This window comes from Salvelinus alpinus, chromosome 3 (assembly GCF_045679555.1).
Source record: "Salvelinus alpinus chromosome 3, SLU_Salpinus.1, whole genome shotgun sequence".
In the NCBI taxonomy this organism is placed as follows: domain Eukaryota; kingdom Metazoa; phylum Chordata; class Actinopteri; order Salmoniformes; family Salmonidae; genus Salvelinus; species Salvelinus alpinus.
In genome coordinates this window covers 58,549,706-58,838,063 of record NC_092088.1, presented here as the reverse complement: position 1 = coordinate 58,838,063, position 288,358 = coordinate 58,549,706, and the positions used below count along the sequence as shown (strand labels likewise).

Sequence of the window (288,358 nt, the reverse complement as noted above, 5' to 3'; positions counted from 1 at the left end):
AGAGTCCACCTGTGGTAAATTCAATTGATTGGACATGATTTGGAAAGGCACACACCTGTCTATATAATATCCAACAGTTGACAATGCATGTCAGAGCAAAAACCAAGCCAGGAAGTCGAAGGAATTGTCCGTAGAGCTCTGAGCTCTACAAGAACACAGTGGCCTCCATCATTCTTAAATGGAATAAGTTTGGAACCACCAATACTCTTCCTAGAACTGGCCGCCCGGCCAAACTGAGCAATCGGGGGAGAAGGGCCTTGGTCAGGGAGGTGACCAAGAACCCGATGGTCACTCTGACAGAGCTCCAGAGTTCCTCTGTGGAGATGGGAGAACCTTCCAGAAGGACAACCATCTCTGCAGCACTCTACCAATCAGTCCTTTAGAAACAAGATTCTATGGTATGACAAAACCAAGAATGCCAAGCATCAGGTCTGGAGGAAACCTGGTACCATCCCTACGGTGAAGCATGGTGGTGGCAGCATCATGCTGTGGGGATGTTTTTCAGTGGCAGGGACAGGGAGACTAGTCAGGATCGAGGGAAAGATGAACTGAGCAAAGTACAGAGAGATTCTTGATGAAAACCTGCTCCAGAGCGCTCAGGACCTCAGACTGGGGCAAAGGTTCACCTTCCAACAGGACAACAACCCTAAGCACACAGCCAAGACAACGCAGGAGTGGCTTCGGGACAAGAGTCTGAATGTCCTTTAGTGGTCCAGCCAGAGCCTGGACTTGAACCCGATCGAACATCTCTGAAGAGACCTGAAAATAGCTGTGCAGCGACACTCCCCATCCAAACTGACAGAGCTTGAGAGGATCTACAAAGAAGAATGGGAGAAACACCCCAAATACATGTGTGCCAAGCTTGTAGCGTCATACCCAAGAAGACTCAAGGCTGTAATCGCTTCCAAAGGTAATTCAACAATGTCCTGAGTAAAGGGTCTGAATACTTATGTAATTGAAAAAAAATAAAAAAAACCTGCTATGTCATTATGTGGTATTGTGTATAAATTGATGAGGGGGAAAAAACGATTTAATCGATTTTAGAATAAGGCTGTAATGTAACAAATTGTGGAAAAAGTCAAGAGGTCTGAATAGTTTATGAATGCACGGTATAGTGTAGTCTGCTTCTCCTCTCCCCTGGCCGGGGTTTTCCAGCTCATGTGATGTGGATGAATGGCCACAGTCTCGTGTATCTCTTCCTATCCCTTCCCCTGGTGGATATTTGTGAACTGAAGAAAAAATCCAATCAATCACCTATTCTCCCGCTCTTATTCGCCACACACCCCACTGCTCACTTTGTGCTCAGATCAGCAGTGTACTTACTTACTTACTGTATGTGTGTGTGTGTGTGTGTGTGTGGGGGGGGGGGGGGGGGGGGGTGTCCTTCTGTGTGTGTGTGTCCGTGTACGTGCGTGTGTGTGTGCGCGCAGGTTTCATGATTTCCAAGGACTTGTCTTTTAAAATATGATATTGTGCACATGTAAAAGCAGGGAACTGTGTGACAATTTATTCAATGTTTTAGTATTCAGTTGCTTCAGTAGAATTCTACTTCAGAGAACTTTTAACCTATCTTTGAACAACAGCTTTTCAGCTTGTTTTTTATGATTTGCTCTATTGACAAGCAAAAGGGCACTGCTCTCAGATCACGTAGCTGTAATTATGACACAAATTGAGTGGTTGAGAGAGGTTATTCTTTGTTTACACAGATTTCCAAAGCTATAGCTTGCTGTCTCTTTTGCTGTTCACACCTCAAGTACACTGCCAATTCCTGCTTAAAGACTTGCTCCGGAACATTGGGGACGACTACGTTTTTTTTTATCCTCCAGCTTTAGGCTGGATGTGTCAATGTGTAATTCATACATAATCTATGAGCATAATTACTGTTTACCTCAACTAGCCTTTAAATCCCTAGTTTGAAAGCAAATGTTTTTCTAGAAGCTGTGCTGCGCCCTTTTCCCTACATTTTCCCTCACGTGGGCCAGACCCCTAGCAATTCGAGTTATAGCCAAAGAGCTTCAGCCCCTCGTCATTTGAGTGACAGCTAGCAAGATACTCACACAGCAGAGTGAGAGAGAGAGAGAGAGCAATGATGTGGTGCACATATCTGCACCTACAGTATGTGAGGTAGTACACCATTTTTGGGGGGAACACTTTTGGCTCATGCGTGCTACTTTCAGAACTACTGGCATAAAAGTATACAAAAGTACCGAAGAATATCTGTAACCTTTGACTTTCATCATGGACACGTCTCTGCCATTCAGATCGCCTGGAATCAAACACTGGAGTTAAAGCCCTGCATGGCAGAGGCATAACTGACCACATTAGATTGGCGGGTTCTTCAAAGACAGACGGGTCCCACCGGAGCTGGTGGGACCCGAACAGAGAAGCAGCTATTTGTCACACTCAGCCCCTCAGGCCCACTGTAACTTCCTCACCATCCCTGTTATTCTTAGACAGTGGGTGCAGGAAGAGAGCAGTGAGCATGGGAGGCCTTCCCATGGGGATTTGTCTCTGACACCACACAGAGAGATGGAGAAAAGGCCGGAGCAACGAGACTGTCAGCGCCACTTTCTTAGAGTTGCTTCAGGTCACCAGCTCCTTAGTCACAAATTCGCTGTCCTCACAGTACCCTTGTCCCCTCCAGTCAGGCTGCCCTCAAGAGTTAGCATGCGATCGATGACTGTGATCCTCCAAAAAAGTCGCAGAGGACCTCAGATAGGAGAAGAACCCCCTGTTCTCTTGAGTGTAGGGTGTCTGCCCAGTGGGTGAAAATGCGCTTTGGTGATGAAATTTCACTTCCGTATGTTATATTTTTCAGTGGGGTCTTTCTCTGAGATATCATTAACATTATATCCGAAAAGTTGTATTTCGTAACCTAATACATCCGATAATAAGCATTGAGCTCTGTTGACATAGGTGTCTTATGAAAACCTTTCAGGATTTTACATTTTGTGGTCGTCAGCTTTCGCGGGTAGCAAAAAGAAAGATTTGCATGACACGAGCTGAATTAAATGCAAAAGGCTTTGAATATAAGCCTGATATACGCTCAGTGCTCCGTTGACATTTCACAGAGATAAGCTTGTTTTTGTGAGAAATCTTAGAAAAAGTTTCACATTTCGAATTAATATGAAAAGCCTATACTGAAATATGAAAATACTACATGTGATGTCTCAAAATTGATATCCATCTTAACTCTAAGTTATTTGATGTCCTGCGGATTCCAGAAGAACAATGATGAGTTCAACGGGAAAGTCTGCCTTTCAGGTAACCAGTACCCTTATTAATTCTTGCACAGAATGCAGCCGAGCTGACGCAATGCAATTTTCCTGATACAGTATTTGACCAATTTTTCCCCTCTGGCTTCCATTGATTTAGTCACCTTAATTTTGGACATCCTACAAGGGTAAAAACTCAAAATACTTTTGAACAGATTATGATAGAGACATAAGGCTTGGACCATTTCTTAAAGGAGTATCTACATAATTAGCATGCTATTTTACCTATTGATCAAAATATGTGTTTTTGATTGGACACCCTATTGAGTGTCACCCTTCTCCTTGTCACAAACAGGGCCTGTATGTAGAGGCTATAGCTTCTCCAAGGTCAGAGCAGAATAAGCCAGCGAGCAGCTTCACAATTGAGGCTCCAACAGTAATCCATTGAAGAAGTCAGCACGTTTTCCCTCTCCCTGGCCTGTTCATGCTCATATTGATGGTGATAGCAGAGCACTATTTCTATAGACGGATTTATACGGCCCCATACTTAATACTTCCAGAATAACTATGCAACAAAGGGGAGAAGGAGCCGCTAGGAGCAAAATCCATCCATCATTTATTCAGTCCTGCCGCTATGCAATAGAGAAACCTGCTCTCCTGCTATTGCTTCTCCAATGTGGTATTTATATTATCAGTTCAAATGAGGGTTTCTTATGAATGCAGTCACCCTGACTAGCACTTGGGAGAGATCGCTGCACCATTAAGAGAAAGTCCAACTGTTACAACAACAGGATTCAGGCTGAGCTAGACAAAATGAAATAAGAAGTATCGTAAGTGAGTAGAAGGAATAGTTTTCTTCGTCTGCACAGTTCCTCCATGGGAATGGTTCTGGTAATTGGTAATGACACCCATCGACTCTATGACTGTCATGCACTGAAGATGCAATTTGAATCATCCTGTTATCATTACTCATCATATAATGTGTGTCTCTCACACTTATTCTCCCCACAGCCCACTGCCCACTCTGATCAGCAGAGTGTGTGTGTGTGTCCATGCATGTGTCCTTGTGTGACTCTACTGTTTACTCAGACGGTCCAGGGGTTTGTCTTGTCCACTCATCTCCTTGTCCTGTCAGGGTCCATTATGTTTGTTGGCTGTGAAAGGTGCTGAGTGATGATAAGTTCATCTCAGTCATCAGCGACACAGTGTCTGCTCCCCAAGGTGCAGTATTCACTGTCTTTAAATGAGACAGCAGCCCAGCTAGCACATAACGTTCTGAGAACCATATGATTCTTAGAGCTTGGTGAGAGTGTGATTGTCCTATGGTTATTTTGCATACAACCTTTGCACAATGTTCTGCGAATGGATACCCAGCTAGCCCATAACGTTCTTAAAACCATATGTTTCCAATTTCAGTACTTCTGCATAATGTTTTCTACAGGTTTCCTTATGGTTCTATTTAATTAAAGTAATGTTCACAGAATGTTCAGAGAATGTTAAGAAACAATGTTCTGTGGTAATTTCAAAACTTCAGCATAATGCTTTCTGCAGGTTTCCTCATGGTTGTATTTAAAGTCGTGTTAAAAACCACAAGAAAACATTAGTAACATTCAAAGAACGTTCTAAGAATGTTATTTAAAAACATAAACATTCCGTTCTCAGCATCAACAAAACTATCTATCCTCTAGCTTGTTAAATGTGTTCAGGTGTGTTGGCCACGCCCACTAATTGGCTGATCTTAATAAGTGCTTGTTTCCTTTGAAAGGGCGTCTATCTGAAAAGACTAAAATGAACAGCTTTGTAAGAGTTAAAAACATGACATGCTAGCTCCATTCTGATTTCGCAGAGAACTAATTCTATGGATAGAGAACAGAAAATCTCACTGATGCCATGCCACAATAGAAAATACATGTTTTTACATGATTAACGCTTAAGGAAATGAATTTCCTATTTGTCCTACGGATGCAGCGTGACATCCTTTACAGTGGTGTCATGACCCGGATCTACATTTGCGCTGGGGTCGCTTTTGAGGGGTGAATGTAGCACATGGGGATGTGTGAAACGTACTCCTCAGCCTGAAGTGTCCCCACTTGCGCCACTGAATAGCTAGCTTTTTGTCTGGCGCCGACTGGTTAAATGCTCCAGGAGGGCGGTGTGTTAGCAAAGCAGAGGTCCTGGGTGCGAGCCTCAGTGTGAGCCAAATCAGGAGGAAGTGGTACAAGCAGCGTGATGTCCTTTACAGAGGCACACATTACCCGGCAGGCCTATGCTAAAGTAAAAGACTGAAGCCCCAGTAATTATTCATAATTTGAACCCACTGTTGCCTATCAGATTACAGTGTATCTACAGCACACCAAGAAGGAGAGGGCTGGCAGACGCTGTTATCCAGAGAGACTAGGGTTAAGTGCCTTGCTCAAGGGCACATCAACAGATCTTTCACCTACAGTGGTTCTTCCATTAAAAGTTACGAGCGTATGCCGCGACCGTTAGTGGGCTTGGGGATACCAACCAGAGACTTTTCAGTAACTGGCCCAACGCTGTTAACAGCTAGGCTACCTGCCGATGGAGGATCTGGGTGGGAGTTAAGCCATTCACTGTGCTCTTATAGACCTTGGCTAAAAACACATTTTTACCGCAAGAAGCACCAGTCTGACTATGCAAAGCATTGCATAATGTCCCTTAACGCTGAGTGGCATAGTGTCTGACGTTTTGGGAAGTGTTTGAAATGGTTTTCTTTGAGATCCGGTTGGTCACAGCTTTGTATTATTCCTGCTTGCGATACTGTGGGCCTTTGATGAACGTATTTCAGCATCTCCAAGAATCAGCTTTTGTAAAAATAACAAGTATGGCCAACAGTATATACCCGCGGTGGGGTTAGAGTGAGGCCTCTTAAGATTAAAATACATCTCTCCGCGTCCCTAAAATAACACTAGGATGTCCTCTAGTGATCAGCTTATTTTTATTTAACTAGGCAAGTCAGTTAAGGACAAATTCTTATTTACAATGACACCTTAGGAACAGTGGGTTAACTGCCTTGTTCAGGGGCAGAACAACAAATGTTTACCTTGTCTGCTCGGGGATTTGCTCTAGCAACCTTCTGGTTACTGGCCCAACACTCTAACCACTAGGCTACCTGCCACTTATGAAATAAGAGGTACAGGTGTAACCATTGATTGTTAATGTTGAGCTATATGTATGTGCTCTCCTCCTTGTTGTTATATCATTCTTGCAGTTTGAAGCAGTGCCAATGCACAGCGTTCTCCAATCATGTAAATCAGGGATGGCCAACTCCAGTCCTCAGGGGCCTGATTGGTGTCACATTTCTGCCCCAGCACCAGCTAATACACCTGACTCCAATAATTAACTAATCATGATCTTCAGTCTAGAACACAATTTGTTTAATCAGTTGTGTTTACTAGGGATAGGCAAAAAGTGTGACACACCACTCAGGCCCCCGAGGAGTTGCCCATCCCTGAAAAGGATGCATCATTGGACATAACTGGACATAATTGATGCAAGCAGCCATGTCCCCTATTGTACTATGTTACATGTACGTAGGATCTATGCTTTTTACTCTACTTTTTGACATGCCCTTTTGGATTTAAAAATATTCATGTATTTTGAAAGGGGTTGCAAAATTTTGCTGACAAAACACAAAGGAGAAGAGATGCTGGAAAAACAGTGCCTTTCACTGTAAGATTACAGTTCCCATGAGACAGTGTAGAGCAACAGATCAAGGTCCCTCTTGGTTTAGAAAGTCTCACGGGAACTGTGCCCTTGCAGTGAAAGGCCCTGTTTTTCCAACGTCTCTTTTCTGTTTTGTCAGTTTGGGGGGCTGAGAGGAGAGGGTGAGGGTGAGGGATCACCATGGTAACAGTTACTGTGGAGCCAGGGGAAGGTTGCTAAGGTCATATACACTCATGGCCAGTTTATTAGGTACACCGATATAGTAAGCTAAGCTTCCGAGTTGACTAAAGTCCATTGTCTCACCTCTACTGTTGATCGATAATCCTGTTGTGATGTCACTATGTCATTGGGCTTGTTTGTTTTTGTAACGCATTTTTTCTTAATTTTTTCCCCCATCATCACTTTGTAAAATAGGGAACAAGCTACACAAATAGCAAAGCTGTCTCAGGCAGTATTTGAAGTATCTCAATATAGTATAACCTACCAATCAGTGTATATGAAGAGCTGTGGAGGGCAGAATCTCACAATGTTGCAGTCCAGAAATTAGAACTTTACCATCAATGCCAAAAGCCTGGGCCTCTGATGGAGACTGTAGAACTGTCATCAACGCATGCTTCAGTATTCCACCTTCTATCTAGGACCATTTGTGTGCCCAGGCCTCATAGAAGTATCGAAAGTATCCCACCTTGGTCACCAATGTAGCTGACCGATATAGAGAGAGACAAGTGTCTTAGCAGAATGCAATCTAAAGCTTGTGTGGTCTAGAGACGAGAACTCTACCATCTATGGCAAAAGCCTGGGCTCCTGACAGAGACAATAGAATTCTCACCACTGCATGTTACAACAGTCAAATAATCTGTTTGTCACCTGTCAAACTGATTCTACATTGAATATAGTCTTCGAGATGCTCAAACAATCATGTGTATGTGTAGATGACAACTCATCTTGTCACCTCTCATTTTTGGTTAATGTAGAAAAACAAACACGGTGGCGCGCACAAGCTCTACCCATCGTCGGATTACTTTCAGAAATAGTTTTACAAAATGATTTTGATCACTGGTAAGCACAATAACCCATGATGTGATTAATTGTAAATAGAGTTAGTCAAATATAACCGCTTGTGTTGGCTCACTCTTTCTTCAGTTAGGGCTACGACTAATGGATGAGAATTGTGTTATGCTATTGCTACTTCTGTTAATGTCTGAACATTGCATCCAAAAATCACATTGAGGACATAACATTGTAAAGACTGTTTGTGCAAAATGTTTCTGTGAAAAAACAGTGTGGCCAGCTCAAACGTTGACTGTTGCGTCAATCGTAACTAGGCGTTCTAATGTGTTCTTCTAATCGCACCGGTTTGAGCACACGCTGCAGGGTCCACTGTAGAGCAATCACACCCATGAGTTAGTATGCATAAAGGGTGAAGATAGACCAGCAACATCATCTATATACAGTAATATGATTGATCATATATGTATCATGAAGGTGAAACTATGTGTAGACTACAGCAGGCATGCCATACTGAGATAGCTTCTCAGAAAACCAAGAAAATGCTTATTTATCATGTTACTCACTACCACTGACCTTGCTGAGGCAAGATAAACCTGCCATCTTGGTAAATGAAAAATAAGCTACCCATCTAATACTGTGCCGTAATTCACCATACTGAGATAGCTTCTCAGAACTATGAATAGGCTTATTTTCTCATGCTATCCATAAATGCCATCATACAGACCAGAACGCCACTGGTAAAGCGTCTGTGCAAACCAACACCATTGGTTTAACGTGAAACTCAATCTGTGCATGTTGGTCGCTGCTCTGTGGGCCATGAAGAGTAGATGCTCAGATGGATTCCTGAGCAGAATACATGGCGAAAAGTCCCGACACACAACATTAACTGATACCCTGCCACCGGGCAACTCATAAGGAAGGCTGCATTTGGCAGAATGAGATTTGGAATAGAAAAGCAAACATGGTTAAATAAACAGAAAACATCATACAGAAAGAAGAGCAGACATTAGACTGCTGCAGAGCAGCACAGCTCAGCCATGACATACACAATCATCACATAGCGTACAACTACATACAATATACTAACGAAACCCCAAAACAGCAACCAACGGTGGCTACGTATAAACCCTCTAAACAGCCTAATGTCACTACTGATACTGCTAAGCAGTATCTGATGCATCCGCAGTATGCGCAGTATGCCCGGGCATGCACAATGAGAGTGATAATGACAAACTAAAACCTTGGCCTACAATATAGAGTGTACCTAAGCTGAGGGCTAAGTCAAGCCTTATATGCCAGTAAGCCATGATAGAAGAATAGATAAGTAGAGACATACGACCCATAGAGTACTAGAATAGGCCTGCAGTTTAGAGTTTTCTGGAATTAGCTCTCTCAAACAGAATGTTTCATTAAAGGTGATAAAACACCTGATTGCCAACTGCTGATCGCCATGTGGTGTTTAACAAGCCCTCAGCATGGTAGATAATGCTAGTATCAAAAGCCTTCCATTGCAGCTGGAAGCTATAGCAAGCCTTGATTGGTTATTGCACCGTGATATAGCATCAGCTTCCCCACTAAGGTCCAGGGTGAGAACTGAAATCTGAGGGAAAGGGTGTTGGGTTAAGGTTAGGGTTAGGGTTAGCAGTAATATAAATGAACTGTACTTCTGTGAATATGCTTAATGATGGAAAAGACACAGTAATAATGTTTAGCCGGAGACAGACTGGCACTATCCAATTAGCAAGAGATATCATGCTGCTCGGCTGCTGAATTGCCCACATGGCGCCCACAGCATTTGGCCAGCACAATGGTGTCAGATATGAGTCACGCTCAGCTACTGTGCACGGACCTCATTACCCACTATAGCAGAGTGATGTACAAGCATGAATTATGTGCATGGGTAAACGAGGCTTACTGGTATCTTAAAATATAGGACTCTCCTAACATATTGCCTAACCTAAAGCTTCATGTACACGACAGCAAGAATGATGATAAAACTAATTAATAGACAAACATAAGAAGGCATGTCTTATCCTGTAAGGGGACAATCTGGGATAAACCAAGATGTTATCCTACCAATTGTTTTATAACTAGCTGGGGAAAGGCCAGAGAAGTCCCCACTAATGTAATGAACAACTATGAATGATAGTAAAACTATGGTTGAGCTACAGGGTTTGTGTGGGCAGAGAAAGGCGACATCTTACAAGCTCCAACCAAACTTTGCTATATAAAATCAAATCAAATCAAACTTTATTTGTCACATGCGCCGAACACAACAATTGTAGACCTTACCGTGAAAGGCTTACTTACAAGCATTTAACCAACAGTGCAGTTCAAGAAGAAATAAGAATATATTTACCCCAAAAAATAAAGTAAAAAATTAAGAGTCACACAATATCATAACAATAACGAGGCTATATACAGGGGTTACCGGTACTGAGTCAGTGTGCGGGGGTACAGGTTAGTTGAAGTAATTTGTACATGTAGGTAGGGGTGAATTGACAACGCACAGATAATGAACAGCGAGTAGCAGCAGTGTACAAAACAAATGGGGGGGGTTCAATGTAATAGTCCGGTGGCCATTTGATTAATTGTTCAGCAGTCTTATGGCTTGGGTGTAGAAGCTGTTAAGGAGCCTTTTGGACCTAGACTTGGCGCTCTGGTACAGCTTGCCGTGCGGTAGCAGAGAAAACAGTCTATGACTTGGGTAACTGGAGTCTCTGACAATTTTATGGGCTTCCTCTGACACCGCCTATTGTATAGATCCTGTGAAATACTGGGCCATACGTAGTACCCTCTGTAGCGCCTTACGGTCAGATGCCGAGCAGTTGCCATACCATGCAGTGATGCAACCAGTCAGGATGCTCTCGATGGTGCAGCTGTAGCACTTTTTGAGGATCTGGGGACCCATGCCAAGTCTTTTCAGTCTCCTGAAGGGGAAAAGGTTTTGTTGTGCCCTCTTCACAACTATCTTGGTGTGTTTAGACCATGATAGTTTTTGGTGATGTGGACACCAAGGAACTTGAAACTCTCGACTTTCTCCACTACAGCCCCGTTGATGTTAATGGGGGCCTGTTAGGCCTGCCTTTTCCTGTAGTCCACGATCAGCTCCTTTGCCTTGCTCACATTGAGGGAGAGGTTGTTGTCCTGGCAACACACTACCAGTTCTCTGACCTCCTACCTTTAGGCTGTCTCATCATTATCGGTGATCAGGCCTACCACTGTTGTGTCGTCAGCAAACTTAATGATGGTGTTGGAGTCATGTAGGGCCACGCAGTCGTGGGTGAACAGGGAGTACAGGAGGGGACTAAGTACACAACGTGTACACAGTGTTGAGGATCAGCGTGGCAGACGTGTTGTTGCCTACCCTTACCACCTGGGGGCGGCCCGTCAGAAAGTCCAGGATCCAGTTGCGGAGGGAGGTGTTTAGTCCCAGGGTCCTTAGCTTAGTGATGAGCTTCGTGGGCACTATGCATTCTCACATAGGTGTTATTTTTGTCCAGGTGGGAATGGGCAGTGTGGAGTGCGATTGAGATTGCGTCATCTATGGATTTGTTGGGGCGGTATGCGATTTAGGGTATCCGGGAGGATGCTGTTGATGTGAGCCATGACCAGCCTTTCAAAGCACTTCATGGCTGCCGACGTGAGTGCTATGGGGCGGTAATCATTTAGGAAGGTTGCCTTGCTTTCTTGGGCAGAGGGACTATGGTGGTCTGCTTCAAACATGTAGGAATTATAGACTCAGTCAGGGACAGGTTGAAAATGTCAGTGAAGACACTTGCCAGTTGGTCCACACATGCTTTGAATACACGTCCTGGTAATCCATCTGGCCCCGCGGCTTTGTGAATGTTGACCTGGTTAAAGGTCTTGCTCACATTGGCTACCGAGGGTGTTATCACACAGTCATCCAGAACAGCTGGTGCTCTCATGAATGCTTCAGTGTGGCTTGCCTCGAAGCGAGCATAAAAGGCATTTAGCTCGTCTGGTAGGCTCGCGTCACTGGGCAGCTCGCGTCTGGGTTTCTCTTTGTAGTCTGTAATAGTTTTCAAGCCCTGCCACATCCGACGAGCATCAGAGCCGGTGTAGTAGGATTCAATCTTAATCTTGTATTGACGCTTTGCTTGCTTGATTGTTCGTTTGAGGGCATAGCAGGATTTCTTATAAGCGTCCAGATTAGTGTCCCAATCATTGAAAGTGGCAGCTCTAGCCTTTAGCTCGATGCAGATATTGCCTGTAATCCATGGCTTCTGGTTGGGATATGTACGTATGGTCACTGTGGGGACGACGTCGTCAATGCACTTATTGATGAAGCCGATGACTGAGGTGGTATACTCCTCAATGTCATTCGATGAATCCCGGAACATATTCCAGTCTGTGCTAGCAAAACAGTCCTGTAGCGTAGCATCCACATCATCTGACCACTTCCATATTGAGTGAGTCACTGGTACTTCCTGCTTTAGTTTTTGATTGTAAGCAGAAATCAGGAGGATAGAATTATGGTCAGATTTGCCCGAATGGAGGGCGGGGGAGAGCTTTGTAAGCATGTCTGTGTGTGGAGTAAAGGTGGTTTAGAGTTTTTTCCCCCCACTGGTTGCACATTTGACATGCTGGTAAAAATTGGTAAAACTGATTTAAGTTTGCTTGCATTAAAGTCCTCGACCACTAGGAGCGCCACTTCTGGATGAGCATTTTCTGGTTTGCTTATGGACTAATAGCTTTGGTTAAGTGCGGTCTTAGTGCCAGAATCAGCCTGTGGTGGTAAATAGACGGCTACAAATAATGTAGATGAGAACTCTCTTGGTAGATAGTGTGGTCTACAGCTTATCATAAGGTACTTTAAGGTACTTCTTTAATATTAGACATTGCGCACCAGCTGTTGTTGACAAAAAGACACACACCCCCACCCCTTGTCTTACCAGACGTAGCATCTCTGTTCTGCTGGTGCATGGAAAATCTCATCAGCTCTATATTATTCATATCGTCGTTCAGCCAAAACTCAGTGAAACATAAGATATTACAGTTCTTAATGTCCCGTTGGTAGGATAATCGTAATCGTAAGTCATCAGTTTTATTTTCCAATGATTGCATGTTAGCAAGTAGAACGGAAGTCAGTGGGCGTTTACTCGCTCGTTTACTTGCTCGCCTACGGATTCCCAGAAGATCTGCGTCCTCTTTTCCTCTGTCTTTTCTTCACGCAAATGACGGGGATTTGGGCCTGTTCCCGGGAAAGCAGTATATTCTTCTCGTTGGACTCGTTAAAGGAAAAAGCTTCTTCCAGTTCGTGGTGAGTAATCGCTGTTCTGATGTCCAGAAGTTATTTTCGGTCATAAGAGATGGTAACAACAACATAATGTAAAAAATAAGTAAACAAATAAGTTACAAACAATGCCAAAAAACTAACAAAATAGCACAATTGGTCAGGAGTATGTAAAACATCAGCCACCCTCTTCGGCGCCATCTCAACATATAGTGACTTATATCGTGTTTATCCTTATATCGTGTTTATATCACATATGATCGCCAACCACTTCTTGACATCAGGTTGACAGTTACTAACCTTGATTTCGATTTCAAATACAACTTCAAATCCGACTTATCTGTACCACTGTTCATATCGGATATTATTCCTTTATTCCATGGGATACCAAAACGCCGCAGGCATAGACGGGGTGGAGTCCTGGTGAAATTGAGGCAAAGAAAAAAACGAACAGTGCTCCCCTCTGTTCTATTGGCAAATGTCCAGTTATTTGAGAATAAGACGGATAAGCTTCATTCAACTTGAAAAGCTGCAATATTATATGTCTTAATGAAACGTGGCAGGATGATGACGCTATGCACATAGTACTCAGTGGATTTTTCATGCAACGGCAGGATCGTACAGCGGCTTCTGAGAAGTCGAAAGGAGGTGGAGTGTGTTTCTTTATAAATAACAACAGGTGTGCTGCTTCAAGTGTGAAGGAAATCAAGTGTGATATAAAATACCTCATGATAAGCTGCAGACCCTTTTATCTACCAAGAGAGTTTTAATCTGTAATTTTCATGGCTGTCTACATCCCGCTCCAAGCCAACACCACTTTGGCACTCAACAAACTCTATGGGTTAATAAACAAACAAGATGTCACTCACCCAGAGGCAGCGTTTCTGGTTGGCAGAGACTTTAACTCAGGGAGACTTAAAACCGTCCTACCTCACTTCTACCAACTTGTCTCCTGCACCACTAGGGGCCACTTTTATTCTATCCACAGAAATGCATATAAGGCCCTTCCTCATCCTCCCTTCGGCAAATCTGACCATGACTCCATTCTCCTGCTTTCTGTTTACAAAGAAAACTCAAACAAGAAGTACCAGTGATGTGCTCAGTATGGAAGTGGTTGGATGAAGCATAAACAAGGTTACAAGAATGTTTTGATAGTACAGACAGGGATATGTTCCGGGACTCATCTGATAGCATGGAGGAGTTTAGCACAACAGTCACGGGCTTCATCAATAAGTGCATAAACAATGTCATCCCCACAGTGACTATAAGAACATATCAAAACCAAAAACCATCCATTACAGGCAATATCCATGCTTAAAGCTGGAGCTACAGCTTACAAGGAACGGGACTCAGACATGAACGCATGCAAGAAATCCCACTACGACCTCTAACGAGACATAAAACATGCAAAAGGACAATATAGCAGGAAGGTGGAATCCTATTACACCAGCGCCGACGCTCCTTGCATGAGGCAGGGCTTGCATACGATAACGGATTACAAAGGGAAACCCAGCCATGAGTTGCCCAGCGATGCAAAACTCCCAAACGAGCTAAATGCCTTTTATGCTCGCTTCGAAGTATATAACTCTCTGCCTTGCGTGAAGCCCCTGTTTTTGCCGGATGACTGTTTGATCTCGCTCACCGTGGCAGATTTGAGCAAAACGTTTGAACAGTTTAACAATCACAAAATACCACTGTGCATTATCAAAGCATGCACAGTCCAACTGGCAAGTGTCTTCTCTGACATTTTCAATTTATCCTTGTCCCAGTCTGTAATCTCAACATGTTTCAAGCTGACCAACATTGTTTCTGTTACCAAGAACTCCAAAGTAACCTGCCTAAATGACTATGTAGCACTGAAATTATGAAGTGCTTTGAAGGCTGGACACACATCAACACCATCATCCCAGACACCCTAGACCCACTCCAATTCGCATAACGCCCCGAAAGATTCACAGATGACGCAATTGCACTTCACACTGCCCTCTCCCACCTGGACAAGAGGGTAAATAACTATGTGAGAATGCTGTTCATAGACTACAGCTCAGCGTTCAACACCATAGTCCCCTCCAAGCCCATTACCAAGCTAGGGACCCTGAACCCCCCCCCCCCCCCCTCTGCAACTGGATCTTAGACTTGTGTCCTTAGTCCCCACCTGTACTCCCTGTTCACCCACGACTGTGTGGCCACACATGACTCCAACACCATCATTAAGTTTGTTGATGACACGACCGTGGTAGACCCAATCACCGACTTCGATGAGTCAGCCTACAGGGAGGAGGTCAGAGACTTACAGTACTAGCGTGGTGCCATGACAACAACTTCTCCCTCAACGTCAAGACAAAGGAGCTGATTGTGGACTATAGGAGAAAGAGAGGAGAGCACACCCCCATCCACATCAATGGGGCTATTGTGGAGTGGGTTGAGAGCTTCATGTTCCTTGGCGTCCACATCACTAAGGAACTAACATGGTTTACACACATGCACAGGAGGCTGAAAAGATTTAGCATATGCCCTCGATCATCAAAAAGTTCTACAGCTGCACCCTCGAGAGCATCTTGACTGGCTGCATCATCGCTTGGTATGCACCGCCCTTGACCACACACCTCTACAGCGTGTGGTTCAGACAGCCCAGTACATCAGTGCATCGGTTCTCGGACCAACAGGCTCTGGGACAGCTTCTACCCCCTAGCCAAAAATCTGCTAAATAGCCAGACTTTTAAATAGTCAATTAAGAGTACCCAAACCGAACACTATCAATCACCGTGATAAGCACATCATTGAAAAACATATGCAACTCACTTTGTATTGACATATATGGCCAAGCATACTTCCTCTTTGTATGGACAGGGGGTGATTTCTCAAGGATTGGTGTGTATACAAGAGCACACAGACTGCGAGACTAATCCTACTAGCTAGCTAATCCTTGCAATCAAATAGAATCACATAAACACCCGTGGCCACCAAACATTGCACATGAAGTATATGAATGACGCGGGCAAAGTTCAAGCGAAGTTCAGCATTTGCTAAACAAAATCAAGCAGAAAACAGACATGCATGCGAGTAATGCATGTTACAGCAATAGCATGTCACCAAGAGAAGTGTGTACAGAACCTGGTGGACTAAATAAACCACCATATTATGTAAAGTGATGATCTCATTGGTGCAATATCAGCTGATGCTATCTGGTTTCACTCTGGTTTCCTGTCTGAAAGAGAAGCGCCTCACCTAGGCACACACAACAGGGCGGGGTCGGCTGTGGGCGAGGCTTTCCAGTGGGTTAGCCTGGGCGTGTTTAGTACAAAATCGTTTCATAAACATTGTAGGTAGAAATGCCATGAATATAACTGACATGACTCCTTAGAATCAGAGGCATGTTTGTTCTAAATAATAATACTTTCTATCTGAACGTTCTCCAACGTTGTGTCCGTCCTCCTGCGGGACACAGCGCTGGTACACTGTGTAAAGCTAGCCACAAAAATGATTACCACAATAGTGTCACTGAGTAGGCTGATACGCCGTTTCATGGGTGCACAATCCATAGGTTAGGTTGTGCGTATAAGCAGTGCTCAATTTTTAATCTGGGAGGTCCCGGAACACATAATGAGCACGAGAGGGCTGGTTATTCTGGGTGCTCTGAGGTACCGGAACGCGTGAGAAAAAAAAGTGTCAAACACAACGTAGCAGCGCAGCAGACAGAGTAAACAGCCAAGTAGCCTGCTATCAATGGTGGTGAAATGGACAGCGCTCTCGAAGTAGCCTACTATCAATGGTGGTGAAATGGACAGCGCTCTCCATGTAGCCTACTATCAATGGTGGTGAAATGGACAGCGCTCTCCATGTAGCCTACTATCAATGGTGGTGAAATGGACAGCGCTCTCCAAGTAGGCTACTATCAATGGTGGTGAAATGGACAGCGCTCTACAAGTAGCCTACTATCAATGGTGGTGAAATGGACAGCGCTCTCCAAGTAGCCTACTATCAATGGTGGTGAAATGGACGGCGCTCTCCAAGTAGCCTACTATCAATGGTGGTGAAATGGACAGCGCTCTCCAAGTAGCCTACTATCAATGGTGGTGAAATGGACAGCGCTCTCCAAGTAGCCTACTATCAATGGTGGTGAAAAGTACACCGCTCTCCAAGTAGCCTACTATCAATGGTGGTGAAAAGTACACCGCTCTCCAAGTAGCCTACTATCAATGGTAGTGAAAAGTACACTGCTCTCCAAGTAGCCTCTCCAAGTAGCCTACTATCAATGGTGGTGAAATGGACAGCGCTCTCCATGTAGCCTACTATCTATGGTGGTGAAATGGACAGCGCTCTCCAAGGTGCTGATTAATTCAAATAATTTTAGACATCACTGCAGAACACGAGTCATATGTGTAACGGATGTGAAATGGCTAGCTAGTTAGGTGTAACGGATGTGAAATGGCTAGCTAGTTAGCGGGTACGCGCTAATAGCATTTCAATCGGTTACGTCACTTGCTCTGAGACCTGAAGTAGGGTTTCCCCTTGCTCTGCAAGGGCCGTGGCCTTTGTGGAGCGATGGGTAACGATGCTTCGTGGGCGACCGTTGTTGATGTGTGCAGAAGGTCCCTGGTTCGCGCCCGTGTCGGGGCGAGGGGACGGTTTAAAGTTATACTGTTACATTGATGCTGTTGACCCTGATCACTGGTTGCTGCGGAAAAGGAGGAGGTTGAAAGGGGGGTGAGTGTAACGGATGTGAAATGGCTAGCTAGTTAGGTGTAACGGATGTGAAATGGCTAGCTAGTTAGCGGGTACGCGCTAATAGCATTTCAATCGGTTACGTCACTTGCTCTGAGACCTGAAGTAGGGTTTCCCCTTGCTCTGCAAGGGCCGCGGCTTTTGTGGAGCAATGGGTAACGACGCTTCGTGGGTGTCAGTTGTTGATGTGTGCAGAGGGTCCCTGGTTCGCGCCCGTGTCGGGGCGAGGGGACGGTTTAAAGTTATACTGTTACATATGCATAGCCTATGGTATGACCAACCACTCTACTTTTGTTTTTGCCTTAGGTAACCATTTGTCTTATGTAAGCATTCCAAACGTAACATATCATACAAATTTGAGTGAGACCAGGCTGCGGCAAAGTAGTACCTCTACTGCGTGTTTTGTAATTACAGTACTGCTCATCAGCTCTTTTTTGCCATGTAAATGCTGGTGTCAGTGCCTATATTACAAATACTTAATCATACCTGAACATTATATTGTTCAGTGTATGACACAGAATACAACATCAGACACAATACGTCCCTTGGACAGCACAATATGAAACAGTTCGACAAAGTATGGTCATCCAAACATTTTATGCGAGTAGAGAAGGCTAGGCTGTCAAATAAAAAATGGAACGACAGGCCTGATGGAAACAGAACATTTGTGGTAAACTTTCAAAATGTTGACAAAACAAAATATGCTAGACAAGGTGGGATCTTTTGGTGTCAACATCTACATTTGAATCAACAGTTTATATGCAAGTAAAGTCATACAGTACCATATAAAACATATAATGGGAGCTGTGATGGAAACAGGATGTTTCACTACAATTTTATAAACGCTGACAGATACTTTCTTTGTTCGACATGTTGGGATCTTTTGGTGTGGTAAAATGTAGTATGCAGGAAATGGCAGTGGAAATGCATGTATGTGCAAATATTGATATAATAATCCATCATATCAAAGTGAACTAATACTGTAGTTTGTGCTCCTCCCACTATGACTCTGGAAACCATGCAGTTTATTAGGCAACAGATGAAATAAGTTACGATGAACTTCACAGGGTGGTGAAAGTGCACTGTGATGAGCTTGATGCTCCTTTCCAATAAATATCGAGGGTCATATTCTGGTGAAGTGCTGATCGATGCTTGACTGCCAGATGACAAATAAAAATATTCTTGCTCTTATCCATAATTATCTCATCAAGTAGACTTGCCTACCCGCTGTTGAGTACCCAGAGTGGGTACATTTGCTACAGATTTTGTGACAAAACTATCGGTAGAGTGGAAAATGTGATGGAAACACATTGAACATTAGATTTTTATTCGGTACATGAAAACTTAAGTGAAAAAGTACATTTTGTGTGCACTATGTCATCAAGCACTGATTTCTATCTGCAACAAGTCAGTTTGGTGGAAACACACCACTGGTGTGGAAATTTGCATATTGTCTTTATGCATCATTTTGAATCTTCGCATGAAAATCTGTCACCAATTGAATTGAAAACTAGCTACTAACCTGCAGTGGTGTAAAGTACTTAAGTAAAAACACTTTAAAGTACAACGTAAGTTGTTTTTTAGGGTATATGTACTTTACTTTACTATTTATATTTTTGACAACTTTTACTTTCACTTCACTACATTCCTAATGAAAATAATGTATGCTCTTAGTTATTGTGGAAATTGACCCACTATGCTGTTTACGTTGTGCACATATGTCATATCACTGAGTCTACATTTAAATAACGTCTATATATTAAAATGTCGTTACGATAGGCAATTTCTCTCAAACACTCCATCTACCTCGCTCATGTGTTGTAAAAAAACACACACGCACGCACGCACGCACGCATGCAAGCACGAACGCACGCACGCACGCACACACACACACACACACACACACACACAATTACCTGTGATATGAGTCACATCTAGAGATCCACGTGTGTGATTATTGACACACAATGTAGTACAGACTGTCCTCCTTCTGCTAAATAAGCCCTGCACTCTTTAAAAAAGGTGCTAAGTAGAAGCATATAGGGTTCTTCGGGATTGTCCCCAAAGGGGAACCCTTTTTGGTAGAACTCTTTGCAGAGTGTTCTACCTAGAACCGTCTATGTAGATGTACAGTTGAAGTCAGAAGTTTACATACACTTAGGTTGGAGTCATTAAAACAAATTTTTCAACCACTCCACAAATTTCTTGTTAACAAACTATAGTTTTGGCAAGTCGATTAGGAAATCTACTTTGTGCATGACACAAGTAATTTTTCAAACAATTGTTTACAGACAGATTATTTTACTTATAATTCACTGTATCACAATTCCAGTGGGTCATAAGTTTATATACACTAAGTTGACTGTGCCTTTAAACAGCTTGGAAAATTCCAGGAAATTATGTCATGGCTTCAGAAGCTTCTGATAGGCTAATTGACATCATTTGAGTCAATTGGAGGTGTACCTGTGGATGTATTTAAAGGCCTACCTTCAAACTCAGTGCCTCTTTGCTTGACATCATCGGAAAATCAAAATAAATCAGCCAAGACCTCGGAAAAAATTTGGAGACCTCCACAAGTCTGGTTCATCCTTGGGAGCAATTTCCAAACGCCTGAAGGTACCACGTTCATCTGTACAAACAATAGTACGCAAGTATAAACACCATGGGAACACGCAGCAGTCATACCGTCGCGTTCTGTCTCCGTGAGATGAATGTACTTTGGTGCGAAAAGCGCAAATCAATCCCAGAACAACAGCAAAGGACCTTTTGAAGATGCTGGAGGAAACCGGTACAAAAGTATCTATATCCACAGTAAAACGAGTCCTATGTCGACATAACCTGAAAGGCCGCTCAGCAAGGAAGAAGCCACTGCTCCAAAACCGCCATCCAAAAGCCAGACTATGGTTTGCAACTGCACATGGGGACAAAGATTGTACCTTTTGGAGAAATGTTCTCTGGTCTGATGAAACAAAAATATAACTGTTTGGCCATAATAACCATCCCAACCGTGAGGCACGGGGTGGCAGCATCATGTTGTGGGGGTGCTTTGCTGCAGGAGGGACTGGTGCACTTCACAAAATAGATGGCATCATGAGGGAGGAAAATTATGTGGATATATTGAAGCAACATCTCAAGACATCAGTCAGGAAGTTAAAATTTGGTCGCAACTGGGTCTTCCAAATGAACAATGACCCCAAGCATACTTCTAAAGTTGTGGCAAAATGGCTTAAGTACAACAAAGTCAAGGTATTGGAGTGGCCATCACAAAGCCCTGACCTCAATCCTATAGAAAATTTGTGGGCAGAACTGAAAAAGCGTGTGCGAGCAAGGAGGCCTACAAACCTGACTCAGTTACACCAGCTCTGTCAGGAGGAATGGGCCAAAATTCACCCAACTTATTGTGGGAAGCTTGTGGAAGGCTACTCGAAACGTTTGACCCTGTCACGTTCCTGACCTGTTTTCTCTTATTTTGTATGTGTTTAGTTGGTCAGGGCGTGAGTTGGGGTGGGAATTCTATGTTATGTGTTTCTATGTTTGTTTAAATGGGTTGCCTGATATGGTTCTCAATTAGAGGCAGGTGTTTGACATTTCCTCTGATTGAGAACCATATTAAGGTAGGATGTTCTCACTGTTTGTTTGTGGGTGATTGTGTCTTCTGTGTATGTCGCACCACACAGGACTGTTTCGGTTGTCGTTCGTGTATGTAGTCTGTTCGTGCATTCTTCGTGTCTATGTAAGTTCTCATGTTTAGGTCAGTCTACGTCGTTTTGTTATTTTGTATCATTCAAGTGTAGATCGTGTCAGTGTTCGTCTTGTCAATAAATTCATTATGTCAGAATACCTCGATGCGTATTGGTCCGATCCCTGCTTCTCCTCTTCAGACGAAGAGGAGGAGAGCAACCGTTACAGACCCAAGTTAAACAATTTTTAAAGGCAATACTACCAAATACTAATTGAGTGTATGTAAACTTCTGACCCACTGGGAATGTGATGAAAGAAATAGAAGCTGAAATAAATCATTCTCTCTACAATTACTCTGACATTTCACATTCTTAAAATAGAATGGTGATCCGAACTGACCTAAGACAGGGAATTTTTACTCGGATTAAATGTCAGGAATTGTGAAAAACTGAGTTTAAATGTATTTGGCTAAGGTGTATGTAAACTTCCAACTTCAACTGTATGTGGCAGGGTCTACAGACAATCACGGACTACAAAGGGAAAACCAGCCACGTCGCGGACACCGACGTCTTGCTTTCGGACAAGCAAAACACCCTTTTCGCCTACTTTGAGGATAACATAGTGCCACCGACGCGTCCTGCAACGAAGGATTGTGCGCTCTCCTTCTCCGTGGCCGATGTGAGTAAGACATTTAAGCATTTTAACCCTCGCAAGCCTGCCGGCCCAGACGGCATCCCTAGCCGCGTCCTCAGACATGCGCAGACCAGCTGGCTGGAGTGTTTACAGACATATTCAATCTCTCCCTATCCCAGTCTGCTGGCCCCACTTGCTTCAAGATGTCCACCATTATTCCTGTACCCAAGAAAGCAAAGGTAACTGAACTAAATGACTATCGGCCCGTTGCACTCACTTCTGTCATCATGAAGTGCTTTGAGAGGCTAGTTAAGGATCATATCACCTCTACCTTACCTGACACCCTAGACCCACTTTAATTTGCTTACCGCTGTCGTGTCTTTGGCTATGCCGGATTAAGTGATATGACATGCTATTCAATAAAATCATTTCTCTGTAATTCATATTACCTGATTAAGCTAATCAGGTGAATGTAATTAACTAGAATGTCGGGGCACCACAAAATAATGTTTATAGAGATGTTATTTTCCGAATAAACTCTTAAAGACCTGATAATCTTTTAGATCAGTAGCAGTCAATATTTAATCGTCACCTTATTTAGTCTCATCTGAAAGTTGTAAATTCTTGGTTATCTTCACGAACCCTGGCTAACAAGTTGAATCAGCAATACAAAATTTGGTTTAATTATTTATTTACTAAATATCAAAATAATCACACAGAATTACATCAGCACAGAATGGATCATACATTGATTACAAATTATGTCATAAAGGAAAACGTCCCTTGCGGACGGAACAGATATGACAGATACTCTGTCCGTCCTCTCCTAGCCCACGTCTACAGTTGCTGCGCTAACGCCATGGCTAGGAGGTATCACTTCTTTAGTGAATAAGGGTTCAAAGTTCATACCAAGTTGCCATAGTATATGCTCGTGCTATATTCTGGCTGGTATAGGCGAGGTGTATTCTGGCTGTGTAGGTCGTCACTTTCACATTGAAATTCAATGCAATTTTTTTTATTTTATTTATTTAAATTTTACCCCCTTTTCTCCCCAATTTTCGTGGTATCCAATTGCTAGTAATTACTATCTTGTCTCATCGCTACAACTCCCGTACGGGCTCGGGAGAGACGAAGGTCGAAAGCCATGCGTCCTCCGAAACCCAACCATGCCGCACTGCTTCTTAACACAGCGCGCCTCCAACCCGGAAGCCAGCCACACCAATGTGTGGGAGGAAACACCGTGCACCTGGCTCCCTTGGCTAGCACGCACTGCGCCTGGCCCGCCACAGGAGTCGCTGGTGCGCGATGAGACAAGGATATCCCTACCGGCCAAACCCTCCCTAACCCGGACGACGCTAGGCCAATTGTGCATCGCCCCATGGACCTCCCGGTCGCGGCCGGCTGCGTCAGAGCCTGGGCGCGAACCTAGAGTCTCTGGTGGCGCAGCTAGCGCTGCGATGCAGTGCCCTAGACCACTGCGCCACCCGGGAGGCCCTGAAATTCGATGCTAATTTTGTTAGGTTCTTGCTGAGGTTGGCTTAGTTCTGTAGGTGGTCTTTGTGCTTTCAACCGTCTTTGTGCTTGGAACCGGAAGTTACATTTTCGTAAAGGGCTTATATAGGGTTGGGAGAGAGGGCCGTGTTTCATAGTTTACAACCAGTGTCTGTTCACATGGGCGGGGCCACTGAGTTGAGCATAGTTCACTCATGCGAACCAATTCTCTCATTTAGGAGCTAAAATTACATTTAATCTTTTCACAAATAGTTTCATATTTAAACATTTAAATTGCACAACAATTCCATGTGAATCTGATGAATGTGCAGACTTTCCAAGATACAGCTTATGTCGTCCTATTATCAGTAATAATGTCTCAGCCGCCAACTGATCCGACATCATATTCATTAAGTACCAACGTATATTTTCAACTGGTTGGATTACCGAAATATAGTTCAGTTTCCCACCTTTTGATGTTACCAGACTCTCCATGTTAACAAAGGGATTTTCAATAGTCACATCGGTAGAGTAGAGAGAGGGAAAAGGGGAAAGGTATTTATGGGGGTCATAAACCTCCCCCATCAGGCCAATGTCCAGATGATGCAATCGCCATTGCACTGCACACTGCCCTATCCCATCTGGACAAGAGGAATACCTATGTAAGAACGCTGCTCATTGACTACAGCTCAGCATTCAACACCATAGTACCTTCCAAGCTCATCATTAAGCTCGCGGCCCTGGGTCTGAACCCCGCCCTGTGCAACTGGGTCCTGGACTTCCTGACGGGCCGCCCCCAGGTGGTGAAGGTAGGAAACAACACCTCCACTTCGCTGCTCCTCAACACAATCCAAAATGTAATCTAGAGTCGGCTTCCTATTTCGCAACAAAGCCTCCATCACTCATGCCGCCAAACATACTCTCGTAAAACTGACTATCCTACTTCGGCGATGTCATTTACAAAATAGCCCCCAACACTCTACTCAACAAACTGGATGTAGTCTATCACAGTGCCATCTGTTTTATCACTAAAGCCCCATATACTACCCACCACTGCGACCTGTATGCTCTCGTTGGCTGGCACTCACTACATATCCGTTGCCAAACCCACTGGCTCCAGGTCATCTATTAGTCTTTGCTAGGTAAAGCCCCGCCTTATCTCAGCTCACTGGTCACCATAGCAACACCCACCCGTAGCACACGCTCAAGCAGGTATATTGCACTGGTCATCCGCAAGCCAACACTTACTTTGGCTGCCTTTTCTTCCAGTTCTCTGCTGTCAATGACTGGAATGAATTGCAAAAATCTCTGAAGCTGGAGTCTTATATCTGCCTCTCTAACTTTAAGCATCAGCTGTCAGTACAGCTGATCACTGTACCTGTACACAGACAATCTGTAAATAGCACACCCGACTACCTCATCCCCATATTATTACTTACCCTTTTGCTCTTTTGCACCCCAGTATCTCTACTTGCACATCATCATCTGCACATCTATCACTCCAGTATTAATGCTAAATTGTAATTATTTTCACCTCTAGGGCCTACTTATTGCCTACTTATTGCCTACCTCCCTACTCTTCTACATTTGCACACACTGTACATTTTTCTATTTTTATTTTATTTTGAGTTATTGACTGTACGTTTGTTTATGTGTAACTCTGTGTTGTTGTTTTTGTCGCAATGCTTTGCTTTATCTTGGCCAGGTCGTAGTTGTAAATGAGAACTTGTTCTCAACTGGCCTACCTGGTTAAATAAAGGTGAAAAAAAATAAAAACAATTCAAAGGGGCCCCACAAGGGTGCGTGCTCAGCCCCCTCCTGTACTCCCTGTTCACTCATGACTGCGTGGCCACACACGCCTCCAACTCAATCATAAAATTTGCAGACGACACAACAGTAGTAGGCCTGATTACCAACAATGACGAGACAGCCCTTAACCAACAATGGATGCCAGGCAGTCACCAAGCTTTGATACAACCAGTCAGGATGCTCAAGATAGTGCAGCTGTATACGTTTTTGAGGATCTGAGGACCCATTCCAAATATTTTCAGCCTCCTGAGGGGAAATAAGTGTTGTCTTCACTCTTCACGACTGTCTTGGTGTGTTTGGATTATTATAGGTCCTTAGTGACGTGGACACCAAGGAACTTGAAGCTCTCGAACCGCTCCACTACAGCTCCGTCGATGTGAATATGCTTAATTTGTACTGTATGAGTACTGTATGAATAAGTCAGTATGTATGTGCTTACAGTGACGTGTGATAAGGGAAGTGGATTTGCTGGGTTTCTTAGATCATAATTTTTATAATATTGTAGCCTCGGAATCATGTGGAGCTTTTGCAGAAGAATTGGGTTCTTTATGTAGCTCCACTGTATGACTTGAAGTGTTGGGGAAAGGCCTTGAGGAAGATATTTAGGACACTATGATGATTCTGAGCTTCTAACACTTGCCATTAAGGAGATGCATTGTTTCAGTTGTACCACCCTAAAGCTGTGGTGGGGATCCCCCTTGCCCTGTGCTTAACCCTCAAATTACTGTATACAGATTGTCTGAACTCTATACAGTAACCTTGCACTGCTATAGTTTGTGCACCTATGTATATATAAGTCTCAAGTGTGTACAATAGGACTCTCTCAGTTTTAAGAGCAGAGTGGGGATGGGCTTCCAACAGAGACAGGTAATTACCAGTGCTAACTCAAAAGCATGTCTCCATATACCATGATTAGCACAGGAAGGACAAACAAGACAGGCCATTCAATTATGTGTTTAGCTGTGAGGAGGCAATTTATTTCCCACTTTCCCTTCTCAAATGTCCACTCTTCTCGGCTTATTCCACTTAATGTTACTAAGAATTCATCTCTCAGGCCCATCTAAGCCCATCTCTACCCAAAGGAGTAGTCTCCCCCTAAATCAATTTCAGTTGTCTGTAACTCGTTGCATGTTTTTGCACCCTCCACCCCAGGATCTAGTGTGTCTTCCTATACTGTCCTATAATGCAGGAAAAGTTTGTAAGACTCTACGGTTTCCTCATGCATTCCTGTGCTCTAGCTTTAATCACGAAGCACTTTTTTGACCCCAGTGTTTCCCTGAGAGAGAGGCTTTCACAGCCAGCCTGTGGGAGCAGGAGTGAACATCAAACCCTTCTGCTCTGCTCTGTTCCATCAGTGTGTCTTCACTTCTGCTGTATATGCACAGTTCAGTGTAATCATACAAAGGCTATATAAGGAAAGGAGGTCATCTAACCCCTGTAATAAACATTCACCACCAATTGCTGATAATTGAAGTATGTGTTTTGCTTTCAGTGTATATTGATGTGTATTATTGATGTGTTTTTGATGTGTATTGAGAAAGAGAAAAGAGTCATTGGTCTCAGCATGACTCCATGTCAAAATAAAGGTTAAATATATACAGTGGGGAGAACAAGTATTTGATACACTGCCGATTTTGCAGGTTTTCCTACTTACAAAGCATGTAGAGGTCTGTAATTTTTATCATAGGTACACTTCAACTGTGAGAGACGGAATTTAAAACAAAAATCCAGAAAATCACATTGTATGATTTTTAAGTAATTAATTCGCATTTTATTGCATGACATAAGTATTTGATCACCTACCAACCAGTAAGAATTCCGGCTCTCACAGACCTGTTAGTTTTTCTTTAAGAAGCCCTCCTGTTCTCCACTCATTACCTGTATTAACTGCACCTGTTTGAACTCGTTACCTGTATAAAAGACACCTGTCCACCCACTCAATCAAACAGACTCCAACCTCTCCACAATGGCCAAGACCAGAGAGCTGTGTAAGGACATCAGGGATAAAATTGTAGACCTGCACAAGGCTGGGATGGGCTACAGGACAATAGGCAAGCAGCTTGGTGAGAAGGAAACAACTGTTGGCGCAATTATTAGAAAATGGAAGAAGTTCAAGATGACGGTCAATCACCCTCGGTCTGGGGCTCCATGCAAGATCTCACCTCGTGGGGCATCAATGATCATGAGGAAGGTGAGGGATCAGCCCAGAACTACACGGCAGGACCTGGTTAATGACCTGAAGAGAGCTGGGACCACAGTCTCAAAGAAAACCATTAGTAACACACTACGCCGTCATGGATTAAAATCCTGCAGCGCACGCAAGGTCCCCCTGCTCAAGCCAGCGCATGTCCAGGCCCGTCTGAAGTTTGCCAATGACCATCTGGATGATCCAGAGGAGGAATTGGAGAAGGTCATGTGGTCTGATGAGACAAAAATAGAGCTTTTTGGTCTAAACTCCACTCGCCGTGTTTGGAGGAAGAAGAAGGATTAGTACAACCCCAAGAACACCATCCTAACCGTGAAGCTTGGAGGTGGAAACATCATTCTTTGGGGATGCTTTTCTGCAAAGGGGACAGGATGACTGCACCGTATTGAGGGGAGGATGGATGGGGCCATGCATCGCGAGATCTTGGCCAACAACCTCCTTCCCTCAGTAAGAGCATTGAAGATAGGTCGTGGCTGGGTCTTCCAGCATGACAACGACCCGAAACACACAGCCAGGGCAACTAAGGAGTGGCTCCGTAAGAAGCATCTCAAGGTCCTGGAGTGGCCTAGCCAGTCTCCAGACCTGAACCCAATAGAAAATCTTTGGAGGGAGCTGAAAGTCCGTATTGCCCAGCGACAGCCCCGAAACCTGAAGGATCTGGAGAAGGTCTGTATGGAGGAGTGGGCCAAAATCCCTGCTGCAGTGTGTGCAAACCTGGTCAAGAACTACAGGAAACGTATGATCTCTGTAATTGCAAACAAAGGTTTCTGTACCAAATATTAAGTTCTGCTTTTCTGATGTATCAAATACTTATGTCATGCAATAAAATGCGAATTAATTACTTAAAAATCATACAATGTGATTTTCTGGAATTTTGTTTTAAATTCCGTCTCTCACAGTTGAAGTGTACCTATGATAAAAATTACAGACCTCTACATGCTTTGTAAGTAGGAAAACCTGCAAAATCGGCAGTGTATCAAATACTTGTTCTCCCCACTGTATATATTTTTAAAGATTTCTATTTAATGAGGCATTTCGTGTTTGTCCTGTTTGTAGGAATGTGTGTGTGTGTGTCTGTGTCTCTGTGTGAGTGTGTTTGTGTGTGTATGAGCTTAATTGAGTGAAAGTTTTGTGTGAAAACATGTATATGTGTGTAGGGAACACTCATAGATGTATGTGCGTACCCACTTGAGAGAAAGGATGCATCCATCCGTCAGTGCTTGCATGTGTATGAGTGTTGTCTTCTATAATGCACTACCAAAAGCTCCTCAGACCGCCTGTCCTTTACTTTAGAGTCCCTGTATTTAATAGACTTCATCAATAGAGAGAATCTGTGCTCCACTTAGAGGCTGTCAGCAGTGTGGCTCTTTATAATCAGACATGTATTCCGCCTCTCCTGTTCACTTATGATTCGTAACTATCACATCTCACCTCAGCAAAATGAGAGATTAATTGACTTACTGCTCTATCTCTTTGTCAGGAGCCTTTTCCCCTCCACTCAAACTTATTATCTTCTATCTTCTCTTTTCTCTCACCTAGTGCTACAGACCCATTGTGAAGGAGAGAGTGGGTGGTAGGTGATCGCTACGGGAAACGAAAACGACACCTATCTCACTTCTGTTCCTCTCTCTTAATTGCGCTTTAATGGGGGCTAATCGTCTTGACACGCAGGTAATCATCAGGGGCGTCCGCTCTGCTTCTTAACTTTTAAACCTGGACCCCAGGTACTAGTGAATAGCCGAGACCCTCAGATCTTGCTCCTTCTTAATGTTGTCTCGATTCACCAAAGCATGATCTGTCTAAGCCCTGGATAATGGTGCCTGTCAGAGTTCCTTCATTTGAGATGAGGTAAAGTTCCCTCTCCTCTCTGTGATTAAGTCGTTCTCCGCTGCGGTCTGGAGATTAATCTGTCCCATTCTCTCAGTGTGAACTTCCCTCATCCGCCCAACAAAACCTGCCAACTTCCTCTTTATCGCATCCCCAAAACTTCTGACGACTTAAGTGAAAGTTGTTTTGTTAAAGTATAGTCCTATTTTTATTGTGTTAATATCTCATTTTCCCAAGGTCTCTTGAGTCTGTCGTGTGTAGCACGTCAAAGACATCCTGAAGCCTTAGTTTTGAATTTATGCAAAATGAGCATAAGGGAATGGCGACATCCCATTTCTGAATGAGGCTGTAGTATGGATGTTCTTTTTAAAAAGAGTAGCTTACCGTAATGTGGTTGTGTATTTTTAAGGTTCTCTCACAACTTGTTCATAATGAGTTCATAATGACAAACATTTCAATAGGCCCCTTGTAAGATATGCTATTCAAATGATCTGCAAAAAACAGCAGTGGTGGTTAAATAAGCTAACCAAATGAAATTAAACAATATCAAGGCTAAGCAAACCCCATTGGGTTCCTATATATTTTTCCTTAAAAACTTGCAGTTCACTGGAATGGTTGGCAGGGCAGCATTGAAAGCATGAAAAGCCTTTTCCAATCAATACTCCCATCTGTAGCCCTGTAGGCATTCATTGAAGGTCTGAACATTTTCTCCTTGTACTGTACAGTAAAGAGAAGCACGGCATAAGGTCTTATAGTGGAGCACCATATGTCACCAAGAATACAAATTGATTTTCTTTAAAGGTCAGCCAGTGTGTGAGGTGAGATCACATAAGACAGGACTGTTTGTTTGGTTGGCAAAGGCTAAAAGATAGGGCTACATTCTCAGAATAAAAGGGTACAGTATTTTTCCCAGGGGTACAAAAAGATAAAAAAATACACTTTATGTACCTTCAGAGGTACACATACAATCTCACATGGTACTGTTGGGTACCTTTTAGGGTACATGTGTGGATAATGCAATGGTATTTTTATAATTGTTTGTTTCAATGTGCGCTTTTGCATGCACATTGATTGATTTATTGATGTTATGCTACATCAAGATAAATAACATACATAACAAAATGAATCCAATCTGTTAGTATTGCTCCCGTTACTGAGACAGTTGTTTCCATTTAGATGGTTTAGGTAGTCTCTTTTTACATCTTCCCTACCTTGGCAGTCATTCTAAATGCAGGTTGCGGGTGATTTAAAAGTAAAAAAATGGTATATCCTAGCTCGATTCCAATAGGAATTACACATCACGTTGCAAGCCAGCATAATGTAACGTAAGGCTACAGGACTGAAAGCCATTGAATGCAACTGTCTCTGTCAATAGCAAACATAGTCATGGGTGGTATGTGACAATTACAAATATATATATATTTTTACTGGTAACTCTAAAATTCACTTGAAAGGCACCCCGGGAAATATGAAAATATAACAACAACAATAACCTTTTTAGAGGAACATTTTTGCCAAACGGCTTTATCACTGTGGTGGTACCCTAAAAAGGCACGTTTACCTTTTCCAAAGGTATAGTATGCTTTTGTACCTTTACTCTCTTGTCCCCTAAGGTACACTATTGGCTCTTTTAAGGTTCAAACTGCAAGGGTACAATTACAGTATGTACCTATAACCAAAGGTACAAAGGACGTACCTTACAGGGTACCACTACAGTGGCAAGCGTTTGTGCCTCTTTAAGAAAAAATGTAAACTTTATTTCTGAGAGTGTAAGCTACGTTCAGTACACTTGAACAGCACACATTGCTACTGGCTGTGGAGCTACTGTAGTATTGTGAAACCAAACAACAACAACCAATACACATCTGTACCTATGATTCATTTCTCTCTTGTATCTCTCATTTTGAGATAAGTACAAACTGAATTTTAGGAAACTGTGTGGGTGTTTATTCTAGGGATGTTTTGTGCGAGTTTTCTGAGTAAATGTGTATCTGATCCAATCTAACTCCATAAACCGGTTGGACATGGGAGAATGAGACACATTTGTAAACATTTTAAAACCTGAGAGATACAATATTCAGTGAGGGACAACAAAGCCTCAAACAAACAAAAACAGAGCTCCCAAGTGGCGCAGCGGTCTGAGGCACTGCATCTCAGTGCAAGAGGCATCACTACAGTCCCTGGTTTGAATCCAGGCTGTATCACATCCGGCCATGATTAGGAGTCCCATAGGGCGGTGCAAAATTGGCCCAGCGTCGTCCGGGTTTTGCTGGGGTTGGCTGTCATTGTAAATAAGAACTGATTTGCCTAGTAAAAAAAAAATAGCATCTGGTAGCAAATGGAAGTATGTACTACAGGTTGGTCCCACTTGATTTTCTCACGCTACTCCCTAAGACCAGCCAGCCATCTGACGGGTCTCTCAAATCTGAACCTGGCACGGGTCTGTTTGGGTCTGTTTTTCCACGGGCCTTTATGGAACCGGTCGGACTGTCCTCGGGTCCATTCGGAACATGTATTTATGCATATTGGGTCGGGTGGGAAAGCCACAGATCCATTTCGGAACCGGTCCAACTTTTTATTTTGTTTTGCATCTCGCCCTCTTTGGTTTTTCCTTTTCATGGTTTGAGTGCGAGTAGTCATATAGGCCTATCTGTAATTCTATTATATTGCAGTAAACACAACATGAACTTAATTTTGCAAAGGAAAATGGCTCAAGAGAATGAAACAAAACACTTGTTGTATAGCCTGTTTAAAGAATTGGTTTAAACCTTAAAAAATGACCAACAAAGGCGAATGATAAAGGCCTCCATATTTTCAATCAACAGTAGCCTCGGCCAAGGCTCCTTTCACTCTCTCTCTCTCTCCTCAGCAGCAGGCACACGTGATGTGAGCAGCCGGGACAATTTCAGCTGGACATAAGCTATATAATTTATTGAGTTGCAATTGTCTGACACAGATAACAAGCTCACACAGTTCTCATCGACTCACACATTACATTAACAAAGGACAGGTCCAGTCGGTAAATCAATTTTCATTGCACATACCCGAGACCCGTGGCAATTATATCAGACCCGAGAAAAAAGTCTGAATTTAGGACCCGGACCCGTTTGTGTCCCGAGTCGGATATTGACATTTCGGGTCTGTTGGTCCTGTGAAGACCTCTGGCATGAAATATGACACAGAGCACACAGCATGTTTAAATTACGTTAACATTGAAGTGCTCCAGCTTGGTGGACCTTACTCTTGAGTGAAACAACCCTTCAATAGAATCTGCAGGTTGATTCAATCCGTATCTGCCATGGGATCTGCGACAGTCAGACATACTGCACACATATTATGACGGCACCTCTTCAAGTGATAAATGTCACCGTGTGAGTAGACATTTCATAGCACCTGCCATCTATCTATTCTACCTTTGCTTTTGAAACTGCCAGGCATATCCCACTTCCTCTCCAAAGCAATACAGTTCCATTTGAGAGCATGCTGAATAGCGCCACTGTTGTCATCAAAAGGTGAGGGGTCAGTCAGTGAATAGTCTGCTGTGCGTGCTCAGGTTGGGAGTAGGCTTCTCTCTCAGTACATTTGCTACTCATTTCAGCAACACAGGCCTCTAGTTCAGTGATTTGGATTCAAAGGTAATTACACAGGCTGGTCTCATATACTAGATGTAACATAGTAAACGAAAATCCAGGACACTCAAATGAGTATGATATGTTACGTTTGGTATGGTTACATAAGACAGAAGGTTACTTAATGGTTGGTCGGGGTGGATGGACGAGCGCACAACGTGAACGTCTAGCAACCCAATGCTTGCGTCTTTCAATCTCATTACGTACAACTTTAGTATTTTAGCTAATTATCAACTTTGCAACTACTTACTACTTTTTAGCTTCTTTGCAACTACTTAGCATGTTAGCTAACCTTTCCCCTAACCTTAACCTTAACCCTTACCTTAACCCTAACCTTAACCCTTAGCCTTGCTAACGTTAGCCACCTAGCTAACTATAGCCACAAAAAATTGGAATTCGTAACATATCGTACGTATTGCGAATTCATGACGTATTGTACGAATTGCAATCCGTAGAATATCATACCAATTGTAATTCATAACATGTCATACTAATTGTAATTTGTAACATAACATACGGAATGAATGATGGGCATCCACAATTTAATGCATATCATACCAAATGTAACATATCATACTAATTTAGGTATGCCGGATTTTTTACTATGTTATGTTTACCCCTGAGTCCAGGTTGAATTACATAGTGTTCCACTGTTTTTGAAAATGTTCTTTACTGTAAAGAAAATGACAGCAGGGTTATACATAAAACGAAGGCTTAGTAGGGAGACCATTTTCAGTGTCTCATTTTCTAATTACAGTAGCAGCCTTTTACTGTTAGGTAATGGTAAAAGCTGTTTTCATATTCTGAAGGCTTCTGCATTTCTGAGTGGCCACCCACAGTCTCTATCATGGTGTGTCTGGACTGAGGAGCTCCTATATATAATACAGTGTAAGCGTGCTTTAGAGTGCACGTGAGTGTGTCCTTTACCTGCGTGCTTGAGAGTAAGTGTGTATGGGGGTGTGTGTACATGTCCTGTATTTTGCGTCCTTGCCATCAGCCAATCATTCACTGGTCACACCATCACCGCCGGTACCCTGTGTCGTCGGAAATGAGAAAGAGCCTGTCTCCTCATCTCCTTCATCTCTACATCTCCATTCACGGCGGTGGACGTCTCTGCACATGACAGCACACAGCTGTGAGATGAAGCCTGCGTCCAGATTGCAACTCGTCCCATCTTTGTAGCTCCCCTTCTCTCCTTTATTAGGACATATGATAATCATAAAGATGAGTATTATTAAGACATGCCTTATTTGATAGTGTAGGCACACTTGACTGAAGATAGTGAGATTTCATTCATAGCCTCACCAACAGAGAGGCTACCATTACAAAAAACACATGTCAAATTTGTAGTTTCACATGTTGAGCTTGAATTTCACGTGAAACCATGTTTTCAAATGTATTCAATGTTGAGTTCAGATGTTAACACCACATTTTCATATGTGAGAAGAATAACATATTTTCACTTCACATGTGAATTGCGGTTTCGCTTGTGAAATCTGAAAAACGTTCACATGTGAAAATTTCACTTTCACATGTGGAATTGCAAGTTCACATGTGAAAGATTTTCACGGCACTGCAAATTTGAGTCACTTTGTGCCATTAATATCAAGCAAAACTTCTGAAGTCGAGAACTACATTCTTAGTGTTGCAAACAAAAATAATGATATTGAAAGCAAAACATAAACCCAAAAGTATTGATAGCAAATCAAAATACTGCAAAATAGTTTTCAGTACATTAAAAAATATATAATAACGCAATTTAATAAAATGCCTCTTTTTCCTGCAATTTTCCCTATCTTTGGTTATGTTAGCATGGCTTTTACTTTTGCTGTTCTTTTTTCCAGTTGCAAGTTTTGGCACATTCCTTCCAGCAACATAGCACCCTGATGGTTTGCCTCTGAAGTTTTTTACATTTATTTTACCTTTATTTAACTAGGCAAGTCAGTTAAGAATACATTCTTATTTTCAATGACAGCCTAGGAACAGTGGGTTAACTGCCTTGTTCAGGGGCAGAACGACAGATTTTTACCTTGTCAGCTCAGGGATTTGATCTTGCAACACTTTCGGTTACTAGTCCAATGCTCTAACCACTAAACTACCTGCCGCCCCCAAGTTAAGCAGGGTTGGTCCTTAAGTTTTAAAAATAAAGTCTGAAAAAAATAATATCACGTGTGGATTTTTCTTTTCACTTGAGGGAAACCTGCTGTGAAAATTTCATGTGAATAAAAAAATATATAATATGTGAAAATATATAATATGTGATTTTGTCATGTTGTTTTTTTGTAAGGGTAACAAAGACAATTAATTTGACCACAGAGGGAAACAGTCAGGACAGAAGTCTGACAATTAATTTGGGATTACCTTATGGGAGGGAAGGACACAAATTTTCTGTCGTGCGGGTGTTTGCAAACCAAGGCTTTTTGAACGATCTCTCTGAGTGAAAATTCATCCTTTGTTTCTGTTTTGAAATGTAAGTGTTTTTCAAATTTACATTTTAGTCAATTAGCAGAAACTCTTATCCAGAGCAACTTACAGCTAATGCATTCCTCTTCAGACAACCTCCAGCAAAAGCCCTTGCAGAACTTTGACATCTTGAGTGGAAGTCTCAGTGTTTGTGACATCGTCCCATAGGGGCTGGAGGAGTGCCCTGCAGGGCTGTCTAGATTGGTGACAGACTCTCCCAAATGGACAGACTGTGCACACTAGACTGCTGACATTGGAGCTTTTGCAGCAGTCCAATGGCGCACCACACAGCCCCCCACAGGGGAATAGGAAGTGTCCGTTTCACTATTTCACTGAGATGCTTACTGACGGCCACAGTTAGACCTCCCTGGGATGCTGGGGTGTCAGGACGGTCATTGAGATGCAACTGCAGCTTCACAACCAAACAGGGTGAGACAATCCCATCAGTTCCTTTGGAAAGATGGGAACTATGCACTAAAATCATGCTTTACTGTGAGAAATGCAGATGTAGTGTATCAAATAAAAGTCCATTCGTAATCAACTGTGAGAAAGCTGAGCCATGGATGTCATGGGTGGCATTATACACTTTCATCATTCACTATCCTCAAAAGCAGGGATTGGCACCTGGCAGCCATGAATACATTTTTTATTTAGGAACTCAGACAGGGTCCCAACTTACTGTTGCAAGTTAGAATAGTAGAATACACAAGGTGCATTTAAAAAATGTGGTTTTGCATCAGCAGGTTTTCTCTTGTTATGTCAGTCATTGATAGTCAGTTAATTAGCCCATGTCAGCTACCATTTTTTAGATTGCTAACTTAGTTTCGCGGCCAGCTATCTAAATTTGTTATCATGGTCGAATTACCGTCTGGGGGGGCCCCATTGATTTTGTCAGTCAGTCTCACTCAGATATCATATAAAAAACTGCTAATATTTCTCTCCACCCTATGGCAAAATACTGCATCTTTTCTTTATACCCCATGGCAAAATGTGTAGAATTGCACAAAATTAACACAAAAATGGGGGGGATATGCAGACCCGCAAGCAAATGTGGCCCCTCATGAGTTCCGCATTTTTTTTGTGCCACCACCTCCATCCAAGTCAAGCCACCCCAACAGATCATCCTCAAACTGTATTAGTATTGAATGAAATGGAATGTCTGCATGGAACACACAACATGGAGGTAAAAATGGAGGTAGATTAGAATCAACCATGAGACTGCAGACATCTTCACACATTTAATATTGTACATGACCTTCAACCTTGGGTGAACATCGTCCTTGTCCTTGGCAGAAAAATGGAAGATCAAGCAGTTCTGAAATCTCAGCAGTATTTCCCATTCTTCTTTCAAGATGTTGCAAATAACAACAACTGACTTTTAGTCTGTTCCCCCAGATTTCATTCTTTGTATACACTACCAGTCAAAAGTTTGAACACACCTACTCATTTAAGTGTTATTCTTTATTTTTACTATTTTCTACATTGTAGAATAATAGTGAAGACATCAAAACTATGAAATAACACATATGGAATCATGTAGTAAGCAAAAAAGTGTAAAACAAATCAAAATCTCTTTTATATTTGAGATTCTTCAAATAGCCACCCTTGGCCTTGCACACTCTTGGCATTCTCTCGGCCAGCTTCATGAGGTACCTGGAATACATTTCAATTAACAGATGTGTCTTCTTAAAAGTTAATTTGTGGAATTTCTTTCCTTCTTAATGAGTTTGAGCCAATCAGTTGTGTTGTGACAAGGTAGGGGGCTATACAGACGATAGCCCTATTTGGTATAAAATACCACGTCCATATTATGGCAAGAACTACTCAAATAAGCAAAGAGATAAAACAGTCCATCATTACTTTAATACATAAATGTCAGTCAATATGGAATATTTCAAGAACTTTGAAAGTTTATTCAAGTGCAGTTGCAAAAACCATCAAGCGCTATGATGAAACTGGCTCTCATGAGGTCCGCCACAGGAAAGGAAGACCCAGAGTTACCTCTGTGCAGAGGATAAGTTCATTAGAGTTACCAGCCTCAGAAATTTCAGCCCAAATAAGTAACTGACACATCTCAACATAAACTGTTCAGAGGAGACTGTGTGAATCAGGCCTTCATGGTCGAATTGCTGTAAAGAAACCACTACTAAAGGACACCAATAAGAAGAAGAGAGTTGCTTGGGCCAAGAAACACGAGCAATGGACATTAGACCGGTGGAAATTTGTCATTTGGTCTGGAGTCCAAATTGGAGATTTTTGGTTCCAACTGCCGTGTCTTTGTGAGACGCGATGTGAGTGAACGGATGATCTCCTCATGTGTATTTCCCACCGTAAAGCATGGAGGAGGAGGTGTTATGGTGTGGGGGTGCTTTGCTGATGACACTGTCTATGATTTATATAGAAGTTAACCAGCATGTCTACCACAGCATTCTGCAGGGATACACCATCCCATCTGGTGTGGGCTTAGTGGGACTATCATTTGTTTTTCAACAGGACAATGCTCCAACACACCTCCAGGCTGTGTAAGGGCTATTTTACCAAGAAGATGAGTGATGGAGTGCTGCATCAGATGAGCTGGCCTCCAGAATCCCCCAACCTCAACCAAATTAAGATGGTTTGGGATGAGTCGGACCGCAGAGTGAAGGAAAAGCAGCCAACAAGTGCTCAGCATATGTGGAAACTCCATCAAGACTGTTGGAAAAGCATTCCAGGTGAAACTGGTTGAGAGAATGCCAAGAGTGTGCAAAGCTGTCATCAAGGCAAAGGGTGGCTATTTGAAGAATCTCAAATATAAAATATTTAACACTTTTTGTTTACTACGTGATTCCTTATGTGTTATTTCATCGTTTTGAAGTATTTCCTATTATTCTACAATGTATAAAATAGTAAAAATAAAGAAAAACCCTTGAATGAGTAGGTGTTCTAAAACTTTTGACCGGTAGTGTATGTTGAATAATTTATAAATGTTTACTTTCAGATACCGCTGGAACTATTGATGTGAATTAAATTGCTTTTGATAGATGTTGGCAGAAATCTCCAAAAGCTCTCTATATAAATCACTGCGTTGTCAACAACATCGATAATTAAGCTTTGAGTGCAATATCTCAAGGGCTGCTGCACACAAACTAATAGACGCTCTGCCCTTCATTCCAAACCAATGGCATGTCTCTATACTTTCACAGTCATAAAAAAGATAAGCTATCTAACAGCTCAAGAATCTGCAAGAATCTGTCTCATCACCTATATCGACGCATACAAGTCACGTACAAGTCACGCATCTTAATTACTCTAATAAACACAAAAACTCTCATCACTTGAAAACCAACGCTAACAATGTGTCAATACTCGAAATTACAATGCATAGAGCATTTATTCAAACCAACACAGGTCTTTCTTCAACAAGAGTGATTTCCTTCCTCTCACATAAAGCTGGCAGAGAGAGCCAATGGAAAGGCTAATGCTTTCTGTTTGTGTGACAGTAAAAGCAAATCCCTGAGTGTGTTTGTTTGCAGTCTCTGCACTTCTCCTGTGGAGGAATACCCTAACCACTGTAATTAAAGATACTGTGGCTTTCCTCTCTCTCTCTCTGTCTCTCCACTGTGGAATTTCATATTCTTCCCCATCCTCTTCTTGTGCTTCTCGCATTCTCTACTCTTTCTCCTTTCATATCCTCTCCCCTATGTTTCTCTGTAACCTTCCTACCCACCTGGGTTCACTTCTTCTTCTCTTGGCTGTCACCACCTTGTGATTCCTAAAGACAGCCTAGAGACGTCAAAATATCTGATTGACCTGAGGTTGACATTGGCTCAATGAGCCATCGCAGGATTCTGAAATGTACTAGGATTATGATATGATGAATATCTATCTGCTGAAAGCGTACATCCAAATCAATTCAAATCAAATCAAATTTCATTGGTCACATACATATGGTTAGCAGACGTTAATGTGAGTGTAGCGAAATGCTTGTGCTTCTAGTTCCGACAGTGCAGTAATATCAAACAAGTAATCTAACAATTCCCCAACAACTACCTAATACACACAAATCTAAAGGGGTGAATGAGAAAATGTACATATAAATACATGGATGAGCGATGGCCAAGCGGCATAGGCAAGTTGCAATAGATGGTATGAATGCATTATATACATATGATATGAGTAATGTAAGATATGTAAACATTATTAAAGTGCCATTATTTAAAGTGGCATTGTTTAAAGTGAATAGTGATACATTTATTATAGTGGCCAGTGATTGGGTCTCAGTGTAGGCAGCAGCCTCTCTGATTGCTGTTTAGCAGTCTGATTTCCTTGAGATAGAAAGTGTTTCTAAGTCTCTCGGTCCCAGCTTTGATGCACCTGTACTGACCTCGCCTTCTGGACGGTAGCGGTGTGAACAGGCAGTGGCTAGGGTGGTTGTCCTTGATGATCTTTTTGGCCTTCCTGTGACATCGGGTGGTGTAGGTGTCCTGGAGAGCAGGTAGTTTGCCCCCGGTGATGCGTTGTGAAGACCGTACCACCCTCTGGAGAGCCTTGCGGTTGAGGGCGGTGCAGTTGCCGTACCAGGCTGTGATACTGCCCGACAGAATGCTCTCGATTGTGCATCTGTAAAGGTTTGTCAGGGTTTTGGGAGACAAGCCAAATTTCTTCAGCCTCCTGAGTTTGAAGAGGCGCTGTTGCACCATCTTCACCACACTGTCTGTGTGGGTGGACCATTTCAGTTTGTATGTGATGTGTACGCCGAGGAACTTAAAACTTTCCACCTTCTCCACTGCTGTCCCATCGATGTGGATAGGGGGGTGCTCCCTCTGCTGTTACCTGAAGTCCACGATCATCTCCTTTGTTTTGTTGACGTTGAGTGAGAGGTTGTTTTCCTGACACCACACTCCGAGTGCCCTCACCTCCTTCCTGTAGGTTGTCTCGTCGTTGTTGGTAGTCAAGCCCACTACTGTTGTGTCGTCTGAAAACTTGACGATTGAGTTGTAGGCATGCATGGCCACGTAACTGTGGGTAAACAGGGAGTACAGGAGAGGGCTGAGCACACACCCTTGTGGGGCCTCAGGGTCAGGGTCAGCGAAGTGGAGATGTTGTTTACTACCTTCACTACCTGGGGGCGGCCCATCAAATAGTCCAGGACCCAATTACACAGGGTGGGGTTGAGACCCAGGGCCTTCAGCTTGATGATGAGCTTGGAGGGTACTATGGTGTTGAATGCTGAGCTGTAGTCAATGAACAGCATTCTTACATAGGTATTCCGCTTGTCCAAATGGGATAGGGCAGTGTGCAGTGTGATGGCGATTGCATCATCTGTGGACCCGTTGGGGCGGTATGCAAACTGAAGTGGGTCAGGGTGGCCGATAAGGGGGAGGTGATATGATCATAAAAAACTTCTTGTCAATACGGGGGCGCTGTTTTCACTTTGGAAAAAATCGTGCCCAAATGAAACGGCCTCATACTCTTTTCTAGATCATACAATATGCATATTATTATTACTATTGGATACAAAACACTCAGAAGTTTCTAAAACTGTTTGAATTATATCTGTGAGTAAAACAGAACTCATTTTGCAGCAAACTTCCATACAGGAAGTGAAAAATCTGAAAACGTGGCTCTGTTTCAGGGCCTGCCTATTCAACTGGCTTTTATTTATCGATATGCATGCACTTCATACGCCTTCCACTAGATGTCAACAGGCAGTGGAAGGTGGAATGGGGTGTCTAGCTTGATCTGAGGCCGAATGAGAGCTTTTGGAGTGACAGGTCCGGAATTTTCTTTGTCTTCTCAGGCGCGCGGCGGAGCTCGACATTGTGTTCTGAAAGCGTTCGGTTTACACGGCGAATATCTCCGGCTCTGATTTTATTTGATACATATGATAATAACATCATAAAGTAGGTTTTTTCAACTGAGTTTTATCAGTTTATTCAACGTTTATTGGGACTTTTGGAGTTTTCCGTTCTTTGCGTCAAGAGAGTATGGGAATGTTAGCAACCTTGGCTAGCATTGTGGCGCGAATTCGACAGAAGAAATGGACATTCTAAAACCAAACAACGATTTATTTTGGACCAAGGACTCCTTGTACAACATTCTGATGGAAGAACATCAAAAGTAAGAAAACATTTATGATGTTATTTCGTATTTCTGTGTAAAATGTTGAGTCCTATTCTCCGCCGTTTTGGTGAGCGCTGTCTCGCAATAACGCAAGCTGTATGTTATGGTAAAGTTATTTTTTTAAATCTAACACAGCGGTTGCATTAAGAACCAGTGTATCTTTCATTTGCCATACAACAAATATTTTTATGTAAAGTTTATGATGAGTTCTTTGGTCAGATTAGGTGAGTGTCCAAAATATCTCCGGAGATTCTGGTGAATCGATGCTACGTATTCACAATGTATAATCAGGATTTGTAGCTCTAAATATGCACATTTTCGAACAAAACATAATTGTATTGTATAACATGATGTTATAAGACTGTCATCTGATGAATTTGTTCAAGGTTAGTGATTAATTTTATCTCTATTTTGTCGGTTTTGTACAAGCTATTTTTTGCGGGGAGTAAATTCCGTTGTGTGTTTGGCTACTGTAGTGAGCTAATAGAAATATATATTGTGTTTTTGCTGTAAAACACTTAAAAAATCTGAAATATTGGCTGGATTCACAAGATTTTATTTATCTTTCATTTGCTGTACACCATGTATTTTTCATAAATGTTTTATGATGAGTATTTATGTATTTCACGTTGCTCTCTGTAATTATTCTGGCTGCTTTGTTGCTATTTGTCATTGTGGCTGCAATGTAAAACTATGATTTATACCTCAAATATGCACATTTTCGAACAAAACATAAATGTATTGTATAACATGTTATAAGACTGTCATCTGATGAAGTTGTTTCTTGGTTAGTGACTAATTTTATCTCTATTTTGTCAGTTATGTGAAAGCTACCTATGCGGTGGAAACATGGTGAAAATATGCGGTTGTGTGTTTGGCTATTGTGGTTAGCTAATAGAAATACATATTGTGTTTTCGCTGTAAAACATTTAAAAAATCGGAAATGATGGCTGGATTCACAAGATGTTAATCTTTCATTTGCTGTATTGGACTTGTGATTTCATGAAAATTATATTATATGATATCCCTGTCCCGTTAGGCTAGGCTATGCTAGTCAGCTTTTTTGATGAGGAGGATCCCGGATCCGGGATGGGTATTAAGTAAAGGTTTTAACTAGTCTCTCAAAGCACTTCATGACGACAGAAGTGAGTGCTATGGGACAGTAGTCATATAGTTCAGTTATCTTTTCCTTCTTGGGTACAGAAACAATGGTGGCCATCTTGAAGCATGTGGGGACAGCAGACTGGGATAGGAAGCGATTGAATATGTCCATAAACACACCAGTCAGCTGGTCTGCGCATGCTTTGAGGACGCGGCTAGGAATGCCATCTGGTTCAGCAGCAGTACTTTTTAGCGGGCCACGTTTTGTAGTACGTGATTTCCTGTACCGGACATTTTGTCCCTGTACCGGAATTTTGCTTGTTCGTTTTCCTTTCAGAGGGAATAACTACGGTGGGGAGAACAAGTATTTGATACACTGCCGATTTTGCAGGTTTTCCTACTTACAAAGCATGTAGAGGTCTGTAATTTTTATCATAGGTACACTTCAACTGTGAGAGACGGAATCTAAAACAAAAATCCAGAAAATCACATTGTATGATTTTTAAGTAATTAATTTGCATTTTATTGCATGACATAAGTATTTGATACATCAGAAAAGCAGAACTTAATATTTGGTACAGAAACCTTTGTTTGCAATTACAGAGATCATACGTTTCCTGTAGTTCTTGACTAGGTTTGCACACACTGCAGCAGGGATTTTGGCCCACTCCTCCCTACAGATCTTCTCCAGATCCTTCAGGTTTCGGGGCTGTCGCTGGGCAATACGGACGTTCAGCTCCCTCCAAAGATTTTCTATTGGGTTCAGGTCTGGAGACTGGCTAGGCCACTCCAGGACCTTGAGATGCTTCTTACGGAGCCACTCCTTAGTTGCCATGGCTGTGTGCTTCGTGTCGTTGTCATGCTGGAAGACCCAGCCACGACCCATCTTCAATGCTCTTACTGAGGGAAGGAGGTTGTTGGCCAAGATCTCGCGATACATGGCCAAATCCATCCTCCCCTCAATACGGTGCAGTCGTCCTGTCCCCTTTGCAGAAAAGCATCCCCAAAGAATGATGTTTCCACCTCCATGCTTCACGGTTGGGATGGTGTTCTTGGGGTTGTACTCATACTTCTTCTTCCTCCAAACACGGTGAGTGGAGTTAGACCAAAAAGCTCTATTTTTGTCTCATCAGACCACATGACCTTCTCCCATTCCTCCTCTGGATCATCCAGATGGTCATTGGCAAACTTCAGACAGGCCTGGACATGCACTGGCTTAAGCAGGGGGACCTTGCGTGCGCTGCAGGATTTTAATCCATGACGGCGTAGTGTGTTACTAATGGTTTTCTTTGAGACTGTGGTCCCAGCTCTCTTCAGGTCATTGACCAGGTCCTGCCGTGTAGTTCTGGGCTGATCCCTCACCTTCCTCATGATCATTGATGCCCCACGAGGTGAAATCTTGCATGGAGCCCCAGACCGAGGGTGATTGACCGTCATCTTGAACTTCTTCCATTTTCTAATCACCAAGCTGCTTGCCTATTGTCCTGTAGCCCATCCCAGCCTTGTGCAGGTCTACAATTTTATCCCTGATGTCCTTACACAGCTCTCTGGTCTTGGCCATTGTGGAGAGGTTGGAATCTGTTTGATTGAGTGTGTGGACAGGTGTCTTTTATACAGGTAACGAGTTCAAACAGGTGCAGTTAATACAGGTAATGAGTGGAGAACAGGAGGGCTTCTTAAAGAAAAACTAACAGGTCTGTGAGAGCCGGAATTCTTACTGGTTGGTAGGTGATCAAATACTTATGTCATGCAATAAAATGCAAATTAATTATTTAAAAATCATACAATGTGATTTTCTGGATTTTTGTTTTAGATTCCGTCTCTCACAGTTGAAGTGTACCTATGATTAAAATTACAGACCTCTACATGCTTTGTAAGTAGGAAAACCTGCAAAATCGGCAGTGTATCAAATACTTGTTCGCCCCACTGTATATTGTTATTATTCAGCCATATTCCCAGACCTCTTTCCATGGTTAAATTAAATTTGCGCTTTCAGTTTTACGCGAATGCCGTTATCCATCCATCAACGGTTTCTGGTTAGGGTAGGTTTTAATAGTCACAGTGGGTACAACATCTCCAAAGCACTTCCTAATAAACTCACTCACTGAGTCAGCGTATAGATAGATGTTGTTCACTGAGGCTGACCGGAACATATCCCAGTCCATGTGATCAAAACAATCTTGAAGCGTGGATTCCGATTGGTCAGACCAGCATTGAAGGGTTCTAGTCACTGGTACTTCCTGTTTGAGTCTGCCTATAAGACGGTAGGAGCAAGATGGCATTGTGGTTGGATTTGCCTAAGGGAGGGCGGGGGAGGGCTTTGTATGCATCGTGGAAGTTAGAGTAGCAGTGGTAGAGTGTATTACCCCTGTGAGTACTACAATCAATATGCTGATAGAATTTAGCTAGCCTTGTTCTCAAATTTGCTTTGTTAAATTCCCCAGCTACAATAAATGCAGCCTCAGGAGGGGGAATGTACACAGCTGTGACGATAACTGACGAGAATTCTCTTGGGAGCTAATTTGGCCGGCATTTGATTGTAAGGAATTCGAGGTCGGGTGAGCAGAAGGACTTGAGTTCTGTATGTTGTTATGATTACACCATGAGTTGTTAATCATGAAGTATACATCCCCGCTCTTCCTCTTCCCAGAGAGCTGTTAACTTTTTAGGGCTGCAATCCCGTTAACGGGATCGATATGACAACAGCCAGTGAAAGTGCAGGGCGCCAAATTCAAACAACAGAAATCTCATAATTAAAATTCCTCAAACATACAACTATCTTATACCATTTTAAAGGTAATCTTGTTGTTATTCCCACCACAGTGTCCGATTTCAAAAAAAGCTTTACAGCGAAAGCACCACAAACGATTATGTTAGGTCACCGCCAAATCACAGAAAAACACAGTCATTTTCCCAGCCAAAGACAGGAGTCACAAAAAGCAGAAATAGAGATAAAATGAATCACTAACCTTTGATGATCTCCATCAGATGACACTCATAGGACTTAATGTTACACAATACATGTAAGTTTTGTTCGGTAAAGTTCATATTTATATCCAAAAATCTCAGTATACATTGGCGCGTTATGTTCAGTAGTTCCAAAAACATCCGGTGATTTTGCAGAGAGCCACATCAATTTCCAGAAATACTCATAATAAATGTTGATCAAAGATCAAGTGTTATACATGTAATTTTAGATCCACTTCTCCTTAATGCAACAGCTGTGTCAGATTTCAAAAAAGCTTTACGGAAAAAGCAAACCATGCAATAATCTGAGGTCGGCACTCAGAGCCCAATCAAGACCAAAATATATCCGCCATATTGTGCAGTCAACAGAAGTCAGAAATAACATTATAAATATTCACTTACCTCTGATGATCTTCATCAGAATGCACTCCCAGGAATCCCAGTTCCACAATAAATGTTTGATTTGTTCGGTAATGTCCATCATTTATGTCCAAATAGCTACTTTTGTTAGCACATTTGGTAAACAAATCCAAAGTCACAAAGTGCGTTCACTAAAAGCAGACGAAATGTCAAAAAGTTCTGTAACAGTCAGTAGAAACATGTCAAACGATGTATTGAATCAATCTTTAGGATGTTTTTAACATAAATCTTCAATAATGTTCCAACCGGAGAATTCCTTTGTCTTCAGAAGTGCGATGGAACAGAGCTCGCTCTCGCATGGTCAGAGCATGTTCAGGTCACGGTATACCTTACTCAATCCCCTCTCATTCGGCCCCCTTCACAGTAGAAGCATCAGACAAGGTTCTAAAGACAGTTGACATCTAGTGGAAGCCTTAGGAAGTGCAAAATGACCCATATCCCACTGTGTATTCGATAGGCGATGAGTTGAAAACTTACAAACCTCAGATTTCCCACTTCCTGGTTGGATTCTTTCTCAGGTTTTTGCCTGCCATATGAGTTCTGTTATACTCACAGACATCATTCAAACAGTTTTAGAAACTTCAGAGTGTTTCCTATCCAATGCTAATAATAATATGCATATATTAGCAACTGGGACTGAGGAGCAGGCAGTTTACTCTGGGCACCTCTGGGCACCTTTTCATCCAAGCTACTCAATACTACCCCTGCAGCCATAAGAAGTTCATCTCTGTCGCCGTGATGCACAGAGAAGCCCGGTGGCTGAACTGATTCCGACAACATATCCCGAGAGAGCCATGTTTCCATGAAACAGAGGATGTTACAATCTCTGATGTCTCTCTGGAAAGCAACCGTTGCTCGAATTTTGTCTTCCTTGTTGTCAAGAGACTGGACATTGGCGTCTGCCCCTTCTGCGGCGCTGTTGTTTTGGGTTGGCTTCTGGGATTAGATCCATTGTCCTGGGTGGTTGTCCAAACAGAGGATCCGCTTCGGGTAAGTCATGTTCCTGGAATGTTGGTAATGTTGGTAAGTTGACGTCGTTCTTATATCCAATAGTTCTTCCCTGTTGTATGGGGGAACAATGTCAGAAATAATACATAAAAAAACAAAAAACTGCATAGTTTCCTAAGGACTCGAAGCGAGGTGACCATATCTGTCGGCGCCATCTAGGATCCAACCAGAATATTTGGTGATTTTAGTGCACTAGTGATACGTCTGCCTTGTAATGAATCACGGATGACAGTCATGTCCCCTCTATAGATTACATTGGCTATTCATGTTTGCATTTTCTCATTTACCTAACATGGAACCCAAACCGGCTGCGCGCGTGCGTCATCGTGCACTATCGTGCATACATTTATTTTTTCCCCCTACACCAAACGCGATCGCGACACGCAGGTTAAAATATCAAAACAAAATCTGAACCAATGACATTAATTTGGGGACAGGTCGAAAAGCATTAAACATGTATGGCAATTTAGCTAGTTAGCTTGCACTTGCTAGCTAATTTGTCCTATTTAGCTATCTTGCTGTTGCTAGCTAATTTGTCCTGGGATATAAACAGTGAGTTGTTATTTTACCTGAAATGCACAAGGTCCTCTATTCCGACAGTTAATCCACACATAAAACGGCCAACCGAATCGTTTCTAGTCATCTCTCCTACTTCCAGGCTTTTCATCTTTGAACTTACATGGTGATTGGCATCTACACTTTCATAGTATTACCACGACAACCGGCAAAACAGTTTGTCTTTCAATCACCCACATGGGTATAACCAATGAGGAGATGGCACGTGGGTAACTGCTTCTATAAACCAATGAGGAGATGGGAGAGGCAGGACTTGCAATGCGATCTGCGTCAGAAATAGGAATGACTTCTATTTTAGCCCTTGGCAACGCAGACGCTTGTTGGCGCGTGCGAGCAGTGTGGGTGCAATAATTGAATAACATGATTTCTAAATTTATTTTGCGACGCTCGCGCACGCGACGTGTCCGGTCTGGTCAGCATGTAAAGAGTATTGATGTTTTGGTGTTAGATCCAACGTGTGTCAGGTGAACTGTGTAAGGCAACATATTAGTGATAACAAACAGACGCTATTTTTACAACAATGAATTTTTACAACCTTAATTTAACCAACCAGAGAAATGATGCATATTGCTCCAACATACATAATCTAAACGTGTTGGTGACGGAATGTGGTTATTTTAAGGTATTGTTTAGGTCTTAACATCAAGACATGGTTTTATCATTGAGTGTCATGTGACGTCAGTTCTAGGCCTATGCCACTTTAAGAAAATTAGATTGGTTAAAGTCGTTCAACATGCTATGTCAATTCTATGTGCAGTACTTAAAAACCTGTTGCTTGTGTTAATAGCACTATATTTTATACAACAACCTATGTTCTACTTTACGTTGAATGTATAGACAATTTACTGTCATAATATTGCCGTGAATAGTGTTGCTGCCTGTCAAGTAAACAAAGGCCATACTATGTCCTGTTGTGTGACTGCTATAATCCTGTTTTCATACTTAAGTAGAGTCTGTGACGCTCTAGTAAACACAGAGGCCATTGTTTTGAGATGCTTAGATTCTGCAGATAATCATATGAACAAGGAAGTGGGATGCTTCTCACATGGCTTGGTTTGACAAGTCAGTCAAGTAGTCAAGTATGTCTTTGGAAAGCCATTAAATGCTTTTTTTCTTTGGCGCTATAATTTGTTTTCCTTCTAAAATTCAGATAACAGTGCACCAGCCACATTAGAAAGGATGACAGTTTTGCACCACCCTCTCAGGTGCCATCTCTTGCAAAGTGCTTTTTTCATCATCACATAAGTGCCTCCCTATGCAAGTACCAATAATGTGGTATTTCTGTTCAAATTACTTTTCTCAAAAGACAGATTCAGAGTTTTTCTTCTGAATTAAGAACATAAGAAGAAACAGGGGCAGGCAGCACCCCCCCAATATATATTTTTTAGCCCTTTTTTCTTTCCAATTTGGTGGTATCCAATTGGTAGTTACAGTCTTGTCCCATCTCTGCAACTCCCATATGGACTCTGGAAAAGTGAAGGTTCGAGAGCCGTGCGTCCTCCCAAACACGACCCAGCCAAGCCACACTGCTTCTTGACGCAATGCCCGCTTAACCCGGAAGCCAGCCGCACCAATGTGTTGGAGGAAACACCGTACACCTGGCAACCGTGTCAGCGTGCATGCGCATGGCCTGCCACAGGAGTCGCTAGTGCACGATGGGACAAGGAAATCTCGGCCTGCCAAACCTTCTCCTAAAAAGAATGAAACCATCTGACTTCCAATGAAAATACATTCTGCTGGACTTTATCATGTGTCTGACAAGCACCAGGTGTCTTCAACCAAGCAGAGAGCTTTCGCTGAAAATCTGCGAGGGCTAATGAATTGCATATATAGTAGACCATGCTAAGGCTTACTTTAAAAATATGACTGAAACTTTTCATTGCACATTCTTGGCTTTGGTAGTCGGTCAGCTCTGAGCATGGCTGACTAATGTGGCGATGTAGAGAGGGCCGTTAGCTAACCCCATTCTATACGTCTTTAATTAGCGCTCTAGTTAATCTATTGCTCTATGGGCTTGTTAATTAGACTCACTCTTCCTAAGGCCGCCACGCAGCCAGGCAAAAGACTGGACCAGCATCTCTCAGTTAACTCAAAACCTCTTCAAACTCTTGACCGTCCTTGACCATCCTCTATTGACCTCCCGGCCTTCTGGACGTGTTCAACTGTGGGTGTCAGAAGAAGAAGACTGACTTGATTCCTCCCATTGAACAGTGGCTAAAGGCTGAGGTGTTCGTTTTGATCGTGCTGGCTACAGCCCAAGCGCTCTTTTTATGATCCATAAGAAATGTTCCTTTCTCATTAGCACCCCCCCCCCCCCGTCCCCCGTCCCCCCCGTCCCCCGTCTCACCGTTTTTTCCCTTCCAACCACTGAATACAATGACAGCCGTAATGACCTGGGCCAGGCTAATGCATTTCGGGCCCCATGGTCACCTTCCTCTAGGTATCCCCAACATTAATTATGGTACTGTAGTTCAGTTGAGTTGATGTGTCAATGGTGAATAATTGGTCCTCATCCCTGACCTAATGATGTACATTGCTTAATTTGCCGGTTCAGATTTTGCACAAGGGTAGTCAGGTGGCCTACATAACTCAACACATCAAACCTATCATCACATAGACCCACATTGCAGCGTAGTCAACACACATCACGTTCTCCCTCTGACAAAAGCCATAATGGGATGGGCTGACCAACACAGCTCTTAGGCCCTGTGACACAGACCTTTACAATGGCTTTCCCAGCAGACTTTGAACACAACACATCACATTTGCTAACATTTATAAATGCCTGTTTTTGCTTTGTCATTTAATACATTTAAAATAAGGCTGCAACATAACAAAATATGGAAAAAGTCAAGGGGTCTGAATACTTTCCGAATGCACTGTATGTGTGTGTGAATTGTGTACAGTATGTGGATTAGTGTGTTTGCACAAACCATTGAGTAATCAGCTAATTTCCCCCCAAAGACAGCAGCATATTGTGCATTTAACAGCATTTAGTAAATATCAGCATTTAGTAAATATCAATGGGTGTGTTTTATAGTGTGTGTGTGTGTGTGTGTGTGTGTGTGTGTGTGTGTGTGTGTGTGTGTGTGTGTGTGTGTGTGTGTGTGTGTGTGTGTGTGTGTGTGTGTGTGTGTGTGTGTGTGTGTGTGTGTGTGTGTGTGTGTGTGTGTGTGTGTGTGTGTGTGTGTGTGCGTGCGGTGTACAAAACTCTTCCCACCTCCCTTCTACCCTGGAGAGGAGCGGGGCCACCCGCCTCTTGCAATCATTAGTCTCTTTCAAACCAAACCAGCACAGAACCCTAGAGATGTGTTACTAGTGAGTGTTGTCTGCATGTGGTACGTGGCAGCCAAACTGTAAACCTTTAATGTGTATATATTGTTTGTATTTACCCTATATTGGAACTATTTGTACTGTGTGACTTAGAGTGCTAATTGAAGTTTATATTCAAAGCCCATTTTTGTTGCCATATACACTGCTATTTGTGTAGCACTTAGCAGGGGCGCAACTTTCACTGGGGATAGGGGGGGACATATGAGGTGGCTATTCTTATTATCTAACAGCAGTTGTTTGTATGGAAATGTTTTGTAGCCTTTGTTTTGTCACGTTTCAGAAGTAAATGTACTTGGCAAGCTTTTTCCAGTTGATGTACCGTTAGAGAGAGAGAGCTGGCCAGAAGTTGGCTTACATTAGCTATTATTTTTGCCTCAATCAAACTAGATCTGAATCAAACGATGAAACCATCAGCCAAACGATTTAAAATTTATATTCTGATGTTTTTTTCAGTGCAATGTGAGTTGTATTAGTCAGTATGTCAATGTAACGTTATTGATCTGTCAGTTTCCCAAGCTAATTCCCAACCTTTCACACTGACACAATAATAAACAGATCTAATGTTACAGGCTTCACTGCCATGGTGCACAGTAGAGGTCTACAGCATAAAAAACAAATTAAAAAAGCAATGAGGCTGACACAACAGATCAGAATATTTAGCTTAAAATGTTGATAAACTCTTAGGCTATTTATTAACATTTAGGCTATTTCTTAACACTGCTGCGCACATGGCAGTAGGCTATAAGCTTGAATGTTCCATTAGTGGGAAAAAACATTCTCAAAAGTGACCGCAAATGCGATTATGCATGTAATGCTTTTATTACAAAGGTGCATTTTTATGGTGAAAATGATCATCCCCAAACTTGAAACTCACACGCTGCTTATGTATGCCAGTTAGACTCTACATCAGTTTTTTATTTAACTATACAAGTCAGTTAAGAACAAATGCTTAACTACAATGACTGCCTACCCCAGCCAAACCCAGACGACATTGGGCCAATTGGGCGCCAACCTATGGGACACCCAATCACAGCCAGATGTGATGCAGCCTGGACTCAAACCAGGGACTGCAGTGTCACATCTTGCACTGAAATGCAGTGCCTTAGACCGCTGCGCCACCCGAGTGTTATTAAGTTGATTAATGTGCTTAATTTTAAGAAGTTACTTGGCCACTTTAGTTGTGATACAAACCTTATCAAAACATATAGGCCTATGGGCTATGCTACATGAGGTGTGTGACTATGAATTGAAAAGGTCGCCAAAAAAGCATGCATTTCTTGCCTTACTGCACACAAGCTGGGCATCAAGTGATGATATATCATTCACAACTAATATTGCCACCCGTCAGACTATTCTTGATTTAATATTGTCTTTACATATACTAAATAATATATGTGTGAAATTAGTTTTGATTTAGAACGGACCATTATCATGCACCTGTCAGAATAGGGGCAGGGGAAAAAATACATGTCATCTATGCACTAAAATAGCTTTCCTGTGGTTCATTTTCATGCCAGCCAGGTAGGCTATACTCCTGTTGTACAGAGAATAAATGTGCTTAATATTAGGAAAGTTGACATATAAATATAGCAGGCCCAGCCTATAGAAAGCTGATGGGAGCCTCCTCTTTTTAATAGAGTCCATCACTCTGTTTTCTCACGTAATTAGATAGCCTATAGAAATGTTGCGCAACATGAGAACATGGGCTCTCATGAAGTGAAGATTAGATTTTTGATCACATTTGCATTGATGTCTGAGTGATTAGAGGGACAACAGAGTGCTGAGTACCAGGTAGCAAGTTTTGTAGACTACTAATGACCATCAGCAGCATCAGAGCTTGGAGAAGCCTAATTACCGTGACTAAATGGTCACGTGGAATTTGACTGCCATCATGACGTGTGACTACTGGTATGGCATTCATACGGTCACCATAACAGTCCTAGGCCTAATTCCTTTAAGCAGTCTTCATAATTTGGCTTAAGGCTAACAGCAAGAGGGTTTTGTGTTGGACCCTATTTCTTCCTATTCAATAAATAAGAGGTAGACCTACCTGTTAGACAGACAAAATGATAGTCTACTATCCATAGATTTTGTCAGCCAGTTCCTTCAGTCACCATGCACTCCTTACATATCTGTGTCAGTGAAGGGATTGGTGTGTTAAGTTAAAACCGGTGCTCAAATTGAGGGGGTATGTGAGAGTATTGTTGCTTTTGTTAAAGGAAATTTCTAAAAGCAAAGGCCTACCCCTTGTTAGCTGAAAGAATAAATGGACCTGATTATATAAAGTGATCAATAATACTTTATGCCTTAAACAATTTGTACAATGCCTGGGGAAGATGTGACTCCGATGTACAGTATATGGTATATCTTTAGTTTGTCTCTTTGACATTCAAAGGCTGAGCTACAACCTTCTATAACCGAGGAAACAAAACATTTACTTTGCTTGGGAAGTAGGCTAATGTGTGATTTTGTCACTACTTAAGGCGTCCGATGGCACCTTAATTGGAGAGGACAGGCTTCCATGTGTTTGATACCATTCCATTTACTCCATTCCAGCCATTATTATGAGCCGTCCTCCCCTCAGCAGCCTTCTGTGGTCACTGTCAATTGACATTCAACATTTTAACAGGCTATTAAACAACATACAGTACTAACTCTAAATCAGTCAGGAGCAAGCCAGGTATCCTAAGCCAGCTATTCAAACAAAAATATATACTTTAGACTATATTAGTATTATTTGAAGGCTAGGCTATAGCCTGCTATTTAAGAAATACATTGTGAAGCATTTGTGACACGCTACAGGCTGGCAGGAGCGCTCAGCATTTCAACAACACATCAACATGCTATAAGTGTCGCATTTAGGCGGTATAATATTACATTTAAAAAAGTACTACTTTGAATTAAATAATAATGAAATTTAAAAAATACTTTATTAGGTTATACTGTCATTTGGCCATTCTTTGGTTGAGGATCATGCGGAGAGCTATGCATGCCTAGTTTGTTAATTTAGCCCAGCAGATGCTCTTATATTCCCATGCCCTAATCACAGTCAACACAAATACATTTTTTAACAACAATATCATGGAATAAAATATAACAAATTAGAAAATGACAGTTACCCAAATGAATGATATGTGGCTGCAGTGTTAAAAAACAAATGGCTTTTTCTCGAATTCATTGATGAATTTAGCATTTTACAGTTGAAAGACAACTTTAGCACGAAGACTATCCTCTTTTTTAACGACAGCCTGTATAGAGGTCAACACGTCTCTGGTGCTGCAGCATGTGCTCATGTGTTGTCATGCTCTTTTGTGGTATTACATTTTGTTTTGCTTTTCTCCAGTCATGTAAAATGTGTTAATAAAAGGTACTTTTATTATAATGGAGATCTTTTTTCAACCCTACCCTTGTCCGTGGTGGTCTGCGAATCCACAACCTTCTGGCTACTTTGCCATGTAATGCTTACAAAACAAAGAAGAGTTTTTAAAAATGCATGTCTAAGGCTCTGGTCTGTCCTAGGAGTGAGGGTAAACGGTAGGCATGTTCTCTGCCACATTATGTTTTAATTATTATTCTGGGTATAGTGGATGGTCACTTGTTTCTTTTAACCAATTTGTAAGTCACTCTGGATAAGAGCGTCTGCTAAATGACTTAAATGTAAATGTAAATGTAAGTGTTCAGGGAGGATCGGGTAAAAATATATTTTACTGAAGGGAGGGCCATGCATTTTCATTTCAGAGAGGTCCGATTTTTTTCCAGGTATCTCTCATTATAAATAACATACAGTTCCTTTGTACAGTGCTAATTGAAGGCTATATTCAAAGCCCATTTTTGTTGTCGTAAAGACTGCTATTTGTGTAGCACTTAATACGTCAATTCGTATAAATACATTTACCTTTATTGCGCCTGTGCAACTGCTTTATAATATCTTGGTCTTATTTTTGTTTGTACCTTAGTTAAACCATCTAAAAGATGTTTCCCGAAAACCATCAATGAAGCCATGAAGACCAAAGACAAACCTGTTTTAATAAATTGGTCAAAGGCTACCATCTCCATGTGTTCTTGCAGAAGTACCCATTGTGTTGCCTCCTACTCATACTTGAAGCAATTTTTCATGTAGTACAGTGCCTTCAGAAATTATTCACACCCTTTTACTTTTTCCACATTTTGTTGTGTTACAGCCTGAATTTAAAATGGATTACATCTAGATTTTACAATACCCCATAATGTCAAATTGGAATTATGTTATTAGATATTTTTTACAAATTAATACAAATGAAAAGCTGAAATGTCTAGAGTCAATAAGTATTCAGCCCCTTTGTCATGGCAAGCCTAAATAAGGTCAGGAGTAAAAATCTGTTTAACAGGTCAGATAATAAATTGCATGGACTAACTCTGTGTGCAATAATGGTGTTTAACATGATTTTTGAATAACTACCCAATCTCTGTACCCCACGGGCCATAGCTCATGGTAGAGGGAGAGATAGAGAGAGAAAGAAAGAGTGTAAGTATCTCACCACAGCATGTCGGGAACATAAAAGAGAAAGGACAATGAATCTAAGACCTTTTAATAAGTATCTGAGTTGTTTGGATTCAAAATCTGAGTTGTTGACCAATGGTATTGCTGTAAAGTTAACATCCAATCAGATATCAGACCTACATGATGTAACCTCTGCTTCTCAGAGGTAAGACAATGGGGTTGGCAAGATCAACACAGAGAATGCTGAATTCCTAAGACAACACAGAGGAAATTCTTGTATACTGTTTATAAGAAGAGTCACTACGGGGGCTTCCCTACACAGGTGTCCTTCATAACTCAGTTGACGGAGAGGAAGGAAACCACTCAGGGATTTCACCATGAGGCCAATGGTGATTATAAACCAGGTATTATGGCTGTGATAGGAGAAAACTGAGGATGGATCAACAACATTGTAGGTACTCCACAATACTAACCTAAATTACAGATTGAAAATAAGGAAGCATGTACAGAATAAAATAATCCAAAACATGCATTCTGTTTGCGATAAGGCACTAAAGTAATACTGCAAAAAATGTGGCGAAGAAATTAACTTTTTGTACTGAATACAAAGCGTTATGTTTGGGGCAAATCCAATACATTCCTGAGTACCACTCTTCATATTTTCAAACATGGTGGTGGCTGCATCATGTTAAGGGTATGCTTGTCATCAGCAAGAATTAGTGAGTTTTTTAGGATGAAAAGAAAAGGAATAGAGCTAAGCATGGGAAAAGGAAAACCTGGTTCAGTCTGTTTTCCAACAGACACTGGGAGACAAATCCACCTTTCAGCAGGACAATAACCTAAAACGCAAGGCCAATTATATATTGGAGTTACTTACCAAGACGGCATTACAATTTACATTTTAGTCATTTAGCAGACATGCTTATCCAGGCTGACTTACAGTTAGTGCATTGATCTTAAGATGGCTAGGTGGGACAACCACATATCTCATATCATAGTATATTTTTCCTGAGTTGCCTAGTTACAGTTTTGATTTAAATTGGCTTAGAAATCTATGGCAATACTTTAAAATGGCTGTCTAGCAATGATCAACAACCAACTGGACAAAGGTTGAAGAATTTAAAAAAGAATAAGGTTTGCAAAAATATTAACGCAACATGCAAAAATGTCAAAGATTTTACTGAGTTAGGGTTCATATAAGGAAATCAGTCAATCAAAATGAATGAATTAGGCCCTAATCTATGGATTTCACATGACTGGGCAGGGGTGCAGTCATAAGTGGGCGTTGGAGGGCATAAGCCCACCCACTGGTGTCACATGTGCTCCAGGTCAACAGGCTGCTCGTTAGGGAGCACACCTGTCACCTGTGTTACGCGCATAATGAATCACCTGGACTCCATCACCTTGATTACCTACCCTTTACATGTCACTCCCTCTGGTTTCTTCCCAGTCGTCATTGTTGCTGTTTCATGGCGATGCGTTGTTTGTGTTTCTTGTATTGTTAATTTATTAATTAAATGCATTCGCTCCCTGAACTTGCTTCCCAACTCTCAGCGTACATCGTTACAGAATGACGACTCAACAAAGGGAAGCATCAGGGAGTGTTTTTTTTTGTGTTCGGGTGATGTCGGGTCGTGGGGTTGGAGCCGGAGCCGGAGCTATCTGGGAGGCCTCAGCCGGTTTGTAGGCTCCCATTCCTCAGCGGGTTTGATAGGCTCCCATTCCTCAGCGGGTTCGATAGGCTCCCATGCCTAAGCTGGCTGAACAGGTTCCAGTCCCTCAACCGAGGCAACCGGGGAGGTCTCAGCCGGGTCATCAGGCTCTCACTCCTCAGCCGGTTCATCAAGTTTCTGCGCCTCAGTGGAGGGGACTGGTCCGCTCCGGATCCCGGGGATCGTCCCTGTGGTTGGCTTCCTGCGGCTAGAGCCGAACGCTCCGGGGAGTGGGTACTGTCATGTATGCTCTCTCTCCGGCGCTCTAGGTCGTCATGCTCATGCTCCCGCGCCTCAGCCGGATCGACAGGTTCCCGCGCATAATGACTCACCTGGACTCCATCACCTCTTTGATTACCTACCCTTTATATGTCACTCCCTTTGGTTTCCTCCCTTGTCGTTATTGTTGCTGTTTCATGGCAGTGCGTTGTTTGTGTTTCTTGTTTTGTTCATTTATTTATTAAATGTATTCACTCCCTGAACTTGCTTCCCGACTCTCAATGTACATCGTTACAACTGGGGAGCCAGGCCCAGACAAACAGGATGAGTTTTACATCACAAAAAGGCTTTATTACAGACAGAAATACTCCTCAGCTTTGCAAACTCAGAAAAAAAGAAACGTCTCTTTTTCAGGACCCTGTCTATAAAAGATAATTAGTACAAATCTAAATAACTTGATGACACAGATCATGAGATCAATGACACAGATCGTCAGATCGATGACACAGATCAATGACACAGATCGTCATTGTAAACGGTTTAAACACTGTTTTCATGCTTGTTCAATGAACCATAAACAATTAATGAACATGCACCTGTGGAACAGTCGTTAAGACACTAACAGCTTACAGACGGTAGGCAATTAAGGTCCCAGTTATGAAAACTTAGAACTTAATACTGACTTTGAAAAACACCAAAAGAAAGATGACGAGGGTCCCTGCTCATCTGTGCGAACTTGGCTTAGGCATTCTGCAAGGAGGCATGAGGACTGCAAGATGTGGCCAGGGCAATAAATTGCAATGTCCATACTGTGAGACATGTAAGACAGCGCTACAGGGAGACAGGACGGACAGCTATTCGTCCTCGCAGTGGATCGGTACATCCACAGGATCGGTACATCCGAACATCACACCTGCGGGACAAGTACGGAATGGCAACAACAAGGCAGGTCCTCACCAGACATCACCGGCAACAATGTCGCCTATAGGCACAAACCCACCGTCGCTGGACCAGACAGGACTCGCAAAAAGTGCTCTCCACTGACGAGTCGCGGATTAGTCTCACCAGGGGTGATGGTCGGATTCGCGTTTATCGTCAAAGGAATGAGCATTACACCGAGGCCTGTACTCTGGAGCGGGATCGATTTGGAGGTGGAGGGTCCATCATGGTCTGGGGCGGTGTGTCACAGCATCATCGGACTGAGCTTGTTGTCATTGCAGGCAATCTCAACGCTGTGCGTTACAGGGAAGACATCCTCCTCCCTCATGTGGTACCCTTCCTGCAGGCTCATCCTGACATGACCCTCCAGCATGACAATGCCACCAGCCATACTGCTCGTTCTGTGCGTGATTTCCTGCAAGACAGGAATGTCAGTGTTCTGCCATGGCCAGCGAAGAGCCCGGATCTCAATCCCATTGAGCATGTCTGGGACCTGTTGGATCGGAGGGTGAGGGCTAGGGCCATTCCCCCCAGAAATGTCCGGGAACTCGCAGGTGTCTTTGTGGAAGAGTGGGGTAACATATTGCAGCAAGAACTGGCAAATAGGGTGCAGTCCATGAGGAGGAGATGCACTGAAGTACTTAATGCAGCTGGTGGCCACACCAGATACTGACTGTTACTTTTGATTTTGAACCCCCCTTTGTTCAGCGACACATTATCCCATGTCTGTTGGTCACATGTCTGTGGAACTTGTTCAGTTTATGTCTCAGTTGTTGAATCTTGTTATGTTTACACAAATATTTACACATGTTAAGTTTGCTGAAAATGAACGCAATTGATAGTGAGAGGATGTTTATTTTTTTGCTGAGTTTATATCTAACCTATCATATGAATATTCTTTGCTCACTCAAATAGGATTCCCTCAAGATTGCTCTGATGTCCAAAATAGTTAATATCTACATTTTATGTCAGGAAACTTTAACGTTGCATATACACTTCATTGCCAAAAGTATGTGGACACCTGTTCGTCGAACATCTCATTCCAAAATCATGGGCCTTAATATGGAGTTGGTCCCCCCTATTCTGCTCTAACAGCCTCCACTCTTCTGGGAAGGCTTTCCACTAGAAGTTGGAGCATTGCTGCAGGGACTTGCTTCCTTTCAGCCACAAGAACATCAGTGAGGTCAGGCAAAGATGTTGGGCGATTAGCCTGGCTCGCCTTTCGGCGTTCCAATTCATCCCAAAGGTGTTCGATGCGGTTGAGGTCTAGGCTCTGTGCAGGCCAGTCAAGTTCTTCCACACTGATCGCAACAAACCATTTCTGTATGGACCTCGCTTTGTGCACGGGGGCATTATCATAAAGGGCCTTCCCCTTCAATGCATGCTCATCAACAGCATCATAAATCTTAAATCTTAAATCCAAGATGGCGTAGCAGTAGGACGTGTGTTTGTCTTGTCTTGTCCCGTGTAAATAGTCCTCGTATTTTTCGTATACATTTCGTATATATTTTAATTTCACTTTCCATCTAGGAACTGAATATACATTCCTACATTCCGCCTCACCCAATGTGGTACGGACCTGCTATTTTTTATACTTTAGAACCGTAACCCCAATCAGAAGCTAGCCAGATAACTAGCTACTAGCTAGTAGTCAGTTAGCCACTGCTGCGGTCTTCACCCTTAACTCGGACACAGCCAGCTTCAGCTCGGGCCAATACCTGCCAGTCTGCAAGCGCGATATCAACCCAGAGCATATAGGACTGCTTTTTCTCTACCACATCACCGGATTCCTGACGCAAGCTCTGGACAATTACACCGTATCATCACAGCTAGCTAGCTGCAACCGAGTGGCTACTACTGGCTAACACCTCTGTCCCGAAGCAAGCACCAGTTAGCCTTGAGCTAGCCTCGAGCTAGGCCCATCTGCCGGCTAGCCGAAGAGGTCTACCAGCGTATTCTTGGGCTACAATACCTCTTTTGCCAATTGGACTGGACCTTTTTTGCCGACACAGAGCCCTGCCAATCCATCACAACTGGTCTAAATCAGCTACAAGCTAATTTAGCAATTTTTTTGCCGCTGCTAGTAGCTTTTACCTTCTGCACAGACACCAGCCCTGTTATTAGCCTGGATATTACTCACCAATTTACCAGCATCGGACTGTCTCTCGACAACAACGCCGGATTCCTGCCGTAATCCCTGAGCCACTACTTCTGATCCTCACAGCTAGCTTGCAGCTAGCGCAGCTAGCGCCACTGCCACGAAGCTAGCACCAGTTAGCAAACACAATTCTACAATTCACAACCTCTCTTTCGCCATCGCCATCCGGCTTGGATTCTCTGTCGACACGACCACGTCTGAGCAGACCCCCTCCGTCTGAGCAGACCACCCCCCGGGCTACTAACTTTAAACGCCGCGTGCTAGCTTAGTGGAGGCCTCCCTGCTCCATCTACGGCTGCCCCCTGGACACTATGATCACTTGGCTACATAGCTGATGCCTGCTTGACTGTCCATTAATTCACGGTACTCCATTCTGTTTATTTGTGTTTTATCTGTCGGCTCTGTGCTTTAACTCAGGATCTGTGTGTAGTTAATCCGACCCTCTCTGCCTAGTCGTCGCCATTTTTACCTGTTGTTGCTGTGTTAGACTAGCACCCTGTTATTGCTGCTGTTATCTTACCTGTTGTTTTAGCTAGCTCTCCCAATCAAGACCTGCAATCACTTTATGCCTTATTGTATGTCTCTCTCAAATATCAATATGCCTTGCATACTGTTGTTCAGGCTAGTTATCATTATCATTGTTTTGGTTTGCAATGGACACCTGTAGTTCCACTCTCCGTACCTCTGATACCTCCTTTGTCCCACCCCCCACACATGCGGTGACCTCACCCATTGAGACCAGCATGTCCAGAGATACAACCTCTCTTATCATCACCCAGTGCCTGGGCTTGCCTCCGCTGTACCCGTGCCCCACCATACCCCTGTCTGCACATTATGCCCAGAATCTATTCTACCACGCCCATAAATCTGCTCCTTTTATTCTTTGTCCCCAACGCTCTAGGCGACCAGTTTTGATAGCCTTTAGCCGCACCCTCATCCTACTACTCCTCTGTTCCTCGGGTGATGTGGAGGTAAACCCAGGCCCTGCATGTCCCCAGTCACCCTCATTTGTTGACTTCTGTGATCGAAAAAGCCTTGGCCTCATGCATGTCAACATCAGAAGCCTCCTCCCTAAGTTTGCCTTACTCACCGCTTTAGCACACTCTGCCAACCCTGATGTCCTTGCCGTGTCCAAATCCTGGCTTAGGAAGGCCACCAAAAATTCTGGGATTTCCATACCCAACTATAACACTTTCCGTCAAGATAGAACTGCCAAAGGGGGAGGAGTTGCAATCTACTGCAGAGATAGCCTGCAAAGTTCTGTCATACTTTCCAGGTCTATGCCCAAACAGTTCGAACTTCTAATTTTAAAAATTAATCTCTCCAGAAATAAGTCTCTCACTGTTGCCGCCTGCTACCGACCCCCCTCAGCTCCCAGCTGTGCCCTGGACACCATCTGTGAATTGATCGCTCCCCATCTAGCTTCAGAGTTTGTTCTGTTAGGTGACCTAAACTGGGATATGCTTAACACCCCGGCAGTCCTACAATCCAAGCTTGATGCCCTCAATCTCACACAAATCATCAAGGAACCCACCAGGTACAACCCTAAATCCGTAAACATGGGCACCCTAATAGACATTATCCTGACCAACCTGCCCTCCAAATACACCTCTGCTGTCTTCAATCAAGATCTCAGCGATCACTGCCTCATTGCCTGTATCCGCCATGGGTCCGCGGTCAAACGACCACCCCTCATCACTGTCAAACGCTCCCTAAAACACTTCTGCGAGCAGGCCTTTCTAATCGACCTGGCCCGGGTACCCTGGAAGGATATTGACCTCATCCCGTCAGTTGAGGATGCCTGGTCATTCTTTAAAAGTTACTTCCTCACCATATTAGACAAGCATGCTCCGTTCAAAAAATGCAGAACCAAGAACAGATATAGCCCTTGGTTCACTCCAGACCTGACTGCCCTCGACCAGCACAAAAACATCCTGTGGCGAACTGCAATAGCATCGAAGAGCCCCCGCGATATGCAACTGTTCAGGGAAGTCAGGAACCAATACACGCAGTCAGTCAGGAAAGCAAAGGCCAGCTTTTTCAAGCAGAAATTTGCATCCTGTAGCTCTAACTCCAAAAAGTTCGGGGATACTGTAAAGTCCATGGAGAACAAGAGCACCTCCTCCCAGCTGCCCACTGCACTGAGGCTAGGTAACACGGTCACCACCGATAAATCCGTGATAATCGAAGACTTCAACAAGCATTTCTCAATGGCTGGCCATGCCTTCCTCCTGGCGACTCCAACCTTGGCCAACAGCCCCGCCTCCCCCGCTGCTACTCGCCCAAGCCTCCCCAGCTTCTCCTTTACCCAAATCCAGATAGCAGATGTTCTGAAAGAGCTGGAAAACCTGGACCCATACAAATCAGCTGGGCTTGACAATCTGGACCCCCTATTTCTGAAACTGTCCGCCGCCATTGTCGCACCCCCTATTACCAGCCTGTTCAACCTCTCCTTCGTATCATCTGAGATCCCCAAGGATTGGAAAGCTGCCGCGGTCATCCCCCTCTTCAAAGGGGGAGACACCCTGGACCCAAACTGTTACAGACCTATATCCATCCTGCCCTGCCTATCTAAGGTCTTCGAAAGCCAAGTCAACAAACAGATCACTGACCATCTCGAATCCCACCGTACCTTCTCCGCTGTGCAATCCGGTTTCCGAGCCGGTCACGGGTGCACCTCAGCCACGCTCAAGGTACTAAACGATATCATAACCGCCATCGATAAAAGACATTACTGTGCAGCCGTCTTCATCGACCTGGCCAAGGCTTTCGACTCTGTCAATCACCATATTCTTATCGGCAGACTCAGTAGCCTCGGTTTTTCTAATGACTGCCTTGCCTGGTTCACCAACTACTTTGCAGACAGAGTTCAGTGTGTCAAATCGGAGGGCATGTTGTCCGGTCCTCTGGCAGTCTCTATGGGGGTACCACAGGGTTCAATTCTCAGGCCGACTCTTTTCTCTGTATACATCAATGATGTTGCTCTTGCTGCGGGCGATTCCCTGATCCACCTCTACGCAGACGACACCATTCTATATACTTCCGGCCCTTCCTTGGACACTGTGCTATCTAACCTCCAAACGAGCTTCAATGCCATACAACACTCCTTCCGTGGCCTCCAACTGCTCTTAAACGCTAGTAAAACCAAATGCATGCTTTTCAACCGTTCGCTGCCTGCACCCGCACGCCCGACTAGCATCACCACCCTGGACGGTTCCGACCTAGAATATGTGGACATCTATAAGTACCTAGGTGTCTGGCTAGACTGCAAACTCTCCTTCCAGACTCATATCAAACATCTCCAATCCAAAATCAAATCAAGAATCGGCTTTCTATTCCGCAACAAAGCCTCCTTCACTCACGCCGCCAAACTTACCCTAGTAAAACTGACTATCCTACCGATCCTCGACTTCGGCGATGTCATCTACAAAATAGCTTCCAATACTCTACTCAGCAAACTGGATGCAGTTTATCACAGTGCCATTCGTTTTGTTACTAAAGCACCTTATACGACCCACCACTGCGACCTGTATGCCCTAGTCGGCTGGCCCTCGCTACATGTTCGTCGTCAGACCCACTGGCTCCAGGTCATCTACAAGGCTATGCTAGGTAAAGTGCCGCCTTATCTCAGTTCACTGGTCACGATGGCTACACCCACCCGCAGCACGCGCTCCAGCAGGTGTATCTCACTGATCATCCCTAAAGCCAAAACCTCATTTGGACGCCTTTCCTTCCAGTTCTCTGCTGCCTGAGACTGGAACGAATTGCAAAAATCTCTGAAGTTGGAGACTTTTATCTCCCTCAACAACTTTAAAAATCTGCTATCCGAGCAGCTAACCGATCGCTGCAGCTGTACATAGTCCATCTGTAAACTACCCACCCAATTTACCTACCTCACCCCCCATACTGCTTTTATTTATTTACTTTTCTGCTCTTTTGCACACCAGTATCTCTTCTTGCACATGATCATCTGATGATTTATCACTCCAGTGTTAATCTGCTAAATTGTAATTATTCGATTTATTGCCTACCTCATGCCTTTTGCACACATTGTATATAGATTCTCTTTTTTTTTCTCTACCATGTTATTGACTTGTTTATTGTTTACTCCATGTGTAACTCTGTGTTGTCTGTTCACACTGCTATGCTTTATCTTGGCCAGGTCGCAGTTGCAAATGAGAACTTGTTCTCAACTAGCCTACCTGGTTAAATAAAGGTGAAATAAAAAATAAAAATAAAAAATCCCTAGACCCACTCCAATTTGCATACCGCCCCAACGGATCCACAGATGACGCAATCTCAATCGCACTCCACACCTTCCTTTCCCACCTGGACAAAAGGAACACCTATGTGAGAATGCTGTTCATTGACTACAGCTCAGCGTTCAACACCATAATGCCCACAAAGCTCATCACTAAGCTAAAGACCCTGGGACTAAACACCTCCCTCTGCAACTAGATCCTGGATTTCCTGACGGGCCACCCCCAGGTGGTAAGGGTAGGCAACAACACGTCTGCCACGCTGATCCTCAACACTGGACCCCTCAGGGGTGCATGCTTAGTCCCCTCCTGTACTCCCTGTTCACCCACGACTGCATGGCCAAATACGACTACAACACCATCATTAAGTTTGTTGACGACACAACACCGACAACGATGAGACAGCCTATAGGGAGGAGGTTAGAGACCTGGTAGTGTGGTGCCAGGATAACAACCTCTCCTTCAATGTGAGCAAGACAAAGGAGCTGATTGTGGACTACAGGAAAAGCCGGGCCGAACAGGCCCCCATTAACATTTATGGGGATGTAGTGGAGAGTGCTACTCACTGTTTATTATGCATGCATAGTCACTTTACCCCTACCTACATGTACAAATGACCTTGACTAACGTGTACCCTCGCACATTGACTCAGTACCGGTACCCCCTGTATATAGCCTCATTATTGTTATTTTATTGTGTTACTTTTTATTATTTTATTATTCTTTCTTGAACCTCATTGTTGGTTAAGGGCTTGTAAGTAAGTATTTCACAGTACACCTGTTGTATTCGGCGCATGTGACAAAATAAAGTTTGATTTGATCTTCAATATATACCCATTGTTCCTCTTTAATCCATTTAACTATATGTCACAAGTAAAAGCCTTGGGTGGCGAGTTGATACAATTCCACGTCTGGTAGGTTAAAACCACCTGCAGACTTAGGAAGATTGTTTAGTTTTTTTCTACATTAATTCAATATATCCTGAGATTTTTGAGTATTCTGAAAATAGTTTTAGCAAGGAAGGGATTGAGTTTTCAATATTGGTCAGGTATATCAGGAGATCATCTGCAAATAAATGTAGATTATATTCCTGTTAACCAATAGTGACACCTGTTACATTTGGGGGGCCCTAGTAAGATTTGGTTGGGGCCCCCCCACACCCACCCACTTCGTGGGAAAAATATTTTAGTGGCCCCACTCTTGACAACAGAGATAAAATTAAAGTATGCCATGGGGTCTAGTGAAAATGTGAAAATGCAGTTTTAAATCAAGTTTTCTGCAGTTATACACATTTTGCCATGGAGCAGAGAGAACATTTCACAATTTTATAACACATTTCATGCAATTCCACTCTTTTTGCCTTGGGGCCGAGAGAAATTGTTTCCGTTTTAAAACAAATTTCCTATGATTTTAAAGCAAAGTCAATTCTTGAATAGGATGTACTCTTATTTATCAGGATGCCTACAGCTCTGCTGTTACTACAGTAGGTTGCACCAAAGGTCTCTCCAACCCAGCTTTTCTTTAAATATTCAATTTCTCCTATTTTGAAATGTAACTCTTGTAGGAAAACCACATACACTGACAATCTCTTTAAGTGTTCAAGAACCATATGCTTTTTTTCAGTCACGGAGCCTGTGTACATTTCCTGCAATAAGTTGGATTTTGTTGGTCTTTACTTGTATAAAATTAAAGTTAACCTTGTCTGTTCCATCTATCATTGAAGAACTAGATAAAACATTTTAGCAAGCATGTCATATGAGGGCGGTGGGCATTTCATGGACTGGAAGAGTCATAGAATGAATACAGTACATATTTACTGTATACAGTGGCCACATCTCAAATTATATCTAACCTATATGTAAACAAAGTGGCTGACTTGTCCCTGACCTTTTATTCCAAGCGCTGAAGGTCCCGACGCTTCTGCACATGTGCGGATCACATTCTGCGCATGTGTTTATTCTCGACTTTATGCACAGTCTCTGCTCTACTCCTAGAGAACAGGCTACTCCGGCGAATGGTGCTCATTTAATAACGTTTGATCAATGCTGAATCAATGTCTGCGTGATCACATAGTTTTCTACGTAACAGAACCCAATATAATAGCATAGTACAAAGTTACTGTAAGACAGAAAACACCACTACTCATGTTGCCAAAACTCAACAGCATGCAACACTAGGCAAAATACACAGGTAGGCTTTTCACCTGTAAAACTAGAAGAATTATCATTCACAACTGACAGTGAGAAATGTGAAGGGAAGGAGACCACAAATGTGTGCGTGAAGGTGAAGAAACACATGCACAGAAGCTTCAGGACCTTTAGTGCTGGGAAAGAAAGATCCAGAAAAGTTGGATTCGCACCCACTGCCATATATACATTGTCCTGGATATCAAAACAGTACTATGATCATCATAACAACACCTTTTCCAACCCCAAGGTTCACTTATGGTGCTTGACCCTTCTGTCACTGTTGATTGATTAGTCTATCAGAGCTTGGTGTTTAGTCCACTGAAATACAATTAAGAAAGAGAAAAATATTATGAGAAATTCTGAAATACAGAATGAGAGAACATTTAAACAATTTAAGAAGTAGCAGCCTAAGGGAGAAAATGTGAAGATGCCAAGCTATATCAAAATAAAACGCATGCTGCTTTTCATACACTGTGACGCTGTAATGTATACGATAATGTTAGGTATTATCAACAGTAAAAAACTCTGAAACGTTTAACGACAGCATACTGTAAATTATTGTGCATTGTGGGAAAATTGTTGTATTTCAAATGGTACTGTAATTCCACCCCACAGAATACAAAGTCGTACCATATCTTTGGAGCGCCAACAACCTTTTGAATTGAATTTATTTTGGGTAACAGACATATACAACAAAGGGAACAATGTGGACCCAGAGGAAATCACTTGAAAGTATTAATTAAAATGTTTGTTTTCAAAGTGGTCCTTGATGGTTACCACTAGTAGGTGCATGGTATTGTTGTTAATGGCTATATTTGTTGCACCTTTTAGTGAGAATACTGTACCAATTGAACTCCTATGTGGTTATAGTGCCCTATCAATTTAAAATATATAGGGGATAGATTAGAGTGGCAGACAGTCTTAAACCTTAAATGGTTGAGCATTTTCCCTTGTCCTTTTGGTCTGTTTTGCCCTGTAGCCGCTGCCAGTTTGGAAGACTTGTTAAGACCTCTTGAAGTGCAAGTGATATAAAACACCAAATGTGCATTAATATGCTGTAATGGATAAACAATTCATCAAGCAGCCAACCTGCTTGCACCAATCTCTTGTAATTACAGTAAAATACTGTGAAATACAAACCCATACCCTAAATACATGTAATTCATTCATCCTTTAATTCATCATGACATTATATGAATGTCCTGTGCAACCTATCTTAAACATTTTATGAATGTCATCACAACTGAGCATATTTTGTGTTTTGGGAACCTATCTCTTGTAATGTACCCCACACTGTTCCCACAACCTAACTAAATGTTCTAGGAACCTTTAAAGAACTCAGAAAGGCTGTTCTGTCAACATTCTTGAAACATAAAAGGAATGTTTATGCACCCTGATACAAACATTATCTGAATATCAGCATCTCATATAAAAACTGACTATCCTACCGATCCTCGACTTCGGCGATGTCATTTACAAAATATCTTCCAATAGTCTACTCAGCAAACTGGATGCAGTCTATCACAGTGCCATCCGTTTTGTCACCAAAGCCCCTTATACCACCCACCACTGCGACCTGTATGCTCTAGTCGGCTGGCCCTCGCTACATATTCGTCGCCAGACACACTGGCTCCAGGTCATCTACAAGTCTATGCTAGGTAAAGCTCCGCCTTATCTCAGCTCACTGGTCACGATAGCAACACCCACCCGTAGCACGCGCACCAGCAGGTATATCTCACTGGTCATCCCCAAAGCCAACACCTCCTTTGGCCGCCTTCCAGTTCTCTGCTGCCAATGACTGGAACGAATTGCAAAAATCGCTGAAGCTGGAGACTTATATTTCCCTCACTAACTTTAAACATCAGCTATCTGAGCAGCAAACCGATCGCTGCAGCTGTACATAGCCCATCTGTAAATACCCCACCCAAACTACCTAACTCATCCCCATATTGTTTTTATTTACTTTTCTGCTCTTTTGCACACCAGTATTTCTACTTGCACATCACCATCTGCTCATCTATCACTCCAGTGTTAATTTGTTCAATTGTAATTACTTCGGTACTATGGCCTATTTATTGCCTTACCTCCTCACGCCATTTGCACACACTGTATATAGACTTTCTTTTTTTCTATTGTGTTATTGACTCTACGCTTGTTTATTCCATGTGTAACTCTGTGTTGTTGTTTATGTCACACTGCTTTGCTTTATCTTGGCCAGGTGGCAGTTGTAAATGAGAACTTGTTCTCAACTAGCCTACCTGGTTAACTAAAGGTGAAATAAAAAACAATACAAAATAAACAACTGGACAGTTGTAGTGTTTTGGGAACCTATCTCTTGACATATCCCCACAATGTTCCCACAACCTAAATAATCATTATTGGAACCTTTAAAGAACAGACTAAATGTGTTCTGGGAACATTCTTGTAACATCAGGTAAATGTTTTTTTGCACCTTAAAGGAAACATTGTAGAATAATCCGCACAACTGGACAGTTCTTGTGTTTTTGGAAACATACAATGTTCCCACCAGACTGTTCCCACAACCTAATGAAACATTCTGGGAAGCTTTAAAGAACAGACATGATGTGTTCTGGGAACGTTTTTGTAACATCAGGCAAATGTTTTATACAAACTTTCCATAATCATCCATAGGTCTGGAGAGTTTTTGTGTTACTGGAACTTTAACAGCACCAATTTTGTTTTGAAAGAAAAATATTACTGGTACATTGTGTTATTACATTACCTGGAAACCTAATGAACTTTCGGGTGGATACTTCTTTTTTTTATGAGAAAAAAATACATGTTGTTATCATAAGCATTATTTGAATGTTTTTGGGATGTTATCACCCTAATGTTAGATAAAATCCTAACTAGAATTTATTAGGAACCTTAATGTTCTGGGAATGTTCCCGGTTTGCTTGGATGGCGTCAGCGACTGAATAGCTATGACAGCCCGCTTTACGCACCAGCAAAACCATCCATTTGAGTGACCGTTTTAAGTAGGTTTGTCTATACCTTTGAGGGTCAAATACCATAACAATGTAGACGAGAGACCTATTCCAAACTACTTTGCCATCGAAAAAATGTATGAGTGGCCCTGTGCTATTTAAATCTCTGAGGTCTCACAGTTGATAATAGGTCAAAAGAGCGCAGAGTTGAGTTACCAACATGACAAGACTCACCACATCACAAAGCAACCCATTAGATCAGCATCAATATATTATGGTAGCCTACGTTATTCCAAAAATAAGGAAACTCGTGTGGGCCTATGATGTAGAAGGCTACATTATAATTACAATTTTTATTGAAATGTAGACCTAATTACAATGCATACAACGTTACAACAAGTATTTACAGTTGCGCAATGGGAGGGTCTTGGTGTTGATAGGCGGGTTGGCAGCGGGCTGCATCGCTAGTCTCGTTTCCCTCCGCTATTTCTAAATTCAATCTGAATAGGACAATATCCAAGCGGGAGAGCTGTGGGAAAGAGCCTACCCTGGAGTTTGTCCGCCTCCACCGAAGCAGCCCGAGTTCTAAACTCAGGTTGGACTAGGTCTCGGTCTGTCTGTGCGCGGAGCTCTGTGGCCAGAGAGAGAGAGAGAGAGAGAGAGAGAGAGAGAGGGAGAATGAGGAAGAACTCTCAGGGCACCTTTTTGTCCTCCGATATGCAGATTTTCTGATAAAGCATCAGTTATCTGATCATCTCATACAGGTCGTGGAAAACTGCGAGTGTATGGGAATCTTTAACTATTTTTTCTTCACCTAGGTATCTCGCCTTGATCTCCTATATAACCCAAGACGAATGTGAGCTGTAATAGGCTACTTACTACTGACGGCTCTTGCAGCTCTCTATTGGCATTTTCACGTCTAGGCTAGGCTACAACAACTACTATTGCTGACTTATTCTGCCTGTGGATCTTGCAGTTGCGTCTTAGAAAAGGTATGATTATGTTGCTATTGTTATCATTAACATATTAATATTGGGTATTTGTGTGGCACAATCTTCTTACAGCAAGTTTAGTCCAGGCGATCACCCAAGAGTCGATGGAGCGGCGGAGTGCTTACTTCGAAGATAGAATGTTACCGCATGTCTTGGCTAGCCTATACCATTCCGCATAGGGTATTCTATTTTATACGGATCTACTGGGATTAGTAGACTATTCTGTCTAAGATCAAAATGGTAAAACCTTGATGGAGACTTCTATTGAGACTATATATACCTCAATTTGTAGGTATTGGTATTCCTTCTTGCGCTTCCTTGCTCGCCTGCCTGCCACAAGAAGACGTGGTCGTTTGCGCTAAACAGCATTGCCATGTTTCCAGATACCGATATGGAAGTGAAAGTTGTGTACAACGTGCCTTCACATAGCCCAAACCCGCATAGATTGATTCATGTCGGCAATAGTTGGCTACGTAAGGCAAATAAGAACCCATTTGCGCCACTCCATTGCGCAAAATGCATTCACGTAGTCTTATGCTGGTTAATTGTGCAGGTTGTGCGGTTGCATTGTAGTAATGGGGATTTCTAATATGCGGATTCAATCTGTGGATTAGGAAATTGGTGTTTTCTATTGAATTTTCTGTAGGTCTAGTCATTAATATATCAAATGTAATAAATTGATGGTAACGTGTAAAACAATAGAAATCACACAACCGTCCAATCTGACAAGAATAGTAGGCGTTCAACCCGGCAAAGATGCACTAAAGGCGGTACAAAATTGTAGGCTATACACGGCGTGACCATCCCTCCATAATTCATTTCTTATATAGCCTCAACAGATTGATAAACTAGACCTAAATTATTAGTTATCATATTTAGCCCACTGTTTTATTAATTTCTTATTCAAGTTCATTTTAATATAGAGCTATGTAAAACAATAATTCATCATTGTGAAAATATGCCTATGGAAAAGATGGCTAAAACTTAAATTATATGGTAAAGTAGTCTATTATAATCTTGGAAAACAGAAAAGAAAACGCCGCACATTGCTTCTCATTCTCCTGGGTAATTTTACTTATAACAACGTTTCGACCCTTAGGTCTTCATCAGGCATCCAGTCTATTATAATCTTGCCTAGATCTTTGCGTGTCTGCTTCTTTTCTGACTACATTGATGCTGAGTTGTCCAGCCCGGTGAGTAGTGTCGCATCACTCCCGCTTCACTGGATGCCTCCCTTACCCGCGGTGTCTCATCGCATTTAGCAGGCAATGCACACTCAAGATCTTCTCTCTCCCCTCTTATTTCAAAGGTCGGGGAACCGGTCATTATAGAGCAGGGATGGGCAACTAGAGGCTGAGGTTTTTAAGGAACTCAGTCGGGGTCTCAATTTACTGTTGAGAGTTAGTTAGGATAGAAGAATAGACCAGATGCAATTTCGAAATTTGTTTGTGCATCAGCAGTTTTTCTTGTCACTCAATTAGCCCATGTCAGCTATTTTTTTTAGATTAATAAATGAGTCCAGCTATCTAAATTTGTAGTAATCATGGTCGAATTACCCACCTGGGTCCCCCATTGATTTTGTTAGTCAATCTCACTCAGATATCATATTAAATACGGCAAACATTTCTCTCCACCTTATGGTAAAAGGTGAAGAATTATAGAAAATTAGCTGTAAAACACCCCTAAAAAATCTCTGCCCCGTGGCAAAATGAGTAGAATTGCATGAAAGTTCTTAGAAATTGCAAAAAGTTCTCTCAGGCCCATGGCAAAATGTGTAAAATTGTAGCAAACATGCTTTAAAACAGCAACATTTATACACCCCATGGCAAAATGTGTAGATTTGCAGGAAATTAACGCAAACATAAATTTTTTCTCTAAGCTGTTAAGAGGGCGGCCGCTAAAATGTTTTGCTCGCAAGGTGGGGGACCCCCAAAATGCCCGCTTAGGGCCCCAAAAAGGCTAAGTCCGACTCTGACTGCGCATGTTGGTATGGATGTGGATACGCAGACCCACAAGCCAGCCCCTCATGATGAGTTCAGATTTTTTTGTGGCCTCCACCCCCATGAAGGTTGCCCATCCCTGTTATAGAGCCTTGTAAAAGATTCTGGATGCAATCAATCGGTCATAAACTGCAATGCATGTGACATATCTGCATAATGTTCCCTACAAAGCATATGAAATATGTGAAAAGTCATTATCCCTGCAGAGAATCAATAAAAATGAATCTCCTGCTTCCTCCCTTCCCTCCAACCAAGAGGCAGAACCTATATGTTTGGTTCTCTTATAGGCATCACAGCTACTACTTATCCACCAATATGCAATTGATATGAAATGTATACTATGGTCATATTATATCATTAACGTGAATTACTACATTGTTTTAACGCTATTATTACAATGAGAGCAAATTGTGTTACATTTCCAGTCATTCCAACCCTTTCATTTCCCCCCTCTCTGCAGGTTTAGGAAGCAGAGGAAGTGAACCACTCCAGAATCATGGGACACTTTCAGATCTCCCCCATTCTCTCCCTTGGCCTTCGGTTCGTGGTTGTCGTAGCGATTCTGTTCCTCAAATTCCAACATGTGACGGCTATGTCCTCGGATGTGGACTTGGATCAGTTTGTGTCTCCTACTGCCAGCAGCAACATTACTGTGTGCACTACAGCAGGCACAGCATGCGAAAAAGGGGTGATTCTGCCTATCTGGGAACCTCAGAATCCCTCGTTCGGGGACAAAGTGGCACGGGCGACAGTCTACTTCGTGGCCCTGGTGTACATGTTCCTCGGAGTATCCATCATTGCTGACCGTTTCATGGCATCCATCGAGGTCATCACCTCTCAGGAGAAAGAGATCACTATTAAGAGACCCAACGGAGAGACCACCACCACCACCGTGCGGATCTGGAACGAGACCGTGTCCAACCTCACGCTCATGGCCCTGGGTTCTAGTGCCCCTGAGATCCTACTGTCCGTCATTGAGGTTTGTGGACATGGTTTTCATGCTGGAGCCTTGGGCCCCAGCACCATCGTGGGCAGCGCCGCCTTCAACATGTTTGTCATCATCGGCATCTGTGTGTGGGTGGTGCCCGACGGGGAGGTCCGTAAGGTCAAGCACCTGCGCGTCTTCTTCGTCACAGCCACCTGGAGCATCTTCGCCTACATATGGCTCTACCTGATCCTGGCTGTCATCTCCCCTGGCATAGTGCAGGTATGGGAGGGCCTGCTCACCCTCTTCTTCTTCCCCATCTGTGTGTTGTTCGCCTGGGTCGCTGACCGACGCCTGCTCTTCTACAAGTACGTCTACAAGCGCTACCGTACCGGCAAGCAGCGGGGCATGATCATTGAGACCGAGGGCGACCGCCCGCTCCCGTCCAAAGTCGACATCGAGATGGATGGGAAGATGCTCAACTCTCACGCCTCGGACTTCCTGGACGGGCCTCTGGGGCTGGACCTAAACGTGAAGGACCTGGATGAAGAGGAGACCCGGCGCGACATGGCCAAGATCCTCAAGGAGCTGAAGCAGAAGCACCCAGATAAGGAGGTGGAGCAGCTGATTGAACTGGCCAACTACCAGGTATTGAGTTCGCAGCAGAAGAGCAGGGCCTTCTACCGCTGCCAGGCCACCAGGCTCATGACCGGCGCTGGGAACATCCTGAAGAAGCATGCAGCCGACCAGGCCCGCAAGGCCATCAGCTTGCACGAGGTCCGCTCTGATGTGGCTGATAACGACCCCGTCTCCAAGATCTACTTTGACCCCGGCTCCTACCAGTGCCTGGAGAACTGCGGCACAGTGGCAGTGAACGTGCTACGCCGAGGTGGCGACCTGACCAAGACTGTGTCGGTGGAATTCCGTACGGAGGATGGATCAGCCAACGCGGGCTCGGACTACGAATTTACCGAAGGGGTGGTGGTGTTCAAGCCCGGAGAGACCCAGAAAGAGATCCGCGTGGGTATTATCGATGATGACATCTTTGAGGAGGACGAGAACTTCCTGATCCATCTGAGCAATGTCAAAGTGCTGCTGGCAGAGGGGGAGGAGGTAGAGAACCCAGAGACCAATCATGTGGAGGCGGTGGCCTGTCTCGGTCTGCCCGCCACGGCAACCGTGACCATCTTTGACGACGACCACGCCGGCATCTTCACGTTCGAGGAGCCGGTGGCGCACGTGAGTGAGAGCGTGGGTACCATGGAGGTGAAGGTGCTGCGTACATCGGGGGCACGTGGGGTCGTCATGGTGCCCTACAAGACTGTGGAGGGCACAGCACGCGGAGGTGGAGAGGATTTTGAAGATACTCACGGGGTCTTGGAGTTCCAGAATGATGAAATCTTGTAAGTTCATATTTTACTTGTGTACAGTGAAGGTTCTTTGAAGTAGTTATTTAGTTTATATGTGGGGCTGACATTACACTGCTTATAAAAATACTATTATGCTTTTTTTGACATTTACATTTGAAGGAATACTTTCAGCCCCAATTTTTTTTTAAGTGAATAGGCTATTGAAAGATGTAGTATAATATATGAATCTGTATCCACCAATGCAGTTTATTGTCAGTATCTTTAGATATGCATGTGTAGTCTATGCTGATGCTGGGTTTTGTTTGTCTGTGAATGCATGTCTTGATGAGGATGATGTGGTGGATGCTGAGTGTGTTTGTGTCATGTCGTGGTCGTGGTCGTGGTGCAGTAGACTGCTCCTGTGCCATTAGGAGACGTCATCAACTCCCTTAGTTTCCGCTCACCTCTTTGCTTCTTCTTTCACTCATTCATTCATTCTGTCATTCATTCACTCATTTACTTATTGATGTATTTATCGAATGTGTGATTTCTGCTGAGTTCTCAGCAACTGTGTTTCGATCGCACTCAGATTTATCCATGTTTGATCGCTACTCATTCATTTCAGTGGCATGACCAGCCTGAACTCTTTAAGCTTGACTATTGCTGATGTGTATTGAATTGATTGCTTAGTAGACAATCTGAGTAGAAATCACTGACTTGATATTCTGGGTTAATGATCAGGCCAGGCTCAATACTGTTCTGGAAAAGAGCATTTCATATTTCTATACATTAAGGTTTGGCATGTTAATTATTTTTTTAAAGGACAAGAGCTACTTGTCTCTCTCTCTATTCCCCTCTATCCTTTCCTCTCTCCCTCTGTCCCCATACTCACCCTCTTTGACTTGCAGGGGACGAGTGGGACAGATTAATGAAAAGTGCTCATTTTTAAACAGATTCAAAGCAGATGTTTAGGTTCAACTTTCCAAGGCCCATTGCATAGTTTCCATAGTGTAGCTCTCACGGCACTGCTAAGTGGATTTTAATAACACTTGTCTAAATGAAATGATGGAGTGTCAGAGGCGAGGGCCCGGCGGTTCTGTAAGGCAGACCTTCTACTCCATCCTCTAGGAACCTGTAGGACCCAGTAGACTACAGTCTAACCGCAGCTCTGGGAAAGGAGTGGAATGAATGGTGGAACTGGATTTTGAATTCATTGGAGTTTTCGGCCTGGAATGAAATGGTGTCAGCTGACTGTTGTATTTTTCCTTGCAAGGTGTAATTTGATTTAATATGGCAATATAATATACCATTAGATTAGATTAGTTTATTAGTCACATGCACAGGGTCACAGATGTAATTGCAGAGTACAGTGAAATTATTATGCTCCGAGCTCCGACAGTGCAGGTTGGAGAAGTGAGAAGTGAATGACCCCGAGGGAATGTCCATAAGGGGAGCAGCAGGGGGTGAAATGAGAAGTGAATGACCCCGAGGGAATGTCCATAAGGGGAGCAGCAGGGGGTGAAATGAGAAGTGAATGACCCCGAGGGAATGTCCATAAGGGGAGCAGCAGGGGGTGAAATGAGAAGTGAATGTCCCCGAGGGAATGTCCATAAGGGAGCACCAGGGGGTGAAATGAGAAGTTAATGTCCCCGAGGAATGCCCATAAGGGAACAGCAGGGGGTGAAATGAGAAGTGAATGACCCCGAGGGAATGTCCATAAGGGGAGCAGCAGGGGGTGAAATGAGAAGTGAATGTCCCCGAGGGAATGTTGATAAGGGAGCACCAGGGGGTGAAATGAGAAGTGAATGTCCCTGAGGGAATGTCCATAAGGGAGCACCAGGGGGTGAAATGAGAAGTGAATGTCCCTGAGGGAATGTCCATAAGGGAGCACCAGGGGGTGAAATGAGAAGTTAATGTCCCCGAGGAATGCCCATAAGGGAACAGCAGGGGGTGAAATGAGAAGTGAATGTCCCAGAGGGAATGTCCATAAGGGAGCAGCAGGGGGTGAAGTGAGAAGTGAATGTCCCTGAGGGAATGTTGATAATGGGAGCAGCAGGGGGTAAAGTGAGAAGTGAATGTCCCTGAGGGAATGTTGATAAAGGGAGAAGCAGGGGGTGAAGTGAGAAGTGAATGTCCCTGAGGGAATGTTGATAAAGGGAGCAGCAGGGGGTAAAGTGAGAAGTGAATGTCCCTGAGGGAATGTTGATAATGGGAGAAGCAGGGGGTGAAGTGAGAAGTGAATGTCCCTGAGGGAATGTTGATAATGGGAGCAGCAGGGGGTAAAGTGAGAAGTGAATGTCCCTGAGGGAATGTTGATAATGGGAGAAGCAGGGGGTGAAGTGAGAAGTGAATGTCCCTGAGGGAATGTTGATAATAGGAGAAGCAGGGGGTGAAGTGAGAAGTGAATGTCCCTGAGGGAATGTTGATAATGGGAGAAGCAGGGGGTGAAGTGAGAAGTGAATGTCCCTGAGGGAATGTCCATAAGGGAGCACCAGGGGGTGAAGTGAGAAGTGAATGTCCCTGAGGGAATGTTGATAAAGGGAGCAGCAGGGGGTGAAGTGAGAAGTGAATGAAACAATAATAAATATAATAATACATAATTTCAGCTGTAACAATGATAAATGTCCATAGTGGGAGGGGACAGGGGGCGCAGGTAGCTGCCTAGTGGTGGCTATTCAGCAACCTGATGGTCTGGGGGTAGAAGCTATTGGCCTGTCCGACAGTTTTTGCCATGATGCTCCTATACTGCCCGCGTCGGAGTGATGGAAGCGGGGAGAACAGGCCGGGGTCCGTGATGATCTTCTTGGCCTTCCTGTGACACCTGGTGTTGTAGGTGTCCTGGAGGGCAGGGAGTGAGCACCCAATGGTGCGTTCGGCTGAGCGTACCACCCTCTGTAGAGCCTTGTGGTCATAGACATAGTCTCAGTCTACCTCATTGGTTTCATTTCCACCAAAACTATACCAGTATCTACATAGACACGTTTTATTCAATATCTTGCCAAAGTATATTCCATGAATTTTATTAGAGCAATATTCGGACCTAAGTAATGTTAACCTCTGAGTGGGTAGGAGTCCGTATCACAGTTTCATTTTCAGATGACATGCAGGTTAAACCTCCTGCCGCCAGAGAGCTGGAAGCACATGTGTTAAATGCCTCCCAACAGGCTCTTGATAAAATAGATCCCAGAAGGGGAGGGGAAATTTTTACTCCGGAAAAATGAATTACAAATTGGATGATCTAAGTTAGAGTGCCCGGGGGCTGCCTCTACCCTAATTCAGCTGCAAACTCCCTCCTTCCTTTGTGTCACAGTCAAGCCAGGAGAGAAGTTGTAGCACTCTTCTCTTTCACTAGGGCTTTTCTTCCCATCAGAAAGCAAAGTGTAATTTTTCTTCAGAATTGAATGTGAGGGCCTGAGTAGCCCTGCTTGGAGACATGGGCTAGCGCAGTGGCTGTGATTGCTGTTTGTTTGACCGGAGTACAGGTTGGGGAAATGACTGGAGAGTGGAAGATTGGGCAAATGATGGTGTTTTCAGCTCTCTGCTTTTGTCCTCTGTAGGAAGGATAGAGCAACTAATGTGAGGATGGACAGAAATAGCAAGACAAAAGAGAGAGACGGCGAGAATCTTTGTCATTTAAAATGTACAGTAACAGTTGCATTGTGGTATAGCAAAGCACATTTATGCACCACCGTTTTCAGTCATTGAATTTCAGGCTGACAGTATGAGGAGCTGGATAGAGATCCTTATTAACAGAGGAATTTCAATTAGTGCAAGCTGCCATAGCCTCTTGCTATGCTATTCATTGGCCCCACCACACCATGACACTCCGCATCCTCCATCGATCCCTCCCGTGTGAGTGACTGTCACATCCAAGCCGCCGTCCCTCTAGAGTTTAGTCATAAGTCGGTAATGAGGCTTTTGTGAGGTCCGTGTCGCAGTCTCTCCTCTCTGACAGGCCTGTTGTACAGGAATACAGATTCATTTAATTAGCATGTATAATCAACAGACAGCCATTTGGGAGATTTTCTGTCTGTTTTAGGGGCATGACGGTGGCAGTGGTGACACAAGTCACCAGTGCTGTTCTGTGGTTTGGTTCACAGATGACATGGCTAGTGTAGGTCCATTAGATAGACATGTTCTTATGGACTACCCTGTCGCGTTACAAGGAACTATATCCCCAAAACTTGTATAACTGAAAGTTGTGACTGTGTGTGGACATGATACAGAAGAGCTGATCGGTTTTGGTCTCCATTCTCTATGTGAATTGTCTCTGGTCCCAAGCCTGTAGGTTTAGCCTGTTTAGTTTCTATGACTGTGGCCATGGTATCTATGACGCTGTGTAAAGTCGACACCAGCTACGTGAGGACTGTCGCCCTTCAGGGGTGGGAGATAAAGGCCTGTGTTTTATGCAGTAATGTGCTGGCTGGAATGGCCAGTGTGCTTGTTGACGTTTAGATGTGAACCTTTTATAACTGTCTTCCTCCCAGGGCTGTAAGAGGAGTAACAGGTGGACATAACTCCTGCCAAAGTAGTGCTATTACCATGTGCTCAGTAACCGGAGAACACATGCCCTTCACACCCATGGAAAGTACTGCTAGAGGTGTGTGCGTTTGTGTCTGAGTAAAAAAATACATGTACAATCTTTGTCTATGTTATACGTCTTCCTATCTTTCTATGTGTTCATATCCTGTGTACAGTATACCTCTACATTCAGGAGTGTGACTGTGTGTATTCATGGGACTGACATCATGATGTCATGGCTTTGTGGTGTCCCTGGGCTGTTTACAAAAGCAACATGGCTGCTCAAGGTGTGAAATAACCTTCTCACACTGATCTCACCCTACTAGAGCTACTGCTGCCACTGACATTTGCCCCGGTTCACGTCACAACAATGCCATAGATGAGTTATGGGTAAAAACAGACATGGAACACAGAATGTCAGTGACTTTCCCCCCCCAAAAAATTTTCATTTCTGCTTCCCTAACCTAAATGTCAACCTATTGTCTCTACTCTCTCCACCTTCACCACGTTTCATCCATACTCAGGGAACTCGGACAGAGTTGTTGTCTTTTGCTTTGTCATTTTATCCCGGTTTTGTGCTGGTGCAGTGTGGCAGCACAGCCAGGTCAGTGGAGAGAGAGAGGAAGACGAAGAGGGTGAGTCGTTTGACAAATGAGCCCAAACCGGCTGCATCCACAGAAAGGTCATCGCTAAGCAACAGATGTGATGGAGGAGAAGAGGAGGGCATCTCCAGGCTCCAGGTATATGAGACACAGGAACTGGGGAACCAGTAGAAGAGGACAGAGAGAGGGCCTGAGGGACAGCTGGAGGGAGAGAGAGAGAACATGGAAAAGGGGGAGTAATGGGATAGAAAGAAAGAAACTGAGAAAGGGGTGATGGAAGGAGAGACAGACAGAGAAAGGGAGATAGAAAGAAACAGAGAGAGAGAGACAGAGTAAGAGAGTAAGAGAGAAATAGATTGCATAGTGAGTGGACTGGGAGTGAGGATGAAAGCTGAAACAAAGCAGTTGGCATGGATATCAGGCAAGTCTTTGTAGTGGATTAGTGGCTTTAGAAAGTGCTGTTAAGGATGTTTTTCACTGAGCTGCCAGTGGACAGATTAGAATAACTTGGAGTCTTCTTTTCCACTGCTCCCATCTTAGACTGCTGACACAGCACAGTCACAGTTACTCTGCTGACATGATGGATGCAATGGCCACACACACAACCAGGCATACACATATTCTCTCTTTATCTCATCTGCACTTCTCTCTTCTCTCTCTCTCTTCTTTCTCTCTCTTCTTTCTTTCTCTCTCTCTCTCTTCTCCCTTTCTCTTCTCCCTCTCTCTCACTCTCTCCCTCTCTCTCCCTTCTCCCCCCTCTCTCTCCCTCTCTTTCTTCCTTTCCCTTCTCTCTCTCTCGCTCCCTCTCCATCCCTTCTCCCCCTTTCTCTCTCTCTCTCTCTCTATCTCCCTTCTCTCTCTCCCTCTCTCGCTCGTCCTCTCTCTCACACACACACACACACACACACACACACACACACACACACACACACACACACACACACACACACACACACACACACACACACACACACACACACACACACACACACACACACACACACACACACACAGTTAAATACACACATCTCAATCCAGTTGTCATGTTATGATCAACTGCCACCACATATGCACACACTTATTGCAATCTGTGAGCACTTACAAACCTCAATCTACTTTGCATGTAACATCATACACACACACACACACACACACACACACACACACACACACACACACACACACACACACACACACACACACACACACACACACACACACACACACACACACACACACACACACACACACACACACACCAACATAAACAATTTTTTACAAAGTCTTTAAGTACTTAACTTCCAAACCTCAATCCACTTGTCATGTAACCATTATCCCTGCACTGTCAGTTAGTGGCCTCTTATTCTGAAGAGAAATGTATAAGCCTGTCTGGATTTTCTCCTGCTTTCACCAAATGTTTTGTCTGACAGGATTAATATGGTGGGCTAAGGAGGCTTCATCCTGACTCAACTGACTCCACTGTTCTCTCTCCCCTTCTGTGCACATATCTGCACTACGGTGGCTCAGAAGTGACACTTTTTACAGTGGGTTGGGATGGGATAAGTCATGACTTCCTGAGAAAGAGAAAAAATAGTTTTAAGAGATTATTTCAGAAATCTACCCCAACATTCAACAGCCACTTAGAACGCTAACCTACTGTAGAACTCACCTCGTGGAGACAGTATGATGAGGACTATCTCTAGTATGGTCTCTCCCAAACACATACAGTGGGGAGAACAAGTATTTGATACACTGACGATTTTGCAGGTTTTCCTACTTACAAAGCATGTAGAGGTCTGTCATTTTTATCATAGGTACACTTCAACTGTGAGAGACGGAATCTAAAACAAAAATCCTGAAAATCACATTGTATGATTTTTAAGTAATTCATTTGCATTTTATTGCATGACATAAGTATTTGATACATCAGAAAAGCAGAACTTAAAATTTGGCACAGAAACCTTTGTTTGCAATTACAGAGATCATACGTTTCCTGTAGTTCTTGACCAGGTTTGCACACACTGCAACAGGGATTTTGGCCCACTCCTCCATACAGACCTTCTCCGGATCCTTCAGGTTTCGGGGCTGTCGCTGGGCAATACGGACTTTCAGCTCCCTCCAAAGATTTTCTATTGGGTTCAGGTCTGGAGACTGGCTAGGCCACTCCAGGACCTTGAGATGCTTCTTACGGAGCCACTCCTTAGTTGCCCTGGCTGTGTGTTTCGGGTCGTTGTCATGCTGGAAGACCCAGCCACGACCCATCTTCAATGCTCTTACTGAGGGAAGGAGGTTGTTGGCCAAGATCTCGCGATACATGGCCCCATCCATCCTCCCCTCAATACGGTGCAGTCGTCCTGTCCCCTTTGCAGAAAAGCATCCCCAAAGAATGATGTTTCCACCTCCATGCTTCACGGTTGGGATGGTGTTCTTGGGGTTGTACTCATCCTTCTTCTTCCTCCAAACACGGCGAGTGGAGTTTAGACCAAAAAGCTCTATTTTTGTCTCATCAGACCACATGACCTTCTCCCATTCCTCCTCGGGATCATCCAGATGGTCATTGGCAAACTTCAGACGGGCCTGGACATGCGCTGGCTTGAGCAGGGGGACCTTGCGTGCGCTGCAGGATTTTAATCCATGACGGCGTAGTGTGTTACTAATGGTTTTCTTTGAGACTGTGGTCCCAGTTCTCTTCAGGTCATTGACCAGGTCCTGCCGTGTAGTTCTGGGCTGATCCCTCACCTTCCTCATGAACATTGATGCCCCACGAGGTGAGATCTTGCATGGAGCCCCAGACCGAGGGTGATTGACCGTCATCTTGAACTTCTTCCATTTTCTAATAATTGCGCCAACAGTTGTTGCCTTTTCACCAAGCTGCTTGCCTATTGTCCTGTAGCCCATCCCAGCCTTGTGCAGGTCTACAATTTTATCTCTGATGTCCTTACACAGCTCTCTGGTCTTGGCCATTGTGGAGAGGTTGGAGTCTGTTTGATTGAGTGTGTGGACAGGTGTCTTTTATACAGGTAACGAGTTCAAACAGGTGCAGTTAATACAGGTAATGAGTGGAGAACAGGAGGGCTTCTTAAAGAAAAACTAACAGGTCTGTGAGAGCCGGAATTCTTACTGGTTGGTAGGTGATCAAATACTTATGTCACGCAATAAAATGCAAATTAATTACTTAAAAATCATACAATGTGATTTTCTGGATTTTTGTTTTAGATTCCGTCTTCCACAGTTGAAGTGTACCTATGATAAGAATTACAGACCTCTACATGCTTTGTAAGTAGGAAAACCTGCAAAATTGGCAGTGTATCAAATACTTGTTCTCCCCACTGTACATATTGTCTGTACATCATTTGTTCAGTAGACCAGACTTCTCCTCTGGCAAAGGTCTCATTTCCAAACTAGATTGGTACTGTACTTTTTTTCCAGAGTTTAGGGACCTGGATTGAGGGCTTTTAAAAGTGAAGGGGACACACAGATAATCTTTCATATAAATGTCACTTCATTCCCCCACCTGCTAAGTGGGTTCTATAAATGGTTATGAGCCTACTAATGCTCTTATTTTGATATTCATTCTTGGGAAGAGAGTGCCATCGAAGGCTATTTATTCACATTAGTCAATGTGAGTAGAGTGCTGAAGAGTGTGCCAATGTTTGTGTGTGTGTGGGTGTGTGTGTGTGTGTGTGTGTGTACAACTGTGTGTGTGTGTGACTGTGTGTGTGTTTGTGCAACTGTGCAACTATGCACGTGTGTGTGTTCTAAAAACATGTTCTGTCTATTTATGAGAGCATATTCTGAAATGTGTGTGTGTGTGTGTGTGTGTGTGTGTGTGTGTGTGTGTGTGTGTGTGTGTGTGTGTGTGTGTGTGTGTGTGTGTGTGTGTGTGTGTGTGTGTGTGTGTGTGTGTGTGTGTGTGTGTGTGTGTGCGTGCGTGCGTGCGTGCGTGCGTGCGTGCGTGCGTGCGTGCGTGCGTGTGTGTGTGTGATTTGATGTATGAATTCACCTCAGCTAGTAAAGACACCTGCCACCGATGCAAAACAAGCCCACGATAGATGATTATTCTACTAGTGGAGTGCTCAGGGTAACCGCAGTGACTGCTTTTGCAGTACGTGGTCAAGTGTTTCCTCTGTAGTAAAGCTGAAACCATTTCACGCTTTGCTGGGCCCGCGTGGCTTTTATGTGACTGCATTTTCAACCTTCTCAGACACAGAGAGAGAAAGAGAAAGAGAAAGTGAGAGAGCGAGAGAGAGAAATAAGACTGCAGCTTTCAGAGCCAAAGTCCCCCCTCTTGAATTCGTAATGTCGGACAGGGGCTTAGCACAAACACTGATGCAAGATCATGGCACAGCTCCAGACTCAGAACATGGCTTCTCTCGTTCACCCGGGCCTCCACTGCCCGGCAAGAATGAGCTCCTCTCTATTTCCATACACCACATATCTGGAATAGTTCTGGTAAATTTGGAACAGGAGCGTTCCTAAAAAGGCTTTGAGACATCCTGTGTGGCATGGGAGAGTTGTTTTAGAGCCAAAAGAGGATTCTGCTCTGTACTCTCCCTCTCCCTCGTTATCACTCCCTTCATCTCTATCATTACTCCCTTCCTTCTCGTTGTCAGTACATCTCCGAGCATCTATTTGAGCCTGGCATCAGCAGGGCGGTAGAATGGGCTGTTACAATATAGGTGTTGTTCACACACACACACGCTTGATTATGTTTGAAACCTGGAGCCTCGCTGCAGGCTTAAGGGATATCCCGACCTGATATCTCTAGCTGATATTCTCCTGAGTTCCCCTGATACATCAACCACTGATATCTCCTGCTTCTAACCTCTGTATATCTCTTCTAGTACGTGCCTCTGCTCGGTATCCTGTGGCTCAGCTCTGTGACACCTTCATCTCAGACCGCCTGTGTCTGGTTCACTCTTATCTCCTCAACAGCGACCTGGATTGCAAGGCATCATGAAAATAACCGGCGGGTCCTATCTGACCTTTTCTACCAGTCATATTTTATCTCACTGAGTCACGTGGGGAGCCTTTTCGAATTCAGTCATATCCGTAACCGGTCATACCTGTAGTGTTATGGAGGTGACAATGGTATTACGGGTATGACTTATGATGGGGTTATAAATGTATTACCCCTAGCTGTAGTGAACCCGTCCATACTGTTACCCCCGACCCCACCAACCCCTGCTCTGTGACATTTACCCCAGTAGCTCCATAGGGGCACAGTGAGGCCAGGTGCAGAGGGAACAACGCTGTACATGTATCTATTTGTTATACATGTCAGAGGAAGTGGAACAGATAATACATGACGGCACCAGTGCTGTGTGCTTGCTGCTGATATTATTCAACTGATCAATTCTAGATGTGCTTCATGTCAATGCCGTCCTAAGGGATTTGGTCCCAGTCCCTGGCCTCTCTTGATGGGGAATACTGTGACAGGATATCCCAAACAAGATTAGAATGGTGGCGTTTTCAATCCGGCCATACATCAGGGAGAATCACCTCGAATCCCAGATGAGTCACTTACAGTGGTCTGTCTCTTCAGCTACGGCGAATGTTCACTCTCTCCCAAACACACCAAAGAGCTTGTTAACTAATTAGGCTAATTTTAGGTATTTAATATCCGGAAAAGTGCCATTTACTGTAGCTGTGAAGGTTCAGCTCACCTGATTAGCAGTTACATCTGTAAACCCCTTGTTAAGAGGGACACTTCATAGTGAATCACCTACCTGCAGATGACTCACTCTGTCTAAGGGGAAGAGCGGGAAAGAGAGAGAAACTGAGAGAAAGATAACTAAGGAACAAAAGAGAGCGAGAGAGGTAGTGAATAAATGAATGAGCATGTTTGTCATAGCTGGCAGGAAACAGATCCGTGGAGGACAAGCCTATCCCATATCCCCCTTTCCTCGCCTCCGGCCTGTCACCATGACAATATGTATCTCTCAGGCCGGCTCCCGTCAGATGGATGGCCAGTCAGTGGGAGTGTCCTGATGGTGATCTGTGAAATATGGAGCATTTATCAAAGATTTTCTCTCTCTTAATAAATTACTGGGAGTAGGCACTCAGCAGGACTCATTCCTCATACCAGGCCCCCTGATACATATGGGCCGATACAGTACACACACACACACACACACACACACACACACACACACACACACACACACACACACACACACACACACACACACACACATGGATTTATTCACCTCGAAGGTGCATTCTGATGTGTGTGTGTGTGTGTGTCATCTCCCTGTGTGTGTGTCATCTGCCTGTGTGTGTGTGTGTGTGTGTGTGTGTCATCTCCCTGTGTGTGTGTCATCTGCCTGTGTGTGTGTGTGTGTGTGTGTGTGTGTGTGTGTGTGTGTGTGTGTGTGTGTGTGTGTGTGTGTGTGTGTGTGTGTGTGTGTGTGTGTGTGTGTGTGTGTGTGTGTGTGTGTGTGTGTGTGTGTGTGTGTGTGTGTGTGTCAGCTGGTGAGGCTGTAGTCTGGAGGTCCTGACAGCAGGACTCTGAGTTAATAAGTCTGGCCTGCCTTGTTTCTTGTTCCAGCACCAGATGTTCAAAAGCCTCGAGATCTTCACTGTGTGTGTGTGTGTGTGTGTGTGTGTGTGTGTGTGTGTGTGTGTGTGTGTGTGTGTGTGTGTGTGTGTGTGTGTGTGTGTGTGTGTGTGTGTGTGTGTGTGTGTGTGTGTGTGTGTGTGTGCTTGTTACCCTGCGTGTGTTCCTAAGTCTGTGTCCTCCATCTACCATCGGTTTGTGTAGGTGTGATTGTCTGTTTTTCTGTCTCTTTCTCTGTGTGGTTGTGTGCGTGTGTGTGCACATATGTATGTGTGTTTATATGTGCATGCATGTGTGTCAGTCTGTTTTCCTTTGATACCTTACACCCCGCGTGCCTAGTCCACTGCTGCCAGTAAGATTAAAGCCCTCATGCTGGTGGTTAGCTCAGAAAATATCCTTCATTGAAGACCCACCCACCTGGCTGAGGTTATCACACATTAATCCACATTGTCTGGGATTTTTGTGGTATGGTCTATCTATGCATAGCTCTTATATAGAATACATCTCCCCCTCACAGAAATGACCTGAACATGTTCGTAACACCCACCCTGCTGCACTTTCAGAGAGAGGACTGGAATAAACCTAATCATCCACAGAAATGTTCTCTATGCTCTCTAAGACCTTAACAAGGGATGAGGTGTCAGTTCAATTACAACAAACATCAATGTACAAGTCCATTCAGGGAGTCTGTTGAAATTCAAACTGTGACTAGTTGAATAGTCCACTATTTTCAATCATTTTTCAATCCAAGAGGACATGTTTCCAATTAATCTCCTGAATAGATAGAGATGAAATTGAGTTGATCCCAACTCTGTCTGTAGCAGAGGCATAGTGCACAGCCCGGTGCTGTATGATTAACATGACAGGGCTGTGTCTGTCTGTCTGCTGCTACTTTGAGCTGGTTGTTACTTAGTGGATCAATGTTGTCCTTCATTATAGCCTCTTTACTTCAAGAAGGAGAATTGACAGCGTCTTAAAATGGGTGAATGATAGTCAGAGGACATTCATGTCTGCCTGTCTGTCTGCTCTGCTTGCATGTAGAGGCTAACCTGGAAAAGCAGCTGAACTCATTGCAATCTAGCACGTGACGTCCCAAGATGGTGCAAAGTCGAAGAAGTTAGTAAAGTGCTGCAGGCTTGTTTTTTTTTGTTTCTTACTATCTCTCTCTCTGATTCTCTCTCTCTCTCTCTCTCTCTCTCTGATTCTCTCTCCTTCTCTCTCTCTCTCTGCTTCTCTCTCTCTGCTTCTCTCCCTCTCTCTGCTTCTCTCTCTCTCTGATTCTCTCTCCTTCTCTCTCTCTCTCTGCTTCTCTCTCTGCTTCTCTCTCTCTCTCTCTCTCTGATTCTCTCTCCTTCTCTCTCTCTCTCTGCTTCTCTCTCTCTCTCTCTCTCTCTCTCTCTCTCTCTCTCTCTCTCTATCTCTCTCTCTCTCTCTCTCTCTCTCCCTCTCTCTCTCTCTGCTTCTCTCTCTCTCTCTGCTTCTCTCTCTCTCTCTCTCTCTGATTCTCTCTCCTTCTCTCTCTCTCTCTGCTTCTCTCTCTGCTTCTCTCTCTCTCTCTCTCTCTCTCTCTCTCTCTCTCTCTCTCTCTCTCTCTCTCTCTCTCTCTCTCTCTCTCTCTCTCTCTCTCTCTCTCTCTCTCTCTCTCTCTCTCTCTCTCTCTCTCTCTCTCTCTCTCTCTCTCTCTCTCTCTCTCTCTCTCTCTCTCTCTGCTTCTCTCTCTCTCTGCTTCTCTCTCTCTGTGTCTCTCTCACTCTCTCTCTGATGCACTCACACACACACACTCACACACACCAACACACGCACACACACACAGCCCAGGCCTACAGACAGTTTGGCATCCTAATTTCAACAGAGCCCTTATGATGAGAGCTTTGTTTGGAGACAGAGAGATACTTGATCCTAACACAAGACAAACACTAGGAAGGTAACTCTGCCAGCTCTGCCCTCTGCTCTCCTCTTCCCCCATAGACTAGGTCTGTTCTCAGATCAGCCTCCCCACTGGGCACAGACACCAATTCAATGTCTATTTCACGTTGGTTCAACTTAATGTAATTCAAATGATGTGGAAACAACGTTGATTCAACCAGTGTGTGCCCAGTGGGTCCACACTTCTGGGGTACATCCAGAATGAAACATTATTCCCTATGTGGCCAACAGTACTGCTCAACAAAGTAAATAGGGTGCCATTTTGGAAGGATGCCTTGTCTGGGCCCTGTGTGTTGTTGTAGTTGAAACCTGGCCTGTTCATTAGGCTGATTTACAGGCTTCCTAAACAAGATGTGACAGGCAGCAGGTCATCCATGTTGTTAAACTAGATAAACACACTGCCCTGTTTTCATCCAGCATTCACCCAGCTGTCATCTGACCCTGAAACAAACACTGACAGACACTGTCCATGCTCTGCTGTTTAGAGCCAACCATCCCGAACTGCTGTAGAGGTATCACAGCAGTTATACACACAGAGAGGCCTAGAAAGGTCACCTATCACCACTGGCAGGGGATGATACATACATCAAATCAAATCAAATATGATTGGTCACATACACATGGTTAGCAGATGTTAATGGGAGTGTAGCGAAATGCTTGTGCTTCCAGTTCCGACAGTGCAGCAATATCTAACATGTAATCTAACAATTTCACAACAACTACCTTAAACACACAAATCTAAGTAAGGAATGGAATAAGAGTATATGCATATATATACAGTGGGGAGAACAAGTATTTGATACACTGCCGATTATGCAGGTTTTCCTACTTACAAAGCATGTAGAGGTTTGTAATTTTTATCATAGGTACACTTCAACTGTGAGAGACGGAATCTAAAACAAAAATCCAGAAAATCACATTGTATGATTTTTAAGTAATTAATTTGCATTTTATTGCATGACATAAGTATTTGATACATCAGAAAAGCAGAACTTAATATTTGGTACAGAAACCTTTGTTTGCAATTACAGAGATCAGACGTTTCCTGTAGTTCTTGACCAGGTTTGCACACACTGCAGCAGGGATTTTGGCCCACTCCTCCATACAGACCTTCTCCAGATCCTTCAGGTTTCGGGGCTGTCGCTGGGCAATACGGACTTTCAGCTCCCTCCAAAGATTTTCTATTGGGTTCAGGTCTGGAGACTGGCTAGGCCACTCCAGGACCTTGAGATGCTTCTTACGGAGCCACTCCTTAGTTGCCCTGGCTGTGTGTTTTGGGTCGTTGTCATTCTGGAAGACCCAGCCACGACCCATCTTCAATGCTCTTACTGAGGGAAGGAGGTTGTTGGCCAAGATCTCGCGATACATGGCCCCATCCATCCTCCCCTCAATACGGTGCAGTCGTCCTGTCCCCTTTGCAGAAAAGCATCCCCAAAGAATGATGTTTGCACCTCCATGCTTCACAGTTGGGATGGTGTTCTTGGGGTTGTACTCATCCTTCTTCTTCCTCCAAACACAGCGAGTGGAGTTTAGACCAAAAAGCTCTATTTTTGTCTCATCAGACCACATGACCTTCTCCCATTCCTCCTCTGGATCATCCAGATGGTCATTGGCAAACTTCAGACGGGCCTGGACATGCGCTGGCTTGAGCAGGGGGACCTTGCGTGCGCTGCAGGATTTTAATCCATGACGGCGTAGTGTGTTACTAATGGTTTTCTTTGAGACTGTGGTCCCAGCTCTCTTCAGGTCATTGACCAGGTCCTGCCGTGTAGTTCTGGGCTGATCCCTCACCTTCCTCATGATCATTGATGCCCCACGAGGTGAGATCTTGCATGGAGCCCCAGACCGAGGGTGATTGACCGTCATCTTGAACTTCTTCCATTTTCTAAAAATTGCGCCAACAGTTGTTGCCTTCTCACTAAGCTGCTTGCCTATTGTCCTGTAGCCCATCCCAGCCTTGTGCAGGTCTACAATTTTATCCCTGATGTCCTTACACAGCTCTCTGGTCTTGGCCATTGTGGAGAGGTTGGAGTCTGTTTGATTGAGTGTGTGGACAGGTGTCTTTTATACAGGTAACGAGTTCAAACAGGTGCAGTTAATACAGGTAATGAGAGGAGAACAGGAGGGTGTCTTAAAGAAAAACTAACAGGTCTGTGAGAGCCGGAAATCTTACTGGTTGGTAGGTGATCAAATACTTATGTCATGCAATAAAATGCAAATTAATTACTTAAAAATCATACAATGTGATTTTCTGGATTTTTGTTTTAGATTCCGTCTCTCACAGTTGAAGTGTACCTATGATAAAAATTACAGACCTCTAAATGCTTTGTAAGTAGGAAAACCTGCAAAATCGGCAGTGTATCAAATACTTGTTCTCCCCACTGTATATGGATGAGCAATGACAGAGCGGCATAGCCAAGATGCAATAGATGGTATAAAATACAGTATATACATATGAGATGAGTAATGCAAGATATGTAAACATTATTAAAGTGGCATTATTAAAGAGACTAGTGTTCCTTTTATTAAAGTGGCCAATGATTTCAAGTCTGTATGTAGGCAGCAGCCTCTCTGTGTTAGTGATGGCTGTTTAACAGTCTGATGGCCTTGAGATAGAAGCTGTTTTTCAGTCTCTCGGTCCCAGCTTTGATGCACCTGTACTGACCTCGCCTTCTGGATGATAGCGGGGTGAACAGGCAGTGGCTCGGGTGGTTGTTGTCCTTGATGATCTTTTTGGCCTTCCTGTGACATCGGGTGGTGTACGTGTCCTGGAAGGCAGGTAGTTTGTCTTTGCTGATCAGTGTGTGTTTGTGTGTGTGTGTGTGTGTGTGTGTGTGTGTGTGTGTGTGTGTGTGTGTGTGTGTGTGTGTGTGTGTGTGTGTGTGTGTGTGTGTGTGTGTGTGTGTGTGTGTGTGTGTGTGTGTGTGTGTGTGTGTGTGTGTGTGTGTGTGTGTGTGTGTGTGTGTGTGTGTGTGTGCGTGTGTGTGCGTGTGCGTGTGTGTGTGTGCGTGTGCGTGTGTGTGTGTGAGCGTTACTCTCCCTTTGTGTACTAGAAGGTCATGTAAGTGTAGTGGCTGTAGGGAGGACAGGGCTGGCTGGCTGATATAAAATATTAATGGCACTGCAGTGTTTAGAGCTCTGTCTCACAGGCAGCACGGCAGTTAGCATGCCTTTAGCTAGCAGGGATGCTAGGCTCCACAGCAGTTAGCCTGCCTTTAGCTAGTGGGGATGCTAGGCTTCACAGCAGTTAGCCTGCCTTTAGCTAGTGGGGATGCTAGGCTCCACAGCAGTTAGCCTGCCTTTAGCTTACGGGGATGCTAGGCTCCACAGCAGTTAGCCTGCCTTTAGCTAGCGGGGATGCAAGGCTCCACAGCAGTTAGCCTGCCTTTAGCTAGCGGGGATGCTAGGCTCCACAGCTTTGTTCAGCTAGACCGGAGAATGTTTAAAATGTTACAGTAGCTGTTCAGCACGAATACAGTATCTGTTTAGTAATTTGTGCAGTAAGTATGATGGCTTTTTAAAGCTGCAATATCTAACTTTTTGGGCGACCTGACAAAATTTGCATCGAAATGTAGATCTGTATAGATCTGTCATTCTCATTGAAAGCAAGTGTAAGAAAAGCAATATATATATGTTCTATATACGCTATTCCTATGTTTTTAAGTTTTGTTTTAGCATATTTTATTTGGGGTTTTATACACCAGCTTCAAACAGCCGAAACTACAATTTCACAGTGGTTTAGATTGTCAAATTAAATTAAATCCAATTTTATTTGTCAAATGCTTACTTACAAGCCCTTAAGCAACAATGCAGTTTTAAGAAAAATAAATGTTAAGTAATAATAGATAAGTAAAAATTCTATAGAAATAAAATAACAAATAATTAAAGAGCAGCATTAAAATAACAGTAGCGAGGCTATATACAGGGTGTACCGGTACAGAGTCAATGTGCGTGGTCACCGGTTAGTCAAGGTAATTGAGGTAATATGTACATGTAGGTCGAGTTATTAAAGTGACTATGCATAGAAAATAACAGAGAGTAGCAGCAGCGTAAAAGAAGAGGGGGCAAAGCAAATAGTCTGGGTAGCCATTTGATTAGCTGTTCAGGAGTCTTATGGCTTGGGGGTAGAAGCTGTTAAGAAGCCTTTTGGACCTAGACTTGGCACTCCGGTACCACTTGCCGTGGGGTAGCAGAGAGAACAGTCTATGACTAGGGTGGCAGTCATGGGTGAACAGGGAGTACAGGAGGGGACTGAGCACGCACCCCCGAGGGACCCCATGTTGAGGATCAGCGTGGCAGATATGTTGTTACCTACCCTTACCACCTGGGGGTGGCCCATCAGGAAGTCCAGGATCCAGATGCAGAGGGAGGAGTTTAGTCCCAGGGTCTTTAGCTTAGTGAGGAGCTTTGAGGGCACTATGTTGTTGAACGCTGAGCTGTAGTCAATGAATAGCATTCTCACATAGCTGTTCCTTTTGTCCAGGTGGGAAAGGGCAGTGTGGAGTGCAATAGAGATTGCATCATTTGTTGATCTGTTGGTGCGGTATGCAAATTGGACTGGGTCTAGGGTTTCTGGGATAATGGTGTTGATGTGAGCTATGACCAGCTTTTCAAAGCACTTCCTGGCTACAGATGTGAGTGCTACGGGTCGGTAGTCATTTAGGCAGGTTACCTTAGTGTTCTTGGGCACAGGGACTATGGTGGAAGAGGATTACAGAGAATACACTGATACAGTGAATTACACGTCTCTGTGTGTGGAGTAAAGGTGGTCTCGAGTTTTTTTCTCCTCTGGTTGCACATTTAACATGCTGGTAGAAATGAGGTAAAACGGATTTAAATTTCCCTGCATTAAAGTCCCCAACCACTAGGAGCGCCGCCTCTGGATGAGCGTTTTCCTGTTTGCTTACGGCCTTATACAGCTCATTTAGTGCGGCCTTAGTGCCAGCATCGGTTTGTTGTGATAAGGATACGGCTACAATGATTCTCTACACTATACTTCCTTGTTTTGTCACATAAACTGAAATTTGCCGAACTATTAGAATTTTAGCAACCAGGAAATGGCGAAGCAATTTCTGCATAGTGCATCTTTAATTGTATTAATTTTGACCAAGTATGGGTAGCTGCAGCCCAATATGGCGACCGGAGTATGGGCGAGTAAGTGAGTGTGTCGAAAGGAGTGGGTGTGTGGAAAGAAAATCAGCTAATTGGGCAGATTTGTTGCTACTCAAGACCGTTTTGCGTGGCTGATCGGGCTGCACTACGAGTAGATAGTAAACCGGCGACAAGCACTACTGTCCAGCAACCGGAGTGGGAAGTAGCTATCTAGTAGCCTATATCAGGGTGAAAGTCACAGTAAGAATATGCCTACAGCACAAATGAAGAAGAAATGAAGAGGGGTAGAGAGCAGAGGAGGAAGTGTGCGTGACTGTCTGCCTGTGGCTCTCATCCCCTGACTGGGCAGTGTATCCCATCATGCAGTGTGTGTGCGTGTTGTGGGCCCTGCTCTCTCTCTGGGTTAGTCTTATTTAGGACTGGTGCAGAGCCTGGTGCCTGCTTGCGTTCGCCCTCATCTAAATTCATGAGCTAACGTGCACACCAGGACTATAACATTGTAGGGGAGGGAATTACAGAGAGGGGGGGGTGATCACTGCTTTCCATTGCTTCACTGAGAGAGGGAGAAAGAAAGAGAGAGCTGTGAAGAGAATGAGGGAAAGTGTGTGTGGACATGGAGCAATTAGTTCTATGATTATATAGTTTTTGAAATAATTCCTCCCATTTTTCTGTGTTGAACTTGGCCCCTAGCATGATTAGGATTTGAGAAACTGCAAATTACATTATTGTTTGTGTGTGTGTGTGTGTGTGTGTGTGTGTGTGTGTGTGTGTGTGTGTGTGTGTGTGTGTGTGTGTGTGTGTGTGTGTGTGTGTGTGTGTGTGTGTGTGTGTGTGTGTGTGTGTGTGTGTGTGTGTGTGTGTGTGTGTGTGTGCGTGTGTCCTATTGTTTGCCTGATTGGAGACTTGCTTTTTGTTGTTCTACTCTGTAGGACTTAGAGACAAACAGTTGAGTGGGCTGATCCAGGACCAGTCAGCAGCTGGGCTAACCTGGGTCCGGTGGTGGTGGTGTCCCCATGGGCCTTTCCCTCTTCTGTCCCTGCTGGTTGCAGTCCTAGGGGAAATTTATCTCACTGATTTCATTTTGCTGCTTGGTTGCTAACTGGAGATCTGATCATTAACATTAGCATAAATGGCACACAACTCAGCTCCCGAGTGTCGCAGCGGTCTAAGGCCCTGCATCTCAGTGCAAGTGGCATCACTATAGTACCTGGTTCAAATCCAGGCTATATCACATCCAGCTGTGACTGGGAGTCCCATTGGGCGGTGCACAATTGGCCCAGCGTCGTCAGGGTTTGGCTGGAGTAGGCCGTCATTGTAAATAAGAATTTGTTCTTAACTGACTTTTCTAGTTAAATAAAGTATAAAATAAGCTATTACTGTGTTTTTATGATAGCATGCATTGCTCAGGGTGATATTTTGGTTGCTTCTCGGACTTTGATCAAGCACCTATTGTCTTGTTAGAGCTATTTGCTCCTTGCCTATTTATTTTACCATCTCCACTTCCAATGTGTGCTGGTGATTTATGGGTTTTAAACAGAAGGAATGAGGACATCATTCAGTTTCACAATAACCCCAGTCACAAAGGGTGCTCGTAAAATACATGCACACAGACACACAGCACGTACACACGTCACGTATATATGTACGCGTACACATGTATACACACGCACATACACCAAATACATACGCAAACAGAGATATTCTAATATCATCAGTGGAACACATGGACAGACATAGTTTATAGCATGCATCTCTGCAAAGCGGAATTATTATTTTTTTCATTTTTCCATTGGCTCGACTGTTGTGTGACACTTTGTGTTGTTATCTAAGAGTGATAGAACATAAGCATGCGGGTTGTTTCCAGAACAACTCTATTTTAAGACTCATGTCAACTTAGTGAGAGAATTAAGCAATTATCTGGAGCAAAATGTCCACTGGACCAGCCAGGACTGGGGCAAGATAGCTGTCTTGCTGCTGTACAGCAGGAGTTCCCAACCTAAGGGGCACACACACAAACCAAACACGCAAACGGAGATATTCAAATATCACCAGTGATATCTTTCCATTGTTCATGCCGATCTAAAATGACCCATAAATCCGCAACACTTTAGTCTGGAAACAAGCAGTAAGACGCAACTCTGATCCACATGGGAATATCTTTGGCTTATGTCTATGACATTCAGAAGCAGAGCTATGGCCTTCTAAAGTCGAGGAGTCAAAGAAATTGAACTTTTCTTGGGAAGTAATCTTATACAATGTGTGACTCTGTCACCATCAATTGATCAAATCACTTTCTGTAAAAGAGAATATGTCAGATTAAATTGAGGGTTCGTATAAATTAACATAATAAAACAATTGTTTGGTTGTGGAATTTGGGGAAATCGGGTCAATACTTTTTTTCCCTTATTCGTTATTATTATTATTAGGATTACCATAATAATAATAATAATTAATATGAAATAGTCATGAGCCTTGTTAAACTATGTAGAATTGCAGGAAATGAGCTTCAAAACAACAGCGTTTTCATAGGTCCCTCAAATGAAACAATATCAAGCCAATGTTGTATTTAACATAGGCAATCTCAATAAACAATTGTTTAAAAAGGGGAAGGAGGGGTGACATTTTTCCAATGTGAAAAAGGTTGGGAACCCCTGCTGTATTTATTTATCTTGATAATGAAAAGTCTGGAGAACCCCGGCCGCATCATTACATTAGTCATCCATTTTAGCACTCAGCCTCTGGTTGCCGTTGTGGTGGGGTGGCGGGGGGAGCAGGTTTTTACAGGGGGGTGAAATATGACAAAGCACCAGGGCTCTGCCAAGCAGGGCTTCCACCACAGGAGTTAACTAGATCAGATTGAAGAGCAGACGGGCAATAGGGAGTATGGAGGAGGAGAGAGAAGGAGGAGGAGGCTACTGCTGTTGCATTCTAAAACCCTTCCGTGGAACGCCGTGCTGACTGTAAAACTCCCAAAGGAAATGTTCCATTCCCATAGATTAAAAAGGGAACGGAAGGCACAGGGGTCAGGGTGTGTGTGTGTATGTGTGTGTGTGTGTGTGTGTGTGATATTGTGGAGACAGAGTGGAGGGGTACAGGGATTGGGAATTGTTTTCCTCTTATTGATTAGGCATTTCTCCTGTAGTGCTGCTCCATCTTGAGTAATAGAACAGTACACTGGCTAGGGCCTGAACACACCATCACTCTCTCTTTCTCTTTTTTCTCGCTCGCTCGCTCTCCCTCTCTCCTTCTCCCTCTTTTTCTCTATTTCTCTCTCCCTCCATCTCTCTTATTCGCTCAGTGCAATATAATGCACTAAGGAGAATACATTTCAGAGAGAACGTGCCATACTGTATGAAATATTTTAGGTCTTTGATGCGTGTATATGGTCAATGGGTATTAGCCTCTCAGTTGGATATGCAAGGATTAATCATCGAGGGGCTAAAGTTCTATGGAAAATAATGAACGATGTGGAAGGTGTGTTCCACGACGCGCTGGCGGAGTGGAAATGACTTTCCACAGAGTTACATTATTTTCCAGAAAGCACATAGAGCCCCAAGCTGATTATCCCTTTTATACAGTACCATGGCTATAATTTGAAATGTGTTCATTTGCCAGTAGAAATGTGTTCAACATCCACTGAAGTAGCTAGCAAGTTTACTAGATAGCTACAGTAGTTGCCGTGGTAACCAAACACACAGACTTTCTAGTTTAGTTCAACAAACCATCAGTCCTAGCTTGCTATTATGAAAATCAAATTCAACAATACCAATACTGTTTTTTATTTGACTTCTGCTTTCAAAAGCACCTCAAACAAAACATGTACAAATTTGCCATTGAATTCTACCATGCAAATATACTGTGCGTTATAGGAAAATAATGCCCTTCAAGCCAATCAGTAAAGGAGCGTTCAACAATGCCATGGTATAAGGAATAATGAATGAATGTGTTGTGAATTAAATGGAGTGAAGTTCATATAGGTTGATATTTAAGAAAGACTGGATCCTACCCTCTATCTCCCAGAGAATGAACCTATTATAGGCCTAATAGTCCTCGATTATACAGAGTGAAGATGAACAGCAGGCTCAGGCTGCTCAGCACCTGCAATAAGACACACATGCACAAACATATGAAGGGTGATAAATGCCATAAATGAACTGTAGAATGTGTGTACGTGTGAACGCCTGAACAATACGACGCGTGAACATCTGATTAATTAAGTTCCAAACAGTTGCGTTAATGAAATTCACTCCACAATATAATAGACACCGTACTAACAGGACCCCTGCACCGTTTTCCATCAGTCAATGTGGGGTTTATAATGCCTGTATATAAACACAACACACAGTGGCTATTATATTATGGAGTGAATTCCATTAACACAAATGTTTGGAACTCAATTATTCAGACATTCAGGCGTCACATTGTTATAAATAAACTTGGTTGAATGGTAGAAAAAAAGGCACACATTCACACGTACACACATGGTCACACATTTAAGTCACACCTACAAGTCTCCCCACTCCTCCCCCCCCAAAAATCATGATGATAATAATAACATAAAAATACATGTTCACACATACACGTTCATATGTTCACACGGTCAATGGTTCATTTATGGCATTTATCACCCCTCATATACACACATATGTTACTCCTCCACAGTGCTGCCTCCTCCACTTCTTCCTGATTATTTTGTCTCTGCTAATGATGGCGGTGGAGTGATAAAGGCCATCTATCTCTCCAGATATGAGAACCAAGAGGGCCCTCCTCCCTCTATCTCTCCCCCATTAACAGCTCCTCCCCATGGGTGATTCAGCTACAAAGCCTGTCTGTAGCCTAGCTTTCTGGTCACTATAAACGATTATTAAGTGTTAATGTCAGGGTGGGCCTTCCCACAGTAAGGCCAGTGTATGGCTCTGTTTACTGTTGCCTAGCTGTTCTTGGCAGCACAGCTTTCCATAAGTCATTTCCTCCAGTGTGTGTGTGTGTGTGTGTGTGTGTGTGTGTGTGTGTGTGTGTGTGTGTGTGTGTGTGTGTGTGTGTGTGTGTGTGTGTGTGTGTGTGTGTGTGTGTGTGTGTGTGTGTGATATGATATGATATTGCAGCCATGCTAGCGTCCCATTAAGGGCGTTGTCATATATCCCCTTATGATCCGGATCCCGAGCACTTGGTACCCTGTTCCGCACTATAAAGCATGTGTGAAACGCAAACGAACCCAGGCTGAAATTAATCTTGGACCTGCGTGAGTAGCGGGTCCAAGACCCAGAACCAGAGTACCAGGTATTGTGACGCGGCAGCGCAAGTCACGTGGAACTTTTTTGCTCGTTGTAAACAAGCTAGCTCGCTAACATCATGTGGAATGTACGTCTTGCTAATCCCACCCTGAAACTGCTATTTTCAGGTCTTGTGAAACCAAAACATGTTCTGTAGAGTCCTCACAAACGCTCCAGGAAACCGAACCAGGGCACCGAATTTCATATGTGAAAAAGCCATAACATTACATGGGGAATATTTAAATAATGCTATGTAACTGAATGTCTAGAATTAGAAAATTATTAAAAATTCTAAGTTGGTCCAAGTCTCTAAACACATGGCTCTGGGTGTAACTATATCAGTATTAGTGTCAATGACTCATTACAAGGCTATTAATTAGTGTAACATTAAGCATGTGTTTTTGTACAGGATTTCATGTAACTTTGAAAGGATACTTGCCCCTGAACGCGCACACACCACGCAGATAAAAGCACCTGTCCTGGCGTTGTGTCGGATGAGCATCAGCCGATGATTCCCGTCGTTATTCCGGCTCTAATGGGGGCAATGTTCCCAATCCCAGCGGATCCCAGGCTGTCCTGTTTTCCTTCCCTATTTCCGTTTGTCCTGGTTCAGGCCTTTATTTTTAGCAGCATGTCACTGAGCTCCTGAGAAGGCGGAAGGCCCCACTGACGATTGTCTTCACTCTATCACTTTATTGGCTAGCCCCTTAGAGAGAGGTGTCAGTGGGGAGGGGAAGGTGGTGTGTATTTGTAATTGTATAGAATTAGGCTCAGATATTCCTTAGTGGGAATCATATAGTTTTGCTCTGTATGAAGGTGAACTTTTATAAGTCATGTGTTAGTGATGAAGTAAAGAACATGTTACGAATTAGCTGTTAATTCATATATTATTATATAATGACATATTAGTTTGATTGGAACCAATATTTATTTGCCATGTTTTAGAGGTGATTGACACCAACCATCAGCACAGCTGGCCTTACAATGGATAGAGCCACACTGGGCTGTACTAGTGCATTATTACAGAAGGACACACACACACTCACACACACACACACACACACACACACTCACACTCACACTCACACACACACACACACACACACACACACACACACACACACACACACACACAGTCCTATTTTCCTCACCCCCCCCTCCCACTCTCGCCTCTCTGTTCAGGTTGACCTCTAATATGCTAATTCCCTGGGTGTTGAGTGTTTATGAAACCATGCTGTCTCTGCTTCCCTCTTGAACTAATCACCCAGAGACACACACACACAAACACACACACACTTTGTCTCACACACGTACACACACACACACATACACAACACAGCACAGAGATCCTCTCCATCTCACAATGCTTACTTAAGAGCTTCATCAGCGATAGGAAAATACATTTCTATGCCAGTGAGAAGTAGTGTGATTGTAATGGAGGTATTATGACTAGCAGCCTTAGCTTGGAGGCCATGAGTCTCTAGGTCTGCTTCCACCAGACTGAAAGAGATTGTCAGGGTAAACTGTTCCACTGGAAAACACGCTATGCTCTTATGTAATGACTGTGGCAGAGCTGTGGAGGAGATACTCAGATTGACAGAGGAAAATGAACTAGACAAGCAGGGAGCTACAATATTACTGACACCCCCTCACTATAGAGTCCAGCACACTCACAGCCAGCAAGCAGTAGGAGATGCAGCAGGAAAATTACCTTCCATTTTGCCTGAGGAGAGAGATGAAGATGAAGGAACTCAACGCTTGACACTCTGTTAATGGACTGAAGCCTTTGGTTGTGCAGTATATATTCTCTATGTAGGGGCTATTATCTGTCAGACAGTGGAGGTTGGTGCCGTTTAAGATGAGGGAGGATTATTTATTTTTTCATGAACATGGCCTTATTTCTATTACAGCATATTGGATGACTGTCATTCATATTCCATTCACCCAGCTCAATGTAACATCGATAGGTTTAGGCTACTACATGATACTCAAATTTTCCCTGTACCCATCATGAGGTTGCTACAACCTAGCCTATGAATGAAAGTTTACAAAGTAGGTGCACTGGTCAAGATAATTTTGAGTAATCAAGGTGATAGACAGTGACACATTAGATACCAACTTGCACAATCTTGCCTGCATCTAGCTGATCTAGGGTGTAATTATTAGTCTAACAGTTGCAAACGAGAGTTTCTATTGGAAGAATTCTGGTATTTTTGTCCCTGTGTTTTTATGTTTCACTATTTTTATTTTTAGGAAATGTTCCTCCTCTGAGGAGCCTCAGTGTAGATTTGAGACGGAAAGGCTTGAGGGCTCTTATTTGGTAGCCGATTAAGTATATTACTGCAGGTTTTAGCCAAGGGCTATTATTTGGCAGGGTGTTTTAACCAGAGATGCTGTAGGGCTATTATTTGTCAGGGTGTATATTTGCTGCTTTTAGCTGGAAATCCTATAGGGCTCTTATTTGGCATGGCGTATATTTGCAGGGTATAGAGAGATATTAGTGTGGAGAGACAGTGCAGTGAGGATAGATGCTGGAAGGAGTTCTTCTGTAGTTTAATGCTTTTCCTCTCCTGAAGAAAAGCTCTAAACCCTATCAGAGATTCTATGGTCTTTTAATCATTTTAAACATCTTTTAACACAGGCTTATCACCCAACATACACTTCGTACTTTTTTTTACACTTTTAACGTAGGCCAGGCCCTGTTGTTACCTCATATCCCAGCAATAATGTCTTGCATTACACCTGGGAAGAAAACTCTTACATTTGCTCAACTTGCCATTGGCTCAACCTTTGGCTCAACTTAACCCATGGCCATTGGCTCAACTTAAGGCAAACATTTTCACTATATTATCCCACACAGCTACAAGGATGCACTTTCATGCTAGGTTTCATATTGAAGCTTATAGATACCCCAACTGATGTATAGAACAATATTCAAATTAACTACTTGTGTTTAGATACAAGCATCATGAAACCTCTAACACAATAAATTCATTTGACTTGGTAAAAATATTTTGGGGGTGGATGTAACTTGCTTACCACTTTTTCCAGGTGGTTTCTTTTTTCATAGACTCCATGAAAGGATGACCTTTTACTAAATATTTTGTCAAATTATGAATTTCGTGTATGGTTTCCTAAAAACAAGAGTGGCACAACCTACCTCTTTGACTGAACTGTCACCACTCTCTCCTACAGATTAACCCCATTCACCAGCTAGCAGCCCTCTGGTCCAACCTTTTGTACCCAGCTTCCCCAGAAAGAGCATCTATGGAAAGTCTTCAGTGTTTTTTATTAAACGCCACAATAGCTTCCCTACTTAACAGAAACAGCCTATTCCTAATGCTCTATGACAAGCCCTGCAGCACCATTAATAAGAAACCCAGGAGGGGTTGACATGAAGCTCTCAGGCAATGTTTTACCAAAAAATGTAATGGTATGTTACATAAACAAATGGTTCAAATGTAATGGACCTTTCATTTCAACCCATTGTTTGAATGTGTCAGAACACTTTTTCTACATTACTTGCATGCATATTATGTAAGGCATTTCCTTATTCAGTCAGACGTCTGTTGAAACGGATTAAAGTGTGTGTTAAAGTTATAAAATAAAGTAATGATCACATCCTGTATATAAGCCTAATAATGAATTTATCTTTATTTAAAATGTAATGTTAATGTAAAAATATCAAGTGTGCTATATAATATCGTCATTACACTGTTCCAGCAGCCCAACTGTTTTAGTCCCCATCATCAATAGGGAGGGGTAGCGAAATTCGATCTTCTACCGGACTGAAAGTTTAAACGTGTTGTAAATGTTGATTTTTTAAATGTATTTCTTTTTATTTCACCTTTATTTAACCAGGTAGGCCAGTTGAGAACAAGTTCTCATTTACAACTGCGACCTGGCCAAGATAAAGCAAAGCAGTTCGACAAAAACAACAACAACACAGAGTTACACATGGGATAAACAATCATACAGTCAATAACACAATAGAAAATCTGTATACAGTGTGTGCAAATGAAGTAAAGAGGTAAGGCAAAATATAGGCCATAGTGGCGAAGTAATTACAATTTAGCAATTAACACTAGAGTGATAGATGTGCAGATGAGGATGTGCAAGTATAAATACTGGTGTGCAAAAGAGCAGAAAAAAACTAAAATAAATATGGGGATGAGGTAGGTAGGTGGTTGGATGGGCTATTTAGAGATGGGCTGTGTACAGCTGCAGAGATCGGTAAGCTGCTCTGACAGCCGATGCTTGAAGTTAGTGAGGGAGACATAAGTCTCCAACTTCAGTGATTTTTGCAATTCGTTCCAGTCATTTTTTTATTTTATTTTTATTTCACCTTTATTTCACCAGGTAGGCTAGTTGAGAACAAGTTCTCATGTACAACTGCGACCTGGCCAAGATAAAGCATAGTAATGTGAACAGACAACAACACAGAGTTACACATGGAGTAAACAATAAACAAGTCAATAACACAGTAGGAAAAAATAAATAAATAGTCTATATACATTGTGTGCAAAAGGCATGAGGAGGTAGGCAATAAATAGGCCATAGGAGCGAATAATTACAATTTAGCAGATTAACACTGGAGTGATAAATCATCAGATGATCATGTGCAAGTAGAGATACTGGTGTGCAAAAGGGAAGAAAAGTCAATAAATAAAAACAGTAAAGGGATGAGGTAGGTAAATTGGGTGGGCTGTTTACAGATGGACTATGTACAGCTGCAGCGATCGGTTAGCTGCTCAGATAGCATATGTTTAAAGTTGGTGAGGGAAATAAAAGTCTCCAACTTTAGCGATTTTTGCAATTCGTTTTAGTCACAGGCAGCAGAGAACTGGAAGGAAAGGCGGCCAAAGAAGGTGTTGGCTTTGGGGATGACCAATGAAATATTCCTGCTGGAGCGCGTGCTACGGGTGGGTGTTGCTATGGTGACCAGTGAGCTGAGATAAGGTGGAGCTTTACCTAGCAAAGACTTATAGATTACCTGGAGCCAGTGGATTTGGCGACGAATATGTAGCGAGGACCAGCCAACGAGAGCACACAGGTCGCAATGGTGGGTAGTATATGGGGCTTTGGTGACAAAACGGATGGCACTGTGATAGACTGCATCCAATTTGCTGAGTAAAGTTTTGTAAATTACATTTTGTAAATGACATCGCCGAAGTCAAGTATTTAATTTTGGATTGGAGATGCTTAATATGAGTCTGGAAGGAGAGTGTACAGTCTAGCCAGACACCTAGGCATTTATAGTTGTCCACATATTCTAAGTCAGAACCGTCCAGAGTAGTGATACTAGTCGGGCGGGTGTGGGCAGCGATCGGTTGAAGAGCATGCATTTAGTTTTACTAGCATTTAAGAGCAGTTGGAGGCCACGGATGGAGTGTTGTATGGCATTGAAGCTCGATTGTAGGTTTGTTAACACAGTGTCCAAAGAAGGGCCAGATGTATACAGAATGGTGTCGTCTGCGTAGAGGTGGATCAAAGAATCACCCGCAGCAAGAGCGACATCATTGATATATACTGAGAAAAGAGTCGGCCTGAGTATTAAACCCTGTGTCACCCCCATAGAGACTGCCTGAGGTCCGGACAACAGGCCCTCCGATTTGACACACTATCTGAGAAGTAGTTAATGAACCAGGCGAGGCAGTCATTAGAGAAACCAAGCCGACGCTTGGCATTGCGCATGGTGATCTTAGGCTGCTCGGCCATGGAAACCCATTTCATTAAGCTCCCGAAAAACAGTGCTTGTGCTGACGTTGCTTCCATGACGGTGCCACGTTGAAAGTCACTGAGCTCTTCAGTAAGGCCATTCTACTGCCAATGTTTGTCTATGGAGATCGCATGACTGTGTGCTCAATTTTATACACCTGTCAGCAACAGATGTAGCTGAAATAGCCGAATCCAATCATTTGGAGGGGCGTCCACATACTTTTGTGTACATAGTGTATGTTTTGATTTCTAAGACATTCTAAGGTTTGTATCATTCACAACTAAAGTTGCAAAAGAACACTAAATCTAGGGCATATGATGACTTTTCAAATGCTGACTTTTACAAATCAAATCCAATCACATCAAATGTTATTTGTCACATATACCGAATACAACAGGTGTAGACCTTACTGTGAAATGCTTACATGCAAGTCCTTAACCAACAATGCAGTTTTTTTTATTAAGTAAGAAAATATTTGCTTAAATAATAAATACAAAATAAAATAAAGTTAAAAAAGTAACACAATAAAAATTAAAATAACGAGACTATATACCAGTACCGAGTCAATGTGCGGGGTACAGGTAAGTCAAGGTAAATGAGGTAATATGTATATGTAGGAAGGGGTAAAGTGACTATGCATAGATAATAAACAGTGAGTAGCAACAGCGTGAAAAAGGGATCAATGCGAATAGTCCGGGTAGCCATTTGATTAACTGTTTAGCAGTCTTATGGCTTGGGGGTAGATATGTGCACATATCCTTTCTATTTTATTCAGCTAAGTTCAATCAAATTCTTCTTACTATGAAATCATATAATATAAAATAATGGCACGGGACTTATAGTAAAAGCATATCTTGTTTGCTAAATGAACAAGCCTAATGTTATGGCATGGCTCATAGCCAGATAACACACAGTAGGCCAACTCCTATTCTGTTCTTCTGAAGAAAATTCTTCATATCATAATGTTTCTTTACACCTGCCTAAAATAAATAATGGATTTATTGTGATGGTGTATATTAAGTTGATTTAATTAACTTTTTGAAATGTAGATATACAAAAGGCGCGCATCACCAGCTTGTATGCCTGGAGATGCTAAACGTGTTTATGTTAATTAACGGTAGTGGTCATACCTTACTGTGTAGTGTCCTGTATACAACAGGAGTTCCCTGAACATGGTGCAGAAATACACAGGGTTTCTCCCTCCCCATATTGACTGATACCATTCAATTCAATAATAAAAAAAGACAATAGAAGTGAAAGTTGAGTCCAGTAAAAATGTTATGCTGAGTGCCAGGTCTCTCTCCATTCAGAGACGTCAGTATCAAGCCTGTCTGTCGGTCAGGATTCCATCACATCATCTTGCAAGTCTCCAAGTGCTCCATAGATGTATCTGTGAATACATGTGCACATAGCGGACCTGTGTTGCTCAGATGGTAGAGCATGATGGTTACAACGCCTGGGTTGTGGGTTTGATTCCCATGGGGGACCAGTATGGAAATGTATGCACTCACTACTGTAAGTTGCTCTGGATAAGAGTGTCTGCTAAATGACTAAAATGTAAATGTACATATGTAGTCACTGTTCTATTACTAATGGTAGTTAGGATAGGTGATATCTGACAAACATACACTGTATTGCAGTTTGAACAGGTCAGACTAAACCTACCTAATTCTGGTCTCCCCATCGATGACTGTTGGTGAGCAGCCTGGAGGTAAGGTCAGGTCATTGCCAGCGCCTCATTGATGGGCATGCCAGCATAGATCAGCTCCTGGCCCCTCATCAAAGATACTGGTTGGTCACACGCAAAGAGCACTAATTACATTATCAATGGTAGTTATTATTAGCATGGATGAACCAACTTGGTTGCTGCATTCACCTTTCTATTTCACCTCTGATATCATGATCAGGCTGGTTCATAGGTTATGAAGGTGAATTGGGACAAAACTTGAAACTGTTTTGACTTTTGACCATGTCAAATGTCACCAACGTGATTCAAGTGTACTCCCTGTTCCATTTATAGTGGTAAAATGCATTTTGTTATAAAGAAAGGACAAAGATTTTTGATAATGCAATTCACAATCTAAATGACTACTCAGGTATCTGCTTGGCTGAGTAATTAGCCTACTAGTTTATCAAACCGGTTATTTTTTTATACAAATTTTCACATAACACACATTACCGTTGTTGATGAAGCCGTTCGTGTCATCGGGGCAGTAACTCGGGTCAAGCTAATTCTAGGCCGTCACTAGTTACTACAGTCACAAAGTCATACAGGCCACCTAATTCTACAATGTATCTCCTTAACATTTAATGTATAGCTAACCTTAACCACACAGCTAACCTTGTGTCTAACCCTAACCTTAAATTAAGACCAAAAAGCACATTTTAGTTTTCATGAACTTCTACGACACAGCCAGTTTTGACTTTGTGGCGGTGGAAACCCTAGTTATATGCTTTACAGATTAATTGGATTAGATTCAGGCTGGTCACGCTGTTACGGTTTGTTGCTCCTAGGTCTCTGTATTTTTCAGACTCAGACATGAGTTAGCTACATCAATTATTTCGTTTTGCCCTAGACAATACAGAATACACTTGTATGACCTACGAACTAACTTGCAAATCCGACAAGTAGTCTAGCCTGCCTCGGTAGTTTTATCAAATGATAACGTTACATAACCAGCAGTATCTAGCTACAACCTAACTAAATTGTAATAAAGTAGCTAGCTAGTTATCTAGCTATGTAAGTAGCTAACATAGCTAACGTTTTAGCTAACATTAGCATAGCTAGCTAGCTATGCTAATGTTAGCTAAAACGTTAGCTAGCCTCGCTTTATTAAAAGATAGCTACTTACATAACCAACAATGCCATTATCTAAAATCGGTAGCTAAATTATACCAGAGAGGTCATTATATTCGAGTATCTCTGGTTATACTACCACCACTGGTAGTTGCAAACCGGAGACCCTTCAATGGGCGGATTCGATTAGGCATAGCGGTGGGGCACTGTTCGAAAAATCGGTGAGTGAGAACCGCCTTTCTCAAATTGAACAGTAATCTGCGCCGCTCGGTCAAGGCAGCACGGTGCATCGTCCAGAAACATACATAATCTATTTTCCATAAAATATATGTGAAGGCAGATAAAGCGTTTTATCAAAAGCTATAACCTTTGCATGTGAATACACAGAATCCTACTCATTACTCCACGTGCTAATTACGTCACTTTTGTCTTGAGATGATTTAGCCGTGAGAGGCAGCCGGTACCAAAACAAATGCAAGCAAATTAATTTACTTGTTTTAGACAAGACTGACTTTATGACCCAAATAATCCTATTTACACTTTGTAGTCAGTTTGACACTAGAATGAATGTTTCTGACTCATATCGATGCCACATCCAGGGCCCTCTGAGTGTGGTGAGGGCCCACGGAGTGTGGTGTCAGGAAAATAACCTCTCACTCAAAGTCAACAAAACAAAGGAGATGATCATGGACTTCAGGAAACAGCAGAGGGAGCATCCCCCCATCCACATCATTTGGCAAGGAATGTGACTCATGTATCCCATCATTTAGATACATTTTATAGGGATTTATTTCCGTGTGTGTTTTAAAGGCATCCGCCTGTGTGTAGGGAGCGATCGGAACGTAGTTGAGTGAGCGAGACACCAAGGGGAAAGGGAATTTATGGAGAAGAACTGTGTGATGCTTGGCTTGTTTTCTTTTTGTTGTGCTTAGCTAATGCACGTGTACAAATGGAACACTAGTCATTGCATAATAACGTTGTCTTCAGGACAATTTCAATTTTTGGTGGACAAAATTTCACCTGGCCGTATGGGCACACTGTAAAGGGGTAACTTTGAATTTAACAGTAGCGTACAGGCAGCTCGGTGGAATGTAAAATTCTGTATTTCATATTACAGTACACCTACTGTAATATAAATACGGTATGAAAGCAAGTACTGTGTAATGACACACACTACAATACCATACAATTTACAGTATTATAATGTAAAAAAGTAAATGCTACCGTAATCGGAATGAATGAATGGAAGAATGAATAATGAAATGTATTGAGGGGAGGGTTTGTATTTATTTTTTTACAGTATTTTACTGTAATCACAAGGGATTAGTAGGTTGGCTGCTTGGTAAAGTGTTTACACATGACAGTATATTATTGCATATTTGGTGTTTTTTACCACTTGCACTTCTAGAAGCCTTAAATTGGTACAGCGTTCTCCTTCACGGGTGCAACAAATATAGCCATTTACTCACACCTCAAAATATGTTAATGCATCTGAAACAACAATACCATGCACCCACTAGTGTTCAAAAGGCTTTTGGTGCCCCAAAGATATGGTATGGTACTGTATTCTGTGGGGTGGAATTACAGTACCATTCGAAATACAGCAAATTTCCCAAAATGCACCATCATTTAAAGTCTGATGCATTTTTTTATTACTTTTGATAATACCTAAAATTACTGCTTAAATTACAGTTTTCCATTATTGTGCAGCCGCAAAGCACATTCCACCTGCCCTATTGTTGGGCAACCATTAATATCAACCCCTGCCCAGGGATGTTTTATAGTTGACCTGTAAACAGTGTGTGGTGCTCTAGTCTTGGCTGGTCTGGTTGGTATTAGTGCTGCTCAGTAGTTTCGGCTGCCCTGGGTGGAAGTGATTGTTTGCTCAGCACCTGTTAAAAAGCAGGCAGGTGAGAGAGATGGCCTATATAGGAGAGCTGTGTGCTGTGTAAAGTGGCCTCCTCTAGCCATCTCACCTCCCCCAGTGAGCTTTATGACTGTGTGCTGTGTACCTGGGGCTGAGGTACAGGGACAGGTGGACAGATGGAGGGATAGAGGAAAGGATGGATAGAGGAGGCTGTTTTTATGGCTCTCAGTCTGTACAGATCAGCGGAGGCTGGTGGGAGGAGCTATAGGAGGACGGGCTCATTAATGGCTGTAATGGAATGAATGGAATGGTATCAAACACATCAAGCATATGGAAACCACATGTTTGATCTGTTCCATTAATTTCATTTCAGCCATTACAATGAGCCTGTCCTCCTATAGCTCCTCCCACCAGTCTCTGGTACAGAGACTGCTGTCAAGTCTCCAGGGAGTGTTAGTAACAGAGAAGTACATGCCCTAGCTATATTTTTCACATTTTTGACAGTATGACAGTATTTGACGGTATTTTATGTTTTCTGTATGTAAAAGTATAAATCATTTAAAATTCCTTATATTAAGTAAACCAGATGGCACCATTTTCTTTTTTCTTTACGGATAGCCAGGGGCACACCCCAACACAAATCATGTGTTTAGTGAGTCTTCCAGATCAGAGGCAGTAGGGACGATAGCCAGCTAACTAGCGATTAGCATTAGCGGCTAACACAATTTAGCTAAAACTTGCTAAGAAAAGACAAACTAGCTGTTTGCAGATGTAAGAAACGCAAACCAATAGTGTAATTATAGAACACTTATGGATTTATATTAAGAAGCAAAGTGGAAACAACATCGTTGTCATCAACATTGTTGCATGTGTTCTCGTGGTCAAGCAAAAACAAATGAGCTCATTGAGTGACGGGGCGGAGCTAGGTCTGTGAGGAAAGTGACATGGAGAGAAAGCGAGAGAGCGGAGAGGGATGACTCAAGTAGCGGTGTAAACAATAAAAATGGACGTTACACACGGCATATCACACAACAAACCAAACATTCAAATACCATTATTGAAGGTAACATAAAAACCCAAACCGGTCCGTGCATCAATACCGGTATATAGTAAAATACGTATACCACCCAGCCCTACCCAGCTGTAACCCCTAATTAGAATGGATGTTAAGTGGTTTATTGTTTTGTCCTCAAACTGGATAAACTCTTGCTAGGGGAGTAAAAGCAGGCTTGGTTGATGTTTGTGCACCGTGAATGGCTGGTTTTGGATGGCTTGTGCTGATTGAGTTTGTTTTGGGTGAACTGTGTTGTGTTGAGCTTGTAGCTGAGTTTGGAGCTGATTGCTTATTGGCTGTGTTTTACCTGAATTGTGATTGGCTGGGCTTGGGGTGTCAAGCTGCAGTGCTAATGCATCCTCTGGGGTGTATAACTGGGAGGGAGTGTGTTTTACTGCAGTGAAAATCTTAAGCTACAACCCCCTCATCTCTCCCTCTCGCATTCCTTCCCCTGCAATTCCTCCCTCCTATCTCCATCCATCTTCTCTCCAACTCTCCTCCCCCTGCCTTTCTCTCCCTCCTCTCTCTATCTCCCTCCTCCTCTTCCTTCTCTCTCCATCTCCCCATAACTCACTATCTCTACTCCTCTCCGTCGCTTCCTCTCCATCCTCTCCCTCCTTCTCTGCATCAGAATGAACTTTCCATGGCAGCAAACATTGATCATTTTTTATAGCCTATATCCCCTGGCCTCACACAATCATGGAGCGAATCAGGGAGAGACAGTAGATAGAGAGAGAGAGAGGGTTTTGATGGTTGGGATGCTGTTGCTAAGTGGAGGTAGATAGAGAAGTGAGAATAGTCCCAGTAAGGGTGTGTCAGTAAGGATGACCACAGCGCAACACCACAGTGGAGCAGACAGTACTGCTACCAGGATGGGAAGGAACAGCCTCTTATCATCTATCTGCTTCTCCAATAATAACAACAGACAGTTAGTTACACTGGAGGGGAGAATAGGAAAGAAGCAGGGTAAGGGGAATTAAGAGAGAGAGAAAGAGAGAGAGAGAGAAAGTGAGAGAGAGAGAAAGTGGAGAGACTAAGAGAGAGAGACGATGCTGTACCAAAGACTCTCCCCCAGCCCTAATAGGCATCAGAGCTATAGTGTTAGTGATACTCAAACAACCCCTGTCTAAACTCACTGGTGATCATGTCACTAGATGACTTGTGTCTAATCAAAGCTGTAATGAATATGCTGCAGTCCAGAGCTGTAGTCTTCAGTCCCTGAGGCATTGGTGTCTGAGCTGCACTGGCTTACTGTTCTCACAGACAGTGATGGACTCAGTTCAGGTCTGGTCCACTCTAGGTCAGAGAGGTCCAAAACCGCACAAACACACACAGACACACAGACACACACACACACACACACACACACACACACACACACACACACACACACACACACACACACACACACAGCGCCCTAGAGCCCTGCTGCTGTCCCAATGACACTGTAAACAACAGTATGAAAATAAGAGGATATTAGATTAGCCAAGCCTGGCACAGGGACCAGCACTGCGGCACTACTGTTGTTGTTGATGCTGGGGCTAGGTTAGCGCTAGCATCATCCTCGCTAACACACCTCGACACACCCAGGACACTGGTACTGGCAGCCAAAATTGTGCTATGTCTTTCTCTCTCTCTTTCTCTCTCTCTCTTTCTCTCTCTCTCTCTCTCACTCACTTTCTCTCTAACTAGCAAAAATGCACCTTTCGTCGAGTCAGCGCTCCTCTATCCCCTCTGGGATTATCCCCCTAATCTCCACACTGACATGTTCAACTTACTTTCTCCTCCTTTTTTCTCTCTCTGGAAGTTTTCTTTGACATCCTCACGTTCAAAGGCAGAATACATTATCACATACCTTACATGGGAGGATTGCTGCACTTCAGGCCCTTTCTTCCTTTTTCTTCTTCTTTCGTTCATGGCGCTGAGAGGCAACGTTTCTGGAGAGGTGCAGCAGTTATGGAGTTCTATTGACCTCTGACCTCTATTTATGTTAATAGATGGAAGGAGGAGAGGAGTGGTGTTCTGTCTTTATTCATATGGATTTTGGGGCCAGCCTGGGAGAGCCCTATAGATAATCCCTGCCGCAGTCAGAGAACGATTAGTCAACTGTTTCTACCCGTCTCTATCTCTAACTCCTCCATCCATCCTTCCCTCAGCTCTGCACTGGATAATCAGGATGAATGTTCATCCACCAGGCAGTCAACTGCTGACAGAATAGTTTAACTTTAATGTACTAACTTTAGCAGGAGGAGCTGTGAATGAGATGGCAAAGTTATGCCAAGCTCTCTAAGATGAATCAGGGGAAGCTGGTTTGCCCTGACCGTGTGACCTAACCATAATAACTTTTATAAACTGGGTGGTTCAAACCCTGAATGCTGATTGGCTGAGGGCTGTGGTTTATCAGACCGTATACCACGGGTATGACAAAACATTTATTTTTACTGCTCTAATTACGTTGGTAACCAGTTTACAATAGCAATAAGGCATCTCGGGGGTTTATGGTATATGGCCAATATACCACAGCTAAGGGCTGTATCCAGGTAATCCGCCTTGCATCGTGCATAAGAACAGCCCTTAGCTGTGGTATATTGGCCATATACCACACCAACTCGTGCCTTATTGCTTAAATATACTATAAGTTCACATGGTCCTAGTTATAGTAAAACTACATTGTATAGCAGGGTTCCCCAATAGGTGGCCCGTGGGCCAAATTTGGCCTGCAGGTGATTTTATTTTGCCCCCCAAATTTTCGGAGCAAAAATACATATACACTGAACAAAGATATAAACGCAACATGTAAAGTGTTGGTCCCATGTCTCATGAGCTGAAATAAAAGATCCGAGAAAGGTTCCATACACACAAAAAGCTTATTTCTCACATATTTTGTGCACAAATGTCTTTACATTCATGTTAGTGAGCATTTCTGTTTTGCCAAGATAATCCATCCACTTGACAGGTGTGGCATATCAAGAAGCTGACTAAACAGCATGATCATTACACAGGTGCACCTTGTGCTGGGGACAATAAAAGGCCACCGTAAATGTTTTGTCACACAACACAGTGCCACAGATGTCTCAAGTGTTGAGGGAGCGTGCAATTGGAATGTTGACTGAAGGAATGTCCACCAGAGCCAGATCATTTAATATTAATTTCTCTACCATTAGCCGCCTCCAAAGTAGTTTTAGAGAATTTGGCAGTACGTCCATTCGGTCTCACAACCGCAGACCACGTAGGTGCATCGTGTCATGTGGGCGAGTGGTTTGCTGATGTCAACGTTGTCAACAGATTGCTCCATGGTGGCTGTGGGGTTATGGTATGGGCAGACATGAGCTACGGACAACAACCACAATTGCATTTTTTTCGATGGCAATTTGAATGCACAGAGATACCGTGACGAGATCCTGAAGCCCATTGTCGTGCCATTCATCCGCCTCCATCACCTCATTTTTCAACATGATAGTGCATGGCCCCATGTTGCAAGGATCTGTATACATTCCTGGAAGCTGAAAATGTCCCTGTTCTTCCATGGCCTGCATACTCACCAGACTTGTCACCCATTGAGCATGTTTGGGATGCTCAGCATGTTCCAGTTCCCGCCAATATCCAGCAACTTCGCACAGCCATTGAAGAGGAGTGGGACATCATTCCACAGGCCACAATTAACAGCCTGATCTACTCTATGCGAAGATGTGTTGCATGAGACAAATGGTGGTCACACCAGATACTGAATGTTTTTCTAATCCATGCCCCTACCTTTTTTTAAGGTATCTGTGACCAACAGATGCATATCTGTATTCCCAGTCATGTGAAATCCATAGATTAGTTCCTAATTAATTTATATGAACTGTAACTCAGTAAAATCTTTGAAATTGTTGCATGTTGCGTTTATATTTTTGTTCTGTATATATATTTCGCTCTTAGACATAAAAGACTGTAAAATCACCAGGAAATGTGCTCAAAGTTATTTTTATTTAGGAAATCTGTTTGTAAGTATTCTCATGCATAAATAAAGAGGGATATGTGATCGTATCCCAATGTAATCAAGGTTTGAAATGATTCTGTTTTTGTCAAATACTATATCTGTTTGGGATTCTTGCGGTTAATTTGCAGTGTACAAATTATTTATAACTATGTTTCAGTCCCCCGACCATCCATTCAAGAAAAAATCGTCCCACTGCTGAATGTAATTGGAGTCCCTTGGTGTATAGCTTAACTTTGTTTTGTGAATTAGTTCAGCCCCAGCCTCTGTGTTGAGACTGGGAGAGAGCCTGCCTACCTGCCCTGCGTGTTTGGAAACATATGTCATTTCCCCATAGGAAAAATGAACCGTCCGTGGCTAAATCGCTCTTTTCATTTGTGTAATTGAATAATATCAGAGAATACATCACTTTTTGTAAGTGTGTACACTGTGCACAGGCTCATATTTATTTATGTAGCCAGCATGAACTTTGGAGAAGGAAAGGCGTTTTGTTTCAGCTTGTGTGATGGTTTCACTGACATTGTATAAACATTCCTGTAGGCTTGCCTGCTATTGCTAAGCGTTGTGTGACTGTTATGTGTGTGTGTGTGTGTGTGTGTGTGTGTGTGTGTGTGTGTGTGTGTGTGGTGTGTGTGTGTGTGTGTGTGTGTGTGTGTGTGTGTGTGTGTGTGTGTGTGTGTGTGTGGGGGGGGGGGGTGAGTGTGTTGCCATTCTGATTTGGGAAGGTGACACATTTCTGATTTATATGTGTGTCTACTAAGAGGGTTGCATGTTTGTATATTTGATGTCTTAAGGGTTGAACAAAATGTTTTATGAATTCATATATTAATTATATTCCACTAAGGGGCCATCTGTACTATATATGTATGAGTATTTCTTAGCAGATTCTGTCTTGTGTGTGTGTGACAGTGTTGTGTCTCCCCTAGTCTAACACAGGCATAAATAACCTGGCCTGTAGAGTAGCAGAGCAGAGTGGAGAACATGTTTGTGAATCACATTGTACCAGAGGACATGAATACACACAAACACACACACACACTCTATCACGCACGCACGCACACAAACACACACACACACACACACACACACACACACACACACACACACACACACACACACACACACACACACACACACACACACACACACACACAGACACACACACACACACACACACACAGTCCTATTTTCCTCACCCCCCCCTCCCACTCTCTCCTCTCTGTTCAGGTTGACCTCTAATATGCTAATTCCCTGGGTGTTGAGTGTTTATGAAACCATGCTGTCTCTGCTTCCCTCTTGAACTAATCACCCAGAGACACACACACACAAAGGCACATAGTTTCCTGGCACCATGTCTCTGTCTATGAGCAAGAGACATACACATACTCACTTACCTTTCCTTTCCTTTCAATTTATTTAAAGGTGATTATCCTTCATTGCCTTGACTAGCAATAATGTAGCTAAATCAGCATACAATTCAACCCAATTAAATGACGAGATACCTTCTCTCCTTTCTCTTTCATTTATTTGTCTTTCTTGCTCCCACACACCTCCCTTCCTCTATCACTCTCCACCCCTCTCTGTTCCCATCATCCTCCCATGGGACCCACCGTTGGTACAAGTGCTATGGTCCATGACTACAGGGAAACAGGACTTGTACTGTGGTTCTAACCACCAGAGACCCGGCCTGTATGTCTTACATCACTGGGCATTATGGATTAGATGTCTTCCCGAGCTTGACATCATTTATTTGGCTGCAAAGCTGTGTGTGTGTATGTGGGAGGAGGGAGAAGATAAATGGAGCTAGCATTTAAAAGGGAAGAGGGTGTGTGTGAGGAGAGGAGATATGTAGGTGCAATTCAAAGAGGAGAGAAGACAGCTGTAGGTAGGTACTATCTGAGAGAAGAACAGAGAGAGAGAGAGTTGTGATGCTAGCTGGAGTGCAATCGATAACTGTGTGCTCCGTCTGTCACATTCCATTTGATTGTTGCCAAATCCTGCTCCCTTGGGAGTGAGCTGTCTTTGTCTCTTTCTGTCTGAAAGAGAGAGGAGGCCAGAGACCAGGGGACCTGCCATCCCCGCTGTCCAGCTCTGCTAACACACACACACACATGCACGCACATGCACACACACACCCTGAAGGTTGTGTTTTTATTAGTATGTTTATCAACAGTGGACAGTGACTCAGCCGCTCCATCCCTTTCGTGGTATCATTATTCCTTGTTTTTCTCTCTCTCTCTCTCTCTCTCTCTCTCTCTCTCTCTCTCTCTCTCTCTCTCTCTCTCTCTCTCTCTCTCTCTCTCTCTCTCTTTCTTTCTTTCTTTCTTTCTCTCGCAATGTCTCTCTCCATCCTCAACTCAGCCCTCAGTCCAGTTGTGTCACTATCTCCCTTCAGCATTCGTCTATTTCTCTGCTCCATAGAGGCTCATGTCTGTTCTGTGCCTGTCTGAGTCGGTCTAGCTGGGCTCTGGGTGGTCTCTCCCTACAGCAGGTATCTGTGATAAGTTACGTTCACAGGGCTTGCTAGCTGCTAGCTCCCATGCCTTTTATGGGATGGCTACAGTAATGAGAGAATCTGTGCAGCTGCATCTCCCTGCACAACCCAAAGCAGTGTGTGTGTGCATGTGTGTGTGTGTAGGCTGGACACATGAAATTTTTAACAACGCTTTTTTCTGATAAAAACTAGTTCATTGCATCTGCCGCGGAACCCAGTTTCATAATATCAACATATTTCCCAGCTGCTTGCCGTCTTTTTGAAGTAATCACGAAAAAACAGGCCTTATTTTAGTGCATTTTTAACCCTGCCAGCTCCTATTAGTTCTATAGAGCACCGTGGCACCAACTCGTCTTCCGGACGTTCTATTCCCAGCTTATTGTTCAACGTCACAATTCCTGCTTCGCTCTTGTTGGCAATGAGACCTGCTCACATTGTTTACTGTTAAAATGTAAACAACAACAAAAAATGACTCATGGGACTCTGAGGTCGTCCCATTGTTTCCTATAGGGGAAATATAGGCATGTCTGTCTATTTCGCAAAATATCTCGCAATGTGTATATTTAGATTTTTTTCAAGTCAGACGCCATTTTAATCATGAGAATATCCTCTTTCTAATTATTTAAGTCTGGGCAGCGAGCTCGGTTGTCATCAAATGCTAGCCCCAAAATACTTTTCCCCCTTGGAACGCTGAGCTCCCCCCATTGTTTTCCTATGTAGAGGCATGCCGGTCTATTTCGCCAAATATCTCACAATTTGTATGTTTAGTTTTTTTCAAGTCAGGCACCATTTTAATCAGGATAATCTCCTCTTAGTAATTATGTTAGTCTGGGCAGCAAGCTCGTTTGTCATCAATCACTAGACCAGAAATAGTAAGAAGTTCTCATTTTTCCCTACTTTCTCATTAGGCAGACAATAGCACAGTTGACACCATCGAGGATGTTTACTTTCTACACAAGTTGTTGTTTTCCAGTGTTGTCCGATGAACAGATTGTAGTGGTAAAATAAAAAGGGATACATTTTTTGTGTGCCATTTAGGAGAAATGGAATTCTAAGCATCACTCCAGTCAAAACAGGCTCTGCGAACGTTCAATTCCATTAATTTGCTATGGGCTCGTGCTAGTGTTCCAGCTTAGTCAATGTTCTTTTGCCATGAGAAATGGAATTCTAAGCATCACTCCAGTCAAAACAGGCTCTGCGAACGTTCAATTCCATTAATTTGCTATGGGCTCGTGCTAGTGTTCCAGCTTAGTCAATGTTCTTTTGCCATTTTTCAGCCTTGGATGAATTTTAACTTGTTCTATTGTCCAGCCTAGTGTGTGTGCGCGTGTGTGTGTGAGTGTGTGTGGGCTTGTGCTTGCGCGTGTGTGTGCTTGCGTGGGTGTGTGAATTGTTCTGCATTCAACATGCTTTTCGAACATGCTTAAATGCCTATTAGCTCCATCAGCTGGAGAGGAATGCTAGTTCCCCAGGCTTAGTGGTTCCATAGAGGCCTGTTAGAGAATGTCTCTGGTTGCATAGTAGAAGTAGTACTGGATATGATGGGTCTGGGACTGGAACACTCAAAACAACCCCAGGTTTGTGGAAGAAAGGGGGAGGAAAGAGAGGGTAGATAGGAGTCAGAGTGAAAAATACATTCCCTTCTGCAGCTGCAAGACAGAAATGAAGGAGAGAGAGAATAGTAGATGAGTAGCACGATTTATGTCAGGGGTTGTGTGTGTGTGTGTCTTGTGGGGGCAGAGGGGTTGGTTCTGTGTGTGTGTGTGTGTGTGTGTGTGTGTGTGTGTGTGTGTGTGTGTGTGTGTGTGTGTGTGTGTGTGTGTGTGTGTGTGTGTGTGTGTGTGTGTGTGTGTGTGTGTGTGTGTGTGTGTGTGTGTGTGTGTGTGTGTGTGTGGGGGATGGCTAAGTAAGCCTTTCTGTGTGAGGTCACTTCTTATTAAAAACCTCGTGGTGTGTGTATTTGTGTGTGTGTTTAGGTTATATCAGATCTGTATTTCTTGGATGACTCTAAATACATGCGTGCGCACACACACACACACACACACACACACACACACACACACACACACACACACAGAGGGTTGGGTAGGCTTTTTAAATGTAATCAGTTACTGGTTACCTGTCAAAAATGTTAATCAGTAACTGATTACTTCCAGTTATTTTTAGGTTACTATCCCCTTAAGTGGATTATAAGAAAACAAAAAGGATCCATCAAATGCATTTGGTGTGTCATCATAGTGGTGTCTGACTTGTGGTCAGACTCACTTATTTAACTTTCACCTTTTTTAAAAGCTGAATTGAATGTCATTGAGAAAACAGAAAGGTGTCAATTCATATTTTTCCACAAACATCCTTTCTGAATTCAAAATTAATCCAAGAAGTAATCATCTAGTTTTTCAAAAGTGTCTGTAATCCGATTACAATATGTTTTTGTTGTAATGTAGTGATTACAGTCACGTTTTTTGTAATCGGATTACATGCAAACGATTACATGTACAGTAATCAGTTACTCTCCAACCCTGCTCTAACACACAAACACACACACACACACACAGTACTATCCCCCATTAGGCGTGTGCTGCAGCTGGGTCGCTGCTCCCCTCACTCCTAATTTGTTTGACTTTCCCCTCGTGTGATTCCAGCCTGCCACATCCCCCTCTGTCCCAAAACCCTGTGCGCTGTCTCTCTCTCTCTCTCTCTCTCTCTCGCTCTCTCTCTCTCTCGCTCTCTCTCTCTCTCTTTCTTTATCTTTCTCTATCTTGTTAAAGCACATAGAGATGTTCTGACTGGGAATGCTCACACACACACCCCTCAGGACGGCAGTGGCCAGGCGGCTGGCGCTCACCTTCAGTGGCAGTACAGTGGCGAAGATGTCTCAATAAACCATTCAGGCTGCTAATGCAGAAACATGGATGACATCTCCCCTGTGCCAGATGTCTGGAAACCCCCCACAACACTCCCCCAATCACATTACCCTGAATGGGAAATCCAATAGGCTGTCCTATTTCCAGCTCTTTCTGGTCAAATACTGTATGTAATCATATAGTGAAATACTAGCTGCTTTTATCTGCTGCAGTGGACCAGACCCTCAAGGGACTAAGGGAGGAGGAGTGTTAAACTGTCAAAATAACAAGGCACGTCCCGTAACTGGGATAGTCAGATGTTCACCTTCGCGTTCTCTCTCCTCTGTTTCTTTCTAAAGCCTTGTTCACACTGGCAGTTTGAAGTGACTCAAATACCCCTTTTTTTGCATATCTGATTCGAATCTGTTCTTTTTCCTGCAGTTTGAACAGCCAAAAAGCACATGGAATCGGATATTTCAAGCCACATTTCACATTTCGTAGGTGGTTTCAAATCAAATCACATTCTATTGGTCACATACACATATTTATCAGATGTTATTGCGGGTGTAGCGAAATGCTTGTGTTCCTAGCTCCAACAGTGCAGTAATATCTAACAATTCACGACAATACTCACAAATCTAAAAAATAAAATAATGGAATTAAGAAATATATAAATATTAGGACGAGCAATGTCGGAGTCCAGAGTATAAATATACAGTAGATAGATAGTATAGATAGATAGATAGATAGATAGATAGATAGATAGATAGATAGATAGATAGATAGATAGATAGATAGATAGATAGATAGATAGATAGATAGATAGATAGATAGATAGATAGATATGTGAATGGATGTATAGAAATGGAAAGTACGTGGATAGAATATTTAGTATATCTGTACAATACGTAGGATAGAATAGTATACAGTACAGCAATAGTTTAATAGGATGGCATTGATTAGAATAGAGTATATACAGTACATATGAAGTGAGTTAAACAGTATGTAAACATTATTAAAGTGTCTAGTGTTCCATGTCTATGTATATAGGGCATCAGCCTCTAAGGAGCAGGGTTAAGTGACCGGGTGGTAGCTGGCTAGTGACAGTGACTAAGTTCAAGGTAGGGTACTGGGTGGAGGCCGGCTAGTGATGGCTATTTAACAGTCTGATGGCCTTGAGATAGAAGCTGTTTTTCAGTCTCTCGATCCCAGCTTAGATGCACTTGTACTGACCTCGCCTTCTGGTTGATAGCGGGGTGAACATGCCGTGGCTCGGGTGGATGATGTCCTTGATGATCTTTATGGCCTTCCTGTGACATCGGTTGCTGTAGGTGTCCTGGAGGGCAGGCAGTGTGCCCCTGGTGATGCGTTGGGCAGATCGCACCACTCTCTGGAGATCCATGTGGTTGCGGGCGGTGCAGTTGCCGTACCAGGCAGTGATACAGCCCAACAGGATGCTCTCATTGGTGCATCTGTAAAAGTTTGTGAGGGTCTTAGGGGCCAAGCCAATTGTTTTTCAGCCTCCTGAGATTGAAGAGGTGTAGTTGCGCCTTCTTCACCACACTGTCTGTGTGGGTGGACCATTTCAGATTGTCAGTGATATATACACAGAGGAACTTGAAGCTTTTCACCTTCTCCACTGCGTCCCTGTCGACATGGATGAGGGCGTGCTCCCTCTGCTGTTTCCTGAAGTCCACGATCAGCCCCTTCGTTTTGTTGACGTTGAGGGAGAGGTTATTTTCCTGACACCACTCCACCAGGGCCCTCACCTCCTCCCTGTAGGCTGTCTCATCGTTGTTGGTAATCAAGCCTACTACTGTTGTGTCGTCTGCAAACTTGAGGATTGAGTTGGAGGCATGCATGGTCACACAGTCATGGGTGAACAGGGAGTACAGGAGGGGGCTGAGCACACACCTTTGTGGGGCCCCTGTGTTGAGGATCAGCATAGTGGAGGTGTTGTTTCCTACCTTCACCACCTCGGGGCAACCCGTCAGGAAGTCCATGGCCCATTTTCACAGGGCGGGGTTCAGACCCAGGGCCCCGAGCTTACTGATGAGCTTGGAGGGTACTATGGTGTTCAAGGCTGAGATGTAGTCAATGAACAGCATTCACAGGTATTCTTCTCGTCCAGATGGGATAGGGAAGTGTGCAGTGCGATGGCGATTACATCATCTGTGGCTCTATTGGAGCGGTGCGTCTAGGGTGGAAGTGATATGATCCTTAACTAGTCTCTCAAAGCACTTCATGATGACAAAAGTGAGTGCTACTGGGCAATAGTCATTTAGTTCAGTTATCTTTTCTTTCTTGGGTGCAGGAACAATGGTGGACATCTTTAAGCAAGTGGGGGCACAGCTGGGGGCTTAGGGGGATCTATAACAAGCGGCAACAGTGAGAGACTTATTTCTGGAAAGGTGGATTTTTATAAGTAGTAGCTCGAACTGTTTGGGCATAGACCAGGATAGTATGACAGAAATCTGTAGGCTATCTCTACAGTAGATTTGCATCTCCGCCCCCTTTAGCAGTTCTATCTTGACTGAAAATGTTGTAGTTGGGGATGGAAATGTAAGATTTTTTGGTGGCCTAAGCCAGGATTCAGACACGGCTAGGACATCAGGGTTGGCGGAGTGTGCTAAGGCAGTGAATAAAACAAATTTAGGGAGGAGGCTTCTGATGTTAACATGCATGAAACCAAGGCTTTTACGGTTACAGAAGTTAACAAATGAGAGTGCCTGTGGAGTAGTTGTGAAGCTGGGGGCTACAGGGCCTGGGCTAACCTCTACATCACCAGAGGAACAGAGGAAGAGTAGGATAAGGGTATGGCTGAAGGCTATAAGAACTGGTCGTCTAGTCCTTTGGGAACAGAGAATAAAAGGAACAGATTTCTGGGCGTGGTAGAATAGATTCAGGGCATAATGTACAGACAAGGGTATGGTAGGATGTGAGTACCGTGGGGGTAAACCTAGGCTTTGAGGGACAATAAGAGAGCTTGCATCTCTAGAGACACAAGTTAAGCCAGGTGAGGTCTCCCCATGTGTGGGGTGTGTGACAAAAGAGCTATCTTAGGCATATTGAGCTGGACTAAGGGGTGTATAGTGAAATAAAACAATGATAACTAACCGGAATAGCAGATGACAAGGCATATTGACATTAGAGAGAGGCATGTGTAGCCGAGTGATCATCGGGTCCAATGAGCAGCAATAGGTGAGTCAGGGAGCCGTTCAGTAGTCGTTACTATGCTAGGCGAGCGGGAGGCACGGCGTTCAGAAAGCTAGCGGGCCGGGGCTAGCATATGGGTCTTCGTGTGTGCACAGATGAATTATAAAGAGGTCCGCTAAGTATTATTTAATGTTCAGAGTGTGTGTGTGTGTGTGTGTGTGCCCTATATGAGTGTGTGCCCACTGTGGGTGAGTGTGTAATGAATACATGAGTGTTACTCCTATGAGTATATGTCTGGTCCATTTATGTTTTTATATGTTCTATTTATATTTGTAAATTAACCAATGATATCAAGCCACAGCCGGCCATGATTACAGACACCTGTAAGAGTGGGTATGGTATTGCCACACTTCCAGGTCTTGTTGACTCTGCTATTGAAGTGAACGCAAGAAAAGCAAGGTTCAGTGGGGATAAACAAGGTGAATCCACATGCAGGGTGTGAACAGTACGTATTTATGTCTAAGAATTAACCAATGATATCAGGCCACACCCGGCCATGATTACAGACACCTGTGTGTGTCTTTTGACACTATATAAACTAGTGACCTGCAGTGTTTGTCATGAAGACAGCTTGTCTGTTGAAACCAGTGGTGGGCCGTCAGGGCCTGCAAGGCCTTCTCTGCTGGCCTAAACATCATCAGAATATAATTTTTTTTTAAATATATTTTCCCACAAATATGTATTAAATTATTCCCCAGAGTAAGAGTTATACTCTTCATTTCATAGCTTTCCTCTTGGTTGCACTGCTTCCAGCCCCAGGTTGAGATTTGGAGGGCTGGTCTTTACGTTAGATCTTTTATCCAATCATATTCAGCCATCATGTGTTGCCAGGGGTCTAAAATCTGCCCTCAGGCCTTCAGAATCAACAGTGCGGGCGCTTGTAGCTTAAAGTGAATGGAAATTAAAATTTTGTGTCAACCAATCAGCTTTAGAGTTGGCTATTGTACGCCTGCTGGCTGGCTCCAGTGTTACACAGGAGCCAGCTAGCAGGCGTAGGGCGTCCACGTCTTTTGATTGGATTACCAATATTGAGAGGCAGGTCCTATGGGCAGGTCTATGCAGATCTAGGAAACTAAATTTGATAAACGAATTAATTCGCGTTCTACTGTTTTTTGAACCCACAATGGCGGAAGGAGGAGAAGATATCGATTTGGTCGAGGATATAATTATAACGCCATTCTCAAGACGAACTTTTCAAGAAAAGTTAGACATTGTAAGGAGAGGTCGCCCGACGCCACAAAGCCTGTCACAGGCGGGAAAGGGGTTCGTTCGTTCGCCACTTTCAAAGTTTCAACTATGAGCGCTGTCAATGGCTCACAGGCTCCGAGAAGCACTGCAAACTGTACTGCTGGGAATGCCTATTATTTGCAAGTGATCGATTTGGTGTTTGGAGCCACACTGGCTTTGCAAACTTGAGTTGTCTAACCAAGGCAGCAACGAGACACCAAAGTACGGCTGGGCACTTACAAGCAATGGTGCTTTTGAAAACGTTTGGGGACACCAGAGTGGAGCTACAGCTCTCACTCGTCCTGCGTTATGTGACGGACACGGGAGTCAAGGAGCGATTTATCCGGTTTGAAGATGTGACAAGCGGCAAGCGAGCTGATGACATTGCCGCTCTTATTTTCCGTTTCTTGGAGGAAAATGAATGTAGTCTGGATAAAGTTGTGGCACAGTGTTTTGATGGCGCAGCAGTCATGGCATCTGGACTCAATGGGGTGCAGGCTAAAGTTAAGGAGAGGGCACCGATGGCCTTATTCATTCACTGCTATGCACATCGACTAAATTTAGTACTGACTCAAGGAGCCTCAAAGCTTAAAGAATGCAAGGTCTTCTTTGCCAACCTCAATGGCCTTGCAGCATTTTTCTCACGATCCCCTAAGCGCACGCAACTGTCTAATAATCAGTCTTTGGTGAGTAGGCATACAATGCATGTTATTTTTTATTAAATGTGTATGTATGTTTCGCATTTTATTTCGTTAATATTAAATAGCCTATATATTAACAAAATAAAATGGCAAATAGCCTATGTTGCAAATTATTTGTTTTCTTTTATTTTCAGTGAATAGTTATGTGTCTTTATCATCACGGTGAAACTGCTTTGGGTGCGACAATGCGCTGTTTAGTGAACACACTGTATTTATTTTTTGGGGGACTTAAAGCTCAAAGTTTGTGGACCAGAAATGGATAGAAGAAGAATATTAATATAACTCTGTTGCACTCGACTATGTTCTTGCCTATTAGTTGAACTGTACTGTATTGTACTCTTCCCCTGCAATTCTCTGAAAAAAATGTCAATTTCAAGGTGACGCAACGCCTGGTTATACTGCGTTTCTGTCTAAATGTATAGTGTCTAGAGCCATGGCATCTAAATGATGGTAATAACAGGTGGATTAATTCGGGTGGGACTGTGTAGGACCTCACTGAAGGCCCAGGCGCCAGGCCCACGGCACGCTACTGGTTGAAACGTTGGTTATTAGGTTATTCAATTATTGCATCTGAGCTCCTAGAGTGTGCGGCTGTCCTTCTTTTTCATATGTGTCTGGTCTAACTGGACTATGAACAGCGTTGACTGCACAGTCATATTTTATTCATCTATCTCCTTATTTATTTATTATTCTCTAGAATGTGATGTGTCTCAGAAGCTGGCCCAGGCTGGGAGTGATGTCACATGGGGAAGCACACGTGATCCAGCCTCCCAGCAGGCCTTGCAGCTCTGCTCGAATGCCGATGTCAGGTCCTGGCTGGCACAGCCCTGATGCATTGTGGATGACAGAATAACAGGGTCACCCAAGGTTAGCTGATAGACTGGAGCACAATGAAGTGCACCACACTAGATGAGGGCTGCTCTTGTGGTGCAGTAACATTAAAGGGGCAAACTGCAGTTACTATATCCAATTCTGGACTTATAAATACATTATATCTACCCATTGGTTCTTGAAGAATATCTTATAAATGCCTCGTGAGCTTAGTTCAACTGTCATACCCCATCAGAACCCAAAATATAAGCTTGTTTTAGTCCAATGTTTGTAAAGAAAGTAAATGTAAACAAACACTGTATGGCCTCAAAACATGTTTAAAACTATAATTTTTATATCATGGAGGATCAGTCCTCATATTCATAGCTCTGTCCCATCCCTCAGTTTTTTAACAAAACAGTGGCAGGGAGTACGCTTTTGTCACGTTCCTGACCTGTTTTCCTTGTTTTTGTATGTCTTTAGTTGGTCAGGGCGTGAGTTGGGGTGGGCATTCTATGTTATGTGTTTCTATGTTGGGTTAAATGTGTTGCCTGATATGGTTCTCAATTAGAGGCAGGTGTTTGACGTTTCCTCTGATTGAGAACCATATTAAGGTAGGCTGTTCTCACTGTTTGTTTGTGGGTGATTGTTCCTGTGTCTGTGTCTGTTGCACCACACGGGACTGTTTCGTGTTCGTTCGTTTGGTTAGTCTGTTCCTGTTCTTCGTGTTATATTGTAAGTTCTCAAGTTCAGGTCTGTCTACGTCGTTTTGTTGTTTGTAATTTTTCAAAGTGTTTTTTCGTGTTTTTCGTCTTGTCTTTAATAAATTCATTATGTCTGCATACAACGCTGCGTTTTGGTCCGATCCCTACTCCTCCTCTTCAGATGAAGAGGAGGAAAGCAACCGTTACAGCTTTGTTATTGTTTCAACTGCTGATTGCTGCTTTAAACAATCAGGTTTAACAACATATGACTGAACACACACTGAAATGTCTCTCAGGTTAAACCCACTGAAATGTCTCTCAGATTGAACCCATTGAAATGTCTCATGGGTTGAACCAAATCAAATCAAATCCCACTGAAATGTCTCTCAGATTGAACCCCCTGTAATGTCTCATGGGTTAAACCCTCTGAAATGTCTCTCAGGTGCACACACTGAAATATCTCTCAGGTACATACACTAAAATGTATTCAGGTACACACACTGACATGTCTCTCAGGTAGAACCCACTGAAATGTCTCTCAGGTTGAACCCACTGAAATGTCTCTCAGGTTGAACCCGTTGAAATGTATCTTATGTTGAAACCCACTGAAATGGCTCTCAGCTTGATCACGCTGAAATTGCCTTGAGATTTAACTAGTGCTGAATGATTAGCAAAAATGTCTGTATATTATTCGCTTTAATAAAACTAATTCATTGACGTGGGTTCAATTATTCGAATTCCATTTCATGTTTTTTCTTTGTGTGAGCTCAAAGCGCTGTTGTAGGACTTTGTAGTTTTCAAAAGGCAAATATTCAACATAGTTTACAGCAGAAAACGTGGTAATTAACTACAATGACCATAATACGGTGTGTGTTCTTGAAAGACAGACCGAGGAAGGGACAGCAGAGCGCCACATGAGGGAGGGACAGAGACAGAAGCAGTTGCTTGTGAGGTAGCCGGCAATACATCTAATTGATTGATATTTGGCATAAACAGTCTTGAAAGTATGCCTTATCTACTTTGAAGATGACTACAGTAGTGATTTTGTCAGACAGCAAAGCCAGCTAGCTAGCCTAATTAAGATGACTCATTGGGGAGCACAGAGATAATGGTGGCTGCTACTGCCTGAGTAATAGTGTGATAAAGTAATGGGATAAAGGATGGTTTGTTAATAAGTAATAAGCAGTAATGGGCAGTCACTACCATTGATTTTATTAGCTAATAAAGTCATCATCATACTAAAACAAATATGTAATATACACTAAAATATTTTATTCAAATAAAGTAATGTTGAATAAATGATGGTTAATATGTGATAAGCAGTAATGGGCAGTCACTACCATCATGGGGCTTTTATTCATTGTTTTATTTATTATTTTATACAACATTCAACCCAAATAATGCATCATGTATTATGTGAAGAAGAAAAAGGGGGAAAATCAAAACCGAAATCGAACACGTTGGCAATTTTTTTTAAACCGAATCGAAACCGAACCGACCTCAAAAAGCACTAATCGATCAGCGCTAAGTTTAACACGTACACACACTGAGACGCAGGTTTCTGCATGGCTCTTGTCCCTGTGATGAATGGCTCAGCCTCATTCCTTGAGCCCTGCTAATCACTTGAGCCCGGGGTTTAATTAAACAAACGTTGGTATCAATCGATTAACTAAAACCAATTAGGTACAAAATAGTTGGGCTCAGCCCATCAAGTGGGCACTCTTGGCAGGAAGTAATATAATAATTTAAAACTTTTGATTGGAGGGAAGTCATCTTTTAGATGAGCCGTTGGTAGCCTAAAGCAGACCAGGTTTAATTATGTCTATTATTACACTGGCCTCTATTCCTCACACAGCTCATTCTCCAACATGGGAAGTTTTGAGTGTGGCCCTGTTTCACTGATACTCCTAGATGAGCCCTACAGGGTTCTCTGTCTGACAGGCTTTTTCTGGACCAGGATACTATCCTTAAAGTGACTTATAGTACTGATTTTACTGTAGCCTATGACCAGATTTACAGAGGCCACTCACGCCACTCTTTTTTTTCTCCACACATTGACTCGGTACCGATACCCCCTGTATATAGCCTCGTTATTGTTATTTTATTGTGTTACTTTTTTCTTACTTTAGTTTGTAAAAAAAAAAAAAAAATGCTAATAGTTTCTTACTTACTTAAAAAAAAATCTGCATTGTTGGTTAAGGGCTTGTAAGTAAGCATTTCACTGTAAGGTCTACACTTGTATTCGTGGCGCATGTGACATATACATTTTTTTTAAAACACTGAAATACTCTTTTATTAAACACAAAGGAAGAGCTCGTATTGTTGGAGTCACGGTCAGGCACAAAGTTTCAGGCCACCAGAGGACATTTTTAGTCAATGCCATCAGTCTCCGTGTTTCCTATGTGACACCTACTTTGTGGAGTGACAGTGAGACAGATGCTGGCCATGACTATTCCAGAATCCCTGGCTGTGTAGTTTGTATGATGGATGTTCCATATTGGTATTTCTGGGATATGCAGTTTGTATGATGAATGTTCACCAGGGGTATTTCTGGGGTGTGTAGTCAACGTGAGACTGGGGATAATATACGTAACGTATGTGTTCTGTTCCCTCTCACCCCGCTGGAATAGGAGCTTAATCTGCCTGATAGCCTGTGAATATTTCATGGGTGTTCTATCTTCAATCATTGCTCCAATATGGATGGTAATGTCACCGACAATTTCAGTGCGCTAAGACCCTTATCGAGGGATCCTCTTAGAAAGCCCTACATTTTATTATCTGGTATCCCCCCTGTTAGGGATTTACAGATGGTATCTTCCATGATGAATGTCTTAGCCTACATCATTTCTGGATCCCTTCTCTGCAATTTCAGCCTCCCACTGGCCCATCTACCTCTGTCCCTCCCTCATTTATCCCCCCCTCCTTTCCCTATCTCTCTGTGAACATATCCTCTTTCTCTTATCACTCTCTTTTCTGTCTGATGCTATGGGATATTGGATGTTTTTGAGGCCATGTGGTAGTTCTCCAGTAACTGAAGTGTGCAGTGCCCGGTGGCTCTGTTACTGTTGTGAGCTGGGAGTTGATTATTGTAGAGGCTGAGTTGGTTACATGGAAAGGGGAAAGTGGGAGACCTAGTCAGTTGTACAACTGAATGCCTTCAACTGAAATGTGTCTTCCGCATTTAACCCTGGACCCTTTAACCTCTGGATCAGAGAGGTGCTGGGGGCTGCTTTAATCGACATCCATGTCTTCGGCGTGGAGGTTTAGGTTCTAGTTAGACTATGTCTGGCTATACTGCGCCTGTCCATAAGAAATGAGCCCTAGATGTTGACAGCAGCACAGCTACACTCCACATACAGCTGCTCCCCACCCCATTTAATCTCTCAGTCTCTCTCTCTCTCTCTCTCTCTCTCTCTCTCTCTCTCTCTCTCTCTCTCTCTCTCTCTCTCTCTCTCTCTCTCTCTCTCTCTCTCTCTCTCTCTCTCTCTCTCTCTCTCTCTCTCTCTCTCTCTCTCTCTCTCTCTCTCTCTCTCTCTCTCTCTCTCTCTCTCTCTCTCTCGCTCTCTCTCTCTCTCTCTCTCTCTCTCTCTCTCTCTCTCTCTCTCTCTCTCTCTCTCTCTCTCTCTCTCTCTCTCTCTCTCTCTCTCTCTCTCTCTCTCTCTCTCTATCTGTGTTCATAAAAGCATGGGGAGGAGCTGGGTGCAGCAGAAAGCTTCTTGTGGGGTGGACTGGCTCGGTCGGCTTGGCCAATGCCTGAGGCTACCGCTCATTAATAAAACATGATTTACAGTGAACGTCTGCACCTGCTGCCATCTTGCTATCCCTAATCTGTATGTCCTAACTGCACCGCAGATGGATGAGAGCTGGGCGTTACTGTGGCAACCTTCCCTAATTGGCATGGCATGACTGACACCTGCTGTCATGGCTGATGGCTTTCCTGACAGGCAGTGAGCTGGACAGCCCAGGCCGGGGTCCTCAGTGGATAATCAGTAGTGTTGGAGATGAAGAGGCGAAGCGAGAGGTTTTTCTACGGCCAAAATCTGTTCATGAAAATAAGGCCACGAAGTGAGGAATTTTTGTATGGAGGTCAATGAGAGAGTGTAACTGCTAATTTGCTACGTGAGACTAATTTGATTGAATAGAAGTTTTATAATGGTTAGGTTGTTACAAAAGCACTGATATAAGTGGACGTACGTGGCTTTTCGACAACTTACCCAAAAACTGCTTAATAACAGAGTTGTGCCTGTTGTCATAGGGATAGATAGAGGACTCATGGTTATAATTCATTTTAACACGGACATTGCCATGCTGTCACAGAAGCTGTGATGGCACAGATACAAAGATGAGTCCTCTATCTATCTTTACCTGCCCTTTCATTGGCTAGAATGGTCCCACCTGATCTCGCCTCCTCCCCCTGCCTTCCTTCTTTGAGGACATGTTTTTCCATTGTTAGAGCTGTCACTTGAATATCTTGTCAATATAATAGACACTCTTTGGTAGTGTGATGTTGAGAGTGGCTGGCCATTGCTCAGAATAAACTGATGCCACAGTATTGAAGCCAACTAAGCTTCCTGAGACTACTACTACCATTTCTTTTCAATGGTATTCCACAACCAAACATCATGCCTGATTGCTATGGGACAGCCATACCACAGTTCCTGAGCAAGACATGACAATGACATTGAGGGTTACTATGGATTTCTATGGCTTTCAAACCATGTTCTGCATTTCATTAGCCACCACCATACTCTTAAGTAAAAACCCCTTTTCACTTCCACATTGTGTCTTTTTTCAGCCATCCATCTCTTAGCCTAAATGCCTTTATTATGTTGTAGCTGACATGTTATGACATTGGTTCTGGAGTATGTGCATTGTAATGCATCTCGGTAGCTCTCTTTATAAACCCTACAACATATCTCTCCACATGAATATCTTGTAAGCCCTCATTACCTTCCAGTAGCTGTCTGTCTGTCCCAAATGACACCCTATTTCCTTTTATAGTGCACTACCTTTGGTCAAACGCCGTGCACTATATAGGGAATAGGGTACCATTTGGGACAGAACCTGTGTCTGTGTGTATGTGTAGCTGCTTAGACTGGGTGTAGACCTGCTCCTCTCTGACCAACACCGGCAACATATATCACTGTCAGACAGAGAGAATGCATTATGGATCAGGGTCTGATGCCTCCTACAGATCTGTCACACTCCACTTATCCTTTCTCTCACTCGCTCCCTCTCTCCTTTTTTCATCAAAGAAGTGTAGCCCTTCTCCTCTTGTTTTCCTCTCTCTCTCTCTCTCGCTCGCCTTCTCTCACTTTCTCTCTCGCTCTCTTTCGCTCTCGCTCTCTCTCTATTACTCTCTCTACAGTATGTCTGACTGCCTATGCCTCTCTTCCTCTCTGCTTCTCTCCTGCTCTCTTGCTTCCCTGGCCTAACAAGGTTTCTGTGGAGAAGGTGACAGACAACAGTGTTACAAATGAAAGGATCTCTCAGTTAGAGGAGAAGAAGAAAGAAAAGGAGATATGTGTTTCTTGCTTTCCATGTCATGTGTCCAAGCCAAGGCGTGGATTCTCTAAAAATATGAAATATTTTCTTATATTGTACATGTATTGGAATGTATTGGAAATTCATGTTTGGTGCTTTTCTTTTCCAATACATTTCTGAACACCAATTACATCATCTGTTAATGACTGCAGTAATCCAGTCTGCTTCATGCATTACCACTGGACCATTGCTGATGATGTCAGCAGAGAGGAAGTTGCTCATGAATGCTCGGTTTTCCTCTTGTTTTTGTCAAGTAGCACAGCCACCTTGGCTTTCATGTTCCCTCGCTTTCTCTTGTATGGGCGGTTGTGGAAAATCCACAATCCCCGAGGGGATGGCTCAAACATTCCCCTTAGCCCTATTTCTGGGCTACCAGCACCAAACACAGTCACTTCTGATTGGTTCCACACAAGGCCCTGGTCCCGATGCCCAGGAAATGACACCACTCTTTCTCTTCCTTTCTCCCTCTCTCTCTCTCACTCTCGCTCGCTCTCTCTTTCTCTCTCAGTGTTTTACCTTTCTCTCTTTCTCTCTCTATTTCTTACCTTTCTCTCTTTCTCTCTCTATGTTTTTTACCTTTCTCTCTTTCTCTCTCTGTTTCTTACCTTTCTCTCTATGTTTCTTACCTTTCTCTCTTTCTCTCTCTGTTTCCTTCCTTTCTCTCTTTCTCTCTATGTTTCTTACCTTTCTCTCTTTCTCTCTCTGTTTCCTTCCTTTCTCTTCCTCTCTCTGCTTCTTACCTTTTACTCTCTGTTTCTTACCTTTCTCTCTATGTTTCTTACCTTTCTCTCTATGTTTCTTACCTTTCTCTCTTTCTCTCTATGTTTCTTACCTTTCTCTCTGTTTCTTACCTTTCTCTCTATGTTTCTTACCTTTCTCTCTATGTTTCTTACCTTTCTCTCTTTCTCTCTATGTTTCTTACCTTTCTCTCTATGTTTCTTACCTTTCTCTCTTTCTCTCTATGTTTCTTACCTTTCTCTCTATGTTTCTTACCTTTCTCTCTTTCTCTCTATGTGTCTTACCTTTCTCTCTTTCTCTCTATGTTTCTTACCTTTCTCTCTTTCTCTCTATGTTTCTTACCTTTCTCTCTATGTTTCTTACCTTTCTCTCTTTGTTTCTTACCTTTCTCTCTTTCTCTCTATGTTTCTTACCTTTCTCTCTATGTTTCTTACCTTTCTCTCTTTGTTTCTTACCTTTCTCTCTTTCTCTCTATGTTTCTTACCTTTCTCTCTATGTTTCTTACCTTTCTCTCTTTGTTTCTTACCTTTCTCTCTTTCTCTCTATGTTTCTTACCTTTCTCTCTATGTTTCTTACCTTTCTCTCTTCCTCTCTCTGTTTCTTACCTTTCCCTCTTTCTCTCTCTGTTTCTTACCTCTCTCTTCCACGCTATCACTGTTCCCCACCTCTTTCTCAGCTATTTCTCTCTCTCAATTTCAATTCAATTTAAAGGGCTTTATTGGTATGGGAAACATATGTTTACATTGCCAAAGCAAGTGAAATAGGCAAGAAACAAAAGGGAAATAAACAAGGGAAATAAACAATAAAAATTAACAGTAAACGTTACACACAAAACTTTAAAAACATATATAGACATTTCAAATGTTATTTTATTGCCAATGTTGTAACAATGTGCGAATAGTTTAAGTATAAATAAATAAACAGATCCAAATTGATTGCATTTACAATGGTGTTTGTTCTCCACTGGTTGCCCTTTTCTTGTGTCAACAGGTCACAAACCCTGCTGCTGTGGTGGCACACTGTGATATTTCACCTAATATATATGGGAGTTTATCAAGATTGGGTTTGTTTTCAAATTATATATGGGTCTGTGTAATCTGAGGGAAATATGTGACCGACCGGCTCAAATCGGTCTTATGTAGCAAAATTTGTAAACTCACTTTTGAGAAAAGGCCTTTGAATGTTTTGGTACCTACTGGAGAGCTCTCCTTTGTCTACACCTATTCAGCATTGTGCACACCCTCTTAAGCCAGCCCCACCCATCTCTTTAAGGATTCACATATGAGGTTATGTGCTAAACAGTGAGTAGTGTAGTAAAGATTAAGACTAAAAGTGGTAAAAGTAGTAGCCTACAATAAGGAAAAATTCCAGGTAAGTTTGTCTAGCTGTGTCCAGTCCAGATGGTGCTTGTACAGACAAACCATCTATGGGAGGAAGGATGTCAGCGTTGCACAGCAGCTGAAACCTGGTCCTGACTGAGTCCAAACGCTCCTTGGTGACAACAACACCAGGCTCCAGAGCATCAAAGCTGTAAAACAGGAAATAAAAAAAATAAAAAATTGAAGACATTACAACCTTACACAACATCAATTCACCTCCCAAGTCTAGATAAGAAGAATAACCTCATACAATGCAATTAGAATGATATTAATTTGAAGTGCTGGTACTGCTTGATCTGTGGCAGCAGCCTGAAGTACGGAGTCTGGTGTTGTTGCCAGCCATAGCTTTCCACCAGCACCGTACCATCCTCTAGTCCACCAAAGTGTTTGTGTCCTGGGTGGTGTCCTTGTAATACTATTGCATTATGCTCGCTGCAAGTCCTCATGCTTCAGGTGTAACCTGTGCTTGCTTGGGCCAACTCTCTTTTTGATGGGAGGCATTAGACCATTCTCCTTGTATGACTGGTGGAGGAGAGTCAGGCGTGTTCTACTGATGCTGAAAGACAAATTCCAGATACAAATATTTTAGCATTATTATATGCGAAATGGCATTCTGAGATAACATCACTACACACAGTTCATACACGTAATGTTAGCTAGCTAGCCAGCCATCTAACTTCAGCTAATGTTAGCTAGCTAACAGCAAGCTTTAACTTGGGGTATTTTGTTTAGACATGTAACTAGTTAGCTAGCTAGCCAGCTAAATAATGAACTATAATCCCAATCCATAGAGTACTAGCAATACACAACGATTTTCATAGCTAGCTAAAGTTAACCAAATAAGTTAGCTAACATTAGGCTTTAACTAGCAATGCAAAATGGCATTTTTTTTAAAGAAGTTACCCGGCAACTGGACCTTTTTTGTAACACCATTATTTTTGTCTTGCTGAGATTAACTGTCAGGGCCTAAGTCTGACAGAATCTGTGCAGAAGATGTAGATGCTGCTGTAGGCCTTACTTGGTTGTGGACAGAAGCACCAGATCATCTGCAAACAGTAAACATTTGACTTCAGAGTCTAGCAGGGTGAGGTTGGGTGCTGCAGACTGTTCTAGTGCCCACGCCAATTCATTGATATATATGTTGAAGAGGGTGGGCCTCAAGCTGCATCCCTGTCTCACCCCTCGTCCCTGACAAATAAATCAGTGTGTTTTTGCCAATTTTAACGCAGACATTTTGCTTGTATACATTTTATAATGTTGTATGTTTTCCCCCCAACAACACTTTCTATCAATTTATATAGCAGACCCTCATGCCAAATTGAGTCAAAAGCTTTTTTGAAACCAACACTTTGCTTTGGTTTTGTTTGGTTTGAATTTTAATAAGTATGCAGGGTGAATACGTGGTCTGTCAGTACGGTAATTTGGTAAAAAGCCAATTTGACATTTGCTCAGGACATTGTTTTCACTGAGGAAATGTAGGAGTCTGCTGTTAATGATAAGGCAGAAGATTTTCCGCACATTGTTGACGCATATGCCACAGTAGTTATTGGGGTCGAATTTGTCTCCACTTTTGTGGATTGGGGTGATCAGACCTTGGTTCCAAATATTGGGGAAGATGCCAGAGCTGAGGCTGATATAGAGCCAATTGGAATTTATGGTCTGTATATTTTGGGTTGAAGGGTTTTTATTTTGTCCTATAATTCAATGTAATTCGAGAATCCAGTGGGTTCTGGTAGTCTTTAATAGCTGTCTCTAAGATTTGTAATTGATCGTGTCATATATGTTTTTGCTGTTTGGACTTTGTTATAGGACCAAAAAAGATTGTAGAAGTGGTTTATCCATACATCTCCAATTTGTATCGATAGCTCTTTGTGTTGTTGTTTGTTCATTGTGTTTCAATTTTCCCAGAAGTGGTTAGAGTCTATGGATTCTTCAATTACTTCAAGCTGATTTCTGACGTGCTGTTCTTTGTTTTTTCTTGGTGTATTTCTGTACTGTTTTAGTGTTTCACCAGTACTTTATTGCTTTCTCACTCTCTCTCCTTTTCTTTGCTGATCTTTTCTCTACTCCTTCATTACCCTTCTCTCTGCTCCATGCTGGTAAGAAAAAGCACAGCACATTAGCAGCCAGTCATTTGTTCTCAGTGTGTGTACAGTAATAGCGCTGTTTTCCAAGGCCAGCTGTAGAGCATAAATAGGCTGCTAGAATCTCTCCCGTGTCGTTTAATGTACAGAGAAAAAAGCTTTTATCTTGGATTTGGCCCTAGTGCTCCCTACATCAAATGAATGTGGTGGATGTTGTATAAGCCAAATTCTCAGGAAAGGTAACAGGGTTCTAGATAAAGAAACATAAGATGTTTTTCCAGGGACCATTCCATGCATCTTTTTTTCTAAAGAAATGCTAATCGATAGTAGATACTAGTATGTCTAGTATGTCCACTGCAGCCAAGGCAAGAGAGAGAGAACAGACAGAAGAAGAGTTCTAGTGGCTCATCTCTCTTCCTTCCTGTCTTCTCTCTGGGGTCGTTCTACCTCAAATGCACAAGAAAAAGGATTTCGACACCCACCATCAGATTTTTCGGAAATAATTTCTGCAGTTAATAACAGATATGGTTAGCACCATATACTCCAGACCCAGGCCGGGGCAGTCGCTAGGCCAGACAGGTCGAGCAGGTTTCTGAGCAGGGCTGAAATCATAGAAAATATGCCAGAGTTTATGCAGCTTTTCAAATTAAGTAGCAGTGCCAATAAAAGAGGAAGTGAGGGGGAAAGGAGAGAGAGAGATAGAGAGCCAGCGAGAGAGGGGCGGGGGATTCTGGAGAGCAGGAGTGGGCAGAGAGTCGTTCCATGTCATTTCACCAAGCCATGACACCCACCATCTCAGATTGTTTTGAAATCTTTTCTGTAGTTAAAAGCAAGTAAGATTGACATTCCTGTACATAATTTTGTTAAAATATAATTTGATCTCTGAGAAATGAAGCTAATTGATTGCACCCAAATTGGCCATTTTAATTCATAGGATTCAGATCCCATATTCAATAGATAATATACCCAACATCCGATTTTGAACAAACTTCTTCCTAGGACTAACTGAATTGCTTTCATGAAGGACTGATTTGAATTGTGAGGATGAACACACCATTTATTTTTTACCATGAGCCAAATGTATTGGTTTTCTACACAAAGTTTTAAAGGAAATGTTATGGTCTATTTAATAAACGCAAGAGACCAGCAAAATTGATATAATAGTGTGGCGGTGTAGCAGGAACAGCAGTATTTAGTGGTCAAAACATGGTACTTTCACACTAATTTGTGGTAAATAATGCAAGTGACTTCAATTACTGATTTCTCTGAACGGGGAAGAAAACATCACCAGATTCACATGAATGCATTACATAGTATGGAGAAGCAATACTCCAAGACGCAGCTTCATACTACTTGTCAAGCACAGAGAACTGATACTGTATACTTGTTGTTGGGGTTGAATTGGCATGGGGTGTGGCAGGTCCATGGATGGCTTTTGACCGCTCCTCATGTCTTACTCATTGGTAAGAAGAAGTTTGGTCCAAATTGGATGTTGGGTACTATATTTATTGAATGTTATCTGATTTCAACAACTTTTTCATAGATCAAATACATTTTTACAAAGTAATGTTTCATGAAGGCCAATCTTACCTGCTTTTTGCTGCAGAAACGATTTCAGAAAAATCTGAGATGGTGGCTGTCATGGCTTGCTGAAATGACACGGAACAACTCTCTTTCCACTCCTGCTCTCCCCAATGCCCTCTCTCTCTCTCTCTCTCTTTGAAGTAGAAATTATGAAATGAGTTGGGAGTGTGAATATTAAATTCCTCTGGAGTCAGACAGCTGGCTACTGCTTAATTTCAGCACTTCATTCTCTCTCTCTCTCTCTCTTTCCTCTCTTCCTATTTTATTGGCATTGCTCCTTGTTTTGAAAAGCTACATATTTTCTATGACTTCAGCCCCGCTCAGAAACCTGTTCGACCTGTCTGGCCTAGCAACTGCCCGGGCCCGGAGTAGGGTGACTGGCCTAGCAACTGCCAATCAACCTACTCTGGAGTAGGAAGGGAGAGAGGAAGGGAGAGGGAGGGAGAGAGGACACAGTGCAGTCCCATAGAGACTGAGCCCCAGGAAAATAATAAAACATGGAGGAAAGGAGGAGGGCAGTAAGCAGTGTGTCACCAGGGCCACCCGAGACCAGTCGGAACGTGACATGTTTACATTAGCCAGTCATCATTGTGGAAGGAGATGTCTAGTGTATACAGATGTCAGATCTTAATTTAATCACTATTTTGTCGCAGAACATTTTCCTGCTGCATCAGGAAATTCAAATGAGCCTCGCGAGTCCCTGAAAAAGAGCAGTTCTATTTCTCCCCATGCGGCGGCAGTCGAGACATTGGAATCAGGGCTTCTTATCAAAATAGTCAGTCCAACGATATTTTACTCCCGCTCTTGATAAGAAATGACCATATCAGACTCTTTTTGCTAACATAAATAGGAAACAAGTAAAATAATAACAATAGGCTACACCAACATTAATTTCCATTCATACAAAGTGTCAAGTAAATTGCCACAGTAGATTTGCCATGGTAAACAATTCAATATTTCATTTCTGTTGTACGGAATGCTTGTCAAATAGATAAATCGCCATTAGTCTGTTCAAAACGGACTAAGTTGTTCCGATTACAAAACTAATCAGAAGGTGAACATATCTTGAAAGGCTGGTTGCATGCAGGACTAAGGTAACACCGACATCTTTTAGGGAGCGGTAATGGGGTGAATTTATAGCGTATCGATGGTTTAACAAGACATCAGCTGGGGATAATCTTAGTGCCATCGATGGGTGTAAAATACCCATTGTTATTTGATTATATTCCAATAGGCTACATTCTGTAGGCTACCCATTAGCCTATCCATTGTCACATCATGAAGGGTATGAAAACCGATAGTAGGCTACTGTTTGTTTCCTGGCTGAGTTGATGAGCTGATTTGGGCCATCAGTTGATTGGCAGATGTAGGCCTACTGAAGAACAATAAACTTCCTTCAGTGTGGATGCTGGTCCACGTTGTATAGTTAGGCTATGTATAATTTGTCAATATAGTTCTGGTCTTTGGTGTGGGTTGAAAGCCTGTATTGTGTGGCTTTAATTTTTCGTAAAGCTGTCAAGATGTTTATGCATTTGAGCCTATCCAAAGACGATTTTGTTGCGCTGAGACACTTTTCTTTGATGTGTAAATTATCAGACTATTGGTTTTACTACTTGAAAACATTGAAATAAATGCAATTAACTTGTGGGCCTAATGTGGGCTCAGGCTGGACGCTATATCGCCCAGCACTGGGTGCGAGCTCATGTAGTATTAGTAGTAGTAGGTTTTATTGGTTTCTCATCAATCATAACATCAATCATATATAATTATCAAATAGTAAAATCCTAAACTAACCAAACACTTAATATAATACAATGTTAAAATATGCAATTTCAACAATGACAAGGTTTCGGGTGGCAGCTTTAGAAAATACATCTTTAGAGGTTTTAAGGAGGCATTTCTAAGACCCCTGAGCTATATGGTGTGTGCACTGATCAGTTTAGTGAAGTATGGCATGGGAGAGTTCTGATAGTGTTCAGTTTGTGGCTGTTGCCGGGTTGCCCGTCCAGTAATCTGCTGTCTGGTTTGGGGGAGCCTGTCTGGCAGTTCTGCAGGGAACACAGCTTAGACCACTGCGCTACGGCAGCTCACAATGCTCTAGTAAGCACTAAGAACACTATGAATAGTGATGACACATACAGTGGCTTGAGAAAGTATTCACCCCCCTTGGCATTTTTCCTATTTTGTTGCCTTACAACCTGGAATTAAAATGGATTTTTGGGGGGTTTGTATCATTTGATTTACACAACATGTCTACCACTTTGAAGATGCAAAATATTTTTTATTGTGAAACAAACAAGAAATAAGTCAAAAAACAGAAAACTTGAGCATCCATAAATATTCACCACCCCCAAAGTCAATACTTTGTAGAGCCACCTTTTGCAGCAATTACAGCTGCAAGTCTCTTGGGGTATGTCTCTATAAGCTTGGCACATCAAGCCACTGGGATTTTTGCCCATTCTTCAAGGCAATGGCTCCAGCTCCTTCAAGTTGGATGGGTTCTGCTGGTGTACAGCAAAACTTTAAGTAATACCGCAGATGATTCTCAATTGGATTGAGGTCTGGGCTTTGGCCATTCCAAACCATTTAAATGTTTCCCCTTAAAACACTCGAGTATTGCTTTAGCAGTATGCTTAGGGTCATTGTCCTGCTGGAAGGTGAAGCTCTGTCCCAGTCTCAAATCTCTGGAATACTGAAACAGGTTTCCTCTCAAGAATTTCCCTGTATTTAGCGCCACCAATCATTCCTTCAATTCTGACCAGTTTCCCAGTCCCTGCCGATGAAAAACATCCCCACAGCGTGATGCTGCCACCGCCATGCTTCACTGTTGGGATGGTGTTCTCGGGGTGGTGAGAGGTGTTGGGTTTGAGCTAAACATAGTGTTTTCCTTGATGGCCAAAAAGCAACATTTTTGTCTCATCTGACCAGAGTACCTTCTTCCATATGTTTGGGAAATCTCCCACATGACTTTTGGTGAACACCAAACGTGTTTGCTTATTTTTCTCTTTAAGAAATTGCTTTTTTCTGGCCGCTCTTCCATAAAGCTTTGTGGAGTGTATCGCTTAAAGTGGCCCTATGGACAGACACTCCAATCTCCGCTGTGGAGCATAGCAGCTCCTTCAGGGTTATCTTTGGTCTCTTTGTTGCCTCTCTGATTAATGCCCTCCTTGCCTGGTCCGTGAGTTTTGGTGGGCAGCCCTCTCTTGGCAGATTTGTTGTGGTGCCATATTCTTTCCATTTTTTAATAATGGATTTAATGGTGTTCCGTGGGATGTTCAAAGTTTCAGATATTTTTTATAATCCAACCCTGATCTGTACATCTCCACAACTTTGTCCCTGACCTGTTTGGAGAGCTCTTTGGTCTTCATGGTGCCGCTTGCTTGGTGGTGCCCCTTGCTTAGTGGTGTTGCAGACTCTGGGGCCTTTCAGACAAGTGTATATGTACTGAGATCATGTGACAGATCATGTGACACTTAAATAAAGTCCCCCTGTGTGCAATCTAACAAATTCTGTGACTTCTGAAGGTAATTGGTTGCGCTAGATCTTATTTAGGGGCTTCATAGCAAAGGGGGTAAATACATATGCACGCACCACTTTTCCATTTTTTGTTGTTGTTAGAATTAAGTCATTTGTTAGAATTAAGTAATTTTTTTCATTTCACTTCACCAATTTTGACTATTTTGTGTATGTCCATTACATGAAATAAAAATAAAAATCAATTTAAATTACAGGTTGTAATGCAACAAAATAGGAAAAACGCCAAGGGGGGTGAATACTTTTGCAAGGTACTGTAGGCACGTCATTTGTAATTATTTTGTTTGAAGGCGTCCCCAAACCATAGCTCTAACCTTAACCACTCGGAATTAATGCATCAAAAATAGATGTTTATCCATGAGTCACAGGGTAGTGGGTTGGATTCGAACGCATGCCGTCTCTGGCAAATGTGTGCTGGGGTCAGTGGCTGGACCACACAGGCATTGAGGAAACCAATAATTTATTCTGCCTATTGCTTGCCTTCAAAATATTATAAAACAATTGATTTAAAACAACTTATTTCCCCTAACAAAAAATACATCTACCCCCTACAAATATGTACGTTTATTATAATCCATATAATAATTTACAGGAGATGCCCTCTAGCCTGCACGTAGCCTACATAAGGTACAATGTAGGTACGGTACTGCATTGTTTATAGAAACACCACTTCCAGCTGCCCCTGGCGGCGATTCTATTTTTTTTTAAATGATATTCAAATCCTCCTGTGATGAAAGGGGTCAAATTAAGATCCGACATCTGTACAGCCTGGAGGACTAGAGAGGACTGGAGGGGAGGGGGCTACAGTAGTGTAACATAAACACCTGCTCACTGACAGCCACACACCTAGATATTTCACGGAGGTAAATAGTACAGGAACAGGCAGGGGGGATACTTATGGACAGTATCCCTCTAAAATAAGACATGGGGTATGCAGTGCTTGTATACAGTAACAACATGTTTGCCCTCTGATTTGATTCAATGCTTGACTGTTTTAAGTCTTACATGATGTATATTCATAGCTATTGATTCACAGTTTGTATGTTGATTTGTGTGTTGGAGTCCAGACAGAGCTTCCCAATGGGGCTGAAGACACATCCAGTACTTTATCTATTTATCCAGCTTTTAGCCCCAGCAGGGCAGCAAACATTCAGCCCCCCACCCACTCACCCTCCTCTCCCCCGACAGTCTCAGCATTGGAGCTAATAGACTTGGGATTTAGTGGCGTAGTTAAGGGATTTGTTTCTAGACATATTTCCACTCTGTTCATCTTTGATGTAAAAATTATGAAATGAGTTGGGAGCGTGAATATTAAATTCCTCTGCAGACAGACAGCTGGCTGCTTCTCTCTCTCTCTCTCTCTCTCTCTCTCTCTCTCTCTCTCTCTCTCTCTCTCTCTCTCTCTCTCTCTCTCTCTCTCTCTCTCTCTCTCTCTCTCTCTCTCTCTCTCTCTCTCTCTCTCTTTCATAGCACTATGCTAAATACCGTTTGAGGTGAACTCGCATTTTATCTAATAAATCTATGCATCTACTTAACGGTGAGGGTGGACATATTTTCACCAATATCTCTGCTTTTGGACTCATGAATATGTGTGTGTGTTAGTGATAGTATATTCTGTTTGTGGTCTGACAGTGAGAATGGATACGTCATTAGAATTAAAGTATAGTGAGGGTACAGTATGTGTTATGTCTGGTAATCACAGTACAGAATGTGTCAATCAGCCTACCCTCCCTCCTTTCTCCCTTCTCACTGAACCTCCTCATACCTGTCCTGTGGGGGGGGGGTCATAGGTCAAAAGGATACAAGTCAGGTGGTCAAAGACAGGGTCAGAGACAGGGTCAGAGAGCAGGATTTAGGAGGTGTTAGGCTGTGAACTCAAGGCTAGTTGTGTACTTAGTGTCTCAGTCCCTCTCTCTCCATTGGCCCATAGCTGGCTCAGCCTGGCCTGGCTGCCGCTGATGTTGATCCTGAGGATCAGTGAGTGGTGTCCTTGAAATGAACCCCCCTATGAGGAAAGACGGGCCATATGAGAGATCCTAGTATGTAACAGACAAACGGACAGACAGACCTAATACTCTCACTAGGCTGTCCCATAAAACACATATCCAGATATTGACGTAAGCCATTGTGATATGTGAAACCGCTAGTTGGCTCAGATATAATCTGCTCCATACATTCTTACACACTACAGCTTTATATTGCAAGATGAGCATGTTGGAGCTTTGTTGACACAGTACAAAATATCTGCTCTGTCGCTGTGATGTTGGCCCAACTGAAGACCTCCCTATAGGAATTTGGCCAGAGGTTTCAGACAGCGACTCATCTTCAGTTCCCTCATCCATTTCAACCGCAAACCAGAACCGAGAAAGTGTGTGTGTTTGTGTGTGTGTGTGTGTCCAGAATTAGGTAATATCTCACTCTTCTACATTCCTCCTCAACCCACCGAAGCTCTTTCACCTGTCTGTTGAGACTGAGTGTATCGATGCTCTACTAAACACTCAAGATGTTAAGCGGTGTTAAATATCCACTGTGTGTGTGTGTGTGTCTGTCTGTGTGTGACTGTGTGTGTGTGCGCGTGTGCGTTACAAACCTCATCATGTGCCAAATGAGGGTCCATCTCTATCTATTATTGGAGGCCTTGTACTGCTCCTCACATGAGGAAAGCTTTACTGCAGGCCATGGATGGAGGACAGGTGGGAGGCTGCTTTCTTTCCCAGGATGTTTAATGACAGAAAATATGATGATCTCTCCTTCAGTTTTGGGCTATTCCCATGCAGATCATTTTTTCACTGTTCGTTCCCTCATAGAGTGTGTGTGTCTGTGTGCGCGTGCACATGTATGTAGGTGCCTGCTTGCATTCATGTTTGCGTCAGTGTGTGTGGCAACCTGCTGTTAAACGGTGCATGTTGTTTGAGCTACATACCACAACCGATGCTTATATGTGGTGTTCAATGCAGGCCTACATTGAATGGGACTTTTAAAACGTTTTTACATTATGAAGGGCTTGATATTAATTATATTTTACTTGGTCTGTAACACCACGGGCCAAATAGGTGATTGTAAATTGCATTGTATTGTGTTGTATGATGCAAGAAACCACTTTACAAAATAACATGTATTATTATTACCATACAGATAATTAGACAATGTAGGCTACCGCTCTGCCTATTGTCTTGTTTGCATATTCAAGCCTATGTCAAAATACAACACTGCCCCTTTAATTAAGATGTAAGCTTTTTACTTGACTGGCTTTTCAAAGATAGCTTGAAATGTGGCCTACCTGTTTTGTGCTCTTGTAGGAAGAAATAACTCCCCATTGCTGACCTAAATGTTATCAGTGGTGGAAAAAGTACCCACTTTTCATACTTGAGTAAAAGTAAAGATACCTTCATAGAAAATAACTCACATAAAAGTGAAAGTCACCCATTAAAATACTATTTGATTAAAAGGCTAAACGTTTTTGGTTTTAAATATACTTAAGTATCAAAGTAAATGTAATTGCTAAAATATACTTAAGTATCAAAAGTAAAAGTATAAATAATTTCAAATTCCTTATATAAAGCAAACCAGATGGCAAAATGTTATTTTTTAAATGTATTTACAGATAGCCAGGGGCATGCTCCTTACAGACATCATTTACAAACGAAGCATGTGTTTAGTGAGTCTGCCACATCAGAGGCAGTAGTGTAACGCTCGTCTGATGAAGAAGGAATGGACCAAAGCGCAGCGTGGTACGTGTTCATGATATTTATTTAAAACTGAACACTAGAACAAAAATAACAAAGCAAGAAACGAACAGTTCTGTAAGGTAACTAAAACTATACAGAAAACAACTACCCACAAACACAGGTGGGAAAAAGGCTACCTAAGTATGGTTCCCAATCAGAGACAACGAAAGACAGCTGCCTCTGATTGAGAACCACACCCGGCCAAACACAAAAAAATAGAAAACATAGAAATAAAGAAACTAGAATGCCCACCCTCGTCACACCCTGGCCTAACCAAAATAGAGAATAAAAGCCTCTCTATGGCCAGGGCGTGACAAGTAGGGTGACCAGGGATGTTCTCTTAATAAGTGTGGGAATTAGGCCATTTTCCTGCCCTGCTAAGAATTCAAAATGTAATGAGTACTTTTGAGTGTCAGGAAAAATGTATGGAGTAAAAAGTACGTACTTTTCTTTAGGAATGTAGTGAAATTAAAGTAAGTTATCAAAAATATAAATAGTAAAGTAAAGTACAGATAGTCAAGTATTTTTACTTAAGTACTTTACACCACTGTATGTTATGTATGGTACAAGGTGCTGTACGTCGTATAATAGGTTGTTATGGTTTACGACAGTGTGCTGCTTTACTTATGAATGGGTTGTCGGAATGGCACGTCATTCAATGTCAGAGTGACGAACAATGTGAAACCGTGCAGATGTGCGTTCTTCTACAGCTAAGCTAGATATAACACTGTATTTATCTATAACTGAGATAATCACTCGCGAACTAGCAAAGAATATCAACAAATGTGCACACTCTGCTCTCTGAACTGATCTGAAAAGCCCATTCACTCACCGATGATTGAAAGACCGCTCGTGGGCTACCCCGCCAATAGAATTCTACTCCGTTGCGCTCTAGCTTTGCCTAGAGCAATCTTGCAAAGTTAGATTTGTTTTAGTTTGTTGCATTGAAAAGGGGCTGATATAATGATGATTAGATAACGGAAAAAAACGTTCATCTATATAGGACAAACTAATGGGGCGAACTCATTTCTTCTGCGCGGCAGTTCTGGAGGAGGTGCGCGGCCGGGTAGCCGACCACCACGATCACTGACTGTGTAGAACACAACAGGACACCGAGAGAGGGGGCGTCTGTGAGAAGGAGAACCAGAGGCATGCCTCAACAGGGCATTACTGAGCTTTTTATGTCTTTGTACAATTTCATATACTATACAGTACTAGTCAAAAGTCTGGACACACCTACTCATTCAAGGGTTTTTCTTTATTTTTACTATTTTCTACATTGTAGAATAATACTGAAGACATCAAAACTATCAAATAACACATATGGAATCACGTATTAACTAGTACTGTATATGATACAACTATTTGCCTTTGTATAGAGTGTATTTCTCAGTGTGTGAGAGTGTACCCACTGGTCGAATCAGCGTTGTTTCCACATCATTTCAATGAAATTGCATTGAACCAACGTGGAATATACTTTGGATTGACGTCTGTGCGCAGTGGTTACAGTGTGTATGAGGTGAAACCTAGTGTGTACAGTGAGTGCACAGTGCATGTGTTCTAAGCCCATTCCTTAAGAAGCATGCAGGAACAGATGGGTCTCCTCCAATGAGAATGCATTCCTTCTGCATAAGCACACTTATCTCACTGGCTCTGACTGTATTTGCCGGTGATGTTTTGTAGACCTATAGAGAATTCCCATTGCTATACATGTTATAGTCATTCAGCAGAACATTCCAACACACTCTCAGTCTGCGCAAACCACTGTTGGTCATATAGTGGACACACAGTGGTTTTAGACCTCAACTCCCTCCCCCAGCAGTGTAATAACAGGACAGTATCCCTGTCTAAACTAAAGAGAGAAATTAATATCAAATGCTCCACCCTCTGCCAGCTCTTTTCTCCCCCTCTGAATGAGAGCTATTTTCCCCTGTGCTCCTCAACATGTGTACATCCCAAATTAAATCAGTGCTCATTAATAAAAGTGGATGCTGTACAGCACTGGATTGCCAAACTAGATGGCAGCAGGAGGGCTTCTGAGCGGAGTGACTGGCTGAGCAGCAGTGGGTTTGTTTAGGCTCAAAGCATTCAGCTAGGACTGGGCACCCGTATATATGTCCTCTGTCTCTATACGTCTATACGGACGCTCCTCACTCAAAGACATCCCCGTCCAATCCCAGACCCCCTTTGGCTGTGATGTCATGGCTCTCAGCCAGAGCATGAATAATTGAACAAACAAGTTAAATTAAAAGGCCTAAAGATCCTGTTGGCAAGGAGAGCGTCACCGGGGGAATATATGGGGATACATAATGGATAGGAGGATGGGAGCCGAACAGAGTATAACCAAGCAGAGTATAACTAAGTAGAGTATAACCGAACAGAGTTTAACCAAGCAGAGTATAACTAAGTAGAGTATAACCAATCAGAGTTTAACCAAGCAGAGTATAACTAAGTAGAGTATAACCGAACAGAGTATAACCAAGCAGAGTATAACTAAGTAGAGTATAACCGAACAGAGTTTAACCAAGCAGAGTATAACTAAGTAGAGTATAACCAATTAGAGTTTAACCAAGCAGAGTATAACTAAGTAGAGTATAACTGAACAGAGTTTAACCAAGCAGAGTATAACTAAGTAGAGTATAACCGAACAGAGTTTAACCAAGCAGAGTATAACTAAGTAGAGTATAACCAAGCAGAGTATAACTAAGTAGAGTATAACCAAGCAGAGTATAAATAAGTAGAGTATAACCAAGCAGAGTATAACTAAGTAGAGTATAACCAAGCAGAGTATAACTAAATAGAGTATAACCAAGCAGAGTATAACTAAGTAGAGTATAACCAAGCAGAGTATAACTAAGTAGAGTATAACCAAGCAGAGTATAACTAAGTAGAGTATAACCAAGCAGAGTATAACTAAGTAGAGTATAACCAAGCAGAGTATAACTAAGTAGAGTATAACTAAGTAGAGTATAACCAAGCAGAGTATAACTAAGTAGAGTATAACCAAGCAGAGTATAACTAAGCAGAGTATAACCAAGCAGAGTATAACTAAGCAGAGTATAACCAAGCAGAGTATAACCAAGCAGAGTATAACTAAGCAGAGTATAACCAAGCAGAGTATAACTAAGCAGAGTATAACCAAGCAGAGTATAACTAAGTAGAGTATAACCAAGCAGAGTATAACTAAGTAGAGTATAACCAAGCAGAGTATAACTAAGCAGAGTATAACCAAGCAGAGTATAACTAAGCAGAGTATAACCAAGCAGAGTATAACCAAGCAGAGTATAACTAAGCAGAGTATAACCAAGCAGAGTATAACTAAGCAGAGTATAACCAAGCAGAGTATAACTAAGTAGAGTATAACTAAGTAGAGTATAACCAAGCAGAGTATAACTAAGTAGAGTATAACCAAGCAGAGTATAACTAAGCAGAGTATAACCAAGCAGAGTATAACTAAGCAGAGTATAACCAAGCAGAGTATAACCAAGTCAAATCAAATACAATTTTATTTGTCACATGCTTCGTAAACGACAGGTGTAGACTAACAGTCCCTTTCCAAAAATGCAGAGAGAAAAATATGATAATACAAGGAATAAATACATGGCTATATACACGTGGTACCAGTACCGAGTCAATGTGCAGGGGTACAAGGTAATTGAGGTATATATGTACATATAATGTAGGTAGGGATAAAGTGACTATGCAACAGGATAGATAATAAACTGTAACAGCAGCATATCTGATGAGTCAAAAGTGTTAGTGCAAAAAGGGTCAATGTAGATAGTCTGGGTAGCTATTGGTTAACTATTTAATTAAGAAACTATTTAGCAATCGCTAAATGGCATTCGCTACCAGACATGGGATGTCTGCCATCTGTCACAGAAGTGAGTTGCGGCTCCAAAGCTGGGGGTTATCATGGGGTCGTCACGTGAGGAGATGTCAATCAAAGTGGTGGATGGTTGCACTTTAAATGGGCAGGACGGCTCATAGTAATGGCTGGAATGGAACAAATGGAATGGTATCAAACACATGGTTTTCCATGTGTTTGAATCCATTCACTCCATTCCATCCATTATTCTGAGCCGTGGCCCCTCTGATGTGGAGGGAGGTTCAGCTGGAGCAGAGAGAGAGGAGATTGAAGAGATTAATCCGATCGGAATACTGGTGTCAGCACAGACTCTCAGGAGATTATGATATGACATGATGATAGCTTTGATCCAATATCTACACTAGCATGCTACTAAGTATGAAGCAGTCAGTCACTCATCCAGAGTAGTGTGTTCTTCTGATAGGTAGTATGCTCTGATAGCTGGCCTGTCTGATTGAAGGGACTGGAAGATGGACAGGGAATATGAAGGAGTGTTGTCTCATGAACATGTCTGTCTGTCTGTCCACAGGATGAGAGCACGGCTACTGCTTTATTTTCAAAGCAGGGCCAAAACAGTCAAAGGCATGAGGAGGAAGCCCCCTAAAACAAAAGAAAACAAACATCATGTGAAATTGGCTTGTGTCTTTCCCTTCATGTTAGGGCAGTTCTGCGTTACACATTCAAAGCGCTCCCATAAGTTCCTCACATACAGAGAGAGAGAGAGGGTTAAGAGCTTCTGGAGCTGTGATCATGGGAGATGACACTGCATATAGCAGCAAGCATATAGAGCTATGATTCCCTTTGACATACAACTCAGATAAATGTCATTTGTATTGACAGAGGGGGTATGCACAGAGAAGGGATTGGTTTGGTTTGGTCGACACACAGTAAAGCTGATGGCTCCGAGCCATCAGTGATTATATTTTATAATGGGGAAAGAATGTGAACAATGGCTGCTAAAGGGGCCTGATTAAAAATGCATAAGGAAGGCTAGTTACATGTAGAAGAATGCATGTAGAATGCATCATGGCTGCCATAAGGGCCACCGCTGTTGCATTGCTATACTCTTCAGCTGCCAAAAGACCAGTTACGCTGCATTGTGTTGCTTCATTACTCCCAGAAGGGCAGTGACAGTACATGGCAGTGTGACATTGGTATGCTGTCCTGGGTCTAGGCTGTGCTGTGTAGTGGTGTGCTGTGTTTAGGGATTTTGTCTTACTGTTAAGCAAGGCAGAAATGTAGGCTACAACCTGAGAGCTCCCTTTCATTTTTGTAACTCTCCAGATAACTCTCCAGATTTCTGTACATATCTGCACACCAACTCCACTGAGCAGTGCAGAGAGACGCCACTACGACAGCAGCATTGTGTAATTTTCATGCAACTATTATTGAATTTGGTATTTTTCTAAAGCTCTGTTAACCCCCCCCCCCTTAGCTTCCCACTCTCAGGAGCATGGGAGATTATGCCTGTGCGGTGGTGGAGGCGGGGAAGGGGAAGGGGGGTAGCTGGGGTAAATAGATTTTGGGGGGGAAGTAATCATCTTTGTGAATTTAAAATAGTTTGTGGAGTGGAGAGGCAGAGATAGACACACACACAGAGAAAGAAAGCGGTAGAGAGAGGTAGAGAGACAGGGACGCAGCAAGAGAGAGGTAGAGAGAGAGAGCATGAGAAAGGCAGAGAGGTAGAGAGACAGAGAGACGCAGCAAGAGAGAGGTAGAGAGAGAGAGAGCATGAGAAAGGCAGAGAGAGAGAGAGAGAGGTAGAGAGAGAAGGAGAGAGAGAAGGAGTAGTTGAGGGGAACAGGAAGTGGTTGAGGGGAACAGCCCTGATGAGACATTAAGGGGGGTGGGGGGGGGTCCATCAGTGTGAGTGATGGCTCTGTCTGTTGCTGGGCCTGTTCTCCAACTGAGACAATTGAACATGAAGGGGAAAAGAGGGGAGGGATGGAGGGGCGGAATTACAGGGGAGAGCCCGGATTGGCTGCATGTCACCATGGAGACGAGCATTCTTAAATGTTTTGCTCTTTGTATTTGGTAGTTTGGAACAAGATGACAGCTTCCAAATGTGCACCGTTTCTATCTCTCTCTCTCTCTCTCTCTCTCTCTCTCTCTCTCTCTCTCTCTCTCTCTCTCTCTCTCTCTCTCTACCTATCTCATGTCTTGTAATCCTAGTTATGATCAATACAACAAAATCAACAGATAACTGAATACAGGATTAAATATTGTGGCTATATGTTAATAATATAGATTATTATGATTATACTGCGCTAACCGCTAGCTGAAGCAGAGCCAAGGAGCCAGACAGTGATTAGTGATTGGGATTCTCCTTATGTAAATCTCATCTATGCTAATGAGCGCTGTGGTTTTTTAATCTTGATTAATAATTAATTTCTGCTGATAATGAGCCTGTGTGCACAGCAGAAATGTCTGTGTAGATTCCTACAGAATAGTGAAGAGTTGAGATCTTATCATGTCTTGAGAGGACCAATCGTTTCATCAAAGGTCTCAGACTAGGTTCCTGATTGGGCTGGGATGGGAGAGGGGCCATGTAAAAAAAGATAGAGGGCATGACAGGTCAACTCAGTAAGTGATTTCTGCAGCACTAGTAAATGGACCCCCGGGAGTGTTTGAGCTGGAAACCAGTCAGAAGGCAATGCAACACAAGCACACCCTCATTATGGCACAGACCAGTTTATTATTTGGTTTTGACTAAATGCTTGTAAAGAAACCCCTGTATGAAAACTCCTCGAAAGAAATTGTCTTCCAATATTTCTCCATACAGTACATCCATGTGTGATCCTGGTGAGACGACACCTCAGTAATTAGCTGCTGTCTCTGCCTCTCCATCTGTGCAGTATGTCTGTCTTGAGGCTCAGCTGTACAGCCTCATGGTAAATCTGATCTCATATCCAGAATAAACCACACCTCAGATACATACTCTGTGTCAGTTTAGGCGGCTTGAGCTTTCTACACAGCTCATTCCTTGTCATTCCTGAAAACAACACACATAGTGAGATTAGAAAGTAAGCTGTTTTTTCCCAACCATCTGTCCTTTTCTTTGTCCACTGACTCCAGGCTAATGCTACTGATCTGTTCTTGGTCCAGTGTGTGTAGACCTACTGCAGATCTATACCATGTATCCACTGTTACAGTGCTACTGGATCAGTGATCTCAGAACAGTTTATGTCATTTGTTATTGATTGGTTAACCTTATACATCATTACATATTGCTCTACAAATATTATTCTCAGTAAGTGGACACTTTGGTTCCTAGAAAGAGCTGTGACATAACCAACTGCCGATAGCTGTGACACATTCATTGTCTCTGTGTGTGTGGTTGCTGTGGTGGCTAGCTGGTAGTGAATGACAGGCCAGTATTAGACATCAGGGACCCAGAGAAGATGAAGTCTCAGTAGTAGTCACTTCTTTCCCTCAAACCCTGGAGCAGCAGGTAGAGCTGTGCTTATTGCAGCACACATTACAAACTACAACACAGCATGCATTGAAAGTGACTGTTGCTCTTGCTCTTGCTCTTGCTACTCCGTAGGAAAGTACCATGGTCTTGCAATGGATGTGAGCTTCAACTGAAAGCCGCTTTCAAAGAGCGGGACTCTAACCCAGACGCTTATAAGAAAACCCGCTATGCCGTCAGACGACCCATAAAACAGGCAAAGTGTAAATACAGGACTAAGATTGAATCCTACTTCACCGGCTCCGACACTTTTCGGACGTGCCAGGGCTTGAAAACTATTACGGACTACAAAGGGAAGCCCAGCCGCGAGCTGCCCAGTGACACAAGCCTACCAGACGAGCTAAACGACTTCTATGTGCACTTTGAGGCAAGCAACACTGAAGCATGCATGAGAGCACCAGCTGTTCCGGCTGACTGTGTGATAACGCTCGCCGTAGCCGATGTGAGTAAGACCTTTAAACAGATCAATATTCACAAGGCTGCAGGGCCAGATTAATTACCAGGACGTGTACTCTGAGCATTTGCTGACCAACTGGCCAGTGTCTTCACTGACATGTTCAACCTGTCCCTGAACGAGTCTGTAATACCTACATGTTTCAAGCAGACCACCATAGTCCCTGTGCCCAAGAACACCAAGGTAACCTCCCTAAATGACTAACGACCCATAGCACTCATGCCTGTAGCCATGAAGTGCTTTGAAAGGCTGGTCATGGGTCACATCAACACCATTATCCCAGAAACCCTAGACCCACTCTAATTTGCAAACCGCTCCAACAGATCCACAGATGATACAATCTCTATTGCACTCCATACTGCTCTTACCCACCTGGACAAAAGGAACACCTACATGAGAATGCTATTCATTGACTATAGCTCAGCATTCAACACCGTAGTGCTCACAAAGCTCATCACTAAGCTAAGGACCCTGGGACTAAACACCTCCCTCTGCAACTGGATTCTGGACCTCCCGAGGGGCCGCCCCCAGGTGGTAAGAGTAGGCAACAACACATCTGCCACACTGATCCTCAGCAATTGGGCCCCTCAGGAGTGCTTGCTTAGTCCCTTCCTGTGCTCCCTGTTCACCCATGACTGTGTGGCCAAGCACGACTCCAACGCCATCATTAAGTTTTCTGACGACACAACGGTGGTAGGCCTGATCACAGACAACGACGAGACAGCCTAAAGGGAGGAGGTCCGAGACCTGGCAGTATGGTGCCAGGACAACAACCTCTCCCTGAACGTGATCAAGACAAAGGAGATTACTGTGGGCTTCAGGAAAAGGAGGGCCGAGCACGCCCCCATTCTCATCAATGGAGGTGTAGTGGAGCAAGTTGAGAGCTTCAAGTCCCTTGGTATCCACATCCCCAACAAACTATCGTGGTCCAAACCAAGATAGTCGTGAAGAGGGCACGGCAATGCCTATTCCCCCTCAGGAGACTGAAAAGATTTGGCATGGGTCGTCAGATCCTCAAAAAGTTCTACAGCTGCACCATCGAGAGCATCCTGATTGGTTGCATCACCATCTGGTGTGCCAACTGCTCAGCCTCTGACCGCAAGGACCTACAGAGGGTAGTGTGTACGGCCCAGTACATCACTGGGGCCAAGCTTCCTGCCATCCAAGACCTCTATACCAGGTGGTGTCAGAGGAAGGCCATAAAAATTGCCAATGACTCCAGCTACCCTAGTCATAGACTGTTCTCTCTGCTACCCCACGGCACGTGGTACCGGAGCACCAAGTCTAGGTCCAAAAGGTTTCTTAACAGCTTCTACCCCAAGCCATAAGACTGCTATACAGCTAATCAAATGGCTACCTGGACTATTTGCATTGATCCACCCCCTTTTACAAGCATTTCACTACACTCGCAATAACATCTGCTAACCATGTGTATGTGACCAATAAAATGTGATTAGAATTTATTTTTTTACGCTGCTGCTACTCGCTGTTTATTAGCTATTCATATTCACTTTACCCCTACCTACATGTACATATTACCTCAATTACCTCGACTAACCTGTACGCCCACACATTGACCCGGTACCGGTACCCCTGTATCTAGCTTCCAAGTTGTTATTTTATTGTTGCTCTTTTATTTTTGACTTTAGTTTATTCAATACATATTTTTCTTAACTCTTATTTTTCTTAAAAACTGCATTGTTGGTTAAGGGCTTGTAAGTAAGCATTTCACGGTAAGGTCCTCAGCTGTTGAATTCGGCGCATGTGACAAATACAATTTGATTTGATTTGGATTGTACGGCGGAGCGTGGTGACCTGGGACAGCTGATCACCAGGTGGGCTGCAGCGTTCTGGAAAAGTTGCAGGGGTTTGATGGCACAAGCAACAGCAAGTTGCAGTAGTCCAGACGGGGGATGACAAGTGCCTGGATTAGGACCTGCGCCACTTCCTGTGTGAGGTAGGGTCATACTCTACAGATGTTGTAGAGCATGATCCTGCAGGAGCGAGTCACTGCTTTGATGTTTGCAGACAGGGTGTTGCGCAACTGAATGCATTCAACCGAAATGTGTCTTCCACATTCAACCCAACCCATCTGAATCAGAGAGTTGCATAGGGCTGCCTTAATTGACATCCACGTCATCAACGAATGGTTGTTGTTGCTCAAGGGCAGATTTTTACACTTTACAGGATCAGGGATTCAAACCAGCCCAACGCTCTTAACCACTAGGCTACCTAGGGTTACACCAAGGTTCTTTGCATTCTGGGAGGGGGACACCGTGGAGTTGGCAACTCTAATGGAGAGGATTTGGAGCAGGCAGGCCTTCCCCGGGAGGAAGAGAAGCTCCGTCTTGTCGAGGTTGAGTTTGAGGTGGTAGGACGATATCCAAGCTGAGATATCTTCCAGGTATGCAGAGAGTCGTGTCGCCACCTGAATGTCAGAAGGGGGAAGAGAAAAGTAGTTTAGTGTCATCCACATAGCAATGATAGGAGAGACCATGTGAGGATATGTTGGAGCCGAGTGACTTGGTGTATAGAGAGAAGAGGGGAGGACTTAGAACCGAGCCCTGGGGGACACAAGTAGTGAGAGTACGTGGTGCAGATATAGATTCTCTCCACGTCACCTGGTAGGAGTGGTCTGCCAGGTAGGATGCAATCCAAGAGTGTGCAGAGCCTGAGACACCCAGCCCTGAGAGGGTGGAGAGGAGGATCAGATGGTTAATGGTGTTTAAGACAGCGGATAGATCTAGGAGGATGAGAACAGAGAAGAGAGTCAGCTTTGGCAGTGCGGAGAGCCTGACACAAAGGAGAACAGTCTCGGTTGAGTGGCCTGTCTTGGCTGATTAGGATCGAGAAGATCGTTCTGAGAAAAAAAAGAAAAAAGGGTTACCGGTCTGTAGTTTTTGACGAGTGTTGGTTTTTGGACAAGGATATTGACTCTTGACATTTTGAAGTCAGAGGGGATGAGTTGATGAGAGAAGTGAGGAATGGGAGAAGGTCTCCAGAGATGGTCTGGAGAAGGGAGGAGGGGATGGGATCGAGCGGGTGGGCAGGCAGGCAGATTGTCGGGCGGTGGCGTAGGGTAATCTATGTGAGTGGGACCAGTGGACTCAATAGGCTGAGTGAATGAGGAGCGGATGTAAACTGTGTTCATGCGATGACAGTGAGGGGTTTACCTGTATCAGGTATATCAATAGAATGTCACTCTGCGGCAGTAGAGACATACACTTCTAATCCACTTTCTCCCTGTGCTGTAAAGAAATGAGATTACTGTGAGGTGAGACCAACGGCTTCTCTCTCTCACGTCTGCCAATTCAATTACACTGCCGTTGTCTCAGGTCACAGCGTTTAGCAGTGTCCCTCTCAAAGTAACACAGGGAAAGTAGATAAGGCTGGGCTCTCACATTTCTGTTTGAGTTTAATGTTTTGTTATGTGACAGGAGTAGGAGGAGTTGTATCTGTTTACTGTGTAGTAGCAGTAGACATAGAAACTAAACTACTCTGTGTGGTGAACACATAGCTGGTGTGTAGGCCTATGTTAGCTAGGTGTTGTATTACATACAGGACACGAGAAGTCATGTATGTTCAAAGGTGTGATGGACAAGAGAAGGACAAAGTACCAATGGAGTGTACATTTCATTAGGTCTGTAGGAGGGACTCCAACAATAGAGGTTTGATCCTGTCGTCAGGGAACTGAGAATGTATCCCAGCTGTTTTGGGTTGGTCAGTTTTCTATTGAGTTAGACCTGTATCAAATACATCGAGAGTGACAAATACTTGAGTGAGTTTGATGTGCGAACTCCAAGCTAAATCAGGCGCACCTAAAAAACTTGACATACGGTATGTTAGGGTGTCCACACACTCTGCCCATGGTGGGTGAAAACTTGTTCTGGTGATGAAATGTTGCTTCCTTATGTTATAAAATAGATTTTACCAAGAAAAATATGATTATTCATGTTCTGAATCGTTCAGTGGGGCATTTCGCTAACATATCAAAATCAAATCAAATCAAATCAAATTTTATTAGTCACATACACATGGTTAGCAGATGTTAATGCGAGTGTAGCGAAATGCTTGTGCTTCTAGTTCCGACAATGCAGTAATAACCAACAAGTAATCTAACCTAACAATTCCACAACTACTACCTTATACACACACACAAGTGTAAAGGGATAAAGAATATGTACATAAAGATATATGAATGAGTGGTGGTACAGAACGGCATGGCAAGATGCAGTAGATGGTATAGAGTATGGTATATACATATGAGATGAGTACTGTAGGGTATGTAAACATAAAGTGGCATAGTTTAAAGTGGCTAGTGGTACATGTATTACATAAAGATGGCAAGATGCAGTAGATGATATAGAGTACAGTATATACATATGAGATGGGTAATGTAGGGTATGTAAACATTATATTAAGTGGCATTGTTTAAAGTGGCTAGTGGTACATTTTTACATAATTTCCATCAATTCCCATTTTTAAAGTGGCTGGAGTTTATATCATTAGCATTATATAAAAAAAAGTCAGATTTGGTAACCTAATACATCCGGGTAATAAGCATCGAGCTCTGTTGACAGAGTGGTGCCCGTTCTCGCAGCCACTTGAGGATTTTACATGTCATGGTGGTGGTCTGCCAAGTTGTTTTGCAGGTTGCGAAAAGCCAAATGAACACGAACTGAATCAAATGTAACAAGCTTTGGGAAAAAAAACTTCTGTACGCTCGGCGCTCCGTTGACATTTCATAGAGATACGCTTGTGTTTGTGAGACATCTTTTTCATTAATATGAATAGCGTACACTCACATATGAAAATAATACATGTCATGTCTCAAAATCGATACCTATCTTGTTTTATGTCCTCCGGATTTGAGAAGAAAGATTACGAGTTCAACGGTGAGCCTGTCAATTAGCCTTAATTCTCGCACAACATCCTGCCTAGCTGACACAAAGCTTTTTCCAGATTTTCAACACATTTTTTTCTCTGGCCTCCATTGATTTAGTCAACCAATTTTTTTTGCCATCCTACAAGGGTAAAAACAGCAATAACCTTTGAGGAGATTATGTGTTTTTGATTGGACACCCTACATACTGTATGTATTTGACCCAGGTGTATTTGGTACTGTCTTGGTCTCTGTTTTATCTGGTCTCTTTTGTCTACAATGGCCTGGTATCACCTTTCTCTCTCTCCTCTCTCTGTTCCTAAGTGAATGATGCAGCGTCTACTCTCCTATCCTGGACATACACAACACAAACAACATCAATCAGACAAATTGTATTTCTCCTTTTATATGCTGCTGTAGGCTAACAGAGAGCCACCTGACTAGCAGATTCTTCAACTCTAAAATGACTGCACAGCTGAAGCTGAGCTGAAAACAAAATGTAAGGGACAGTCTCTTTCAGCTCTCTATTGACTTAAACTAATTTGTAACAGGTATAAGCTTAGGGCTCATATAAGCATAGGTAACAGGTAACACGTTATCAGATGATTTACTGTATCATAATATATGCCATGTAACAGTCTCTTTTTTTCATATAGACTTACAGTCATGCATGCATATACATTTTACGTATGGGTGGCTCCAGGAACTTAACCCACAATCCTGACATTGCAAATGCCATGCTCTATCAACTGAGCCATACAGGACAATATTACAGTATGGGGAAGTTTAACACATAGATAAAGGTGTAATGTCTGCTTCAGGTTAAATCCTTTTTTTGTCTTTTTTGGGGGGACTGTATGTCCTGTAATCTTTGGGAAGCCCTTGGACTGGATGTTATCCTTAATCCATGTGTGTGTGTTTGTGCGTGTGTGACTGTGGACGTGTGGATTAATCAGGGGATTGAGTCTCCTCTTTATCCCTCATAAACAAAAGCCAGCTAGTAGGCTCTCTGACTACACAGGAATCAAGCTGTATAGCGTGTCACCAATACCACGAATACTGATACTATTAGACTATGGCCTCTACTACTACCAGTATACTATTACTTTTGGTACAACAACGGGTGGCAGTTAGGCTAGCAGTTAAGAGTGTTGGGCCAGTAACAGAAAGGTCACTGGTTTGAATCCCTAAATTGACTAGCTGAAAAATGTGTTGATGTGCCCTTGAACAAGGCACTTAACCCTAATTGCTCCTGTAAGTAACTATGGATAAGAGCATCTGCTAAATGACAAAAATGTAAAACAACAACTCCAAATCAAAGAAATGTTCATTAAAGATACCAGTAAATATGCTACTAATTATATCAGTATTGTAGGGGCATGTGTGGTCCATCTGCCCTGTACTTTCCTGTTATCTTTACAGCAGTCAGGCAGCTTAACAGCAGCTGTGTCCTAGAGTCGCCGTGGGAACTATTAAAGGGCCTTGGGCCTGAGGGATCTGGAGATACATAAGCTGAAACAAGAAGAATCAACGGTCCCCACATGTTGACCAAGTGACCAGCATCCCCTATATGACATCACAAAATGATGTTGAGGGAGCCAAGCAGGGGGAACGATGCGTCCAGATGGAAACATGCTGAGGTGAGGAGAGCTGAGCTGGTCTGTGACAGCGCAATACGAGACCCAGAAAGTGCATACCAGGCCACATTATAAGAGGACTGAAATGAAAGCCTGGGCTGATTTAGACCCCTGGCGCTGTACGGTCCACTTACAGATATATGGAACTGACACACACACACTCTCTCACAGAGCGGGAATGGAGAGAGAAATTGAAGGGAAAGAAGAGAGGATGGCATGAAAGTAGGACTAGATGGAGGAGAGGAGCGGGACGGGGGTTGGGGTATTTTTAAGCAAACTCAATGTATCTCCTCTTTCGTATAGTCATGACACATGTAAGTGGACAGTGTAGAGGTCTGACCATAGAATCACATATTAGGATGTCTGTGGGTCCACTTTCCGCGGAGTCGGCGAAAAGCAGAAGTTTCTGGTTTTCAGGGATACAGAAAAAGGAAAGATTACTCTGATTACTCCCAGTTACTCTGGGTCTGACTGTGTCCATACAGGACGGGCTACACACAGTTACCAGTGTTCAGAAACACATACAAACTGTATGTCTTCTCTGCTGTCCAGCAACAGTATGCGAGAGAGGGAATGAAATGGTGAAACAAGAGATGATTAGCGGTTCTCATTGCTTTCTTTCCCTCTGTCCCCCTTTAGCTCTCTACTTTCAGTGGCTCTTGATAACAGAGAGAAATTGAAGGAGAAACTGAAACAAAATACTTGATTTATCAGTTTTTCTTTTTGATTCTCTGACACAGTTTGAGTCCAAGCAGGGGATAAGACATAATGACTGTTTCTCCAGGGTACAGTGACAGTGGTACTGTAAGTAGTCAGTGATCCTGAACCACGCTATAAACACACAGAGCCTGGCCACTGACTATAATCCCACTCTGTGGTATGGTAATCCCAATTACCACTGACCTAATCCTACACTCTGTTATCATAATCTCCTGCCCAGTCAATGAACTGGATGACATTGTGTAGGGTGGTACATTACATAAGAGTACAACAGTCCTGGCATCTGTTTAGTCCCTCCAAAGCCCCTCCACTTTGGTTGTTGGAGTTCTTAGTGCAGCCTTTCTTTGAATTGCAGTGGCAACATTTCTCTCTTTCTCTCTCTCTCTCTCTCTCTCGAATAAATTCAATTCAAGGGGCTTTATTACCATGGGAAACATATGTTTACATTGCCAAACAAAAGTGAAATATATAAAAAGTGAAAATTAAATATTACGCTCACATAAATTTCAAAGGAATAAATGTCATCAAGGAATAAATGTCATATTATATCTATATACAGTGTTGTAACGATGTGCAAATAGTTAAAGTAATAAAAGGGGAAATAAATATATATGGTTTGTATTTACAATGGTGTTTGTTCTTCCCTGGTTGCCCTTTTCTTGTGGCAACAGGTCACAAATCTGGCTGCTGTGATTGCACACTGTGGTATATCAAAATTTGTTTTTTTCCCGAATTCTTTGTGAGTCTGTGTAATCTGAGGAAAAATGTGTGTATAATATGGTCATACATTTGGCAGGAGGTTAGGAAGTGCAGCTCATTTTCTACCTCATTTTGTGGCCAGTATGCACATAACCTGTCTTCTCTTGAGAGCCAGGTCTGCCTAAACGTCGACCTTTCTCAATAGCAAGGCTATGCTCACTGAGCTCTGTGGGGCCTGTTTGTGTTTGTGAACAGAGCCACAGGACCAGCTTGCTTAGGGGACTCTTCTCCAGGTTCATCTCTCTGTAGGTGATGGATTTGTTATGGAAGGTTTGGGAATCGCTTCCTTTAAGCTGGTTTTAGAACTCAACAGCTCTTTTCTGGATGTTGATAATTAGCGGGTATCGGACTAATTCTGCTCTCCATGCGTTATTTGTTGCTTTACGTTGTACACGGAGGATATTTTTTCAGAATTCTGCATGCAGAGTTTCAATTTGGTGTTTGTTTCATTTTGTGAATTCTTGGTTGGTGAGAGGGCAATGGGTTCTATAACTGATTCAAGTTCTTTTAACCAAATCCTAATTGGTATGTCAAATTTTATGTTCCTTTTGTTGGCATAGAAGGCCCTTCTTGCCTTGTCTCTCAGATCGTTCACAGCTTTGTGGAAGTTACCTGTGGCGCTGATGTTTGGGCCAAGGTATGTATCGTTTTTTTGTGTGCTGTAGGGCAACGGTGTCTAGATGGAATTTGTATTTGTGGTCCTGGCAACTGGACCTTTTTTGGAACATTAATTTGTCTCTCACTACCAATTCTCTCTCACTGGAAGTGGTGATCAATGAGAGCAACCCTTTCCCCATTCTAATTATCTTAATGGAGAGTTCCCGGTGGAGCCCTGGCTTTAACAGGGCTCGTCAGGGCTAAAGTGTGGGGGATTATTTTAAGATGTACCATATACTACAGTGGGGGGAAAGGCCAGCTATTTACCGTCTTTGCATCAGCACTGTAATTAATTGGTGTGTGAGTGTGTGTTTGCCTGTTTCTTTGGGAATGTCTGCATTTGTCGGTGTTACATTTAAGTGTTCAATGTAAGTGTTTGTGTGTGTCTGTGTGTGTGTGGCAAGGAATACTGAATAGACAAAGAGGCTGATGTCAGCAGGCCAACTATCCACTCTTAATAGCATTCCTGTCTGTCTGTCCATCCGTCTGTCCGTCTGATTGACACAGTTGGGCAGGCCTGTTTGAACTTAAAAGCGGGCCACTAATCTTCTAACAGAGCTCTCTCTTTCTCTTGCTCTTTTTCACTCCTTCACACTCTCCATCTCTCTTTCTCTCTCCCTCTCTCTCCCGGATTGTTTGTGTCAATTTAATTGAATTAAAGCCGTGGCAGCACTCACAAAGGCCCATATTGAAATGCTACAAAAGGTCAGCGGAGCTGCAATGAGAGGCAGACATCAGTCAGAGAGAGTGAGGGGAAAAACACAACACAACAAAACTGTTATTTAAGCGCTCCAAAATCAGTTTAATCAACACTAGGGACATCAAGGCTTATCTGGCGATCCATGCAGCTCTGCTGATATCATTGTTGAGAAATCCTCCAATATGGAAGGGGTTTAGTAGGTTAACACCTCAGATGCATGGCTAGCGTTGGGATCGCACTGTCGCTAACACCACCAGGATTAGGGGGATGAAAAACGGAGACACAGAAGGCACAGGTCCCAGAGATAGGGGATTAGAGCAGGTCACACCCCGGAGTCAGGTTTCTCTCCAGTTTTCCTCCTTTCAGGGGGTTTCAAATTGCTCAGTGATTTTGATCCTACAATAGACTTTGTTCCTACACTTAAACGTGTGCTTTGAAGTGGGATCTGTTGTCAAATGAAATAGCCAGTATATAGTGATGTGTGTTGATGACAGCCAGTAGTGATGTGTATTGAATACAAGGCTGCTGTTCCTCAGATCATTCCCTACTGAGCTGAACCCTGATCAACCCTGACCTCTGACTTCATTCTCCTGGGCTGCAGGACTGCCACCTGGTGTGCGGGTGCCTGTGTGGATAGGTGTGTTGAATCCACAGTCCTATGTCTGTGCTGCCAAGTGCCCACAGCTGGCTACATTATTTACATGTGTATTCTATTTTGATCTGTTTTCTATAAACATCTCATCGTTTTCCCCAGAGATACTATAAAGTGCTGTTTCGTGTGTGCGTGTGTGTGCTGGTAAGTGGAGTCAGCCTCGTAAACACAACATGTAATTAGAGTAACTGGATTTGTCACAGCCACTGACCCATGACCCCCGATTGGTTCCGCTCTTCCCTTAGAAACCTTTGTGTGCTGAAATGAACTTACGTTACCACATGATAAACACATCTACAAAACAATACAAACACGTGCACACGTGTACACATGCGCGGCCACACACCGACAAGGGGATAGGAGGCAGAGGTGTGTTGCGGTGAGAGAAATGTGTATGTGTTTGTGTCTGTGTCTGGATTGCATTGTTAACCCTTTACACTCGTAGTATGATAACATTGTTCCTGGAAAAGAAAGGGTATGGCGTCATGCCATAGACAAACATAGGCTCATTCTATTCAGAACAACCCAGGGTATGACGTCATGCCATAGACAAACATAGGCTCATTCTATTCAGAACAACCCAGGGTATGACGTCATGCCATAGACAAACATAGGCTCATTCTATTCAGAACAACCCAGGGTATGACGTCATGCCATAGACAAACATAGGCTCATTCTATTCAGAACAACCCAGGGTATGGCGTCATGCCATAGACAAACATAGGCTCATTCTATTCAGAACAACCCAGGGTATGGCGTCATGCCATAGACAAACATAGGCTCATTCTATTCAGAACAACCCAGGGTATGGCGTCATGCCATAGACAAACATAGGCTCATTCTATTCAGAACAACCCAGGGTATGAAATCATGTCATCCTTAAAAAAAGTATCCCCTTTTTCTCCCCAATTTCATGGTATCCAATAGCGATCCAATTCCGATCTTCTCTCATCGCTGCAACTCCCCAACACGCTCGGGAGAGGCGAAAGTCGAGTCATGCGTCCTCCGAAAAATTACCCACCAAACCACGCTTCTTTACACCCGCCCTCTAGAGCGCAATTAGCCATGTAAAGCACCCCTGGCCAAACCCTCCCCTAACCCGGAAGATGCTGGGCCAATTGTTTGCCGCCCTATGGGACTCCCAGTCACGGCCGGTTGTGACACAGTACAGATGCAGTGACTTAGACTGCTGCGCCACTCGGGAGGCCGACACCGTGTCATCTTTTAACTGTACGACTGTAAAGGACTACGACACACATATCCACACTGGGAGGCATAGCCAGCCCATCGTTCTACCTGCACGCCACTGTTCAGTTAGCAGCAGCCCTAATGAAACTAACGGCAACTAGTGTGTGTGTGTGTGTGTGTGTGTGTGTGTGTGTGTGTGTGTGTGTGTGTGTGTGTGTGTGTGTGTGTGTGTGTGTGTGTGTGTGTGTGTGTGTGTGTGTGTGTGTGTGTGTGTGCGTGTGCGCGCGTGCGTGCGTGCGTGCGTTTGTGTGCGAGTGTGTGCGTGTGTGCGTGCGTGTGTGCGCATGTGCGCGTGTTTGTGTGCGCGTGTGTATGTGTGCCTGCTTGGTATGCCAATATGGGAGGTTCACTCTGCATCTGCTTTCGCTGTTTATCTGCGTCATGTGGTTTGAATAATGGATTGACTAATAATTGTAAAGATGTATATCAACATATTTGCATATTCTAACATGTACTGTAGACACAGCCGAGATGACTACTTGTTCAGCAGATAGGCCAACTGTGCAGTAAAATGTGATATAGTCTTACAGTAAATTATATCTCTGAGTTCAATAAAAAGCTATCTTGTACATTACTTCTCACCTGGGTTCATCAGAAGCCTCTCATTACCATATAGTACTGTAATGAAACAGCAGGGAGCAGGTCTCGAACCCTCGACCTTCTAGCCCGAAGTCCAGCGCGCTACCGACTGTGCCGCAAAAGCATGCTCATGCCGCAGAGTCGATTTCCCCAGGGTCGTTACAGTACTTTTGGGTGTGTGCGTAATTCAGAATGGCTTCTAATATTGGGTCCAATGCTCCAATTATTTTGTTATTTTTCATTGATTTTCCATTGACTCATTTAAGGGAGTTCTCACTAGTGTGAGTGTTCATGCATGCTTGCTTGCATGAGTACATTCAAGTGTGTGTTCCCTCCCAAGTTCAGTTGTTATGATAGTTATTAGTCATTGGAAGACATGGCTGCCCCTCCTCTCCATCCTCTGAGTTAAATGTTTTGCCTAGTTATATTTCGCCTAGTTGATAGATGTCATATATTCAGAGAAACTCTAGCCTTATTTGTTATTTCCATGGTTGTGCTGATGGCGCCGTACCTGTGCCTCGACAATAGCACTACAGTCAATACAGGGCAGTGGGACCGTCTCGGGTCCAATTACATCAGATCAATGTGGGGTCCTGAAGGGGCGGCCATCTTGGCTCTAGCTGTCCAAACAGATGCCTGAGGAGAATGGAATATGATAAGCCCTGTGATCCCCCCTGCAGACTGGGGGCCAGCGGCCACAGATATCGCCCTGTAGATAATTCACATACAGACCAGACCATTGATCCAAGGCCCTGTAGCACAGGCTATGTACTTACAGATGGATAATACAAGCGTTGCACTTCTATGGAGTATGGATCTCGGATCCCTGTGCTATGACTTGTGAGTATCATTTTCTTTTCACACAAACACACACACACACCTGCACCTCATAGAGAAATATAGAAATAACTCTTGGCAGCACCCCAGTCTAGACAGTGAGAGGCATCTCTCCATTCATCCCTCGCTTTCTCCCTTTGTAGAGAACAGTGATGTGCAGGTTGACTCATAACCCACAGTCTCTGCTGTTATATCCGCAGGGCGGGTGGGTTTAGGGTCATGAAATATTGTGTAGATAAAGGGCCGATGGGAGGCGGTCTGGTTGAATAAAGAGAAAACAATACCTAAAAAAAAATCCATAAATGTATCATTATTGTGTAATTTATATCTATAGACTACATTGAGGTTTTTCTTTCATTATTTTTGGGCTGGCATTAGTGCATAAGCCTAAGCTTTAGGGCCTGACTTTACTCACGCCAAATAGCCTGCATGCCAAACGCTTTCAGGAATGGGCAGAAAAAGTGAATGTCGATCCACTGAGGCAAAAAGGACAATGTTGGAGTTTAATTCAATAAGAGAAAAGCTGTGAAATGGAGAGATGAAAATAAAGAGAAGGGAGGCCAGAAAGGTAATGTTTCGGAAAGATTTGGTGAAGTGGTAAAAGAGGATGATGGCAGTGTGATTATTGTGAGGCGCTATACAAATTCGACAGTCACAAGACAGGGACTTCAAATAGGCCTATGGCACGTCAAGGGAACTGTAGCCTAGTGTTCAGATGGTTTAAATGGAAACTGAAATCTGGACACTAACTGTAGGTCTATAACCTCTCACATAGTCTTAACCCTTTGATGCATACGATCACATATTTATGCTCATTGTTGAGTGGTCCCTGCAGCGTACCATCGCAAATATGTGACTGGAACAGCATTAACAGAACATATGATGCAACAAACGCTTCAAAACACTATTTTTGTCTGAAAAGCATGTAAACAATATTTTGTAATGATGGGAAATAAAGGTCTTCACAACATTATTCCTCAATTTCACCTATTATTGGAAAAGATAAATGCGAACTTCATCATCCAAACATCACACGGAAAACATCCACAGCCAAACTCATTACATAAACGAGTGTAAATAACAGGTTGCGCTGACAAAAAAACAACATAAGTTAGCAACCTAACAGCTAGACTTGATTACAATGTACCACATTTCTGGTGAGCACAAGGGAGAAATGTAATGTTGTTTAGAAAAGAGATGCGTGTCAGCTAATCTAACAGCAGCTAAATTCTTTATGATGGCAGCCATATTAGTTTATGTTTGACAAGCAAAAACTCCCTAATCATAGAATGCCATTCACTATAAGATGCAAATAAACAAATGGCAAGAGTGTGAAAAGCTGTCATCAAGGCAAAGTGTGGCTACGTTGAAGAATCTCAAATATAAAATATATTTTGATATGTTTAACACTTTTGTGGTTACTACATGATTCCATATTTGTTATTTGATAGTTTTGATGTCTTCAGTATTATTCTACAATGTAAAAAATAGTAAAAATAAAGAACAACCCTGGAATGAGTAGGTGTGGCCAAACCTTTGACTGTTACTGTACATATGGTATGCTACATTAGAAACAACAACAGGATATACAGAAAATAAGTCACTTACTTTGATAGGAACGCACACATGTCCAAAGTTATTATTTGTAAGGAAAACAACAATGAAGGCAATGCGGGCGCAAGCTAGAAAATATGCCATGGGGAAAAAAGTTAGTGCAAGGCCTGTTCTGACTAGAGATAAGCAATGTCTTCATACTTGATCTCGTTGAAGAGAGAAGTTTGTCCAGCTCAGTAAAGCCTCAAACATAAACTGTGAAATGGGCTACTTCTTATGCAAATTAATGGGGAGGCGGAACACACCTCAATTCAAACAATTTTTAGGAAGAGAAAAAAAAAATTGAAAATAATTTGAAATTGACAAGTTGAAACAACCTATAGATAATTCGCAGGCAGCGTGCCTTGGTTTGAGGGCAGAGCAGATTAACTGTCCTGTTGCGTAACAATCACATTTTGGAACAGTGAGTGCATTCTGACATCACGCGCATAGAAAAACTGCATTTCTTGCAGTAAAATTATACACCAAATGTACATTTTGACTCTAGAACAGGAGTGGAGAAATATGATTTATTTATTTCAGCATCTTGTGAGAATGTGAATGCCCAGTTAGGGACCATCTGTAGAGGTGTTATCTTTATCAGCATCGAAAAAGCAGATAGTATTTCACCCACATAAAATATGCATCCAAGCTGATCTTAGACCTTATCAGAAACATGTCCTTTCATCTCCTTACAACCGGAAATGTTGCACATAAACTCCTTACATTTTGTGTAGTTTATTTGCATTTTCTCCCCGGTCCCTAAACGTATTTGCCCCGTGAAAGAAGCAGAGATGACAGAGAACTTTACCGATGTCAACTAGATTGAAGCATTCATTCAATCATTTATGACATTATTCTGATGAGCAACAACATATAATGAGAGAAGAGAAGGTGCATGTATCTAATTATAGACAAGTTGACTAACTAATAGCCTATCAAAATGTTGGAAATTATAAGCAACAAAACAAGTCCTGCACCCTCTGTCAAAAAATTCTCTCCGCCATCTCTGACTGTAGCCTACAGCACATTTTCTATATTTGCGGGTTAGGGTCGAGTGCGGGCCTCAGATTTTCACTTTATCACATATAGTCGGGAGGTTGCAGATGGGTTATTAGCAATTGCGGGCGGGTGCGGGTGAACAAACAGTTGACCCGCGCACCACCAGTAGAGAACCACAGAGCTGCATAACACACCCCTCCACCTCGCTCCCTCCCTCTACCCCTCCATCCCTCCATCCTATCCATCACAGGAAATGAGAAGCCAGCCACTCAGATAGCGCTGTGGACCGGGCCAGGGGTTTGGGGGATAGGTTAATGTGATCAAATAGGCTGGTGGATGAAGCTGAATGCATATTATTATTAGCCATGCTTTAGACCCAGGGACCCTGTTCTCAATGGCACCATCACAGCCATTGTACTGTATGTGCTGTATAGGGCAGCTAAATGGTCGTCCACAGCCTGTACAATAGAGCCTGTTTTCGTAGGCCCCATTCATACAAATAGCAGACTCAGTATGTAGGTAGCACCAGAAAAGCAGGACCCATTTTGGTTAGAATTCCATAGCCATTGAAAATCCTCACAGATGATGTGTGAAGGGCAACATTCATTCCAAAGGTCGCGTGATTGATTGTTATGTTTTATATTAGATCTCGAATTGATCTGTTGATGAATAGAAACAAAACAATTTGATGGAAATGAAGACCAAAGGAATCAAAGTTTTCCAGTGGTGTCTAATGTGTTGTTGTTATGCTAGCTAGCCTCTTATTCTTCTTAACTGTGTTATAATCACTGTTGGCATCAGGCTTGTGGTGGGGATCAGGGGTTAATGTGTTGACCTGGTAATAGACGCTGCCCCCTGTCCTATGCACGCTCCGCTCACTATACAGACAGAAGGCTGACACGTGGCCTGCTCCAAATGAAATGTTCCACCCAATTAACTCTGACCGTAACATTTTAATTTTAGAAACTTTTCACTGAGATAATGATTAAATCATTTTTTTCTCTCCTCTCTCTACCTCTCTCTCTCTTTCCCTCTCTTTCTCTCTATCCATGCTGTGAGGCAGGTTGCCTCCCCTGTATTCGATCATGTGTCATGTGCAGAAAAAGACTGTTTGATGTCCTGTAGAATCGTTGTCTCTAGAGGTAGCTAGTTATTAGTCTACTAGTGGAAAGCTAGTGTGTTGTGTCTGTGTGAAATTGAGTTGTTATTGGATTGCCATGGTGAGCTGGCATGTGGTATCATACTCACTGTTCAGTGTCAGCAGCAGAACTGACTGAGACGAGAGGAAACTAGAAAGTATTGCATTCTGGGAACAGATGGGCTGTTCTGTGTGCTAATTATGGAAATCTTAATGAATCTGCCGATAAAGGAAGCAATCTTTGAGTTTGTCGAAGCGCTCACAGTCACAGCTCTCTCTAAGTGTTTCAGAAATTAAAATCCCTAGAGATGTCAAGTGCTACAATTGACTTCCTTCAGACAGAAATAAAGACTCAGTGAAGTCTATAGATTGGTATTAAGACCTACTCAGTCACCACCCAAATATGCAGTCTGTGAAATGTCTCACTCTCTAGCACTGTGATGACATCACATTTCCTTCCAGAAATGAAAAGTTGAAAAGTTTGGTCAGTCCTCTAAGGGAAGCAGCCACACCATAAACTACATCGGGGGGACAAAAAAAACATTTCTATTTGCATTATATTTTGCAAGCTACACTCTAAAAAATGCTGTGTGAAAAGCAACTCAGTGCTGGGTAAATTGTGGACAGAACACACGTTGGGTTATTTTTGTCCCAGCCAGTTGGGTCAGTTATTTGGGTTATTGAGCTATGATCCACCAGGTCAGATCAGACTGGAGGTGTGCCTTAGTAGTGATGTGGCTGTCAGATAGTTATTTTTGGCCACCTGTGAGAGTAAATGTAATTCTGGTTAATCTGTTCTGTTGTGTTGTCAACACATGTTAAGGTTGAGCACTGACACTTTTGTATCTTAATGAGGTTTACACAAGTTGAGTTCCTCAAGTGCCTATGTGTATCCCAATGTTGGGATAGTTATCACTTTGTCATGATATTTAAATAATAATGTTATTAATTGTATATTAAAATATGTGATGTGCAAAAATATTGAATGGAAATTTAAATTTGCAGTGTACAAGCATAAGATGATGAACCTATGGATTACATAAAAAAAACAGCATGAAAGTAAATGAAACCCCAAGTGATGGTTAAATTAACCGATGTTTGGGTAATCCAATGGCGTGGCTTTCCGATAGTTATTTTTGACCACCCGTGTTAATGTGGTGGTGAACATGTCATTCATGTTCATCAGGTTAAACTTTGTACACTACAAATAAAAAAGGTCCTTCAATTTTTTTTTTAATGTATAACATTATTATTTAAATATTATAACAAAGTGGTAACTATCCCAACATTGGTATAAGCATGGGCACTTAAGGAACTCATACTGTGTAAGGCTTATTAAAGCTACAGAAGTGTCAGTGCTCAACCTCAACATGTGTTGACAACAGAACAGAATAACCGGAATGACATTTACTCTCACGGGTGGTCAAAAATAACTCTCTGAAAGCCACACCCCTACTAAACCATACCTTAATAGGGGTGTGGCTTAGTAGTACTTCTCCTTATAAATTGGGTGGTCCGAGCCCTGAATGCTTATTGGCTGACAGCCGTAGTATATGAGACCGTATACCACAGGTATGACAAAACATGTATTTGTACTGTTCTAATTACATTGGAAACCAGTTTATAATAGCAATAAGAGACCTCAGGGTTTGTGGTATATTGCCAATATACCAGGGCTAAGGGCTGTGTCCAGGCACTCCACGTTGCGTCGTGAAATACTCGTTTCTGATTGGCTTGAAGGGCATTCTAGAGCGTGCATTATTTCCCTATAATGCACAGGGTATTTGCACGGTAGAATTCAATGCCTATAGTTCTTACATGTTCTATGTTTGAGCTGCTTTTGAAAGCAAAAGTCGAATAAAAACATTGGCATTGTTGAATTCGATTTTCATAATAGCAAGCTAGGACTGATGGTTTGGTTAGCTAAACTATCACGTCTATTTGTTTGGTTACCAAGGCAACTGACGCTATCTAGGAAACTTGCTAGCTACTTCAGTGGATGTTGAACACATTTCTACTGGCAAATAAGCACATGTCTAGTGGTAAATGTGTTAAATTATAGCCATGGTATAAAAGGGATAATCAAATTGAGGCTTTATGCGTTGTGAGTGCTGGTGGGAGGGGGGAATTTAAGTGGTTTTCCACCTATTTCTCCAGCCAGCATTTTTCTGTTTTCAAGACACTTTTGGTTTAGTTTTGTTTGGGTCTTTGTGCAATGTTAACATGGTAATGACGTAGTCATCCTAAGTAGAGGTTGTCATTTTTATGCTGCACCGTTTTAGCAGCTTTGGCCCCAGTTTCTCACCGCAGTAGGGTTATTTTCATATGCTAGCAGTGAACACTAGTACATAAAACATTTTAATTCCTTATGTTTCCACGTTCATCTAAAAGTGGCCATTTTCATCTATTATTGGCTTTAGTCTCCTAGGAGTCATTTTCAAAATGGCTATGGGTCTAAAAGATGGGTCTTTGTTCACTCTGCTTAGTAAGAACAGCGGTTTGGAGTTGGGTTATATTCCACCCCACAGAGACAATATTGTTTCACATAAATTATTTAAAACCTAAAGCGAGGACTCAGTTTGGTGCCATTGTTTTACCTCATCACCTACTCCATGTACCATCATAGCTCATACTGACACATATTGTCTCCCGTGAACATGCTTAACTGCTTGACATCCGACCGCAATGCGCTACAGAGTGTAATGCGTATGGCCCAGTACATCACTAGGGCCGAGCTCCCTGCAATCCAGGACCTCTATACCAGGCGGTGTCAGAGGAAGGCCCTAAGAAGTGTCAAAGACTCCAGCCACCCAAGTCATAGACTGTTCTCGCGATGCCCCAAGTCTGGAACCAACAGGACCCTGAACAGCTTCTACCCCAAGCCATAAGACTGCTAAATAGTTAGTTAAATAGTTAACCAATAGCTTTTTTGCACTCTTTTGACTCATCACATACACTGCTATTTCTGTTTATTATCTATCCTGTTGCCTAGTCCAAACCAACAGTCCAAACCTAGTCCAAACCAACAAGTCAGTTTGTCAAATTTCTGCCCTGCTAGAGCTGCCCCGGTCATCTGTAAGTGCTGTTATTGTGAAGTGGAAACATTTAGGAGCAACAACGGCTCAGCCGCGAAATTATAGGCCACACAAGCTCTCAGAACGGGACCCCGCGATCCGAAGTGCGTAGCTCGTGAAAATCGTCTATCCTCAGTTGCAACTGTCTCTGTAAGCAAAGTCAGCGCAATAACTGTTCGTCGGGAGCTTCATGAAATGGGTTTCCATGACCGGGCAGCCGCACACAAGCCTAAGATCACCATGCTCAATGCCAAGCTTCGGCTAGAGTGGTGTAAAGCTTGCTACCATTGGAGCAGTGGAAACGCCTTCTCTGGAGTGATGAATCACGATTCACCATCTGGCAGTCTTACGAAAGAATCTGGGTTTGGCAGATGCCAGGAGAACGCTACCTGCCCCAATGTATATTGCCAACTGTAAAGTTTGGGGGAGGAGAAATAATGGTCTGGGGCTGTTTTCATGGTTCGGGCTAGGCCCCTTAGTTCCAGTGAAGGGAAATCTTAACGCTACAGCATACAATGACATTCTAGACGATTCTGTGCTTCCAACTTTGTGGCAACAGTTTGGAAAGTCCCTTTCTTGTTTCAGCATTACAATGCCCCCGTGCACAAAGCGAGTTCCATACAGAAATACTTTGTCGAGATCGGTGTGGACAGAGCATAGAGCCCCGACCTCAACCCCATCGAACACCTTTGGAATGAATTGGAACGCTGACTGCGAGCCAGGCCTAATCGCCCAACATCAGTGCCCGACCTCACTATTGCTGTTGTGGCTAAATGGAAACATGTCCCTGCAGCAATGTTCCAACATCTAGTGGAACGCCTTCCCAGAAGAGTGAAGGCTGTTATAGCAGCAAAGGGGGGACTAACAACATATTAATGCCCATGATTTTGGAATGAGATGTTCGACAAGCAGGTGTCCACATACTTTTGGTCATGTAGTGTACTTCAATCTTCTTCCATTTTCCAGTTCAAAAGAACAGATTTGATTGTGGTGCAGCTCTGCACTATAAATAATTCTCAAACATTACAGTTACACTGGGAGAGGACAGAGGGAGGGCTTTAACAGAGGGAGCAAAAAAGGGAAACGATGGACGATGGTACTTTTCTTTCTCTCCTATCCGAGAAAGCGCGCCCTGTGAAGGCTAACTAACACCTACGGACATCACAGGACTCCTATTCACTGTCTGGTTTCCATGGAGATAACTACAGGTAGTTTGCCTTGCGTTCTGAGATGGTTGACTGCTACCCACGCCTCGAAGCCGATGTCTCAAAAAGCTGCACTGCCAAAGTGAAGGAATATAATTTGCTGGTTGCTTTGATTGTAAAAGCCTTTCCTTTAACAACATCCACCTGGTTGCTCTTGATTTGATCATGAGGGCCTGGCTGGATGGTGAGCAGCAAGTCTGTGTGTCTAAGTACTGTGCCAGAGCTCTTTTATTTCAATAAATGGCCCTGTTGGGTGGCCGTTGTAGCTTTACATAGCATCACATTGAACTAACTAATGGTGCTAATGCAAGGATGGAGAACGCTAACGTTGCAAGAAGACCAAAGTGTTAAGTGAATGTCATGGTTTCACTTCCCTCTGTAACTTTTAATGTATGTAGACAGTGATTCACACACAGAACGAGAATGATTCAGAAAGAAACACCCAGACACAGAAAGGGACAGAGACCGATAGATAGAGAGAATAGAACTCTACCTGTCTCAGAACCATTTGTATCCTGGGTGGCCCACATTTGTCATTGAACAAGGTCGACTAGACCATTACCTCTCTCCATAGATCTCTCTATATCACTTTGTTTGACATCCTGCTCTTTCATTTTGCTTCTAGCCCTGCTCTCTCTGCCTTATTTCTCTCTCTCTCTCTCGCTCTCTCTGACTGACTTCCTTTTCTTCTCTCCAGCCTTTGTCCTCCTTTGTCTCTGTGATAGGCTTATGCCCCCAAATCCTCTTTGATCACAACTCCCAATTATTTCAACAGCTTTAATTACTGTAGGCTGGATCATTAATACACACAGGGATTCAACAGACAGATCACCATACACTCGCACCTGACTGTGTGTGCGCACACACACATACACATACTGTACACACACACACACACACACACACTCACACACACACACACACACACACACACACACACACACACACACACACACACACACACACACACACACACACACACACACACACACACACACACACACACACACACACACACACACACATACTGTACACACACACACACACACACACACACACACACACACACACACACACACACACACACACACACACACACACACACACACACACACACACACACACACATACTGTACACACACACACACACACACACACACACACACACACACACACACACACACACACACACACACACACACACACACACACACACACACACACATTTTATAAACCAAGTTGCTCTTCTGGTTAATGAATAGGTCTTTATATGTTGGCTAGGCCTTCTATAAGTCAATAAATGTACCTTATTAGCGTAAAATGAATATGCTATAGGCTATGCAGAGCCGTGTTCGGGGTCCATTTGGGTCCACTCTAGTATATCAGCTGTAGTTACGTACACCCGAGACCCGATGACAATCATACTGGACCCGACCCGACCCGGACCTGAGGGAAAAGTTAGAATTTTGGACCGGATCTACTCGGGTCTCGGGTATTCGGATTCGGGTAGTCCCGTGAAGACCTCTACTCCACGTGACTCATAACCACTCCTGTGTGTCTCTGTGGGATATCTTAAAATGCTAATTTTGTTACTCCACCTCCATCTTCCTCCCTCTCCCCCTCTCTCTCTCTCTTTCTCTCGCTCACGTACACACACACACAATTCTTTAACTATCCTTGTGGGGACCAAACATTTATTTCCCATTCAAAATCCTATTTTCCCTCACCTTAACCTTAACCCTAACTACTAACCCTAACTCTTAACCCTAATCCTAACCCTAAGACTAAAATAGTATTTTTCCTTGTGGGGATCAGCGAAATGTCCCCATTTGTCAGAATTTTCCACAACGATAGTGAAACACACACACACACACTTCCCTACTTTTTCTAAGTAATTGCTTCCTCTTTTTGGCTCAATTAGCCCACAGAGTCGCTGTGGCTGGTGGTGCCTTTCAAAGTGAGTGTGTGGCAGATCATTCTCTCCTTCCAGAATATTACTGTGCGTGGCTCTGTGCCTGCATGTTTGCTGTAACCCTGTAACACGAGCTGACATCAGCTAGTCGTGGTGGCTGGGAGGTGCAATACAGGTCAGAGGCTTGTCACCTGCTCAGGGACACGGAGAGACGGGTCCAAAGACTGGACTCTATTCTCAGCCGTGTGGGGGTTTGGTTACTGTCATAAACATAGTGGCTGGTTGGGCTCCCACTGGGTTGTGTGTGGATAGAGTAGCTCTCACTCCTGGGATATATTTATGTTCGTTCACGATATTTACTAGTATGTGCGGAAAAAATCGATAGTTACATATCGGCATATTATTTTGACCATATATCGTATCATTTTGACAAAATCGCATTATAATTTTTCCTTCATAGCTTGTTCTAAATCTTCTTTTTAAATATGGAGCCAATATGTGTTCGGCACATCTATTTCCATGACAGATCATAACTTGTTTTCTCATGGCTCTCTTGTCCCTCTGCAGCAGACATATGGTGTGCAACATGTTTGGCACATCGAATCACAGTAAAATCACAGTATCGAATCTCAATACATACAGAATCATGAGAATCACAATATGTATCGTATCGGCACTTAAGTATTGTGATAATATTGTATTGTGATAATATTGTATTGTCTCTGACAATTCGCAGCCCTAATATTTACTCTCATTCACTGCAGCCCAAGTAGACCATCCTATGAGGACATAGAGGCTAGGCTCTACTGTTTTAATTGTACAGTTTTGTATTGCTCCAATAAGACTTCATGCTCACCTGTATCTCTGCTGGTGTTGTTGTGTGTGTCTTGTACTCCGGGACTCTCCTGCTCTTTGTCATGTGATCTGGGTGTTGGCATCCTGCACACTCTCAGAAAAAATTGCTAAATTATTCAGGTGTCCCCATTGGAGAACCCTTTTTGGTTCCAGGTAAGGGTTCTACATGGAAATGGTTCTACATGGAACTCAAAATGGTTCTACCTGGAACCAAAAATGGTTCTTCAAAGGGTTTTATTTGGGGACAGCCGAAGAAACCTTTTAGGTTCTAAATAGCAATTTTTTTTCTAAGAGTGTTCCCTCTTACCCCTTCGTCCCCCCTCGTCCCCCCGTTCCCCTCTGGCAGTGATGGCTCTGTCATCAGCATGTCCCATCAGTGACCTTGTGGTCAGGTTTCCAAGGCTCCTGGATGGGTCTCTGTCACTGGCAGTTCATGGTGGGTCTGATGGCAGCAGGGATAGGATCACACACATTCCCACATTACATTCTCCTCTTCACCGGATCCTTTACCTCAGAAGCTTCTACCAGCCTTAGCTCCTACGCTATGTTTAACAGGATGGTGCTAATACTAATCTGAGACACGACACGCACGTACACACAAGCATACAGTACAAACATACAGTACCAGTCAAGAGTTTGGACACACCTACTCATTCAAGGGTTTTTCTTTATTTTTACTATTTTCTACATTGTAGAATAATAGTGAATACATCAAACTTTGAAATAACACATATGGAATCATGTAGTAACCAAAAAAGTGTTAAACAAATCAAATTCTATTTTATATTTGAGATTCTTCAAAGTAGCCACCCTTTGCCTTGATGACAGCTTTGCACACTCTTGGCATTCTCTACACACACATGCATGCACATACATACACTATATGAGAGCTTTATATTACACTTGTCATTTACTCTTCACTGATAATGACACTGCTTCAACAACAGCAATCATGGATTTTCTCAGCAAGGACACTCACAGTCATCAAGAGTATTGAATGGGAGTTTGAGTATGGCTTCAGAGAGTGTCATGTTACCATCTTGGAAATGTCTCAACAACATAAAATGGAATTGAGGGGAAGGAATGCAGAATGATTTTTCTGGAAATGTGTGTGTGTGTGTGTGTGTGTGTGTGTGTGTGTGTGTGTGTGTGTGTGTGTGTGTGTGTGTGTGTGTGTGTGTGTGTGTGTGTGTGTGTGTGTGTGTGTGTGTGTGTGTGTGTGTGTGTGTGTGTGTGTGTGTGTGTGTGTGTGTGTGTGTGCGTGCGTGCGTGCGTGCGTGCGTGCGTGCGTGCGTGCGTGCGTGTGTGCTAGAGAGATAGCGTGAGAGAGAGTCCTGTCCAGCTCTGTCCAGAGTGCTTTTATAATTGTTGTTTTGCTGTCCATTCACTGGACCATTCTCTTTCAGGCTAAATTGAATCCTGTTAATTTATGTCTGGGTATTTTTGTTGGCTAGAATCTTTGCACTCCATGGCAATTTGATCTCAGTATTTATCCAAGAGTGGCAGACTGGTGGAAGAAGAGGGGTTTTGTAAGAGTGACAGTCTGAGGAGGAAAGTGAGAGTGAGAGTGGAAGATAGAATAATGCAGAGGGTTTTTGGCTAATGGAAAAGAAGAGTACTGTAAGAGATAGAGAGAGGAGGATGAGCAGAAGAGTGGAATAATAGAAGAAGAGAGTGTCTATCAGATGGAGAAGGCGTTGGTGTGTCCTGGTGGAAGTGCTGCCATTTTGTGGAGATGCCTGAAAGGTTACCTCAATACCAGAGGGAATTATTATAGACCACAGAGTGCCTAGAGGATAGATATTGAAACAATTCTGAAAAATAAAGCTCCAATAGAGCATGCTGGGAAATAAGATAATGATGGGCATGGTTTTGAGTGGGTTTGAATATTAATCAACCCAGCTTGTTCAAATTCAGGTCACTTCCAGCTGAGTTTGTTGAGTAAACACAATTGTATTTATTGTCCTTTTGAAGTCCACTCAATTCACATAGTAACACTGTTAAGTTGGCTTTTTGACAGTGTGTGTAGACATGGTGGCCTCAGTGCGTGTGCCGTAGTCACCCTGTGGGTAAGTACGTGAGTTTGGCACGGCTGTCTCGGTCACCTGCTCAGCTGCTGCCCAGTCAACACACACACACACTGCTCTGTTCTCAGTTCACTGGCCACAGCTCTCAGCAGTCCATACTACAGTACAACGCACTGCGCTCTACAGTACAGGATCAGTGTGGAGTCACCTCTTCCACTCCTGACCTGGTCTGAGACACTCCCTGGCCACCCAATGGTTGAACTAAACCCCAGTCAGCTACTTAGTCAGCTATGACAGGAGGAAGGAGATACAAGTGGTGGACTTGACAGGGTTAGGAAAAGGAGGAGTGGAAAGGTTGAAGATACGCTCCTCCGTCTCTCGTTCTCCTGGTCCCTGTCTGTCAGCACTGACGAGGGAGCTGGAGGCTGTGGAAGGACCCTTTCGTTTTCCCCTAGAGAGGCCACACACACAGGGATGGATTGGAGGATGGGCTGTCCGGCTTCACTGGCATCTGTTCTGCAAATGCAAATGCCATAGTCTTCTGTTTCAATAATAGACAGAGGGTGAGAGAGAGTGAGCGTGGAAGAGGTGTACATCTGTAGGCTACTGAAGGAAAATGAAGAAGAAATAAGTGAGAACGTATGGAGAGAGAAACTACTGAGTCTTGTTGAGTCACAGGAGCACAAGACAGGGTTTGCTTTCTTTTCTCTCGGTGGCGGGTGGTGAGATTGTTCCAGCTCGGGAGTGTGGCGGCTGATGGGGAAACAAGCTGCTTTAAGAATCCACTATAATTCCGTCCCGTAAATCATGGATTTATCTGCCTGCGTTTCCCTGGCCAAGGCCCAGCCTCAGAGAACAGCGGGAAGCCCACTGTTTTACCCTCTTCCTCCCTGCTTATTTCCTCTGCACCATGAATGTAGCGGTGTGTCCTCCTGGGCCGCTAAAGGCATTTAGTGAAACCATGGTGAAGAATTGGCATCTCCAGACACTGGCACATTGGCACAGGAGAGCACAGCACCAACATTACCGTCAAACTCTCACTTTCACCCCTCCTCACCCTCTACTTAACCAACTGAGAAAGAGAGAGACTGGAGAAAGCGCAAGAGCGAGAACGAGAGAGAAAGAGAGAGAGATGTATATTGTGGTGTCAGGCTCTGAATGGCCTTGCCATTCGCTTTTTCTCTCTTCCTTTATGTGTTCTCCAGCGCATGCAGTCGCAAATCACTCAGTATTACCCAGAGTCCTGTTCTCTCCTTTCTCCATGTTAGTACATAAAGGCCGGTCCCAGATGGAAAGTTGGTGGGAAATCAGACAGAGTTGTGAATAGAACTCTAGACCCAGTCAGGTCCTTTCCCTTCCCAGTCAGGTCCCTTCCCTGTCCCCACACCTCTCAAACCTACACACACACACACACACACACACACACACACACACACACACACACACACACACACACACACACACACACACACACACACACACACACACACACACACACACACACACACACACACACACACACACACACACACACACACACACACAGATACCAGAGGGGGTATCAGTATGGTTGTAGATCTGGCATGATAAAACAGAGCTGAGAGGAAGACCACGTACACACGCTACATTGTCACCTGTGATTAACAACACACACACACACTGACGCACAGACATACACACTCACATGAGGATGAATGGAAATCATCAATTCACTGTCCCAGGGTGTCCAGAGGACCGTGTTTAGTAGGGACCAAATGGAAGAACTACTACCTGATCTTCTCCAATAGGATCATTTTAATGGTAATTGGAGAGAAATGGAGCGAGCATACCTTTTAGGTCTGACCATGCACTCCGGGTCCCCTGTTTTAAAAGATTGCCTTCTGCTTCCTGCTTCCCCTTCAAAGCAAATAGGAATGGATAATTTTTCTGATTTGTCAGTAGCCCCACCAATCATGTAGGCGGCAGGGAAGGAGGGGGCCCGGACGGAGAGGGAGGCGTAATGAGAATGAATATCTGCTGTGTCATTAGCAGACTTAACTACCTCTCTATTTCTCTCTCTTTCTCTCTCTCTCTTTCTCTCTCTCTCTCTCTCTCTCTCTCTCTCTCTCTCTCTCTCTCTCTCTCTCTCTCTCTCTCTCTCTCTCTCTCTCTCTCTCTCTCTCTCTCTCACACATCTGCTTTCCTTCTCTCTATGCGTCCTAACTTTTTATTCCCTTTCATAACGCCCTCCCTTCCTCTCTCTCCCGCTTCCTCATCTCCCCCCTGCTGTCTCTCTGCACCATTGACAGTACCAGCAGGTATGAGATATTCACAGGTCATTTACCCAGCATGCAGGCTGTATGTAGTCTTCAACTGTTGTCTTCTCCTTTTGAGGGCCATACTCTTTTGCATTATTCTGTCGAGATTGTAGTGCCCCCCCTGACAGAGAATCAGAAGCCCGTTAAGGCCCTGTGGGTCGCTGCAGGAAGGTTCCTGCTGTGGCAAAGAGCTTTCGGTACTGGGCATCACATACACACACACACACACACAGTTTGTATCCTCACGCTACTGTCTCTTTTTCTCTGTCTTTCTCTGTCTTTCTCTGTCTTCCTCTGTCTTTCTCTGTCTTCCTCTGTCTTTCTCTGCTCTTTCATATTCTAAACTGTGTAGTTAAGGATGGTCTGTGTAAACAGAGCTGATTGTAGTGGGTTAATGTTTGGATTAGTGAACAGACAAGACATGGAGCAGTAACACACCAGAGGAGGTCTGGGCCCTGGCCCCTGAGTTCCTCTACACAAAGTGTGATACTGTACACACATCTTTGAGTGTCTGACACACCGCAGCCCCCTGTCTACAACAACACATCGTCACTCACTGCTGTTTGGTCTAACACACCAATTAAATGTGTGCGTGCGTGCGTGCGTGTGCGTGTGCGTGTGCGTGTGCGTGTGCGTGTGCGTGTGCGTGTGCGTGTGTGTGTGTGTGTGTGTGTGTGTTTGTGCGTGTCTGCGGGCATGAAAGGTACATTGCTTAACGGCTTTATGACGTCAATGCTGTACGTTGAGAGAGCCTGGTGGAACTGGGAAGGATTTGACTGATTTCTGTTGTGTGGTTCTCAACACGAATGTTGTTTTGTAACCATTCTTCAGTATATCTACAACCTTCATGTCTATAGTAAAGAATAGTTGCAGTACTGTATCTTTGTGAATGATTGATTGATTGATTGGTCAATTGATTGATTGATTGATTGATTGATTGATTGATTGATTGGTCGATAGGTTCATTGAACTGAGCGTCTCCAGGTAGTAACTGGGCGTTACTCTTGGTGGAGTGGTCTCAGGGGAGGCGGTTTAGACAGAGAGCTGGGAGACTGGCTGACCCTCTGCTCTATACAGGGATCATCAATCCCCATCACATCTATATAGACATTGAGCTATAGGACTATAGGCTACCATATTCATGAATAAGAATGACACTGATTTATGCAACCAAGAGTTTTGGATTTATGCTGAACAGAGTTAGCCTAAGTACTCTGTGTTGTGTGACGGTAGGTAACTCACCTTGTCCACCAGACCACCACCAATGGGCCCAACATGACCTGTTTTAACACTCACACGTACAGTACACTGCTACATGTTACTACTTGTGACTACACTCTCACAGATACACTGTGACCCCATCTCTGTGCACTCACAGGTGCAAAAGTGACTTCATTTTACTCTCTCACAGGAACTCTATGATCTCTCGTTATCTAGGGCTTGGGTTTGCATGTTGTAGATTCAGCTCTCATCTTCAAGCTGGGGGAGGGGGGTTGGAGGGAGAGAGGAACACTGCAGCTCCATGTGATGCTACATCATCGAAACAAACTGCTTCGATGTTTAACTTCTCTTATCTCCGTCACTCTTTATGGGACTTTGCCTGCATTGTTGCTGTCAGTGGAAACTAGTTTAGACTTCTAATGAAGTCACTATGAGTCAAATACTTTCCCTAAAGGGCCGCTTTATAAGGAACTAGAGTCAGAGAGAGAGATACACTAAACAAGGCCACGAGGGGCTGCTCATCCTTTCTGGGACATATGTGATGCTCAGTACTTTGAATAAAGTGATGCTTACGATATATAATGCAACTGATTTGGCAACGTATGAATTAACGCTGTGGAATTGATCCCCTCCCCTGTCTCATTGTGTTGAGTTTGACAAGGATGAGTTTACATTCCCCCCAAAACAGGCCTCTTACAGTATTGTTAAGAGCAGTGACTGCCACTAATCAGGCAGGGATCATTAGGTTTGCTTAGCGAAAGTGTACTCTTTAAAAGGTCTTGTGGCCCCAGAGAATGACTGACATTTCCAGCAAGCAGCTGATGTATTGTTGGTGTTGTTGGGCTGGAATTGATTGTCAGATGAAACAATCAGTGGTTCATACACTCTTAGAAAAAATTATTTATCTAGAAAGATCCCTTTGAAGAACCCTTTTTGGTTCCAGGTAGAACCCTTTGTTTCCAGGAAGAACCCTTTTGAGTTCCATGTAGAACCCAAAAGTGTTATACCTACAACCAAAAAGGGTTCTACTTGGAACCAAAAAGGGTTCTCCTATGGGGACAACCGAATAACCCTTTTGGAACCCTTTTTTCTAAGAGTGTACAGTATATGTAGTCGTGTCCACGAGAGATGATGCAGAATAGATCTGAAGAGTTGAATAACAGGGCCCTCTTATATTCATATCCCAGCTGCTAGCCAGATAACCGGTGGGTATACTGTAATGTATGTGCTTGGAGAGGAGTGGTCCCGCTTCACACGCCATCTGTTGAGACAGCTCTTCACCCTCTCTCTCTTGCTTCCTCTCCCAGCATCCTTCCCACCCGTCCTCTCTCTTTCACTTCCTCCCTGTCTCACTCTCGTTCGCTTCCTCAATCCACTTCTTGTCCTCCCCTCCCTCTCGTGCCTCGTTTCTCTCCCCTTCCTCTGTACCATATAACAGAGTTGATGTATTCATCATTATAGCAGTAGTCGACCAACGACATGTGAGAATCATCCGAGGTGGGGACCATGTGCCATGAAGCTTTAACAACTGCATCACGCAATGCAACAAACAGCAGCAGAATGTGTCATAATGCAAACCAGAACCCCCTATCGCTCCGCAGTGCTGTCATACAAATTCCCACTCAATCAATAGCAAACAGGTTTACTGTAGTCTATTCAGGGAGGGCTAACTAGATTTCATTTGCATTATGTATGGAGGTAGCCTAGCTGTCCTCTCTCACGCTCCTTTCAGGACTTCTCAAAAGGAACAGGTAACATTTCCCCTTGTTTTCCTGAAAGGCCTATCTGTGCAGCTGCAGTTTATTCATCTCTAACTCCACTCCATTATTCCAGCCATTGTCTATGGAAGCGGGCCTCACACATTGAGGACTCTAATTTCATCTGAACAGATATAGATCAATACCTGGAGTAAGATTGCATAGCGCTCTGCTCTGCTCTCTCTGTTTCTCTAACAAGATTATATGTCAGTGGCCTCTCTCCATTCTGTACACACAGATTGTCATTTATTTTCCCAGCCTGGCCGGCCATATTGGGCTGCGGCGGATAATGAAGCATGTGTGTGTGTCCTTCTATGCTAGGGTCACAAAAAATGAGAGCCTAGTGTGTGTGTGTGTGTGTGTGTGTGTGTGTGTGTGTGTGTGTGTGTGTGTGTGTGTGTGTGTGTGTGTGTGTGTGTGTGTGTGTGTGTGTGTGTGTGTGTGTGTGTGTGTGTGTGTGTGTGTGTGTGTGTGTAGATGGATGTTAAAATTAGCAGGGAGGTTCTGAGCAGATAGAACAGTAATGGACAAACTCGCCCATGCTCATCCAATCTCCCCCGCAAGCCCATTTATCTTTGTTTCTTTCATTCTGTCCATACAGATGTGCTATCTTAATTTGATCACCCTTATGTCACAGAGAATTTTGCTGCACCGCAGGAAATGCTAACTTGTAGTGTATGTCAGTTTTAAGAAGTCTTGTTTGTCATTTCCACTTTCAGGCTTGATTTGCTCTAAATAAAAATGTCCATTCATTATAATCCACATGACAATTCACATTTCCTGTTGCTGCAGGATTATTTTCCTGCTGTGAGAAACTAGTCAAATTAAGATAACACATCTGTATATGAGTGTGTGTCTGTGTGTGTCTGTGTGTGTGTAGACAGGTTGATCAATGTCTGACTGTTTTCCACTCTTTGCTCTTTTTTCTTTCTCTGATGACTCGTTCAATCAGCCAGCGTCTGTCCATTGGTCTTCCCTCCATCTCTCTGCTCTCATGTATCAGCCCCTCTGTACACTCCAGTCAGTTTAGACTGCATCCATCTCTACACCGGAGAGCACCTCAGTCTAGCCCTCATCTTATTGTGGAGTTGGACAGACAGACAGGAGGGTCAGCTAGGGACAGTTCATTATCATAAGTCATTTCACTTACTGTCATATGGGGTCATACTGTAGTCTCTTCTTGGGGACTAGTATTCAATGACTCACGTAGGAGACCTGAGACAATCAAAAGCAGAAAAACTCAGAATACAATCAATGAAACTGTGGTCAAAGTAGTAGCTGATCTGGGGATTTTAGCCAACCCCTCCCTTCTCGCTTCCCTCCCTCCCTTCCCTCCGTCCTCACTCCCCCTCCTTTCCCTCCTCCCTCCCCTGACTGCGGTTTCAACCAGCTGCTGCTGGCCCGGCTGGCTCTGATGTATGGGATAGCTCTGGCATTGACTCAGTTGCCATTAAAGTTGTCATTTCCCACCAACAGAAGAAGTGCTCCGTTCAGCACAAAAGCATGTGCTGCTCAGAATCCTAAACAGCCATCAATTAGTTGACTTACAAAACCTTGCTGTTTAAACTCCTTTCTCTCTGCTTCCTCGCTTCTGTTCTCTCGCTCTCTACACCTCTCTCTTGCACCTTTCTGTCTCTCTCTCTCTCTCTCTCTCTCTCTCTCTCTCTCTCTCTCTCTCTCTCTCTCTCTCTCTCTCTCTCCCTCTTTTCTCTCTTCCCACCTCTCTGTCTCTCTTTTTCTCTCTCACTCTTGTTCTCTCTCTCTCTCTTGTCATGGCATGAATGTCTGAGAATACATAAACTTCACAGATCTTCATTGTAAAGGGTTTAAACACTGTTTCTCAAGCTTGTTCTAGAGAACCATAAACAATTAATGATCATGCACCTGTGGAACGGTCATTAAGACACTAACAGCTTACAGACGGTAGGCAGTTAAGGTCACAGTTATGAAAACTTAGGACACTAAAGAGGTCTTTCTACTGACTCTGAAAAACATCAAAAGAAAGATGCCCAGGGTCCGTGCTTATCTGCGTGAACGTCTTAGTCATGCTGCAAGGAGGTATGAGGACTGCAGATGTGGCCAGGGCAATCAATTGCAAGGTCAGTACTGTGAGACGCCTAAGACAGTGCTACAGGGAGAAAGGAGAGACAGCTGATCATCCTCGCAGTGGCAGACCACGTGTAACAACACCTGCACAGGATTGGTGCATCCGAACATCACACCTGCGGGACAGGTACAGGATGGCAACAACAACTGCCCGAGTTACACCAGGAACGCACAATCCCTCCATCAGTGCTCAGACTGTCAGCAATAGGCTGAGAGAGGCTGGACTGAGGGCTTGTAGGCCTGTTGTAAGGCAGGTCCTCAGCAAGCATCACCGGCAACAACGTTGCCTATGGGCACAAACCCATCGCTGCTGGACCAGACAGGACTGGCAAAAAGTGCTCTTCACTGACGAGTCGCGGTTGTGTCTCACCAGGGGTGATGGTCGGATTCACGTTTATCGTCGAAGGAATGAGCGTTACACTGAGGTCTGTACTCTGGAGCGGGATCGATTTGGAGGTGGAGGGTCCGTCATGGTCTTTGGAGGTGTGTCACAGCATCATCGGACTGAGCTTGTTGTCATTGCAGGCAATCACAACGCTGTGCGTTACAGGGAAGACATTCTCCTCCCTCATGTGGTACCCTTCCTGCAGGCTCATCCTGACATGACCCTCCAGCATGACAATGCCACCAGCCATACTGCTCGTTCTTTGCGTGATTTCCTGCAAGACAGGAATGTCAGTGTTCTGCCATGGCCAGCGAAGAACCTGGATCTCAATCCCATTGACCACGTCTGGGACCTGTTGGATCAGAGGGTGAGGGCTAGGGCCATTCCCCCCAGAAATGTCCGGAAACTTGCAGGTGTCTTGATGGAAGAGTGGGGTAACATCTCACAGCTAGAACTGGCAAATCTGGTGCAGTCCATGAGGAGGAGATGCACTGCAGTACTTAATGCAGCTGGTGGCCACACCAGATACTGACTGTTACTTTTGATTTTGACCCCCACTTTGTTCAGGGACACATTATTCCATATCTGTTAGTCACATGTCTGTGGAACTTGTTCAGTTTATGTCTCAGTTGTTAAATATTGTTATGTTCATACAAATATTTACACATGTTAAGTTTGCTGAAAATAAACGCAGTTGACATGAGAGGACATTTCTTTTTTTGCTGAGTTTATTTCCATTTGGGAGGGCGGGGGGGAGTTTGGACGAGAGAATTTGGACGGAGACACAAATATGATAGTTATGAAGGGAACTAATCTGAGGATACCAAATGGATTTCCGGGCACCGCCGAGTCCCTCTAATGATTTTACACAGCCAGTCAGGATCAAGAGATACACACAGTGCATACACTACACACACGCATACACACAATACATATGTACACACACACTAGTGGTCAAACACACACACAGCATGTCATTGCTAAGGGTGGCAGGCACAGATTTGCGCTGGTTTCAATAATAATAAGAATCTGTGTAAAGCTGGACTATTTTGGCTTGTGTGTGTGGTTGCTAGGCAGGCGCAGTGGTGATTCTAGGGGGGGGGGGTCCATGTTGCCACATTGGTGGTTGTGTGCCCAAATGCCCGAGACATTTTAACAAACTCCTTGTAACGTTGCTGCCCTGCTCTGCTCTGACCTACTTGGCCTAATGAAGGTCGATAGCACAACTGATGAGGTTTAATTGGTAGACCCAGAATGGGTCCCAGCGATGCACAGTCAGAGTATTTACCTGATCAGGAACATTTTCTACAGAATGTCCTTTTTAAAGAAAGAAAGACAATTGCAGTTGGGACTCTGGAGCTCGGATGTAACTCTATAAACCAGTGGTATTTACATCAACAAATAACCTTAAATTCATTATTTCAATTTCTTATCAACATGAAAAGAATCCAATAAATAAATGTACTCAAATGTACTCAAATTGTCCATCTCAAAAACGTGTGTACTGTATATTGTCCTACATAATATGTCATCTTTATTTTCTGTTCACCCAATTTTTTTATTTCTTAAAAAATGTATTCTTATATATTTTGCCGACTCCAGTAGGGGTCCTGACCTTGACTTTGAATACCACTGCATAGTTGGGCCAGGAGTTTTTCCTGGTCAAGAAAATCTCTTGTTAACCTAACTATGAGGGTGTCCATAAAACTCTCTTGGCTTTGCTCATAATAGTTGACCTTTATCAAAATGACAGAGATATATTTGGCCTAAATCCAGGACAGGGTTGTTGGTGTTGCCAGGTGCAGAGCTGCATTGTGAGTTGGTTAAGTAGGAATGTCACCTTGACCATGTCAGAGCAGAGCGGCAGACGGATATGCAGCCCCCTGGGCCTCTTCCAACTCAAATTTTTTTTGACTGGACTCTCATTCATCCTGTCAGCAGAAACATTAGCAAAATATACGAGCACCTCGCCCAGTCCCAGCCAACCCATATACAGCCCAGCCAGTCAGCTGCCTTCCCTGCCCTCAGCAAGAGAGAACTCTGGCTTGTATTGGCCAACAGACAGAGCCAATCTCAACGCTGGAGATGTGTTCTGTCCTTGTAAAAGCTTTCAGGATGATGAGGGCTAATTGACTTGGAGTGTACTCTTGGATGTTGTTAATGTGCTGGTGGTTAAATAGTTTTGCACTCTGTGCCATCGCACCCCATTGTTGAGGATGAGTATGGAGGGGATGACACTCTAGGGGCGGCTGGGATTGACTTTTAGAAGAGGACATTGTCTGAATTAAATAGGATGATATCAGCTTTCGCCATTTTAAATCAAATCAAATGTTATTTGTCACATGTGCCGAATACAACAGTGAAATGCTTACTTACAAGCCCTTGACCAACAATGCAGTTTTAATAAAAAATAAATGAAATACAAATAGAAATACAACAAATAATTAAGGAGCAACAATAAGATAACAGTAGTGAGGCTATATACAGGGGGCGCCGGTCCAGAGTCAATGTGCGGGGGCACCGGTTAGTCGAGGTAATTGAGGTAATATGTACATGTACTGTAGGTAGAGGTAAAGTGACTATGCATGGATGGGGGGGGGACTATAAAAATGGGGGGGGGGGGCAATGCAAATAGTCTGGGTAGCCATTTGATTAACTGTTCAAGAGTCTTATGGCTTGGGGATACAGGCAAAGAGAGCTACATGTTCCATAATATATCTGTCTGATTTACTTCAGTTTAGTTCTCCTTTGTAACAGAGAGTGCCCACTGCCTATAGTGTGTGCTACTCTTATAGTGTATGTGGGTGCAGTGTCCCTTGTAAGGACACTGTCTGCGTCACTGTCCTTACATGCATGAGTATGAGCCTGTATATGTGTGAGTGAACGAGAGCGTGCGTCGAGCTGCTTTGTCAACGACTGCTGTTCTGTTCTGCTGTGTGTTGTCTGTCTCTGTCTGGGAGCCCTGTGAGAGGAGGACCATACGTTAGATGTGTTGTGTCTGTCTCTGTCTGGGAGCCCTGTGAGAGGAGGACCATACGTTAGATGCACTGCATCTCTTTTGTGTTATGATTGTGGGGCTGCAAACGTTTATGTAAGGCCCCAAGCTTTTCCAACAAACCCCTGCTCCAACAAGGCTTTCTACTCAGAGAATTGTTGAACTGTTAGCACTAAAAACTGAACAAGTGAACAGTTTTTTCAAACTATATTAGGACTTTTTCCAAAGCAAGTCTGCGTAAAGCAGACACATTCAGATAAACATTCTTCAAACAGGCACCCTGGGACTTCCTTACACTGCACCGTCAGAGCAAAAGACTTGATTAAAAAACAGATTTTCGGTGTGATGAAACCATAATCACAAAGACCTTTCATACCGTGGTTTAATTAAACAAATACACACATCTTTTTTAATGTATTTTTAATTTAACCTTTATTTAACTAGGCAAGTCAGTTAAGAACAAATTCTTATTTACAATGACGGCCTACACTGGCCAAACCCGGGCGACGCAGGGCCAATTGTGCACCGCCCTATGGGACTCCCAATCACGGCCGGTTGTGATACAGCCTGGATAATACACAGATGCAATTACAGCTCCTGTCATAGGAGCTGACCTGTCTTGGACAGTGGGTTCTGCTGGCTGTGTGACCACGTGGCTGGCCATGTTACAGCTGATAAACCCTGAGATCTGGGGAGTCCCTGGGATCCTCTCTCCCTCCAGGATACAACGCCTTATTAGGACAACTCCTCCACGGAGAGAGAGAGACTGGTAGAAAAGGAGGGAGAGGGAGAGGAATCATTCTACACAAATTATAGTGTTAGGGCTAGCCACAAACCTGAGGACAGACAGATATGGAAGTTTTCACTGGCCCAGTGGTCCTCCATGACACAGGAGTAGGCTGGGTCTGGCACAACATGTTCTGTAAATATGCTGTGTTCTGTAAATATGCTGTGTGTGGAGAAACTACCTCCCAAAGAAGGAGAGTTTATGAAAGTTAATCGAACGGTTACTTACCAAACACATCATCAATATACCCTAACGCACAGAGAGATATACAGACAGGCAGATAGAGAGACATACAGACAGGCAGACAGACAGATTGGACCCAGGACTCGAAGCAGCCATCTATAAGCGTGAGAAGTCTAAAAACAGACCACCAGGGTCTCTGAGAAACGACCAGCTGCTATGAGATTTGAAGGATGCTCATTTAGCTTCCTGAATAAGTCAAGAATTTCTAAAAACAGATGCAGTCAATCACTTTCAACATTAAAAGGCTTTTTATATCATACTGTCTAATCGTTTCTCTCATGGTCAGATGCAATGATCATTTAGGGGAGAGACCTTGCTATCCAACTATTGATATGCATATTATAACGTTTCTGTTCCATTACGATTTGTGTTTTTTTTTCAGTGTTTCTTTCTTAGTTTATTTCCAGGCAGGGTGCAACGGTCCCCAAAGGGGGATTCCACGCCAGCGGGAGTGGAAATATTTTTTGTATCTCAGATTGTTCTGGCAATTATCACAAAGAAACTTCATTGGTCGGAAGGATGTTTGACATGCTTTTAACATTTGTGTCACAAACTATTTGTACTACAAACCATGATGAAAGTGTCCCTTTAGGCCCTTTTTAGACCTGCCTCCTGTAAGACCTTATGATCCATTAAACACCTTGGTGTCCTTATAGTGGGCTCTATCATATGGAGTATGCCCAGATTCTAAAATACACATTTTCACATTCATTTATTCAACATTAACTGAACATGTTAATATGAATATCTCAAAACGACCCTTTTATATTTAGCTAATTTTAAGACATATTGTTTGGAACAATATACTATATTCTAATTCTGAAGTTACATTTTATGAGCACCACCAACACAGTGAAATGGTAAATGGATTCAAAGGGACCTCCCTCTGCTGGTGATTTGCTGAAAGTGCAATCCTAAAGGAGAATTGTTTTATTTATTTTATTTATCCTTTATTTAACTAGGCAAGTCAGTTAAGAACAAATTCTTCATCAAAAAGAAAGGAGGACCAAGGCACTCTTCATATATGAAGAGAAGAGTGCCTTGGTCCTCCTTTCTTTTTGATGACCAATTTACCCCTTTTACCAAAGAGCACCTTCTATCTCCCAAAATGTACTTTTGTGTACCTTAGTAGCGCTTCCCTTCCTCCTCTTTCTACTAGTTAAGAACAAATTCTTATTTACAATGACGGCCTACCCCGGCAAAACCCTAACAACTCTGGGCCGCCGTATGGGACTCCCAATCACAGACAGTTGTGATACAGCCTGGAATCAAACCAGAGTCTGTAGTGATGCCTCTAGCACTGAGATGCAGTGCTTTAGACCGCTGCGCCACTCAGTAATTGACATCATAGGTCATTAACCCATGTACATTTCTATGTATAAAATGGGTCATAATTAAAAGTAGCAGAGAACACTCTGGAAATGTGACATGTTTGATGAGAATAATGTTCAAAACAATATGTCTAAAAATAAGCTAAATCTTAAAGGGTCGTTTTTAGATATTCATAATGATAGTTTTAATGTTGAATAAATGAAGGTGAACATTTGTACTTCAGATTCTAGAGCACACTACAAGGAGTATAATAACACCAAGATGTTGTCTGCATCATGTACAGTTTACAGATCATAAGGCCTTACAGGAGGCATGTATAGGTAGGTCTAGGTCTGAAAGGGGACTAAAATGGCCCTTTTCAAAGAAATGGATTGTGACACAAACGTAAAAAACATTTCAAACATCCTTCCTCCCGATAAAGTTTCTTTGTGAGAATTGCCAGAACAATCTGAGATAGCAAAAATATTTTCCACTCCCGCTGGCGTGGAATCGCCCCAGAGCAACATCCAGGCCTTCTGGCGCCAGAATTGTCAGTTGAAACTAATAGAAGCCAAAGTATTTTAGGCAGGGAACAACAGAGTTGCATGGGGACATTGCTACTATCCCCGTGGTAACATATTGCAGTTAACAGCTTCAGCAATGTTTTTCTGTTGGCCTCTGCCTGGACTGATTTCAGCTTGAAAAAGCTGTGGTTATTGTATATGGTTACAATACAGAGTGATTATTAGACTGGTTATGCCTTAAAGGCCAGTGCAGTCAAAAAATCAGTTTCCCTGTGTTTGATTTATATTTCCACACTATGAGGTTGGAATAATACTGTGAAATTGTTAAAATTATGATAATTCCTTTTTTAGTGTAAGAGCTGTTTGAAAAGACCGCCTGACATTTCTGCCTATTTTGCTGGGATGGAGTTTTGGCCTGCATGGTGACATCACCAGGCGGTAAGTTCCAAACCTCTGCCATTAACAGCTAGTTTTCAGTTTTCTCCTCCCCACTCAAACCACTCCCAGACAGTCTTAGCAAAAGTCTTGCCTGAGAAATTGCTCTATGCTAAGAAGCAATTTTTGCTTATTTTTGACCATTTTATTTTAAAACACAGTAAGGTACTTAATTGTTATCCAGAAATGATTTTATATTGAGATAAAAAGGCTGCGTCGTACCTTTAAGATGTGAAACCGCAAAATGAAAACAGACCACTCACACTTTGCACCCACGCTCACACACACACACACACACACACACACACACACACACACACACACACACACACACACACACACACACACACACACACACACACACACACACACACACACACACACACACACACACACACACACACACACACACACACACACACACACACACGCCTTTGTTTTGTCTGAATCTAAAATCCGCCCACCCACAATCTGCTCACACAAACATTTAATGGATTTGCCACCCCAAAGGCCAACCTTTTTTTTTAAACGCTACTTGTTAGTGGGTTTTGGATTTTGTATTGTTTTCTTACTGGGCGATTAAAATGTCTGGGTAAAACCGCAGTAAATACACAGTACCAGTACCAGACTCTGGTGTCGTCAACGTGACAGAACACTGTGTAGACTAGGTGAAAACACTTACAAGCCGGAGGGACACCCAACTGACACACTGCATTTTTCCCAGCATTAAAACATGTGTTCCCTTCTAACCTGAATTTTCCAATCCAAATACGTCCCGATCTGTTGTGTGTTACGTTTTATTGCTTCCTGTGTGTGACAGGGGAAACTCCTAACTCCTAGCTCCTGCTCCGGAGTAAACTGCCTCCCTCGCCTGCCTGCATGCTGCCTGCTAACGCTCACAGCACCATGGTAACAAGCTGGACAAGCCACAGGGCCTCTCTCTCTGCTCTCTCTCACTCTCTGCTCTCTCTCTCCCCCTCTCTTTCTCTCTCTGCTCTCTCTCCCCCTCTCTTTCTCTCTCTGCTCTCTCTCCCCCTCTCTTTCTCTCTCTGCTCTCTCTCTCCCTCTCTTTCTCTCTCTGCTCTCTCTCTCCCTCTCTTTCTCTCTCTGCTCTCTCTCCCCCTCTCTTTCTCTCTCTGCTCTCTCTCTCCCTCTCTTTCTCTCTCTGCTCTCTCTCTCCCTCTCTTTCTCTCTCTGCTCTCTCTCTCCCTCTCTTTCTCTCTCTGCTCTCTCTCTCTCTCCCTCTCTTTCTCTCTCTGCTCTCTCTCTCCCTCTCTTTCTCTCTCTGCTCTCTCTCCCTCTCTTTCTCTCTGCTCTCTCTCCCCCTCTCTTTCTTTCTGCTCTCACTCTCTTTCGTGAGAGCTCTGATTTACTGTACTGTTGGGTTGGCGGGTTGCTGTGCAGTAGCATCATTTGAATTCGTTTTTCATTAGCATAGTGCACTCTTAGCTACTGTATCATAGTTTATTTTATAAGTGTTGTGGGGCTGTTAGAGTTAAAATCTCAATCTTAATCTCTCTTGTTTTATAAGTGTTGTGGGGCTGTTAGAGTTAAAATCTTATTCTTAATCTCTCTTGTTTTATAAATGTTGTGGGGCTGTTAGAGTTAAAATCTTAATCTCTCTTGTTTTATAAGTGTTGTGGGGCTGTTAGAGTTAAAATCTTAATCTCTCTTGTTTTATAAGTGTTGTGGGGCTGTTAGAGTTAAGATCTTAATCTCTCTTGTTTTATAAGTGTTGTGGGGCTGTTAGAGTTAAAATCTTAATCTCTCTTGTTTTATAAGTGTTGTGGGGCTGTTAGAGTTAAGATCTTAATCTCTCTTGTTTTATAAGTGTTGTGGGGCTGTTAGAGTTAAGATCTTAATCTCTCTTGTTTTATAAGTGTTGTGGGGCTGTTAGAGTTAAGATCTTAATCTCTCTTGTTTTATAAGTGTTGTGGGTCTGTTAGAGTTAAGATCTTAATCTGTCTTGTTTTATAAGTGTTGTGGGTCTGTTAGTTTAAGTGCTTGGTTTAGCTGTTGTGGCAGTGGTTTGAGGTTAGTTACTCATTTGGCTACGTGTGCTATGCCAGTACCTGGTCACTGGGTAATTTAGCACCTTAATTGGCCAATTTAATCATATCAATGTGGTAATAAAGCAGTGAGTTTCTGTGGGGTTTATAAGTATTGTCTGTGTGGTTGGTCTGTCTGTGTGAGTTAGTTTGATGTCTTCACTTTCCGTTTGGTGGTTTGTGCTGAGTCTATTTCTATCTCTCCCATAAGGCATGTGAGGAGATGTCAGCTAGTGTCCCTTTAGCCCAACGCTCAGCTGAAATGCGCCCCCCTCTGATGCAGCGCTTTGTGTGTGTATGTGTGTGTGTGTGTGTGTGTGTGTGTGTGTGTGTGTGTGTGTGTGTGTGTGTGTGTGTGTGTGTGTGTGTGTGTGTGTGTGTGTGTGTGTGTGTGTGTGTGTGTGTGTGTGTGTGTGTGTGTGTGTGTGTGTGTGTGTGTGTGTCACTGCGTGTCACACTCTTGACAGGGCATAGTCCTCAGACACCAGTGTCACCCGGACGCGATGCTATGATATTGACAGGCTGCTCCTTTTTAAACACTCCAGGCTCTCTGTGGGAAAAAGGCTTTTGAATGAATAACATCAAAACAGCTCCTGGGGACAGTGCGAGAGGATGTGGTTGTTTTGGGTTTTTCTAACAAAGTCAGCTGAAGGTCTGCAGTGTGTGTGTGTGTGTGTGTGTGCATGTGTGTGTGCGTGTGTCCGTCCATGTGTGTGTGTGTGCGTGTGTGTGTTTGTGGTGGCTGTGATCCCCTACGATCGCTGAGGGGCAGTGTACCACCCCAGTCGTACCACACTAGGGTTCAGAGGTTAAATCTCCCCATGGCCACACCTGTTTTAATGTCACTATATTAAAAGATCCCTGTACGAGCCCAGCTGACAGATGCATAGACACAGAGGCAGGCAGGCAGAGAGATGAGCATACAGACAGAGCTCCATCAAGCTGCATGCTGAGGCTCTGGGGTTGATGGGCTGGATACAGTAATATGAGGGCTGGTTGTGTCTGTTCTGTTCTCTGATTGGTCGGGACTAGCTTTCCATTTAATGGCTGTGATTAGGCTGCGGCTTTGTGGCTTGAGTTGTGGCCAGCTCCAGGGAGCTGCAGTCAACCAGTTAAGGGCTTTGTGTTTTATAAATGTGTTTTATAAATGTGTGACTGATTGAAGCCAGTCCTTAAAGGCCCAGTACAGTCAGAAACGTGATTTCCCTGTGTTATGTTTCCACACTATGAGGTGGGAATAATACTGTGAAATTGTGGGATGGCGTTTTGGCCTGCCTGGTGAAATCACCAGGCGGTAAATTACTTACAGTAATAGACCAATGAGAAAGAGAGTTCCAAACCTCTCTGCCAATAACAGCTAGTTTTCAGTTTCCCCCTCCCCACTCAGACCACTCCCAGACAGTCCTAGCAAAATCATTTTTGACAATTTGAATGAAAACAATCACAGTAAGATACATAATTGTTACCCAGAAATGATTTGATATTGAGATAAAAAAAAAACGCTTGTGGGTGTTTGTGTGCCTGTGTGTGTGTGCGTGTGTGTGTGTGTGTGTGTGTGTGTGTGTGTGTGTGTGTGTGTGTGTGTGTGTGTGTGTGTGTGTGTGTGTGTGTGTGTGTGTGTGTGTGTGTGTGTGTGTGTGTGTGTGTGTGTGTGTGTGTTTGTGTCTGTGTGTTAACACACTGTCACGCTGCTCCAACCACAACACAGTAAGATGAATGACCAGAACAGTATGGAGAAGTGAACATATTCATTGCAAGTATTAGAGGAACACTGGTGGTGCGCTGGATATGAAACTGATCGTGTACAATATAGACTTGCTCTAGTACTCCCAATAAACACATGATATGAACTGAAAGCTGTGCTGAAACTGTCTGTTTGGTGAATGTTATTGCCCTCTGTAACTATACAGCCATAAGAGCCAACATCCCATTTCACTGTTTCCTATTTCCATTGATGGATTAGCTACAGTGTGTGTGACTGCATGTATACCTAAATGTGTTTAGGGTATTGTGTGATGTGATTTCCTTCCATCAGTAGAAGTACTGTACTGTGCTGTACCGTGTCTCTGTAACTGCTCCAGGGCCAAGAGGAGCCATGAGTCTCACCTTGCGTATGTGAACCTCACCCTGCACAAATGTCATATTTCATTATCAGCACTGTTTTATGTAAGCTCCTGGCAGATCACACCTCTGTGTTCTCACACACACACACACACGCACGCACGCATGCGCGCGCACACTCACACACACACACACACACACACACACATACACACTCAGCCACAAGGTACTAGGGGTTAGCTTTGCACTGCACACACACACACACACACACACATACACACTCAGCCATGAGGGACTAGGGGTTAGCTTTGCACTGCACACACACACACACACACACACACACACACACACACACACACACACACACACACACACACACACACACACACACACACACACACACACACACACACACACACACACACACACACACACACACACACACACATCTATCTCACTCTATCCTAACCTAATGATGTACTCTACTGTGTCACTCCAGAACCATTTTGCCAAGATCTGGAAACAATCTACACCAGAGCTGTTTTGGTGACCAAACACTGCGTTGCTGTAACAACCCAGAGATGTACTGTAGAGTGCATGGATTTGTCATTGAAAAGGATGAATGAAAAAACGTTCACTTATTTATTAATCCAAAGATTGTGTACTTTCCACCTCTCCTCTCAAGTAACGGTGTCAGTTTGGCCGTAGAATTCACCCCTACAACAGATGGATATTCACTATTCAATAAATGTTGATCTGCCAGATAAATAACAGACTGTTTGAAAGAGTTGGAGTTTTATTCTTCTTTTTGCATTTTACTTTATTATTTAAATATACCCAGAGCATTTCTTATGTAATTTAATGATGATTTATGACTTCACCCTACTATAATTGAGGAATTAACCCCCCACCGTGCCCTTCCCCCAGTTAATGGAAGAGAATCAGCGGTGAACATTGGTCAATTCACACAGCCTAATTGGATAATTGATCTTATTTTATCACTAAAAATACACAGACAATGTCCCCCTCCTTCATTGATGTCATAATTACATATCCTTTTGTCCTCTTCCTCTTCCTCTTCTTCTACCTTTCGTCTACTCTGGAATTTCTGTGTTCAGGTTTTATTATGTTAGTAATCCCTGGGCGTAGGTAGAATGGCATAAATACAAGAGAAAATGAGAGACTGAGAGTGAGAGTGTGAGTGTGTGAGTGTGAGAGAGAGTGAGAGAGAACAATGTTTATATTGGTCACATACACTAACAGCTGTGAAAGAAAAAAACACAGCCTCTATCTCTCTCTCTCACTCTATCCTCTGCTGCCTCTCTCCATGGGCATTTCATACAGCTGCTTCTACACACTGACTATATGGGCCTGATGTGTACAGCAATGACCACTCTTCTCTGAGTGGAGGAGTGGAAAATAAGTGTAATGCCTGTGAAATTGTGAGGGTGAGGGCAGAGTCATTTTCTGAAGGTCTCCCATGCCAGGCACTTTCCAGGCTGACTGTACTGTACTGTCCCAGTGTGGGGCCAATCAATCTGCAAGGACATCTGGTGTTTTGATTAGCCTATGGGGCCAGAGGTCTCACAACCTTCTCAACATGAACAGAGGACACATACACACAGCCAGTGTGATTTCACAGCTTTTCAGATGTACAGTGTAAACATGAATTACTTCAAAAATGTTCACTGTTTCTGTGTGTGTGTGTGTGTGTGTGCGTGCGTATTTGTGAGAGCGAGTGAGTGTGTGTGTGTGTATGTGAGTGTGTGTGTGAAAAAAATACTAAATTCCCTTATGTTGATGACTTTTTGCAAATCCAATCAGATTTCCACATGGATTCAACGTCATCACATTTAATTATTTGGTTTAAATGACGTGGAAACAACATTGTTTTTACCTATTTTTGCCCACTGGGATATCACCACTTGTCACTCCTGGACCGAAAGGAAGAGATTAGGCTCTGGTCCAAATCTGTAACCAATAGCGACTGCCCTTCCTGATAACAGCCTATTGTCTCTGTCCAAGACCGCTGCCAAAACCAACACTGGGACTTACTCAAGCCTTTGATTCATCAAGAGATCAACAGTTTTATTCTGGCTCCTTGGATTCAATGTGAAATGTAATCCGTTGTCTCCCGTTACAAGAGTTGGCAGTGGTGTGTTCTGTGGGTATTGTTAAGGAGAGGAAGTAGTTAGATGTTTGAGGTGAGAGAGGGGTCACTTAGTGCTGCTACAAATGGGATAGAGGTGAGCTGGGTTTGTTATGGGGCGAAGGAGGTTAGTTGGAGCGGTGATACAGCGGAAGGGAACATCTGGATGCCTGGATGTTGGGGGAAATGTCTAGCAAGGAGGGGTTTTGTAGAGGAAGAGGAGAATTTAGGGCCTTGCAGAGGGAAACAGAGTGAGTGATTTTATGCAGCGGAGAGGGGATTAGCTGACTGCCATTGCATATCGAGAGGAGGGAGGAGGGAGGAGGGAGGAGGGAGGAGGCGGTCAGAGAGGGAGTTTGATGAAGATGGGCAGCTCAAGTGGCAGTGATGTATTTTAGGAATGATTTATCAGAACACACCGGTTCACTGGTTCACTGTTTCACTGTTTCCAATTCATCAGAACGTAGCATCCCTCCATGGGCATCACTATTAGCATGGAGAGAGAGAGAGTGGGGGAGGAAAACAGATACAATTAAAAGTGGTTTTCCATTCAGCATTTCAGCCTCAACATTAATATGCTCACACAGGACACACATGTACACGTACACACACCCACGAACTCACACACAAAGACCCAGAGGCACACACACTCACACACCAAATGAATAATAAGGACTATTTTACATTTAGAGAATATGCTGCATTAAAAGTGGTGAGTGCAACGCTACGGGGTGAGACCAGCACAACAGGGCTGTTTTTCTCACAGTAAACAACACAGAGTCTTACGGTCGGTTCACACCCAGCCTATACAGGCAACAGTACAGGGAGTTGAAGTGAGACAACTATCCCTTTGATCAGGATTTTGGATGTTAACAAAACATACACTGCAAGGTCTCTTTGAAAGACAGGGTGACAATGGGTGCAGTTGCACCAATCAAATAGATAGTGCAATAGATAGTGCAACTATGGAACGATATACAGTGTGAACTCTTGTGAGGGGAAGTGTTTTGCATACAGTATCCCACAGTATCCCCAAAGCCAACACCCCCTTTGGCCTCCTTTCCCTCCAGTTCTCTGCTGCCAATGACTAGAACGAATTGCAAAAATCACTGAAGCTGGAGACTTATATCTCCCTCACTAACTTTAAGCATCAGCTGTCAGAGCAGCTTACCTATCACTGCACCTGTACACAGCCCATCTGTAGATAGCCCACCCAACTACCTCATCCCCATATTGTTATATATTTTTGCTCTTTTGCACCCCAGTATCCCTACTTGCACATTATAATCTGCACTTCTATCACTCCAGTGTTAATGCCAAATTGTAATTATTTCGCCACTATGGCCTATTAATTACCTTACATCCCTAATCTTGCTACATTTGCAAACACTGTATATATATTTTTATATTATGTTATTGACTGTACGAATGTTTATCCCATGTGTAACTCTGTGTTGTTGTTTTTGTCGAACTGCTTTGCTTTATCTTGGCCAGGTCGCAGTTGTAAATGAGAACTTGTTCTCAACTGGCCTACCTGGTTAAATAAAGGTGAAATTAAAAATTTTGAAAGTGTTGCCGTGGGTGATGAGGAGTCATTATGCATTGGGCCAGTCAGAGTGCCAGCTTAGTGGTTTTAGGATCAGTTTGTCAGACCCCACTCTGGGCTGGACCTTAAACACACTCAGATCTACTTATGAATAGTCAATACCTGACAGACCACTTCAACAGATGGGTGTGTGTGCCGGAAATCCAAATAGTTGCTATCATCGTCAAGTGTAATAAGAGATTTGGCAGAGTGATGAAGTGGTTTCAGAATGTGATTGCTTGGTTTGAGCGTGATATGTGTTTGTGATGGAGTGAGATTTTTCCATCATTGGTCAAAACTTACATTCAAAATCATCTCAGATTTCTACCCATCCTCTTCTCCACATGCTGTCTTTCAGAACTCACTGTGGTTTGTCTCTACCTGCTGCCTGCTGCCTGCTGCCTGTTGCCTGCTGCCTGCTGCCTGCCTGTGTTCTGTTCTGTCTCTCTCTGTTTCCTCCTTTTATACTCCGACCTGTCATTTCCTCACTGTCTCTTCCTTCTCTCTTCTTCTCTTCTTCTCTTCCTTTAGCAAATGTATAAAGGTCAGAATCATTGACGACGAGGAGTACGAGAAAAACAAGACCTTCTACGTGGAGATGGGAGAGCCTCGCCTGATGGAGACCAATGACAGTAAAGGTGGGGGAGATAGTCCTGGGGGTTACAGGTGGGGGGTTCAGAATCTCCTACCCTGACCTCTGACCTCTGACCCTGGGCCTGGCGTCCACTGCACGGCGCTGCATTGCCCTGCACTGAACATTCACACCAGCAGGAGGCACCAAGAGGGCTAGGAGGATGCTACTGTAGGTAGAGAGCATTCATATCACCACAGGAAAGAGTAGGACTTCCAATTACACACACACACAAATACACACACACCACGCAGCGTGCTCATCTGCCACTCAGTGTGCCCTCGGCGGAAATGAACGTTCAGTGGCCCACCTTGTGTCACCACCACCTCTCATTCCCACGACTGGTCAAGTGTTTGTGTGTGTGCGTGTGTGTGTGTGTGTGTGCGTGCGTGCGTGTGTGTGTGTGTGTGTGTTTAACATGCATGGTTCCAACCCCGCTGCCTTGTTGTCTTGTGTCCCTGCAGGAAGACCATAGCCATTAAAATACTTGACCGTGAGGAGTATGATAAGCACAGCTACTTCACCCTAGAGCTGCAGACGCCCTACTGGAGAACGAGAGGCTGGACAGGTGTGAGAGTGCTGAAAACTGAACACACTGGAGTTGGAGCTCACTTGGCTCCTCTTCTCTTTTATCCTCTCCTCCTTTACTTTGTTACTTTCTCCTTTCGCTTTTCTGTTCTAATCTCCTCCTCCAAAGTCTCTATTTGACTCAGTGTACTCACACCTTTCCTCACCTCTCTCTCTCCCGCCTGGCTATCTGCGATTCTCACTTTGCTCAACTACCTGTGTCCGCTGACCTTAAGAATTCCTACCTACAAAGACAATGCTCGTCCAACCCTGCGTTAGTGCATTAGTGGACTTGTACTGTATGTGCGCTGGAATGGGTGTCCAAAATATGCCCGACGGAAATGTGGCATTCTAATGATGCCATGTCAGTCCCTAAGCTTACAGGATATCCTTCCCACAAGGTTGCATTATCTTATGTGCATCAGCAGCAGTGACAGAAATAAACAGTGGAGATAATTGCACAGATTAGATTGTTTATACCACCCACCACTCCTGGCCAAGAGTGTGTGTCTGTCCCACTGTGTTTATCCTGTACCCCAGTTAGTACCTCATAATAACCTTCTTAGTTTTAATCTCAACTCTGAAACACTAATGAATTTTCCATCCCTAACTGTTTCTTCATCATTTATGGAGAATGTTCCTGTTATTATCACTCCTGATCTATTTATTAATAGCGCCATGTTAATGATAAAGATGTATTACATTTACATTTAAGTCATTTAGCAGACGCTCTTATCCAGAGCGACTTACAAATTGGTGCATTCACCTTATGATATCCATGTATGATACTATATGCTGATCAAAGAGGTTAGGTTGAATTAAACATTATTACAGGACAACCAGAACCAGAACAACCATTAAAGAACATCAAAGTCACAACCAGACTAGAGATGCCAGATCATTACAGAGCAAATACGATTACAGGTGTGCAATTCAATCTTCCCTATCTCTGGCGTGAAGCTTTAAAAGCCTTAATTTTACAACAGGAGGAATAGGATTCAACCTATTAGTACACAGATGCTGCCATAAGCAGTGATGCTAATCTGTTTGCTGTGTGTTTTAGTGCCGTTGCAGACGCTGGTGGCTGCTGGGAGTTTTATGACCAACCTACTGGTCCCCCTGGTGTCCCTTCTGTCCTTCTGATTAAGTCCACCAGTGCCCTACCCAGTCTCCTCTCTTATGTGGTGATTATTGTCCCCTGGTTTCCCTCCCACGTCTTGTTATAGTTGGCTGACTGCACAGCAGTGTGAGGGATATCGTCCCGGAGACAGGAGACTGTGTCTCTGGGCGGCCATCATGTGTCCGAGGGGGAGGGCTCTGACAGACCACAGTAATGGCCGTATATTCTGTGGGCAAATTATTCTATTATTGCGTTATCTTTAACAAGCGCGGTTATGGATGGAGCTATTTGATGTGAGCAGACTGTAACTACCGCTGAACTGCTCGGTTCAGGCCAGCTGAGCGCTGCTGGATCAACATGTTTGAGTTATGCTCCCCTGGAATGAGAACACAGCAAAAGCAAACTGTTGTCATCCTCACTGCTTTGTGTGTGTCTGTGTGTGTCTGTGTGTGTGTGTGTGTGTGTGTCTGTGTCTGTGTGTGTGTGTGTGTGTGTGTGTGTGTGTGTGTGTGTGTGTGTGTGTGTGTGTGTGTGTGTGTGTGTGTGTGTGTGTGTGTGTGTGTGTGTGTGTGTGTGTGTGTGTGTGTGTGTATGTGTGTGTGTTTGTGACTGTGTGCTTGTGCGTGCATGCATGTGTGTGTGTGTGCATGTGTCTCTGTGTATGTATGTGTATGCATGTGCGTGTGTGTCCTTGTACTCACGTGTGTGTGTGTGTGTGTGTGTGTGTGTGTGTGTGTGTGTGTGTGTGTGTGTGTGTGTGTGTGTGTGTGTGTGTGTGTGTGTGTGTGTGTCAGTGGAGGCTGGTGGGAGGAGCTATAGGAGGATGGGCTCGTTTTAATGGCTGGAATGAAATTTATGGAACGGCGTCAAACATGTGGTTTCCATTTGTGTGACGTGTTTGATACCGATCAATTTATTCGATTCCAGCCATTACAATGAGCCCATCCTTCTTTCGCTCATCCCACCAGCCTCCACTGGGGCGTGTGCGCATGTGTGTGTGCGTCTCCACTCACACAGCCACAGATGTAGTCCACGAATCCCCAGCAGGCCTCTGGAGGGAGCGATCAGAAAGAATGGGCGATGACTTACTGACAGCCCAACAAGCAAAGACTAATTAGTGCCTCCTCTTTTATCAGAGCCCCGCCAACATCGTTAACACAGCTAGCTCCGTTAGAATCACTAGCCTCCACTCGTGTAGGGAGACTGAGGAGAGACACTGTTTTAAGGCCCACTGACACAGCAAAGGCTCCATGCGGACGTGGAAAGGCAAACAGCTGCAGTCCCTGGAGTACCTCCGCTTCCCCTGACAAACACAGCCACTAATTAATGTGAAACTCTGATTGCCTTAGAGGGAAACACAACCAAAACAAGATTGAAGGCTGGCAAAGTGTTTGTTCGCAATTAGCTCTCTCAATCCTTGTGCATTACGGAGATTGGGGTTTCTTTTATAGACAGAAATTTGGCAGCGCTTCATGTGATATACTTAGAGCTTGGTACAGTAATACTTCAAATATGTACAATCAATTCCAAAGAGAACTGAAGTTAGGTGTAAAAAATGTTTTAATGAAAAGTAACCTACGTTCACTCAAACAGAAACATGTCTGATATGATTCACCTTTTATACTTGCCGCACAATAGCCAGGCATTAAGACACAGACAGACAAGCAGGCAGACAGGCAGACAGACAGTGTGGCCTTCCAAAGAACCCCCAGGCCCCAGCATCGCTCCCAGCATGCCTCTCTTCATGTCGGAGTGAGTGATCCGTGCTGACAGCAGCCTGTCCTGGTGTAGCAGAACTGCATGTGACTGGGGTCTTTATACGATCCTCCTCTGTGTCGTCTGGATCCCCGCCTTCATCATCTTCATCCCCCTGTCCGCCCTGTCGGCCCTGTCCGCCCTGTCTCTCTCCCCGCTCTTATTTATTTTTCTCCTCTGTTCTCAATTGCATGTAAGTGCCTTGTGTTGGTTTCCTGAGTGTCTTCGTGGTGAATATGTTTGTGTGTCTTAAAGCAGTGGTCTGAAACAAGTGTCTGGAGGGCTTGTGGCTAATGACTTGAATAGCATAATTGTCTTCCCCTAGTGGCAGGTCTCTATAAAAAGACGACGTTGAATCTGGTATCTATAAGAGCCGCACGATGCACTGGTATGTGTCGCCTGTACTGAGCTAATGAGGCTGAAAATGTGCGGGTTCATTAATTACACTAACACTAAACTATGTTTATGAAATGGGTAATGTAAATATGCATTTACCCTGTGTATGGGAGATTTTTAATATGTTGGTAAAAGTAGTAGACTAATTATAGCCGGCACATTAGAGAGACAGGGATGGAAAATGTTTATGTCTATGGTTAATTGGCTAGACTGAAGATGGAGTTTTCGAGAGAGTTGCCTTCAAGTGCACTCATCCCTCCAGGAATAGTCTCACACCACTAGCTTGTTCTTCACATAATAGTTTGGGAGGATTGATATTCTTAAGGAGTCAATCCACTGAAGATTTGGTGGAAATAACCCCCCACCCCCCCAAAAAACTGTAGCCATTAAGGGCAATTACTAGCATTACTAATGTACTATACTAAAATTCACCTCGCCTCTGCAGCAATAGCCATTATTAAAACATTTTACTGTGTGCTAAACCAGGGTCACACAGAGTGTTTCTTGGTAGTCTTAAACAAATTTACTTTGAAACAAAAGTATACACCTCACATACATAGTTATGGGCTTACAAACAGAAGACACCTGTAATATGTCAGATATAGAGTTTGAGCTTGCGTCCCAATATTACACTTTATAAACAGTGCCTTTGGAAAGTATTCAGACCCCTTGACTTTTTACACATTTTGATACGTTACAGCCTTGTTCTAAAAAAATATATTTTTTCCCCCCTCATCAATCTACACCAAATACCCAGAAATGTGTCACGCCCTGACCATAGAGAGCTGTTTATTCTCTATGGTGGTTGGGGCATGACAATGACAAGGGTGGGTTATCTAGGTGATTAATGATCTATGTTGGCCTGGTATGGTCCCCAATCAGAGGCAGCTGTTTATCGTTGTCTCTGATTGGGGATCATATTTAGGTAGCCATTTCCCCATTGTGCTTTGTGGGATCTTGTCTAGGTATAGTTGCCTGCGAGCACTACTTTTCGCTTCACGTTTCGTTTTTTCGCTTCATTGTTTTTTCTTTGAGTTTCTCTTCTAAATAAAAAGGATGGAAACATACCACGCTGCATCTTGGTCCACTCCTTATAACGATCATGACAGAAGATCCCACCATCAACAGACCAAGCAGCGTGCCCAGGAGGAAAGCCAGGAGTGGAGGACATCCTGGACGTGGGATGAGATTATGGCAGGAGACAGAAGCCTGCCATGGAAGCAGGCGGAGGCAGCGAGGGAACAACAACGACGACACCGGGGTTCGCGGCCACAACAGAAGCCAGAGAGGCAGCCTCAAAAAAAAATAGGGGGGTGCACACGGGGTGGTTGACGGAGTCAGGTTTTGTAACCAGAGCCAACTCCCCGTACTCACCGTGGGGAGCGTGTGACCGGTCAGGCACCATGTTTTGCGGTGATACGCACTGTGTCTCCAGTGCGCATTCACAGCCCGGTGCGTTCTGTGCAAACTCCTCGCACTTGTCGTGCTAAAATGGGTATCTGTCCAGGGCGGGTTGTGCCGGCTCAGCGCACCTGGTCTCCAGTGCGCCTCCTCCGTCCAGGATATCCTGCGCCGGTTCTACGCGCTGTATCCCCAGTGCGCCTTCACAGCCCAGTGCGTCCTGTGCCAGCTTCCCACACTTGCCGTGCGAAGGTGGTCATTTGTCCAGGACGTGTTGTGCCAGCTCTACGCTCCAGACCTCCAGTGCGTCTCCACAGTTCATTACGTCCTGTGCCTCCTCCCCGCACTCACCCTGAGATGGGTGTCACCAGCCCGGTGCCACCTGTACCGGCCCCACGCATCAGGCCTCCAGTGCGCCTCCCCAGTCCAGAGCTTCCCTGCAACAGTTCCCAGTCCAGAGGTTCCGGCGACAGTTCCCAGTCCAGAGCCTCCGGCGACAGTTCCCAGTCCAGAGCTTCCGGCGACAGTTCCCAGTCCGGAACCTCCAACGACGGTCCACAGTCCGGAACCCCCTACGACGGTCCACAGTCCGGAATCTCCTACGACGGTCCACGGTCCGGAACCACCAGCGACGGTTGGCAGTCCAGAGCCTCCAGCGACGGTCTGCGGTCCAGAGCCTCCAGTGACAGTCTGCAGTCCAGAGCCTCCAGCGGGGGTTCTCAGTCCAGAACCTCCTGCGAGGGTTCCCAGTCCGGAGCCTCCGGCGACGGTCGGCAGTCCAGAGCCTCCGGCGACGGTCGGCAGTCCAGAGCCTCCAGTGGGGGTTCCCAGTCCAGAGCCTCCTGCGAGGGTTCATTCAGGCCAAAGAGTTCCATCTTGATTTCAGCAGACCAGAGAATCTTGTTTCTCATGGTCTGAGAGTCTTTAGGTGCCTTTTGGCAAACTCCAAGTGGGCTATCATGTGCCTTTTACTGAGGAGTGGCTTCCATCTGACCACTCTACCATAAAGGCCAGATTGGTGGAGTGCTGGAAGATTCTCCCATCTCCACAGAGGAACTCTAGAGTGACTCTAGAGTGAACTGTCAGAGTGACCATTAGGTTCTTGGTCACCTCCCTGACCAAGGCCCTTCTCCCCCGATTGCTCAGTTTGGCCGGGCGGCCAGCTCTAGGATGAGTCTTGGTGGTTCCAAACATCTTCCATTTAAAAATGATGGAGGCCACTGTGTTCTTGGGGACCTTCAATGCTGCAGACATTTTTTGGTACCCTTCCCCAGATCTGTGACTCGACACAATCCTGTCTCGGAGCTCTATGGACAATTCCTTCGACCTCATGGCTTGGTTTTTGCTCTGACATGCACTGTCAACTGTGGGACTTATATAGACAGGTGGGTGCCTTTCCAAATCATGTCTATTCAATTGAATTTAAAACAGATGGACTCCAATCAAGTTGTAGAAACATCTCAAGGATGATCAATGGAAACAGGATGCACATGATCCTCAATTTCTAGTCTCATAGCAAAGGGTCTGAATACTTATGTAAATATGTTTGTTTTTTTATACATTTGCAAAAGTTTAGAATCCTGTTTTCACATTGTCATTATGGGGTATTGTGTCTAGATTGCTGAGGATAAAAAAAAAAAATCTATTTTAGGCTGTATGTGGAAAAAGTCAAGGGGTCTGAACACTTTCCGAAGGCACTGTATATACATTTTTATTTTATTTTCTTAATCATAAAATGATGAAAAATATGAATAACATTCCACCCATGAGGCCAATATAGGGCGATTTGGTCATTTGACTGCATAAAAGGATTTTAAGAATGAAATACTGAAACAACCCAGTGTAATAATGATTCTGCCCCTGCACAACATCTTTGCAGCAATTTCACACCTGCTACAGTATTTCTGGAGTGAGCTACTGTACAAACCCTCTCTGAAAAAAGTTAATGAGAACACTATTGGCTCTCCACAGGATAGTAATGATACTCTGTCCTCCATAGTTTGGGAGATTATCAGTACTGGATTATTAATATCATTTTTAAACTCCACAACATGCACATTTGTATTCAATTATTTTTAATATAATACAGATGCTATTCAGCTTTAAAGATTCAAATCGTCCACATGCTCAAGATAGTCCAAGACATGAGACCCAGATGCTGTTTAGACTGCCTCTTAACTGTTAGTGTCCTTTGAAGTAGGATAGAGTTCCATTGTTTTCACTAGGCCTCATCCCTGCAGTCAGATAGGCTTCAGTGGATACAGTCTGACTCTGGATGAGAGGGTGGGCTGTGCTTTACTCTTGTGGAAAAGCTCTACTTTAAAAAGCTAAACAAATTACATAGCTCAGTCTAAACAGAACCAATTGAGAGCATTCTCCAGACTGGGTGGTTCTAGACATACACACAAATGCAGGCACACAAACACACGCACGCACACACACACACACACTCCCTAGCTCATCTAAAGACAGAGGTGGGGGATGGATTGGACTGGAGTGGTAGGGGATCTTGTTACACCCCTCTCTAGCTACGCTCATCTTCCCCTCACTCTGTTTAGATGTTCTCTGTTCTCCTCTGAAACCAGATTATCAAAGCATGGCAACCTCGCGATGGCCCACAGCCGTCAGCTCGCATTAAGCCTTCTGCATTCTTCCTCCCGAAGAAAAAGAAGAGAGAGAATAGCTTTTCTCCAAAAAGGCGAATGTGCACGTTTGAACTCCACTCAACCACAGACGTTGGAGAAGCATCGATGGGAAACACAATGAACACACACTGAGACTAACACAACAGAGAAACACACAGAGGGAGAGAAACGAAGATAGGAAGAGGGCAGATTTTTTTTAAACAGGGAGAGAGAGAAACACACAGGAGGCTTAACCAAACATCTCTCCCAGCATGTCGAATGGATGATTGAGAGCCACAGTGATATAGAAAAACACAGCGTTCCAGACCTCCTTCCCTCCAGTGTCAGTCAGATGTATTCTGCGGTGGCACGGTGCGGTAGCCGCCACTCTGAGGAAGGGGATGGATAACAAGGTTACTGCGGCTGTAGTAATTACACCTGAGACTCACATCTTCTTTAATTGAGTTCATTAAGTCACTCATTAGACACAGTTAACACCACACTCTCATGGTAATTAAGGCTTACATGCTGTTCAGCTGGCGTGATCTGGCCTTGGACACCGTTTTGTAGCGTTTTCAGCCCACTCAGTCAGTAATAGGCTATGTTGAGCTGCACCGGTTAATTTCACACATTTTGAAAGCATATTTATTTATCCAGGTTGTCGCTGTGAGATTAATAATCTCATTGTTCATCTGGTACATAGTCAAGACAGCAGCATATACAGTACACATTTGGTTGGTCACCGAGCCATACTAAAGCACCCTTATGAGTAATGGGAAAAGTAGCTAAAATATCCTCCTCCATAGTCTTTTGGTCCTGATTTGGCCCCTCTACCTCTGCCCTCCTCTGCTTGCGCCAGTGTGACTGGGTTTGAATGGTGGTGCGACGGGAGGGGAACCAATGGCTTTGGAGCTGATGTTAACCCACAATGCACTGCCGGGCTGCGAACTGGAAATGGCATTCTGAATGGTTCCCATCGCACCAAATCAGATCACTGCACTAGACCGTGGGACAGCGGTGGTTCTGAATTACTGCCACACGCCCCAGAGAGTTGGAGAGAATGAGAGGGAGGGAGGGAGGGAGGGAGGGAGGGAGGGAGGGAGGGAGCGAGGGAGAGAGAGAGAGAGAGAGAGAGAAGAGGTTTGGAGAGAGGGAGTGAGGGAAGAGGAAGAGAGAGAGAGAGAGAGAGAGAGAGAGAGAGAGAGAGAGAGAGAGAGAGAGAGAGAGAGAGAGAGAGAGAGAGAGAGAGAGAGAAAAGGTTTGGAGAGAGGGAGTGAGGGAAGAGGAAGAGAGAGAGGGAGTGAGGGAAGAGGAAGAGAGAGAGAGAGAGAGAGAGAGAGAGAGAGAGAGAGAGAGAGAGAGAGAGAGAGAGAGAGAGAGAGAGAGAGAGAGAAGGAGAGAGAGAAGAGGTTTGAAGAGAGGGAGTGAGGGAAGAGGAAGAGAAAGAGGAAGAGAAAGAGAAAGAGAAAGAGAAAGAGGTTTGGAGGGAGTGAGGCAAGAGGAAGAGAGAGAGGGAGTGAGGGAAGAGGAAGAGAGAGAGGGAGTGAGGGAAGAGGAAGAGAGAGAGGGAGAGTAGGCCAGAGGTTTGGAGAGAGGGAGTGAGGGAAGAGGAAGAGAGAAAGAGAGTGAGGGAAGAGGAAGAGAGAGAGGGAGTGAGGGAAGAGGAAGAGAGAGAGAGAGAGTAGGCCAGAGGTTTGGAGTGAGGGAGTGAGGGAAGAGGAAGAGAGAGAGAGAGCATAGAGCCAATAAAACCCTGTGTAGTTTGTATTAGATAATAGCAGGATTTTTCTCCAAACATCGTTCCAATATCCATACCCAGTCTCCAAGACATTGTCTGTTTTATATTCTTCATTTTGGATTTGAATTGACACAGTTTAGTAGGACAAGTCACAGTAGGCCCATATCCTTTCACTACAAAGTCATGTCAGCTTATAGTGATGTCATCATGGGCCTATGGGTTCAGGGAGGTGACAACTAGGTCATGGTATGACATAACATCTTCCTCTCACAACTTGACAAGTTGTATAATGTAGTGACAGAATATCCTTCCAGCCTCACAGAGCACATGTAGAATGCTGTAGAACACTGCACTGTTCCCCTAGGATTTTCTTCAGCAGCGGTGGCAAAGGTAGTGGGTGTGTGGGGGAGATATTGTTTTGTAGAACTGTGAGAATGTAATTTCTGGTGCCTTTTTAAAGGGACATTCTACTCCAAAATGCACATAATGACACCATGACACCATCTGAAATATAACCGATGCTTGCCACGGCACCTTAGGGAGAATTTTTAAAGGAAGTTGAATGTAGTTTTCCGAGCTATTGCTATCTAGCGTTAGCATAACAACTGGACGTCTATGGGAACAGCTATAATGCTAGCTGTTCCCATACACTTCCTGTCATTGGGCTAATGCTAGTTGACACACAGATACATAAAAAGGGCATCCAAGAGTTGGTCTGACTCTGGGCAAGTAGAAAACAGGCTTAATTGACAACATCTCACACTATCCCTTTAAAAGCGGGTCTCGGTAGAAATATTCGTTAAGTGTATATATACACTGAACAAAAATATAAACACACCATGTAAAATATCCCAGAAATGTTCCATATGCACAAATAGCTTATTTCTCTCAAATTTTGTGCACAAATTAGTTTACATTCCTGTTAGTGAGTATTTTATCCTTTGCCAAGTAAATCCATCCATCTGACAGGTGTGACATATCAAGAGGCTAATTAAACAGCATGATCATTACACAGGTGCCTTGTACTGGGGACAATAAAAGGCCACTCTAAAATGTCTTGTTTTGTCACACAACAATGCCACCAATAAGGGGGCGTGCAATTGGCATGCTGACTGCAGGAATGTCCACCAGAGCTGTTGCCAGAGAATTGAATGTTAACTTCTTTACCATAAGCCACCTCCAACGTTGTTTTAGAGAATTTGGCAGTACGTCGAACCAGCCTCAAAACCACAAACCACGTGTATTGCGTCGTGTGGGCGAGCGGTTTGCTGATGTCAACGTTGTGAACAGAGCGCCCCATGGTGGCGGTGGGGTTATGGTATGAGCAGACATCAGCTACGGACAATGAACATGTTTGCATTTTATCGATGGCAATTTCAATGCACAAAAATACCGTGACGAGATCCTGAGGCCCATTTCTTTTTTATCAACAGATCTGTATTTCCAGTCAGGTGAAATCCATAGATTAGGGCCTAATGAATTTGTTTCAATTGACTGATTTCCTCATATGAACTGTAACTCAATTGTTGCATTTGCATTTATATTTTTGTACAGTATATATCATTGTTATCACTGCTAAATGAATATAGGGGAAACATTGACACAACAATGGCTTTGCTGTTAGAATGTCCATAGAAAATGCTCTTGGATCTTGATTCTGTAAGCCTGTGGTGGTTTTCTGTCCTAATTCTCCCCTCCCTCCACTACTATCTATGAACAGACCATCACAGCAGCAGAGTGTTATTGTATTGTACGGCTCAACCAGCTGCACAGGCATTCAAGTTGTCACAGTAACATCGTAGCTAACTACCTGGATACCAGTGAGAATCCCTCCACCAAATACACCTCTGACAAACCTAATGGCGAATGCAGCTTGATATCCCTCTGCCAACATACACATATCAGCCCCTAATGATATTAACAAAGTGGACAATACCTCAGGAAATAGGCCTTTAATCATCTCATGATTTAACCACACTTGACAAGATCTCATGAAATGGAGTCATTATGATCTAATCCTCTCTTATATATCATTGGAGGGCTTGTAAAAAGTCTAGACCGACTGCATAGCTTAAAGGCCCAGTGCAGTCAAACATGTGATGTTCCTTTGTTTTATATATACAGTGTTTCCATGCTATGAGGTTGGAACAATACTGTGAAAGTGTGAAAATTATGATAATGCTGTTTTAGTGTAGGAGCTGTTTGAAAAAAAACACCTGAAATTTGAAGTCTGTTTTTGAGATATGTAACTTTCAAAGGACCAATGAATCAAATACCACAAGATAGTTCTTGGGTGGAGTTTTCCTTTAACAGCTTGTTTTCTGTTTTTCCCTCCTCACTCAGACCACTCCCAAATTTTTGCTTTAGAAATTGCTGTTGCTAAGAATCCTTTTTTTATAATTTTTTTATTTAAAACAATCACAGTAAGTAACTTAATTGTTACCCAGAAATGATTTAATATTGAGATAAAAATGGCTGCATTGGGCCTTTAATGATGGGTGTACTGTACAGTCATCCAACATGGCATTTTGAACGTTTTTAAGTTGTCATAGTTGGTTAAGTTTTCAATTCTATTTGATAGTTACTTCCAAATGCATTCCTGTGGATTTGAAGAGCCATAAAATATGAGTAATAAATGTATGCCATTAGGATTTCTGCACTATTGGCAATGTGGTGCAGTTGTCCACTGTAGAATCCACTTCTTCTTTATTTAGGCAGGGAGTCCCATTGAGACCTGTCAGAGTTTACTAGGAGTAGTGGGTTGGAGTCAGGCGCAGAGAGCAGAGGGTTCGGTAAATCGTAATTTATTCTCCGGAACAAAACAGTCACGCCAAAATACAGGGCGCATAAAACAGACCAGCCCAAACACAGGACCAAACAGTCCGGAGAAAACAAACACGAAAACACATCCACAACCAACAGAGTAACAAACCCACACAAACCTAGGCGGACCTAACAGGCTTAAATAGACATAAATCAAGAAACGAAACAGGGAACAGGTGCAACCAATAAGACAAAATGAAATGAAAAGGAAAAAGGGATCGGTGGCGGCTAGTAGACCGGCGACGACGACCGCCGAGCGCCGCCCGCACAGGCAGGGGAGCCACCTTCGTTGGGAGTCGTGACAAGACCAGGGTCTCTTTTCAAGGAAGCCCTGCAGATTTACCGTACATGTAGCTGAGATGCACTCTCCTTGTTCTTCACTGACCTCTGATCAGTTTGAGGGTGGCGGGGCTGAGGCTGACACTAGTAGGCAGTGTGTTCCACACTGGTTAGAGGTCAGTGAGGAGGACATTTGTTACCCACTGACACGACCTAGCTGCTCCACGCTGAGTGAGACCTCTACTGAGATCCTTCCACTGTGACAGAGATGCATATGCACATTTACCAGGATGAAGAAAAAACTACAAATGAAGGCAACTCATTGATGGATTCAATCCTTCTACTAACAATAAGAAATAGTTTCCCTCAAAGCCTTAATGACACCACATCATAAATAGCAGCCTCCAGCGGGAGCTGGAGAATAGCACAGTATGTTGTTGTTCTTTCAAGTCAAGCAGCCAGGTCTTCCTCAAATAGTGGTCAAAGGTATATGCATGGATGATTGCATAGCTTTATTGGTTCTATGTGTTATGTACCTTCGTTGTGTGGCAGGTCTGGATCATTTGTGTCAACCCAGCATGAACCCATTGACGTTAACCTGCCCCATCCCCCCTGCTGTTATCCCTCCCTGCTACCCCATCACCTCAGCAATCATCATAAGCCTCTTCCTCTTCTCTCCCTCCATCCTACCCTACTCCCAGCACCACTCTGACCCAGCGGAATGAGCCCATCTATCAGGGAGAGACTGCAGGGCCCATTCCCATAGTATTCTCATTTCCCTTGCTGGGAACTTGGAAGCACACCTCGGCTGCCTCTCTCTGTGATGAATATGATGGCTTGGAGGTGGTGGGCGATGGGGGAGGGAGGGGGGAGTGGATGACCTATTCATCTTCTGGGGGGTGGGAGCTGTAAGGGTTACAATCATGTTGTTTTTCTTGAAACAACCATTTAGTCTGTCTGTCAAAGAGAGTTTTGCTCACCATTTGGCTAAATAAGGGTTATGTAAGTAAATAGGTGAGGAAAAACAAGAAAGCATATTTTACACCACATTATAAACTGGGTGGTTCCAGCCCTAAATACTGATTGGCTGAAAGCTGTGGTATATAAGACTGTATACCATTGGTAACCAGTTTATTATAGCAATAAGTCACCTCGGGGGTTTGTGGTATATGGCCAATATACCACGTCTAATGGCTTTATCCAGGCACTCCTCGTTGCGTCATGCTTAAGAAGAGCCCTTATCCATGGTATATTGGCCATATACCACACCTGCCTGCCTTACTGCTTAAATGTACCACTTTCATGTCGATGGCTTCCACAATATTACTACACAACATGTCAGTTGTCATGGGCGTCAGTCACAATCCACCGTCTTCTGTCTCTCAGCTACAGAGGTGGCTGAGAAGGAGGTGGAAGAGGTGGTGCCGCTAACAGGAGAGGATGATGAGGAGCAACGCATCGCTGATATGGGTCGACCCACGCTTGGGGATCACGTCAAACTTGAAATCATCATCGAGGAATCCTATGAGTTTAAGGTGTGTGCTCGTGTGTTACACATATTCCATTTCCTTTCTCTCACATAATGCACTCCTCAGAGCCTCCTCAGAGACTCCTCAGATAGACATACACGCATATGTAGTAATCATGGAGTGATATAACTGTGTATGTGCATGCTCTCCTCTTTCACTCACACACACTCTTCAGACAAACACAGATGTGATTATCATGAATATTAAGGTCGGTGTGTGTGTGTGTGTGTGTGTGTGTGTGTGTGTGTGTGTGTGTGTGTGTGTGTGTGTGTGTGTGTGTGTGTGTGTGTGTGTGTGTGTGTGTGTGTGTGTGTGTGTGTGTGTGTGTGTGTGTGTGTGTGTGTGTGTGTCCACACACGCAAATGCTTTCTTTCTCCCACACACACTTCAGACTGATGGGTAGATGCTTGTGAGCACTTGACGGATCGTCTCCTGTTCTTACTGGAGTGGCTCTCACTGTGAGGTTGGGTGGGAGGCTATGGGAGGGAGGGGGCCTATGGATCCTATAGCTAGCTGAAGGACTCTGTATCCTGGGGGGGGGGGCTGGAGAGTTTAATTGTGTCTAACCTCAGAGTCAAAGCGAGTGGCTGCTTCAAAAGAGCTTCAACTTTCAGACGGTAGTCTGCAACTTTTCCGCTTTAAGATTAACGTCAACCAAGACCCAGAATCCCTTGCCTGGGGCTAACAGATAGGACTGAGGAAGTAGGTGATTTGCAGACAGTAGATTTCTCTCTCTTCCTCTTCTTTGCACAACTTCAATCCAACACACCTTGCTAGGAATTGGACAGTAGATGAAGCTGTCCGTCTATTTCTCCAAATATCAATATGTTATATCTGAGACCTTAGCAGAGCTGGAGAGAATAGTGTAGTTGTCCATTCCTGTATAAACCTGAGTTTAAACCATCCCACCATTTACTTTCCAAAGCTTCAGTCAAAGCAATTCCCATTGAAGTTTCCTTCCAGAGAAGGGAATATCGGATTTTCCTTCCGATGGTGAGGGAAGACAGAAGGGGATGGACAGAGGAGAAGGGGGGTACTATCCAGCTGTCATCCCAGGAGTGAAGGAAGGGTGGTGGAAGGGATGGATCGAGGAGGAGTTGTTTCCTTCTGTAGGGAGAGAAATCCAGTTTTTCCTGTTTTGGAATCTATACAGGCTGTGATGAGGATTGATTTCCTGAGTGTACTCTAGGAGCACCTGCACCTGTCCTCTGGGAGGCAGCCTTTATCAAAGAGAGGATTGCAGCTAAAGGCCCAGTAACAGACTGAACCTCCGCTCTCTATCCTCCTGGCCTATGTTATTATCATAGTATGTGGAAAGCATCATTAACTAGCTCCCGAGGACTGGCTGTTAGCTACTATAGCAGTTACATTACATGGCCGAGGCAGTACTTACAACACCCAAGCTCTCTACCCAACCTTTACCCTCGTTGTTTATTCTAAATACATGCTTACTACAGACAGGTACATATGTTTTATAGACAGAAATAGTCATGTGTCCTATATGAATTTGTGGACTAGATGCCCTTGCTTTCCTATATGCATTTCCCCAATATGTTCTTCCTGAACTCCATGTGTTTGGTGTTCCCTGTGCAGAACACTGTGGACAAGCTGATTAAGAAGACTAACCTGGCCCTGCTGGTGGGGACTAACAGCTGGAGAGACCAGTTCATCGAGGCCATCACTGTCAGCGCCGGTGAGTTGAATGCTTTGACCGCCGTGCGAGTGTGTGTATGTGTGTGTGCGTGCTGTAGCAAGATCAAGGGTGTGGGGTTTCCACGTCACCAAGTTCAATAACAAAACAGGCACCAGTAGCACAAATAGAATGCAAAGGGGAAGTTTATTTGGGATTTTTGTACACAGGGAAAGAAGGAGGAATTCACCAATCACCTCACAGTCCACAATCCGTTCTCTTTGCCCGTTCCGTTTTCCAGGGGTAAGCCTCACACTCGGGTCCTCAGCCAATCCGGTCCAGTTCACAAGGGTGTTAGTCCAACAGTCCAGGTCACAACATGTTATCTCACAGATGGTAATGTTCTCTCACAGATGGTTATCTCTCTTCTCCCACTATTCATAATGCTCTTGGTTCTCTCCTACTCTGCCCTGCTGTGCAGGCTGCTTCCCCCTTTTATCCCCAAACACTACCTGGTTTAACGAGTTACAGTCTTGCCTCGTTGGGGCAGGAAGTCCATATAAGGCCCGGGGGTGGGGCAAATGGACTGCCAGATATCTCCCCTCAATCACCAATCCCCTCACCTCTCCCTGCCGGCTGCCACAGTGCGTGCGTGTGTGCAATCCTTTCTTGCAACGGACTAGCATGCTACAGCATCTCCTCAGAAGATTGATTTTCAATGTAAACACCAACTGGTGGAAATCTGGAGCACTGCAGTCCCACTCCAAGGCATCCCAAGGCCTCTGTTGATTAGAGATGCCATCTTGTCAGAGCATAGCGTTGTTGCCTTATTACTTTATGTGTGCTTGTCAGTGTCTATGTGTGAACAGTTTGATTTCTAAAGAGGACATGGCAACTAGCCTTGAAAACTCTGTGAGTGTGTGACTATAAGCTCAGTCTAATAGGGTGGCCACTGAAGCACTTTGGATTTTCGTCGAGGTGTGAATGTGTTTTGTGTGTGTTGTTTTGTTTCTGTGTGTGTGTATGAGTGTGTTGAAAGTTACAGCATGAGTATCACTGTGTGTGTGTGTGTGTGTTTGTGCGCTAGTTATCTACTGTGTCGTCCAATTGTTCCCGCTCTGGCTCAATTAATGACAAGCCCTGTCTCCGCTCTCTTATCTGGGATTAGGCTGTGTTGACGTTTTGACAGCGGGAGTGTGTGTGCGTGCGTGCGTTTGTGTGTGTGTGTGTGTGCGCCTCCTGGATCGACTAGACACTAACCCGTCACACACCCCAGGTATTTAAGCTCCTTTTGTTTCCTCTAAAAGCGGTCTGTGCGTGTGTGCTTCTCTCTCTCTCACCCTCTCTCTCTCTCTCTCTGTCTAGCTCTTTCTCTATCTCTACCTCTTGCTGCTGTGTTTAAAATGCACATACAGTCATGAAATATTGATCTTCCCTTACCTCCCCTCTCTCTTTATATTTTTTTCTTTCTTTTTTTTCTTTCTTTCGCCCTGCAGCCCCTCTGATTATATTTGCTCTGAAGCCAGTAGAGAGGGAGAGTGTGTCAGGCAGCGTAGCATTTGCAGAGCTAGCCTTCTCACAAGTTAGTTTAAGATAAATTATTGGCTTCCCACTGTGACTTGGTCCAGGGTGTTGATGGAGATTGGGTGTGAAATTCTCGCCAGTGGGTGGGTTGGTGGCTTCTCCATACCTGTGGGGCAGCAATGCTGTGTGGAATCGCACATTAAAAAATACAGTTTACTACAGAATACTACAGTACTTACTATATAATTTTGAACTGTAGTATACTGTAGAATACTATACTACCTACTGTAGTATACCTCGATCATGAGTAGTACTTACTATAGGATTTTGTAGTATACTGTGGAATACTACAGTAAATAATAGAGTATACTACAGACAGCAAAAACACTACAGTAAATAATACAGTAATGTCCGCAAAAACATACAGTGAATGCCATAGTATTTAACCATAATATATATACTATAGTATTTTTTCATGTGGGATGTGCGTGTGTGTATGTGTGGCCGTTGACCACAGGGTTCACTTCTTCCCCCGTCTCAGATAAATGTCCTGACAGTCAGTTAATAACTCCCCTGACAACTCTGTCATTATTTCCTTTCATGAATCTGCCCATCTCTTTTGGGACTTTGGATGATGGGTGTGACTGTGTGCCTCTGGCTGTGCAGATGGGTGTGTCATAAGTGTGTGTGTCTCTGTGTCTGTACTCTCTGTGACCTGTGAGTGACAGCCCCACCTCAAGCTAATATGGTGCTAGATGATTCATTTGTTTGGCTATCACCACTAAAGAGAAGAGAGACTGCTGAGTTGTGACAAGAACACCGAGACTGTGACTGACTGCAGAGAACCTCCCCAGGCCTATCTCAATGACACAGCAGCATATGTGCTCTTCGCTGCCAGTCAGAGAGAAATTATTACCCGGAATTACTTTAACGACCATCTTCTATCAACACTGAGCAGCTGTAATAGAGATGTGACTCATTGATGAAGTCGAGGGTGAGGAGTTGACGGAGATACACAGATATGCCTTCAGTAGGCAGGGAAAGAGGGGGAGGAGGAGTAAGGAAGATAGGGGAAATAGATGAAAGGAAGCCTTAGAACACAATTTTCTTATTGAGAGAGAGAGAGAGAGAGAGAGAGAGAGAGAGAGAGAGAGAGAGAGAGAGAGAGAGAGAGAGAGAGAGAGAGAGAGAGAGAGAGATGTGTTACAGCAGGAGTAGGTAACTAGATTCAGCAGCGGACCGATTTTTATAGGAGCAGCTGGTCGGGGGCCGTAACATAATAATAATAATTTTAAGCACTGCAAATTGACCACAACTGAGCCCCAAAAAAGAGAGTGTATTTGAAAATACCAATAATTTCATACCTTGATTACGTTGAGACTGGATCACACTTTTTTTTTTTTTGTGGGAATGCTTCAACCAGACATGAAATATATATTTATTTATTTATTACCAAAAACTTAGGAGGCCAAAATAAATCACTTGCGGGCCAGTTGTGGTCTGTGGGCCGCCTGTTGCTGACCCCTAGGCTACAGTATGTGATTGTCTGTGTCTGTGTCTGTGTGTGTTGCAGATGTGTGATGGGTTATCCTACAGGATTCATCCCATTAACTGTGACTGCATGGGGAGAGATTGGCTCAGTCTTATCTCTTTACCATAGCTAACTGGTTAATTGGCTCAGTTAGCCTATAGCTCGGTAGCTAATAGCTTAGCTTATAGCTTAGCATGCAGGCTAGTTCTAATGCTGGGGATTCGACAGATGTCAGCGTAGAGTTTAATATTTGTGTTCCTCAGCTAGGATGTGAACCCACTGACCCTCTAGTTATCCCTCTCCCCTCTCTCTCTCTCTCTCTCCATATATATCTCTAATTCCCTAACCTCTGCTTCCGCTGGCTAAACTCAATCATTTAACATCCGGGACAGTGAAGTGTTTAATTGGATTTTACAGTGCTTTTGGGAAAGTATTCAGACCCCTTGACTTTTTTCAAATTTTGTTACATAACAGCCTTATTCTAAAATGGATTAAATAAAAAACAAAATCCTCAGCAATCTACACACAATACCCCATAATGACAAAGCGAAAACAGGTTTTTAGACATTTTTGCAAATGTATTACAACTAACAAACAGAAATAGCTTATTTACATAACCCTTTGCTATGAGACTCGAAACCATGCCATTAGGTTGAAGGAATTGTCCAAAGAGCTCCGAGACAGGATTGTGTCAAGGCACAGATCTGGGGAAGGGTACAACATCATTTCTGCAGCATTGAAGGTACCCAAGAACACAGTGGCCTTCATTCTTAAATGGAAGAAGTTTGGAACCACCAAGACTCTTCCTAGAGCTGTTCGCCCAGACAACTGAGCAATCGGGGGAGAAAGGCCTTGGTCAGGGAGGTGACCAAGAACCCGATGGTCACTCTGACAGAGCTCCAGAGTTCCTCTGGGGAGATGGGAGAAACTTCCAGAAGGACAACCATCTCTGCAGCACTCCACCGATCAGGCCTTTATGGTAGAGTGGCCAGACGGAAGCCACTTCTCAGTAAAAGGCACATGACAGCCCACTTGGAGTTTTTCAAAAGGCACCTAAAGACTCTCAGACCATGAGAAACAAGAATCTCTGGTCTGATGAAACCAACATTTAACTCTTTGGCATGAATGCATCACATCTGGAAGAAACAGTGAAACATACCTACAGTGAAGCATGGTGGTGGCAGCATCATGCTGTGGGGATGTTTTTCAGCGGCAGGGACTGAAAGAATAGTCAGGATCGAGGGAAAGATGAACGGAGCAAATTACTCAGGACTTCAGACTGGGATGAAGGTTCACCTTCCAACAGGACAACGACCCTAAGCACACAGCCAAGACAACGCCGGAGTGGCTTCGGGACAAGTCTCTGAATGTCCTCGAGTGGCCCAGCCAGAGCCCGGACTTGAGCCCGATCGAACATCTCTGGACAGACCTGAACATTTCTGTGCAGCAACGCTCCCCATCCAACCTGACAGAGCTTGAGAGGATCTGGAGAGAAGAATGGGAGAAACTCCCAAAATACAGCTGTTTCAAGCTTTGTCATTATGGGGAATTGCATGTAGATTGATGAGAAAAAAATAAAATTTTAATCAATTATAGAATAAGGCTGTAACCTAACAAAATGTGGAAAAAGCCAAGGGGTCTGAATACTTTCCGAAGGCACTGTAAAGTTGAAAATTAATGTAGTGCTCCGGTCCTGTGTGCCCAGTTTAATGTCGCCTCCGTTGGGTTTGGAGCTGGCTGCCTCCCCCTATAGGGCATGATGGAAAGATGACCACCTCCTCAATGACCTCTCACTGTCACCTACAACCTGCCATTACCTGCAGACACACTGGACATTGGCCAGAGGCTCACTCTCTCTTCCTCTTTCTTTCTACAGCATCTCTTTCTCTCTCCTTTTCCCTATTCATGGTTTTACTTCTGTCTGTGCATCACAGTGTGTGTTGGCGTCTGTAATGTGTGTTCGAGTTGATGTGTATAATTTATATTGCTGAGCAATTAGTGACTTTTAAGGTCGGTTCGGTTTTGGTTCGATTATAAAAAAATTATATAATCACAGTTTTCGGTTTCATTATTATTTATTTTTTTACGTTAAATGCATTATGAAATAATGACATTACAATGATTTTAGAGCTTTTTAATAGAAATTTCAAAGACAAAAATAGTGAACATTCAAAAAATATTCCATTGTCTCTGTCAGGTCCACAGTGGGTAGACATCAATAGAAAAATTGAAATTACTATGAAATTTAATATTTGCTTAATGAAAACTACAACTCCCTTCAGCTCAGCGTAGTTCTTGACCTGATTTCTCTCTTGAATTATTTTATTTCTCTCTAGAGAAACATTGCATTGGGCTCACAAAAAATAAATGAATGGTATTCAAATAATTTAACTGACGTCGGTCAATTAGTTGTTTAATAACCCCCAAAAAATGAAATGTCGGTTAATCGTGTCCTGTAGCGTATGCTGTGTGTGCAGCAGGTGTGATCATCACAGCAGTGTTCATTATTCACACTACCTAAACACACACACTACTACAGTATGTGGCGATACAGAGGACATTGCCCGACCTTATCTGACCTTTGTTGACCCGTGCCACACAGGGGTCAGTTTAATTGGCAAGGTACAGACCTAGGGGACTCAGAGCACAGCTACCTGCTGAGACAGACAGATGGCAGCCTGGGCCAAACATTATCTTGGATGTTGTTGGTCTGGAGCTGAACCCTAAGTCCAAACAGAAAGCTCTGATCTAGTCAAAGGAATAGAATGGTTTATTATCCTCCTCCTGTGAGGAAATTCAAGATAGAGAGAGAGAGAATCAGTCTATTAGCGACAGCCATGGCTCAACTCAAGAGAATTGTTCCAATAGATACAGTTGAACTACATCAGGGAATATGTTAGTCCGAACCAGAAACCCATACGAAATCCATACTGTAGCGAAAGTATATGATGTGTATGTTAATGTTAACCTTTATGTGTGTGAGATTACCTGGGACAGAAGAAGCGTTTCAACAGCATTTCAAATGATTTAATGAATGTACTTGTTGACCCTGGAATCATCTAAAAAAGGAGCACTTAACCACCATTAACCATCCGTTAAAAGCCTTTAGACATATCAGCAGGCGCTAGCTGGCTGTGTGCAGGCAGGGGTTAAGGTGGCCGTGGCTAATGGACAATTCTCCTCAGACAAGGTGTGTTGTGGTGCCGCAGGAGATAAAGCCATCCTGTTTACTGATGCATTAAGTGGATGTGTGTGTGACAAGACTGTAAAGTGGGAGTTTTGAAAGGGCGTAACCACCATTCTTTTTTTCAGTCTTTTTTCTGTATGCTATACTCTTGCTCTCTATTTCTCTCCATCTATTTCTCTCTCTTTCTCTCCCTCTCTTTGTGTGTGTGTGTGCGTAAAACTGGCACACACTGTGCTGCACATATGTATATAATTTTGTATTATATCTGCAGTAGAACACAGAGTACATTTATCTCTCTCAACCTTTCTCTCATAACTGTGTGTTTAATGATGAGTAACCACAGGCAGGGATGTGAGCCGCAGAGCTCGCTCAGGCTATAAAGTAATGTCCCTCTGTTGGTTTACTTTATTACTCCAGTCACTTCCCTACTGAATATTCCTTCTAGAATAGCCTCTCTCTCTCTCTCTCTCTCTCCTTCCTACTGCAATCTCTCCTTTTCCCTCCTACTTCCTCCTCTCTACCTCTCCATGGGAAGGAACGTCTGATTAATACAGTATGAGCGCTAAGAAACCAGGAGGGAAGGAGGAAAGGAATTGATGCAGAGAGAGGAAGGAGAGGGGTTGATTGTAGAGAGCATAGATCGAAAATGAATGGTCGATAGACAGATTAAAGAAAATTATACGGGAGGAAAGTAGAGAGGAGGTATCAGGGGTGTGAAGGAGTGGTAGATGGACTAATGAGAGGAAAGGAGAGAGGAGGTGTCAGGGGTGTGAAGGAGTGGTAGATGGACTAATGAGAGGAAAGGAGAGAGGCGGTGTAACGGAGTGATGGATAAACAGATGAGAGAAGTGGGAAGGGCTGATGATGTATAAAGGACATATGAGAGGAGGTGTCAGGGGTAAAGATTAGGAGCAGGTCATGAGGTCAGATATCATTAGAGACACACGCCCCCTCCAGACTGGCTCTGATGTCACCACCTCCTCCACACTCCTCTCTGTATGTGGTGTGTGTGTTTGTATGTGCGTGCCTGTAAAATTAAGGACAGGGAAACTGAGCTCCATTACAGAGTTGGGGGAGAAAGAGAGAGAAAACATTTAGAGAGAAAAGAGAATGAGAGAAAGAGAAAGAGAGAGAGAGAGAGAGAGAAAGAGAAAGAGAAAGAGAAAGAGAGAGAGAGAGAGAGAGAGAGAGAGAGAGAGAGAGAGAGAGAGAGAGAGAGAGAGAGAGAGAGAGAGAGAGAGAGAGAGAGAGAGAGAGAGAGAGAGAGACTACATTTAGTGGCCAAAATCCTGTTTTGGCATGGGCAGCGCCATTGAGGACTTTGACCATTTTGAAGTAGTCAACTGGGTGGGACTTAAGGAAGGACCACATCATTTCATCCAGGTCACCAGGATATATCAGCCAATGAATTATACTTGTGAGGAAACATTCCATAACTGCAGGTGGCAGTAAATCTCTCTCTCGCTTCTCTCAGTTCCATGTATGTAGTGAGTATTTTCACTCCCTATGTTTAACTTAATGATTGATGGTGATGAGTGGAACTCCTTACAGTAGGAGATACATACATGAACTAAGAGTGAGTCACCTCATGTCCCAGTTGTTCACAGGGCAGGCTATTTGAGGCCATAGCTTTGGGTTCTCAGATAAACCCTGACACAAATTATGTAAAGCATTCCTCGCCTACACTGAATGAGTGCCTTCTTTATCATCCTAATGCACATGTTTTAACAGGCACTTCTCTAGCTTTCTCGGGAGATGGTTTGTATTTATATGGATAGGGAGATGGGTTGTATTTATATGGCTAGGGAGATGGGTTGTATTTATATGGCTAGGGAGATGGTTTGTATTTATATGGCTAGGGAGATGGGTTGTATTTATATGGCTAGGGAGATGGGTTGTATTTATATGGCTAGGGAGATGGGTTGTATTTATATGGCTAGGGAGATGGGTTGTATTTATACGGCTAGGGAGATGGGTTGTATTTATATGGCTAGGGAGATGGGTTGTATTTATATGGCTAGGGAGATGGGTTGTATTTATATGGCTAGGGAGATGGTTTGTATTTATATGGCTAGGGAGATGGGTTGTATTTATATGGCTAGGGAGATGGTTTGTATTTATATGGCTAGGGAGATGGGTTGTATTTATACGGCTAGGGAGATGGGTTGTATTTATATGGCTAGGGAGATGGGTTGTATTTATATGGCATGGGAGATGGGTTGTATTTATATGGCTAGGGAGATGGGTTGTATTTATATGGCTAGGGAGATGGGTTGTATTTATATGGCTAGGGAGATGGGTTGTATTTATACGGCTAGGAGATGGGTTGTATTTATATGGCTAGGGAGATGGTTTGTATTTATATGGCTAGGGAGATGGGTTGTATTTATATGGCTAGGGAGATGGTTTGTATTTATATGGCTAGGGAGATGGGTTGTATTTATATGGCTAGGGAGATGGTTTGTATTTATATGGCTAGGGAGATGGTTTGTATTTATATGGCTAGGGAGATGGGTTGTATTTATATGGCTAGGGAGATGGTTTGTATTTACAGTATATGGCTAGGGAGATGGTTTGTATTTATATGGCTAGGGAGATGGTTTGTATTTATATGGCTAGGGAGATGGTTTGTATTTATATGGCTAGGGAGATGGGTTGTATTTATACGGCTAGGGAGATGGTTTGTATTTACAGTATATGGCTAGGGAGATGGGTTGTATTTATATGGTTAGGGAGATGGGTTGTATTTATATGGTTAGGGAGATGGGTTGTATTTATACGGCTAGGGAGATGGGTTGTATTTATACGGCTAGGGAGATGGGTTGTATTTATATGGTTAGGGAGATGGGTTGTATTGATATGGTTAGGGAGATGGGTTGTATTTATACGGCTAGGGAGATGGGTTGTATTTATATGGTTAGGGAGATGGGTTGTATTTATATGGTTAGGGAGATGGGTTGTATTTATACGGCTAGGGAGATGGGTTGTATTTATATGGCTAGGGAGATGGGTTGTATTTATACGGCTAGGGAGATGGGTTGTATTTATATGGCTAGGGAGATGGGTTGTATTTATATGGTTAGGGAGATGGGTTGTATTTATATGGCTAGGGAGATGGGTTGTATTTATATGGCTAGGGAGATGGGTTGTATTTATATGGTTAGGGAGATGGGTTGTATTTATATGGCTAGGGAGATGGTTTGTATTTATATGGCTAGGGAGATGGGTTGTATTTATACGGCTAGGGAGATGGGTTGTATTTATATGGTTAGGGAGATGGGTTGTATTTATATGGCTAGGGAGATGGGTTGTATTTATATGGCTAGGGAGATGGTTTGTATTTATATGGCTAGGGAGATGGGTTGTATTTATACGGCTAGGGAGATGGGTTGTATTTATATGGCTAGGGAGATGGGTTGTATTTATAAGTCTACTCTGAGCACAACTAACACAGGGTGTTAGAGCGCATCACTCTTGTCAAGTCGTTGACCACCGTTACTGCCTTCTGAAGTGTGCTGCATTACGTTGGTCACTGCCTTCTGAAGTGTGCTGCATTACGTTGGTCACTGCCTTCTGAAGTGTGCTGCATTACGTTGGTCACTGCCTTCTGAAGTGTGCTGCATTACGTTGGTCACTGCCTTCTGAAGTGTGCTGCATTACGTTGGTCACTGCCTTCTGAAGTGTGCTGCATTACGTTGGTCACTGCCTTCTGAAGTGTGCTGCATTACGTTGGTCACTGCCTCCTGAAGTGTGCTGCATTACGTTGGTCACTGCCTCCTGAAGTGTGCTGCATTACGTTGGTCACTGCCTCCTGAAGTGTGCTGCATTACGTTGGTCACTGCCTCCTGAAGTGTGCTGCATTACGTTGGTCACTGCCTTCTGAAGTGTGCTGCATTACGTTGGTCACTGCCTCCTGAAGTGTGCTGCATTACGTTGGTCACTGCCTCCTGAAGTGTGCTGCATTACGTTGGTCACTGCCTTCTGAAGTGTGCTGCATTACGTTGGTCACTGCCTCCTGAAGTGTGCTGCATTACGTTGGTCACTGCCTCCTGAAGTGTGCTGCATTACGTTGGTCACTGCCTCCTGAAGTGTGCTGCATTACGTTGGTCACTGCCTTCTGAAGTGTGCTGCATTACGTTGGTCACTGCCTTCTGAAGTGTGCTGCATTACGTTGGTCACTGCCTCCTGAAGTGTGCTGCATTACGTTGGTCACTGCCTCCTGAAGTGTGCTGCATTACGTTGGTCACTGCCTTCTGAAGTGTGCTGCATTACGTTGGTCACTGCCTCCTGAAGTGTGCTGCATTACGTTGGTCACTGCCTTCTGAAGTGTGCTGCATTACGTTGGTCACTGCCTCCTGAAGTGTGCTGCATTACGTTGGTCACTGCCTTCTGAAGCGTGCTGCATTACGTTGGTCACTGCCTTCTGAAGTGTGCTGCATTACGTTGGTCACTGCCTCCTGAAGTGTGCTGCATTACGTTGGTCACTGCCTCCTGAAGTGTGCTGCATTACGTTGGTCACTGCCTTCTGAAGCGTGCTGCATTACGTTGGTCACTGCCTTCTGAAGTGTGCTGCATTACGTTGGTCACTGCCTCCTGAAGTGTGCTGCATTACGTTGGTCACTGCCTTCTGAAGTGTGCTGCATTACGTTGGTCACTGCCTTCTGAAGTGTGCTGCATTACATTGGTCACTGCCTCCTGAAGTGTGCTGCATTACGTTGGTCACTGCCTTCTGAAGTGTGCTGCATTACGTTGGTCACTGCCTCCTGAAGTGTGCTGCATTACGTTGGTCACTGCCTTCTGAAGTGTGCTGCATTACGTTGGTCACTGCCTTCTGAAGTGTGCTGCATTACGCGGATATAAATTGTCCGACTTGCGGTGATCAAAGGTCATGAAGTTCTGACTGCAGTTTCTCTTTATCAACTTGCAGCAGGGCTAGCCTGCATTGTGGGAGTCTCTGTTGTCAACCAATCATTAGGGTGTTTTTGTTTGACCCACGCGAACGTGACCAAAGACATGACTGAAACAGGATCAAACTTTGCCGTGATTCATGTATACAGTGGATATGTACAAATGAATGTGATATTTGACGCTTTCTCACCAATTGATAGTACAATGTACACACACATACAGTATGTTCACAGTTTGTGAGTGTGTGATATGCGGGTTGCAGACATGTTTATTTCAACAAGAAAAACTTGTATAAATGATGGCAACACTGCCATGTTGCACTGAGCCTTGCTGTTGGAAAACCACATCAGTGGTACACCTCCCACAACTTTACTCCTCGACTTTTGTCTGCAGTTGGTAGCTTCAGCCTTGCCACTGAAACGAGCCCAAAATCTCAGTAAGGGCCCTCATCTGGGGCTGCTCCACTGAGAGGGTTGCCCATCACCCTGTTAACACAAGTCTCTCAGCCTGTTAACACATGGTTCTTCACGGTAGATTACCGCCATTACTAGCCCAAGGGAGAGGACACGGCAGGCAGATCATTGACTGTATATGAATGGGAAAAGCCATATAAATCACGTGACACCATTCATTCCTATGTGAAGACTCAATAGCGCATGTGAAGCCCAGGAAGTCGGTTAAGATGGCGTCTCATTGTAGTAAACCAGAGGTGGGGCAAAGGTACCGGACGGCAGGCAGACTCAGGGTCCGGGTAGGTAGAGGTCAATAATCCAGAGGTGGGGCAAAGGTGCAGGTCGGCATGCAGGCTCCGGGTCAGGCTCCGGGTCAGGCAGGTGGGCTCAGAGTTAGGACAGGCAAGGGTCAAAACCAGGAGGGTGAGAAAAAGAGATACTGGGAAAAGCAGGAGCTGAGAAACAAACGCTGGTTGACTTGACAAACAAGACGAACTGGCAACAGACAAACAGAGAACACAGGTCTAAATACACATGGGATAATGGGGAAGATTGGCGACACCTGGAGGGTGGTGGAGACAATCACCAAGACAGGTGCAACAGATCAAGGTGTGACAATGCCTCATGACTTGTCAACGTGCACAATTAGTCTGTGCTTCAGTCTGATCAACTGTAGCCTACTGATAACAACCATAGCTGCAGGTAGCCTAGAGTCTGCTATGCACTCTGATCCCATCTGGGCCTGGCCAGCCTAAACTATGTAGCCTAAAATAGGCCCATTTATTTGTGTTCTGAGAAAATGTGAATGTGATCAAATTTAGTTTATAGTCAAACTTCAGGAGGCTAGGCTACCTAGGCCTTTTTAATCAAAAATGATTGACTGGAATTAATCAATCAACACAATAGTGATCACATACTGTATGAGTATATTGTTTTATAACAGAATAAAAAAATATCATATGACCTGATTTGAAAATAATCTGGTCCCATCATAGCCCACATAAAAGCTTTTTTTTTACAACAATTTCCTTTACTATGTCATATTCTACAACTAGGGTCCAGAGTTGGTTTGGTTAGCCTACCAGATCAAGAAAAAGGCTCCAGAAAAATTTCCTCCCCTCCACTCTGGGACCTGTGGGACCTGTGGTGCCACCTCTGAAATCACCACACAATGTTACAAATTAAAAAACATCCTATTTGTATGATCTGCATTTGACATGTTTTTGGTGGTGGGGATGAGCTTCCATCGATTTATGTGGCTCAGTGCAGCCGGCATCTACTGTGACAATTTCAGAATATAACAGGCTGTTACTGCAATTTCAGGAAAAAACTCAATAAAACAAGTCTCAAATATTAGGGAAATGTCTATACATTTCAGCTGTTTCAAAAACATTGCTGTTTAAAGGTCTTACTCACGTCAGCTACGGAGAGTGTGATCACGCAGTCGTCCAGAACAGCTGGTGCTCTCATGCACGTTTCAGTGTTACTTGACTCGAAGCGAGCATAGAAGTAATTTAGCTCGTCTGGTAGGTTCGTGTCACTGGGCAGCTCGTGGCTATGCTTCCCTTTGTAGTTTGTAATAGTTTGCAGAGGGGTTGAGACATAAATGACCAGAGAGGTGGAGAGAGTGGGAGAAAGGCACTTAACACCATATTGCCATATTGGATTGTGTGTGTGTGTGTGTGTGTGTGTGTGTGTGTGTGTGTGTGTGTGTGTGTGTGTGTGTGTGTGTGTGTGTGTGTGTGTGTGTGTGTGTGTGTGTGTGTGTGTGTGTGTGTGTGTGTGTGTGTGTGTGTGTGTGTGTGTGTTAGACTTTTCTGTGTCTTGAATTTGCCTTGTTAAAAATGTGACGGAAAATAGCTTTTGACATTTCTCAGATAAAAGGCATTGTGCAATTTGTCTGCCCTTTTTACAGTGCATCACAATGTGAACATGTTCAAATGGCTCTTTTGGTCCCTTGAGATTGTGGTTCAGGCCATTAGGGATGCAATCATTATGATGGTCAAATACCAGATTAATATTGTATGTCTAGAAAGATGTGTGTCTGTGTTTATACACACACACACATACAAAGATGTTGTGTACCTGTTAGAGAGGATTGGCTCCAGTCCGAGGCCTCAGGCTATGATTACACTCTGACAAATTAGCTCCAATGTTAAGAGCAGCAAAGCATCATCATCACAAAACATCACTTTGGCTCACTTATTTCACAAAACATAGTCTGGTGTTCAGTAAACGTTTGAGGAATATCATTCGTCTCAATACATCAACTAAACAATCGCACCCTTTACATATCCCTTCTCCTCATCCCCCTCTCCTCTCTCTTTCTCCTCATCCCCCTATCTTCTCTCTTTCTCTCGGCCAGGTGAGGATGACGATGATGAAGAGTGCGGTGAGGAGAAGCTGCCGTCCTGCTTCGACTACGTCATGCACTTCCTCACCGTCTTCTGGAAGGTTCTGTTTGCGTTCGTGCCCCCGACAGACTACTGGAACGGCTGGGCCTGCTTCGTGGTGTCCATCTGTATGATCGGCCTGCTCACAGCCTTCATCGGGGACCTGGCCTCCCACTTCGGCTGCACCGTGGGCCTCAAGGACTCTGTCACCGCCGTGGTGTTTGTGGCCCTGGGGACCTCCGTGCCAGGTAATATTATAAACTAACCCTGGTGTTTATGCTAGATGTACTTGCTTTGTAATGTTGACAGTAGCACTCCTTTTACAGTACCGTTTAACCTAGATGTACTACTATGTAATGATTGTGGTAACGTTCTTCCTACAAAAGTCATGATTCAATCCATATCGCGTAAATTCATCACTACAGCGTGATTGAAATGTAAAGGTGATGTTCTCGCGTTGGCAGAGACTGCGTTCACGGTAAACGCTGTGTACGTCGGCTCAGTCTGAAATGATCTTCACATTTCAGTCATGCTATAGCGCTGAAATTCCGCGATACAGATTGAATCGAGCCCTTAATCGCTCCAAACACGCCCAGTGTCCAGTGTTTACCTCCTACATTCACCTTAGCAGACGCTCTTATCCAGAGCGACTTACAAATTGGTGCATTCACCTTATGATTTACTCCACACCATTCATTTACACTGCTTACACCCCAGCTAGATACTGTTACATGTATACATGACATGTTAGTCGGTGGCTGATGCTCTGTTCCTGAGCAGTTTAACATCACTGTATACAAGTCAGCGAGTTGAACAAGAGCCTAAATAAATACACATGGAACATCAGTTCAACCCCTCACAGCTACCATGGCATAAACCTCACACTCCTATGATGAATAATAGTGCACAACCATAAGTGTGTGGAATGGAAAAGGTTGAAACAGAGTAATTGCTAGCAGGAGAGATGTCAGGCGTGGGTTAGCCCAGAAGATGGCTGATGTCTTTAGAGGCAGAAGATGGGCAGTGACTCAGATGTGGAGCCAAACACACACACGCGCACACACACACACGCACGCACACACGCACACGCACACACACACACACACACACACACACACACACACACACACACACACACACACACACACACACACACACACACACACACACACACACACACACATACATACAGATACACACACTGTTCTTTGCAATTTGGACTGTTGCAGCAGCCTGACTTGCTTAAGTCTTCGACCTTCCCCCGGGTGTGACTGCATGTTTCTCCATGAGTTTCTCCATGGGTTTCAAACTCTGTGCAGAGTACACACCCACAGTCTCACACACACACACACAGATTAATAGCTTTCAACTGGGACTGATACAGTGCTTAGCTAATTAGCTAATTAGCTCTCGGTTCATGTATTGTACACTGAGCTGCTTCACAGACCTGCTGACCAGCCAGCCACTGTAACTCACTCAGGACTCACCGCTCTGACACTTCTAGACATTACTCCTGAAACACTGTTCCCCTCACTTCACTAATACTTTAAACCCCATTTCACAAGCACAAAGGACAAAGACGTGTAAAGAAACAGTACAAGCAGTCAATATTCTTTGTGTCTGTCATTCTGTTTGTTTGCACAAGGCATGTTGTGTGTGCATGGGTAACTTTCCAACAGAGTACACACGTTTGTAGTGGCTTCCTAATTTGAACCCTGCCTCCCCATGTTCACACAGACACACACACCGCTGCACTGCTTCGCCACCCATGTTCATTAGTATTGAGTCATTTTTCATGGGGATCAGGTGTTGTGCAGTGTCCTGCCCTTTAGAATATGATGCATTACTCTACACAGGAGCGATAACAATAACCGAGGGGGTTAAGCTAGCATTAGCCGCCGTAGCGCTGTGCTGCTGTGCTGCTGTGCTGCTATGCTGCTGTGCTGATGTGTAAATGGACCCTGCTGGAGCCCTCACACCACGCCTCTCGCCCCACTGTAATTATAGTCAATACAAAGGCACGCCACAGCCACACGTCTCAATGAGCCTCGTTTGTCATGGTTAGTGAGCCAGAGAAGAACATCAGCAGCCCATATAAAAGTAACATAGAGGGAGGTCAGATGGTGTGTATGTGTGTGTGTGTGTGTGTGTGTGTGTGTGTGTGTGTGGGTGTGGGTGTGGGTGTGGGTGTGGGTGTATGGGTGTGGGTGTATGGGTGTGGGTGTGTTTCAAAATAAATGGAGTATGATAAAGAGCACACTGAGGAGAATATGTAAATCTCTGCATTTAATCATGCAATACAAAAGTGACCCTTGTATTGTATATATAGAACACCTAAAGGTACATTAATCTCTAGGGTGTTTTCCATCCTACATGGGGCATGGCTAATGTAAGGTTGATTAATAAGACTGTAGGTAGAGTGTTGAACAACCCTTCCCAGGCACACTGCCCCCTCGGGCTCACACACAGACACACTCACACACACACGCACACGCACACGCACACGAACACGCACACACACACACACACGCACACACACACACATCTGAATATTTGAGAATTTCCTCAGAAAGCTGCAGGTCTAAATATAGGTCCAGCTGTTGTCACGTCCCTCTCTCTCTGGCCAATTATCACCGCCACCTCTGTGTTGACGTTTACTACTTCACAAAGTGGAGTCTTTCTGGTTTGTGCTCTCGCTGTGCTAGGTTGATACACTTTGAAGGTGTGATGGAAAACGACTGAGTATTTAGTGAAATTCTCTCCCTGTTTTTTATCAGTGCAGGTAGAGAGACTTTTAAAGGTGTCTTGCTATTGCCACGAAACGATTGTTTCTAGTGCTATGGACTACTCCTCTATAGGGCCTTACTATGCAAACAGCCAACGGCTGATAGAATGGGAGATCAATCCAAGACGCCGTCTGTAGGCGTGAGCATGACATTCAACATGGAGGTGTGGATAGATTACGGGGTGCACTGTCACAGTCATTCCTAACACATCTAGAGAAAAGAGAAGCTCGCTACTGTCCTTCCTGACTCACTAGAACCATGATTGGATAGCAGGAGTGTGGGAGCATCAAGTCATGTGAGAACACTCCCAGCACACAGGAAGTGAAGTCATCACCATCACTTCCTCCTGGCCTTGCCAGGAAGGGAGAGCAGCGACGGACAAGGCCATGGAGGCCTAATTGCCATAGTAACCGATATAGCCATTAACGGCAGCTGCGGCAGAGAGAGGCTGCTGCTGCATGTTAATAGTGCCGGAGAGAGCAGCAGATGTGTAGTAGGCAGTTAAATGGCTGGTGATTGTAGGGCTTGTCAAAGATAACAGTCTCCACTGTGACTGTGTGATGTCACAGCCAGGAAGTGATTAGCAGGCAAGCTCTTATCATAGAGATGGAACTGGGAGGTGTAAAACAGTCTCAGGAGCTTATGCCTTCTTCTATCTGCTTTAGAAAAGCCATTATCTTGGAGGTAGAGAGGAGCTAGGTTTTCCTGTATACGGTCTTGATAGGGCAGAGGAGATTGAATATATGGTGTAGGATAGAGAGGAGCAAGAAGAAGGACAACACAGATGCTCTCTCTGCCCACACACACACTGCTCGCTATCCTTACACAATCACAGCCGCCAATTGGACTGCAGTGCGTGTGTGTGTGTACCACTGCCTGGGGTTGGAAACTGAGCACACACGAGCACACAGCCCACACACACGCACGAGCACACACCATGCAGGTACAAACAATCACTCTATTTCATCTGACAGTACATACTGTGCAATTCTAGGTCCGACAGTCATACACTCCTCGCTACACAAATGCCCCTCCCATATCAAAGGGTAGCTGCAGTAGTCCCCACCCTGTTGTGTGTGTGCTTGCATGCATGTCCCTTTCTATAGATGCTCTGGTTTGTGTTGTCGAGAACTGTGAGGCTGTGGCGTTCCCAGTGTCCCCTCCCCTCCCTCCGTTCCCTCCATCCCTCCTTCCATTCTCAGTGAAGCTGCACAGTATGATGATTAGTGCAGACATTTACGAGGCAACCCCTGTATGTTCTGCATCAGCCTTTCGCCACTCCACAGCTCTCTCCCGTGTCTTTCTGTCCGTCCTGCTTTTGTCCTCACCCTGCATTCTGCTCAGGGGATCCGACCACACTGTTATCAGAGAGAGAGAGAGAGAGAGAGAGCCTTTTGTCCAGTCTGCCGCACAAAGCCTGCTGCACTGCCAACGCCTGGCTCAGTCTACTGTACTGCAGCTCTCTCTCTCTCTCTCTCTCTCTCTCTCTCTCTCTCTCTCTCTCTCTCTCTCTCTCTCTCTCTCTCTCTCTCTCTCTCTCTCTCTCTCTCTCTCTCTCTCTCTCTCTCTCTCTCTCTCTCTCTCTCTCTCTCTCTCTCTCTCTCTCTCTCTCTCTCTCTCTCTCTCTCTCTCTCTCTCTCTCTCTCTCTCTCTCTCTCTCTCTCTCTCTCTCACACAGACATCTAAACACACCACACTATCCAGCTAGCTAGAGCATTCTCTGTAGAGAGAAGATTGAAGACGTTGCGAGTTTTAATGTCACATGCACAAGTACAGTGAAAATGTCTTTCTTGCTAGCTCTAAACCCAACAATGCCGTAATCAATAACAATGTAATACTACAAATATCAAGGTAGAACAAAAACACGCAAGAAATAATAAGAACTGTCATTGAACAATAAATGGGCCAGAAGAAGATTTAACCAATCAATTTATTCATAGAGACAGACAGAGATAAATAGACGAATATCTCAGTTAAACTGTTGTGTGGATGGCTGCTTCATGACTCTGTACATAGCTCTAATACTTTAAATAACAATTCACCCATTCTGAATGTTATAACATTTTTGTGCATCTCTGAGCGATGTTCTATCGAATCCCAGGGTCATTTCATGTTTTCATGTGCATTACAGCCGCGGTACGGCGAGTTTTGCATCGTATGATAGAACATTGCTCAGAGATGGACAAAAATGATGTAACATAAAAAAATGGGTTATACATTTACTTTATGTTTTTCAATCGTATTTCTTCCTGGGTCTTGGTCCAGTGGTTTTCCAGCTCAGTGCAAGGCCCGAGTGGCCCGAGTGGCCAGAGTGGCCAGTCGGCAGGCATGGGATCAAGGGACAAGTCCCTGTGAGTACTATCCAGTCACTGGACATGAGATGGATTATTTTTAAGTGATGAATCTTCCTCAGTTACACGTTACAGCTCTCAGACCAGTCATTGCTCAGCATCTGTTCTAAATCAACCACAGCTACTTTATTCACGATTGTGGTCCAGTAACGTCCACACTTGTATGCCCATGTCGGTGCCCGTCTTGTGCCATGTTGAAGTCAGCAGAGCTAGATTCCCAGTGAATAGTGCCACTCAGGGCCAATGACCATGGTATCATGTCCAGCTGGCTAGAGCCTGATGCCAGCTCAGTGAATGGAGTCACCCTGAGGAGTACTTTGTCTCAACCTGGCCTCCCTCGCTCTTTCTCGGGCACCAGGAAAATAAAAGGGAAGGGTGCACAAAGGAAGTGAGGAAGGACCGAGGGACAGAAAGGGGAATAAAACAGAGTGCTCTGTCACTTGCCAATGAAAGACATCTCAACCATTAGACTGGTTCCTTGACTTTCTATGGAAGCACATTCTCCTGGCGAGGTAACGGCAACTTAGCATAAACAGCTGGCTCCACTCCAGAGATTGAATGGTGTCTTCCTGCTGGGCTGCTGTTGTTCCTACAGCAGACTGTTTAAATCCAGACACATAGACGGCCATTTATGGAGAAGGTTGTGTGCTTGCCTCGGGTATTGATCTGGGTCTGGGGGAAAGAGACCCAGACAGAAGACTTCTGCTGAGACGGAGCTCCTGTCACTGCAACGGTGACAATTTTGCTCCCTGATTATAGTCTGCAGACATTACATTGAATTATGTCTTATGAAACAATGCTGTTCAGTGTTCTTTAGACTTTTAATTAATATTGAGCTTTTTTGTTTTGCCTGTCACCCTTTACCCACACCCTCTTCCCCATACCCCATCACCATTAATTCCCCCAATCCAATAACTTTTTCCAATCGTTATTGAATCACACACACAACACCCTCCTCCCCTCCATCCTCTCTTCCCTTTCTTCCAGACACCTTTGCCAGTAAGGTGGCAGCCATCCAGGACCAGTATGCTGATGCATCCATCGGCAACGTGACGGGCAGCAACGCGGTCAACGTGTTCCTGGGCATCGGCGTGGCCTGGTCCATCGCCGCCATCTACCACAACTCCAAGGGCAACGACTTCAAGGTAGACCCGGGGAGCCTGGCCTTCTCCGTCACCCTCTTCACCATCTTTGCGTTCATCTGTGTCGGAGTGCTGATGTACCGGCGGCGGCCTTCGATCGGCGGCGAGCTGGGAGGTCCGCGGACTCCCAAGATACTGACCACCATGCTGTTTGTCAGCCTGTGGCTGCTGTACATTCTGTTCTCCTCACTGGAGGTCTACTGCCATTTCAAGGCCTTCTAAACAGCTACAAACTTAAGAACGCCCTAGAAGAGCTAACCGCAGACAAGGAGGCAACAGCAACAGTGAAAAAAGTTTTTCTCTTGTCGTTAATAACCCCGACCCACCCCACCATTTCCCCCTTTTAAGAAGTGAAAGATCCCTCCCCTAGTGCTTAAAGGATGAGACTGGTTGTGCAGGCGAGGAGCGGCCTGTCAGCGCTGGGACAGAGACACCTCTGAAGTCTGTAGAATGACAGTGTGCGTGTGTGTGTGTGTGTGTGTGCGTGCGTGCGTGCGTGCGTGCGTGCGTGCGTGCGTGCGTGCGTGCGTGCGTGCGTGCGTGCGTGCGTGTGTAGCTGTTTGTTATGTCTCTCACTACCCAGCAACCAGATAGAAACAGCATCGTAGACGCCTGGCGCTCATTTCAAACTAAACACTAGACATTTGAGTGAAATCCTTTAATAATTCCCATGCCATCATTATTGATATGTATATGCATGAACATCAAAAGAAACAAAGATACGGCTGTTCGCAAACATAGTGGGTGGGGAGTAACAGGTACTTTTGAAGAAAGTCTCTTGTCTGTGTGTTAGTCTTAATAAATCTCAGTTAGGGCCTGGCTGCAAGAGCTGCTCACCACCTTCTGACCCTCGGTTTGATCCCCAGTAGAACATCTGATTAGGTTTCCTCTGTTCTTTTATCTTGCTGTAGATGTAGTTGTGTTAAAGGAGTTTAGCATACTTTTACCTTTAAGGCCATATCGTGATTGAATGGCCAGCGTTACCATTTTAACTGTCAGATAACTCGTTGTCAACTTACATGATCATTTTCAAAACTATCCCAAGATCGCATTTCCAGTTGAGTCAATAGGGGTTTCACCACCACCATGCTTGATTCAAATTGCAATAGAATGCAGAGAGACCGTACTGGATCGCCTTCTGCATTAGCTCCATCCATTGGCTACACATCTTTCAGCAGCCTCTCACCATTGGCTCTTTCTCTCTATCTTTGTGTCTAAGCTCCTACCAGACTGGTCTTTTTATCAGTCCCAGTCCTCAAGGGCTCTACAGTCAATTCTTAACCACTAACCCTAACCAGAAACCCTTTACCCCTCACCCCTATCATAAACCCACCCTCAACACTAAACACTTAACCACTAACCCTAACCAGAAACCCTTTACCCCTCACCCCTATCATAAACCCACCCTCAACACTAAACCCTCACCCTCTTTCTCTCTCCACTGAGCTGCACATCTTCATTTTTTAAACATTAAATTGAATATTTCAATAAACAATATCTTAAACATAAAATACATCAATTGTAATGGTGGACAGAAGTGTAGATTAAACGGTTGCTATAATGCAGTAGCTATAGGGACATTTTACAGAAGTTCAAAGTGAAGCTGGTGAGAAATACATTGACTGAGTATTTTCTATTTTCTGAGGTAAAGGCTTTTGTCTTAATGATGCAATCTTTTTAATCCATCTTACTGCCAGTCTCCAGATATAAGGGTTTACATTCAAGACTGTTACTCCACATCAGGCAGGTCAATCAGTGTGTGGAAGAGGAAGACGGTCCACATTATTTGATGAATATACCCCGAGTTTCCTACTGAGTTTGTTTAATACACTATACTTGATGTGTAACGTAACAATGAAGTAAAAGTAATCATAGTTGTAGTTTGGTTTTAGAAAATTCAGATTTAGTCTTGTTCTTGTCATTTCTCACCACAGAATTTGCAGCCCCTGAGAAGGTTCCATCTAGATTAAAGTACTTATATGGAAGCCAAGTGGAGTTTACTCCTATTTTGCCAAAGGGAACTATTTCTAATGGAAACTCCAGTAACAGCTTAGCCAGAATATGAGTGTGTCTTCTAACACACTGACGTTTCTTAACACCACCAAAAAGATCCCTGTGCAGTACCAAAAGCCTTGGTATTGTTTTACCTAAACAGAACATTTCTAATTCCAAATTTGGATAAAAACATTCACATTTCGTGGAGATGGGTTGATGTTTCAAATTGAAGGAAAAACATTGCACTGGTTCCCGTGTTTCTAATGAAAAGGATGACATTGCTTATATGCTGACGATGACTCTGCTGTTACATGATTATACATTATGACCTTTCTCTGATCTGAAAAGGTTACTATGACATTGAAATACTAAAAAAGACCTTTCCTCCAACCCTAATACTCAACTAACCAACTACAAATGACAAGAAGAGGAGGAGGAGAAAGAAAAAACATGTGAAGTACAGCCATACATTGTGTACTGGTGCAGTGAAGCACAAGGACTTCTCCTGCCCAGCATGTGTTGCTATAGTGTGCATCTGCACTGTGACTGTGCAGCATCTCTCTGTGTCCTCCACCCTCCCCACATGCCATGTCCATATTTTGGAATGTTAATCGTTAATTAATGTGCAACTTGTTCACACTGTGCATGAATGATAACATGTCTGTATATACTAAGCAGTATCCCATTCGTTGATGTTGACGGAGGTTTGAATGTTGTATAGATTTAGACTTTTTTTTTTTAATGTACTATAACCTAATGTTTTATTTTAAGTTGAATGATGTATTTGGTAACTTGCACATTAAATAAAAAAAGGCAATATCTGCTGTTGTTGAATGAGGGTGAGAACTTAACGAGTTACGTATCTTAAGGGAGTTGCATGGGTATTTGTACAAAAGACAATGCTTGCTTATAATGACATGGCTGGTTGTATTATTTGACAGTGTAAAGGCTATTTTGTCATTGAAGAGATAATATGTGTATATACTGTACATTGTTACGAGAGAGAGGTCTGATACCTCCACATATCTTAGTGAATTCTACATATTTATTTTAAAACCCTCACTAAACTCAAGAATGACAAATATTGCCTTTTTGGAGAAGTAGTTTGCTTAAATGCTGGTTTTGCTCTCTCTTTTCCTTCCGTGCTGAGCAGTGTTTCGTCTTAGATAGCTGAAAAGTGTGTCAGTTCTTCATGCGGGGTGGATTCCTTCTTCAACTCAAGATCTGTCTGTCTGTCAACCTGGTATGTGCCCACCCATCTGTCTCTCTGGCTGGCTGGTACTGTACCTGCCTATCTGTCTCTGTCCCTGTTCAGTGTCTGTCTGTCTGTCTGTCTGTTGGTACCTGAGGTGCGTCATCTGATTTACACCACCACCGCCCGCTGCTCAGATGGACCGTCGTTTTTCAGGGTTCCAATATATTTCACTTTCTCTCTTTCTTTTCCCTCCTTGCATTCACACTTTCTCTCTGTTTAGCTCTCTCTCTCTCCTCTTTAACTTTCTCTCAATCTTAACCTCTCGATCTGTTCTTTGCTTGCTGTCTCTCTTTAACAGGGTTTAGTTTGCTATTTGTTTTGTCTTTTTGTTTGATTTTGTTTGATTCTAATTGATAGAATATCATGAATTTGTCTTATTTTGTTGGTGTCGTCTGTGTTTTTTCTTTGTGTTGCACAAACGAATAGGAAGACACTACACTAACTGTGATTACTCTACATGGTACACTTCTAACACAGAAAATAAAGTTTGGAATACCCTGTTTCAAAGACCCCTGAGTGGAGTTGTTTTGTGGGTCTGCATGTGGAGCGAAGTGTGCTGTGATGTTAGTGTACATTTTAGTGTTCTTAAAACTGTTGAAATGCATCAGAAAAATGAGTCGCCTTTATGCTTCCTAATTGTAGTTCATCCAGTGTCCATCCACACGTTGATGTCATTCTTCGCTCTAGCCTTCAAACACAAGAGCACCTGCAATGAAGTGCTCTCCATGTCACATTGCAGGTTGTGAAATCTTCAAGTGTGTGTGCGTGCGTGTTTAGGAGACGTTTCCCTCAGCTGGATGAAGTGTGTTTTAAAATGTAGAGAGTTCACTACTGGGAAGTCTGGGACAGAGCCACTCAACAGCGAAACTGTTAATCAACCTGAGTGTGAAATTGGGCACCACACTTCGCCTCTCCCAGAATAGTGTTGATTACTGTAGCAGAGAGAGAACCTTATCCACCTCCCTCTCTCCATCCCCCTCCATCCATCTTCTCTCTCTCTCGCTGTCCCCTTTCAATCTCTTGTCTCTCCCAAGCGGGGAAAAATATATATTTTAGTATATTACAAGTATATGAACGTAATGTAATAATATACTTCATATATGATATGTCTTTTTCTAGTATATCTTAAGTATACTATAAATAAAATATCATTATACTTCAACACACTTATTAAAAGTGTACTTTAAATTCATATTTTTTTCAGTCTTTTAGTATACGTATACGTAAAGTGCTATACAGAAACCCAGCCTAAAACCCCAAACAGCAAGCGATGCAGATGTAGAAGCACGGTGGCTAGGAAAAACTCCCTAGAACGGCAGGAAACTAGGAAGAAACCTAGCGAGGAACCAGGCTCTGAGGGGTGTCCAGTCCTCTTCTGGCTGTGACGGGTGCAGATTGTAACAGTACATGGCCAAGATGTTCAAACATTAGATTAGATCCTTATTATAGATCCTTCTAAACCCCCCCCCCTTAAAAGAGTTAGATGCACTATTGTAAAGTGGTTGTTCCACTGGATATCATAAGGTGAATGCACCAATTTGTAAGTCGCTCTGGATAAGAGCGTCTGCTAAATGACTTAAATGTAAATGTAAAATGTAATTAGATGACCAGCAAGGTCAAATAATAATAATCACAGTGGTTGTAGAGGGTGCAACAGGTCAGCACCTCAGGAGTAAATGTCAGTGGCTTTTCAAAGCTGATCATTCAGAGTTAGAGACAGCATGTGTGGTAGAGAGAGAGAGTCAAAAACAGCAGGTTCAGGACAAGGTAGCAAGTCCGGTGAACAGGTCCACGCAGACACATCAAAGAAACAGTACATTCGTCCTTCTGAACTGAGCTGCAGGACAGGAATGAAACTGCTCAGGGATGATTGTAAAACAGTTCAGTGGCTGTGATGGGAGAAAACTGAGGATGTATCAACAAAAATCCACAATAATGATTTAAATGACAGAGTAAAAATAATAATACAAATATACAGAATAAAAAATATTCCAAAGCATACATCTTGTATGCAACAAGGCACTAAAGTAATACTGCAAAAATATGTTTTTGCCTAAATTCAAAGCCTTATGTTTGGGGCAAATCCAACACAGCAACTGCTGCCTTATTTTCAAGCATGGTGTTGGTTGCATCATGGTATGGGTATGCTTGACATCGGCAAATATGGGGAGTTTTTCTGGATAAAAAGAAATGGGATGGAGTTAAGCACTTTACAACAAACACTGGGAGAGGAATTCACCTTTCAGCGGAGTAATAACCTACAACATGAGGCCAAATCTACACTGGAGTTGCTTACCAAGAAGACAATGAATGTTCCTGAGTGGCCGAGTTACAGTTTTTACTTAAATCTGCTTGAAAATCTGTCAATATTTGAAAATTGCTGTGTAGCCATGAGCACCAACATGTTGACAGAGCTTGAAGAATTATGAACAGAATAAAGGTATAATATTGCACAATCCAGGTGTGTAAAGCTCTTCTAACCCAAGAAGACTCATCACTGTAATTGCTGCCAATGGTGTTTCTAGCATGATTTGACTCAGGGTGTAACGTCTGCTTCCAACTCACACCCTCAAACACCTAGATCCCCTGAACACAGCTCACTTTCCAGCTCATACTCTCAAACACCTAGATCCCCTGAACACAGCTCACTTTCCAGCTCATACTCTCAAACACCTAGATCCCCTGAACACAGCTCACTTTCCAGCTCACACCCTCAAACACCTAGATCCCCTGAACACAGCTCACTTTCCAGCTCATACTCTCAAACACCTAGATCCCCTGAACACAGCTCACTTTCCAGCTCACACCCTCAAACACCTAGATCCCCTGAATGCTCTCCAGTTCCCAATCACCTGAATTCTAATCACCCGTTCACACACCTGTATGTCATTACCACACTATTTAGTTCAGTTCTTTGCATCCTATCATTGTGAGGTATTGTTTGTTTTGTGACCACCATCTTTTGGAACGTTGGGTTTCCTGATCGCCCGGACTACGTTACTAGCCTTTTCCCTGCCTGTACTGTTGCCCTTTTGGTCACCCTGTGTATGACCTTCTGCCTGCCCCTGGACCCAGCTACCTGCCTCCTCCTGTGGTACTCCTGTGGTGAAGTCCCAAATTCCCACAAAATACTGCAAGAATTTGTGTGCTCATGGATACGGAGCCCCAGAAGTATTAAATCTGTTAACGGATTAGGAGCCACTCCCTTCAAAATATCACGGCCTCTTGCCATATGGATATGGCACATATCAATATCGCAATTTTTATCAAAATTGGATTAATCGTGCAGCCCTACATTGACCCAATAGCAGCCTCACCTAAATTAAATTTCAGAGGGAAATCTAAATCAATATTAACATTTTGAGACGCCGTAGCTAGTATGAACTTCGTCAAAATGACAGATTTCATGAGTTTTTATGTTTTTGCTTAGGAGATCTTAGTCGTGCAATTTTACATCTAACTAAGATGTTTGCAGTATTTCGCCATGAAAAAACGTGCATGAAAACGAGTCGTCTCTCGTTGAATGACAACAGACTTTATTGAATAATCCTTACTGTTGACCAATCACCCACGAAGGGGTGTAGATTTATCCTCAGAATTTCGGGTTGCCTCCAGAATATTTTTTGCGTGCCCGAACAACCAAAAAAAAACCTTGCCAAAGTCCAAAACATCATAATATATCCACGAACTCCACCGAACTGTTTCGGCTGGGAAGCACGCGGACACCTTAAGTCTCCCTCGCGTCTCTTCTCTCTCACTGTGTACAAAAGAAGACATTGCTTCTTCTATGCAAATGTTGTTGATCACAACAATAAAATAAGTCACAAATGAAAGGGAAAATTGTTTTTCATCTGTAGCCCCATGAAATCAGCCTATTCACCTGCATTGTGAATAGGCCTAGGCTACATCTTGATTTACGCAGTTTATCAATAGATTTACTGTTCAAATAAATGATTACTAGGAACAAAGTCAAAGTAATTGTATGAACCACACAGGTCAGGTCATTATTGCCACAGCACCAGTGGAAATGGTAGCACCAGTGGAAATGGCTCCCTGCCTGTGCCATTAAACCCCTACAACTCATCCAGAACGCCGCAGCCCGTCTGGTGTTCAACCTTCCCAAGTTCTCTCACGTCACCCCGCTCCTCCGCTCTCTCCACTGGCTTCCAGTTGAAGCTCGCATCCGCTACAAGACCATGGTGCTTGCCTACGGAGCTGTGAGGGGAACGGCACCTCCGTACCTTCAGGCTCTGATCAGGCCCTACACCCAAACAAGGGCACTGCGTTCATCCACCTCTGGCCTGCTCGCCTCCCTACCTCTGAGGAAGTACAGTTCCCGCTCAGCCCAGTCAAAACTGTTCGCTGCTCTGGCACCCCAATGGTGGAACAAACTCCCTCACGACGCCAGGTCAGCGGAGTCAATCACCACCTTCCGGAGACACCTGAAACCCCACCTCTTTAAGGAATACCTAGGATAGGATAAAGTAATCCTCCTAACCCCCCCTCCCCCTTAAAAGAGTTAGATGCACTATTGTAAAGTGGTTGTTCCACTGGATATCATAAGGTGAATGCACCAATTTGTAAGTCGCTCTGGATAAGAGCGTCTGCTAAATGACTTAAATGTAAATGTACTTTGCAATAAACACCTGCTGCGCCCTGCGCTTGAAACCAGCTCTCTGTCTCCCCTTGTGTTCATTACACATGGAGCTGAATACTTCTGCAATAACTTAGTTATTTAACTTCTATCAATCTTTGCAAAAAAATAGCACTCTTCCAGTTTGAAATTAGAGTATTTTGTGTACGTAGACAGTTGACAAAACATTCCAATTAAATACATTTTAATCCCACTTTGTTACAACAAAATGTTAATTAATCCAAGGGTGTCACACCAGCCCCCGCTCTCCCTCTCTGGCGCTCGAGGGTGCCAGGCTGTCCTTCATTACGCACACCTGTCACCATCATTACGCACAGCAGTGCTCATTGGACTCCCCTGGACTCCTTCCCTTTGTTGATTGCCCTGTCTATAACTGTCTGCTCCCACGTTTGTTCCCTGTATATGCATTAATGTTGTTATGTGTTCTTGTCCAGACGCTGTCCTGTTCCATTCCATGTCCGTTTATAATTAAATGTTCACTCACTGTACCTGCTTCTTGTCTCTACCAGCGTTGATTCTTGCACAAGGGCTATGAATACTTTTGCAAGACACTGTAGTTTCAGCGCTAATAATGAGTTTAAAGTACTTTCTGAATTTCTGTTCAGAAGAGTGCAGAGAAAGTTGACAATGATAATGGTTGTTTATTGCACAGCTGATGAACATGCTTCCTGAGAGTATACTTTTTCATATCTCACGAAAATATACTTAAGTATACTTTAAAAAAAAGCAAATTTCACTTAAATGTCCACAAAATATACTTAAAGTGTACTTTCAAAAACTAATTTGCACAAAGATGTATATATTCCCCAGAATCCTTTTCTGCAGATGAAGTTTTGATTTATAATATGATATTGTTTCTCATATTTAGCTTATTCACATGTTTTTATGTTCATTTTCAAATTTAATAATGCTGTACTTTTAATTACACATTACATATTACACATTACACATTTTATTGAAATGTTAATTTATTACTGTAATGTGAACATCTGAAGTGAGAAATGCCAATGGTGCACAGTTCTCAAAAGTGTTACTTGTAAATTGCTGCTCCAGGAATGGCTGAAGATTTGCAACATTTACCTGGCGATAACTCTGTAAAAGCACTGCTGGGTGATTTAAGAAGGCATAGTCAATCGATCAATAATATAATAATACTCTTAGAAAGAAAATATTTTTAACCTACAATCTGTAGAAACTATGAGAATAGAAAGGTTCAGAACTATTGTGAAACATCACAGTCCATATATGGCAAATAGAAATAAGAACTGGATGGTGTTCAGAGATCAAATCAAATCAAACTTTTTTTGTCACATGCACCGAATACAATTGTAGACCTTACGGTGAAATGCTTACTTACAAGCCCTTACAAGAAGAGTTAAGAAAATATTTACCAAATAATCTAAAGTAAAAAAATAAAAATAAAAATAGATGGGAGGGGTTAAGTGGAGCTGAAGGCTGGGACAAAAAATAAGATAACTGATGTAAAATATACTGTGACTGTAAAATGTATATAGGTTCAGAACTTTTGTGAAACAGCATAGTTGAAAAATATATTGCAAATAGAAATCAAAACTGGATGGTCTTCAGAGATAGAGGGGAGGGGTTGAGGGTAGCTGAAGGATGGGACTAAAAACAAACAAAACACACAGTACTAGTCAAAAGTTTGGACACACCTACTCATTTAAGAGTTTTTCTTGATTTTTACTGTTTTTTACATTATAGAATAATAGTGAAGACAAACTATGAAATAACACATATGGAATTATGTAGTATCTAAAAAAGTGTTAAACAAATCAAAATATATTCTCTCAACCAGCGTCATGAGTTAGTAACCTGGAATGCATTTCAATTAACAGGTGTGGAAAAAGTCAAGGGGTCTGAATACTTTCCGAATGTACTGTATGTATAAGCTTTAAGTGTTGTTGTCCATTCATTTACTCTAATTAAGGGAGGGGTGGTAGGGTTAGAGGAAAATAATAAAGGAAAAAATGTATTTAAAAAATCAATATTTTCTATATATATTTACAACAAAAGATATATGGGGGACTGGAAATGCTGCAGACAATTACATTGATAGAAGCCACAATCTATCTGCAATAATAAAGCTGACCTACCCCCTAAACAGTTTTAAAATGCTGCTCCTGCCACAACAGCTTTGTAAATAGCATGTTAACATTGGCTGAGAAGATGCCTTGGTCAATCAAGGTAACCTTTAAATGGTTAATTACAATAGATAATGTGGTTAATGAGTAGAAGTGTATTTGTAAAAATATACAATAGGAATGCTAATTCAAATACCATTTTAGTATATTTCTAATTTATGAGAAATATACATAAAATGTGCTTAAGGTGTATTGAAAGTATATTTGTTTTGCTCTTTATCTAATATACTAATATACTTAAGTACAAAAAAAGTGTCCTAATTTAGATCATTTTAAATGTATTTAATATACTTAAATGCTAATAAAATAATAAAATTGACATTAAATGTATTTAAGTTTTCCAATGATTTTAAATATACTTAACATATATCAATGAAGTATGAATTAACTATATCAAAAAAAGAAAAAAATCTCTTGTTTATTTTATATGCTGTTTTTATGTCTCAGATGTGAAGAGCATTCATTATCTGTAATAATTTACATATACAATCAACAGTTTAATTGTAATGTGTTATGTTGGAAAAGGAAACAAGAATATGATGCTTAAAATGTAATTGAACTAATGTGATCCTTTCACAATGTCTACATTAACCACTCTCTTAAAGGTTACAATGATGTACAGTAATACATCATGTGTATAGAAGCTTATTTTCCCTTTCTGTCGATGTTTATCACACTTCACCGTGCATACTTGTGTGTCAGAGGGATAATGAGTGTGTCAGAAGGACTGAAGGTGACACACTGATTGTTTGTCTTTTTTAATGAATCCTTTATTTGTTTACCTAGGCTATGAGATGAAAGATCTCCCGTCATATAATGTCATGAGCGTTACTTCCTGTCTTATTGGTACTGAAGTATTTCCCCAATCTTTCTGAGACATGTTCAAAGAAAGAAACACAGGTGTGAAGACGTGTGAATGCACTATGCGCAGAAAGAGCTAAAAAGCAACACAATTGTGTTCAGTTTGTCACAACATTTTATGTTGCTAACTTGATGAATACTGTCATTTTTCATTGTCCCCATTATAAAAAGTGTTTCTGAAGTATTTACCATTGTATTAACATTAATTAGGCGTTACTTCCCCTATTCATTTGTGTGCGGGTTGCTCGGCTGTCACTTTTGATTTCCAAACGGGCACCTCAAAGGACGTCCAGGTTTTTATCTACAAGAAGCGCAGACGTCTGTTTGACAAGTCGAAATAAATGTCATCTCTGGAATATAGAAACATTCACCGTCAGAAATCATAACTACAGAAGAGACAGTTACTCAGCACAAAAATGATTGAATCGGGGGTTATACAGGAAATCTGACAAATTATTCCATTTCTGTTTCAACTTCAGACAGTTTTCTGCACTTCTATTATTGTATTACTTTGTTTCTTTTGAATGGAAAGTAGACGGTCTGGTTTTAATCCCAGAAAGGTTGACAGGCCCCTAAGGCAGACTGTTGTGTCACAGACCAGCCCCTATAGCTGAGCTGAGACTGGCTATCATTCCCCCATATCTCAAGGTCCTCGGACCAAATGGCATTTGTGTGATGGAAATGCCAAACATTGCTTGCTAGAAAGCCAGGCCAGGTTTGAGTAAGCTGGGTCTCTTATAGGGCTAAACTATTTAAATGTCTCTTGCTCCCCTAGTGCCAGGTTGCTGACCACAGCTCTAAGACTGAGAAAAACCCTGAAGTTCTGCCTCTGGGATAGGCCAAAGACAGCAGTGGCACACATTAAAACAGAGATAAGGGAAGGAAATACTGATGGTGTAGCAGGAGAGGTTGGATCCTTTGATCCTGTGGTTCAGAGGCTAGTGAAGTCCTCCCTAAGCCAGAAAAGCCCAAAACCGGGTCTCAAATGGAGGTAGTAGAAGACCCAGATACGCTGTGTCACCATAGGCATCTGAACAGTATTGAAAACAGTTCACGTCAGATATACAACGTTGCAGTCAAAGTTTGTTAAAGGCCAAGTCAAACATGCAATTTGCCTGTGTTTTTTATATATATATATTTCCACTATGAGGTTGGAATAATACTGTGAAATTGTGAAATTGATGATAATGCCCTTTTAGTGTATGTTGTTTGAAAAGACCTGAAATGTCAGACTTTTTTGGTTTGATGGAGTTTTAGCCTGCCTGGTTACCAGAGGTGGGACCAAGTCATTGTTTTACAAGTCACAAGTAAGTCTCAAGTCTTAGCACTCAAGTCAAGTCCCAAGTCAAGACAGGCAAGTCCGAGTCAAGTCTCAAGTCAAGACCGTCAAGTATCAAGTCAAGTCTCGAGTCCTAAACTTTGAGTTTCGAGTCCTGAACAAGTCATAATGTGCTCTTCACCAAATGTAATACCATTTCATATTTTTAACAAGAGTAATAGTATACTACATTCACACAAATCATGAATGCTTTTAAAAATATCTATATATTTATTACTTTCCAATTAAACGTTATATTTCCATGGAAATACATGAGAAATCCCCCCCCCTCCAATAGTGATCGACTATCAAGGATCGCTATGTGGCGCAATCGGGCGATGTAGGCTTGTACACCATCTCTCTCTCTCTCTCTCTCTCTCTCTCTCTCTCTCTCTCTCTCTCTCTCTCTCTCTCTCTCTCTCTCTCTCTCTCTCTCTCTCTCTCTCTCTCTCTCTCTCTCTCTCTCTCTCTCTCTCTCTCTCTCTCTCTCTCTCTCTCTCTCTCTCTCTCTCTGTGGTTACAGTAGGCTACCGTATGTCAATGGTTTTAGGAACAGCAGTAACATCAGGCAGGATTTAGGCTACCACCTGCCTAGCCAGTTGTAGCTCAATCTTGGGTGCAATGATCATGTTCCTGCACTGACTGACTGTGTGGAGGCTCATTGATTTAATGTTACGTTAGCCTACATATTACACCAGTAAAGTAATAAAATATATAGCTGTCGGCTATATTAGCCATGACTTACCGTTCTTTGTGCAGCTTCAAATGTCGAACAAGTTGGAAATTGCTGCGCCCCCGTCTGTAATTTTCTTCCCGCATGTTTTGCAAGTTGCAATCCGTTTTTGTTGATCCCGTGTTGTCTTTATATCCGAAAATAATAATTTTGAATTCACCCGCCGACGTTCCTCTGCACTGCCACGCACAACTTTTTCTCAGCTGGCACAATTTGATTGGCTGCTGTCCGATTCAAACTGTAATCCGTTAAATGAAGAGTTGATGCGCTGCACACTTTTTTAATAGCATCATTTAAAAAAATTGGGCTTGGGGAGTGTATCAAGTCAGGTCGAGTCATAAGGCTCAAGTCCATGTCAAGTCACGAGTCATTGGTGTTACAGTTTTTTCCAACTGCTTACACACAAAATCTTTTCATGTCACATGATTTTTGAAACCTCTCACTCAAAGTGCAAAACTACACACCAAATATCCAAAACCATAAGCTATTTCTCAGCCTTTGACTCAGTTGTCAATTGCATAAAACACTTTTTTCAAAACACTACACACAATTCTCTACCTAAGACACAAAAATCTAACAGGAAGTGACTTGCTTTCCTTTTCCAAACACAACCAATCAAAATGCTACACTTATTCATCAGGTCACACACACACTCCTCACATGTGCAAACACTAATAGCTTAACTGATCACTAACCAATCACTGCTTTAGTATAGGCCTATAAATAGGTCAAAGGTCAGATTACTTGTTTTGAACAATGGATGCCAACAATGGACAGAGAGCAAGAGGCGTAGGAGGGAGAGGAAGGGGAAGAGGAAGAAGAGGACGAAGAGGGCAAAGAAGAGAAGGAAGGAGAGCCATCTCTGATGAGATTAGGGCAACACTTGTTGATCATGAGATCAACCACGGTTTGACCATGAGAGAGGCTGGACTGAGAGTCCAGCCCAATTTGAGTCGATTTACAGTGGCGTCCATAATTCGAACCTTCAGAAATGAGAACAGGTATGCAACTATCTAATTACTATTTTAGCATTACAGTAATGTACTGTAAAATATGTATGACTGCATAGTATTGCATAAACATTTGTAACTCTAAGCCACATATGTCAGAGTCAAGGCCCGCGGGCCACATCCGGCCCGCGAGAAGGTTTTTTACGGCCCCTGGGATGATCTTGATTTATTTTTAGAACCGGCCCGCAGACCGCAGCAAGCCGGCAGCCCGCAGATCTTTTACACGCACCAATACTACATTTCCCACAATGCAACGGTAGAGAAGCTCTCTACCAGTGCGTTCCCGAGCGCACAGTTGGCTGATAAAATAGGTATGCTTGCCGCTGACTTTCGACGCCGATTTGCTGACTTTGAAGCACAAAAAAGCAGGTTGGAACTGCTCGGTAACCCATTTGCTGTTGACGTGGAAAGCTCACCACCAAACCTCCAAATGGAGTTGATTGACCTCCAATGCAATGATGCACTGAGGGCAAAATATGCGGCAGTGGGTGCTGCGGAGTTCGCCCGTTTCCTCCCCGACACAATGCCCCAGCTGCGCATCCAGGCTGCTCAAACGTTGTCTATGTTTGGCAGCACATACCTGTGTGAACAACTGTTTTCTTTGATGAACCTGAACAAAACATCACACAGAAGTCGACTTACTGCTGAACACCTCCACTCAATTCTGAGGATTTCCTCAGCTCAGAGCCTTACCCCGAACATTGATGAACTTGTGGAAAAGATGGGACACCACCAAGTATCACCCTCAACCTCAAACAAGTGAACATTACTGTGCAATCACATATTTAGAGTTTTTACTCAGTTCAAGTTTAAAAGTTAAAGTTTAATATTTGTTTTCACTGCATGTTACTTCTCCTTAAACAAAGTGTTGTTTTTGATTAATAGATTTTTGCACTTTATTTTATTGTATTTCAATCCAATTATATTTTAAAAATATTTCAGTTGAGTGGATGATAGAAAATTGCTATTATTGTTTTTTTCTTTGAAGTAAATTTAGCCCACTTTTGCTAAAATAGAAAATATAGGCTACTGATGGTGCCTTGAATACCGGTTTCTTTCATTTAATGTTCATGTTATGGGGATTTTTATATAAAGGAAATTTGTCTTTTGTGTCTGTTGAAAATTAAAGATTACTGACAGAGCCATAAGAAAATATTGCTTTATTTATCTGATCATATTGGAATATATTTGTTAGGTTTTCAGTAGGTTCAATTAGGTTCACTAGACTATATGCGTCATTTAAAATTTTTTCAATGAACATTCGAACAGTCCGGCCCTCGGCTTGTAGCTAAATTTTTTATTTGGCCCTCCGTCCATTTGACTTTGACACCCCTGCTCTAAGCCATCCATTTACTGCACTGCATTGAATGAATCAGGTTGGTTATCATGCTGTACTACATTTTATTGTACATTGTTTACAGTTCCTATGCTGAACACATACTGTGTTTGAATTCTGTACAGAGTGGAAAGGCAAAGACATCATGGAGGACGAGGACGCTTGTTTACAGATGTACAAGAGACTGCAATTATAAATATGGTTTTGGCCAACAATGCAATTAGGATTCGAGAGATAAGAGAGCATATCTTGAATAATGACACCATATTTAACAACATCAATGCTGTAAGCCCGTCGACCATACAACGCATCCTCCAACGGCACCGAGTGACGATGAAACAACTTTACAAGGTGCCATTTGAGAGAAACTCTGACAGTCAAGAATATGCGACATGACTTTGTAGAGGTATGTATGCAACACTACTTCCAGTACTTCAGACATACCATATTTACTCATCTGTATATCCTTTTGTCTGTTACAGAGAGTATTGGAGCTGGATGCCCATGTAATTCGCCATTAATTTATTTATGTGGATGAGGTTGGCTTCAACCTCACCAAAACCAGGAGCCGCGGAAGAAATGTAATAGGACAGAGGGCAATTACCAATGTCCCTGGACAGCGTGGGGGTAATATAACTGTGCTGCCATCACTCAAAACGGGGTCCTCCATCACAATGCCACACTGGGTCCGTACAACACTGGCCATATGCTCACTTTTCTGGATGCAATCTACACAATGCTTGTCCCTGATCCAGATCAGGAGCCTGCTAGATTTGTGGTTTTATGGGACAATGTTAGTTTTCACCGGGCTGTTCTGGTCCAAAACTGGTTTGCCACCCATCCACAATTTGTAGTTTTGTACCTACCCCCATATTCACCTTTTCTAAATCCCATAGAGGAATTCTTCTCAGCCTGGAGCTGGAAAGTGTATGATCGCCAACCCTATGCCCGCATGCTGCTTCTCCAGGCAATGGAGGACACATGTGGGGACATAGAGGTTGCCTCTGTCCAAGGTTGGATACGCCATGCTAGGAGATACTTCCCTCGATGTTTGGCAAGAAAACGTATCTTGTGATGTGGACGAAGTATTGTGGCCAAACCCAGGCCGGAGAAGAGATGAAGCGTAGCTTAGCACTGGTGACTGCCCCCCCCCTCCCCCCTACCAATTCCTGGACTGCCCCCCCCGGGACCCCACACACACAATTGTGTTCTTTACTATATTCTAAAGAATATACTTTTGGTTTACATATGTTTATGGTTTTGTTCTATGCTACTGTATACAACAGTAATGTTTGGCCTAATAAATATTTTCTGTTTCTACATTACATTAGTGTTTACAGTGTACTTGTTACCCCTCTCAGCAGATTACTTTCACTGTAGAACATTGTATTGAAATGTAGATATAAGCCTATGAAAGACCAAAGAGCTTTAGATTTAGAACAACAGTGTTCACATGGTATATCCAAAAATGTACTATTATGAAAGCAGGGTTTTCCAATTGATGCAAATGCTTCATTCTGACATGTGTTTTTGGCATTTTGAATGCAGTGTTACATTTTGAAGGAGATGTGAGGCATTTTGCATTTTGTGTGTGCAGTTTCGGGAATTGTGTGTAGAGTTTTGAAAAAAGGAGACCATTTTGAAAACGTGTGTAAGCAGTTGGAAAAAACTGTAAAGTCAAAGTCGAGTTGCAAGTCATCATATTTGTGCTGGTTACATCAATAATAAAGAGTTTCAGCCTCTCTGCCAATAACATATCATCTTCAGTTTCCCCCTCCCCACTCAGACCACAGACAGTCTTAGCAAAATTCTTGCTTGAGAAATTGGGCTTTACTAAGAAGCAATTTTTGTTTATTTGTGACCATTTTAATTAAACTAACACAGTAAGGTGCTTAATTGTTATCCAGAAATGATTTGATATTGAGAAAAAATGGCTGCATTGGACCTTTAAGAGCTCTGTTTTTATATATGGTGTGTTACAACTTTTTTTGTAATGCCATTATTGGCTCCATTGCCTTGTAAACGCATGAATAATGTTGAACATTTGGGGCAAACATTGTAATTTGTCTCTGTTACTACCAATGCACAATCTCCCATTCAGGGCCAGGAGGCTCCAATCTCTTTCAGGTCACTGGCCCTGACTTTTTGGCATAGCAGATTGCTCTCTGGATGTAGGATGATTATGATGACACAGAATGATTAAGCCTCGCCTCATAGCTGCATCAGTAAGATCCAACCATAAAGCAGCACATAGGCTATACTTGACAAGATATAGGCCTCGCTACAGAGCTAGGAAATGAGGCGGAACTTCAGAGCAGAGGGCTTTACATCACACAGCTTTTACAGTGCAGTGAAGAGCAGACAAGTAGAGCTACGATGCTGTAAAACATACCACTATAATACAGTTGCACAGCAAAATTCCCAGTGTTACCTAGTGTTGATTTTTCAGGGTAACATTTCAAGTCCTGATTCAGGAGTTAAATTAACTCAGTAAAAGTTAAATTAACACTCAGTGGTGTAAAAGAATCACAGTGTTGGAGTTAAACAGAGTGTGAGAGTGTGATTGTGTCAGTTTTATTCTGTGGTGAGTAAGGGCTCATTTAAAGTGGGAAGGCGAAAGCAACCGACTGTAGACCGAAGTTGACCTTTGATCACATGATGTTTGTAATGTTTATCCAGTCGGACAATTTTTATTCCCATAAAAAAAAAGTGATCAGCTCAAATGCGCCCAAACATTTCCATCATTGATTGATCGATGAATCTTATGCTACACAAAGATCCAATAAGGTATTGCACCCGTTACTGAAATGGTTGTTCCAGTTTAAATGGTTTAGGTAGTGTCCTTTAGCAATGTTCCTAACCCTGACAGTCTTTCTGAATGCAGGTTGCGGGTGACCCAGTCTTTCAGTCTTTTTGTTCTGTATCTATGGATGTGACCCAGTCGTTCGTTCTAAATGTTCCATTGCCATACTGGCTGGCAACGTTCTTATCCCTTGCTTGCAAGCTAGCCAACAACAGCTAATTTACAGCCACGTCAAACAGTGCAGGCAGTATAACAACAGTAGGTGCATTTGCATTTGTTTAAGCTGTTTTCTAGTGAGCTAATGAGGCGCGATTTTGTCTGGCATAGAAAATGTGCTCTCTTGTCAGGACACTGTTGTTCAGAGGAGCTAGCCATAAGCACAGCTAACGCAATCATTTCAAACTGAAGCTGGAAAGATTGCAAACTAGCTGCACTTTTTCCTTTGACCTTTTTTCCATATTCATAAAAATGATGCCAGCTGATTCATGATTTTGACTGGCTGAGAAACGCTGCCTGCCCGTCTGTCTCATCCCGACTCCCGACACGTTCATTACTATGGGACAGCTGGAGATCGAACTTGAATATTGAAACAATGTTGCAAATGTCGGAGAGACAGAAAGCAAGGTTTATACAAATCTCTGCTGTAGAAAACAAAATGTTAGTCTAAAAGAAATGTGAGATTATGTCTAGATGCTTTTATAGTGGACATCAAGTTTAGAAATTGCAGATGGAAATAGCCATTTTAACGTCATAGATTTAGCCGGTTGTAACTTGTGGAATAGACACCAATCAGCATTCAGGATTAGACCCACCCGCTGTATAAAGTTACAATAAAAACCTATGTTACCGAGCTACCTTGTACTACATTCACCTAGTTTGAGGCCATCAGCAGAGTTGTGTTTGTGTTTGTTTTTCAGATGTTTCTGACCTCTTCTGATGTGAGGGTCAAACACAGCATAATCTGTACACTTGAACCCTGTCTCTACTGCAGCACAGGAGTAGAGCTCATCTGCCTGGAGGGTGGCTATATGCAACCTGGAGAGCAGGTAAATACAGAGACAGAGAGAGAGAGAGATAGTCATACAATAAATGATACTACCATATGGCACCACTACTGTTACCCATAGTTTAACTGGAAGGTAAATCCAATCCAATCATCAAATCACATTTTAATCATCACATGCTTCAAAAAACAACAGGTGTGGACTAACATTTTTTTTATTTAACCTTTATTGAACTAGGCAAGTCAGTTAAGAACAAATTCTTATTTTACAATGAACGGCCTACCGCGGCCAAACCCTCCCCTAACCCGGACGACGTTGGGCCAATTGTGCGCCGCCCTATGGGACTCCCAATCATGGCCAGTTGTGATACAGCCCGCGATCAAACCAAGGATCGAACCAGGGTCTGTAGTGACGCCTCTAGCACTGAGATTCAGTGCCTAGACCTCTGCGCCAAGCATTGAAATGCTTACTTACGAGACAGACAGTTCCCAACAATGCAGAGAGAAAGAAAATATAGAAATAATAGAAAAGTCAAACGTAATAATAAAAGTAATAACAAATACACAATGAGTAACGATAACGTGGCTATATACAGTAATAATAAATACACAATGAATAACGATAACTTGGCTATATACAGAAATAATAAATACACAATGAGTAACGATAACTTTGCTATATACAGTAATAACAAATACACAATGAGTAACGATAACTTGGCCACCAGTACCGAGTCGATGTGCAGGGGTACGAGGTAATTGAGGAGATATGTACATATAACTAGGAGTAAAACGCTAATTTCCATGAAAATAACAGAGAGCGAGAAAGACAGAAAGAGAGAGATTAAAGGACGTGAGTGATAGGGAACACAGAGCCGGAGAGACAGGGAGATACAGTCGTATGATCCTGGTAGGCCCACAGTTGTAGTAGCAGGTGTTTTAGACACATGCAGAGGAAATGCCAACTAAATGTCACACTTTGATCTCTGTTCTGTGCTCAGCGATGCTGTCCACTGCAGATAAAATACCAAATGCTATGGTGGCTATGGATACTTTTCTTTTCTCACAAACGTTCCTCCGGGTATACATGAGTAGAGATGCAAAGACAAGGTTGATTTGTATGACAGAGGCTGGCAATGTTCAAGTATATCTTTGATCGGGGCTCTCAACATTCAAGTATTTGTGGTTTGCATTGTGGAAAAATAATAGTATTACAGTGTGGACTTAGAAAACACTTTCTTTTTTTCTTTTTTGACAGGGTGCAAATGTCCGGTGCAAATGACTGGTGTTAGTCATTTTACTATATTGTGCAGATGTGTAGTATCTTATGTATAAGTCGTGAATAACCACATCATTAAATAACAGTGACACCCTTATTTCCATCTTTTGGAGGAGGCAGATGGACAGGTGTTCAGTGGGGGTGACTGAGGGGGAGTTTACCTACCCTGGCATCTGACCCTCTCTGGGATTACATACCTGTTACCACAGCAACAGAGCATCATGGCCCTCATGTTAAGGCGCTGGTAAGACACGCAAAGTCAGTGTGACCTGTGTGTGTGTGTGTGTGTGTGTGTGTGTGTGTGTGTGTGTGTGTGTGTGTGTGTGTGTGTGTGTGTGTGTGTGTGTGTGTGTGTGTGTGTGTGTGTGTGTGTGTGTGTGTGTGTGTGTGTGTGTGTGTGTGTGTGTGTGTGTGTGGGAGAAGGCCTTGGTCATCAACCACAACAACATGGCAGAGAAAAGAGGGCGGTATAAGGTTAATGAAGAGAAAAGGAGATGGATGGTGCTAATGAAGGAAGAGCACGGCCCCAGGGACGCTGCAGGACCAAGGCCTAACCCAGTCACTACATAAGTGAACATCACACAGTCATTACTGGAGTCTGTACAGAGTCGTCTGGCCATGAGCACTTAGAGGGGGAGGGAGCGAATAAGACAGAAAACCTGTAGAACTTTCATTTTAATGTTGTAAAAATAAGTACATACTATAAGCTCTGAAAATGTTTTTCCCAGTACTACGTAAACATGTATCATTTCAGGAGTACGATATTTCTTCTTGCCTATCCATTCCTCCCTCGTCTTTATCTGTCACTACCTGACCCTCTGCCCCTCTATTTTAAATAATAAATACTTCTTTAATCTTAATGGATCATATACCAACTTCATGGATTATATGATCTATTAACTGATTATCCACAGTCACACTGATCTCAGTAGATTTGTAGCAGATGGCATAGCTTCCCAGATTGGCAAATGATAAGGCAAATCAATTATGGGAGATTAGATATAAATTCATCCCATTTATCCTGATTAAGATAGTGTGATATAGATATGGCGCCCCGACCTGTCTCATTTCATGTATAAAAGCTATTTTCTTGAGTAATAATGCCCTCGTTAAGAAAATTAAGGAAATTAGGAGCACCACTTAATCACACACACGCACGCACGCACACACACACACACACACACACACACACACACACACACACACACACACACACACACACACACACACACACACACACACACACACACACACACACACACACACACACACACACACACACACACACAGACCTCCAATACACAAGGCGTACTCCCACACTGTATAACATTCTCTTCTCTCAGACACACACAACTCCATTCTCAGTCTAGATGAACATATCTCATATATTAAATATCAAACATCACACTGATCTTTTGAGATGTCTGAGCTTCTGTCTGAAGGTATCTCACTCTTTTAATGATAAATCTGCAACCTGGCACTATCAACATATTAACATATCACTTTAATTCCAGAGACCGAGGATCAAACATCTGCCACGCTGTCTTGCAACAGGCTGTGTTCAGTCAGCCATGGAAAATAACAGCCATAACCTGCACTAAAATGATTAAGACAGTTATCTATGTGTCATGTGTTATGCTACGAGATTCACACTAGAAAGTGACGGACTAGACCAACTTGGGAAGGTGTCCTCCACTATACTTAAAAAGAAACTTGAGTTTATATAACTGTCTATCCTGTTTTTAAATGCATCTGTTGGAGAAGCTATCTGTCTGAGGTGCTAGAGTGAGGGATGTAATCGTGAGAACCTATGGTAAAGTCACGTACATCCTTTCTAAAACATTTTGCCTGAGGTTGTGTGGGTCTGCCTGCTATTTGGGGCAGCAGGTAGCCTAGTGGTTAGAGCGTTGGACTTGTAACCGAAAAGTTGCAAGATCAAATCCCTGAGCTGACGAGGTAGAAAGCTGTCGTTCTGCCCCTGAACAAGGCACTTAACCCACTGTTTCTAGGCCGTCATTGAAAATAAGAATTTGTTCTTAACTGACTTGCCTAGTTAAATAAAGGTCAAATAAAATGAGTCACTCTGTCACGAGGGGGGTGTCTGTCTAGCAGTGTATTGATTGGTACTGGTCTACTTGAGCCTTTACCAAGCAGTTATTCATTTGGAGAGGATGGACAAGGGAAGCTATAAATACCTCAGGCTTCCCCTGCACATCAACACCCAGCCTACCAATATGCCGTGTGCAGAACCATAACAACAATTCACTGAGGTATAAAATGATAGACAGAGAGAGAGTGTGTCTGTTATCAGATCCAGCTTGGCTATAAAAGAAAACAAAGTTAATTAATAAGTAAATCCTTCCACACTGGCAAGGCCCAGTGCCATCTTGTAGCCCACCATCATTACCATGGGTGGTTCAATGCTAAGCTAAGGGATTAGCATCCAGCAGGCGTGTGTCTGTACATGAATACCCCGAGGACAGATAGATAACACTACACACACCCCTTGCTGCTAACACCAAAAGATAGAGCTACTTCAGCAGAGCGCGACTCTATAATGCAGAAACACCTCCTTTGGCTTTTAAGAAACATGATACAATAAAACATCAAATGCGACACCCCAAGGTATCTCTGCTGCTGCCCCTCTAAGTAATTAACTCTGAAATGGATGTTTGGGTTACATTAAGAGTGGCTGAGATGTCAAAGTTTGATGTTAAAGCAGGGACATGGCATATGGGCGCAATGACACCTGTTCGCAGAGCCCAACTCTGTTCCACTGGCAGTGTTTGGCTCACATGGCGAGGAGGGCTAATGCCACATGAGAGAGAGGCAGGGAGGAGAGAAAAGGGAGAGAACGAAATTGAGAGAGGGGTGGAGAGAGAAGGATAAAGAGAGCTCTGGAAAGGGTTGGCGTGAGAGGCAGGGAGAAGATGGAAGAGAAGCGATGCAGAGAGGGATGGAGATCAAGGGTAAACGAGATAGCTTTGGAAACAGTAGGAGTGCGGAGTACTAATTACACAAATCACATAGCATTAGGAGAGCAGCTACGTCGCTCGCTGTGACTTGTAATTGTTGCAATAAAGTGTGACTGAAATGGCATTCCGTTTGACAGCCGTCAGTAAAGTTTAACACATTTCTACAATGACATTCAGCCGTGGCAAGAGTTTCTTTTCACATAATCAGCTTTCGCTTCCGAGCACTCTACAAAGCCGTAAAAAATGATTTTTGACCTGAAAGTTAGCGACAAAGCAAGAAAGAACCACTTCCACAAAGCACAAAGAAATCAACTTACCCTGAAAAAAAGAAGGGAAAAAAGAAGAAAAAAAGAAAGCAATTCAAAAACTGAACTGGAGCTTCCTTTTCAAGACCATACTCAACTAAAGTGGAAAGTTTGGAGACAGCAGCCAATGTGACAGAGGGGCGACTCCAAAACAAAATAACTCGAAAATCATTCCCGTAAATTCAATGTGTGGGTCACAGGACTTGAAACTGGTGTGGAAGTGGGCAAGGAAACTTCCTTCCATCTTTTCTATGAACATTGTGTACCGCATGGGTCCTCTCTGCAACGGATTCGGTGTATGATTGTATGAATCCACTGTTTTGAAGTCAAATGGCAAGGATCAGCATCTACCCAGACCTGAGTGCCGAACTGCTGATACTACGAGGTGAGTACCCAGCTAAACAAGCTACTGTAAACCTGAGATGGGGCTTCATCCACCCGGCAAAACTCATCTTGACCTTCAAGAATACAACACAAATGTGTCACTGCCAATGAGGCTCAAGACTTCTTCGAGAAGCACGTCAAGCACAACACACAAGGGAACGAGCCGACGGCTCTAGGCTAACTCCAATTTGACTAGCTCAATATTCAGGTATAATATCCACGCACCATCACGCAGCCTAACCTATGGCTGTGATGCTGCCCTCAGCATAAGACAATTATGAGGAGATCCCCTCAATTGGGTAAAAGGAACATTATTATTACTATTATTATTGCTGAACATTGTACTTGGTTATTATTATATTGCCTATGGTCCAGGACATTTAGACAATGATGACATCACGCCAATGAATGAACAATGGACAATATATTGAAGTGTCATACAGACTGGTGCCGCTTCCTTGTGGGCTAAATATAGTAATATTAATTGGAAGCTATTCCGATACTATTTTTACTGAACGATTGTTTAGGATAGATGGCCAGTCCCATATGGGCCACCATACAATTCCTTTCGTTTTCTTCTTCCTGGTGATGGCTGTTCTCCTCCGTTTACGCTACTGCATTTATCGCCCAGGGAGAACTTGGTCTACAGGCCATGATTCATTATTTTGAAGCTCTAGATTTCTGTATTTGTATTTATTATGGATCCCCATTAGCTGTTGCCAAGGCAACAATTTTAAAAACATTACAATATATTCATTTACAGAATTCACAACACACTAAGTGTGTGCATTTCGTGTAAATACCCTCTTCTTTTTTACATAGTATAAAGCACATAAATGCTTAATACAAATTGAGAGTAAATATATGTTTTCAAGTTTTTTCTTCATTGACAACCCTAAATCATCAATTCTCCCTCTCTCTCTCCCTCTCCCTATCTGTCTCTCTACCACACCTGCTGTCTCGACCTCTGAATGCTCACCTATGAAAAGCCAACTGACACTCCCGAGGTGCTGACCTGTTGCACCCTCTATAACTACTGTGATTATTATTTGACCCTGCTGGTCATCTATGAACATTTGATAATCTTGAAGAATGATCTGGCCTTAATGGCAATGTATTCTTATAATCTCCACTGGGCACAGCCAGAAGAGGACGGGCCACCGCTCAGAGCCTGGTTCCTATCTAGGTTTCTTCCTAGGTTCCTGCCTTTCTAGGAAATTGTTCCTTGCCACAATGCTTTTTTATCTGCATTGCTTGCTCTTTGAGGGTTTAGGCTGGGTTTCTGTATAAGCCCTTTTGACATCAGCAGATGTAAAAAGGGCATTATAAATACATTTGATTGATTGATTGATTGATTGATTGATTACATTTAAAAGGTCTGAAAGGGTAAATGACCAACATTTTTTTTTTCTTCTGAACACTAGAACCGCTAAAGCAGTGATTTTGACTGCTCATGAATGGTATTTATTTATTCAGTGGTTGAAAAAGTACCCAATTGTCATACTTGAGTAAAAGTAAAGATACCTTAATAGAAAAGTAAAAGTGAAAGTCACCCAGTAAAATACAACTTTAGTAAAAGTCTAAAAGTATGTAGTTTGAAATATACTTAAGTATCAAAAGTAAATGTAATTGCTAAAATAAATGTCAAAGTAAAAGTCAAATTATAAATTATTTGGTATATGATTTCTACTAGACGGCACCATTTTCATTATAATTTTTTACGCATAGCTAGGGGCACACTCCAACATTCAGACATCATTTACAAACGAAGCATGTGTGTTTAGTGAGTTTAGCCAGATCAGAGACAGTAGGGATGACCGGGGATGTTCTGTTGATAACTGCGTGAATTTGACCATTTTCCTGTCCTACTAAGCATTCAAAATGTAACAAGTCATTTTGGGTGTCAAGGAAAATGTATGGAGTAAAAAGTACAACATTTTCTTAAAGAATGTAGTGAAGTAAAAGTAAATGTAGTCAAAAATATAAATAGTAAAGTCAAGTACAGATACCCAAAAAAACTACTTAAGTAGTACTTTAAAGTATTTACACCACTGCCCTTGATCAAGGCACTTCACCCAGGGGCGCCGTACTACTATGGCTGACCCTGTAAAACAACACATTTCACTGCACCTATCTGGTGTATGTGACAATAAAACTTTTGATAACAATCACATAATGAATATTTTTTTTAAATGTTACATTGTCAAAGCTAGCTATTCTCTTTAAAAATGGAAAGTCCTTAATAGTCCTTCCAAATGATCCAGCTGTCTTGATATCTTTGCAAGAAACCATATTGATATAGCAATGCTCCAAGAAACACATCTGCTCCAAAAGGACGCACATAGAATAGACAATCATTTCTTCAAGCTGACAGTTTTTTCATCAACCCCCCAAAAAACTAAAGATGTATTAATAATGATAAATAAGAAACTCAAAATCGTAAAGAAAATGTCCTTTATTAATGTGTATGCTTCAAATTCTTATGGTCCTAAGTTTTTGGATTCTCTGAACAGCATATTGTTAGCATTAACTGAATTCCATCTGACATGAATGCCATTTAGGACATGTGGAACAAATCTAATAAGACCAAATATACTAGACAAAAATATAAGTGTTGGTCCCATGTTTCATGAAATGAAAGAAAAGATCCCCACATTTTTCCATACGCACAAAAAGCTTATTAAATGTGCACAAATTTGTTTAGATCCCTGTTAGTGAACATTTATCCTTTGCCAAGATCATCCATCCCCTGACAGGTGTGGCATGTCAAGAAGCTGATCAAACAGCATGATCATTACACATGTGCACCTTGTACTGGGGACAATAAAAGACCACTCTAAAATGTGCAGTTTTGTCACACAACACATTGCCATAGATGTCTCAAGTTTTGAGGGAGCATGCAATTGACATGCTGACTGCAGGAATGTCCACCAGAGCTGTTGCCCCAAAGAATTATGTTAAGTTCTTTACCATAAGCCACCTCCAATGTCATTTTAGAGAACTTGGCATTAACCTCTAACGAGTCACAAACCCGGATCCGGGATCCCCCCATCAAAAAAGCTGACTAGCATAGCCTAGCCTAAAGCCACAGGGATATCATATATTAAAATGTTCATGAAATCACAAGTCCAAGACACCAAATGAAAGATACACATCTTGTGAATCCAGCCATCATTTCTGATTTTTAAAATGTTTTACAGGGAAGACACAATATGTATTTCTATTAGCTAACCACCATAGCAAAAGACACAACTTTTTTTTCCCACCATTTTTTTCCTGCATAGGTAGCTATCACAAATTCGACCAAATAAAGATATAAATAGTCACTAACCAAGAAACAACTTCATCAGATGACAGTCTGATAACATATTTATTGTATAGCATATGTTTTGTTCGAAAAATGTGCATATTTCAGGTATAAATCATAGTTTTACATTGCAGCCACCATCACAACTTTCACCAAAGCAACTAGAATAACTACAGAGAGCAACGTGAATTACCTAAATACTCATCATAAAACATTTATGAAAAATACACAGCGTACAGCAAATGAAAGACAAAGATCTTGTGAATCCAGCCAATATTTCAGATTCTTTAAGTGTTTTACAGCGAAAACACAATTTAGCATTATATTAGCTTACTACAATAGCCAACCACACATCAGCATTGATTCATGCACGTTAGCGATAGCGAATAAACCAGCAAAAGATATAAAAAATTTCACTAACCTTCTCAAAACTTCATCAGATGACAGTCCTATAACATCATATTACACAATACATATATTGTTTGTTCGAAAATGTGCATATTTAGCGGCACAAATCGTGGTTATACAATGAGAATAGTAGCCAAGCTGCAAACAAAATGTCGGGAGAAATCTTGGGAGAGGCACCTAATCTAATCAATAACTAATCATAAACTTGACTAGAAAATACAGGTTGGACAGCAAATGAAAGATACATTAGTTCTTAATGCAACCGCTGTGTTAGATTTGTAAAATTAACGTTACTACGACATACAGCGTGCGTTAAAGCGAGACCGCACCGAAATTAATGGCGGAATAGTAGTTTTACATTTTTCAACAGAACAACGAATAAACATCATAAATAGTTACTACTTTTTGATGACCTTCCATCAGAATCTTGTGCAAGTTGTCCTTTGTCCAGAATCATCGTTGCTCGGTTGTAGATTGTCGTCTTCAACTTAGGAATTAGCAGCAAACATTAGCTATGTGGCCCAGACGTGTCCAACTCTTCATAACGCAGCACAAAGAAAGCACAAAGAAAATTCCGAAAATCGCAATATACTGATATAAACTGATATAACTCGGTTTAAAATAACTACATTATGATGTTTTTAACACCTATATCGAATAAAATCAGAGCCGGATATATCTAAGGCCTATAACGAGAGCTTTTCAGAATGCCATCCTGAGGTCTGTCTTGCGCCATGACGAACGTTGAAAAGAGTGCACCCCACGTTCCAAGAGCCTTTATACGGCCTCAGATCTACCTAGCAACACCATTCCAATTCTCACTGCTTACTGACATCTAGGGGAAATCGTATGCAGTGCATGTCGACTCATAGATTACATGCAAATTAATAAACTGACCCTGGAACAGAGTGCCCGATTTCAGATTTCTCACTTCCTGGCAGGAAGTTAGCTGCAACTTGAGTTCTGTTTTACTCACAGATATAATTCAAACGGTTTTAGAAACTAGAGAGTGTTTTCTATCCAATAGTAATAATAATATGCATATTGTACGAGCAAGAATTGAGTACGAGGCAGTTTAATTTGGGAACAAATTTTTACAAAGTCGAAATGGCGCTCCCCTATTGACAAGAAGTTTTAAGTCCAACCGGCCTCACAACCCCAGATTACGTGTAACCAGCCCAGGACCTCCACATCCGTCTTTTTTACCTGCGGGATCATCAGAGACCAGCCCCCTGGACAGCTGATAATACTGCAGAGTATTTATATCTATAATAAAGGCCTTTTGTGGGGAAAAACTCATTCTGATTGGCAGGGCCTGGCCTGGCTCCCCAGTGGGTGGGCCTGGCTCCCCAGTGGGTGGACATATGCCCTCTGAGGCCCACCCATGGCTGCACCCCTGTCCAGTCATGTGAAATCCATAGATTAGGGCCTAATGAATGTATTTCAGTCAACTGATTTCCTCTAATGAACTGATTCTAGTTTGTGAGCTAGACAGGCTACTGCCTGGGGAGGTCTCCCACTCAGAAGTACGAGATGGGGAGGGGGGCAGGGGTAGGTTGACCTGAGGTCTCCCCATTGGAAGCCCGAGGTAGGGGGAGCGGGGGAATCTATCAAATAGTGCACTTCTAACTTTGTACAGTACTAACGCAATTAGTAAAATCAGTCACACTACAAAATGCTACCAAATAAACCACAATTCATTCATAATACTGTGAATATATAGTTTCACAGACATATTGTTGTATTTCTTTCTGGTTTGTGCGAAATGGTTAAGAATAATATAAAACCAGTCTGCACACCACCAAGGTGAATTGGTTTAGTCTTGACTCTTGGTTGACAGTGTTGGGGGATGAGTAATATATTGATGCTCGAGTTCCAAATCAACACAAATGGATAAGAAAAGGTCTAAGCCATCAGGTGCCCAGTTTAGGAAAAATAGGAAAGAAGAAGAGGAGAAACGCGCAAAAGATAAAGGTATGCAGCTATGTCATCTCTTTATGAGTATAATATTATGCATGTAATGAAATAGGCTAGTATAACACTTGTTTGTTAGCCTATGTTGCTATGTTGCTTGCTATGCTATTACACATAGGGCGACAATATTCTGTTTTCTGTCCAACTAACTTACATAACATTGGATATAATTTCACACAGTTTCATCATGATAATATGTGTAGCCTGCAGCAAAACGATTACAACCTAACTAGCACATTATTGATTTGGTTAACTTTCATTGAGGTGACATCATAAAGGTTTTCTGTGATTGTATTGACTAGGTCCTGAGCTCAGTAAGGAGAATATCCAATTTATCCAATATTTCCGTCTATATTATGCTGATATTTTGTATCTTTTGTGATATATTGAGTCTTTTGGGGTGTCTTATGTCTAGAAATAGCCAAGGAGGTTGTATGGTTAATTTGGTTCCTATTCTGAAAATGTGATAAATTGTGCATAATGACATGTATATTTAATTGTGCAACAAATGTATTTAGGGTGTCAGACTCATATACTGTATTTCAATGCAGATTCAGGGGCACTTCTGAAATATTTTGGAGCACCCTCTGGCACTGGCCAGGATGAGGAGCCATCTACCTCCTCAGCCACACAGGCCTCTTCAGAAATGATCTTGGTGCCTCAGGATGAGGAGCCATCCACCTCCTCAGCCACACAGGCCTCTTCAGAAATGATCTCAGAGCCTCAGGATGAGGAGCCATCTACCTCCTCAGCCACACAGGCCTCTTCAGAAATGATCTCAGAGAATCAGGATGAGGAGCCATCTACCTCCTCAGCCACACAGTCCTCTTCAGAAATGATCTCAGAGCCTCAGGATGAGGAGCCATCTACCTCCTCAGCCACACAGTCCTCTTCAGAAATGATCTCAGAGCCTCAGGATGAGGAGCCATCTACCTCCTCAGCCACACAGTCCTCTTCAGAAATGATCTCAGAGCCTCAGGATGAGGAGCCATCTACCTCCTCAGCCACACAGGCCTCTTCAGAAATGATCTCAGAGCCTCAGGATGAGGAGCCATCTACCTCCTCAGCCACACAGTCCTCTTCAGAAATGATCTCAGAGCCTCAGGATGAGGAGCCATCTACCTCCTCAGCCACACAGTCCTCTTCAGAAATGATCTCAGAGCCTCAGGATGAGGAGCCATCTACCTCCTCAGCCACACAGGCCTCTTCAGAAATTATCTTGGTGCCTCAGGATGAGGAGCAATCCACCTCTTCAGCCACACAGGTGTCTTCACAAATGTTGTCTGAGCCTGAGGATAAGGATGAAGACCCATTTGCTTCCGCTTCTCCCCAGCAGGACAGGATTCTTCAGGTGTGTTTGTGGGCACGCACACGTGTATGTGTGGGTACACGCACATGTGTTTATGTGTGCATCCCTGCATGACATAAACAAATTAAATCATTTCCCTTTTGAAAAGTTTTAAGTTTCCATATTGTAGGTAACAATGATTATTTTATTATTACTGGGTATGTATGTGGGATGTTCCACCACTATAAATGCTGTGAATAACGTGTGTACACTAATGCCCATGTGCTCTCCATTAGAAATGCCTGTAGCAGCATCCCCACCAAATCCTGCTGCTGAGGTTGAACCATTGTCTACAGACCCTGCTGACTGGCCTTCAGTTCTGACTGACAGAATTCGGACACAGCTAGTTTGCAGAGGACCAAGTGTGGTACCACCTCACTTTGTTTTCCCAAGGAATGAGAGTGATGGAAGAAGTTGCCACCACCAGTATCTCAGGAAGACCTTGGTGAGTGGTGAAAAAAATCCCTAGAAGTTGGTTGGTGTATTCTGAAAGAAACAACAGCCTCTTCTGCTTCTGCTGCAAACTCTTTTCTAAGAAGAAAATTAATTTAGAAAACTCAGGACTGACAGATTGGAAACATGCAAGTTCTTTGCTGACTTCACACGGCAGCAGTCCAGAACACCAAAACTGCATGAAAACATGGAAAGAACTGGCAATGAGGATCAAAAAAGGGGAAACAATTGATAAGCATGAGACTGCACTTATGGAGGCTGAGAGGATAAGATGGAGAGAGATGCTGATACATCTGACTGTTATTGTGCAGTCTCTGGCAATAAGAAATCTGGCACAAAGGGGACACACTGAAACGCTGTACTCTCCATCAAATGGACATTTCCTCAAAGAGGTTGAACTGATGGCACAATTTGATCCAGTCATGAAAGAGCAGCTTAACCGTGTCCAAAAAGGGACCTCGAGTCACACCACCAGCTACCCTGGCCACCAAATACAGTATGAACTCATTGATTTGTTGAGCATCAAGGTAATTTCAATAATGGTGAGTGACATCAAGCTGGCAAAATTATTCTTTATCATTCTAGATTGCACCTCAGATGTCAGCCACACTAAACAGTTGTCAGTTGTGATTATAATTGTGTCACTGAAGGAGGAGCCGCACATAAATGAACATTTGATGTGGTTTTTGGAGGCAGAGGAGTCCACTGACCAACATTTGGCATCCCTGATTCTCTAAAGATTAGAGGAGCTAAACATTCCTTTTGAGGACTGCAGAGGACAGTCTTATGATAATGGGGCCAACATGAGAGGCAAAAACAAAATGGAAATGAATCCAAGAGCTCTATTTGTGCCATGTGGGGCTCACACATTGAACCTGGTTGTGGCTGATGCTGCTAAAAGTTCTGTCGATGCTACAGGTTACTTTGGCATCTTACACAAACTGTACACCCTGTTCTCAGCCTCCACACAGTGTTGGGCCATCCTGAAAAAACTTGTGGACATAACTTTGAAGATGTGGACTGAGACAAGGTGGGAGAGTAAAGTTCTTCGGGATTGGTGGGTCCCCTGCGGGACGGTTGAGCTAACGCAATTAGGCTAATGCGATTAGCATGTGGTTGTAAGTAACAAGAACATTTCCCAGGACATAGACATATCTGATATTGGCAGAAAGCTTAAATTCTTGATAATCTAACTGCACTATCCAATTTACAGTAGCTATTACAGTGAAATAATGCCATGCTATTGTTTGAGGAGAATGCACAGTTTTGAACATTAAAAGTTATTAATAAACAAAGTAAGCACATTTGGGCAGGAATACAATGGTTCATTGGATCAGTCTAAAACGTTGCACATACAACTGCTGCCATCTAGTGGCCAGAATCTAAATTGCACTTGGTCTGGCATAATACATTGTGGCTTTTCTCTTGCATTTCAAAGATGATGGTACAAAAAAAAATACAAAAATATGTTGTTTTTTCTTTGTGTTATCTTTTACCAGATCTAAATGTGTAATATTCTCCTACATTCCTTTCACATTTCCACAAACTTCAAAGTGTTTCCTTTCAAATGGTACCAAGAATATGCATATCCTTGCTTCAGGTGTGTGGGGGGGCTGAAGGGGGGGGTTCGCCCAGGGAGCCATACAAGCTAGAACCGCTACTGATAGGAACAACATACATTTGTGCATGAGGCAGATGCGGTGCGACTCGAGTTTGACAATCAGGTGAGTTTCTCCTACTTCCACTCGCCCTCTCTCTGGTCAGTCTCACTGGAAAAAAGGAAGGAGAGAGCAGGGACCATGAGAGGTGTACCCTCTGCTGCTCTTTCCCTCCCTCCGCTGAGACTAATGCCATGTTCAAAACAACTGGTATCTCGGAAATCTTCAACTTCAGACTTCAGTGTGTTCAAGACAACTTTGAATCTCTGGAGGGGAAAAATTGATCCAACTGGGAAAAATAGTTTTGAACTGTCATCTAACTCGGAATTCCAAGTCGGAAACACTGGCATCTTTCTAAAGCTCCGACCTTCCAATTTTGAGATCACTGACGTCATGATTTGACCTAGTTTTTTGTCAGTTCCCAGGTGTCTTGAAAGCACCATGACCACCAAAAAAGCTAAGTATTTGCAAATGATTTAAATTTATGCTCAGCTGTTCCTCGCAAGTGCTACACCAACTGATATATTTTGTTACCAAAGCTAGAGTTTTGAAATATAATATGGTCTGAGAAGGACAATATTGGCAGACCAGGCATATAGTCAATATTCTGTGATAATGTATTAGGCCTACTGTACCAAAACCTCATTCCTACAGAATTGTTTTTGTTAGGTTAATGTTACATTGATAATAAAACGAATCTGAGCGGTAGATCTCGGCTTGCTTTTTGACTGCAAAAGTGATCTCAACTCTTAACTCAAAAGGTTGTGGTAAGGCATTTACTAGAGTGTGTTTCTTAGGTTTCTTACCTTCATATCCAGCAGCCAGCTGATATGGCAGACAGTGACTCTGCACTGCAGCATTAAATCCAAGACAGCAGAGAGAGAAACTAGGGGGGAAACTAGAGCTCCCCCTGCTGGATATTGCAAGGTCGAGCAAATATTGAGCTTTTTATTCTATAAAATGGGCCAGGGCTGCCAACACATTGACCCTCTTTTGGTTTATAAAATGGTACAAGAGCTTTGAGTCGTGTACTCATGCAGTAAGTATTTTATTTTACCATGACTTGAGTTTGCATAGTGAATGCAGCCAAACTATTCGTTACAGTGTTAGTGTATGCTATACCAAAACTCAACCATTGTTCAGCAGTTTTATGTGCACATGTTCATGCCATCTTATCACACGCTCATGCACATGTGCAGTCAGACCAGCGAGCCAATAGAAACATTGACACACTCCACTGCACGACTGGGAGAGGTCTGTTTGCCTCTTGTTCAGCGCATCAACCCCTCCCTCCCTCCCTCCCTCCCTCCCTCCCTCCCTCCCTCCCTCCCTCCCTCCCTCCCTCCCTCCCTCCCTCCCTCCCTCCCTCCCTCCCTCCCTACCTACCTCCCTCCCTGCCTGTCTACCTGCCTCCCTCCCTCCCTCTCCTTCCTCCCTCCCTCCCTCCCTCCCTGCCTGCCTGCCTGCCTGCCTGCCTGTCTACCTGCCTCCCTCCCTCCCTCCCTCTCCTCCCTCCCTGCCTGCCTGCCTGTCTACCTTCCTCCCTCCCTCCCTCCCTCCCTCCCTCCCTCCCTCCCTCCCTGCCTGCCTGCCCTGCCTGTCTCCTGCCCTCGCCTCCCTCCCTCCCTCCCTCCCTCCCTCCCTCCCTCCCTCCCTCCCTCCCTCTCCTCCCTCCCTGCCTGCCCGCCTGCCCACCTGCCCGCCTGCCTCCCTCCCTCCCTGCCTCCCTCCCTCTCCTCCCTCCCTCCCTCCCTCCCTCCCTCTCCTGCCTGCCTGCTTCCCTCCCTACCTCCCTCCATCCCTCCTTCTCTCTAACCCTCCTTCACCCCCTCTCTCTCCATCCCTCCTCTCTCTCCATCCCCCCTATGCTGCCTGCTTTGGGTTGATTTGTGCCTTCTGATCCACATGCTGCTCAGAGCGTAGCAGAGCAGAGCGGCATGTTGGAGCTGGTTAGTTCCAGCCCACAGCCACTGCTCCCCAGCCAGATGTGGCTGTGTCTGTGCAGTGCTGCCATGCTGCCATGCTGGTCTGGGGTCAGTCAGTCAGTCACCGTGTAACACGGCCCCAAACACTCCTCACCACAGGACCTCTGCACTGCAATGCTCATTTAGCTGTGAGCCACAGAGCCTCTCCAGAGCCAAGAGGAAAAATGTTTCCTTATGTCAATCAATCAGCTGTTATGATGAAGGGCATGACTTAATTAGTATTAAAATGGTCATACACAAACAAACAAACACACATACATGTAGGCTACACAAAGAAATAGACACAAGCACAGTTGTGCGTCCGCACACACACACACACACACACACACACACACACACACACACACACACACACACACACACACACACACACACACACACACACACACACACACACACACACACACACACACACACACACACACACACAGATACAGTGTTTCATTTTAGCTCTCTCAAATATTATTGTCTTTCGATGGTTTGGGTCATTTTGGTTCATTGTTTTTCTTGCTAAAGGGTAAGTACACAGCACAAAGTGACCATGGACGGTTCTTATTTTGGAGCCAGCTGAAGACATTGAACATTTGTAAGGAGGGCAGAAGGCTTTGGGGCAATTCTATGGTAAAAGCTCTCTCTGGTTTTTATGAGACCACGTTTTCCAAAAACTCTGTTAATATCTATTCCAAATCCATATTTAAAGATGTTGGCAGAATGAATGGGGTGTGAGCTGTGACATGGTACTTTGAGTTTGAAAAAATCTATTTTGGTTATCGAACTACAGTAAGTGAAGTGGATTTACACCCGGTAACAGAATTACGGTAACGGAATTAAATCATGGGTCCCTGATCTTTACTACACAGAAATGCATAATTATGGAAATGAATGACATTCTCCTCATGTTTCACACGTTTGGGCATCACAGCGCAGCACAGCAGAGCACAGTAGAGTACAGTGCAGTACAATACAGCACAGCATAGTAGAGTAGTGTAGAGTAGAGTTCAGTACAGTGCAGTACAATACAGCACAGCATAGTAGAGTAGTGGTGAGTAGAGTTCAGTACAGTGCAGTACAATACAGCACAGCATAGTAGAGTAGTGGTGAGTAGAGTTCAGTACAGTGCTGTAGAGTACAGTAGTGTTCAGTACAGTACAGTAGAGTATAGTTTAATACAGTACAGTACAGTACAATATACTGTATTCTACTGTACTATACTCAACTTTTCTTCACTGTACTGTATTGTACTGTACTGACTGTACTACTGTATTGTATTGGATTGCACGCTATTATGCTCTACTCACTGTACTATATTGTACTGTATTGTACTGTACTCTACTGTGCTCTATTCACAGTTCATATGTCTATGATAGGTGCATGTGACCCAACTGCAGATCGTGAATATAATGATTTGCCATTGTAGGCAATTCAATTGCAGTAAATCTGTTACTGATTTTTGGGTAATTATGTTCTGCAGAGTTTTAATCACTTAATAATTAATCAAAATTGATATCAGTAAATAATGTAATAATTGGCAAGTCTACCATTACTTGTTACTTCAGTGAACATAAATGATCCTCCTACCTCAACAGTGAGAGAAATTAGAAAATATCTTAAAGATATGTGGGCTTTTGATAATGGAATTACAAGGCACAAGGCAATATTTCTTAAACTTAAAGAAGATAAACAATTTCTCCGAAACTGTTGATAGTAGTTGGCAGGGGACTTTACGACACCATTATTGTGTTTTGATGTATTTCTGATACCTTTTCCAGTAGATGTTTTCTAAGACCCCTTTTCCATCTGTTTATTCAGAAATCAAAGCCTTTACTTATACCTCATTTTTAAGAAACATTTTAGAAAAATGTATCTATGCCTTAATTTCTAAACAATATACTCTTAGCTTTCATTTGACACCCAATTTGAAATGCTCCTATGAGCTTCTCATGTTGGTGCTCATAGGTCCTTTTCGAAGAAAGCCCATTGAGGGATTTAAACAGTGTAAAGACATGACAGTAAATATATTTTTCCTACAGGCAAAGAGACGGAGAACATTCTCGCTGAAGAAAGAGTACATTGGTATTTTGTGGATTTGCCTCACTTTGTAGTTGGAACACATTTTCCTTCCATCATTACTTATGGGAGGCCCTGGTTGTCAGGTCTAAGCCCATTTACTGGGAAGCCGGCCAAACTGTCACATAATAAGGGTTTTGTATGCGACAGAAATCAGACCACAGCACAGGCTACAATCCATCACTATCAAAAGAACAGACTTGAGCTAGGGCTAATGTTCCTCACTCGCAGCCTTATTAAATCCAATTCACTAGACCTCTGATGTCGTGCAGTATCAAATTACCTTTTAATTGTATGATCATTGTGCCTTAATTACCTCCTCGATCCACGGTGATAAGTGACTAATTGTTGTGTAAGGCTTGTTTGTATAATCTAGTGCAGTGCAGCTAAATGCAATAGCTGCTGAGGGACAGATCAGAATTTACTTGGGGACGGATGGTCCAAAATATGGGAGGATTGTCAAGCGTTTTTGTTTGCTTTGGGGTTGTGTGTTTTTTTATTGGGCACAGGGGATGGTATTGTGTTTTTTCCCTGGTTTACATTGTCTTTTGCAGGTTTTACTATATAATTTCTTCCATCCTAGCCACATTTCCTTATCTGCTTGCATGCAGGTGTTTTGGTACTTCCCTTGTGCACTACACTTTTCCATGTGCTAACTTTTCTATACCACAGGTCAATAGTCTACCAGTCTAATTGCCTATCCTGCCCTCTATCCACCATTCATTTGTGGATTGTTTGTCCAGATCTTCAATAGGCTAACTATCAATCATACCACACATGCAATCATCCAAAGCTGCATCAATTTTCAATATGAATCCACAAGAACAAATAGGAATAGCTGATAGGCAGCAGGTATATTTCACTGGTCATCCCCAAAGCCAACACTTGCTTTGGTCGCCTTTCCTTCCAGTTTTCTGCTGCCAATGACTGGAACGAATTGCAAAAATCACTGAAGCTGGAGACTTATATCTCCCTCTCTAACTTTAAGCATCAGCTGTCAGAGCAGCTTACCGATCACTGTACCTGTACACAGCCAATCTGTAAGTAGCACACCCTACTACCACATCCCCATATTGTTATTTATCCTCTTGCTCTTTTGCACCCAAGTATCTCTACTTGCACATCATCATCTGCACATCTATCACTCCAGTGTTCGTGCTAAAGTGTTATTATTTCGCCTCTATGGCCTATTTATTGCCTTACCTCCCAACTCTCCTACATTTGCACACACTGTACATATATTTTTCTATTGTGTTATTGACTGTACGTTTGTTTATGTGTAACTCTGTGTTGTTGTTTTTGTCGCACTGCTTTGCTTTATCTTGGCCAGGTCGCAGTTGTAAATGAGAACTTGTTCTCAACTGGCCTACCTGGTTAAATAAAGGTGAAATAAATTAAAATAAAATAAATAGGCAACAGAGAGGCCAGGTGCATCATTGCGGATTAAACAACAGTGAAGACATGAGAGACACACAGCTCAAAAAGCTCCCTATTGATCTTGTTTAGGGACAATACAATTATCCTGCCTAGATTCGCCTACAATGAATAATTGCACTATTGTTTTCAAATGAGTACAAAATTCTACTCTAGGCTGCAGTGAAAATGTCATTTGAATAACACCACAAAAGCCCTGTGATTTGAATGTTTCATTCCATTTGGATCAGATGTGGTTCTACTCTCGACAGTTTGTAAGGTCTAGAAAGGCACAGCAGCAAGCCAGTCTGGATGTATTTTTACTTCTGCTACTGAATGTGCTGTCTGTTGCAAATCATATGCTCCCGTCAGACACAGATATTCAGGAAAATTTAACACAAGCTCTGCCTCCTTTCCAATCAGAGTGGCTATTCCCCATATAAGTGGCACAAACACAACCAGTCACAGTGTTTTAATCTGATTAGGCTACAAAAGTCTCCGGTAGGCATCCAAAATGTAATTCCAGCATCCTCAAAATGGCTTGACATTAACCAGGTTTCCATCCAACCTTTTTATGCGAGTAAAGTAGCCTATATGTCGGATAAAAAATGTCAAGACATCATGGGAAAACATACTAGGTTACTTTACTAGGCTACAGATTAAATAAATGATGATGAATTTCACAGGGTGGTGAAAGTGCAAGGTGATGAGCTTGATGCACGTTTCAATAAATATCTAGGGTCTTATTCTGATGACATGATTATCAATGCTTGACTGCCATTTCACAAATAAAAATAGTCTCGCACTTTTGTCCATAATAATCTCATCATGTCGTAGGCACTGTCTCTGCAAGGTTTTGGCTAGAGCGTACTAGCCAATACCGGAGTGAACACAATCGCTATGCCTACGTGACAAAACCATCAGTAGGCCTAGAGTTGAAAATGCGAAAGAAACCCATTTAACTTGTATTTTTTTATTTGGTACATGGGAATTTAACAACAAAAGTTATTTTTATGTGCATTACATATTCATGCACAGACTTTTATCCGCAAAAAGTCAATTTGATGGAAACACAACTCTAATGTGAAAATGCGCCAGGGTTTCCATTAGCCGGTAATTATTGGCCTTTGGCTGCTAAAAAAATGAAAAGCCATAAATTAAAGTGTAGGGGCCAAATTGTCCAGGAGAGGCTGTCTATCATCGCCTACACCCTGAATTCGAGCTTCAGCGCCATTCTGTCTATCCTTGCTTGCACTTGCGCCTGCTGCTGAGAGAGAGAGTGAGAGGAGCCTTGACCTAGGCTACTGTAACGATCGTCTGTGGTGGAAGAAGGATCGGACCAAAGCGCAGCGTGGTAAGTGTTCATGTCTTTTTAATAAACAACACAGAACACTGGAACAAAACAATAAACGAAGTGAACGAACGAAACAGTACCGTGTGGCGACAAACACTGACACGGAAGACAAACACCCACAAACCAAAAGAGAAACCCAGGCTACCTAAGTATGATTCTCAATCAGGGACAACGATTGACAGCTGCCTCTGATTGAGAATCATACCAGGCCGAACACGAAACCCCAACATAGAAAAACACACATAGACTGCCCACCCCAACTCACGCCCTGACCATACTAATTAAAGACAAAACAAAGGAAATAAAGGTCAGAACGTGACAGCTGCTGTTGATTGCAAAGATTGAGGCCTTTTTCATTGAAATAAAACAAAAGTTAGAGGAAAAAGTAGATGCCTATAGTGAAAAGCCTACAAGAGGAATTGAATATACGTTTTAATATTGTAGTGGACTAAGATGAGAAAAACACTGGCGTGGTCAAATGCAGGCTATACTGTGCAACTCGCTATTCATGTCGGATGCAATTTTGGAACTTAATGTATGTATTTTCATATTTATAATAATTAGTTTTATCATTAGTATTATTGCATATCATTGTTATTATTGTAAGCCTATATATTAATCAAAAACAGTTATTTAAATATGCAAAACGTGTTTTGTATAATTATGTTGAGACATTTTCATTGTCTAAATTAAGTTTGATCTGTCTTTTTAAGTGTGTGCTCCATATTCAGTTTAAGATAGGTTATAAGTAGATCTATTGTAAAAAAATAAATAACATTAGCCTATTGCTATCATTTGCTGGGTATCATAGGCACAAGCCTTTGTTGGTAATTGCTGCAATATAGCCTGTTCAAAACTTTTGTTTAATTCAGTTTAAAAATGTTATGTTACATGCACAAGTCAAATGCCTTTCTTGCAAGCTCTACCCCCAACAATGCAGTAATCAATAACAATGTAATACAAAAAATAACAAGGTAGAACAAAACACACAATATATAAAAATAAGAAATATTAAGAACACGGTCGAGTAAGTAAGCATACTACAGTGCATTCGGAAAGTATTCAGACCCCTTGACTTTTCCACATTTTGTTATGTTATAGCGTTATGGAAACAAACAAAAATCTAATCAATCTGCATACAATACCCCATAATGACAAAGCAAAAATTGGTTTTTCGAAAATGTTGAAAATGTATATAAACTGAAATATCACATTTGCATAAGTATTCAGAGCCTTTACTCAGTACTTTGTTGTAGCACCTTTGGCAGTGATTACAGCCTTGAGACTTCTTGGGTATGACGCTACAAGGTTGGCACACCTGTATTTGGAGAGTTTCTCCCATTCTTATCTGCAGATACTCTCAAGTTCTGTCAGGTTGGATGAGGACAGCTATTTTCAGCTATTTTCAAGTCCGGGCTCTGGCTGGGCCATTCAAGGACATTCAGAGACTTGTCCCGAAGCCACTGCTGCGTTGTCTTGGCTGTGTGCCTAGGGTCATTGTCCTATTGGAAGGTGAACCTACGCCCCAGTCTGAGGTCCTGATCACTCTGGAGAAGGTATTCATCAAGGATCTCTCTGTACTTTGCGCCATTCATCTTTCCCTCGATCCTGACTAATCTCCGAGTCCCTTCCACTGAAAAACATCCCCACAGCATGATGCTGTCACCACCATAGTTCCCCGTAGGTATGGTGCCCAGTTTCCTCCATCAATCAAATGTATTTATAAAGCCCTTTTTACATCATCAAATGTCAAAACCCAGCCTAAAACCCCAAACAGCAAGCAATGCAGATGTAGAAGCACAGTGGCTAGGAAAAACTCCCTAGAAAGGCACAGAACCTAGGAAGAAACATAGAGTGGAACCAGGCTCTGAGGGGTGGCCAGTACTCTTCTCAAATCAAATTAAATCACATTTTATTGGTCACATACACATGCTGAGCAGATGTTATTGCGGGTGTAGCAAATGCTTGTGTTTCTAGCTCTGACAGTGCAGTAATATCTAACAAGTAATATCTAGCAATTTCACAACATATACCCAGTACACACAAATCTAAGTAAAGGAATGTAATTAAGAATATATAGATATATGGACGAGCAATGTCAGAGCGCCATATACTAATAAACAGTAGAATAGTATAGAATACAGTATATACATTTGAGATGAGCAATGCAAGATATGTAAACATTATTAAATTGACTAGTGTTCTGTTTATTAAAGTGGCCAGTGATTTCAAGCCTATGTATATAGGAGCAACCTCTATGTACTAGTGATGGCTATTTAAACTCTACAGGATCGGTGCCCTCCCCCCATGGGACTGTTAAGCTAATGTAGGCTAATGTGATTAGCATGAGGTTTGTTGGGTTTGTTGTAAGTAACATGAACATTTCCCTGGACATAGACATATCTGATATGGGCAGAAATTTAAATTATTTTTAATCTAACTTCACTGTCCAATTTACAGTAGCTATTACAGTGAAATAATACAATGCTATTGTTTGAGGAGAGTGCACAATTATGAACTTGAAAATGTATTAATAAACCAATTAGGCACATTTGGGCAGTCTTGATACAACATTTTGAACAGATATGCAATGGTTCATTGGATCAGTCTAGACCTTTGCACATACACTGCTGCCATCTCGTGGCCAGAATCTAAATTGCGCCTGGTCTGGAATAATACATTATGGCTTTTGTCTTGCATTTCAAAGATGATGGTAAAAAAATATATATATAATAAAGGCAGGTTTTTTACTTTGTATAATCTTTTACCAGATCTAATGTGTTATATTCTCCTACATTAATTTCAGTGGATGGTAGCGGGGTGAATAGAAAGTGGCTTGGGTGGTTGTTGTCCTTGATGATCTTTTTGGCCTTCCTGAGATATTGGGTGCTGTAGGTGTCCTGGAGGGCAGGTAGTTTGCCCCTGGTGATGCGTTGGGCAGACCGCACTACCCTCTGGAGTACCCGTTTGGTTGCGGGCAGTGCAGTTGCCGTACCAAGCGTTGACACAACCTGATAGGATGCTCTCAATTGTGCATCTGTAAAAGTTTGTGAGAGTTCTAGGTGACAAGACACATTTCTTCAGCCTCCTGAGGTTGAAGAGGCGCTGTTGCGCCTCCACTGCATTCCCATCAATGTGGATAGGGGGTTGCTCCCTCTGCTGTTTCCTAAAGTCCATGATCATTTCCTTTGTTTCTTTGACATTGAGTGAGTGGTTATTTTCCTGGCACCACACTCCCAGAGCCCTCACCTCCTCCCTGTAGGCTGTCTCGTCATTGTTGGTAATCAAGCCTACTACTGTTGTGTCGTCTGCAAACTTGATGATTGAGTTGAAGGTGTGCTTGGCCACGCAGTCATGGGTGAACAGTGACTACAGGAGTGGGCTGAGCACGCACCCTTGTGGGGCCCCAGTGTTGAAGATCAGCAAAGTGGAGATGTTGTTTCCTACCTTTACCACCTGGGCGCGGCCCATCAGGAAGTCCGGGACCCAGTTGCACAGGGTGGGGTTCAGACCTAGGGCCTTGAGCTTGATGGTGAGCTTGGAGGGTACTATGGTGTTGAATGATGAGCTATAGTCAATGAACAGCATTCGTACATAGGTATTCCTCTTATCCAGATGGGATAGGGCAGTGTGCAGTGTGATGGCGATTGCATCGTCTGTGGATCTATTGGGGCAGGTAAGCAAATTGAAGTGGATCTAGGGTGACAGGTAAGGTAGAGGTGATATGATCCTTGACAAGTCTCTAAAAGCACTTCATGATGACAGTAGTGAGTGCTACGGGGCGATAGTCATTAAGTTCAGTTACCTTTGCTTTCTTGGGTACAGGAACAATGGTGGCCATCTTGAAGCATGTGTGGACAGAAAACTGGGATAGGGAGAGATTGAATATGTCCGTAAACACACCAGCTAGCTGGTCTGCGCATGCTCTGAGGATGCAGCTAGGGATGTCGCCTGGGCCGCCTTGCGAGGGTTGAAATGTTTAAATGTCTTACTCAAGTCAGCCACAGAGAAGGAGAGCCCACAGTCCTTGGTAGCAGTCCATGTCGGTGGCACTGTGTTATCCTCAAAGTGGGTGAAGAAGGTGTTTAGCTTATCCGAAAGCAAGACGTTGGTGTCCACGACGTGGCTGGTTTTCCTTTTGTAGTCCATGATTGTTTGTAGACCCTGCCACATACGTCTCGTGTCTGAGCCGTTGAATTGCGACTCCACTTGGTCTCTATACTGACGTTTATCCTGGTTGATTGCCTTGCGCAGGGAATAAATACACTGCCATATTCCCAGTCACCTTGCCATGGTTAAATGCGGTGGTTCGCACTTTCAGTTTTCCATGAATGCTGCCATCTATCCACGGTTTCTGATTAGGGTAGGTTTTAATAGTCACAGTGGGTACAACATCTCCTATGCACTTCCTGATAAACTCAGTCACCGTGTCAGTATATACGTCAATGTTATTCTCTGAAGCTACCCGGAACATATCCCAGACCACGTGATCAAACAATCTTGAAGCGTGGATTTTGATTGGTCAGACCAGCGTTGGATAGTCCTTAGCACGGGTACTTCCTGTTTGAGTTTCTGCTTATAGGAAGGGTGGGAGCAAAATGGAGTCGTGGTCAGATTTGCCGAAAGGGGGGTGGAGGAGCCTTCCCGGAAGTTGGAGTAACAGTGGTAAAGTGTTTAAGCAGCACGAGTACTACAGTCGATATGTTGATAGAACTTTGGCAGCCTTTTCCTCAAATTTGCTTTGTTCATTAAAATCCCCTGCTACAATAAATGCAGCCTCAGGACATGTGGATTCCAGTTTGCATAAAGTCCAGTGAAGTTCTTTGAGGGCCCTCGTGGTATCGGCTTGAGGGGGGATATACACGGCCGTGACTATATCCGAAGAAAATTATCTTGGGAGATAATACGGTCGGCATTTGATTGTGAAGTATTCTAGCTCGGGTGAACAAAAGAACTTGAGTTCCTGTATGTTATCACAATTACAGTGGCTTGCGAATGTAATCACCCCCTTGGCATTTTCCTATTTTGTTGCCTTACAATCTGGAATTAAAATATATATTTTTCTTTTATCATTTGATTTACACAACATGCCTACCACTTTGAAGATGCAAAATATTTTTCATTGTGAAACAAACAAGATAAGACAAAAAACAGAACATTTGAACGTGCATAACTATTCAATACTTTGTAGAGCCACCTTTTGCATTACAGCTGTAATTCTCTTGGGGTATGTCCTTATAAGCTTGGCACATCTAGCCACTGGATTTCTGCCCATTCTTCAAGGAAAAACTGCTCCAGCTCCTTCAAGTTGTATGGGTTCCGCTGGTGTACAGCAATCTTTAAGTCATACCACATATTCTCAATTGGATTGAGGTCTGGGCTATGACTAGGCCATTCCAAGACATTTAAATGATTCCCCTTAAACCACTCGAGTGTTGCTTTAGCAGTATGCTTAGGGTCATGTCCTGCTGGAAGGTGAACCTCCGTCTCAGTCTCACATCGCTGGAAGACTGAAACAGGTTTCACCTCAAGAATTTCCCTGTATTTAGCGCCATCCATCATTCCTTCAATTCTGACCAGTTTCCCAGTCCCTGCCGATGAAAAACATCCCCACAGCATGATGCTGCCACCACCATGCTTCATGTGGGGATGGTTTTCTAGGGATGATGAGAGGTGTTGGGTTTGCGCCAAACATAGGGTTTTCCTTGATGGCCAAAAAGCTACATTTTAGTTTCATCTGACCAGAGTACCTTCTTCCATATGTTAGGGGAGTCTCCAACATGCCTTTTGGCGAACACCAAACGTGTTTGCTTATTTTTTTCTTTAAGCAATGGCTTTTTCTCTGGCCACTCTTCCTTAAAGCTTAGCTCTGTGACGTGTTCTGCTTAAAGTGGTCCTATGGACAAATACTCCAATCTCCGCAGTGGAGCTTTGCAGCTCCTTCAAGGTTATCTTTCATCTCTTTGTTGCCTCTCTGATTAATGCCCTCCTTGCCTGGTCTGTGAGTTTTGGTGGGCAGCCCTCTCTTGGCAGATGTGTTGTGGTGCCATATTCTTTCCATTTTTTAATCATGGATTTAATGGTGCTCTGTGGGATGTTCAAAGTTTGGATATTTTTTTATAACCCAACCCTGATCTGTACATCTCCACAGCATTGTCACTGAACTGTTTGGAGAGCTCCTTGGTCTTCATGGTGCGGCAGGGGCGGCAGGGTAGCCTAGTGGGTAGAGCGTTGGACTAGTAACCGAAAGGTTGCAAGTTCAAATCCCTGAGCTGACAAGGTACAAATCTGTCGTTCTGCCCCTGAACAGGCAGTTAACCCACTGTTCCTAGGCCGTCATTGAAAATAAGAATTTGTTCTTAACTGACTTGCCTAGTTAAATAAAGGTAAAATAAAATAAATAAAAATAAATGGTGCCCCTTGCTTAGTGGTGTTGCAGACTCTGGGGCCTTTCAGAACAGGTGTATACTGTATATACTGAGATCATGTGACAGATCATGTGACACTTAAATAAAGTCCCCCTGTGTGCAATCTAACAAATTCTGTGACTTCTGAAGGTAATTGGTTGCACCAGATCTTATTTAGGGGTTTCATAGCAAAGGGGGTGAATACATATGCACGCACCACTTTTCCGTTTTTTATTTTGTAGAATTTTTTGAAACAAGTTATTTTTTCCATTTCACTTCACCAATTTGGACTATTTTGTGTATGCCCATTACATGAAATCCAAATAAAAATCTATTTAAATTACAGGTTGTATTGCAACAAAATAGGAAAATACTTTTGCAAGGCACTGTACACCATGAGTCATTGATCATGAAACCCCCGCCCCTCTTCTTCTCAGAGAGATATTTATTCCTGTCTGCAAGATGAACTGAGAACCCAATTGGCTGGACCAATTCAGACAGTATATCCCGAGAGAGCCATGTTTCCTTGAAACAGAGTATGTTACAATCCCTGATTGTCAACTTTATTATCCAGAGACTGAACATTTGCGAGTAATATACTCAGAAGCGGTGAGTGGTGTGCGGACTAGAAGACCACTCCGAGTACCTCTCCTTCGCCGGCGTTGTTTTGGGTCGGCTTCTGGAGTCAGTTCAATCGCCCTGGGGGGTGCGAACAAAGGATCAGTTTCGGGAAAGTCGTATTCCTGGTCGTAATCCAATAGTTCTTCCCAGCTGTTTGTAATGACACAAACATGGCACAGCCAGGTGGAGATTATTACAGTACATGGCCAAGATGTTCAAACGTTCATAGATGACCAGCAGGGTCAAATAATAGTAATCACAGAGGTTGTAGAGGGTACAAAAGGTCAGCAGCTCAGGAGTAAATGATAGTTGGCTTTTCATAACCGAGCATTCAGAGTTTGAAACAGCAGGTGTGGTAGAGAGAGAGAGAGTAAAAAACAGCAGGTCTGGGACAAGGTAGCACATCCGGTGAACAGTTGAAACTGGAGCAGCAGCACAACCAGGTGGATTGGGGACAGCAAGGAGTCATCAGGCCAGGTAGTCCTGGGGCATGGTCCTATGGCTCAGGTATTTCGGGAGGGGAGGGAGGGAGAGAGAGAGAGAATTAGAGGGAGCATACATAAACTCACACAGGACACAAGATAAGACAGAATTACACCAGATATAACAGACTGACCCTGCCCCCCGACACAAACTATTGCAGCATAGATACTGGAGGCTGAGACAGGAGGGGTTGGGAGACACTGTGGCCCCATCCAGGGCCAACCAGTCAGGATATAACCCTCCCCCCACCTTTCCAAAGCACAGCCCCCACACCACTAGAGGGATATCCGCAGACCACCAACCTACTACCCTGAGACAAGGCTGATTATAGGCCATGAAGATCTCCTCCACTGCACGAGTCAGAGACAGGGCTTTAACTCCTCTAGCTCCACAATGAGATAGGGTGCAGGCCAGGCAGCAGGTTTTCAGCCAGACTTCCAGCTTAGTGGAATCTGCCACTAGCATAGTCAGTGTAGTCAGCTCAGCTATCCCCATTGAGACTGTGTCTGTGCCCCGATCTAGGTTTGGCAAAACTAAACATGGCGGTATTCGCTTTAGCAATCTCACTGGAATAAAGACCTCCTCCATTCCAGTCATTACTGAAAGAGATTGTGATTTCTCACATCTCAAAATAGGGCTACTTAATGTTAGATCCCTCACTTTCAAGGCAGTTATAGTCAATGAACTAATCACTGATTATAATCTTGATGTGATTGGCCTGAATGAAACATGGCTTAAGCCTGTTGAATTAACTGTGTTAAATGAGGCCTCTCTTTCTGGTTCCAATAGTGACCATATCCCCCGCGCTTCCCGCGGAGGTGTGGCTAACTTTTATGATAGCAAATTTCAATTTACAGAAACAAAATGACTGCGTTTTCATCTTTTGAGCTTCTAGTCATGAAATCTATGCTACTCAATCACCTTTTATAGCTACTGTTTACAGTTCTCCTGGGTCGTATACAGCGTTCCTCACTGAGTTCCCTTAATTCCTATCAGACCTTGTAGTCATGGCAGAAAATATTCACATTTTTGGTGACTTTAATATTCACATGGAAAAGTCCACAGACCCACTCTAAAAGGCTTTCGAAGCCATCATTGACTCAGTGGGTTTTATCCAACATGTCTCCGGACCTACTCACTGCCACAGTCATACCCTGGACCTAGTTTTGTCCTGTGGAATAAATATTGTGGACAGTCGTGAACGTGTTTCCTCAAAGTCCTGGACTATCGGACCACCATCTTATTACGTTTGCAATGACAACAAATAATCTGACCCCAACCAAGGATCATCAAAAGCCGTGCTATCAATTCTCTGACAACCCAAAGATTCCTAGATGCCCTTCCAGACTCCCTTCAGCTACCCAAGGATGTCAGAGTACAACAATTGGTTAACCACCTAACTGAGGAACTCAATTTAACTTTTCGTAATACAATAGATGCAGTTGCACCACTAAAAACAGATACAATTTCTCACAAGAAACTAGCTCCCTGCTGGACAGAAAACACCCGAGCCCTGAAGCAGAAAATTGGAACGGAAATGGTGCTCCACCAAACTGGAAGTCTTCCGACTAGCTTGGAAAGACAGTACCTACCATGCAATAACGAAGGGCCCTCACTGCTGCTCGACCATCCTATTTTTCAATCCTAATTGATGAAAATAGGAAAAATCCAACATGTATTTTTGATACTGTTAAAAAGCTAACTAAAAAGGAGCATTCACTTCAGCAGTGATGAATTCATTAACTTCTTTGACGAAAAGTTAATGCCGTGACGTGACTTTCATTCATGTGAAAACCAAAATCATTCCTTTCTTAACAAAAATTGTTTCATAGTTTGTAATATTGTATTCACAATGTATTGGATGGAAACTTGACAGCCAAAGGGGGTTTCCTTCCTAAGTTACAGTATTTGGTTCATAAAGTTTTTAATAACATTAGAAAATGACAAGCAATATGACATGATTATTCTTTAGATCCCCACTGACAATTCTTTACATTCCTATCTTAGAAATATTGTTCCAGTGTTCACTTTTTGGGTGTTATAGTTTTGGCGGCAAAAGTATTCAGGGGGAGAAAGGCATTCCTTTTTTTGATACTGAAGAGCAGGAGGGAGATTCCCCCCCTCCCTAATTTATGACAGAGTGTTAAGGTGTCAAAACCGTCCCAGCCCCCCCTTTCCTCTTCTGTGGGTGAGAGGGGTCTGGTCATCGTCAGCCATTTGCCAAGCTGATCTGAGGCCTTGGATCTTCAGCCAGGAGAGTCATGACAATCATGATCATTAGAAATCAAATTATGGACTCCTCTTTGAATCTGCGTATTTCTCCAAAGCTCAGTTCTCCTAAATCTGCACAACACTGCCAGGACCCAGGATCAATGGAGACACTCAAGTTTTTTTAATCCTATATCTCTTGACACATTCATGGAAATAGTCATCGCCTCTAAACATTCAAGCTGCATTCTGGACCCTATTCCAACAAAACTACTGAAAGAGCTGCTTCCTGTGCTTAGCTCTCCTATGTTAAACATAACAAACGGCTCCCTTTCCACCGGATGTGTACCAAACTCACTAAAATTGGCAGTAATAAAGCCTCTCTTGAAAAAGCCAAACCGTGACCCAGAAAATGTAAAAAACGATTGGCTTATATCGAATCTCCCATTCCTCTCAAAAACAATGTATGCTGTAGCACGGCAACTCACTGCCTTCCTGAAGGCAAATAATGTATACGAAACGGACTGAGACTGCATTTGTGAAGGTGGTAAATGACCTATTAATGGTGTTAGACCAAGGCTCTGCATTTATCCTTGTGCTCCTAGACATTGGTGCTGCTTTTGACACCATCGATCACCACATTCTTTTGGAGCGATTGGAACCCCTAATTGGTCTACACGGACCAGTTCTTGCCTTGTTTAGATCTTATCTCTTGGAAAGATATCAGTTCGTCTCTGTGGATGGTTTGTCCTCTGACAAATCAATTGTACGTTTCAGTATTCAAGGTTCCGTTTTAGGACCACTATTGTTTTCACTATACATTTTGCCTCTTGGTGATGTATTTCGGAAACATTATGTTAACTTTCGCTGCTATGCGGACGATACACAGCTGTACATTTTGATGAAACAAGTCCCAAAATTGCCCACCCTGGAAGCCTGTGTTTCAGACATAAGGAAGTGGAAGGCGGAAAAAGTTTTACTTTTAACCTCGGACAAAACAGAGATGCTTGTTCTAGGTCCCAAGAAACAAAGAGATCTTCTGTTGGATCTGACAATTAATCTTGATGGTTGTACAGTCGTCTCAAATAAAACTGTGAAGGACCTTGGCATTGCTCTGGACCCTGATCTCTCTTTTGACGAACATATAGAGAATATTTAAAGGACAGCTTTTTTACATCTTCTTAACATTGCAAAAATCTGAAACTTTTTGTTAAAGAATTATGCAGAAAGCTAATCCATGCTTTTGTCATTTCTAGATTAGACTACTGCAATGCTCTACTTTCCAGCTACCCAGATAAGGCACTAAATCTGTTAAACTTCCGGCGCCGACCGAGATGGCCGCCTCGCTTCGC

General features: G+C 43.1%; 1 protein-coding gene and 1 long non-coding RNA gene across 3 annotated transcripts; one reads left to right on the top strand and one right to left on the bottom strand.

The window, feature by feature from the left end:
• Positions 1 to 70,518: 70,518 nt before the first annotated feature.
• Positions 70,519 to 241,006, top strand: LOC139571022 (sodium/calcium exchanger 1-like). 2 transcript variants are annotated; one of them, XM_071393488.1, is made up of 7 exons: positions 70,519 to 71,036; positions 73,497 to 75,364; positions 201,576 to 201,679; positions 215,201 to 215,349; positions 216,937 to 217,036; positions 230,941 to 231,216; positions 237,093 to 241,006. In XM_071393488.1, the coding sequence occupies exons 2-7, from the start codon at positions 73,533 to 73,535 to the stop codon at positions 237,467 to 237,469; spliced, it is 2,838 nt and encodes a 945-aa protein (XP_071249589.1). In that variant the 5' UTR covers positions 70,519 to 71,036; positions 73,497 to 73,532; the 3' UTR covers positions 237,470 to 241,006. The 2 variants fall into 2 exon arrangements, with proteins under 2 accessions (XP_071249589.1, XP_071249588.1); XM_071393487.1 differs by lacking the exon at positions 201,576 to 201,679 and adding an exon at positions 201,012 to 201,118 and having other exon boundaries at positions 70,520 to 71,036.
• Positions 133,876 to 137,266, bottom strand: LOC139571023 (uncharacterized). The gene is made up of 3 exons (XR_011674220.1): positions 136,942 to 137,266; positions 134,626 to 134,931; positions 133,876 to 134,524 (listed from the first exon to the last, which is right to left on the bottom strand). It is a non-coding gene; the product is annotated as an uncharacterized lncRNA (long non-coding RNA).
• Positions 241,007 to 288,358: the final 47,352 nt, after the last annotated feature.

What these genes read in the sequence shown, in the direction of transcription:
- LOC139571022 (XM_071393487.1), top strand. Translation starts at nt 73,533, where the DNA reads ATGGGACACTTTCAGATCTCCCCCATTCTCTCCCTTGGCCTTCGGTTC. An exon ending in AGGAATCCTATGAGTTTAAG is followed by an intron (nt 215,350 to 216,936) that starts GTGTGTGCTCGT and finishes TTCCCTGTGCAG; the next exon opens with AACACTGTGGACAAGCTGAT. An exon ending in CCTGGGGACCTCCGTGCCAG is followed by an intron (nt 231,217 to 237,092) that starts GTAATATTATAA and finishes CCTTTCTTCCAG; the next exon opens with ACACCTTTGCCAGTAAGGTG.